Genomic DNA, 285,440 nt, shown 5'->3' with positions numbered 1-285,440 from the left:
CATGGGGACTGAATATATAATTAATTAATTACATTTTCAAATTAACTATATATTTTCCTTTTATAATATTTTAATTATAATTTGAATTGTCATTTCATTTCTAGTTAGGTGGAATTTCATTAGGAATGAGCTGGTTTCTTTTATATATATATATATATATAGTACTAGCTAGCTACTCCAATTTCAAACATGTAGTGTATTTGTTTTATGTCTTTTTGTGCAGTACGGATATTTTACTGTTAAATATGAAGAAAATAATATGTTGAAAATAAATTAATGCATATATGGTTCTCAAATCGATCTGTTAGTCCAGTTTATACACACTCACTGATTTTCGTTGAAAATTGCAATCCAGATATTATTATTATTGTTATTGTCATTGAATTATTGCATCTATCAATTTAATCACTTAAAATCAGGATTACTTAATTTGTATACAATTTCTAATTAAAAAAAAAACAATACTTATTATTATTAATTATACATGAAGATTATTTGAAAGTGAGCCAATAAAATAAATGGGGGGTTTAAGAAGAAGTTGGAGGTGGGTGGATGGATTAATATTAAAGGTACCGACTGGGGTTTGAACTGTTTGGGAAATTGTAGCAAACAGTTCCCAAAGACGAGATATATAAAAAGGTTTTCTATATTTATATATATATATATATATATATATATAGTAGATTTGGTGTCTGCAGTTTTAACTTTGAATAAATACTAAATAAAAGACGGCATTATTATTTAATATTAGTGTATATTTTCGTATCTTGAAAATCCAAAAAGAGTTGGCATTTACAATTAGTCTCGGGATTGGATGCTATATATCTTTTTTATTTTTAAATGAAAGCACCGAAAAGCATTTTGGACACCTTATGATGAAAGCAAGAAAATAACAATCCCGATTAGACCGGCCAATGCACACGCATTTCACTCATCATAATTCAAACTTCAAAACAACAACACCCACCTCCCCCAATCTTTTTCTTTCCCTAACCCTAGCTAGCTAATTCTCTCTCCAATTATTCGATCTCTATATGCATTCATTTGAAATAAATCACAATTTTTTTATTTATAAAAAAAATGGTTAAATCTAAAGTCAACATAACCTCATGATTTGGTCTTGGTTCTTCTTGGCACCACCACCTCATCATTTTTATCATTAATTCATTCTCATTTTCCCCACACACACACACACACTCACTCTCTCCTCTCATGATCAGTACTGATCATCTTTTTCTTTTCTTTTATATACCACTCGCATCTTTCATTCTTCATTGCTTATAATTAATTCTAAGTTATATATATAATTGCTCATCAAGCCACTCCCTATCATCAAATAATTATAAGATCTTCATATATATATATATGGGATCAACAAGAACAAGATTAACTATGAAGATTCATCCTTTCTTCTCACGTGGCAGCCTCTTGAACCATGATTCAATTCACTCCTCCTCCTCCTCTTCTTCCTCTAATCTCTCTCTTGGCTGCAAACGTTTACGTCCCCTCGCCCCCAAGAAGCTACAAGACAATGACGAGTACGAATATGATCCCCCACCCGACCTCAAAAGCTTCATTAAACTCCCCGACAGCTCCCCCAGAAACACAGCTGCAATATCTGACCATGTCCACAGAATTATTAGACAACCCTCTGCTCAGGTACCTTAATTAATTAATTAATATATATATATGGGAATGGGGGGAATGAGACTGATCATCTATGTATGTATGCATGTATATAGATGGAGACGACGTCATCCACGGTGGTTCAAGGAGCAGGGACGTCGACATCGAGGTGGAATCCGACACAAGAGCAAATCGGGATACTAGAAATGCTTTATAAAGGTGGAATGCGAACACCAAATGCGCAGCAAATCGAACAGATAACTGTTCAACTTGGAAAGTATGGGAAGATTGAAGGGAAGAATGTCTTTTACTGGTTTCAAAATCATAAGGCTCGGGAAAGACAGAAACAGAAGCGAAACAGCTGCTTAACAGTACTCAGCCACAGCCCTCCCACTCCTTCTCCTCTTCCGTCCACTGTTATTAATATTGCAAGGGTACGCCCTAACCCTAGTTAGCTTGTACCATATATAACATGTTGTTGGATTCATTGTTTTGATTCTGATCATATATATATATATATATATATATATATATATATATATATATATATATATATATATATATGTGTGTGTTTATAATTTCCATGCAGTTAGTTGATCATGATCATCTTGTAGAAAGAGAATCAGATAGTCCATATAATAAGATCAGAAAATGCAGTTCCTGGCCATTTGATCAGGTTTTGGAGGAGGAAGAAGATCAGATGAAGAATGATCATGGAGGAAAGACTACTTTGGAGCTTTTCCCATTACACCCTGAAGGAAGAAGATGCATGATGTCATGAGTATGTACGTACCTAATTAAGCTGTCTTTTTTCATTCTCATATCTTAATTATTAATTAATGTAGTAAATCTTCTTCTCTATCTCTCTAAGTATTTTTCCATTTGTGGTTCGGGAAAGAAGAAAGACAACATGTATCTTTGTCCACTCATCCTTCTTATATTCCCTAATTCACAACTTGTTTACAATAATAATTAATATTATTTCAACATTTATTCTCTACACTAACGTATCTTTCGGTTTTTCTTAAAAATGTTAAATGTTGAAAGTGTACCCACCATCCTCTAAAATTATATATATATAACTTTGACCATGATATATAATATCAAAATTGTTATTTTTTTTTATAGTAAGAATCAATTCAACTTTGTCAATATTATTTATTAACTAAATTAAAATGAGATGCTTTAGGTTAAGAAAGCTAAGAAGGACACTGAAGTCCAAGCATTCTTTAGAAAAATACATTAAAGTCAAAGCATCAGTATCCATTTCTGATCTCTTCTTCCCATTAATAATATAATATTATTATATAAAGCTTGTTTGGTGAAACTTTATTTAAATAAATTTGAATTTATTTTAAAATGCTGATGGATGTTGATTTGAGGAGGTGAATCATTTTTATTTTTTTTGTAAAATGACTTATTTAAAAGGATATATACATTTGATGAATTGTTGGAGCTAGATAGAGGGCATATATACTACAGAAATGGAAGCAAGAAGAAAACAAAAAAGATTCTACCTTTCACACACATATAAAATAGATAGGGATCCTACTAAAATCTAAGACAGCCCGCCATTCAAGTTAAAACGAATACCAGATGAAGACTTTTTTTTTTCAAATAAAAATAATTTATTAATAATGGGACCGGATGCATGTGTTATTATCACTACAAAGTGAACATATATATGCAATAAGTCTTGCTTCAAATCTTGCACCCATCGCATCAAAATATGCCTCAAAGAATTATCGAATCAAAGTATTAAAGGAATGGAGAGATGCAATAATTTACAGATTTTGTACCATTATATTTTTAATTATTATGTTTAACATCTATATATAGCTAGTGAGCTTTTGATTCATATATAAAAAAATAATTATAACATATATTTTATGTGAATTTATTTTATTTAGTTTAAATGTTATATAATTAGCTGATTCTATAATATATATATATATATATAATAAATAATATAATTTAATTAAATTATGTAAAAATGATAATAATTAATAAAAATACCATTAATTTTATAAATATAGTTATTTTGATAATGAAATTAAAATATGAAAAGTGTTTATATTTAATTATGTTATAATATTGAAAATAAATTTAATTATACATTTAATTTATTAAATAATAAGAAGCTATTTGAAAAATGATACTTGGAAAGGGAATGCCCCCAACGATGCCTACGTGGCAACAGAGTGAAATTAAAAAATAAAATTAATTTATCTCTCTTTCTCATTAATTAATTTATCTCTCTCATCTCTAGCTAATTAATTTATTTAAACACTAAATTCTAAACTCTAAACCTAAATCTTAAACCGGTTGTTTAGGGTTTAGGGTTTAAGCTTTATGTTTTATGTTTTAGAGTTTAAGGTTTAAGTTTATGTTTTATTTAAACATATTATTAAAATATTTAATGTGAGAGTTTGTTATAAATTGTTGAAAGAAATGAGTAAAATAATAATAGTTAGAATATGGATAAATAGAATAAATTAATTTGTAAAGATAGAGAGAAAAATTATTTAATAAAAGGATAGATAAATTAATTAATAAGAGGAGATATAAATTAATTAATAAGAGGAGATAGTATATTCTAACTGTCATGAAACGTGTCTTAATTATTATTATATTTTTATTTATTAATTAATTCCTGGGCCACTTAGACCATGTTCCCCAAGTAGAGATATGTATCATTCTTCTTAATAAAAAGAAAAATGATATAGAGCGCGACTTGGGACAGCGAATGATCCAGCGTAGAATATTATCTTTCCTCTTATTAATTATTTTCTCTCTCCTCTTATTAATTATTTTTTCTCTTTTTATTAAATAATTTCTATCATATAATACAGCTTAAAAAAAATTAATCGTGAAAAAATATTAATAAGTCAATAATAGAAAAAAATAATAAAAAAACGAAAAAAGAGGCCCTAAAGAATAAATAAAAAATATTTGATAAATAAAGGAATTGAAAAGTCATGAAAATAAAATAAAAATAAAAGAAATAAATTAATTTTAGTGTTTAGGGTTTAAGGTTTAGAGTTTATTTAAACATATTATTAAAATATTTAATGTGAGAGTTTGTTGCAAATTATTGAGTTATTTTAACCTTAAATGAGAGATAATAAATATCAAAGAAATTAGTAAAATAATATTCGTGAGAATAGGGATAAAATGAGATAAATTAATTTGTAAAGAAAGAGAGAGAAATTATTTAATAAGAAGAGAGAGAATATTCTACAAGCTTGTCTTAATTATTATTATATTTTTATTTATTTATTAATTCCACATGTTGGCACGTAGACCATCGCTCTCCCCGTCTCTCGGTAGAGATATGTATCATTCCTCTAATAAAAATACCATTAATTTTATAAATATAATTATTTTGATAATGAAATTAAAATATGAAAAGTATTTATATTTAATTATTTTATAATATTGAAAATAAATTTAATTATACATTTAATTTATTAAATAAGAAGAAGCTATATGTAATAATATTAATAAAATAGTATATATATTTGGGAAATAAATTTTAAGAGGTATAGAAAAGGTTTTATATATAACTATAGGAGATCGGATATGGTATTGACATTTTTTTTTATTAATGTTAGCTACAATTTAAAATGTATAACTTCGGTTTAAATTTGTATTTTCAATTTCATATTTATATCAGAAATAATTAATTTATTTGTTAAAAATAATGTGTTATTTAAGCGCAATAACAAAAACATTTACAATAAAAAAAAGATAAAAATTGATATATTTTCCAATATACCTCTTAGAACCAAATCATATAAGAGGTAATCTAATTTGGTTTGTTAATGATAATATAACATTATAAATTTGAATTTTGTTTTGGTTATCAATAACATTAATTAATCCTCTAAGGCTGGTGTTTAATTTATATTGTGATAATATATATAACATCAATAAAATTGTATTTTTTGTTTTGAAGGCATTTAATTGAGATTTTTTGAAAATTATTGATGTTGAATTTGGTAATATATAAATAAAGAAGTGAGACATTTTAAATTAATTCTCAATATATTGATAACATTGATAAGTTTTTTCTATCATTATATATATTGGTTATAGACATGATAAATCTGATTGAGTCCTGGTGCAATTTTAGAGTTTGAACATGACCTTACTTTTCCCCACTTGAAGAATGAAAGCTGCTAGCTTTAGGTACTACATATATCAGAGATGCGTGCCATAACCATGTCTCCCTTGCGAGGTCCCGCCACATGCGGACCAAAGTCACCTAGTTCAAATGCCCCGTTACTATTTTTTTTTTATTAATTTTTTTTTAATGTCAATCGTACTTATTATGTTTGATCTCTTAGAAATCACTCTAGAAGTCGGTTCTACTTGAATTAATTTTCCACCAATACAATCGATTACATTGTATACTTTCTATTTTATATTGTTATTCCAACTTTTAATATATATATATATATATATATATATATTATTATTATTGTTTACCATTTTTTTATAGCAAATTAGTTTATTAAATAAATAATTTATATATTTTTTTTCATTTAAAAAGTTAACACAAACACCAAATTCAACTTAAAGGGTTACACTTGGAAATCAAATATTTATAATACTGTTTAACATATACATATATAATTAATTGAAAATGTGATATATTTATAACAATATTTAACAATAGACAATACATTGTATAAACTCAATTTTTTCTCATGGTTGTAAGCATCTTGATGGCAATCCAAAAAAAATAAAAATAAGAAACCATTCAAAGTGAAAATATATCATTATTATTAGACTCATTTCAAAGAACGCGACAATAGGATGTCAACACCACAAAATTTGTTGTGACTAGACATTACAAAAATTGAATTGAATTGGCCAAACCGAAGACCAATAATTTTTATATGCTAAAACGTGTTCGGTCACAATCGAAAATTGAACTCGTTATTAGGTTCTCTGACCACTTAGCTACCACGTATATTCGACGAATATTAGATAGAAATCAGTTTTATTTATTTTTAGTTGATGCTATTGTTTTAAACTAAATTTTTAAAAACAAATAAAATTGATTGAACAGATTGGTCTAACTTACCAATAAATTACAACTGACCGTTTTGAGATTTTGTTTGATTATACATTTAGATGTATTAATTAATCCATCTGAATCTTAAGCCAGACCATTCATAATTTAGTTTATTTATTCGGCCTATACTCTTTTATCTTCTTCTTCTTCTTCTTCTTAGGCCCAACTATTAGCATGTCTTTTAAAAAAGGCCCGAGTCCACATCCTCTCCCTTTTGTATAAAGTTTTGAAGATAAATTTAGAGGCAATTTTTAAATTATTTAAAAAATAATATAATGAATTTATTTGAGATACATATTTATACTCTATTGAATCTCTGAATTGAAAAAATTAATATATAATGTTTTAATCTAACAACAAAAAAATTAATACAATCTATACATATTTGACTCGATCTTTTCATTAGGATTGCAAGATTCTATATATATAACTTATAATGCAATTGAATTTCACATTTTTATTGTTATTAGTAGCATCCTAATATCCTATTATATACTGTATGTTTAACACATGAATTCATGTAATCCAATGAAACATTTAATTATTAATAATACATATTTTTTTACAATAATATAAATATAATTTTAATAAAATATTTTTACTTTAGAATAATTTATATATTGTTTTCTTCTTTGTAGGAGTTAAAATGAGAAATAATGGTGCGGTAGAGAGAGGCGTTTAGGAATTGAGTCGATAATGAATTATAAAAGTCGAGCGTTTGTCCTGGTGCTGCTGCCGATTCTTATTTCTGCATCTGTTGTTTTTCTGATCGGTTGGTACTACAACTCCTCTGAGATTAGGGCGACGGTCACTACTATGGAAAAAGAAGAAGACATTGTTGTTGTTGTTACAGAGCCGAAGGCGATTCTCGAGAAATTTGGAGTGAAAATTGAAAGGAATCCTTCAGAAGCAACGCTGTCTGAGCTCGGTGTTTCATCGTGGCCAAAGTAGGTTTTTATCTCTCCTCTCCTCTCCTCCTTCATTGCTGTAGCTATCTAGCTAGGTTTATATTTGTGTTAATCTCTCAGATCTAATTTAGACGATTATCAAATCAGTTGATTTTGGATCTGTTTGATTAGATATAGCTCGGAGCCGAAGAAGATGCCATGGAGCTTCAAAAGGAAGGAGAAAATGTATATTTTGGAAGGAAAAGTTAGGGTTTCAGTTGATGATGGGCTGGATGATGGAAGCAGCTGCTTTGAGATAGGAGCTGGTAATCTGATTGAGTTTCCAAAAGGAATGAGTATCACTTGGCATATGATTGAACCTCTCAAGAAGCACTATCATCTCGAGGAAGAAGATGACTACTGATTATCTATGCATAACAACAATAGTAGTAGTAGTACTAGTAATGGTAAAGTTGCTTTATTAATTAATTAATTAACAATAGACTGTATGTATAATCATCAAAAATGCAAACTTTGCTCAATTGATTGATTGACTGACTAGATCATGAATCCGTTAGGGTTTTATCAAGAATTATGGATGCTATAGTTTAGGAAGCTATATATCACAACTGAGAATCAAACCTTACAAATAATTGACAAAGTTTAGGTAACAAATCTGGATTGGATTGGATTAGATTGGGTTGAGTAAATTAGGAACCAAAATTTATCGGTCCGTTGGTACCTGAAATCCGTAATAAAAAACTTGGACATTTTTTTTTTTAAATAATTTTTTAATATTTTATTTCTGTAACTTAAAAAAAAATCATTCTTTTTAATATATTCTTATTTATTTGTAAATATTTTTTTTAGGACCGGTAATTTTGGACCCGACACGAAAATACGAACTGAACACCGAAAAAATTAGGTTAGGGTAATATACTTTGTTGTTCGGGTTAACCTGATTCATAAACTTTTTTTTTTTTTGTTTAATTTTGTGTTTTTTATCCTACTCATTAACTCATTTTCTTTTATAATTTTGTTTGTAAACATATTTTTGATTTAGCGTGTTATTCTAATTTAAAACGGAGGGGTAAATTAGTTACATCGGGTTGAATTTGAGTTGAGTTAGGTCAATCAAATCGTGGTGTTCAGATCAATCACAAATAAATAGGCTAGGTTCATGTTAGAGATTTTGACACAAATTATTAAATACCTACAAACCTATTCATCCAAACTCACTATCTGAAACTGACCCAAATTGTCACCCTAATTTTTATATACTATCTAATCGGATCAATTAGTGAACACGACTGAGTCGGTACGAAGTGATTCGAATACTCTCTGTTCATGACCAATAATTTGGATCACTATTATACCCATATTTGGATGAGTTAGTGAAAATTTATCCTACCTAATTTTTGTTTTAAATATATATATTTAATATTTTAACTTAATTATTTTGACATGAATTATTAGACAGATAAATTAATATTAATATCGCTTAACCTGTTAACCTGTCAATTTAAACTCGTCAACTTAAAATTGACCCGAATTGTCACCTATAATTTTTTGTGAGAATCGGATAAATTAGTGAACACAAGTGAGTTCATATGGGTGAATCGGATATTTCGGTGACTATTTATACCCATATTTCGGCTGAGTTGAGTCCAATTTTATCCTACCTAATTCTTGTTTTAAATATATATTTATTTTAACTTAATTATTTTATTATTAAATAATAAATAATAAAATATTTTAAAATTATGATTTTATTTCTTGAATAAGATTAATAATTTTAATTTATATATATTTTAATTATAATAATAAATGCAAATAAAATCATTTTAAAAAATAATTTTAACTTTTTCTAATTTATAATAGATTTTATTTCAAATTATTAAATAAAATAATAATAATAAGATGTATGGTATTATTCTTCTCTAGATAAAATAGACCACAAGTGTGTCCACTGGATATATTTCTTCTGTTCTGGGCCAATTGTTTTGAAATTATTTCTTTTGTCAATGGCGACTACTGCAACCTTTGCAATTGGGATTCAAATTCAATTTATTAATCAGCATCAGAAGGTAACTGTTCCCATCCCTAGCTCCAGGCCTTTTACCAAACACCCTTTTTCAATCTCTACATCTTCTTCCATTCTCATCCACCCAAGAAGACAGCAGCGGCGGCGGCAGCAGTTGGTTGTGGTGAAAGCAGCTGAAACCGGAAGTATGAACCAACCCATTGAAAAGCTTGGGGTTAAGGTCCACACCAACCCTCCCGAATCAAAGCTCTCCCAACTCGGAGTCCGAACCTGGCCCAAGTACTTTCCATTTCCTATCAAATTTTAGGTCTTTAATTAATTACATGATATGGGTTTTTCAAACTTTGCTTATATTGTGGTCGTATTAGATCAACTAGTTTCTAATTTCTATGGGTAGTAGTAGTAGTAGCTTGGTTCAAATCTTATTTATACAACAACTTAGTGGCATAAATCCTTATTGTTCTTCCGTTTAGTTAGGATATGGTGTCTAAATCATACAAACTTATCTGAATCCATATTATTCATTGGGGGTTTCTTGAATTGGGATATGTCATATTCTTGAATTGGTTTTTGACAGATGGGGATGCCCTCCAAGTGATTTTCCATGGACATACAGCAGCAAAGAGACATGCTATCTGCTCAAGGGGAAGGTGAAGGTCTACCCCGAGGGATCGGATGAGGCTGTAGAGATAGCTGCTGGCGATTTGGTTGAGTTCCCCAAGGGGATGAACTGTCGATGGCTGGTTTCCGAGACTGTTGACAAGCATTACAAATTCGAATAACCAAATCTTATTGAATATGGCATAACAAGACTGTTATGAATAATCGTACATGGAAAAGGATTATGATGCAAATAGGGTTTGTGAGTGAGAGACAAACCCTCTCATCTGTTTTATTTGTTTTAGACTTAAACTGCTATAATAATATATATATCTTCATCTGTTTTTGTTACTCTTCTTCTTACTCATTGTGATAGCGTTTCTTGACAGCTTCGGTAACATGCCAAGTGATATTCATTCCTTTTAGAAACTCAATCAGATTACCAGCCACAATCTCGAAGCTTCCATCCAACCCTTCACATGTAATAGTCACTTTACCCTCCAGAAAATACATTATCTCATTCATTTCAAAGCACACTGGGATCTTCTCGCCGGCCTCTGCTTCATATCTAATTCAATCAAAGTGTTTGAAGTTAAGGTATTGATATAATCAAAAACAGGGCAAGAACAGAAGGAAATAAACCTACATGGGCCACGATGAAACACCGAGCTCTAACAACCTTGCTTCTGAAGGATTCCTTTCAAATTTTACTCCCACTTTCTCCAGAATTGCCTTCATATCTGTAAGATTGTCTGCCATATAGTATTGATTGATTCTCTCTATGCCTCTGTTTTGATTTTCTTAAATTTGAATGAATGTTAATGGAAGTATCCAATCCTATTTAAAGGAGAATAAGATGAATGTAAGAATAGCAATCCAATTAGGCATAAAAATTCAAATAGAATAAGATAACTACTACAAATTTGGTCTGAATGCGCCTACTTTATAGTTGTATTTTTCGATTTCTTATGTCTGGTAAGTACGCCTTCATTTTATGAAACATATTTGCTAAGTTAGCATTATGTTACTCTCGCAATTAGGTATATGCGAGTATAGGTAGGTTGTTTTCTTAAGTTATTAGAGATATCACGGGTAAATGTCATCGGACATCGGCCCATTAGGCTTCTGCCGATAATGTTTCAGTCAATCCTCCATTTCCATCTCGATGCTTACAAGAAATGCACTCATTGAGCCTCGGGAATCCTGATGTATTAAAGGGTTAATTATATTGACCAATATATAAATATATATATTTATTTCTGAGAACCTAAGAAATCACTCAAAGTAAATGGTGGTTGAATTTGAAATTCAAGAACCAATAAAAAGAGTTCAATAGTAACATAACATTGGGTGAATCAAAGATGATTGAGCTAAATATATTAATTGAACCGAATACGCCTACTAAAATAAAATAAATATACGAGATCTAAAAAGTGATTAGAATATTCGATTTAAATAACAAACTTTTCAAACCATAAGTATTGAAATTTAAGATTATGGGTTTGTGATCCATACTTAGTTCTTGAATACTCATCCAACTTAGGAGGATACAGACTCATTATATGCTCGCCTAATTTAATTTGTTCATTTACGAGACGTTGTCATATAGGAATTCAAATTGCGGGATCTTGTTCAAAAGTATTAAAATCAATTTCAACTCTTATAAATTTTAAAACAGGTTATTATTCTTCAATATTAATTGTATTTTACTTAATACTAATATTAGATTGAAGATTTATCTCATTAACCATGAAAATTAACTGTAAGGATAAGGATAAATAAAACTAATCGAAAGGTCGAAGAGAAACAGTTGTTAAAGAGAAAATAGGTTAAGAAAGATGAAAATTTAAAATAATTTGATTTAAAATAAGTGAAAGCTAATTATATAAAGAGAAATGATTAGGCGAGGGAATGACGTGCCATAATCTTATTCGCTGAAAAAATCAAATAATTTCTCTCTTTTCTCCTACTTTTACATTTTTCAACCAATAAAGGTGATGACACGTCATTCCCTCACAAAATTCCCTCACTAAATTCCCTCCCTCTATCACTCCTCTTATATAAATAAAACAAAAGAAATGATATATATAGCACCTTTATATAGCACAACTTAGTTTGCAAAATTTTCTCTCTTGTATTTATTTCAATATATTTTCTCTCTTTTATTTATTTAAAGATATATTTTCTCTCTTTTATTTATTTCAAAATATATTTTCTTTCTCTTTTATCTTTTTCAATATATATTTTCAGGGTCTTCTTTAGTTTATTTAGGTTGTGATAATATTTAGGATTCCATAATATTTTTTCTCCCTTAGGTTATGATAATATATTTTTTTAAGTTATATGATATAAAAGAGATAAAATATATTATCTCAAAATATAATAGGTTGTTCGGGTTTATGGTTTAAGATTTAGGGTTTAAATTTTAGAATTTAGGGTTTAGGGTTTAGGGATTATTACAAATTATTGAACAAAAAGACCTACATTTCACATTTAGTGAGTTTAAACTTTATTTCTCATGTCTTGCAGATATGAAGATTGAGGTGTCAATGTATTTATTGTGGAACAATCGTGAAAGACAAATATAATTTTTTACAAGGTTGTAAGGCATTCATATAACTTGTACAAGAGATTTAAACTATGATTTTTTGATTGGTTAATTATGCAATGCTAGTTGTTGTCGGCAAATTTAGTTGTTTTGATATTAATTTGTTTTTATGGTAATGAAGTAATATAAGGAGATTATAAATTAATATATAGAGAGAAACTATATGACTATTTTGATATTAATTTAATTTTTTTATGACGTGGATAGTCACGTAAGCTTCCACCTCAGGGTGCCGTATAAGGGTGCTGTATTTATCGGCTCTCTAAAACAAATATGAATATTTCATGAAATATGAAAAAAATAAAAAGAAATAAAAGTAATGAGATAGTTATAAACCACAAAATTAGTCAAATTAAAGATAAGTGGTTGAAAAATAATTTAATTTAAAAATAAACATACTAAAAAATAATGATTAAATTATCGATATATTTAAATATATATGTATATATATTTATTTTAATATATATAGTTTAAAAAAATATATTTTAAATGAGCTTTTTTCCTATACGTTTAAGTGAGCCAGAAGTCCTGGGTTAACCGTGGGTGTCAGGCAAGTTTTCCTTTAATTCTCAAAAATAAACGTCGGAAGACTAGTTATGTGTCCAGCTTGGTGTCACTAATGACGTTTAGCGACGGTATTTTGATTAATGATACTTTATTCTTCTTTATTTTTCTCTCATTCTATTATTTTGGACAATTAATGACGGATAATTTGATCGTCGCTATTGGACCATTTATACCAGTGAAATGGGTAAAGACAGATTCAACGTTTATTGATAGAAAATTAGCAATAGCGACGGTATTACTGTGGTGTTCCGTGTTCCTCTTTCATTTTATTTTTGTACAATTATATGATCTATATCATATAATATAAAATAATGTCTCATATATCAATTTTCTTATATTTTACTAAATATATGTGAATTTATATCTACAAATTATTTTTAAATTTTTAAATGAAGCTAGTCATGTCTTTACTTGTTTGTTTTTATAATGGACAAAGCACATATGTGCAGATTAGGCCACAAGAAAAATTAAAATGATGATAAAATATTAAATAGCTAAAGGGACATGATTGCTATTAATGTTATAAGCTAAAAAGTTTTAATTTCCCCATATTAATGTATTATTTTTACGTGGTTAACTAGTTTCCGAGACTATTGCCAAACATTACAAATTCGAATAACCAAATCTTATTGAATAAGACATAATAAGACTGTTTATGAAAATCATACATGAAAAAAAATTATGTAAATAGGGTTTGTGAGTGGGAGACAAATCCTCTCATATCTGTTTTATTTAATTTAAACTGTTATAATATTTCTTCATCTGTTTTTGTTACTCATCTTCTTTCTCATAGTGATAATGCTTCTTGAAAGCTTCAGTAACATGCCAAGTGATATTCATTCCTTTTGGAAACTCAATCAGAATACCAGTCCCTATCTCGAAGCTTTCATCCAGCCCTTCACATGTAACCGTCCCTTTACCCTCCAGAAAATACACTATCTCCTTTGTTTCAAAGTACACTGGGATCTTCTCGCTCGGGTCCCCTCGATATCTAATTCATTCAAAATGTTTGAAGTTAAGGTATTGATATAATAAAAAAACAGGACAAGAACAAAGGGAGATAAACCTACATGGGCCACGATGTAACACCGAGCTCTAACAACTTTGCTTCTGAAGGATTCCTTTCAAATTTCACTCCCACCTTCTCCAGAATTTCCTTTATTTCTGTAAGAGTGTCTGTCATAGTCAGAAACAAAGTATTTTGTTGTTTTAATTTTATTAAATTTAAATGAATGTTAATGGAGGTATCCAATCCTATTTATAAGAGTATAAGATGCATAAAGAATAACAATCCAATTAATTAGTCATAGAAATTCAAATAAGAATAAGATAACTACTACAAGTTTGGTCTGAATGCCTACTTTATAGTTGTATTTTTTTTTATTGCATATGTATGGTAAGTATGCCTTCATTTTTTCTAAGTTAGCATTATGTTAATCTCTCAATTAGGTATATATATATGTGTATAGATAGGTTAACATATTCATTATTGTATTCATAAGTTAGACATACCAAAGTATTAAGGAAGAAGTTCGGCTTAAGAAATCAAAAGATCACTGATTCGATTCCATTTGAAATTGCTTTGAGTTGAAGCCGGTGTCAGAAATTAAAGTTAGGCAGAGCTTGTAATTTTTATTTTAGAGGAAAAAATTCTAAACAAAAAAGATATAATATAATTTATCTTACTAAGCACCAGTCCATTGATACACTGTTATAATTGTTGTAAAAAAACTGTGATACATAAAACTTGATAGGTGTAATTTATTTGACTGAAATTAAGTCTAGTATTAACTTTATATAGATTCGTGCATCTATGTAATAATCAATTTCATACACTCTCAACTATGAGGAAAGTCGAATCACTATCGAAATCATTAAATTTGTAGAAATATTAATAGTTAATTATAGTTTACCTAAAGATACGACAACCTAATAAATCACAAAATACTGCACGGTAAATGGGTCAACACTTCCATTTATTTTGAATTTTGGGTCAGAAACGATTGATACCAGGACACGGTCATTAAAAATTAAATTAAGTTTCAATTCCTCCAACTCTGAAGGGAAACAAACCGCAAACTTAATTTGCTCACTTAAGCCCAACTATCCATTTGGATTTTAGAAATTTGAAGGCGAGGTGATGAAGATTTTTCGCTTGAGAAAGATATGATGAGAAATAAAACTGAACAAATGTTGAGATAGCTCAAAGGTAAAAAATCCATTATATTCAACAATTTCAAATAAAGGTTTGATTTCATTATGTTACAAGTTATTGAATTGTCCAAAAAAAAATAATTAAGATGCACTTAACACAAAATTTTAAATATTATTTTTTATATTATTCCTAAACATAAGATTATTAGTATACCACTTATTTGTCGTGTTTTAATAATACTATAACGTTAATATTTTAGATATAGATCTTCTTATTTTATTTTTTTTTATTTACTAAAAATGATATATTTAACCGATCATACTTAATTTAAATAAGTAAAAAAAATGGTACAGTTATAAAAAAAAATCAAGTTTAAGTTGTGTCAAGTATCCACTGGTTCAAACCAACCAATTTGGATATTTTAGATATCCAATTTTTGAGACAAATTCAGGTCACAATATCGGAATTTTTGCCAGGTCAATATACGTTGTTGAATTCAAATTCGAATTCACGATTAAAAAGAATCCAATAACGACGATTAGCAGTAATCGTCGCCATTTTACTTGTGACGCTTCATTCGTCATTATTTCATTTGTACATTACTATTCTATTTTTTGGCTATTTTCAATGGATAACTTAACCGTCGCTATTTCTCTCTTTAGCGACGGTTTACTTTTGTTGTTGCCCTCTTCCATTATAGTTTTGGTCTAAATATCGACGGTAATTAATAAATATAAGAAATTCAACCAATAATTTAGTGACAAAGCATGTGAATTTGTGTAATTAATTGTGTCACATCATCAAATAAAATAATGTACCTCATACATTTATTTTGTATTTTACTACATATTTGTGAATTGATATCAAAAAACTATTTGGTCATTTTTAAATGAAGCTATTAATGTTTTAACTTGTCTGATTTTCATTATGGACAAAGCACATATGTCACTTTAATATGTACAGATTAGGACACAACAAAAATTAAATGGGTAACGGTACAAAATTGCAGATGTAATCTTGTGTGGGTCTTCTCTATAAACAAAAAGTTTTAATTTCCCCATATTTAGTGTATTATTTTTATGTTCATTTGAGGATTCTTAGTTTACTAACATCATAAGAAAACATTTGGTAGCTTAGTGGCTCATTGGATGTTTATAATAATAAATTAACCAATAGATAAATAGTTACACCAATAAAGTGAATAAACCACAAAAGTTTGTCTATAGAGTTACACAAAATTAAATGCAACCTAAGAAATGATCATGGATATATTCCTTATGATATCACGCGTTCATAAAATCATTTAATACAACTTCCGATGCTATTTCGGCCAATGGAGGAATGCCTTGTTGATGCCTAAACACATTAAGAGGGTCTATTATCGTCTTCGCACTCACCAATCTATCGTAATTATGCAAGAAATACTTCTCCCCCCAAACCCTAGCCAACTCGATATCATTCACCTTGCTCCCATCCATTATCCCGAGGTCAAAGTCCATATAGTTGACATAGGCCGCACGTGGGCCCCGTGAAACATAGGGTGTCATGGAGTCGTAAAAACCTCGTATCCAATCAACAAAGTTGCGTCCTTGGTTAGCGTTGCTTTCATCCCAATTAACTAAATATTGAATTGTGTAAAGGTTTCCTCGTCTATGAGGAAAAGGAATGGATTTATCATTTATTTTTTCCATAGCACCACCATAAGGATCCAATATGACTAACCCTTTCGGTTCTTTCTCCAACACGTCTAGCGCAGCCAACATCCCTCGAAATGGAATGGGCGTTCTTACATAGTCCGATTTAGCCTTAAAGTATGTCTTTGTTTTGTAGTAACGATCTTTTAATCTTTCGACCGATGCTCCTTTCTCGAGGTCTCCGAAGAAAAGGATTGACTCTATCCAACTCATTTCCACGCACTCTTTCGGCACCAAACCTAACTTTGGAAAAGTCGAGTTTATAATTTTGAAAGCTTCCTGCTTTGGCCCTAAATAGAATCCCTTAAACGTAGCCGAAAGTCCGATATTTCCTCCCATTTCGGGTAGCCCGGCACCTAGAGTCGATGATAAATAGAATTTGTCGTCTAATTTTGGCGCGACAAATTGCCATTTGTGGACTAGCGATGCCACTTGACTTCGTGTTCCGGGCCTAGATACTATAAAAGACGTCACCGTACGAGGTACCGATAACAATCGGATCTTCCAAGCATAGACAATTCCCCATATACCCCCGCCCCCTCCTCGTATGGCCCAAAAAACATCCTCCCCCATTTCGTCCTTGTCTAGAATCCGACCCTCAGCGTCGATTAAGATAGCGTCGACAATATTGTCAGCTGCTAAACCGTACTTCCTCGACATCAAACCGAATCCACCACCCGCAATGTGTCCGCTAGATCCTACGGTGGGGCACGATCCTGCAGAGAATCCGCGTGCCCCGCCACTCGCCTCGGCTATCTCATAGTACGTTTGGCCTAGCGTAGCCCCGCCTTCCACCCACGCCACCTCTGATTCCAAGTCGACTCGAACTTGGTCGAGATTCATCATGTCGATGATGACAAAAGAAGTCGGTCCAGCAACCAGAAAGGAAGTGCCCTCGTAGCTGTGCCCGCCGCATCTAACCCGAATGTCTAGCGACGTTTTCCGACAGCAGAGCACGCTGCTGGCGAGCTCTTGTTTAGTCCCGGGGAGAATGATGGCTTCGGGTTTAGGGCTCGACGTGTTGGCCAACCGCAGATTTTGCATGGAGAAGTTTAGAAGACCGAAGTAAGGGGATGAATCGTTGTCGTTTCGAGGGTAAAACGTGAAATTGTGAACATTGTTTTCGATCAAACAAGATGATAAGACATCATATGAGTCCACATATATTTGTTTAGCATTTCCATGTAATGAGAAGAAGAAGAAGGAAAAGATGGCCAAGATCAAAGTACTTGAAGATAACTGATGATGATCCAAATCCAACATGATCCGTTTTCAATGGTGACCTAAATTATTGAAAGAAAGCGAGAAGAAGATAGCTAATGATCAATTACTCTAGAGTGGAAGCTACAAATATATATATGCATATTATACATATATAGCAACACTTGGCCGGCTGGCTTGCCGGCCTTGAGCATTTAGTTTAATTTCTTTACTTTTTTTTTCTTTATTCTTTGTTTTCATGTAACTTTAATTTTCATTAACCATTTCAAAAATAAGAAAAAAAATTATAGTGTTATAATTAACTATGAATTGAATAAGATCATTAAAAATAGACATTATATATAATACTTTTATCTATATTAAAATATTTATACAATTTGGGAGAGTGAAAACCAGTCCATTTCATTATTCGAAAAAATTATATATAATAGTCATCAATTAGTCCGTTCTTATATATATAAATTACATTTCACCCAACATAGAATGGTAGCTTAAATTAAAATGAATAAAAAGTTGTCGTTTCACCCAAAAAAAATATACCCCATCTACTTTTAGAAAAAAATGTTTTAAATTGGCAAGAAGTGTGATATTTTTATTTCAATTTAATAAATTATTATATACCCTTTTCCAAGCATAAATGGAAATTTAAGTAATGATTTAAAATAAGCTATATAAATAAATAGTTGGATAGATCAATTTTCTTTTATAACAAATTAAGACAAAAAGTTTGAGCTCTGATATTCCCAAACCTAAGTAATGACTCAAGTTTGATCAATAATATAGCCTTGTTTGTTGTAGTTTATTATTCAAATAAATTAATATCTTACCATTAATTATTTTAATTAAATTTTTATATATAAAAAAAAATACAAGCATATAAATGTATGGCTAGTGTTAATTTATTTTGTACAAAATTTTCTAGTTATATAATAAATAAATAAATCAAACAAGCCGCCCAAACATTCGTCCTATTTGTCACCCATTCTCATTATTCCATATTTTGATCTCAATATATAGTCTTTATTCTATCTTTTGAATTCAGATAGACAGAATTATATTGATTTTTTATTTTTATTTAAGAAATTAACATTATCTTCTTCTGATTATAGTCTCTTCAACTTAAAATGTTTTTATCTTAAATCGTATTGTCTATTATACCTCTTTTTCATTTAAATTATCCTAATAAAAAATAAAACATATATTTTAAGAAGAAAAAAAAAAATATATATATATATATATATATATATACATTAGAGTGCCAAATTTGTTTTCTTTCTGAAAATGTCCACTTGCATTATTAATATGATTCTCAAGTTTGTCAAGAGTTACAAAATATCAAAGGTCTTTCTCTTCTTCCAATCCAAATTGAAAACTAACTGGACATAAACTTAATAATAAAACATTGCATTAAATAAAAAATTTAATTAAACTATAGATTCATGGAAGCAACTTTATGATTGTATATTATAATATATTGTACTACTTCCAACAGTTAGCTGACAAAAGAATTCTGAATCATAAATAAAATAGTAATTAGCATAGAGATCGAGTTGTAATTAATCTTGTCCCCAAGCAGATGTCTTCTTGTTGTAAGCATTTAGTTATTATATATTAATTAACATTAACATTAATAATCATGACCATCTCATCTTAAACTAATTAGTTTAGATAAATCAAAAGTAACTTATATTTTAATAATCATGAATCCGACGAGTCTTCATACCCGATCAAATGATCAACTACTAGTACAATTGAAATTGATAAAATTTAGTGTTTATTTAAAAATTGTGAAATATTTAATGGTATAAAAATTTTAAAATATAAATTACTTAGAGGTCGCTAAAATACTAAAAGAAGCTGCCAAATGGAGAAAGGCGGCGCTTACATTTAATTGAATCTTTTGACAGAGATAAACGTCGCTATGTTTTGTTACTGACGATACTTGATAATTCCGGTAAAATTATTGGCGGTGCAAAAAAGCGATGGTAATGTGTTTTAAAGCGTCGTTAAATCAACTAACAAAAATTAAATTATTCATACTCCACCAAATAAAATAAATTTGTTAATTATTGATGATTTTTTAGCATGTTTCCAAATATGTTATTGAGAATTATTTAACATAATTCTCCTATATTTTTCTTGACTAAATTTTTCTATTTTCCAAAATAGATCAAATTAATTAAAGATACTTAATGTCACAAAAATTGGCAACACAAATATGGTGCCGCTATTTTTATTGTTTAAACAATCATGATGTTGTGACAATAGTATGACCGATTTCATCGAAATGTTGCAATTCAGAGTTCAACGTTCCACACAGCTTCGTCGCCTTCCCCACAGGCACTATGCACCTGTTTGATTCTATCAACCGACTTGCATATTCCGCTGCATATCCAATCGAAAGATGCCACGCATACACTCCCTGCTTTCGCTTTCCACTCGCAGTCTAAAACCATTCAAAACATAATATATTTTATGAAATGGATCACACTAATTTAATTTTACCGAGGGAATAAAATTACCGGGTGGAGATCCACAACACATGGATCGTTCATCAATATGTACAACTTCTAATCCAATCAACCAAGCACCCAAAGATACATCCTCGTTTGCATACCTATGTAGTATCGGCCTACAACACAGTATTATAATGTTCTTAATCCATCTCCTTATTAATTCAATATGATCAAAATCCAATGGCAAAGAGACTATACTTACGAGTTGATGGAGATATAGGCTGCAAGATCTTTGGAAATGGCATAGATTTGACCCGTCGCATGTCGGAAATATTTGTTCCCTTCTTCCCCAAACTTCCAATACTCGGGCTCGTGGTACTTAACTCCCCTACAAAGATAATGATTAGGTTATCTTTAGATAATTGATATTTTAACAATGAATTACGTCCATAACCATAAATCATATAGCTTGCAACTCACTTTTGGGAGAGAACTGGACCCGACTTCATGCAACCGATGTACACCCTCGGCTTAGACCGGTGCTTAGCCAATGTTGTCACCAGCATGCCTGATTTTGGCGACATATTGTTAGATATGTCTCATTTATACATATAATTAGGGTTTATTCCCCAAAGGGTTTTTGTTTTATCAGGTTAGATATTGGTTTAGGGTTAACTTAGCCGATGGTAAATACCTAGGTTAAGGTGAATGTCATCATCCACTTTGACGTAGAAATCGGCGTCCCACATGGAAAAGGCAGTAGAGAAATAGATGCGTGTTTTGCTAGATAACTCGTGATAGCCTTCAACGTGTGCGAGCCTCAAGAAATCTTGGTTCTCGGCTTCCTCTTTATCGATGGCTCTATCCAACACTCCCCCCGCAGTTGCGCTATGCCCTATCACGAACCGTATCACTATCCCTTTCTCCTTCTCAAGTTTCCTTAACTTCTCTCCATTAGGCATCCATGTTCGCCGAAGAGAATCTCTCCTTTTCTTGCTGCTGAATGCCGTGTTAACTCCAATCACAACGAAAGCTTTTTGCAAACTATGATTAGAAGGCTTCTCCAATGGAAGATCGATACCGCTTTTACTTGTCCTGGCCACCGCTAGTTCCATCTCCAAGCTTGATATTGTCTTATCAAGTGTTCTGATTGAAAAGGAAAAGATAAATGTCGCTAAATCAAATAATATGCCATTTATTTAACAAGGTAAAAATAAATGGTATTTTTACTTACTGTATAGCTTCATGAGTCTTTTTGACTTCTCCTATAACGTCCAATTTCTGTTGAATGAATTAAAATCAATTCCAATATATAATTAATTGTGACAAAAATAATTTAATTACTTACGTGTTTGGTATCTTGATTAAATTTCTTGTTATGGACATGTATGGGGAGTTCTTTAAGCATACGATGATCATGAGACAAGTGAACTGGCGTCCACGTTCTACCGCCGCCAATGAGCGATCCGATCATGAAACTTGCGATACAAAGAACGAGAATGATCATTCCGGGGAGTTGCTTAACTCGCATTTTCTTGTTGTCTAACTGCCACAAGCTACAAGACGCCAAACGCTTCAAACCGGCTGCCAGCGTTCTATCTTCTATCATCAGTAATCCCTTGTTGTTGTTGTTCTTCCTCATTATCCAAACACAATTTCTAAGATGCAAGTAAATTTGATTTTGCAGAAATTAAGAAATAATATTAAATCAGTTGGTTTTTATAAGTGATCAGAAATTTATTAGTACTGACCAGCATTTCACGTGATAGAAAAAATAGTAATTAATTTAAATACATTGATATATAGCCTTAATTAATTAGGCAGAGAAAAGAATCTGAACATTTGGCCAAATACTTTGTATAGTATTATTGTTACTACTATTAGTTGTATCAAAAGTAAAGACGAATGCAACAATTTAAGAAACTATAACATGCAATGTTCAAAAATATAAATATCATGTACAATGTTAGATTGCAGGAAAAGAAAAAATGGTGAAAACCCCTTGAAAGAATATAATATATGACATGTTTTTTTGTCATAAGTTATCTACAAAATAAAATAAATTTACGTTTAAAAACATGAAAAATTAGAAATAGAGAATCGATCATCACCATCATCATCGGGACCTCAAAAACTTAGTATATTTCGGGATTTCAGAAAACTGAAGAGTCGGGATTCTGCGTTATGGGTCAAAAAAAAGGTTTTAAAATTGACGATGTTTGTTAGAAATTAACTAAGTTAATAATATATAAATACCTGGTGAGTATAAGCACACAAGAGGAGCTTGACGGATTGGGACGGATCCAAAAATTCGAGTTTGAGTTTGGATGTTTAAAGTGAATTTAATTAGATAATATTGTTGATGCTGTGACGTCCTTGATTAAATAAGAAAGGGGAGTTGAATGATCATGAGAAGTGAATGGCTTAACAAACCCACCAACGGTGCTTGGCTGTGTGTTCTTCAATAATTTTAAAAATTAAAAATAAATAAATAAATAAAGGAGTACTGGGATTGGATCATCATTATGGGCTTTGAGCCCATGGGTCAGCATGCTATTGAAACCCTTCTTATAGGGCTAACCTTTGTCCCAAAAAGGATTTATAGCCAGCCCAATATATATATATCTTACAGTTTAAAGTTTAAGTTTATATTTGGAATAATCATTCATGAATTGTATTAATTAAGATATTTATTTGATTTGTTTGTCTCATTACTCATTGTTAAAACACAGAAATTAATGAAAATAAATTGACATTTTTTATAACTTTTTTCAATATACCTATTACCAGCTTTCAAGTAACTTAAATGAAAATGAAAGAGTTTATCTCATCCTGGATTTCTTTAAGATTTTTTATTGTTTTTTCTTAAAACACTTATTTGATAAAAAAAAAAAACAAGCGTTTTTTTGGTTTATTTTATTAAATTGGTTTGGTATAAATTTTTTTTTTGAAAAGTTAGTTTATTTGGTAACAAAATATTAATATATAATAGAGAAATGATTTTTTGTTTGATAAAAATATAATATATTTTAATATTTAAGTTGATAAATTGTGTGATATTATTGATGAGAGGATAAATGAAAAGAATGTGAGGGGGTGTTTTAGGATTTATTTTAAAAATCCTAATTATTTGGGATTTTTGTATGATAAATTATTAAAATATTTTTATTTATTCTAAAATTTAGTAAAAATATTTTGATATTATAATTGATGAATTAAGTAATTTGATAATTAAAATATAGTAACTTGATATAAGAAATTTTATTTTAAAAAATATATATATAATTAAAAATCATTCTCTCTTGATTTTATCCAAAAATTCAAATATTTAAAAAAATTATGAATCAAATTATTATTTTAAATATACAAAATATCTCATCAAATAAATATAAGGAGGGATAATTTGGGAAGAGATTGACATGACAAAATTTCTTAAAAAAAATAAAAAGAGTAAGAAAAAAGGTTATTTTATTTTTTTTATTAAATAATTTTCTTTTCTCATTTCTTATTCAAATTCTCTCCCGGTCAATTTTTTTTTAATGTTTTATAATTTTATTATTAGTTTATTGTACTATTGTTTAAGAATAATTAAATAATTAGCTATTTCTTTACATCAAACAGGGTTTTTTATGAAAAAAAATATATAATTTTTTATAAATAAAAAAAAAAATAGAGTAAAATGTTGATACTTTTGTAAAAGTAGGAATAGTAAATGCCTAATTTCTAAATGAATTGAATTATAAAGGAGAAATAAACAGAAAACAAAACTAGAGAGTGCATAATGGTCTGCCTGGCTGGCACAGCATGCAGGAATGCAGTAAAGACGAAACCAAACATGGCATAAGTAATATTAGTGGGGCCCACAAGAAACATGTAGCAAAGCTGCTATAGGCTAGACAACCATGTGCAGAACAGCAGTCACACCTAGTCACTCACTCTCTCACTGTGTGTGAGAGAAAATATATATATATATTATCATATCTCTCTCTAGTCAAACAAGTTTGGGAGACAGCTGGGTTCTTTTTCTTTTTTTATTTTCTAAACTGAAAATAATAGAATCATTCTTCTCCAATGACACTCTCCAACGGTTTGGAATAATTATTATTATTAAGATTAATTCATTAATTAAAACAACCTGACACACAGGTAGGTATATATATATATGGTTGTAATATTTCTTAAAAATATAAAATGATGACCTAAGTCTTTGTAAAGGTTTAATTGTATTATTGTTAAGCTTGTATAGAAGATTAAAAAAAAATTATCTATTGTGTATTTGTTCTAATTCATAATGGTATACTTAGGCCTTGTTTGAGATTTTTTTTAGGTTTTTTTTTTCTAAAAACATTTTTTGATATATAAATACTTTTTAAAAATCAACCTTTTGGGTTAAAATACCAAAATATCTTTATATTTTAATTTTCTCTCTTTATTTTTTGAGTTAATAAAGGACGATTTTAATATTTAATAAATAAAATGAGTTATTAGATAGAGATGGTTGAGTTTTAAGTAAAAAAACTGGAAGAAAAAAAAAAACACTTCTTCAAACAAGGTTTTCCATCTTATTTAATTTATTAAAATTTTAAGAATGTCATTTACTCTGTCTAGATAATAAACTTTGATATAAAAAATTTAATAGATGGGGAATCTTATTTGTAGAAAGTTAATGGGTGGATTTCATTCAAGTGAAAAACTTTAAGGGGTGGAGGAGAAGGAGGGTAAATAATTAGTACACATTTCCTTTCTTTAAGAAGACGATGTTCTATATATATATATATATATATATTTGAAAAATGGATGGTTGGTTTTTAAAGCTAACTGATCAACTGACAGCTAGCTGCCATTTTTTAATTTACTCTTGAGAATTAACATATATGAATAGAAAATTAGAAAGGATTCAAGACTAATTACAATATCTCGTGTCAAGTCAATAGGTTGTGTATTTGGTGTCGGGTAAATGTGAACACGTTATTGTACTGTTGTATTCAAAATATGATTTGGTCTAGCCAAAACATAACCATAAATGGTGGCATGATTTGGTCGAGTCCAGCCAAGACAACTCTAAGTTGGGCCATAGATAAACACCGATTCATTGTCATCCCTACTTAGAGTTAAAGATTAGGAGGATTTTGATATATATATATATTGAGTTATATCATTATTCTTTATTTGTAATAGAGGTATCCCTTCATTGCAATTCTAAGAACCACCTTTCATGGTTCATCTACCTTCTAGCTCGAAAAAGAAAAAAGAAAGGATGGTCATGTGGTCATTGCATGTGTTTTTAATTTTATATATATATAAAAAAAAATATAGTCATGGTTGGAATGATTGATTCACCCATGCATAATTAATTAAACCCCTCCCACCTCTTGTTCTAATATATATATTCCTCATTGCCAATAAAAAAACAAAAAAATAAAGTAACTATGAAGCAAGGTCAATTAATTAAGCTTCTACGTACCTGCAGCAAGAAAATAAATAAATAAATAAAAATAAGCTATAGCTATAACTAGCTAAGGGTACACTGAACTAGTTAGATAGGTTATTTTTACTTTATCTTTTTCATATCTCTATTTTATCACAATTGTTTTTTAATTATAAAAAAAATGATAAGTATGTACTTTTATTGTATTTAATATTAAATTGTGATTAAATTAAATAAAACTTTATTATGTAAAATTATTATTTTTGTTAAATTTATGGATCCACGTGTAATTACTTTTTTTTTTTTTTTTTAATTTATCGTTCACGGTACATTTGTTGTTGGGTAGAAACATAACAATTTTGATATGATGAATATCTCTTCCATAAGAGATAAATAAGATAAACCTTAATTAATATATATGTAAAATTCTATATATGTCTTTTTAAAGTTTGAAACACTCAAAGTGAAATGGATTGCCATGCAGTGTCTTTTAGATACTTTCAAATATATGTAGTCTTTTATTTGTGTTATAATTTGTAGTTGGCCTCGTCTTCAAATTTTGTTGGGATTTAACACGATAATCACCATAAATATATGAGAATTTGGAAATAAATGTAGAATGATACAGAAATTAAGAAGTTGTTGGAATTTCAAAATGGTCTGTTTTATTTGGATTTTGATGAAAGAAGTAAATATAAATAGGATCTCCTGAGAAACTACTTAATCTAGATGATAAATATCCTTAATTAATTGCTTACAGTTAATTTGGTGGTTTGAATTAACAAAATGAAAACAAATTTCTTAACATTTCAGCTGCACAAATTTGATCTAGCTAGGATTTAAAATGTTAAACAATATTTTTTTTTAGATAATTATATGTTTATCATCGTTCTTACAATTATAATAAGTTTTGAAAATTGTTTAATTGAAAACAGACCGAATTATCAGATTGCTCATTGGAGCAAATACTTTTATGCACACCTCCTCACGCGTTAATCTACACCATATAAAAAAAATTCAATTAATATAAAAAAAAGGGATTCATTTTATTAAGTGAAATAAATTAGAAAAAAAAAGGTGAAAAAATGTGTAATAAAAAAGTAATTATGCTACCAAAAAAACATTTTTTTTTCTTTCAATTTAATAAAACGAATACCAATCAAACAATCTCAATAATTATAAAAATGGTAAAATAATTTAACAGGCATTACCAAATTTGCAAGAAACAGCTGTCGTTTATTCTACATTTTCTTATGTCATGTGGTATTTCTTTCTCCCAACATTACTTATGCAGATCAAAATAACCATTTTCGTATATATGATTTTTTATATATATATAACTAATTCATTCTTATACTATTAATGATTTTCTTACAAAACAAAGCTGGTGAAGTATTATCGATCAAAAAGAGATAATTTGGAGCTGAAAATCAATTTCTGTTTGTCATCAAATAGGATCAAAAGTACCCTTATTGAAGACAATTCAACCAAATATATATAGAAATTTTCTTTGACAGTAATTAAGGTTCACTCTTATTAGATTCAATTAATATTAATTCCTGAAATATAAATATATATATATATATAATTGAATTTCTAACCTTATCTTTTTCAACCTTTAACTTGTAGACGTGGCATTGGGACCACATCCACAATGGTGGCGTTAAACTTTAATAATAATTACTATTATACTCCTAATTCATTTGAACAGCCCTGGCGGCAAGCCGACCGTTGACTTCCTGCCGTTTTATATGTTCGTTCATTTTTTACCATTTTCAAATTTAAGATTTCGAAATATTCATATATATATATATATATATATATATGCATATTAACTTTATACTAAAATTACAATGTGTTTAAGTAACAGAATGGAAATAATGGATTATTTTGTTTCTAAAGTTTTAGTAAATATGATAACCATTAATGATTAACTGAGGTGAATTAATATTAAATTATTTTGAGATATATTAGTTAATTTATTCTTAATTATAGAAAATTATTTATATACGTTTTTAATTTTTTTTTATGTTGAAGCAAGGTTATGACAATAACTTATTGTCATATTGTCATAACCTTACTTCAATATAAAAGCGTATATAAATAATTTACTATAATTATTGTCAATAAGTCAGGTTAGTTTTTAGGTTAAAAAAATGTTTAAATATAAAGTTTGATTGTAATGAAATATATATATATATATATATATATATATATATATATATTTGAATTTGAATAAGACACATATGCTTTACTAGGTTCTGCATGCCACATATTCAATTTTAAAATAATTCTAACGAGTAAAAGAAAAAATTAGAATAATAAATCCTTCACAAATATGTCTCAATTACCTTAAAAAAAGAATAATAAATCCATCACAAATATAGTTAGGCTTAACAAATTTACTAGAATTGACAAATTAATTTTTGTGTTTCATATATTATTGGTTTTTTACAATCTTAATTAATTTTTCATATTGTGCCATACCATTACAAATAAAAAAAATCTCAAGTATGCTAAAGTAAACACTAAAGTCTTATTCAAGAGTATCTTTGATTAAATTTTATTTTTTTAATTCAAAATCTAGCACAATAAATCTCACTTTAAGTTGAGACTTTAGTCTTGCAACATTTTAGTTATTTGGTGAGTTCAAAATTTTATAAAATTGTTATATTTTAGAAGAAAAAAAATTAATATAAAAAAAGATTGTATATATATTTGTTTACATACATTCACTTCAATTTAAATTAATATATTGTTACAATCAAAACACAAATACTCTGTTGTGAATCACAATACTCACAAAATTAAAAAGACAACATTATAATATTAAAATATAATATAAGTGATATTAACGTTGTTGATATTTGTTATTTTATCAACTTATATTTGCTTTTATACTCGACTTTTGTTGAATTTATAATAATCAATATTATGACTTAAGTTGGGTTGTTGATTATGATTTAAATTTGGTTGGTTATTTTGTGTTGTATTACTCAATAATCTTTATATCGTGGATAAATTTTTTTTATTTTTTATTTTTTATAAAACTACTATAATAAGAAAAATGATAGAGAATTCATTGATCTTCGTGAAAATCTCCGTACTTATTATTTTTTATTATTATTGGTGAATATAATTTATTTTGTGTTGTGCTTTCAATTTTAATTTGTAATTTTTGATCGTTGAGTTTAAATGATTCTCACTTATATATTTTGCATGCTAACTGGCTAACTATGGAATTTCTAGTAGTAAATGATGTAATTAAGTTTTATATTTAATGATATCATGAGCTCCATTTTAATTAGAGATGTCAAAAAGAATCTTATAAATATTATAATCTCCTTATAAGTATCATATTTTTTTTTCTTAAACCAGCTGTTTAATTCTCTAAAATAAATTAACATGACTTTTTATATTCATTATCTTCCTTCAAACTCTTTTTTTTTTTTTTTTTTTAGCAAACTATGATCATCAATTAATATACTATTTTGACCAAACTATGACTTGTGATAACTATGAGAATATTGTTTTCATTAAAGACTAGCATTTATCCCGTGCATTTTCACGATTAATAATATAAAAACCGTGAAAAAAAATTACGGATAACATTTTTAATTTTATTTTTAATCGTTTTAAGTTTATGGGTGGGTTAACCCACAATCCGACCCAAAATTGAATTTATATTAATGTTAAATTGTCCCGCGTTTATTAAATTTGGTGTTGAATTAAGCATCATTATATATATATATAGATTAGTTAGTTAAAAAGTTGAACTTATATTAATATTAAAACGTCTCGCGTTTATCAAATTTGGTGTTGAATTTAAAATATAAAGTCTTTGTAGTTTAGTTTGTTAAAGAGTTGTATTTGTTTTGTTAGGTTGCAAGTTCGAAACATATCTCTAGCATTTTTAATTTTGTTTTTAACCGTATTAAATTTAAAGGCGGGTCAACCCACAATCCGACCCAAGTATCCAAATTAACCATAGATCTCGACCCGGCAATCCGGACACCTTAAAAATTAAGCATTATATATATATATAGATTAGTTAGTTAAAAAGTTGAACTTATATTAATATTAAAATGTCCCGCGTTTATCAAATTTGGTGTTGAACTTAAAATATAATGTCTTTGTAGCCTAGTTGGTTAAAGAGTTGTACTTGTTTTGTTAAGTTGCATGTTCGAAACATACCTCTAGCATTTTTAATTTTATTTTTAACCGTTTTAAATTTAAAGGCGGGTCAACCCACAATCCGACCCAAGTATCCAAATTAACCACAGTTCTCGACCCGGCAATCCGCACACTTTAAAAATTAAGCATTATATATATATATATAGATTAGTTAGTTAAAAAGTTGAACTTATATTAATATTAAAACGTCCTGCGTTTATCAAATTTGGTGTTGAATTTAAAATATAAAGTCTTTGTAGCCTAGTTGGTAAAGAGTTGTATTTCTTTTGTTAGGTTGTAAATTCGAAACATACCTCTAGCATTTTTAATTTTATTTTTAACCGTTTTAAATTTAAATGTGATCAACCCACAATCCGACCCAAGTATCCAAATTAACCACAGCTCTCGACCCGGCAATCCGGACATTTAAAAAATTAAGCATCATTATATATATAGATTAGTTAGTTAAAAAGTTGAACTTATATTAATATTAAAACGTTCCGCGTTTATCAAATTTGGTGTTAAATTTAAAATATAAAGTCTTTGTAGCCTAGTAGGTTAAAGAGTTGTATTTGTTTTGTTAGGTTGCAAGTTCAAAACAAACCTCTAGCATTTTTAATTTTATTTTTAACCGTTTTAAATTTAAAGGCGGGTTAACCCACAATTCGACCCAAGTATCCAAATTAACCACAGATCTCGACCCGGCAATCCGGACACCTTAAAAATTAAGCATTATATATATATAGATTAGTTAGTTAAAACGTTGAACTTATATTAATATTAAAACGTCCCACGTTTATCAAATTTGGTGTTGAACTTAAAATATAAAGTCTTTGTAGCCTAGTTGGTTAAAGAGTTGTACTTGTTTTGTTATGTTGCAAATTCGAAACATACCTCTAGCATTTTTAATTTTATTTTTAACCGTTTTAAATCTAAAAGCGGGTTAACCCACAATCCAACCCAAGTATCCAAATTAACCACAGCTCTCGACCCGGCAATCCGGACACTTTAAAAATTAAGCATTATATATATATATTAGTTAGTTAAAAAGTTGAACTTATATTAATATTAAAACGTCCCGCGTTTATCAAATTTGGTGTTGAATTTAAAATATAAAGTCTTTGTAGCCTAGTTGGTTAAAGAATTATACTTGTTTTGTTAGGTTGCAAGTTCGAAACATACCTTTGGCATTTTTAATTTCATTTTTAACCGTTTTAAATTTAAAGGCGGGTCAACCCACAATCCGACCCAAGTATCCAAATAAACCACAGCTCTCGACCCGGCAATACGAACACTTTAAAAATCAAACATCATTATATATATATAGATTTGATAAAACTAAACCCTAAATCAGATCCAAATGAATAGTGGTTATGGTCAATTACGTAATTTAACGGCAACATCAAACCTTAATTTGTCTTCTTAAATTGTAGTAGCGACCAACGAAGAAAGAGGACATTTTTTTTATTAAATTTTAATTTTTAATATTATTAACAGTTCTTCCACTCTAACAAATGCCACTCTCGATATCGCGCGTGTTTAACTTCTCCATAATTAGGGACAGTTTGTTTTAACAATTTCATATATACATATATATTTACTATTAATTTCTTAGAAAACTAAAATAAAATTTGAATACTATATTTTTAGATATAACTGTTATTAAAATTTATTTATTTTACAGTAAATCAAATTCGGGATAAATAATTTTTTTAATAAAAAAAAACTACTTAGTCAGTAGGAAATCCAACAAGTTAATTTTTTTTTTTGGCATAACATCAATTTATTTATTATTATATTATATAATTATTTTTATAAACTTTGAATTATTTTAGACAAGTAATTTGGTGTTTTATTATATATATATATATATATATATATATATATATTAAAAATAAAAATAAAAAATCATAATGGAAAATAATGACAAAAAGAAAAAAAAAAGAAAAAAAAAGTGAAAAAACGGTAAACGATAAGTTATTGAGCTCGTAAAATCTTGAGAATAACGATTAACTCCCTAACAGATTAGACTGACTTTTCCTGAACGAATCTTAGAAATATAATGATTAATACACATTGAACGACTACGATCATTAAAAGTTCAATGAATTATCTCAAACCAGATAATCCACCAAAAAATAATTTGGATGGTAAACCAAATATGTAGACATGTCATATCAACTATATCAATCCAAATTTCTCAACAACTATCTACAGACCCAAACATCACCCAATGAATCTTAGTAACTGTACAAAACTTTAAATACTAGTATCTTATCGACAATACAAAAATAAATGAGTTGTCAATTCAACCGCTTCGTGACACATACGAGCCATAACACTAAATTTTTTTCATGTACATATCATGTGTTAGAATTTTACCATAAATAACGTTCCATCTAAATAATGAGATAGGAATAGATGAAATCTTTGACTCCCAAAAGTTTTTAAAGTCTTATTTTGTTGAAATTTTAAAAAGAATTATTATTCTATTATTAAAAATATTTAATCAAATATATTATTCAACAATTTATTAATCAAAATACAGGCTATTTATTCAATTATGGTCATTCTCTTCAAATGAGTTTATTGTTATGTATTTTTTTTATAATCTAACAATTATGAGCAATTGTAACTTATAATGTTAGGTTAAAGACTTATCTGCGATCGTACTTATCACATTTCCACATTCATGTAAGACTACAATTTATTTTTTATGTTTGGTAACGGTAAAAATTAGAAATAGATTTGTAAGGTTAAATTTTAATATTTTTATTTGATAGATAATTTAAAATTATAATAATTATTTTAATTTAGGAAGGGGACATGACCCTCGTAGTAATTGCCTCAACTTCAACTAAGACGATTTTATTATAATCCAAACTCGAGACATGTAACATCCATCTTTATAAAACTATAATTTTATAGTTCTCAATTATTAAGAATTGCAATTTAAGGAATATTCAAAATTTTAATAACTTATTTTGTTGTATAGTACAGTTGTGCAACAAAAATATTATTCATACATATCATTCATTATGTATAGTAAGCATGTTTATAACTGTGAAATTTCTATGAATTTTCGGATTAACGCTGGTACAATATGAACATATTTTATTGTATATAAATGTAACTCTCATTTTCATATCACAACTCGATCACTCGGAAAACTTAAATGAAAATATCAATCCCTAAGATATCAATTATCGCATTATGTCGTTCTAAATTCCCTATTTTATTTAAAAAAAAAAATATCTAATTTTCATAAATCATACTACATTATAATGTTTTCAGAATTAAAATTACAGTTTTTATTCTCTTTCTAATTTTCTTAAACAAAACAAAGAAAATAAATATTAATAATTAATCTTTCTAATAATTTTGTAAAATTACTAGCCATAAAGAAATTATATATATATTTAAAAAATATTTTACTATATAATATAATAACATATATAACATGAATAGTATGCATATATATGCATGTCCAAGGAAAATATATGAATGTAATATTGTGATGTGTGATATTGATATGTTCAATTAAAGTCTGGGCGGGTGCACGCCAGGTTGGTAAGCTTTTATATTCATATATCTGCTTCAAATAAATAAGATATATACAATCTCAATGCGAACTAAAAAAATATTTAAATACTTCAATAGAAAATTTTAATATTATATTCACTCTTAGTCTAGTTACAAAAAGATGTGAATATCCCTAGTCTCATAGAGGTTTTGGGTACGAACCCAACAGGCGACAAGTTTCGCTTGCTTAATTAATTGGTTAAGTTTATTTGTGGGGTATATGTTTAACCTGCGAGATTAGTCGCACTTTGAAGTAGAAGCGTAACCTAACGTTTAAAAAAAAATTAATATGATATAAACTAATATATTAAATAATTAAATTAATTTGACGTACTATAAATAATATACTAATTATAGTCAGGATATAACAAAATAAATTCAAATACAAACATTATCTTTTCTTTTTTATGTAATTAAAAAAGATTGTATAAAAGAAAAGGTATATATATACACATATTATCTTTTTCATCTTTATTTAATAAAAAAAATTATATACAAATATTATCCTTTTGTTTTTATGTAATAAAAAATATTGTTTGAGATTGTTATTATATTGTGTTTTTATAGTTAATTTAGTTTAATTAATATCAAAATGATTGATTAAAATTAATTTACAAGTTTGTCAAATATCCAAAAAAGAATATGAAACCATACGACTAGCTAGTTTAATACATTCTCGTCTCGTCCAACCGAACATAAGTTTTATTATAGTATAAGTATGACGAAATTAAAAATTATAAAAAACCAATTCTATCCTAACCTATATTGTCATTTCAATTGAAGTCTTTTCAATAGAATTAACAAAAATAAATTAATGATAAGAAATGAATAATTTAATTAATTAGTTAAAGAGTCTTGTAATCAAAATTGCATGCCCTGTGTAGGTCCTATATTTATATCTCCATTGATTTGCAAAAATATAGCATCAACCGAGAATCATTCATAATTTCATATGTAAACATTCATTCAACCTTCCATATTTGTAGATGTTACCCCATATTCTAACCTTTCTATATTTGGATATACATATATGATATATATATCCACCAATATTCTTTTACATGTTTAAATAAATCCTTAACTAATTCATTTATTTTATATGTTATTATCTAGATATCATTAAAGTAACAAAAGTAAATGAAGTTGATTCGATTATCACTTTCAATCCCAACCCTAAACCTAATAATTTCATATATAGCTAAGTTAAACTATATTATCTAAATTGCAAATATATTATTAGATAATTTGTTTAAAACAATATATATATATATCATAAGTAGAGATGGATGGAGCAACTTGGGTCGTACGTACATTTTGACAACCTAGCAAGCAGAGGTTTGTCTCTTAGAATAATAATGGAGTCTGAGTGAGAGTTTTTAAGAAAGAAAGAAATAATGAATGAATGGAGAGAGTGACAGACACGCTCAAAAAGGAAGGTGACAGTCTTTATTTGCCAGTTGTGTTAAAGAAATGGGGGCTGGCTGGTATATTATTAAATAAATATTAATATAATTCACGTCCGTATTATAAGAGAGAGAGGAAGAAGAGTCACTCATCTTTTCCTACCTTTTGCTTTCTCCCTCTCTCTCTCTCATCTTCTTGCTTTTCTTTTCTTTCCCTCGCTGGATTTCTGACCTAATTGTCTGATCATCAATCAACACCACCATCTCCCTCTCCTTCTTTTAGTTTCTTCCTAATTCCTCATCCAATTACCAAGCATCAGTTTGTATAATAAAGGTCAAATCTTTTTTTTAATTATTATTATTATTAAGAAGAGAGATCAGAAGAAGAAGAAGATGACTCCTCCATCAAATGTGTCGGCGGCGGCGGCGGCGGGAGGGCAATTTGGGGATACAACATACACCAAGGTGTTTGTTGGAGGGTTGGCTTGGGAAACCCAAAAGGACACAATGAAGAACTACTTTGAACAATTTGGTGATATCTTGGAAGCTGTTGTCATCACCGATAAGGCCACCGGTAGATCCAAAGGCTATGGATTTGTATGTACTCTCTCTTTTCTCTTTAAAGAAAAGTCAATTTTACTTAAGAAATGGGTTCATTAATTAATTTGAAGGATCTTTGATCAAATGGGTTAATAATAATTAAGAATTTGTTAATTTTATAAGGTAACTTTTCGAGAACCAGACGCAGCCATGAGGGCTTGCGTTGATGCAGCTCCGGTGATAGATGGGAGGAGGGCCAACTGTAATTTGGCTTCTTTGGGTCTTCAAAGATCTAAACCTTCAACCCCAAAACATGGTATATGTTTTTCCATACGATCATAGAATTATATTTATTAATTAACTGTTATACATGATGATGAAGATCTACATAACCTAATTAAAGATAGATATCAAATTCAATCTTGATCAACAATTTATATATATTTTGAGCAAGAAATTAATTAATATGACTAGCTAGGTTAAAAGAATAATATGATATCCCCACCCAATTCTAGTAAACATATATGACAGCTCTTTATATTAATAAATTACCATAGTCTTAAGTGTTGTAGCTTTCACGTTTCAATATATCTTAATTTAGAAAATGAAATAATTAATCTATGTATAGGAAGTGGAGGAGGAGGAAGGAATAACATGAGGGGTGCAATGGGAACATTTCAGACGGCGTTTGGAGGAGGAGGAACGGCGGCGGCGGCGGCTGCTTATGCGTCGGCGACGGCGTTCACTCCAGCTCATTATGCTATCCAGCAAGGGATACCTTACAATCTTTATGGGTACGTAATAATTAATTTTATTTTCTTTTTATCCAAGCAATCTTTCTTCTATTCTTTCTACCTTTTATTTTTGTTTATCTAAATCAAGAATATAAATAAAAATAAAAATAAAAAAAGACATTATAATAGATGTCGGACAGAAGGCGTGCCCCCTCTACCACGTGCATTTGCCAACTCATGTTTTACCCATCTTTCTATTCACGCATGCCCCCCCTCCCTCTCTCTTTTCAAATAATATCAGAATTCTTCTTCACTCAAATCATCATGTCTCTCAATGCCTACTTTCCTTTTCCTTAATTATATGTCTTGTTAATTACAATGAATTCAATTACAATGTAAGCATAACATAATAGTTTTCAAATAAGTGAATTATTTCATTAAAAAAAATATTTTTTTGATGGGATGATTAATTTGTTGATGGTGACTGACTACATGCAGGTATTCCACATATTCGTCTGACTACTCTTATCCCACGGTTTGTTTTACTTCTCTATCTCAATCATTCTAATAAGAAAATTTTATTCATTTAATAAAAACCACATATATATATATAAATATAATTAAATTAGACTTTAATTAGTTTTCAAATCAATTAGACTAGTTAACTGTTTTTTTTTTTGTCTCTTAATATAAATATAAAATTCCTAACTAGAATATTCCTACTCCTAAAATAATATTGCCGTACATTTTTTTCATGTCTATAAATAAATTCTAAGATATATACAACTTACAATTAATTAACTTTGAATAAATAAAATAATATTATTATTGTGATGGTCACTTAATTCCTAAACTAGATTATTACTATGGTTAAAAGTAAATATAAATTATGTCATTCATATTCATGATTCATGGACCCTCCCATTGTCTGTGTTGTGGCCTTGTTTGGTTTTAACCAATTTTATGAATTTCTACTAAAATTCAATTTCATACAAAATGTTTTATTTATATTAAATTCTAAACAAAGACTGCCTTTTTACTTTTTGGTCAAACAAACTATTGAGATTATGGGTTTTTATTGGATTGCGTGCTTTTGTTTATACTAACCTCGAGAAGCATAACTATTATTAATAATTAAATATTACTTTACAAAACATTGACTAATTGTTATCTCGATATTTGGAATCAGAGGATTGGTAGGAATTATATGAACAGGAAAGAATCTGGATGATGATTTTTTTTTGTCCGTTGGATTTATGGATAAGACAAATGAGTTCTGTCTGTCTGTCTGTCTGTTTGATTTTCTTAATTTTGAATTCTTCAGGGATACTATGGTGTTTATGGAGGCGCCGCCACTCAATATCCGATATACGGCGCCGGCGGCGGAGGGATGGCGGCAGCTGCAGCCTACTACCCATTTCTGAACTTCGGTGAAGGAAACGGCGCCGGAGCTCCGGCTACTGGATACGCCGCAGCCGGTGGACAGGGGTACGGCCTTCAATACCCACATCAGCTGTTTCAATACTCTGCCTTGAACTCATCTAGTGCCGCCGGCGGCTACCCTCATCATCACTACGGCGCTCCAATGTCACTTGCACCCAACGCTCCTCTGCACTCAGGTTCGTACCCATATATGGATTAACAGCTTTTGTTTTTGTTTGTTTGTTTGGATCTAGGGTTGTTCTTAATTAATTGATAAAAAGAGATACTGATATCTTTGACAGTTTGTTTTGCTGTGCCACAGGCGTGACAATGGCGATGGCCGCCGTTCAAGCACCAATCCCTCATCGTTAAAAAGATCTCTCTCTTTTTTTTTTCATTTTCCAGAAGCATCCAAAGACCTGTGGCCTTATCATGGTTCTGTTTCTCTCTATCTATCTTCTATCTAAAGGGCAGAAGCTCTTCATATCATCATGTCAGCTAAAATTGTTTCTCTTGAAAAAGGAATGGATCCTGATTAAAGAGAATCAATTTATAAGCAAAACTTATAAGCTTTATCTGCATATGGAACCAATTACAAGCTCAATGTGGATCAAGAGCTTTATAAATTGGTGATCATTTCATCTTCATCTTCATATCATACATCATCCATCATCCATCATCCATCATCCCAACTAACTTACAACAGCCCTTTTTTTTGGAAAAGAAAGGGCTAACTTCATCATATCTAGCTAGTTAGGTAATTTAGGTTATAATTAGCCAAGGCCAAAAGGAGAAAAAAAAATGGCTAATTTTTATTCTATGATCCATTTTTACAAGGGCCTTTCAAGAAAATGTAAATTATGAAAAATGGGTCCCTTCAACTTTCAAATTGGCTAATCCCCACCTTCTTTCCAAACTTTTTTTTTTTGGTTGATAAATTACCTCTATGGGTAGAGGTAGCTTTAGCAAATCTTGGGGGCACTGGATACATCCATTGTAAGTACTTGTGCTCTTTTTTCTTTCTTTTTTTTGGGTGGAAACACTTCTCCGTGGGCAAGGGGAAGAAGATCGATCAATGGATTGATCAATCAATGAAACTGACGTAGATTCGTTATTTTTTAATTTTTCCAACATTTTTGGGGGCTAAACTCTTGGGAGTTGTAGCCTGTTCATCATCACCTTTAAACATAAAAGCTGTGAGCATTTAGTGGCATCTAGTGTACGTAGTTCCACTGACAGTAGTTTTGAGAGCTTCCATGAATGGCTCTGGAGCTCAAAATATTGCATCAAAGAAGACAATCCTTAGGGAGATATTTTGGGACTTCCCTTTGGATTCTCTTCTATTCACTCTTCTTCTAACCTACTTCATATAATCAACCATGGTTAGGACTCAGGTCTTCATCTCTCTCTCTACAACTTCTTCTTCTTCTTCTTCTTGCTTCAAGATGGAACTTGATATATGTACTAAGTATTTGCTTTGGATTGTAACTGCTTAATTAATTATTAGAACTACTTATTTCCCTTTTCTCTTCCTATGGTGGATTGAGAATATTGGGTACTGGATACTGCTGTTATTTTCATCATGTTACTTATTCAATGACTGATCTGCTTATGTTTATATATATTATAATTAGTACTAATATGTTCTGTCCTTGTTCTTTCTTAAATATAACTAGTATGCTTGCTATGTTATTGTTATTAATTATTCACTAGCTAGCTCATTGAATCATCATAATCATAATGTTAATACTAGCTAGATTGCTGTTGAAAGAGTAATCTTTAGGAAAGTAAAATTTTGGAATAATTATTGGATTCTACATTACAAGTGAAAACTTCTCGAATTAGATGAAGCAAATTCAAGTTTGGTAACTCAAATATCAATGATCTTATCTAAAAGATAGGTTGATATTCGATTCTTACAATTAAAATGGGTCATGCTAGCCATCCTTACAATAAATAAATTTGGGTGGCAAAAAACACTTGTCCTTCAAGGTTAAAATTCATTTCATCTAAACAAAAATGTTGTAATAGAAAGTAATAGAACAACAAAAAATATCATGTTGGTTAATTTTATTTGTGACTAAAAAGTTTATACTTAATTTGTACATTTAAAACCTAGCTCTTCAATAATATATCATGCATGGCCTCATTTTGCACTAATTTGTTTTTATTGAACTAACAAAGGCTTGAACTCAATATATATAAGAAATAATTTAAAATAAAATTCATCTTACTAATCACATAACAATTAATACAATACACTAATATTTTTTAAAGATTGGGATACACAAAGATTTGATAGTAATATATATATATATTTTAACTCATTATAACCTTAAATAGTTTATTGCAACGCTGATGATGATATTTCTGCTGAAATGTGTGTACCGAATTTGGAGATACAATTGATATGTGACTAGGATATATATACATGCGGTAAGGAATTAATACATAAAAAAGATTAAAAAAATTGTATATACAAGACGAATTACGAATTGATTGTATTCAATATTTGGTGGGTTTAATTATAATGGTTTGAATATTATACTTATACATCCAATAATTCATAAATATATTTTAAAACAATTAATTAAAAAAAATTAAAGTACAACAAAAATATAATAACAATTTTAAACAAATTTTATTATTAAATAAAAATATAAAAATTAAGTTGGTTTATTATAAAAAATATTATTGTTATTTTTTTAATTATAACATTAGTTAATATGTTTTGAGTTTGAATCAAATTAGTTCATTTATTTGAATAAATCATATATATATATATATATATATAAATATATAATATAATTTTATATATGATTTATTTTAATCAAAACTTTATGTTTGACAAATTATATGTTTTTAGTTAGAGTTCGAAGCGGTGGTTTAATTGTTCAAACAATGTTATATCCCCTCTTTTATAATTATTTAATCCAACAAAAAAAATAAAAATAAAAATAATAGTAGAAGAAAAATGATAACATTAAGAGGCTGAAGAATAAGATGTCAAAAGTCAACATTTTTATGTTAAAGAAAATTAAACATTTTGAGAAAAAGGTAGATTATAAAAAAAACTATATGTTAAAAGATATATTTATAAACTTTGTAGTGAAATTAACTATGCGCAAAAAGACTCGAAAATAGATAATACAAAAAATTCCGACATTACCTTCATTTCAATTTCAATTTGATCTTATTTATTTTTATTTGAAGAATTTATGAAAACTAATATCATAACTTGTGATATTTTTTTTAGATGAGTTTCATTATTTGGTTGCAAATTGCAATCTTCCATTTAATAGATGAATAAAAAATAGATTTATTGTTTCAAAAATAAATCTTGATAATTAAAAAAAAAAAAAAACAGTATTTATAATTTTTTTCCTAAGAAAATAATGCACGAAATTAGTTTTAATAGTTTTATTACACTATAAACAACAAATTGCCCAATATTAGCCCACCTTGCTTTGCCCTAATTGGTCACCCCCGCCACCACACTCTGATATCGCAAGAACAAGCCTTTATCTCAAGTTCTCAACTAAGCTCAGCCTACATTCTTCACGAATTGGAATCTCCGCAGTAATCATCGAGGCCGAAAACCCTAGATTTCACGTTATGGGTGATCTTTCAAGCGGAAGCGACCGGAAACTACCAAAGCTCCCTATTTCAGGCGAACGGAACATTCTCATCACCAGCGCCTTACCTTATGTCAACAATGTTCCGCATCTTGGCAACATAATTGGCTGTAAGCTCTCTTTTCTATCCCCTATCACTTAACTGAGTTGAAGTCCTGTATTTACTTTCCATTATATGATAGGTGTTCTGAGCGCTGATGTTTATGCACGCTTCTGCCGGCTCCGAGGCTACAATGTGATTTACGTCTGCGGGACTGATGAATATGGGACTGCAACTGAAACGAAGGCCATGGAGGAGAATTGCACACCCCAACAGATATGTGACAAGTACGAGCCTTTTCATTCTAAGCTTGTGAATTTTGTTACTTTTTTTGCATTGTGAAATTCCCAGTTAAAATGATGGCACTCAATTGAGGAAATGAACAATGTAACCTATCTCCTTCAGCTACTCCATATTTAGTGATTGATGTTCCAGTTTCATGGATACTGTTTTTATTTATTTATTCGGGAGACATGGAATATAGCCAGACCAACTAATACAAATAACATGTTATTGAAGTCCATTTTCTACTTCAAGTTAATTTTTTTGACAGAAAATGTAGGTGTTACTATTTTCCAAATTCAGTTACAGGAATTTGACTGCATTGGTATATGTAAGAATGGTGTAGTTAAGTAAGAAAAGGAACATAAAAGAAATAGTGTAAATGGAAAGTCAGGGTCAAATTACTGAAGGTTCTATGAAAATTCATGTTATACATGGGGCATTTGGTTTCTCAAAAGGCCATTGCATACTTTTAACCTTTCAATTCCTTGCAGATACCATGCGATTCACAGGGACATCTATAAATGGTTTAATATCAGCTTTGATGAGTTTGGTCGCACCTCTACTCCACAACAGACTGATGTTTGCCAAGCGATCTTCAAGAAACTTTTGGATAACAATTGGCTTATAGAGAATACCATGCAGCAGGTACATTATTGCCTTTATATAATTATTATTATTTTGAAAAGATTGGCTTCATATTCTGTGATATCCTTTATTATGCAAGTCGTGTGGGTTATTCTTTTGATCCAATTTTCATTGGTAAGCTATAAGCTATACCTTTCATAGCTCATAATTATCACCATATGATTGTAACTCATTTAATTGAATGCTCATATGCAGTTATTTTGTGAAACATGTCAAAGATTCTTAGCTGACCGATTTGTGGAAGGCTCTTGTCCAACAAAAGATTGTGGCTATGATTCTGCACGTGGAGATCAGTGTGAGAAGTGTGGAAAGCTTTTAAATCCCACAGAGCTCATTGACCCTAGATGCAAGGTATTACACTTCAAATGTTGGCCTAACTTAAAAGTTAAATCTTGTCCAGCAAAGGGAAACTTCTATCTACTTAAAAGTTTAATGTTTTCCACAAAGTAATACAATAACACTTATTTCAACATTTCACAAAACTCATTCCCAATTGGTTATTTTTTTACTTTATGTTTGTTTCTAATTTGTTATATTTTCTTCTTCTTGAAATTGAATACGGGGCTTCTCTTTTGGAAGCTGTGCCTTGGATTTGGATTTCTAAAATTTGGTATATCTGTTGTGAATAGGTTTGCCACACAACGCCACACATTCGTGATACAGACCACTTGTTTCTTGACCTCCCTCAACTGAAGGACAAGTTGGAAGAGTATATAAACCACATGTCAGTAGCTGGGCTTTGGAGTCAAAATGCAATTCAAGCAACTAATGCATGGCTGAGAGAAGGGTTGAAACAAAGATGTATTACTAGGGATTTGAAATGGGGTGTTCCTGTTCCACTTGAGAAATTCAAGGAGAAGGTTGGTTGTAAAGGTGTAACGCTTATTAGGTTATTGATTTGCAAACTATCTTAGTGATTAGTGTACCTGAATTAAACTTATGCAGTTGCGTAAATCCTCATTTTTGTTGAAAATCTTGATTATCAGGTATTTTATGTTTGGTTTGATGCACCTATTGGATATGTGTCAATCACTTCATGCTACACTGCTGAGTGGGAGAAATGGTGGAAAAATCCTGAAAATGTGGAGCTTTATCAATTTATGGGAAAGGATAATGTTCCATTCCACACAGTAAGTGCTTCAATATTTTTCTATTCTTCATTGTGTCTAGTTTGTGCATTTCTTACAGAAGCAGGTTACTACAAGTGGTTATGAGTGTCAGAAACACTCTGGTGGTTCATTTTATTTTAAATGAGATATGTCCATGGAAGATACTACATGAATAATTAATGCTCCTTCTTATGGGAGTTGCTAATATTTTCCCCTTCTAGCATTTTCAACACCTCCTTTCCCCCCAACAAACAAAACACCAAATCCTATATTCTCTATAGTTTCTTTGTCATTGATTTCTAAAAGTCTTATCTAATCCTTTTGACAGCATGCTAATGTCTTCTGAGTAATTTATATTATATTTATGGGGATGGAACTTCAATGTTTTTGTTACCTGGGTTTGTTACAGGTTATGTTTCCATCAACACTTCTTGGTACCGGTGAAAATTGGACTTTGATGAAAACGATTAGTGTTACCGAGTACTTGAACTATGAATCAGGTTAGCCAAAACAAACTACTTCTTCATATATGTTCTTATAGATTTATTAGCACTTCCTTACTTGCTTATATTTTACATTTTTGATTCTTTGTGTAGGGAAATTCTCAAAGAGCAAGGGAGTTGGTGTGTTTGGAAATGATGCAAAGGATACAAAAATTCCTGTGGAAGTATGGAGATATTACTTACTAACAAATCGGCCCGAGGTAATGCCGTTTCTATGCTACCAATTTTGTTTATGAGTGAGCATCTCTCCTTCCATTAAACCTTGCACATCTGTCGCAAATGAGAAGTGTAATTTATTACTCATATTCATAATTTTGTCTTTCCTAATACTTATGGTATCGATTATCAGATATCAGACACGTTATTTACATGGACTGATTTGCAAGCAAAGCTAAACAGTGAGCTGCTGAACAATTTAGGCAATTTCATCAATCGTGTCCTGAGCTTCATTGCTAAGAATCCAGGTAACTGACAGGCTTATTGCTTCCTATTTCAAGATTAGCTTGCAACTACTCAAACCATGTTATTACAAAGACATGATAAAATTTGGAGCTTATATGACTGTACATTTCCCCTTTTCATCTTCAACATGCTCATGTTTCCCCCAGGTTTGGTTTTCTGCTGAATTGTGATGTTCTATTTTTAATTATGTATAAGCTATTCTGATTATGTTCTATACAGTCATTAATATTATACTTGCCAGGACAAATGGTTCTCATGTTGAGCCTATTTGAAAACTAGTATTGGAAAATCGCCAAGTTAAATTTTAAAGTGTTCTTTTTTGTTTGGTATAAGTATTTTTTAGATCATCGGCAAATTAGTTTTTGGATTCTGATCCAGATTATAATGTGACTTTTGTTTCTTCATCTGTTATATAAATTAGATTTAGATCATTATTCCAAATTATAGTGTAAATTTTTGCTTTATTTGGTACAGAGATTTTTTTCACCAGCATGATTAGATTATATTTTGGACATTGATCAGATTATTTATTCGATCATGTGAATTTTCACAAACATAACAAATTTAGAATTTTAAAATCATGATGTAACGTGATAAAAGGTTGATAATGAACAGACCGTTATCTGGGTTATTTTCTTCTGCCTCTAAAATTCTGTCTGAGCTTGCACCTAATTGTTTGTGCATTGAGAAATCTTTCTACCAATTTTTTAGTGTATCTCTGTTCTACATTGTGTGGTTTCTTAATGGATTATTTTGCTTTTATTCTAATTGACATCACACTCTTAGATTCTATTTCCCAATCACACCTGTCAACATTATTCGATTTTTATACTACCTTTCATCTTTAAATTATATAGTTTTGTTTTTCTGTACCAGTTTGGCTTCATGTTTGTTCATTTTCATTGAATCTCGTGCTGATGGAATATCATTATATCCTGGCAGATTCTGAAGAAAATAGAGGTGCAGGATATGGCTCCATAATTCCTGATTCTCCAGAAGTGGAATCACATCTCTTAACTAAAACCTTTGGAGAAAAAGTTGGTGATTTAGTAGAGCAGTATGTGGAAGCTATGGAGAAGGTGACTGATGGACATGTGTTGTCTTTGTAATTAAGAACAAAGAACCATGTTTTGTCGTTCTAAGCCTTCTATTTGACATTTTCCACAGGTTAAACTGAAGCAAGGTTTGAAGATTGCCATGAGCATTTCTGGTGAGGGAAATGCATATCTACAAGTAAGTTTGATATCATCCGTTTAATTGGCCTCATTTGGAACACTTTTTTATTCAAATATCTTGTTGGACGTGTGGGATCCATATGAGGTCGTTTGGAAACAAAACTTAGCAAGACAAAAAAGAAATTAAATTTATTTGCAGTTTGTGGTCTGGATCTACCTCAAATTCTCATTTAACAACCCTGACATTTGATTATTTCTCAAACATTTCTTAAAATGAATTCTTACTCTACAGGAGAGCAAATTCTGGAAATTGTTCAAAGAAGACAAACCTTCTTGTTCAATAGTCATGAGAACTTCAGCTGGATTAGTGTACCTCCTTGCATGTCTCTTAGAACCTTTTATGCCTTCCTTTTCTGTAGAGGTAATATAGTTTTTTCTAGTAAATTTAACATCTAGAATCTTCAGGTTTGTCTACTCTTTCAATTGTCAACTTCTTCATTTTGTGTGGTGGTAGGTTCTTAAGCAGCTCAATTTGCCTCTTGAAGCACAACTATCGCTTTCTGATAAGAAAAAAGACGTTGAGAAGGCAAGGAAACCTTGGGAGTTCCTACCCGCTGGCCACAAAATTGGAACACCAGAACCATTGTTTAAGGAATTGGTTCGTATCATTTCTTTTCAAGAAGTTTTATGGTCTTTAATTTAATTTGCTAATATAGAATTTATCATAACAAATTGTTTCTTTGGCAGAAAGATGAAGAGGTGGAGTTTTTCAGGCAAAAATTCTCTGGAAGTCAGGCTGATAGGATTTTGAAAGCAGAAGCTGATACCAAAAAGATAAACGATCAATTAAAGAGGACAGGAATTTCAGGTTACTTAAGTGTGCTTCTATCTTATTCTATTGCTGCTTGTAGGAATCCCTTCATTCAATTGCATCATCTATAAGAATTTTGATGTTTTAATTGTTCCATCTGGTTTTCAACAAGGGTTTGAATGACATCAAGTGTGAGCCTCAAGTCTTACTTGCTGACATGTTTTAAGTGGCTGTCTAGTTAATTGTTATCGCTTTGGTGTCTTGGTGCATGTAGTTCTTCTTGCTGATCATCATAAATAGTATATTGAATGATCATTTATGGAGATTTAACCAAATTTTCATTGATTAACAAATATATATATATATATATATATATATATATATATATATATATATATATATATATATGAAACTACCAAGTGTTATCTAATATATAGCAAAGATCCAAGAAAAAAAATGATTTTATTGGATAACACTAAGTGTGTTTGATAAAAACTAAAAATGAAGTGTTGAGTGCTTTAAAATGGATTTTAACTTCCAAATTAGTTATAACTGGTTTGAAAAATAAATGCTAATTTAACAAATTAAATATCTGAATTTGAAGTACTTGATTTGATAAAATGTGAAACTAATGTCGAGAAGACTTTTTGACCCCCTTTAGTGACTTAATTTGATTAATTTCTAAGGGTTAAAGTTGTATTTTCTATCATTTAATTATATTCCTTGTTAAGTCACTTGTATTATAGAATTAAGCCAATATTTTAGCCTAATTTGAGTTGAATCTAAATAGTGATTTTAAATATCAGTTAAATGAACTTATTTCAATAAGCATTTAATTATTTAGATTAAGTGTTATCATACACTGTCTCAAGTATTATCCAATAAAACAAAGATCTAAGGAAAGAAAGATGTTTTTATTCGATAACCTAGTTTGAAATATTTTACCAGTGAGTACTTTTTAATCTCTAGTTTTTGCTAACTGCGAAAAGCTTTGATTAGTTTAATAGTAAATGTTATTGAAACAGCTATTTGGACATTGTCCATTAGAACTGATCCATAACGTCAGCTTACTTACAGTATTATCCCAATACTTCAACAGATGGAAATGGAAAGAAACAACGGGCAGCAAAACCTGCTGCTGAGTCCAAGTCTAAGTCAGCCCCAGCCGAAGCCGAAATTTCAATCAGCAGGCTTGATATCCGTGTTGGACTTATTACAAAAGTTCAGAAACACCCTGATGCTGACTCTTTATATGTGGAAGAGATTGATGTAGGTGAAGCACAACCTCGCACTGTTGTTAGTGGGCTCGTTAAGTACATTTCTCTAGAAGAAATGCAGGTATCGCGTTTAGATATTCTTCATTTACCTAACATTCTCTTCTTTTCTGTTGTTTTGGAAGCTGATTCAAGTGTTCAAATGTTTGGTTTGTTTTCGTTAACAGAATCGTAAGGTCTGTGTTTTGTGCAACCTCAAGCCAGCTACAATGCGTGGTATAAAATCACAAGCCATGGTTCTGGCTGCTTCAAGTGCAGATCAGACTAAAGTAAGTATTCTAGATGTAGGATTCATAGAGATGCTCCAAAATTCCAAAACATAATATGGTTTGTTTGATGTAGTTTTTTTTTTTTCAATATCATCGGTTATTTTTGTTAAGAAAACTTGTTTGATGAAACAAGTGACTAGAATATCATATTTATGTTTAACATTTTGGAATGTTTTAGACAATAAAATTATGTCTTTTTAGATTTTGGGTTATTTGGATAACCAGTAGGTTATTTCCAAATAAGGTTTTTAAAAAGTGGGCTATTTGGGTAAAAAGACATTGGGGTATAAATATATAATGAAAAATATTTTTTATAAAAGAAATAGTGTGTGTTGATATTTTGAATAATATGATTGATGAGGTAGAGGTGATTGGCAATGTGAGGGTTAAATATCTTGGTTAATTATTTGAATGATGAGATTGATGATTGAATAATGGGTTATTTGAAATAACCCACATCAAACAAGGTTCATTAAATTCAAATAATTCTCATCAAACAGACCCTAAATTATGTCTTGTATTATTCTCAGGTTGAATTGGTTGAGCCACCCGAATCTGCTGCTATTGGTGAGAGGATCAAATTTCTGGGTTTTGAAGGGAAGCCAGATGATGTTCTTAACCCAAAGAAGAAGGTCTGGGAAACAATTCAACCTGACTTGCACACAGATAAGGGACTTGTTGCTTGCTTCAAAGACCTCCCTTTCACTACATCGGCTGGTGTATGCAAAGTTTCATCCATATCGGAAGGATCCATACGGTGAATCATCCGTAAAGAGGACTAGGAAACGATAAACTTAACCCCGAGATTTTGCTCCATTGTTTTTCTTTCTCGAGTTGTCAATTTTTATTTTTTTATTTCAAAGGACCCAAACACATTGCAATAGCAATTGTCATGTTTCAACTTTCAACAATGATATTTATTTACAAGCACAGTATTTTGCATTAAAGCAAGGATTTTTGCATATTTACATTTTTCCTTATAAATTTTGTTACTAGATAGACATTTGAAGTCAGACTAGAAATTGTCAATACATTGTCTCTAGAAGATATAAATTCAAATTCAGACAAAACCAAAAAAAAAACATGTTGGTACACATTCTTTGGACAAAGCAACAAATAACACATTAATATTATTATCATCATCTTGCAGAAAATGAACTGATCAGTTTATCTAGAGAATAATGGAAACAGAAACAAATTACCACGATCAAATGAAAAGTTTACATTTTCAAACACAAAATGCATTTCACGAAATTACAAGTATAAGGGAGCTGTACAAGGTTACTCATAATTGGATTAGATTTTGCAAACAGGTTTTATAGGAGCTCGTGTTTATAGAAAATTTCATCTGAGACATTGAATACCACGACAAACCACCAACCAGACAACCAACATTATCAAACATAAACCAGCATCAATTGCAAGAATAATCCTCACTTGCCTGCACCATTTCCTCCTAGCATTTTGGCTACCACCCGACAAGCTCCTCCTCAAACTCGACTCCTTCTGTAACGGTCCACTCTGGCCACTACTACTGTCTGTCGATCCAGAACTGTTCTCTATTGCGATTCCTCTATCCTCTAATTCAATGTCTCTTATACCAATCATATGATGATGATGATCCTTCATCTTCCTTTTCTCATGTTTCCCTGGCCTACCCAACAAAGGCATTTTCGTAGAAACAGCTGTCTCGTTTTGTCTTCCATTTGCATTATTGTCACTTGACAGAGCCTCGGTTGGCCATTCAGTTCTATTCTGGGAAACCTTCTCCAACGAGGCGATCAATCTATGGACTACTGGAAGTAACTGTTCTTGTAAGGCGTGAGAATTAACATTAGACATTGTTCTTCTCAAAGTACCCTTCTTGGAAGCCTTTCTGAATTCCTCCATAACATGTTTTAAGAAGCTGTGAACACCGGAATTACCAAGACCCTGGTCTGCAATTGTAAAGTAAACGTAATTCTCTTCCATTAGAAACCCGAAAGTCTTATGGTTCATAGTCTGAAAATACCATTTATGAAAGGAAGGAATCCTTTCTAAGCACAATGAAGCTAGCTTTTCAATTTCAGGATCTCCATTACTGTTGTAAGTATACACAATTTGATCTCCCTTCAATACACAGCAGTAAAAGACAGTATTTTGCATTGAACCCATCGTTTAAAACAGAGACAGTAACTCTCAAGATCCAATATTTCAATCAATTAAGTTCTATATATACCAAAGGGGGGAAACATAATTCAGATAAAAATTCAAGCATGAAGTCAATCATGAGTCGTATCTAAGTCCCTGCAATGAAAAAGAAAAAACCCTAATATTAAGTGATGATAACGCGTTTGATGGTGGCAAATCTGATGAAAAAATTAAAGTAAGAAGAGACGGATCAATGGAAATTTAAGGTCAACGGAAAGTAGATGAAGTTTTGGCATAGAAGAAAAGTGTGGATGAACTTACCAATTGTGAAGCAAGCAATATCGAAATGGGCAGATGAGAAATTCTTTGCAGAATAAGATGAAGAAGACAGAGACGGGTGTGGAGAGAAAAAGGTGGAGTCTTTATTATTAGTATGGGAAGAGGAGAAGATGAAGAAGAAGAAGGACTGTCAAGTTGGCAAATTCCCATCATATATAAATGAACTTGTCCCCATTACCAGACACTATTAATATATATATAGTCGATGCCTCTCTATATAATGCGTGCGTGACCTAATTCCAAGTTAATTTGTAGGCTTAACGTGTTCTGCAGTTGATAAGTTAAAACTAAATATGTTTAAACATTATTATGTATAATCAATAATATATTTTTCTAATCAATAAGCGTTTGTAGTCCAACGGTTAGGATAATTGCCTTCCAAGCAATAGACCCGGGTTCGACTCCCGGCAGACGCAATCAGTTTTTGTGATTTTTTTTTAATATATATGCATTCCATTTGATTAATTAATAATTATATATGTATCACCCTTTTAATTCCTTTCCAACATATCTCAATAAAGGACCATAATTAATTAAAAGATAAAAAGTTAAACATATAACATGATCTGAGCCATTTTATTCCAAATAACAACATCCACATTAACGTGCAACTAAGCAAGCATGGAATTGCTATATATATATTTTATTAATACATATAAAAAGCTAGCCCAGATATTATTACAAGATTCTTGTAATTTATTTATTTAGTTGGCAAGATCCTAGCTAGGTTGTGTGGTCTCGGCAGCACTTGGTACACAAGTTGGAACCTATAAACTTACAACAATAAAAACCGGGACGGCATGGACGTCTTTGTTGTTGTTTTGATTCTCCAGTTTTGTCACTCGTCGTCTCTACCTCCACGCCTTCACCACCCGACGCCATATTTGCCTCTGCACCATTAATATCATCCATACATTATTAATAATTCAAATCAAAACAGATTTTTTTTTTCATGAGAACATAATATTATATGCAAATACAAACTCAAAAACCATAAAACTGACCTGTCTGGTGAGTCGAAGTGGTACTAGGTTCAACAGATGATGATGATGCTAGAAGGACACATGCAAAAAGTAGAGTGCAAAGGAGAAACAAAGCACTCTTGGAAGAAGAAGAAACCATGGATGATGGATGCACAAATTAACAAGTAAACTTTATAATAATATATAAATTTATGAAATATCAAGACCAGATGATTTGATTATATTGCATGCCCTTCTATTTATAGTATTCCAACCTCTACCTATCTACAAAAACTCTTCTTCTTTATTTTTTTAATTAAGTATTTTTTTGCATTTTTATGATTTCTTTAATAGTTTACACTTATTTTGAAAGTAACGAATTCAACTATCACTTAAAACGGTTTAAGTTAGAGCGGAGATTATGTCACTAGTTTTCGTTGTGAAAACAATAAACAAAAACTAACATATATATATATATAGATAAAAGAGATAAGGAAATATAAATCAAGATTTGTTCGAAAATGTCACTACTCTTAACAAAATTTTGATTTTTTATTATTATTATAAATAACAGATTATTAAACAAGACTTAAAATCGGTGTGGGATACTCGAAAGTGAGGGCACACTTTTGACTTACCCATTTTTTTATGATTAATTATTATACCATCTACCTCATCATACCCGGAAATAGGGAAGGCAACCTATATATCCAATTATATATATAGCTCCATTTTATAATTGAGGTTTCAAATTTCTCAAAATTTTAAATAAAATATAGTATTATTAATTATTTAATTAATATTTTTTTATCTCAATTGTATTAATATTATATATATATATATATATATTATAACAAATTTTATATAGTGAATATTGTATTTATATATTTAATGTATGCATGATATTGAGAACAAAAATATTTTAAAAAAATGATGTGAAATGTTTTTTCATCTTCATTAATAATTTATCTCTTTTACATATTAATTTGCAAATATATATTTTATTAGTTAACTTATTTATTTATATTTTAAAGTAATAATAGGGAGAATAAATAAATTAAATAATAAAATATATAAATATATATTTAAAAATATATTAGATTTTTTTAGTAATAAAAGTAATAATGAATAAATCAACTAAAACATTATTATGTTTTAAAAAAGAAGATTGACAAAAAAAAAATTGATTTCATTTTTTTTTTTCTATCATTCTCTTAATAACTAGTTATTTATTTGAAACAATTTTAAAATGTGTACACTAACATTATATATTAAAGTTGTTGTAAAATAAATTTAAAAAGTTGATATTTTGTTATGTCTTGTTAGTAAAAAAATGATCAACTTTGATATTTAAAGTATTAGAGACTAAGTTTTAAAATGTCTCTCCTTATAAATTTAATATCATTTTTTAAAACTTTGTGAGTCACAATTTAATTCTTTTTGCATGGGGCCTCAATTTCTCGGGACTAGATAGAAAACATGCGGTTTTTTTTGCTTCTATATATTTATAAAAGCTCAAATAAAAATATTTATTAAAAAAAGCTCTCATTAATTTGCTAGTTGATTTTGAGATTATATTGAAAATTATGACATGAATCTTAAGTTGATGTTATTGTTTTTACTGTGTTTCACTCTTTTTATGTGCAGTCTTGCAAATACACAAATTAGTGGATTTTTTTTCATTTTCAACAAAAATAAGTAAGATGCCATGTACAAACTAAAATTTATAAACAACATAAAAGAAGCCAAAAAGAATAATATTATTATATAGAATCAATACTTTATTACCAATTATTTATTTTAATAAATATATAATTATCATTATCATTAATAAATTAAATTTTATTTTTTCTATATAGGATGATTGATATGTACACATATGACTTCTTTTTAAAACCCTCATGTTAATAGTCAATTGATCTTATTTGAATTGGAGACAACTAATTAATTTTCTTATCCAGGATAATATTTGGAGTTACTCAAATAATATCATTTATTTTTTAAATCAAACAAAATTTATTTTAAAATCAAAATTCATATTCAAATAAATCCAGTAACCTAAACTCAAACAACCTCAATTTATAATTTTACTTTGACTAAAATTTGCAGTTACTTCTCAAACAAAACCAAATAATTTAAATGCTTAAACTGCTTTGAACATTAATTAATGGGTCAATCTTACCATCATTTAAATAAATAAATAAATAATACAAAATACAAATTTAAAAAGGTTAAATTCATACTCTCTTTATATCTCTAAACAAAAAAAATAATAATAAATAAAATAATTAATATAATTTCTATTTGAAGGGGAGAAAGTTAACAAAATTAATGAATTTAGTTTCAACTGAAGACGTTTTAAGTTTATTTATTTTATTTAGATCAATATATATATATTTTTTAAATCTCACATATACTCATCTATTAGAAATTATCATTTTTTTGTTATTTATTTATCACTAATTCTTAAACATAATTTTAAAATTAAGAGAATAATATAATTCAAATGGTTGTTATAATTAGAAAATAATTTGAGGAGAAAACGTGTCAAGAAAATGACAATCTTATTGACACCTTGTTGATTTGACTAAAAGATGTGTCTTTTTTAGTATAGTTTGTGATTTGTGTATTACATAACTAAATTTAAATATTTAAATTGATAGATAATATTTAGTTTTATTTAAAATATAATTTCATATCAAACTAAAATTAAATAAGGACTCCTAGCTAGGTATACATTTTTTTTCATATAAATAATTAAGTGATGATTAATTTGGGGTTAAATCAACCATAATTTCCTTTAATTTTCCAATTATGGATTGGTAAATTATTTTTTCAGTGTAGTACGTAGTTGTTAGGTGATAAATTCGACAAGCATTTGACACAACAAAAATATATTTTGGAGGGTCAATAATAAGTAGGTTATAAACGGTATTAAAATTAATAGCGACGGTAGGTTGCATTATTACCGTCGTTATTTCCGGTTGTCCTACTATGTGATTTAGGTATATAATTTAGGTGATACATGCATAATTCCATTTGATTAATTATATATGTAGCACCGTTTTATTTAATTATATTGAATAACAAACATGTACGTGGATGGATATAAATTTCATTCACATGCACGTTTTATTTACATACATGACAAGTCTAGAGGAGAAATTTTAATTAAATTTGTTTTTGTTAGCTTAAAAGATAAAAAAAAAGCAAAACATAACATCGATCTATCTGAGCCATTTTATTCCAAATAACAACATTAACATGCACCTAAGCAAGCATATATGGTTTCCCAGCACCTTATTTATTATTTGACTTAAGTATGATTTGATTTGATTTGATACGATAATAAAAGGTAGCTAGCCCAGATTCGAATATTCGCGTAACTTATTTATAAGTTGGCTGCAAGATCCTAGCTAGCTAGCTAGGTTGCGCGGCGGCAGCACCTGACACACCTGCTTGGACCTGCAAACCTGCAGCAATAATAACCGGGGCGGCATGGTCTAAAAAGACGTTGTTTTGATTCTCCAGTTTCTTGATCACTCGTCGTCTCTACCTCCACGCCTTCATCACCGACACTATCTGTGTTTTCTCCCGTCGCCACCATATTTGCCTCTGCATCATTAATATCATCTATTCATTATCAATAAATTCAAATCAAAACATGATATATATAATAATAATACAAACACAAAAACCTTAAACTGATCACCTGTGGAAGTGGTACTAGGTTCAACAGACGACGATGATGATGATGCTAGAAGGACACATGCAAAGAGTAGGGCGCAAAGGAGAAACAGGGCACTCTTGGAAGAAGCCATAGATGATGGATGCACAAATTAACAAGTAAACTTATTAAATTTATGAAATATCAAGATCAGATGATTGATTTGATTTGATTATATTGCATGCCCTTCTCTATTTATAGTATTCCAACCTCTACCTACCTACACAAACTCATTTAAAATACTAGTTAATGAATAATATGATAAATGGAGTAAAGATAAGTATAAATCAAGATTTGTTAAAAAAATTCACTACTTTCAACAAATTTCTGATTTTTATTATTATTATATCAGATTATCAAACAATATTTAAAATCAATAAATTTCTGATTTTTATTATTATTATAACAGATTATCAAACAAGATTTAAAATCGGTGTGGGATGGCTCAATACTCGAGAGTGAGGGTACACGTGTCTTTCTTATAGAAATTGACAAATTTGATTTGACTTCATTCTAACAAATAGTAAGTTGCAACTTTTGACTAACTGGATTGTTTGATGATTAATTAATTATACAATCCAGATAGAAAACATGTGTTTTTTTCTTTCTATATTGTTTATATCAAATAAAAAAAATTATAAACAAAATTGTTTTTAATAAAATTTAAAATGAGCAAGAAGCTATAGCAAGGGCAGTTAAGATTAATGTTGAGAACTTTATTCCCATTTGTTAATTAGTTGATTTTTGAGTTGTGTTGCTTTGAGATTGTAGTATTCGTTTTTAGTCCTTTTATGTGCAGTCTTGCACATACACAAATTAGTGGAATTCAATTTTCATTTCCAACAAAAATATGTAATATGCAACATACAAAATAAATTTATAAACAATATATATACGCACATAAAAGAAGCCAAAAAAGAATAATACTATTATTTAGAATCAATATACTCTACTACCAACTATTTATTTTAATAAACTTATGATTATCATTACTTAAATAGAAGCCATCGTCGTTAGCCACCCAAAAACATTGATAGTTATCTCCATTGTCGCAGTACTTATCGGCTAATTTACTATCAAACACCGCAAACACTTTATTTCTGTTGTTGGAATAAAAATGACAAAAGAAGAGCGTGCTTCCAATAAAGTTTACACGAAACCCCAATTAAATTCATGTCCTCGTCTCACTGTATGAAGACCAAGATCATCATTACCTGATTGACATCTAACCTGTAACGGTGTTGGAACATCTGTCACGTTGCTAGAGACATGAACCACTACTTGTTGAAAATCGATTTTATTATTGATCTTTTCCTCAGCAATTGTGATTGTGAAATGAATTTGGATGATAAACGTGAGCAAAAGAAATGGAAAACATAAACGGAAAATCATGTTGGATTCTGTATAACTATTTGTATGTATATGAAGAGGAAAAACTCTTATTCAACTAGATTCTATATCCACTATAAGAGAAAACTTGCATATAACTTAAACATGATATTAGCGGGCCTTGTTTGAGATTGTTTAGGATTATTAAATATTGTACTTTTAATTAATTAAAATTTTCATTTTTCTATTTAGGATGATTGATATTTACACATATGACTTCTTTTTGAAACCCTTATGTTAATAGTCAATTGATCTTATCTATATATATATAATGATGCTTAATTTTTAAAGTGTCCGGATTGCCGGGTCGAGAGCTGTGGTTAATTTGGATACTTGGGTCGGATTGTGGGTTGACTCGTTTTTAAATTTAAAACGGTTAAAAATAAAATTAAAAATGCTAGAGGTATGTTTCGAACTTGCAACCTAACAAAACAAGTACAACTCTTTAACCAACTAGGCTACAAAGACTTTATATTTTAAATTCAACACCAAATTTGATAAACGCGGGACGTTTTAATATTAATATAAGTTCAACTTTTTAACTAACTAATCTATATATATATAATGCTGCTTAATTTTTAAAGTGTCCGGATTGCCGGGTCGAGAGCTGTGGTTAATTTGGATACTTGGGTCGGATTGTGGGTTGACCCGTTTTAAAATTTAAAACGGTTAAAAATAAAATTAAAAATACTAGAGGTATGTTTCGAACTTGCAACCTAACAAAATAAGTACAACTCTTTAACCAACTAGGCTACAAAGACTTTATATTTTAAATTCAACACCAAATTTGATAAACGCGGGACGTTTTAATATTAATATAAGTTCAACTTTTTAACTAACTAATCTATATATATATAATGATGCTTAATTTTTAAAGTGTCCGGATTGCCGGGTCGAGAGCTGTGGTTAATTTGGATACTTGGGTCGGATTGTGGGTTGACCCTTTTTTAAATTTAAAACGGTTAAAAATAAAATTAAAAATGCTAGAGTTATGTTTCGAACTTGCAACCTAACAAAACAAGTACAACTCTTTAACCAACTAGGCTACAAAGACTTTGTATTTTAAATTCAACACCAAATTTGATAAACGCGGGACGTTTTAATATTAATATAAGTTCAACTTTTTAACTAACTAATCTATATATATATAATGATGCTTAATTTTTAAAGTGTCCGGATTGCCGGGTCGAGAGCTATGGTTAATTTGGATACTTGGGTCGGATTGTGGGTTGACCCTTTTTTAAATTTAAAACGGTTAAAAATAAAATTAAAAATGCTAGAGGTATGTTTCGAACTTGCAACCTAACAAAACAAGTACAACTTTTTAACCAACTAGGCTACAAAGACTTTATATTTTAAATTCAACACCAAATTTGATAAACGCGGGACGTTTTAATATTAATATAAGTTCAACTTTTTAACTAACTAATATATAATGATGTTGAGTAAATGGATATTTGGGTCGGATTATGGGTTGACTCACCCATAAACTTAAAACAGTTAAAAAAATGTCAAAAAATGTTATCCATAATTTTTTTTCACGATTTTTATATTATTACCCGTGCAAATGCACGGGCTAAATGCTAGTTTGAATTGGAGACAACTAATTAATTTTCTTATCCAGGATAATATTTGGAGTTATTCAAATAATATCAATTTTTTTTAAATCAAACAAAATTTATTTTAAAATCAAAATTCAAATTCAAATAAATCCAATAACATAAACTCAAACAACCTCAAATTACTTGACTGAAATTTGCAGTTACTTATCAAACAAAACCAAAAATTTTAAATGCATATTAAATATATATGCTTCATACCAATGCTAGTTAAACTACTTTGAACATTAATTAATGAGTCAATCTTATCCTCTTTTAAATAAACAAATAATACATTATAATACAAATTTAAAAAAAGTTAAATTCATACTCTCTTTTTATATCACTATATCTCTAGACTAAAATAAAATAACTAATATAATATTGTTTGAAATGGTAGAAAGTTAATATATTCATGAACTTCATTTAAATTTGAAGGGTTCTAAGTTTATTTATTTTATTTATATCGATATACTTTTAATTTTCATCTATTAGAAATTCTTATTTACTTGGTATTTATTTATTATTAATTCTTAAACATAATTTTAAATTTTAAAGAATATTATAAATCAAATTGGTTGTTATAAAAACATAATTTGAGGAGAAACGGTGTGAAGAAAATGACAATCTTATTGACACCTCATTAGTTTGACTAAAAGATGTGTATTTATTATATCCTTATTTTCAGCATAGTTTGTGACTTTTTGTGCTACCTACAACCTCTTGACTAAACCTAAATATTTAAAATATGATTTCATATCAAATTAAAATTAAACAGGACTCCTAGGTATACATTTTTTTCATATATGTCATGAATTTTGAAAATTTAATTAATTGAATATATATATTCTCTAAATATTGAATAGCAAACCATTTGCAATTTCTTTTAAATTTTGCTTTATGACATTTTTAAGTGCGGACCCGCTTTCTCAGCTTATTTATAATGACATTTTATAAAATAATTTAATATTTATACAAAAGAAAAAAAATATTAGAAAAAAGATGGTAAAAAAAATACCAAATTACATCCTCAATAAAACCACACATTAGATATCTACAACAATAGCATAAGACTCATTTTTAGTACAAGAAAGTAGGTAACAAAAGTATTCCATTAGTTTAAATGACCAATCACTTAAGATATGCTTTCTAAATTTAAAATTAAGAGAAAACATTATATTAGTTATGTTAATAACATCACTTCAATATTTTTAGTCAATATGAATATGGTTGAGATATTGGGTTACTTATGTCAGTGACATTATTATGTGCAATATTCAAGTATTTAACTACTACCTACGTCTACAACTACAAATGTCTTTACCAAACAAAAAAAAATCACCAAAAAAATACTTGTGTGATTTATCATTGTCGGCATCCTCCGATTCCTTGTGACCGAACATCTCCATCTGTCAAATATATATTTAGTTAAATGAGTTCTTACAATTGAAAATGAAACTGATTACATTGCAATAAAAAATATAAAAAATGAGCCATTGATAGAACACTTTCTCCTCCTCAAGGTAGATATATTGAAGCCCAAACCTAAATAATTAGATTAATTGAGGACTCTTACATTCTCTTTTTATGTTAATAGAATCGAATTTTAAAGAGAGAATCCATCTTCAAGACATTGGGTTCTTGTATCGGACATAACACGCTGGAATAAAGTGGGGTTACTCGTAACTACTCCATCTACATGTTGAAACAACATCTTCTCCATCGAATCTTCATCGTCAACAGTCCATGCATACACCTTCTTCTTCCTCCTGTTTTCAAGTATATGGCAAATATGATCAAGCACTATGACATGACTATGCACATATATAAGAGAGATTGTTATCCCTTTTGGAAACACTTATTGTTTATGATTCTATATCTTGATCCATTTTCAGGTACATAAACAAAACAAAATTTTGAATCTAAAACATATCAACAATAATAGGCCTTATTTGATATTGGGTTATTTGAAAATAACCTTGTTTGGTGATTATTCTGGTTCTATTGCAACATTATCCCCCTTAAATATAGTTTTGAAAAATAGAGAGAAGTCAGAGAACAAACGCTATTTTGGTTGATGATTTGATTAATCAGAAGATTTGATATGTCTGATTGCTTTATAAGAATGGCCATTTTCATTGAAATAAATAATATACTGTGAATGATATTGTTGATATACATATAACTGTAAAATAATAAAAATGTGCAAAATATTTGTTATTTGTTGTATACCTGTGCAATACTTTGAGAACCTTGTCCTCAACTAGAGGATGGTAGATACCAACAACAGTAGCACCTCTCATCCTTAATAAGTTAGTTCTAGCTCCAGTAGAAGGATCCTCCATTACAATATAACCCACCTGTTGTAAGTATATATAGAAAATCATTATTATTTTTGCTCCGAGGAATTACTTTTACAAATTTCATTTCTGGAATTAGACAATATTTATTACGCTAGTGTTGGATGACAATTTCATGATGTCCCTCACTAAGCTGTCGCTTTTTGCCCATACAATACAGTTTTTGCATTGCATTCCCTCAATCTGCAACGTAAATCAAAATCATTACAAACAGTCCAACTTGTACAAATACTCCGGCATGTAGCCAGATTTATGCCCTATCAACTGTCATGGAATTAATGAATAAAGTGGAAACAGTACTTACAACATCAAGAATGTCTTTGGCAAGACCTTTTTCATAGGAAGGTGGCCCAACTTTAGCATCGAGGATTACAAGTTGAACAGAACTGGATATCATCTGTAAATCCATTGCAACTGATAAGTCAATAATTGATCAATTATTAAAAGGAAATGCCGGTGAACTGAGAATCTATTTTCTTTCATTTTCTTGTGCAACTGGTCAAGTAATGAATAGGAAATTAACAAAATGCAGATTGTGAACAATTACATTAAAAAAAAGGCATTATCTATATCTGTATACATTAACTACCTTAAGAGCATCTTCAACTGTAGGAATGGTTTCACCTTTTCGATCTGTAGAAGCTGCTTTAAGTTCCTTGATCTACGAACACAAACGTTGATCTTGTAAGCAAAAACATTGATATACATAAGTCAAATGCATGAGACCTGTGGCTAAAGATAATTTCTCAAAATCCAACTGCAATAGCATTTACTGCTGTATGTAACCTAAGAATACAATACTCTCTTTTGTTACAATTTATGAGAGCACTTTATAGTTGAAGTGAGTTTTAAAAAAATTATGTGTGAAATTTCTTGGACCATAATACCCTTCAAAGAGTTTTTAAAAAATGTTAGATTTGTATTGTGATCGATAAGTTAAAATTTAATTTTGAAAGGTATAAAATAGATAGCTCTAGATTATATATTGTGGTGATTAAGAGGTTTTGAAATAATCCAAATGAGTTCTAAATTGTGACACCCATTTGGAAGTAATGGCTTTCATAAATCGGGATGGAAGGAGTATCTTGAAAACTTGAAGGAACGCAAAGTAAAACACAGTCAGATACCCAATTTGGAAGTACTACAGGTTATTCCCTCTACTGTCTTTTGGACTAATCACCTTTATCTTAGATACCCAATTTCTACTCAAATTGAAATCCTTATTATTTTCTGAATTTAAAGCAGTTTCCAATTTTCTCAAGCTTGGAGTTTAATTGAAATGACGCGAGATCCCAATCAGATTTACTGTTACATCCGATCTAAGGACTTTTTTCTTGGGGAAAATAATTGCCTTTATTTATAATAAATAAACAGCCAAACGACACTTACAAGTGAGAAAAAACCAACATGCTGAGATCTCAAAATAATAAAAAGTTTGCAAACTGTCAACACAAGGAAATAAAAAGAGCCCGACGCAAGGAAATAAAAAGAGCCCACAAGGCTTGTCATGGAACTCAAGGTCAATCTAAGGTCTTACCAGTTAGTATGTGATATTTTTATTACAAGAGTACTCAAAAGCTACCTAATTCACAAAATGTATGGGCCATAGAATGTGATATGAAGAAATAATAATGTCTAAGAAGAAAAAACTCAATATGAAAAGGTTATTTTTCTTGATTCACTAGCCCCAAAACACTTTATGGATCTAGATGAGAACCGTCAATAAATCTTTTAATATGTCTCTACCTAAGTTTTGTTTCTAAAACATGGTCTGATTTGGATCCACATCTATATGAGATAGTTGAGAAAAAAGTGTTTTCAAATGGTCCCACTATAATAACTATATCTTTTGTAAATCATTTAGTACAAAGGTTCATCTTGCAGAGAGGAAGCTTAACAACTTAACCACTCACGCTATGTTTGACAATGATATTCAGCATTCAATGTACACAAATTATGTGTGTTCTTTATTAATCTGGTTTAATGACAGGATTAAATCAATCACTTAATTGATAAGAAAAACTGAAAATAGGTGCAGAATTTAAATTCAATTGAGCTTTACGCAATGTTGAATTCTACTTAGTTTGTTGAATTTACCCAAAACAACAGCTGATACTTATGTTTCATAATGTTTTTGTTGGTCACTTGACATATTCAGTGTTATTTTCAATCTTAAGAAGCTCACTTCTTAATTACCTAAATATTTAGATTTCCATCTTCCTTCTTGTCAGTTGGTCTTAATTTTCAATCTTATCAAGCAAGGCCCCAGTTCTTAATTAGCTATATATTCAGATTCCAATATTCCTTCTTGTCAGTTGGTTTCTTCAACTTCATACTGCAGCTAGTTGTGCAGGCTCACTTTTCTAATTTTAGAGAAACAGAAGAACCAATTCATGATGTTCATTACATGAAGAGTCTTACCTCTTCCATGCTCAAATACCCAACCTTAGAACTATCATTTCCAGATATCCGCTGCAAGTCCCTGCCTGTGTAATGAGAATCAAAACCCTGATAGCTTCATAATAGTGCAAGTAGAAGCAAAGTAGAACCATACACATATATAATCGGCAGTGACTGTTAGCAAATGAAATTCAAGTAAATGGTTTGTTTGTGTATACACTATGAGACCATGGTAGTCAATATCCAGAGTCAAGAAATAAATAAAAGTATGGGAAAAGATGAATTCCACAATTTAAAAGTGTGGTTGCCACATTGGAGAAAGACACCCTTCAACATCACCTGTACAAAATTAAGTGATGATTCGGGGTTAAGTCAACCATAATTTCCTTTAATTTTCCAATTATGGAGTGGTTAAATTATTTTCAGTGTAGTCGTTAGGTGATAAATCCGACAAGCATTTGACACAACAAAAAGATGTTTTGGAGGGTCGTCGAATGAAAGTAGGAAGGTACTTGGACCCTTGTCTTCAGTCTTATTTTTTAGCGTACTTGAACGATCATTGAATAGCCTTTTCCTGAAAATTAGTCTTTATACTCTTTGTACAATATATTCAAACTAGTGAATACTGAATGGGATCATACACATTATAATATCTATCTTATTATCTAAACAAAATACAGGAATTATTCACTATATTTGGTTTTATATAAACTATTTCTAGGCCTTGTCAAAGAGTAATGGAGATTGTAGTTCTGATTGTAGATCATCGAGAGAAACATATACTTTGTACTAAATTAAATTGTTCTCTTCAGTAATGATTGATAGAAAGTTTTCTCTCATGCCCTAAATGATATTTGATGCATTATGTAGAGATTATTAAGTTATAGAGAATTGGAATTCACTAAATCTATACTCTTTTTAGATTAATAGAATTATAGTGATGGAGTAAATGAAAGGGACATGGGCTAATGGCTCCATACGATAAATGATATAGAATTTGCCAGTAGTTACATTACTAAACAAAATGTGTAATATAAATTCTTTATAATTAATAAAATGAAAACATTCTTTAGTAAGGACAAAAAAGGCTTGGCAGTGTGTTTTAAATTCTTTATATATACCAGTTGACTCATAGATATGCATAGCTAGTCCTCCCCTCCCTTATATGTTTTTTTTGTTTAAATGTTAAAGTTTGTATTAATAGAGTTGTCGCAAAGCGACTTCTAATAAAACAGTATATCACTTATATTTCTGGATTCAGGATCGACAGTTTTCATGAATGAAAAAACATAACTACTAATTGGATCAACTAGCGGCCTGAAAAACATGTTGGAAAAATCACATCAAATAACATTTAAAACTATAGGCACAAAGTGGGAAGAAGGGACAAACATAGCTATACTATGACCTAATATATTCCTTGTTTTTCACAACCAAAAAATCAACTAATACCTTTCATAGTTTATTTGTTTCCCAAAATAAATAGGCGGTTATATTAGGATTGAGTCACAGTTACAAATTCACTAAAAAAACTACTGTTTCCAAATGAGTTCAAATAAGTTCAATTTCACATAAGTTAATTTAGTAATGCCTATCCTTGATAATAGAAATCCTTTTTAAATCAGATTTTTTGCATCAGTGGAGAAACAATTGGGTGTCTGAAGAAGAGAAATATGTTAAGGAAAATACTTGTGCATACCTATCATGAAGAGCAAACAGTACCCCATCTGACGAACGAGAAACATCAATCTCAATGCACTCTACTTGAGAACGAAGGGCACTATTATATGCAGACATCTGATAAAAAAAGAATGACATAGAATGTCAAGATCATGGTTGTCCCCATCAGAACAGAACTGAAAATATCAAACTATCATAAAGCTACATTAAGAAGTGGGCTTATGAAGAATAACCACTTGGCACAATGATAAATACTCATCTCCAGAAGTATGCTGTAAAATTTGCTAAATATAAGAAATGTGCAAAGGCTAACATTCAAGAACCTTATATATTTTCTCTATTGATATACTACTTCCTAAAAACAAGAAAAATAATTTTCCGCAGAGCAAGCTTAATTTCCTGATAGGTATCCAAACACCAACATAATAAACAGAGAAACAGTTGGGCAAAAACATGTTAAAAATGCATATGAATAAGTCCTGTAAAATGTTAATTAGAGGGAAGACATGGACATACTGTGTTAGGGAAGGCACTGGTAGAATCACCCCCATGAGCACATACAAGAGGAGGATTACTGAGCCAAGCACACTTCTTTTGTTGCATCTGCATAAAAGTCCATAAAAAGTTAGTTACAATCAAATCTATCTTCACCAAAACAAAAAGAAACATAGTTGAGTCACATATTATGGATAATTTATGAAGCAAATGCAAGATACAGTTTAGGAGTAAGCACTTGCAGTAGCTGAGAGACCGACTCATCTTCCTAAGGCTTTGTTCGTTTTGGGTTATTTGAAAATAATCACGTAAGATAAATATGCTCTAATTTTGATTCATACCCTTTTGGTCGATTTGTTAACACCCTTCAATTTGCAAGGAAAAAGAAATTACCTCAGACTTTCTTTCTTTTATGAGAAAAAAAAAATGATCAAAATTTCTAGGTCATTTCAAAATGAGGAGCTTTTATATCTCTGACCAAGTTCATTAATATGATATTAATGTTATCTGCCTTATTATACAGCCTTACCAGTTATACCAACTCATTATTGATTCCCGATTTAACACATCTCCTAACTACAGATGTTGTAAATGCTACAAATTAAGAAACTAAATGAAATAGTAGAAGGCTATTACATAAAACTAAATAGCCACCTAAAAGAATTATGAGAGAAGACAGTATAAAACCTGACGGAAACGCCTGAGCTTGAAGTGGAAGAAAATGGGAGGAATGATGGCAATGAAGAAGAGGCATATAAGAAGCGATCGAAATAGTTTACGAGAAGTAAACCTCTTCAGACTTATATTCTTCAAGAAGGATCCATTCCCCCTCGGTAATTGTCGCCTGTTCGATCTTGCAGGGATCGCCATTTCCAGGCGAGAGAGAAAGCTCAGATAAGCATTCAGCATTCATTTTTATTTATTTATTTTATAAAGGAAAACTAATAATATATTTTTTTTAAAAATCCGCAAAGAATAAATAACAAAATGAATGTCACGACCTGTTTTGTCATATATGCAAAAGATAAAATAAAATTAGAAAAATTGTCATGTTTGAGAGATTTTTGTACCGAGACATTGTCATGATAATTCGCAGTATTTTGAGAAAATTGTCATGTTCGGGACAAAGATATCACAAACAAGAGGTTAGTTCGATTATAGCAGTACAACCATTATCTAGCCACTAAGAAAGGGTTACATATAAAAAAAAAAAAAAAATAAGAGAAATGATGCTTTATTTTTATGTATAAATGTCCCTTAATGAATAAAATTCATATAATGTCTCTATACTTGTATAATGGAAGTATTTTGAACATGACCCAAGTTCACTAGATAAAAGTAATACCTATACTCCAATAAGACATTTTTATTTATTTATTTATTTCTCTCTTCTATGGACTAGATTTATAATCTTACAAGAAAGGTAATACCTCATTCTTTAAGACCTAAACGATAGACATTCACAGCGATCTTCAATAGACAGTCACGACGACGATCTTCGACGGACACAATCATGAGCACGAGTACGAACACTTTGGCAATCGATACTCTTCTTCTTATAACGAAATGAATTTTTTTTTGAGTATTTATATAAAGAATTTTTTCTCCTCTCACTGACGATACTTTCCGTCATGTACGCGAATGAGATATTTTTGTAAAAAAAATATAAAATAGTGACCTACACAAATAAGATTATGCACCTGTCACCCATTTATTTAATGCTGCTTTTTAAGGTCGTTTCGTCAAATTTCCCATAAAAAAAAAAAAAAAAAAAAAAAAAAAAAAGCCATTTCTCACTATCTATGTCGTCTGTCCTCCGTCGCCGGCGCCGTCGCTCTTGATCCTTCATTCTCTCTCAGCCTATACTTACCAAATGGCTGGGACTCGACATCCCAGCCACGATCATCCCATGAAGCTACAGTATTCATCAGAAGAATATGAAATTTACTGTCACGGTTGCGACCGACGCACAATCGACAAACATCCATTCTTTCAATGTCTCTCTAAGCCATGTCCCTTCTATCTACACAAATCATGCGCTTCACTTCCCCAAAAGCTATCTCATTCCTTCCACCCACAACACCCACTCTATCTCCTCTTCCGCCCGCCTTACGCTCGCGGCTTCTTCCAATGCGACGCTTGCTTAAAGAGCAGCAAAGGCTTCACCTTCCATTGCCCAGACTGCAATTTCGACTTGGATTTATCATGCTCTCAACTGATACCCAGAGAAACAATCCAAGAAGAAATAGGGTTTGACGGGAAATCACATTCATGGTTCATTTGTGACAAGGACGAAGAGAAATTCGAGGGTTTATTATGCTCTGCCTGCAGGTTACCAGTTGAAAACCCTGTCTATGTTTGTTTAGAGAACAAATTATTAATGCACAAATCGTGCACTCAATTACCAAAGAGAATTATAACCCCACTTCACCGACGGCACAGTCTGTTATTGAAGAGATGGGTGCCGCCGGAGCTTCCAGGTGACGGCGGTAGTGAATTCTGCACCTTATGTGCGGATGCATTAGACGGGTCAATTGGGTATACATGCGAAGAATGTAATTTCAAACTAGATATGAAATGTTCTTCACTGGTCGCCAGGACCTATGAATTCCATGACCATCCTCTTGTTCTTGTGTACATACCTAGGCGTTTCAGATGTGATAGTTGCGTTTGCAATGTATGTCTCCCATTGTTGCATTGCGTTGATGAGGATTGTGGGTTTGATATCCATCTTCATTGTGTTCCTTCACTGCCTATTGTTGTCAAGTTTGAAGGTCATATTCATCATCTCACTTTAATGAACACCCGAATCAAAGATCATGACGATGAGGAAGGTCATGAGGAGTTCTACTGTGATGCTTGTGAGGAAATTAGGTTACTGTCTGATCCTACTTATTATTGCGAAGAATGTCATTATGTTGCTCATGTCAGATGTTTAATCTCCGACGTGAGTTTCTCCCCACATCCATTCATTCCATCATCTTCCTTGTTACAACAATTGTGCAATTAAGTTTGAATTCTGTTATGGGTTAACTTTTAAATGCTTAGGCCAATCATTTTTAGGAAGAAGTGCTTGCGCTAGGGAATGAATTTTGCAATCTTGGCACATCCAAAGAGGGAAGTATGGATGCTTCAATATCAACGGTAATAGAAGAGAACAAATGTGGTCGTTCTGATCTGGCCAGAACAGAGTTGGAGAAGGAGATAGACTCTGTTAGATTAGAAATACAAGCATTATCAGCAAAACTCGAAGAACTGAAACAGAAACGTGCTCGAGCGAGTAAATTGCTCGCCTTCTATGAGAGTCAAAGGTAAGCATACTTGTGGAGGCTATCTCAACACTGAAATTAACTGCAAAAGATGGATAGTGTATCAATTTATTCTCTATAACTTATTCTGTGCAATTGTAGTTTATTTGAATTTATAATCTTAATCAAACTAACTAGTGCCCAGGCAGGCGCCCAGCACAAATTATAAAATATAGACAAATAATATATAACATACAATATATATGATTAAAGAGTTGATAGGTGGTCAAAAGTTTTATTTATAAAATATAGAGGAATAAAGGTTGTTAAACTATGGAAAGATAGATTGACTTTATTATGCATACGCACATCAAGTCTTAGAACATTGCTGCGAAATCTCATTCCCCTTTCTTTCTTCTTCGTCGTCAAATGGGTGAGATTCAAAATCCCCACCATGATCATCCATTTAACATGAAACTTCCATACGAAAATCAAGATATTTATTGCGATGGTTGCGACAGATCCACCTTGGACGATGATCCATTCTTGCAATGTACAGCAAGGAACTGTCCCTTCCAACTCCACAAATCATGTGCTTCACTGCCCCCACAGATATCTGATCACTCCTTCCACCCACATCACACACTCAATCTGCTCTATCCTCCGCCCTCCGACCGCGAATCCTTCCAATGCGACGCTTGCTCGAAGAACGCGGGATTTACTTTTCATTGCGCAGACTGCAATTATAACTTGGATGTGTGTTGCTCTCAACTGATCCAAAAAGAGATCTTCAACGAAGATAATGGGTTTGATGGGAAATCACATTCCTGGATCATTTGTGACAGTAGCAGCGACAAATTCAAGGTATTATGCTCTGCCTGCAAGCTACCTGTTGAAAACCCTGTTTACGTTTGTTTAGAATGCAAATTGTCGATGCATAAATCTTGCACTCAGTTGCCTAAAACCATTCGACACCCTTTTCATCAACCCCATACTTTGGTGCTCACGAGATGGGTAGGGAAGGACGTTCGCCGTGGGTTATGTGACTTCTGTCATAACTCTTTTGACGACTCAATTGGCTATTCCTGCCAGGAATGCGTTTTCAAGTTGGACTATAAATGCGCCTCACTGCTGGTCGCAAAGACCTACAAATTTCATGAACATCCTCTTGTTCTTGTACCCACACATTGTAACTTAGCTTGCTATTTGTGTCGGTGTAAGGATTGTGCACCCATATTGCATTGTATTGACAAGGATTGTGAGGTCAACTTCCACCTTCATTGTGTTCCTTCACTGCCTCGTGTTGTCGAGTATCATAACCACATTCATCCCCTCACTCTAACGGGTACACAAATCAAAGACCAAGATGACGAGATGGGTAATGAGGATTTCTATTGTGATGCTTGTGAGGAAATTAGGTTACTGCCTGATCCTACTTATTATTGCAAAGAATGCCACTATGTTGCTCATGTGAGATGCTTAATCTCTGATGTGAGCTCCTCCTCCTCCTGTCTTTTACTATTACATTGAATTCCTCCCCAATTATGTTATTAACTTCTTAGGCCAATATGTAACTTTTTCAGGAAGATCTGCTTGAACTAGGCACTGATTTTTCTGCAATTGGGCAAGAAGATGATGGCCATCTTGGTGCCTCAACCTCGAAGGAGGTGAACTCTATTATATCAGAAATACTAGCATTAAGAGCGGAACTTGAAAAACTCAAGGAGAAACGTGTCAGAAAGGATAGATTTATAGCCTTGTATGAAGATCCAAAGTAAGCACAATTGCAAATAGTTTAATTCTTTATGGTAACTTGATCATGTCCTGATTTGATTATGCTGAATTGTTTCAGTTATGTTGTTGATCTTGATGCATGAAACTCTGAACCAAGAATCCAAGAACCTGTCATTCTCAAAACAAACTCTAGCAAGATGGGGAACCAACTCCATAAAGAGAGCCAGCCTCTTTCTTATAAGCTGGGAATTCCTATATTTTGTGTTTTATTGATTATTATGCTTGCTCAATAAAAATTCAACACATACATATTTGTAACTATATTTTTTCTCTATTTATATTATTGTTTAAAAATTATTATTTATTTTTAATAAAAAAAAACGAGTATATTTAACACTATTTTTTTAAGTTTTATTTGTATTGATGTTTTAAAAGTTATTAATTATTTTATAAAATATAATAAATACATTATATATATATATATTAAAATAAAACTTATTAATGTATTTAATATTATTTTTTGACAGGTTTAAAATAGTTAATAAATTTTTATTATTTTAATTTATAATTTTATTGTAGTTATTTATTTTTTATATAAAATATTATATATTATATAATTATTTTTAAATAAAATAATAATTAATATATTGTTTAAAATTAATAATTTTTTAATTTTTTACAAATGTTATCAAATTAAAGAACTGAAATTAAAAAAAGTACAAAAATAAATTAATTAAAAGTACAATCAAAATAAATTAAAAGTGAAAAAATATTTAAATTAATATATTTTAAAATTGTTTGTTATTATATGAAAAAAATTAGTTATTTTTGTATTAAGTTTGGAAAGGGTAATTCATTTGGCTTTGTTTCGTTTTTTAATTTAAAAGTTATTAATATATAAAATAAAAAATAATAATTAAAATAAAAGTATTTTAGTATTTTAATTAATAAGTTTAATAGGTTTAGAATATAAAGAATTGTTATTTGATTTTTATATATTTTAGAAAATTTGGTTTTACATCGTCAAATTAGTGGTTGGTACGGCTAGTGGACCAGCAAGTGGAACAGCTCCTTCATCCCTGTCTATCTTTTTTTAATTTAAATTTAAGATTTGTTTGACTTTGAGTTTATTTTAAATTTTTTTTCTATAGATCCTATAACTTATTAAAAACTATTATAATTTATAGGGAAATTGGATGAAATAATTCTAAAAAGTCCCCCTTAAATGCGCTGATCATTTAATTGCTCAAATGATTATTTTAAAATATTTTGAAGAAATTCAATTTAAAGAGCATGATTGTCTCGCAAAGGAAAAACATTCTCGTCAGTTTATAATTGTATTATCAGTTTATAATTGCATTATTTCAATGGTGTCGTTGCGAGACTATCTTGTCCTTCGCGAGACGATTTTATCCGGATATTTTGGACTTTTTGAAGGTTTTTCATCGCGAGACGATCCTGTCCTTTGCGTTACGCGCACGAGAATAATTTCGTGAGAATATTTTAAAGTAGTCACTAACATATAAATATGTTTTTTTTAGAGTTCTCATTAAATTTCTCTAATTTATCAAGGTGTAATTGTCAAAGTAAATTTAATTTTGTAATACTTTTGTTTAGTTTAAAAAAAAATTAATATACTCAATTTTTTTATATATTTATTAAAATTTAAATTTTTTAAATTAATATTATTTCATTCACTCCCATTAATTATATTATTTAATTTATTAATTAAAATAAAAATATATATTATTTAATTTATTTTTTAATATTATCATTATATATTTGTAATTATTTAAATCCAATCATAATTTTATCTAACATGTAAATCAAAATATTAAAATATAATATATTTTATCATTATATTATTACCCTTAAAATCTTTAAAACAAATTATTTTTTTAAAATGAATGAAAGTCAATCAATAAATAAATTAATAATTATTTAATCAACCCCTATAAAAAAAAATAATAATTTATTAGTTTCTAGTACACTCTAATGTTGGATTATTTTATTTGGAGTTTGCTTGATATAAAGTTGATTGACATTTAACTAATTTGTTAAATGTTTTAGTTTATTCAAATCAATGATTCATCTATGATATGAAAGAGATTTTGAACCGTATGATCGGTTTTGATTTGAGTTATTAGTTAATATATACACATATTAATTATTGACTAAAATATAAAAAATATTTATTATATATAAACCGAGTCTTCTTCTTTTCTTCTTCTTCATACAGCAGGCGCCATTTTCTTCTGGTTTGGATCTATGAAAAATGGGAGAAAGAGATGAGAACGTTGAATCGAAGATACACTGTACAGTATGCAGGAAGACAATGCCTTCTCAGAGAGGACCAGTGTTTTGTCGCCTCGACCTCAACTGTTCTTACAATCCACACCTCACTCCGGGCCGATTTCTAAAATCATGCGCCAAATTGCCGCCACAAATCTCCCACCCCTCCCATCCGCACCACTCCCTCTCTCTCCTCTCACGCCCTCCATTCATTTCCGGTAGCTTCACCTGCGTTTCCTGCGACAATACTGGCCTTGATTTCGTCTATCATTGCGCCGATTGTTTTTTTTTCAATTTGGACGTTTTCTGCGCTTCTCTCATCCCTAACCAAGGAGGCGGAAGCGACGGCGACACCGAGACGACTTTTGGTTCGCATTTAGGGCTTGATGGAACCACGGTGCATCCGTGGAACGTTTACAGCAGACATGATCAATTTGATGAGGTATTGTGCTCAGCTTGTAGATCTCCAATTGAATCACAGATCTGTGTTTGTCTGGAATGCAAAGTGTTTATGCATAAATCTTGTACTCTTTTGCCTACTAAGATTATGCATCCCTTACATAGCCTCCATCCATTGTCACTGTTTAAGTGGAAAGCCTTTTATCCCTCTGAAGATGGATCAATAGATTCGCCGTGTCAAGGCTGTTGGGGAGGGAGAGGGCGTTGTGTTGCATGTGGGGACGGATTAGAAGGCAATTATGTTTATCAGTGTTCGGAGTGTTCGGAGGACTGTCAAATCAAATTTGACATCAAATGCTCATTCCTTTCTCCAAAAACTTATGATTTTCACCAACATCCTCTTTTTCTTGTGAACGCCAGTTCCTTCGATTGCAAACGTTGTGAGTGCAAAGATTGCTCACCAATGCTGAGATGTGTAGGTCATTGTGATTACAATGTCCATCTTCATTGTGTTCCTTCACTTCCTCGAACAGTTGTGCGTAAACATGTCCATCCACTCAAACTTGTCCGTTATCCGATAAAAGACTATGATGATGAGCCTGATGATGTTGAGTTGTATTGTGATGCCTGTGAGGAGCTTAGATTCTTGAATGATACCACTTATTATTGTGATGAATGTCACTACGTTTCTCATGTTCGATGCGCCATTTCTGATGTAAGTTTGATCAAATCATCTTTGATTTTCATGTTCTTACTACAATAGTAATAATACTAATAATAATAAGAATTGTGTTTCATTAGGAAGACCTTCTTGAACTGGGTAAAGACTTGCCATCTGTTTCCATTGACATAACAATGGACAATGGGAGCATATATACAATTTATGAAAACTGGGAGGGAGAAGTTGCATGAGAGTTTAATGCGTAACAGCAAGGAGTTGGACAATCAGATAGAATCAGTTCAATCAAGACTGCAAGAACTAATGTTGAAACTAGAAGAACTCGACCCAGAACAAGCCCGGGCCATTCAATCATCTCCTGATCCTCCACCAAATGTTGTTAATGGCATTGGAAGAACTATTAGGTTACTCACCTATCCAGGCTATCCAGGCTACTAATCAAATGAAAGAAAGGTGCACCTTCATTTACTCATCTCTTCATTTAATCTCAAAAATCATCACAAAATTATTTTTTTTCATTTATGTTTATCTAATTCAATTGCATAGTTAATATTGAATGAAAACAAAATTACTCCACTTTTTTTTATAGTAAAAAAAAAATTTAGTTGTCACACTTTATGGTGGATTTCGAAATCCCCAAATTATATATAAATGGATTAACTCATTAATTTAAGTAAGTGGGTTATATTATAATATGGGTTGAATTATGGACTACATGATCTATTATTTAAATAAATTTTAAATAAATTTGTTCTTACTACTTCCAATGCGACGCTTGCTTAAAGAGCAGCAAAGGCTTCACCTTTCATTGCCCAGAATGCAATTTCGACTTGTTGGATTTATCATGCTCTCAACTGATACCCAAAGAAAAAATCCACAAAGAAATAGGGTTTGATGGGAAATCACGTTCATGGTTCATTTGTGACAAGGACGACGAGAAATTCCATGACCATCCTCTTGTTCTTGTGTACATACCTTAGATACCTAGTCGTTTCAGATGTCATGTTTGCAAGGTACGGGTCCCATTGTTGCATTGCGTTGATGAGGATTGTGGGTTCCATATCCATCTTCATTGTGTCCCTTCTCTTCTCTGCCTATTGTTGTCAAATATGAACGTCAGGTTAGTAAAAAAAACATCATAAATAGTAACGCCGAAAAGATTCATTTTTTTAGTGCAACATTTCTAATCTATCAATCTTTATAACCAAACAAATATCATAAATAAAGAAACTCCAGTTTTAACGTGAAAACTACTTAAATAAGAGTAAAACCTACGGAAAAAATTTAAGCAATGTTATTGTTAAACAATCACGGGATGTATAGGATGTGAAGAAATCCTTGCGATGTGTCATGTATTGGAGCGTTGCTATCAATCACCCAACTAGTTTCCTGACAAATGAGATTAACATCACTATCATACAAACTAAAGAAAAATCATTGATGGGGTGGTCTTAATATGTCCATTTTTGTCATTATGATAACACTCAGTGTTAGCATTGTTACTAAATTTGTTTTTGTTTTTACTTTTCTCATTGAGTATCTACTCTTAGTCTCCTCTCTTCTCATAGTAAGGAGGACATCAGAATGTGTAAAAAATATTATGATTTTTTTTTTCATATCTTTATCGAGGACATTACTCTTTAGAGTTAAACAACGACGTTTTGTTGGTCTTATACTCATTTTGATTAACTAATTAATAATCTTTGAATAGAAAAATGGCATCAATAAGAGCCAAAACTATTACTGAGAGCCGAAAAGGCTTTTACTGAAAACCAAAAAAACCTTTATTGAAAGCCGAAAAGGCTTCATTTAAGTAATGACTCTCTTATTGTAATGTGGATAATTAAATATTTTTCTTTTTTTTGTTTCGTATTATTAATATTTATCTATGTAAACAATATTAAATAGATGTTTTTGCCAACCATTTATATAAATAAAAACACTAATCCAAACAATATTTATAAATAATATAGGTGTCTCATCTCAACACACTAATCAAGTCAATGGGAGGGGTGGGTGGGGTAACATGGATAATATCATGTTATCTGCTCCCTCATCACAATCATCCCAGTCCACATTTGCTCACGCTCTTCCCGTGCCTACTGTCTCTCAGCCTCACGCTTTTCCGTGACTGTTGTCTCTCCGCTTCACGCTCCTCTGCATCTCCTTGCATCTCCTTCTGTAGAGCCCGATTCTCATCGCATAATTGCTGCGTGTTAGTGCACTAACTGTTTGAAGAACTCACCGAGTATCTGCTCTAAAAGATGTAGGTTGTACGCTTGATCCCATACTCACGACTCTACCATATCGCTGAGACCTGAACGCGTAGTCCGTCATCTACATCTCATTCCGACTCGGATCTTCTTCTATGACAGTGCGCAAGACTTATCACTTTCTCAAAAAACAGTAGCGGGACCTCCGGAGTTGGATGCTGTAAAGTTGATTTAAATAGGTCAGCAAAATTAGAGGAGTGTCCGGATTTGATTATGCTGAATTGTATCAGTTATGTTGTTGATCATCTTGATGCATGAAACTCTGAACCAAGATTCCAAGAACCTAACTTGGGAGAATATGTAATTCTCAAAACAAACTCCTAGCAAGATGGGGAACCAATCCCCTAGAGCGAGCCTCTCTGTACAAATTTTCAGAACCGAATGAGACTTCTTCTTTTCCAATGGCAACGCAAAGTCTTTGCCATAAGTGGGCTTTTCAGAAGGCGTCTCGGGTTCGGACTTAATCGGAGCATCTTTTGATATGACTTCAATTTTCGAAGAAGATATATTGCTGTATATAACGAATTTAGAACAAGTTAAATGTAAATGTATTAGACCATTAATCGAGTAAAAAATCCAACAACTAATATTGAGAATCCACAACGTGACAACAGCAGTCAGCAAAGGAACACGATAATGAAGATTGTACCCGCAATCCTCATCAATAAAATGCAATAGGGCACACATTTTCCACACCCATACCTATTACAAATGAAAATACCAAGTGTGGGCACAAGAACAAGAGAATGGACATGGAATTCGTAGGTCTTCCCATAAAAATCGAGGGGCAGACGACCATTGTCATCGCCGCTCCGACAAAGTCACCTCCCTTTTGAGTTGGCCACGACTTCGATCTTCACATGATAGAGCTTGATTATTTTCTCATAATCGACGAAATCAACATCCCTCGTTACAAAAGCTAGAAGGCTTACTCCGATAGTTAGTATATATCTATTTATCTCAACTAGCACAAATTTAACTCTGATTTGATTAATCATTTTTTGGAGGTGATGTATTACTTCAAATTCTTTAATGTATTGTAAATGCAATTTTTGGTATTTTAAGTCTTCATGATATCAGACAAATCTTTCATTTCACGATTCTGATCCAAAATGAAAAGAAGTTGTTTCATTTGTCTTTATGCTTTAAGCTCTTTTTTTATTCTCATTAATGGCCGAAATTTGTCTTTTATAATTGAATTGCACTATTTCAATTCAACTCCTACATATGAGTTAAACTGAGCCTCTTCACTTGAGCTTGATTTGACCAAATTTGACTTGACTCGTTTAATATTCGAGTCAAACTCGAGCTCATATAATATTTGATCGATGTTTGTCCAGTTTTTTCAACATGATAATATGTAATATATTTTATATTTATTTTATTATTAAAATATAAAATCTTAAACTATATTTTATTCGATCTGTATTCTTTATTTTTCACAATTTCTTTCACTTCTTCACAAATAGTATTTCATTTTCATCATTTATCTCACTTATTTACAAGTATCTCTTCTTTTTTCACCATTTTTTTCACTTATTCAAAAACACTTTTCCCATATTATTTCATTTGAGAATTATTAAATTCAAGTTACTCAACCATTTCTTTCATAAAATAGGTATAGAAGTTTGATATTTTTATTTTGAAAATAAGTTTTAGTTTGAGTTCGAGCTCAAATTTGAAAATTTAAATTTAGATTAAATTTTCCGTGTCAAGTCGAACTTGTAGGTAAATAGTTGAACTCAGGCTCAAATTTATAAACTTGTTCGAAGTGAGTTAATAAATATTGGTTTGAATTCGACTCAACTCATTTACAGTCCTAAATTCAACCAGGGTAAGAGATGCATTGATCAATAAATATTTCAGCGACAATAACCGAAAATTTGGCCACATGTATTTTTTTAAATATTTTTTTAAATATGGGGTAAAGTTTATTTATCTAAAAAAGAGGTTACTTGAATATCTTTATCCCATTTTTTTAATATTAAATTTTTATATGATTTAATATTTTATTTAAATTGATTAAAATAATATTTATAATATCAGCCTTCATAGTCTCCTTTAAATTTAAAGAAGGTTGAGTTTATCCCTTCTTCTAGACTAGCAGCTAAAAGAAGGTGGACATCTCGATCTCCATGGTTCGAGCTCGTATTAATTAAGTGTTGTTAAAAAAAATGCTGAGTTCAATCTATCTAAGGTGCACCTTTCATTTGATTAGCAGCCTGGATAGGTGAGTAACCTAACATATATAATAATTCTTCCACTGCCATTAGCATCTGGTGGAGGATCAAGAGATGATTGAGTGGTCCGGGCTTGTTTTGGGTCGAGTTCTTCTAGTTTCGACATTAGTTGTTGCAGTCTTGATTGAACTGATTCTATCTGATTGTCCAACTCCTTGCTGTTACGCATTAAACTCTCATGCAACTTCTCCCTCCCAGTTTTCATAAATTGTATATATGCTCCCATTGTCCATTGTTATGTCAATGGAAACAGATGGCAAGTCTTTACCCAGTTCAAGCAGGGCTTCCTAATGATGAAACACAATTCTTATTATTAGTATTATTACTATTGTAGTAAGAACATGAAAATCAAAGATGATTTGATCGGAGGCAACAACGACTTACATCAGAAATGGCGCATCGAACATGAGAAACGTAGTGACATTCATGACAATAATAAGTGGGATCATTAATCAAGGGTCTAAGCTCCTCACAGGCATCGCAATACAACTCTACATCATCAGGCTCATGATCAATATCATAGTGTTTTATCGGATAATCAGCAAGTTTGAGTGGATGGACATGTTTATGAACAACTGTTTGAGGAAGTGAAGGAACACAATGAAGATGGACATTGTAATCACAATGACCTACACATCTCAGCATTGGAGAGCAATCTTTGCACTCACAATGGCTGCAATTGAAGGAACTGGCGTTCACAAGAAAAAGAGGATGTTGGTGAAAATCATAAGTTTTTGGAGCAAGGAATGAGCATTTGATGTCAACTTTGATTTGACAGTCCTCTTCCGAACACTGATAAACATAATTGCCTTCTAATCCGTCCCCACATGCAATGCATCGCCCTCTCTTTCCCCAACAGCCTTCACACGGCTGCTCTCTCGATCCATCGTCAGAGGGATAAAATGAATCCCACTTAAACAGTGACAATGGATGGCATTTCGATCTCGATAATCTTCAATAGAAGAGAAAGACAAATCTACTAATTATACAAACTAACTAACTACAAGCAGAAGGAGATTTCAAATCTCGGTAAAGCCTCAGAACTTATAAGTAGGGGTTCTGATTCAGTGTTTTGCATGCCCAGTTTATGAATGAAACTAGCAATCAACCATTTCTACTGGCAAAGAGAGATAGATGTATTATTCCCTTGGATGTAATGCCACACAACACAACAGAAGCGACAAAAAAAAAATTGAATACTGGATTCCGAATTTCCGACGAACTTCCCATTCGGAATCCACAAATCTCTTAAGTAGTTAAGCTGAGCAGAACAACTGAGAACTTGAAAAACACAATCTGACTATACTTAACAAAGGGAGTGCAGAAAATGTATTCCGCAAAAATAAGACAGCTGAACTTCATATATCTGAAGAAATGACAACATACTGTTGTAGGCTCATTCCTTATTTATACCTTTCGCCTAGTTAAGGGCTGGACTCATTCAATAGAGAGAGAAAGAGGGTTTATGCTTTTCTTTTCTTTTTTCTTTTACTTCCAGTTTTCTTATTTGCTATATAATAATATGGATATTTATAACAATTTAATAATAAAAATAATGATTGTGAAAATAATTTGAATTATTATTTTATACCAAATAAAAAAAATTAACTGTGATCAATTGTAATGTAACACATTATTTTTTACAAGAAAAAACTTAAGGCTATTTGTTGTGATTCTTTTATCTCTGATTTTATATATATATATATATATATATATATATATATATATATATATATATATATATATATATATATTGTTTCAAAGTAAAGATGACTTGTAAAGTAAGTAAAATTAATAATAAAGTTAATTGATTCTCAAGTAAAAATAATTTAAAGTGACACCTAACCTCTTATAAAAGTGAATAGATTGATGTTTCTCCATGCTTTCCACATCTTCTCTCCACAATCCAATCCGGTATAATATATTAGTAAGGTCAATTTTAAATACGACACAAAAACACGAACGAACAAATATGAATAAATCAGTTTATTGTCATTTTTTATTTTTATTTTTATTTTTATTTTATTTTTGTTAAAATCAGATCAACATGTTTAATCTTATTAATAAACAGGTCAAAATCGGATCGACATGACATTACCCAAAGTAGATCGAATAACTTGTTTACAAGTTTTTTTTTTGTGTTGAGTTTTGTGTCATTATTTTTTATTCACTCGCTAATTTTCTTTTGTAAATTTTTTATAAGAGAATTTGTGATTTAACTTCATTTTTATTTTGTATTTATGTCATTTTAATTTGAAATAGAGATGTGAACTAATTACATCGGGTTTAGTTCGAGTTGAGTTAGGTAAATCGAATCAAACGGGTCAAACATGTCAAATTCAGGTCAATCACAAATAAACATGTCAGATTCAGATTAGAGATTTTGACCCGAATTACTAAACAAGTCAGATTTAGGTTAGAATCGTTAAACTTATTAACCTGACGACCCAAAACCGCCAACATGAAATTTCCTTAAATTGTCACCTTAATTAGAATATATTGTTATAATGTAATAATGATATTATTAATTTATTATTTTTTTTTCTTATTTAAGATAATATTATTTTATAGATTATAATCATTTCATTTTTAAGAAAATAAATTATAACCAGACTATTTTTAAGTCAAATATTATAAATTTGTCTGGATTATAATATGGATTACAAAATGGGATAACAAATAGGTTAAATTGAGACAATTTAAAAATTACCATTTATCATAAATTAATTCCTCTAGATTCAATTTAGATTTTACTAATTTATTTTAACACATATATATTATTTTTTACTGACCAAATCAGTTCATTTTGCAAAAATAAAAAGGATTTTAATCTATGTAAACTTTCCATTCAAATTATAGAAAAAATGATTTTTAAAGTTTTATCACAAATTTAGAATTTTAACTTAGGTTACAAAATAGTATTTAGCATAAACTAATATTTTCTCATAATATATGTGTTATTAAAAAAAATCAAATTTAAAATTATAAGTGAGTTTTAATTTATATATATATATATATATATATATATATATATATATATATATATATATATATATATATATATATATATATATATATATATATATATAAGGATTCTTTTTGGATTATCTACTGGTTTTTTTAAATCATTATAAAATATTTTTGTTGTTTGATTTTGTATATAAATTATTTTATTTATCATAATCCATATAATTTTTCTTTGTTCAGTACAAATATTTTTTTTATCATGCACATAAATTTGTTTAGAACTTGTTTTTGGTTTTTGAGTAGGTGTTTTTTTTTTTTTTTTTTGTATAAAAATTAAAAAGTATTAATATATGATAATAAAAAAAAAATATAAAAAGAATTTTGTTTTTAATATTTTAATTAATTAATTTAATAATGTGATACACTCGATGAATTAATATTTAATTATTATATAATAAAAAAAAGTTGATAGAAATTTAAAAAAATAAATAGTCGTAAAGAAATAGAAAGATGGGCCAACTATCACTCATCATTCCCAATTTTAAATCTTTTTGTTTCTTCAATGCTTTCATCAAATTATATTTTGTCCATATTGTTTTGTGTAACTAGAAGTCTTTCTAATTTTGGTCTTTTAGTATTTTTTTTTTCACTTAACTACCTTTATAGGTTATTTGTCTACTTATTATTGTTATTTTAATGAATAAATAATAATATTAATATATAATTTAAAAGTGGATCTATATAGTGGGTAGAATTCTCAGTAATACATTTGGCCTTCGTTTGGTTAGATGTATAAAACTGTAGATATATAATAATAATATCTACAGTTAATTTTAATTGATGTTTGGTTAAAAAAAAATATATATATAGTATTTTGAATGGTATAACTTGTACACTAAACAATGTATAAAATTGTAACTGGTAAGAGTCAGTATAAAAAATTATAATTTTTTCTTTCCCCTTTTAACCCTTTTATTCTTATTTATTTTTATCTCATATGACTTCTTAATTAAATTAAATTAAATATGATAAATTGGTTTTAATAAATTTTGGTTTCATCTTAACCTATTAATAAATAAATTCTTATTTATCTTCGAAATAATATTCTAATTCATTAAATTTGAATTTTATTTTTTGTTTTTGAATCAAATTTTATAAATTCGAATTTAAATATGGTTTTCGAATTGATTTTTGAGTCGATATTTAACTTGTCATTTGTATTATTTATTTTAATAAAAAAAATAGAATTCAAGTTCATTAATTTGTTTGTAATTTTGTTATTATATATTTAATAAATTAATTATTGATAAATATTTATTTAATCATAGAAATTAACATCTACAAAATTATATATAATTATATTATCATATATCATTATTATTTATATGTTAATTAAATATATATTTTTATTATTTTAAATATAATTAATAAAATAAATATTAAAATAATTTATATAAATATAAGGATTAAATAGTCATTTATTTTTTTTACTATATTTTTATACCACCAACCAAACACAAAATTATAAGATCAATATAATTTATACCTCTTTTATCATTCCAACCAAACATTAATAATCTATATAATTTATACATCTTAATACCCCTATACAAGTCATACCCCTTACAACTAATACCTATATAGCTAATACCACGTACCAAAGCCCTTGGGTTATAAAAATACACTTAAACCATGAATCCCACACTTAGAATTAGGCCTTGTTTGATGAAGGGGTTTTTTGGGATAAAACTCAGTTTTTATCCCAAAACTCAAACATCTTATCAACCATCAAATCAAATAATTTTATTATTTAAATACCAAAACTACCCTATAATTTTATCTTCTCTTTCTAAATCATCATTCTCTCATATACATCATATCTTCTAAAGTCAAAGAACAAATTAATCTTTAAATTTAAAAATCCAATTTTTTCCTACTTTTTATCAAACAAGGGTTTTTTTTGGATAAAACCCAGATAAAATCTAAAAAACCACTTCCTCAAACAAAGCTTAGAGATCCCATGCAAATAAAAAAAGATGTGGCCACAAATTTTTTTATTATGAATTGTAATACTTAATCTCTTGCTCTGACTGACATCAATCCCTCATTCTTGTAGAAACAGGAAGTCTAACTCAGAATTCAGTGCTTCAAATATCAAAGTGGTTCACTCTTCTTTTAAAGGAGTGATAGAGAAAGAGAAATGTGGGAGGAAATGACTCAGCCAAACTCTCCACCTAATAATGTTTCCACCTGATCCGTCTATAGAAGTAGCCTTGTTTCACCATATTAAAAATGATAAAAGTGAGAAAAAATAGATTTATTTTTTTATTTTTTCGGTCAATCAAATTGTGCCACAACATTCATTCTCAAATTCTTTTTCTCAACTTTTCTTCTCCAATCATTTCTCCTTATTTTATTAGTGAGTCATAGATATAACATTTTTAATTCATCTTTAAACCATTTCAAAATATATAATTTTAAAATTGTTTCATAACTAATTAATAAAATTTATTTTTGTAAGTAATAATAGGAAGAATAAATAAATTAAATGATAAAATATATATATTTAAAAATATATTTGATAAATATATATATATATATATAAATAAAAATAATAAAAAATTATACTAAAAAATAATAAATTAAAAAAGGCCATATTTAAAAGAAAAAAATGTTTATAGAAAAAAAATTATCTCAATAAAGAAATAATTTGGGAAAGAATTAAAAAAAGAGAATGAATTTATTTAATATTGCTGAATCCAATTATAAATGCACACATGTAAATCTTTAAATTGCTTTCTTTTTTTAACTAACCAATAAAATAAATTATGGTTAAGGAATTTAAAAGAAAAAATAATATATTAAATTATTTTATATTATTTTTTAAGTAAAAATAACATAATAATTTTATCATGATGCTACATTATTTCTTCCCCCAATTTCTATTATTATTTAAAGGAATAAAAAAAATACTAAAAACAGACCATGGTAAAAAAAATATTTAAATTTTGAATATGGCCATTTTTTATAATTTATTATTATTTTCTTACACATGATTTTATTTATTTATTTATTTTTCTCTAGTACAAATTATCATACCATGTTGAATTAGTTGTTTTTATTTTGGTTATATTTTTTCTATTTAGTCAAAAAAAAATATAGTAAGAGCTTGTTTGATGATGTGTAATTTGGAATAAGATTTCTTTAAATTTGTTGAATAGAAAAATAATTTGTTTGATTTTTTAAAATTATTATAATATATTTTTTATTTTTGTAAAAGTAAAATTAAATAATTAGATGAATACAAATATAAATAAAAAATTCTCATATATAAAACAAAACTCTCATCAAACAAGCTATAAAGGTAAAATAATAGAACATTTTTATTTATTATATCCTGAAAATTTCATATGAAAAATCATATCGGTACACTGAAATATCGACATTATATAAGCAAAGGCGTATTTGTGTATGGGGTGAGGGGAATTTGAGCATATGACCCTAAAAATAGGCTGAATGAAGGAAAGTGAGGGTGAATAAATTAAATAGCGCTGGTGACCCTCTTTTTTTTTAATGACAATTATACCCTTTCGTAACGCAACTCCAGTTGCGTGACGCAACCGATTTTTTTTTTCAAATTTTTTTTTCAATTTTTTTTTTCCGTCTCGCGGTTGCGTGACGCACCTGGGGTTGCGTGACGCGGTTGCGTAACGCAACGGGGTTGCGTGACGCGGTTGCGTAACGCAACGGGGTTGCGTGACGCGGTTGCGTAACGCAACGGGGTTGCGTGACGCGGTTGCGTAACGCAACGGGGTTGCGTGACGCAACTATGGCATTTTCGTCCAAAAAATTTCATAATTAAAATTTTTTAAAAAATAAAAAATTAAAAAATTGCGTCACGCAACCTGAGGATGCGTGACGCAATAAGGGCATTTTCGTCAGAAAAAAAAAGAGGGTCACCAGCGCTATTTAAATTAGTCACTCTCACCAAATGCATTTAGGTCTCTTTTTAGGGTCATTTGCTCAAATTTCCATGGGGTGAAGCCTACCAAAAAAAAAAAACTGTAAAAATGTTACATCATTTTTAATTTTTTAAAATAATTTTTATTTTAATTCATATAAAATGTTGTAAAATCTATTTTTATTTACTTATTTTATTAATAAATATATTATTATTATTATTATTTAAGTCCATCTTAAACTATTTTCAAACTTGAATATCTGAATACAAGTAATATATTGTTTATACATAATATTAATTTTTAAATTTAGATTGTTAAAATGAATTTAACATCAAATATGTTTAGAGAATAAAAAATCTATATTAAAGTTAAAATAAATATATATTTATATAAATATATATATTTTTAGAATCAGTCCCAAGTCAATTTTAATAAGAAAATAAATTTATTAAAATTAATTTGTTGATAACTATTTAATTTAATTGAAAAGTTATATTGTGAATCTAATTATTGAATATAAATGAACATTTATAAGATAAATTTAGAAAAAGAGAAAAACAAAACAAAACAAAGTTCTTACAACAAAATAAAATTGACAAAACCCTATTAATTGAAATCAAGATACAACCACATGACACAATATGAGAAACAGTTATCAAGAATTGTCTTTGTCTTTAGCTCTTGTCTTTAGCGGTATCCAAATGGTGATGGCGTTGGAGCATTCTCCTGCAATTCAAAGGAAAGGAACAGCAAGCAAGCAAGCCAGATAAGTAAGTCAGTCTGATCATGTTAATTTGTTTGATGACTATATAGCTAATTAAATCAATGGAATAATTTAAAGAAATATATATGTTTCAATTTGATCTACCTTAACAAAAGAAACCAGGACAGTGATGTCATCGAGCTTGCCCCCAGAATAACGAAAACCGGCATTTTGGGCAGCTGTTGAGAATGGAGTTGATCTCATCTTATCATCTCCACTCTGTCTTGCAGAAGCTGCAATCTTTTGAGCGGTGGCTTCAGGATCCAACCCAGCTCGAATGGCATTCACAGCAGCAGAGGTTATCTCATTGCTGTACAAATTATCAAACAGCCCATCGCTGCCAGCAATTATAACGTCTCCCGGGATAACAGGAACAGAAAACACCTGAAAAAAATATACCCAAAAAAAGTTATATAAAAATTATGAAAAGAAATTAATTAATGCAACAAACAAACAAACAAAAACTAATTAACCTGGGCAGAGCTAGGAAGATCAGCACCATTCCCAATGGCTGCTAAATGATATGTACGGTTGAAAGCATGTTGTTGAGCTGGAGATTTGAAAACAGCGCATTCATCTCTAATCACCATGAAACCACTGTCTCCCAAGTTTACGGCATGAAGACCCTACATACAAACAAATGATCGATCAAACCCAAACCCCCAAACCCATAATCAAAATCAAATCTTTCTAAAGAAACTGTCCATGGTTTAGATTAATTACTACTTACACGCTCGGTCAGTGCTATTATGCAAACTGTGGAAGACCCTTCAGCTTGCAGCAAAGCATGAGCCTTTTGGAGAACTCTTGTTGTATCTATACAACCCTTAGGCTCTTCTCGAATTGCAGCAACACATCGAAACATCACTTCTCGGGCAAATTCCCCTGAATCGACCCCATATTTATCCCATTCCTCGACACCATCAGCTACACCGATTGCATTTTCACAAACAAAATGGGCATCCTCCCCACCTGTTTCCTCTTTATTAGGATTGGGAAGGTAACACAATCCCGTTACTAGTTTCAGTTTCATAGGACGGGGAGAAGATTTGGAAAAAGGGATTCTCTGAGAATTGTCGTATACAGGAATTGTCTCAGGCGGCTGGGAATGGAAAAATGTCATTTCTGACAATAAACTGTTAAAGGATAAGGTAGAAATTGTGGTGGGAATTGCTCCATCAATTGTCCTGTTCATCCAAACAACATTTGATGGAGCAGGATATAAGAGGGTTTCAGGTTGTGGCGGCGGTGACGGTGGTGGTGATGACGGTGATGGTAGTGGTGATGGCGGTGATGGCGGCAGTGGTGATGGCGGCGGTGATGGTGGTGGAAGTTCAAAGATTGTTGGTTCCGGCGCGGCTTCTGCAACGAATAATTATATAAAAGATATGTAAGAGCTTTTTGTTTAAGGCGTTATGTTTTTATTTTTCAAGTAATTAAACATAGTTACCGGAGATAGAGTTAGCTCTAGAGCGCAGATCATAAGAAGTCTGCGGCTGCGGCTGCGGCTGCCTCTGCCTTTGCCTCCTTTGCGGAGGTGGCTGTGTTTGTGTCTGCGGCTGCGTCTGCCTCTGCCTCTGCCTTTGTCTCCTTTGCGGAGGTGGCTGCGTTTGTGTCTGCGGCTGCTGCGTCTGCCTCTGCCTTTGCCTCCTTTGCGGCGGCGGCGGCGTTTGCGTCTGCGACGGCGGCGACGACGGCGACGGAGGTGGCGACGGAGTGCGGGGAGCAGAAGAAGATGATCCATCGCAGATCTTAACATGAGCCTTTAAATCTGACTCCACTGCGTATTTCTTGAAGCATTTTGGACACTTCCAATTCTTCTCTTTGCTGTGTTTTCTGGCATAATGCTTCTTTATTGCCGTGATATCGCCCAAAGCTTGTTTGGGGTCGTGATGTTTGCAACTGGGCTCGGGACAAATGTAGACTTTTCCCTCGCGTCCTCCCCTGTGCGACGGCTCCTGGAACTCCGGCAACGGCAAGTTATGTGTTCTCATGTGAAACCTTAGATTTTGTACGCGCTGGAAGTCTTCATTACACACAGTGCAGACATGAGTCGCAATATCTAACAGAATTTCAGGTAACAAAGCAATTACCTCAGCATCTGGATCTGAAAAAAAAAAAAACAAATCAAGGAACAAATTATAAAACTTTTGAAACATAAACAGCACTTGATTAGGAATTCTCACCATGCATTCCTGGACGGTTTCTTATCCTCCTTACTGGCGCATTACCCTGATCTTCCCCACCCTTAGAGTTCGACATCAATGGAAGAAATTTGAGAATCCCCTGTTTCAAACTGATAGATTCCAATGATGAATAGAGACACGAAGATATTGATGGTAAGAACTTGTATTTATAGGAAGAAAAATGCTGAGGCTGGCATTAGTTTATTTGACTTTTTACCATCTTTAAGGCCTTGTTTGATGTATATTATATTATTTTAGATTCATTTTTAGTAATATTTAATAAATAAATCTAAAATGAAAAGAGATTTTAAGCTATTATTTATTACAAATACATTTAATTATTATAAAATATAAAAAAGGTAATCTTATTTTAGATTCTCAATCTTTAAAAATTAATGCACATCAATATTATATTCATTTATATATTTTTTTTAAAGGTAAAAAGAGAAATGTTTTAATGAATAATCTATATGTATAATCTGTATTAGATTACAGATATACATCTTCATCTTTAATTATTTTAATATATATCTAAAACATTAAAAAAAATAAAAATAAAAAATAAAAGTTGAAAAAAGAAGAAGATAAATACTAGTGATAAAAGACAAAGATAAGACAAATGTGATATAAGAATTTATGCAACTTTTCATTCATGTGTGGTTGATGATATATATTATTTGTCTTATGGACACAATATTATTTAACCCAGCCAAAAAAAATTGTTAACACAATAATTGAACATTAATCCTAATATTCTTATGATTGACCACAAATTTGAACTTAAACTCTTATCACTACACCATTCGTCTTTTCAAAAGTTGATTATATATGACTTGTCATTACTTCTTTCACACAACAAAAATGTTATTCCAAATTCTGTAACACATCGACTTCTTATAAAACTAATTAGACCAATGTCTTACTCAACTCATCAAGTTAGCATAATGAATTATGTTTGAAAACTTTGTTATAAAACCATAATTATAAAATTCCAAATCTAATATTTCAAATATATATTATATTTTAAAATGAGAAAATTTATTTAATTTTTATAAGTTTCTTTTTTTTTTTTTTATTTACATCATTGTTAGTAGTATAGGATGGATGAAACAATAATGTTTCATCTTTTATTTTTAATAATATATAATTAACTTTGATTACAATTTAATAATTTTAAATTAAATGAATTTACACAAGTAATAAGATTATAACAACAAATATATTATTCAAACAAAATGTATATTAACAACATTCAAATATTATAATTTGCAATTCACTTCAAATTAAATAAAAAATTATATTTATTCTACTATTATTTATCCCTGAAGACTGTAACATTCTCTTAATTTTATTTTAAGAATTTTAAATCACTATACAAATGGTTGAATTATATTTATATTTGTGTATATAAATACATTAAATATATATGAAAGTGTTGAAATTTTAAAAATAGACTTTTATTCATCTTTTAATCTAATAGTAATTTATAAATATATATTTATATTTTGTGTTAACTTATTTATTTATATATTTTGTCGTTAACTTATTTATTTAAATATTTTGTCGTTAGTTTATTTATTTATATATATTTTTGTTAACTTATTTGTTTATTTAAATATTTTGTGTTAAAATATATTTTGTCCTTAACTAATTTATTTAAATATTTTTTGTCGTTAGCTTATTTATTTATATATTTTGTTTTTTAACCTATTTATTTATTTAAATATCTTGTTTTAACTTATATATTTATACATATTTTAAAGTAATAAAAGAGAAAATGAATAAATTAAATAACAAAATATATTAATATATATGTTTTAAAATATATATCATATTATATTTTTTAGAATAATAATAGAGATAATAAATAAATCAAATATAAATCATTGAAATAATTGGTTGAAAAACATGAGTATGCTTTGAGAAAAAAAATTAAAAATGGATTAAATTTATTTCAATTTCATAATTATTTTAAAATTTAGTTTTTTGTAATATTTTTAAAAATTATACAACAGTAGGAAATGGTTGAATTATATTTATAATTGTGTATATAAATATATTAAAGTTATATAAAAGTGTTAAGGTTTTAAAAATATATTAGTATTCATCTATTAACCTAATATTAATTTATAAATACATATTTATATTTTGTCGTTAACTTATTTATTCATATATTTTGTCTTTAATTAATTTATTTATTTAAATATGTTAGAGTAGTAAGAGGGAAAATTAATAAATTAAATAATAAAATATATAAATATATATTTTAAAATATATTATATTTTTTTTAAAATAATAAGAAGGGGAAAGAATAAATCAACCAAACATCATTTGAATCAATTTGTTGAATAATATGATTATATTTTGAAAATAAAAAAATATATAATTTCATTTATTTCTGTTTCACTATATTAAAATTGTTCATTAACTTTTTTTTTTCAACAATTTTACATCATTTTTTTCTTATATAATTTTTTGTAGTTACTTTAAAATTTAAGTTTGTTGTATTTTAATATTCTTAAATATATATATATATATATATGAAAACCAAATATTGAACAACCTACCCATTTTCAAACAACCCAACTTATATTAATTTATAGAATTGTTTTATATTTACTTTTTATATAATAAAAAAAATATTTAAAATATATTTTTTCACTTTTCATTTAATTTGATTGTACTTTTATTTTAGTTTTAATTGTATTTTTTTAATTTCATTTTTTTTATTTAATAATATTTATAAAAAATAATATAATTTTTTAGTTTTAAACAATTATATTAATTATAATTTTTATTTAAAAATAATATTATAATATATAATATTTTATGTAAAAAATGAAGGGTATGAATGGATGTCGATTGCCATGTTATTTCTCTTTAATATATATATATATATATATATATATATATATATATATATATAATAATAAAATTATAAATTAAAACAATAATATTTTTAACTAATTTTTTAACATGTCAAAATATAGTATTAAATTTACTAATTAAATTTATTTTAATATTTGAAAATATATTTTATAATTTTAAAACATTAATAATTTAATATAAATATAGTAAAACATGTAGTTTAAATATATTCAGTATTTTATTTGAATGTTTATATATATATATATATATATATATATATATATATATATATTAAACATATTTTATGAATTTATTTTTATATATAAATAATAAATAATTTTAAAATATTATTATTAAAAAAATAAAATAATACGTCAGTCAGGTTAAATATATTAGTTTTTTTAATATTAAAAATATTATTAAATAATTAGTTTGAAATGTAATTATATGTATTGAATTTTTGTTATCATAAATAATAATTAATAAGTTAGAACACCATCATAAGAATATATAATAATATTATATATATATATGAGTAATAATATATAAAACACCCTTATACAGTACCTTCATATAATAACTACCTCATTTGTCAAAAGAAAGAGAAAATATATCTTAAAAAAAAATACAAGATATAGAAAAATATTTTCTTTTTCTTATCAAATGAGATAGGTGTTACATAAGGGTGATATATATATATCATTACTCTCTCTATATATATATTAAATAGTTTAATTGTTTAAACAAAACTAAAAAAATAACATGAAAAAAAATATTTTAAAAAAAAATCGTAAAAACAAAATAAAAAAAAATATAATTTCATATATTAAAAAAAAAACTAATAACTCTTTGACTAACTCAACCAGCTTTCAAAAAGAATATTAGAAAACGTCATAATAATCATATTATTAGCCATGTTTATCTAAATTAACACCCCAATAAAATATTATAAAAAAAATATAGTTTTTAAGTATAAAAAAAGTGAGTTTAAACTCAACTCTAACTCTAGAATTGGTCAAAAACAAATAAGGTCTTATGAATGATACGAATCAAACGACTACATTATTAAAAGTTTTACGATTTCTCTCCAACTAAATATTCCATCTGAATGATAATCCAAATATGTATTCCTGTCATATATATAATTCGCCTTATATCAAACTTCACAATAACTATCCAAAGACTCGGGCATCACATAGACATAGTGAATCTCAAATTTCAATTATACTCCATAAAAGATTTCGTATACTAGCCACCATTGACAATGCAAATATAAGTGAGTCGTTTATCGTGAGATTTTTATTTTCATTCAACGTCATTTTATGGGTCAAAAATTTCATTAAAATATTCTCATTGACATCATAATCTAGATCAGAATCTACTGATTCATCATCGGACACATCGTAAATGAAAACTGTCAATTCATTATTTGTAATTTCAAGATAAATGATTCTAATATGGGTGACTTGGATTATGTCTTCTACCGGTGACCACCATCCACATGATCAATTACATTTTGTTCAGACAACAAATCCAAAACATGATGGGTTAATGACCTTACTTTTGATAACTCACCAGCACTTACCCTTTTCGAAATTCAGGGTGCACCTTTTTTTTCTTACCAAATCAAGTAGGTGTTGTATAAAATTGTTATATAAGGGTGTTGTATATATCATTTCTCATTTAAAAACAAAAAATATAAAATATAAAAAATACTTAATTATATATATATATAATAATAATATATAAGTATTATTTTTTCAAATTAAACTCTTTGGATTTCAAATAAACTTTAGATTTGATGAGTTTACAACTGACAAACGAATTTACGTAAACTCTCGATTTTGACAGTCTTGATCAGTTTTACTATTTCTCTCACTCATTTAAAAGAGTTGCTTCATTTTTCTTAATATTATCTCTCACTTACATCATTTCGCTCCCTCAGTCACAAGGTTTCTTCATATTATCTCTCATTTATTCAAATGGCGCGCACGAAACATACCCGCTAGAAAATCGACTAGAAGCAAGGCGCTGAGAAGTAAATAGTGATGAAGACGGCTAGACAATTCTAACTACCGGAGGTGTGAAGAAGACTCGTAGGCTTAAACTAGGAATGATTGTTTTGAGAGAGATTCGTAAGTACCAAAAGATTACGAAGCTTTTGATCCGTAAAGTCCCATTTCAAAGACTTGTTCGTGAGATTGCATAAGATTTCAAAATATTTGAGATTTTAGAGCTTCATCGTAACTGCTCTCTAGGAGGCAACCGATGCTTATCTAGTCGGTCTATTTGAAGACACTAATCTCTACGCCATCCACGTCAAACATGTGACTATTATGCCTAAAACATTCAGTTTGTAAGACGTATTTGTTCGGTCTATTTGAATACACTAATCTTTACGCCATCAACGCCAAACGTGTGACTATTATGCCTAAAGACATTCAACTTTCGAGATGTATTCGCGGTGAGAAGGCCTACAGATCTTATAAGTTTTAATGATTCCGTTATTAGTCATGTTTCTTGTGAAGAATCAACTCTCAATAGACTTCACTTAAAATGTCAATTATGAATTTGTTAGATCGATTACTTCTGTATACTGTTATTTGTCATTGTAATTCAATATTGACCTGCTCTAATTGATTTTCCTTCAAATTGATATTTACTTACTTGTCCAATTATTTACAACGAGAAATAAATTATTTGGCAACAAATATGAAAATGAATTCTTTTATATATTATGTTTTGGAATTTAGAATAATTATGATTGTTCATATATTTATTCTAAAATATCATGTTTTGAATGTTGAATAGGTATGTAAGTTTGATATTTTCATTTTTTTTTGTTTGAAATCAAGCTCGAATTCGAGTTCGAGTTTGAAATTTTAATTTTAGTTCAAACTTTTGAGTCGAGATCGAACTTTAATTTATAAACTCGTTCAAAATCGAGTTCGAATCGAACTAATAAATACATAATCGAGTTGAGTTTGCATCCCTATTGTCAACTAATGAGGTCATATTCATCGCTTTACATTAACGAATACCCAAATCAAAGTCCAAGTCCACGATGATGAGGAAGGTTATGAGGAGTTCTATTATGATACTTGTGAGTAACTTAGGTTATTGTCTGATCCTACTTATTATTGCGAAGCTTAATTAATCTAATGATCTCTCCTAATTAGTTGTTAGCATTTCGACGGAAGGAAGGAAGTGTGGAGGAGGGTTTGTCGAAAGAGAGTGATAATTCTAATGGTCTACCCACCACAAAGTTGGAGAATGAGATAAAATCAATAATTTCATAAATAGTTTACAGCTAAACTAGAGGGTCTCAAAGAGAGAACATATTCATGCTTCTAGAGTGCTTCCACCTATCATCCATGGTAACTGTAATAGTAGAATAGAGCTCACCCAACATCTGGTTTTAATGACATTGCAGGAGGATATGATTCTCGGGTTGTTGAAAGGTTGCTTTTGACTTCGTTCATGACGAGTAACTTGTGGTTTTTTCTCCTATTTTGTTATCTCTTGCTAGGTTTTGTACAGAAATTCTAAATGTTGACTCGAATTGTGTTAGTTGTATAGATTAATGAAGTTTAATGTGGATTTATATCAAGTGGATAGGAAATTGAACTTTTATTGCAATAATTGTGATTGTGATGAAATTTGTTTGAATGTCTTAATCAATTTTATTTTTAAACTTCATCTTAATTCCCTATTAAAAATTAATATTTGTAATTAATTTATCAAGAATTAACCTTAAATTTTACTTCTACACATAAAATTAATAAAAGTAATTTATTGATAGATTTTGTTTGTAGGACATATAATAAATTCGAAGATAATTAGAGTTTAGCACGCCGTGTCGGGGCATGTTATTTTCTGATAGCTTACTCGTAAAAAGTCATTATTAGGTTGAAATTATTAATCATAAAAAGTTACTATTCTCGCGGGTTGAAAATATTTAATCTTAAAAATAATTTTAATGATGAACATAAATTTATTAATTAATGAGAATTTCTTTAGGTGCCATCCCAGACCTTTTGTTTTGGCCAAATAACAAACATTTAGATTAAGAATAACAAATAGAAATTCATTTATCGCCATCAACTTTGTTGTTCATGAGATGTATATTGATGTCACAGGAGCAAGAACAATAAAAAACAAATGTTCCTAGGTGAAGATTGTGAATTTTCTTTTAGATGTTTAGTTACACATTTATTTTAAAAATATATATAATTATTAGCATATATTATATAAAATATTAATCAAAATATTTTTAAAAAATATTAATTTCAAAATAAATTTCTTTATCTTTTATATTATAATTTAAAAATATATTAAATAATTAAAAAAAATTGCAAATCATGGTCATTTAAGACAAAAAAAAAAAAAAAAAAAAAAAAAAATAATAATAATAATAACAGACACGTCACCAATAACACAACCTGAACACGAAAAATCCTCAAACACAAATGAGTTTGTCAGCCTAAAAGAAAACCAACTAAATCTATATAACTGATTCAATTTACGCGTAACTGAGTAAATTTTAAAAAATCAAATATAATAATTCCATTATTATTTTTTATCTCACATAACCTGGTACTTGAGAAATAATTTATCTTTTATATTTAATATTTATTTAATAAAATGTTAACTTATAAATAATTTGATTAATATAAGAGGTCTCTTAATATAATAAAATATTTAACCACTGTTTTTAAACATTTTTTTTTGGAATAAATATCAAATTATTTGTTAATAAAAATTCAATATTTTATTTTATAGTAATGATACGGATGGAGATAATTTAAGTAGATGGGTTTTATAAAAAAAAAAAAATAAGTGGTATATTAAAAAAAATCTCTTAGAACCTCTCATGCTCACACATCATCAGTTAAAGCATTAGCTGAACTGAAATCTCAATCTTTCTTCCATGGCTGAGACGAGAAATCCCTATCACAATCATCCATTGAAGCTACAACACCCTTTAAACGAATATGATCTTTACTGCCACGGTTGCGACCGACACACCGTCGACGACAAGGGTCCATTCTTCAAATGTCTAGGTAAACTCTGCCCCTTCAATCTTCACAAATCATGTGCTTCACTTCCCAAACAGATAATATCTCATTCCTTCCACCCAAATCATACACTCACTCTCCTCTCTCGTCCGCCCCACAACCGAGAATCCTTCCAATGCGACGCTTGCTTGAAGAACAACGGCGGCTTCACTTTTCATTGCGCCGACTGCAATTTCAACTTAGATGTATGTTGCTCTCAACTGATCCCTAAAGAAATTGTCAACGAGAATAATGGGTTTGATGGGAAATCACATTCCTGGATCATTTGTAACAGTAACGACAAATTTAAGGTATTATGCTCAGCCTGCAAGTTACCAGTTGAAAACCCTATTTACGTTTGTTTAGAATGTAAATTGCTGATGCATAAATCGTGTACCCAATTGCCAAAATCCATTCGACACCCATTTCACAAACCCCATAGTTTATTGCTGACGAGATGGGTAGGGAACGAGGGCAATGGGTTCTGTAGCGTCTGTTGGGACGTTTTAGACGACTCGATCGGGTACTCTTGCGACGAATGCAAGTTCAAATTGGACAAGAAATGCGCTTCACTTGTCGCCAAGACCTACGAATTCCATGACCATCCTCTTGTTCTTGTGCCCACACTTAGTATTTTCAATTGTCATAGGTGTGAGTGTGGAAAATGTGTGCCCATGTTGCATTGTATTGATGAGGATTGCGGGTTCAATCTCCATCTACATTGTATTCCTTCACTGCCTAGTGTTGTCAACTACGAAGGTCACATTCATCCTCTTACATTAACGAATACCCAAATCAAAGACCACGATGATGAGGAAGGTTATGAGGAGTTCTATTGTGATGCTTGTGAGGAACTTAGGTTATTGCCTGATCCTACTTATTATTGCGAAGAATGCCACTATGTTGCTCATGTTCGATGCTTAATCTCTGATGAAGAGGTTCTTGCATTAGGAAAAGAACTCGTTGATCTATCCTTAGATGTTAGCATTTCGACGGAAGGAAGTGTGGAGGAGGGCTTGTCGAAGGAGAGTGATAACTATAATGGTTTTCCCACCACAAAGTTGGAGAAAGAGATAAAATCAGTGATTTTAGAAATAGAATCACTTACAGCTAAACTCGAGGGTCTCAAGAGAGAACGTGTTCATGCTTCTAGAGTGCTCGCAGCTTATCACGAGAATCGAAGGTAATAACAGAATCTATGGTAACTGTTGTAGATATGAAACTTTAGAATAGAGCTAATCCTGACTCTAGTTTTAATGGCATTGCAGGAGGATATGATTCTAGGGTTGTTGAAAGGTTTTTTTTACTTTGTTTATGGCGACTAACTTGTATTTTCCCTATTTTGTGATCTGACATAATTGTGTTAGATGTATAGATTAATGTCGTTTTGAATTAAGTGGATATGCAATTGAACTCTTATTGTGATGAAATTTGTTTGAATGTCTTAATATTCTTTTTTTAAACTTGATCTTAATTCACTATTATAAAAAATACTTGTAAATTAGTTTATCAATAATTTAACGTCTAGAATTAAATTTAAGTTTTACTTCTATACTTGATCTGAATACATAATAAAAGTATTTAAAAATGTAATTTATTAATAGATTTTGTATGTATGGCACAATTTTTTTTTGAAGATAATTTGAGATTAGCACATTGTGCCGATCCATATCATTTTTAAAGTCATTATAATAAACGGTTAATCTTATTGAGATAAGAAAGACTGTTCAAACTTTTGTTTTGGCCAAATAACAAACATTTAATTTAAGAATGAAAAATATAAATTCATTTTTAGCCATAAACCTTGTTGTTCATGAGATGTCCATTGAAAGGTCACAACAGTAACAAGAACAGTGACAACAAATGTTCTGGTAATTTAAGGATTTTAAAATTTTATTTTGGATGTTTAGTTATACATTTATTTTTAAAATATATATAGTTATTAGTTTATAATATATAAAAAATCAATTAAAAAAAATTATTCTTATCTTTTATATTATAATTTAGAGTATATTATTTTTATTTTAAATTTAGGAAAAACAATCAAATTTATATCGCAAGTGGCAAGCGAGGGTGAAAAATGATGGCACGACCCATTGATCAATATAAAAAGAAATTAATAAAAAGAACGTGACAAATGACAAACGAACATGAGCACGAAACTAGAAGAAAAATCGATTTAATTTACTATAAACTATAGTAAATGCAATTCAAAATTATACAAATTAATATAAAATAATTCCACTGTAATTATTTTTATCACACAGAAACTAATTGAACCAAATAAAAATAATTTATTTTTTTTATATTTAATAAAATGTTACCTTATAAATAATTTGATTAATATAAAAAATTATATAACCACTGTTTTTAAACTACAAAATACTATGAATAAAAGTTTAATATTTTATTTTATGTTTGAGATATATATTTTAGTAATAATATTTGGATAAATAAATAAAACAACTCAACTAAAAAAAATAAACCTAACTGAAATAAGACAAAATAAAATTTGTTTTAAGACAATTTCCTGTAACTGATTTAAAAAATTTAAAAAAAAAAAAATTTAAAATTATAATATTTAATAATATAAAATTAAATTAAACTTTAAAACATTTAAAATTATTTAGTCGTACAGATTAAATTGTAATAACTGAACTGTCCTACCAAGAAAACTAATAAAATAAATGTTTAATGATAATGATGGTCTTGTTTGATACACTTTCATAAGTTTAGAGGTTTATTTGATATTTGTGAGAATGTCTAGGCAATTTTGATCTTATTATTAAAAGTTTGAGACTTAATTTGAAATATTTTATGACCACAATTAAGCACAATGATGTGTATAGATAATCTTGTGAAGACAGGACAATCACCATCCTAGTCAAACCACAAAAAATTTAAACTTGTATTTTTTTAATATTGTGTCGTTTAGAAGATGGGAGACGAAGATGACAGCTTTGGATCTAGGACATATTGTATATTCTGCCGTCAAATAATCCCTCCTCAGAGAGGACCTCTCTATTGCCGCCTTGATATCAACTGTACTTTCAGTCCTCACACTACTCCCGGCCGATTACTAAAATCATGCGCCAAATTGCCGCCACAAATCTCTCACCCTTCCCATCCACAGCACCCCCTCTCTCTTCTCTCTCGTCCGCCATACGCTTCCAGTAGCTTCACCTGTGATTCCTGCAAGAATACTGGCCTTCACTTCGTCTATCATTGCGCCGATTGCAAATTCGATTTGGACGTTTTGTGCGCTTCTCTCCTCCCTAGCCAAGGAGGCGGAGGCGACGACGAGACGACTGCTGGTTCGCATTTAGGGCTTGATGGAACCACGCTACATTCATGGAACGTTTACAGTAGACATGAGAAATTTGAGGTATTGTGCTCAGCTTGTAGATCTCCAATTGAATCGCAGATCTGTGTTTGTCTGGAATGCAAAGTGTTTATGCATAAATCTTGTACTCTTTTGCCTACTAAGATTATGCATCCATTACATAGCCTCCATCCATTGTCACTGTTTAAGTGGGATTCATTTTATCCCTCTGATGATGGATCGAGAGAGCAGCCGTGTGAAGGTTGTTGGGGAAAGAGAGGGCGATGCATTGCATGTGGGGACGGATTAGAAGGAAATTATGTTTATCAGTGTTTGGACTGTCAAATCAAAATTGATATCAAATGTTCATTCCTCACTCCTAAAACCTATGATTTTCACGATCATCCTCTTGTTCTTGTGAACACGAGTTCCTTTGATTGCAACTATTGTCAGTGCAAAGATTGCTCTCCAATGCTGAGATCTGTCAATAATTGTGATTACAATGTTCATCTTCATTGTGTTCCTTCACTTCCTCAAACAGTTGTGCGTAAACATGTTCATCCACTCAAACTTGCTGATTATCCGATAAAAGACTATGATGATGAGGCTGATGATGTTGAGTTGTATTGCGATGCCTGTGAGGAGCTTAGACCCTTGAATGATCCCACTTATTATTGTCATGAATGTCACTACGTTTCTCATGTTCGATGCGCCATTTCTGATGTAAGTTGTAATTGCCTCTGATCAAATCATCTTTGATTAAGTTCTTCTTACAATAGTAATAATAATAATAATAATTGTGTTTCATTAGGAAGACCTGCTTGAACTGGGTAAAGACTTGCCATCTGTTTCTGAATTAAACGACGAAAGTGAAGGCAATTCCATTGACATGACGAACAAGGGGGGTGCAGAGGTGATAAGAACAAAAGGGAATATAATGCACGAGCGTTTAGTGCGTAACTGCAAGGATTTGGACCATCAGATAGAATCAGTTCAATTAAGGCTACAAGAACTAGCGTCGAAACTAGAAGCACTCAACCTAGAACAATCCCGGGTCATTCAATCATCTCCTAATCCTCCACCAAATGTTAATGTATGTTAATGGCATTGGACTATTGGAGGATATATCGATCAGGTTACACTTGCACATTAATTCTTGTTAAATTCACTTTTAGTTGTCTTAAACCATGTTTGATTGTTATTCTTCTTTGGTGTTTTTCTTCTACCATCTTGATTTGATGTATTATATTACATTCCATCTAAGGGCAAGATGTTGATTATGATGTAATTGGCCGAGATACCAATGATGATCAAAAGCAGTTGCGTATTGAGTCAGAGATGCATATTCTCGATGAATGCAAGATCATTCAGGTTAGAAGTTTTGTGTCGGTGATCATTTAGGTTAGACGTTTTGTGTGGGTCTTTTATTGGCGACAATGGTGAGGAAATGTAAGAAAAGTTTAAAAGACTCAAACTATAATTCGAAACTTAACAAGTGTGGGCTGCACAATTCGGTTAACCTTCAGTCTATGACTGAAGAAAATAAAAATAATCAACTTGGATGAATGATAATCTTGAGATGATGATTAACTTACTCAAGATTCTTGTCGAAAAATTGAAGTTGGATCATGATTATGAGATTTTTCTGAGTGGGGTTTTAGAAATATTTAGTTTTTCTTTATTAGAAGGATTTGTGTTTAATATTTAGTTGACTAATTTGAGAATATTATTTCGTCAAAATCAATCCCTTAAATAAAATAATTTTGAAGTAAATTAATTTTTATTTACCCAAATCGTAGTTGGGTTTTAAACGGGACTATAGTGAAAAGTGCCATTTACACCATCATTTGTTACTACTATGTTTATTCTTTGTTATAATATAAAAATATTTAGCTTAATATATCATTCCATACCTACTAAATGTCCATATTATCTTATCTGCATTCAATTAGAAAAAAAAAACAAGAAAGACCAATTCAAAGTAAAAGTGCTCGTTTTGGTCTTATGACTTTTTTTTTTCATATTTTTCAATGTTGGGAGTCAAGCAAGTTTTCTTAGAATAAGAAAGTCAATCAAAAACAGTTTCTTTACCATTTCAAACTAAATAATCAAACTCAAACGAGAGTATAAACGGTTATCTACCTTCATAATGGACTGTATGGAACAAAAGATAGTTTATTAAAATTAATTACTGTGTAATTAGTCTCTAAAAAGATTTTTGAAAATGATTTGTGGGTTCAAAAATTATAAATTAAAGTTAAAAAAAATGAGTATATACAATAATAAAAATAAAACTTAATCCTTAGATTATATTAAGAAAATGAAACTGTTGGAAACTAAAAAAAAGAGTTTAAGCCTTAGATGAAAAAGTAATTACTAATTAAAGACTTATTATTATTATTATTATTATTATTATTATTATTATTATTTTATAAGGAGTTAATTTTTATTAATTGATATAGGAGTTATAAATATAAAATTAATTTATAAATAACATAATATAACATCTAAATCATAAAAAATGATTAAATGATAATCTAAATATTAAATAATATTTATAAAGATTAAAATTATAATAAAGATATCCAACCATTTTGTATTTTTTTTAGGGTGACTAAAAAAAATGAATTTGTTTGAGTTCTATAAAGATGAGTGAGGAAGTATAAAACATGTAGAACAAATCACTTTAGCGGCATTTGAAGAATTTAAACCAAATATTTTTGGTTAAGTGAAAATTGTAATTGCCCGTGGGTTGGTAAACAACACCAGAAAATGTTCCGCCAAGTGAGAACTGATCATCTACATATATGTTCAAAATAATGGAAAAAAAGTGTAGATATCAGTTCAAATAACTCATTATTGAACAAATGAAAAATAACTTTAACTTTATTCGTTTTGTTGCTAAAAAGAAGATAAACACAAACTCGAGAAAAAATTACCATAATAATTGGCATGTATAAGTACCATATAACTCACCAAAAGTTGAGAGTATTATTCAAATTATAAAAATTCGAGATGACAAATCCAATCCAATTAAACATAATGTTAAATTGAACAAAATACAACACCAACTCAAATCTAAATGTTGAAAATAAAGACGAAACACACCATCCAATATCTAAAAAAATGTGACCTCCGCCAAAGAGAATGACTTTTCACTTATTTTTTTTTTTATAGGATTGTGTTCTATAAAAAGTTATATATATATATATTAACATTTTTCTTTTAACCTTAAAAATATCTAGCTTATTGGTGGAGATGACACTAGTAGAATATGGGTCTTCTGTAACGACCCCTTGTAACGGCGCTCGAACGCCCTTACTAATGTATTTTATCAGTAACGGCTTTCGAAGACCGTTACTGATATAAGACCATCTGTAACGGCGATATAAACCGTTACAGATACAACATCATCAACTCGTTTCAGTAAGGATATCAGTAACGGCTTTATACGTAAACCGTTACTAATAATGTATTTGTAACGGTTGGGGAAAACCGTTACAGATGCTGCGCCGTCTCGTTTTATTGTCATCATCACTATCTGTAACGGTTTTACTAATAACCGTTACAGATAAGCCATAAGTTACCGTTTGAGGAACGTATCATCAGTAACGGCATTACTAATAACCGTTACAGACAGCTTATTAGTAACGGTTATTAAAAACTGTTACAAATAGTGAGCTGTCTTTTCGTTTTCTCATCTAGTATCTGTAACGGTTTTCTTAATAACCGTTACAGAAAGTGAACCGTTTTTTATTTTTTATCCTTGGTATCTGTAACGGTTATGACAAAACCGTTACAGATATTGTGTAATAAACCCGCGAACATCTTCCCTCTTTCTTTCCTTTCTTTTCTTTTCTTCCTCCGCGCTTTCTCCTCTTCTTTCCGATATTCTGTTTGAAGCCATTCAAATCGTCGCCCGTCTTCTCAAGTCGCCAACGCCGCCCGTCTTCTCAAGTCGCCGTCGCCGACAGGTAAGTTTTCTTCCTCCGCCGATCGTCCCCTCTCCCTGCCACACGTCTTCAAGAATCGTTCTCTCTTTTCTTCGATTGAAGTCGCCGTCGTCCCCTCTTCCAGCCATGAAAAATCAAAATTATTTGATCATTACTTATAATTTCACCGAAATCTATTTTTTAATATTTTTTAGCGGTCAAAACTATGTTTTTCAAAACCGGCCGCTTAAAATTTAATAGTTAAAAGATTTTTCTTTAAAATTAATTAATAGTTAAAATAATTTTCATAAATTAATATTATTCCTGGTTTTTTATCATAAATTTAAATATATATATATATATATTTTGTTGTATGTTAATATAATAAATTTAAATTTAAATATATTGTTTAATTTGCTTTGATTTATTTTTATAAATTCCCATTTAACTAGTTTTATATATTTTATTTTTTGGTTTGTGCTTTTATTGCTTAAAAGTCTTTAATTAGACATGCATGATGATGAATGAAGAAACCAAATTAATAATAATAATAATAATATATGTGTAACTAATATATTTATATGTCCTTTTTCAAAAACATAAATTTACTTTTGCAAAACAAGAGTTTAATTTAACGGACAAATAATTAAACTAGTTTTATCTTTTTTTTATTTAATTTCTTACCTTAATCAAAGAGTAAAATTTTGAACCTAATGAGCGGTAAAAAATAAAAATAAAAATAAGAATCATATATCAAAGAAAGAGGCGTATAATAAGAGGAAAACTTAACTAAAAAGTTAGTGAGTGCATCGATCCATGCACGCTTGAAAATCGAATTGCTTAATTTGAATGTGTGTTTAGATTTTCATAATAAAAGGGAAGTGTAAAATGTATGGAAATGAGAATATTGGATAAGATCCTTTGTGCTTTGAGGTTATTGAGGTTTTGGGTTGTCCAATTTGGGACATGAATGAGGTCGGGTTGCTTTTTCCGGTTTATTTGATTTTCAATTTCACATATATAGACAAATGATTGTGGATTGTTTTGAGAATTACTGATTTAAAGTTTGTTTAGGTAGTTGGGTTTTGTTATCATTGCAATGCAATGAGACGATGACAGCAACAATTGATGACCTATATATTATTTCGCGTGCACAATTTATACTATTAGGTCCATTTGAAATAGGGTCTGAAATTTGAGTTAGGTATCTGATTTGAGAATTTATTTATAAATGATTTTTTTAGTTAAATTTTGTATGAACTAAACTGATTTTAATTTATTAGTTTTGTTGATATGTTTATTTATTTTATATTTATTATATTATTTATATTTTAAAAAATATTTTTATTTATTTAATTAAAAATTATAATATTTGATTATAATTCAATTATACAATAAAAAAAATTATTTTTTAAGATATATATTATTATATTATATTTAAGTCTTTTAATACTGATTAGTTATAACCCAAAATTTACAATATTTCTAATGTGTTTGCTTCTCTACCTAATCACACGTAGATTGATAAAAAAAATCTCTAATAATCTCATTTTTTTTCCCTCATCATTAAATATATTCTCTTTATAATATCCGTCTCATTTTAACTATCAAATTAATTATTTTATTAACTAAAATAATTTTACTTTAGTTTTGTTAAATTAAAATTTTAAATACATAGAAAAAGTTTAATAAATAAATTAATTAAAAAATCAAATAATCTATTTTTTATTAATATAAAAATTTTGAGACAAAATTCAAAAAGAAACCCAAAAAATAAGATCAAACAGAGAAATGAGTGTGCATATAATAATCGATCGTGGGTTCTATATATTTAAATAATTAAAAAATAAAATCAAATAAGATTGGATTTGAAGCTACTTCAACTATTTTAGTTTCCAAATGCGGTTTAGGTCAATACATAGCTAGTTGGAATTTTGAAGTTTCTAAAAACAAATTTAGTTTCATTAAATAATTTCACATGCACAATAAGTATTTTTACATAAAAATATTTGATCAATCTCGATAAATGAGAAAAAAAAATACAAACAAAAACATGAAGTAAAGCCAAAATGTTGCAAATATTTGGATGCCAAAATTAAAAATAAAAAGCATAAAGTCAAAGTAGATAAAAAAAAGCATTCAAAATAGTTCTATTCATATATGTACAAACTTTAAAATTTAAACATATGTTAATGTAAGAACAATCCATATATATTTGAATATTAGAATCACGTGATTATATTGAGTAATAGATCGGAAGAAAACGTGCTTTATATATTTTTCTATAAAGTATGCAAAAAAAAAAAAAAAAAAAAGATAATTAATAATCTGAATTAGTTTGGAATCAAACTAATCCCAAACTCGATCAACCAACATTATAATATTTTCATCCTCAAACAAAACTTAATTTTAGGAATTATTGTCAACTTTCCATCCCATTAATTTATCATTTAAATTATACCCATAATTACTTGTGAGAAAAATATACTATAAATACCCACTTTTCTAATACGTTCATATTTATACTTTTATTTTCTCTGAAAAATCACAAATACCCAATATTAAATGTAATCAAACCAAATTTTAGTTAGGTAGTTTGAGGGCATTATTAAATGTAAGAATTAAAGAAAAGGCCTATAAAATTTACTTGTTTGGGCGATTTTTTAATTTTTTTTTTTATCTTGAGTAAAGTTACAAGAAAAACCCTTTTCATTCCAAAATGTAATGAAGATTCTTCTTGGTTGGTTGACATTAATTAACAAATATTTTGAATCATTCAAATGAATGAATGAATTAATTAATTAGACTCTTAATTTGATTAATGACTTTTTTTTTTCGTGGAGTAAGTTGATTAGAACTTTACTAATTAAATAGAAAATCATAATCCAACCAATATTGACCAAATAAAACAACTAAAGTGACACGGTCATATTATATTGATCATCAATTCTCCTATATAAACCCCAACTCTATCCTATCTAACCCGGCAAACCAATTCTTTAAATCTTTCTCTATCTATCAAAAATCAATAAATTAAGGTCTAATATATTAATAATACATTGAGATGGAATTAGGAGAGTTCAGCAATGATTATCTATTGCTTAATCCGGAGAAAGCCACCCTATTTGATTTCGTAAGAATTTTATGCTTTCCCAGCTATTCATTGAAACAAAGAGATTTCATCGATATTCAAGAACCGGCGAATTTAAGTGGGCTCCTGCGTCGTTGGTTATTATTCGTGTCTCTCGTGGTCCAGAAACTCTGTATCAAGATCAAAACGCCAATCACCCTTATAGGAGACGTGATCGAGACATGGCTCAACCTTGTTTCCTCCAATAATGGTGTTGGTTACCTTTTACTAAACTTCCTTTCAGGTAATTAATTAATTCAAATATTTTGCACCATATATATATATATATATATATATATATATATATATATATATATATATATATATATATATATATATATATATATATATATATATATATATATATATATATATAGCATGCATGCATATTATTTTAAATTATTTGTTTCATATTTAGGCAAGGTAATATTGGCGTCTGACCCATCGTCGGCAAAGTTCGCATCCGTGAATGCATACATCGACACGAGAGTGAAACTGGATGAGCAAATAAAAAACACCGATGTTAAATACAGGCCAGCGCTGTCGGTAATGGCTTCGAAATTGTCTTATGAAAATGAAGCTTATATTCAAAATGTGGTGCAAAATGTTTGGGGAGAGGTTAGCTAGCTATTAATTTACCAAGCTCATAATTAATTTGATCATCAATTATTTAATCAAGTGTGACAAACTAATTTATTAAATATTTAATTAAAGCCATCTATTTGATTAATCTGCAGATGGAGTACTTGGGTTTCTTTAACTGCTGGGATGGTAATTATCTCCAAAGATGATCTAGTCCAACAATTATTTTTTTTCCTTAAAATAAATATAATTTTTTTTTTCTTAAAATGGCAGATCACTTGGAGAAATCGGCAACTCAAGCAATGATGTTCAAGGACACATCTACAACTCCCAACACCATTGTGATTGCGTTCCGAGGAACAAGCCCATTTGACACCGACGATTGGCGGGCAGACGTGGACTTCTCCTGGTTCGATCTAAACGGGCTTGGCAAGGTCCATGGCGGCTTCATGAAAGCGTTAGGCCTTCAAAAGGGAACGGGCTGGCCAAAAGAGATCCCCATGGGCCCAACGGATAAACACTACGCATACTACGATATTAGGCAGAAGTTGAGAGATTTATTGAAAGAAAACGATACCTCAAAGTTCATAGTGACTGGACATAGCTTGGGTGGGGCACTCGCGATTCTTTTCGCGGGGATATTGATGTTTCACGAGGAGAATGATTTATTGAAGAGGTTGGACGGAGTTTACACGTTCGGGCAACCAAGAGTTGGGGATAAGAAATTTGGTGAGTATATGGTAACAAATATGTTCAAATACAACGTGGGATACTTTAGGTTCGTGTATTGTAACGACGTGGTTCCAAGGATGCCCTACGATGGGAAGACACTATTGTTTAAACATTTCGGAAGGTGTTTGTATTTCAATAGTTGGTACGAAGGAGAGGTTAGTTACCAATATTTAAGTTATGAACATGGCAAGTTTTTACATGTTATCTCATATTTGATTCAAATGTGTAGATTCTAGCTGAGGAGCCAAACAAGAACTATTTCTCTCCGCTATGGACATTACCAATGGCCTTTAATGCAATTTGGGAACTCATAAGAAGTTTTTTGTTACCATTAACAATGGGAGAAGAGTACGAGGAGAGTTGGCTTTGTAGATTTTTAAGATCAATTGCGATCTTGTTTCCGGGATTGGCTGATCACTCTCTTCAAGATTACGACAATGTGACAAGATTAGGAACCTTACAATTACTCCAACATACCGATAAAGACGATTAATGGTGAAGACTCACTAGCTAAAGCTAGATTAACATATAAAAATGATGATGCTTTTTTAAATAAGTTAAATACTACTAATTGTAATGTTCTAGTTAACCTCTATATGAGTTAGTCTATGGTTGCATAGATTGTACTTTGTTAGGGCATTGAAAAGAAATAATAAATCAAAGTGTTAGTTAAAAAATATTCATTTTTATATTTTCATCCTTGAGATTTAAGTTGCTTAATAGTGCATAGGATGAGTTAACTCTAATTTACAAGCTTGTTTGATGTTGGGTGATAATTTTTTATTATTATAATCTATACTTTATTTTTATAAAATTTAATTTTTAAATATAAACACACTTTATAACAACCAATTAAAAACCCAAAACCTAATCTTTTATCAAACAAATTTTATTTTCTTTAAAAAAAACCCAAGAAAAATCTAAAATAACCCAACAGTATTAAACAAGGGGTACTAAAGGAACACAAACATTATAGGAAAGATCCAAATCTAAAGCTCTTTAATTTGCTATATCTTACCATTAATATATTTTGAGGAAATGATACAATTCTATCCTTCATGGGGCATTGTCCGGATCTTTACCCAAAATGGGCAAAGCTTTTAGCAAAGGAAATTGTATCCATGATACCAAATATATAATTATTAAAGGCTAAAGTTGTTGGTCTTCTTTTCTCTTGTCGATTTCACTATTTTCGTAAGGACAACCATTAACTAAAATTGATAGGTTTGGTGGAATGGGAGTCTAAAATGGAAAGGCTTTTGACCTCTTACTTGATTAATTTTCTTCAAGTCTTTCTCATATATATATATATATATATATATATATATATATATATATATATATATATATATATATATATATATATATATATATATATATATATATATATATGTGTGTGGATTTGATGGTCATGACCCATGACAAGAATTTAACAAACTATACTCATTACGGGGACAATTTTTAAGTGTACATATCAATTGTTATTTAACATCTATGCATAATTAATTATGAATTAAATAATTTTATATATTATATATGTTTTGAAGCTATGTATGTTTGAGTTGTCCATATTGTGTTTGAATTATTTCTAATATTTGAGTACATATATTATTTAATAATTGTATATTAGTTGTTATCTTAATAAAGATTAAAATTCAATTAAAATGATCTATTAAAATATAAAAGTTATGAGCTTATTTAGACATCTATAATAAATATGAGAACATATTTGTATAGAAACATAAATACCATTTATTATGTGCCTAATAATAAATTAATAATAAATTAGTATTTATATATAGCCTACCTATTTGTTTCTCTCATTAGACAATAAGGTTTAGGTTCATCTTTCAATAATACTCAAGAGGGCTATCAATATAGGGTTGGAAGACTTAAACCCCACTCACATCAGACATTTCGATCCAGAACAAGAAGATTCACATTCCGATTCAGGTTCAGATCCAGAACAAGAAAATCCAAGATCAAGAGAATATCCAAGATCAAGAGAAGATCAAGAAGAAGAGAAAATACGAAGACGCCTTAATAAACCGTTATTTATTCTAGATTCAGGTACGTTTCCGCAACTTATGTTTATCTCAATTTATGTATTAAGATTATAAATTTAAGGATTAAAGATCTAGATTAAAGAATCTAACAAGTGGTATTAGAATCTGTTTATGTCGTTTTATTCAGATTTAGGTTTCTGTTTATGATTTTTTCTTTAAGAATATGAATAGACATGCATACATAATTCTTGATATAATATATTCTTGATCTAATCTGACCAGATCTAATAATAATTTATTGGATTACTGAATTATAAACAATAAATCATTTTGATGTATAGGTTGATCCGATCAAATGATAAACTCTTTTTATAAAGAATAAAGAAGATAGAAAAGTTTTATTATTTTAAGAATTGGGTTTAATTATTAATTTAAAAAGAATAATTTAAATTAGTAACTTGAATTTAAGAATTTAAGAAGATAATTAAGGAGAATTTATGTTTTCCATTATATATATTTGACTAAGTTATATATTTATATTTAATTATGATTTAAATAATTAATTATAAATAGAGAGAAATTTATGGTAAATAATAATTATATATATATATATATATATATATATATATATATATATATATATATATGGGATTTAGTAATTATAATTAATTAAAGAATTAAGATTTTAGAATAATAATTAATTATGATTAATTATTATTAATTAAGAAATTAATTAATTATATATTGAGAGAAATATATGATAAAGAATTTGATTTTTTTTTTTTTAAAAATGGTCAAATTAATATCTCTTTATTATTTATTATTAATGAGATAATTAAGGAGATATTAATTAATATATTATATATATTTAGGTTTAATAATAATTATAAAGAATTTAACCGAATTAATTAAGAAATTTTGAATTTTAGAATAATAATTTATTATCATTCTAATTATATAATTATGCAAGGAATTAAGGAATTCAGTTTTAGAATAATAATTAATTATTATAATTAATTTATAAAATTAAAATAATGATAATATTATTTTAATTAGTTAAAGATTGAAGTAATATTTATTCTTGAAATAATTGTTAATGTATTAATACATTTATATACAATTAAGAATAAAGCAAATATATTATGTAATTCTAGAATTTTAAAATTTTAATATATAGTTATGATATAAGTCATGATTTGAGAATTAAGTAAAAGAAAATATATATTTTTGTATTTACTTAATATATTTATAATATTTTATAAATATTGATTAACATATTAAAAATTATATATTAAAATATATTTAATGAATTAATATAAAAACGTATAAATTTATACATTTATTTATGACTTAAATGTATTCAGAAATTAAGAAAAAGTCAAGAATAAAGAGAAAATAAAATAATATTATTATTTTATTATTAATAATAATTTAATAAATAAAGAATATCAATAACTTATTTATAATAATTAAGTTATTTATCAAGAATTAAGAAAATTAATTAACCTAATAATTAATAAATTTAAAATTTTAAGTTAAAGGAAATCAATTAACCTAATAATTGATAAATTTAGAATTTTAGGGATCCTTATAATTGATTCCTTATCCTTATCCACCATATGTAATTGATTCTTTCATTATTATTTATTATTATTATTATATTTGGAGGAATAATCAATCAATCATGTTATACTACATATTCAGATATATATTTATATATTTTAGAAGTATTTGGTTGATGAATAAAATCACAATTATCAAAATCGCATATAGAATTTATGCGCTTTTGATACATAAAACAAGATTTTTAGTATTAAAAACACATTCAAAATTTGGTACACTTGTAAGGCCCACTTAAATTTGTAATTATGCGGTTGTTAATTAGCCTAAAAGAAGATTAATAATTAATTTGTCGGATTACAAATTTAAATAATGTACAAATTATTAATTTATAAAACATATTTGTAACTATGCCGCAACTTATGTTTATCTCAATTTATCGACATAAAATATTAAGATTATAGATCTAAGGATTAAAGATCTAGATTAAAGAACCTAACATTTTGGGCCATGAATGAGGCTGTGTCTCTTTAACTAATTCAATTATTTTATTTATTTTTTATAATTGGATTTTCAAATAAAAAGAAGAGTTAGAAATGAGCTTGGGAATTAAATAAATTATTATACAAGCACGTGAATCAACTCTCATCAAAAGGAATAAACAAAAGTCATCATATATGCAAGTTAAAGGTGCAAAATCAAAATCATGAAAGCTTTCTAGCTAGATATCAAATAAACAATCAATTTGTGTCAAAGAGGCACTTTAATCATGCTATATCCATTTAATCTCATCTTTATCTATCATTATATCATCACATTATAAGATAAGATCACCAAAACATTCAAAAACATGTTTATTCAAGACATCTATAGCCTGAATATCATATATATATATATATATATATATATATATATATATATATAAAGTTTTTTATTGCTTTGAAATCTTTTTTCTCGAGTTCAAAAAATCTCTTAATCTATTATAAAGTAAAGATCGATCTCATTCCATACCTTCATTTATTTAAAATCTTCATGTTTTTTTTCATATTTTTCTCATAGATCTTTTTGTTGTGATAGTTCCAAATTGTCTACTATAAAATAAGGATGATCTTCATTATCCCCAATGAACATAAAGAAATATAATTTGATTAATCAACTACTCCATGGATAAAGGAGGGGTCAATGTCAATTAAGAACACCTCTTAAAAGTTTTGTCTTTCGTTAAATCACTTGTCGATATTGTTTAAAGATTTATAATTTTAATTTAATTAGTAAATTAGTAATATGACAAAAACCCTTTTGCAACCAAATTAATGTAATGAAGATTTTCTTGGTCGGTTAACAATATTAATCAGGTATCAACCAATGACTTGTTCTGAGTCATTACAACTACTAATTAATTTGAACTTAATTAAGAATAGTATTTCAATATTGACAACCCAACAAATTAAAAAAATAATATCACAAGTTTCCCATTATAGCTTAATTAATTAAATAACCCTGTCACCTATTTAAATAAGCCTCAATCGAACTAATTATTAGTAATTAGCTTCTTTCTTTCTTTCTTTCAGATAGCTAGCCCTGATCGATCTAGGACATAATTTGCAAAGAAATATTTGTAATTCAACTTATATGGAAGAAGATTTGTACAAGGATTATCTTGTGCTGAATCCGGAAAGCGCCAGCTTCTTCGACTTGGTCCGAATCTTATGTTTTCCCAGTCATTCATTGAAGGAACTAGATTTCATCGATGTTCAAGAAACCAAGAATCTGAATGGGCTTAGGCGTCGATGGCTCATATTCGTGTCTCTATTGGTTCAGAAAATCTTGATCAAGATCAAAAATCCAATGGCACTTGTTGGGACCCTACTCGAGACATGGCTCAATCTTCTTTCCATCAATGGAGGTCTTCTATACCTTCTCCTAAACTTCATCACAGGTACTTTTTCATTTTTCCAAGTAAATTACAAGAATTCATGGTCATGTCCCGGTTCGATGAGTATTCTATGTTACAACAGATTAAAATTTGGTAAGATCTTCACTTTTTCGAATGTAATATGGTATGATTCTTTCTCTGCAATCTTGTCTAGAGATTTATTAGTATTTAACTTAAAATGTTTTTCTTTGAAATCATAACAAAGCTTCTTCTTCTTATCCCATGTAATGGAGATATTATTACTTTTTACTTTTTTAGATAAACAATATGCTTTTAATTTATAGACCCTCTCCTTTATAGTTAATTTTGAATTATGTAAGAAATAAGGAAAGTAATTTCTTTGAGAAAATCTATTTTGGGCATAGATAAGTTGAATTTTTATACTTACACTACCAGTATTGATTTATGCCTAAGCCCTTTTTTTAACTTTATTTTTTCAGAAAATAAAAAAATTATTTGGGAATTTTGCCAAAATCTGTAATAACAAACAATGTAACAATAAGTCTTAGTTTAAACACTTAACAAAATATTAAAATTAAGGGCTTGTTCGGATCTAGAACAACTCTTATTCTTAAAAATTGATAGGTTATCCATTTATCTTTAATAATTCTATATGATTTCTTCGTTTAATATTTTAATTATTTCATATTTAGGTAAGGTAATAAAGGCGCCAGATCCATCGTCTGCGGAATTCTCTTCTATCATTGCATTCATCGACCCGAGAGTGAAATTGGACAAGAACATAGAAAATACAGACAACTTATACAAACCAGCTCTTTCATTAATGGCTGCAAAATTGTCTTATGAAAATGAAGCTTCTATCCAAAATGTGGTGCAAAATGTGTGGAAGGTAAGCCAGTTGAATTAAAAATAATTAATTTTATGGATTTGAATATCAATAATTAATTAATTATTTACAATGTGACAAATTAATTAAATTAAGTCTCAATCTCTATAATTTGCAGATGGAGTATTTGGGTTTCTTTGACTGCTGGGACGGTAGTATCTCCTCCTAATTAAATTAATTAATTAATTAATGACTTGCTAATTATTCAATTAACCACATGCATTATTACTTATAATACAGCTCATTCTGAATATCCTTTGTGTAGATCTAGATGACATCGTAAATTTTACTCATTATTAATTAAAACAAACTTAAATAATTAAAGAATAATTCATTAATTATTATTATTTTTTAATTTAGTACGTTAACACATGTTTAAAGGATAATTAATTGGTTTTTCTTAATTATTAATCAACAAATTAAATAAAATAGTTCCATTTGTGTTAATTTTCCCTTTTCTAATGCTCTTATCTCTTTTCTCATCCATTGTCTTTACATCCATTAATATATTTGTCAATAAAACATTCATGCATGTTTGTGTTTGACTAAAATTTTTGTTATTTTATTTTGTAATAATGTTAAAAGAAAAGTGAGTTTAATCAATTACCATAACAAGTTATTTTCTTATATTCATTCATTCAAAACATTTCGGTTTAATTTGAGTTGGGGTATTTTGATTTCATGATTTGAGGGTAGATTACTTGGAGAAATCGTCAACTCAAGCAATGATGTTCAAGGACACATCGTCCTCACCCAACACCATTGTGATTGCTTTCCGAGGAACAAGCCCATTCCTCGTTGATGATTGGCGAACCGACGTGGACTTCTCATGGTACAATCTATACGGAGTTGGCAAGGTCCACGGTGGCTTCATGAAAGCCTTGGGACTTCAAAAGAACTCGGGCTGGCCAAAAGAGATCTCCATGGGCACATCGGATAAACACTACGCGTACTACGATATTAGGCAGAAGTTGAAAGAACTTTTACAAGAAAATGAGAACGCCAAATTCATAGTGACGGGGCATAGCTTGGGTGCGTCCCTTGCAATCCTTTTCGCGGGGGTGCTAATGTTTCACGAGGAGGAAGAGTTATTAAAGAGATTAGATGGAGTTTACACATTCGGGCAACCAAGAGTTGGGAATAAGAAATTCGGAGACTACATGATGACGAGGATGCTCAAATACAACGTCAAGTACTTTAGATACGTGTATTGTAACGACGTGGTGTGTAGGATGCCTTACGATGACAATTCACTCATGTTCAAGCATTTTGGCTCGTGTTTATATTTCAATAGCTTATATGGAGGAGAGGTGAGTAATGAACATTATCTATATATTCAAGTTTATAACAATTTGCTTATGATGTTAATAATAATCATCCGTCCAACATGAAGGTTCGCGAGGAGGAGCCAAACAAGAACTACTTCTCTCCATTATGGGCAATACCAATGGTTCTTAATGCGATATGGGAGCTCATAAGAAGTTTCTTGCTACCTATGGTAAAGGGGAAAGAGTTCGATGAGAGTTGGTTTTGTAGATTCTTAAGAACAACTGCAATCTTGTTTCCTGGATTGTCTAATCACTCTCCTCAAGACTATGGCAACTTGACAAGATTGGGAAGCCTTCAGTTCCAACATATCAAGAAAAATGAGTAATGGTGAGAAGAGCCTAGCTCACATCATGCTCAATAAGGGAAAATTGTTTTTTTGTTTTGAAAATGTTCTTAAAAGTCTCAAGTATGATGTTTTTTTCAATAAGTTAAAGGAGCTATCATGATATTATGTTCTTATTTTATAACAACACTTATTAGTCTCAAATTGATTATATTTAGACAATATATGATATAAAGTAGTTTAAATGTAACAAAAATTAGGGTTGCGTTTAAAAACTCTGAATGATAATAAATAGCTTATAATTGTTAGAAATACAGATAAAAATGGCTTTCACAAGTTAGTGTTTGATTACAAGTCTTATGTTAATTATTCAATTCCAGTAGGAGTTAGTTAAAGTTAGCTATAAATAGAGGTTAGGTCAAGCTATGACTTAAGAAAAACAACTCTTTTAAGGTTAAATATTACAGTTTTTGTAAATAAAAATGATGATTGCATTCAAAACATAGCCAATGAGACTTAGATCATCAAACAAGCAGAAGAATTAATGAGTTAAATTGCAATGTAGACTCAAAAGTAAATATGAAGATAAGATGTTTGTTAGAATATGTTGCACAAATCATACCTACTATATATAAAGTTAGCTATAGAAATTGTAGCTTGTGATAGATAGTACATGATTAATTTGGGAAGTTCATATTTTATTTTATTAAAAGTCTTATGTTAGTTACCCTATTCTGAATAATTAAAGTTGGTATATTTTGTAGGAGGTTAGGTCAATACATTACAGCCTCATTATTTGAGTCTGAAAATAACATAATAATAATGAGAATTGAATTATTATTATTATAGAATTATTTGCCCTTTATATCTATTGGGTAATGGCATAATCTAATAACCCACCATTAACCTCAAGTTAGCCCAAGATAATGACAACTCAAAATAGAAAGAAACCCAAGGAGATTTGAGTGCCTAAAAGTTTTTAAATCATAAACTCAAAACACAGTTGGGGGTGACTGACTATGTTTCTTTCAGACAAAAAATAAGCTCAAATTTAGTTTAAAAATAAATAAATCTATACAAACAACTATCTTCAACACAAATCTAATCTTTCATCATAAAGAAATGCAAAAATGGTATGTTTTAAAAATGAACTCAATGAAAACACTTCTCAAAACATAATAATAATCCACCCTTAAATAGTACTATATCTCTCTTTCTCAATTGTCTGTTAATTCAAGGTCTTTGGTGAGATATTATTACCAAGACAAGAATAAAATTGCCCTCATAAACTGATGATGTGGGCAATTACATCTTTATGTTGAAGTAATCTGGGTCGAAGTGATGTAGTCTTACATATCCATCTTCACCTCCACTCGAGAAACTGTTACAAAATGAACCAACAAAAAATCAGTTCTAGTGACACGCAATAGATGCAGTCATTAGTTCATAATACAAACCTTTTCCCATCAGGATTAAATGCTAAAGCATTTATAGGCCCAAAGTGACCTTTCACACCACCAATTTCTTCTTGAAGAATCTAAGCACAACAAAACCAGAAAAAGCCTTTATAAGGATGACCTATAGATAAAAGGAAAGCTCTATAGGTTCTCAACATCAGAGTGTAAAACTTGCCTTGTCATAAAACTTGGCCTCAAACTTTCCAGCACGATGATCTGTGGTGGTCACAGCAGATGCATCTTGCCCACCTCCAAGAACCACCTAATAAAACATTTTTAAAAAATCAAATATAATATGGACTGTTTATTAGGTTGACAGTTAAAGGTCGGAAACTGGTTTTCTCATGTTAAAAGGCTTCAGCCCTTCCTCTCATCTTTAATTTCCTCACTAAATCTGTCTAAATCCTAGTAGATTATAAGAACAAGCTTGACCAGTATATTATAAGGACAAGCTTGACCAGTAGATTATAAGGACAAGCTTGACCAGTAGATTATAAGGACAAGCTTGATCAGTGATTATAATTTTCATTAACCTACAGATTTACATAATCAACTGATTAAGATCAGGTTTGTTGAGACTGAAAACAATCAAATTGTATACCAGGAGACTATAAAGAAAACAAGAACTTGAATGATACATACATGGTCAAGAAGTGGAGACATAGCAACAGCATTGACAGGGCGTTCTGTTGAATAAGTCTTAATGAGAGTCAATGTTCTCGAGTCCCAGAGCTGCAAGAATAAAAAGGAGATAATATTAATTCAAAGTGTGGCCACAATAGAAACTTAAACGGAATTCACTTAATTCCCATACCTTGGCAGATTTATCAAGTGAGCCTGTTAAGAAATGAGAACCATCTACAGATTTTGAGAGTGACGAAATAGTCTTTTTATGACCAGTTTCCTTGTCAGATTCTACAAGCAATTTTCCAGTCTGCAAAATTTTGATAATTACTCAATTCTTCATTATAAGAGAGTATTTTGCAGCCGCAATAGCCCTAAACTATTTTGCAGAAAGCACTTACCTCAGAATCCCAAATACGAATCACAGCATCTTCTCCACCACTTATGATGGTTTTGTTTAGGGGTCCCCATACAGCTCTGTTTATTCTTCCTTGAGGTCCCTTGATTGTGAGCAAAGACTCTCCCTTCTCTATAATTCATCAGTTCACCAACAATAAGTTTAGGACAAAAGCTAAGTCTTAACATAGTATAATCTGTAAACAGGTTACAGAATCAAGAAAATATGCCAACGTGCTTACTAGGGCCTTGTTTGATATGGGTTATTTGAGAATAATTTCAAATAACCCACAATCCAATTAACAATCTACTCATCATTCAAATCATCAACCAAAATACCTTCTATTTTTTTTCATTACATATTTAATAGACCTAATGTCTTTTAACCCAAATAACCCGATTTTCAATAACCTACATCGAACAAGATTATCTGTAACTAATAACGTGGTTATTCAAATGAAACCTGATACAAAGTCTAGAATGTATTTGCCTTTAGTAATAGCAAACTGTTATCTCATTTGTAAGGAACAGTGACTAATATCAGTCATCCATGAAAATAGCAATGCTAAATTATAATGATTAATCTCAGTCATTCATGTGAATAGCAAGACTAAAGTACTTGATGTTGGTTACATAATGTTAAAGGAAAACAATACATTCTTCCTAATTAACCTTAATAGTATTTCTCAAGTACATGGTTGATTCCAGCAAAAATCATTATTATAAACAAAACAAGGAGATAATCAGAGTGCCTCAGTATATCAAGCTCGAAATAGTGCAAAGGATAAATCAAGAAAAAGAAAGGAGAATTAAACTTTACGTTCAGTTGGGTCACTGGAAATCTGTTTCACATGAATAGCCGAAGGAAGACCCATGAAAGGATCAGTTGTAATTACAGCTAAGTGGTCACCCACAGAAAAATCCACAGCCCTAGCAGGAGATTCAAAATTGAAAGAGAAAAGTTGCTCAGCATTCTGAACATTCCACAGCTTAGCAGTTTGGTCAGCACTTCCCGTTATCAGCAGCTTTGAATTCCCTGAATTCGAAATTTATGATGAAAATGCTTCTTATATGACTAGGGTTTGTTTTTATCAAAGTAAGAAAGAAGAGAAGAGTGCTTACTAGAAACATCACAACACCAGACGGCACCATTGTGTCCACGGTAGGTACCGAGTCGCTCACCGTTATCAGCAAACCATACAGTGGGAGTGTGATCTTTTGCACACGAGAAGAGAAGATCACCATCCCTGTTGTACTTGAGGAAGGTCAGAGGCCTTTCATGGCCTTTCATCAAAATTGGCCTCATGATTTCTCTTTTTCTGCTTCTGAAATGGAATCGTCAATACAGTTTACCATCATTTAATCGTCTTCACAGAAAATATAATCAAAAATTAAGTAGATGAAACAACTTACCTTTAAGAATGATACTATCTCATACACTGCGATCTCTACTGCTGGCGGCCGGCGGAAATGTAAGGAGAAATCTAGAGAGACAGCGAATATGACTCCCAAAGAGAAATAAAACCCTAGGTTAAAACTCAAGACGACTTCGTTTTAAACCACTAAATCATCCCATGTCTTTAATAAATGTTACAAGATTACCCCTATACTTTAAGAACAATACAAAATAATTTAATTATTTTGAAATATATAACATCTCACCTGTTATAATGAATATTTTATTAAAAACAGTATCAAATAAACTATTTTAAAATATACAAATTAAAATGATATTGTTTGATTTCTAATATTTATAAATTTAGTACGAGAGATTAATTTTAAGAGAATATAGAAAAAGATATAAACAGAGCGATAAAGAGGTATGATGCTTATGACCGAAATTAGCAAGGAGAACTTCATTTCTCAACTTCAAAACTTATGTTTCGTCAAAAGTAGAGACAAAGAATTGAAGCAAAGTGGTGGTCTAAGAATATAGTTTTTACATTTTAGCCCCCAATATTAAATGAGCGGTTTTAAAGTTTGGAATATTCTAAGAACCAAATAAAATTATTTATGTTCAAACCTTGTTAGTACATTTTTATTTATCCTATTTTGGGTGCACGTGGAAAGGGGTTATTCTAGTTCTAGGCGTCCGCTGGCCATAAAACACTCCCAAATGGAGGTTCAATATTTTGTGTTTTGAGATCTAAGATTGGTTAGATTCTCCAATAACTTTTGTTACACAAATATATATATTTTTTGTACAATAAAATTAGGTTTTTGGTAACTTTTCCGGGTTTGTGTTGAATTGTTGGGAGTTATATTAATTGGTTATGATAATTGCTTTGCTTTAGGGATTTTGTGTTTTGGGTTAATTCAAGTTTGGGTCATTGTCTTTTCCTTCAATAATAGCAACATTTTTGTTAATAACAACTTATATAAATACATAATTACAGTAATTCATGACAAATACAATAAAAAAAACACATGTTTTCAAATATGGCCCCTTTGTTCAATCTGAAAAATCCAAGAGTTAGCAGAGATAATAGTTCATTGCTCATTTGTCGAACTGAGGATGTTGCTATCAGTTGGAAGGAATCTCCCATCACATGTTTGTTGTCTTCATCCTTTTACCCCCACCCCCAACAGAAACATATGGCCCAGGTTTGTTCCAAAAAAATCCTTAAAATTCTATGTTGTACTGGAATACTACTTATTGAATTGCCATCTTATTGCACTCATTACCATAAGCGGGAAGAACTCTTCCAAAGAATACAATCACTCAGTAAACCTTTTCTTCTTCAATAAACAGAAGGCAAAAAAATATCAAATAAACAGCCAAAGAAAACAATTTAGATAAAAACAAAAAACAAAAAAAAAAAAACTATGGACCCATATGTCAGGCTATTTTACAAGCAAAAACAAACACGAAAATACGACACTAGGAGCTACTGTTGTCGTGTGGTGGTGGTGGGGGTGATGGGAGGGAACCGAATTTATATCGCTAAAGCAACTTAAAATAAGTCGAACTCACAGCAAATCCAATAGAGGAGGCTGTTCGGGAGGAGACTTGGCAGCAGGGACTGTCCGTCTGATCGAACCTGCACCAGAAGCTCCCGCTCCTCTCCCTCGTCCTATAGCAGTTGCTGGAGGAGGTGCTAGTCTAGGTGCAGCAGATTGGTCAGTCTTGACAGAAGAAAATATCGAGCCAATATCATTTGTCTTTCCACCAAAAGCTGAACTTCCCTGACTTTGTTTCATAAAACCAATTGATTTCTGGTTACCCCCTCCACTCATAGGGATATTTGCATTCAGAGTTGAGTTCCCTTGATTATGTCTAAAAGGATCAACCGAACTCTGGTTTTCAACTGTCCAGCTGTTGCTATTACTATTTGATTGTATGTTAAGCCCATTATAAGTGTTCCCATTGTTTGTCGAACCAGGAGGAGATATCGAGCTAAGATTATGTGGGGTCCAGTTGGCGAAGGGATCGAGATCATCAAAACCAGAAGAAGATGCTCCCATTTGCAAGCTGTTATTATCACTCAGTTGAGGTGTGGTACTAAAAGAGGATCTAGGGGGCCATTCTAGATCAACCGGGGGACATGATGACTGTGCTGTTTGCTGTTTGGAACCAGTCTGTGTCGATGAGTTTGGTAATGGAAATTGGATAGGATGATTTTCCAAAGGAGGTTGATGAACGGGTAAAGAAGAAGTGGAGGGAGGTTGATGAACGGGTAAAGAAGAAGTGGACGCTGAAGACTTTAGAGATGTAGCTGCTGCTGCTCCCTTGTTAGTTGGAATCCAATCTTCATCCCAGGAAGAACTACTTTTTAGAGTAGTAGTAGCAGCCGGAATAGGTTTCTGGTGTTGATCGAGCTTATGGACCACGGGAATTGCAGGAGACTGTCTTACTTCTTGAAATCCCATGTCTGACACTGTTACTCCTCGCTTTTCTTCAATTTGCCTGAGATATTAGCACAAAAATTAGATATAATCTTTTAGCTTCCACTTTTATGTTTTGATTTTTTATATACTCAACATATAAGTTGATTTGATAAAATGTTAATCTAATGTCAGGAAAGTACTTAAAACCAATGCTTTATCCTTGTAGTGATGTAATTTAATCAATTTTCAAGGGTTAAATTTATCTTTTTTATGCTTATATTATACTACCTAGTTAGTATTCATACCTTACCGAATTAAGCTAGGTATTCTAGCTCCACATTTTTAGCTTAATTTGAGCTGAATATAAAGAATTAAGTGGTCTTGAGTAACATTTATTAAATGGACTTATTTCAAATAAGCACTTAATTTTTCAGATGAAAAAATTGATTCTGAAGTTTACCTGAGAACATCTTTAACGAACTGCATATATTTGGAAAACTGTTGAACATTCAGCTGTTGTGCAATAAGAAGTGGTGTAAGCAATGGAAGGACATGCTCTGCAGCAAACTCTGTTCCATACTGCACATAAATAAAGACCATTTATGAAGTCCGTCAAATAGAGAGAATAGAACACAGGCTCATAAGTGGTCACTCAATAGAAGAAAACAGGGGTATTACTACCTGCTTTAAAACGGAGTTTGCAATCCCGAGGGTACACATAAGAGTTGGCGCAGAATGATCGACAGCTGTGCACCGTTGGATTGTTTGTAAGATTTCCAATACAGCTTGCTTATCAAGCATGTGGACCATCTCACCTAGACATAATAAGGCGTTCACTCTCACCTGCCACAATAAAAAGTTAATTTTGGCATGGAACAAAAGAAAGTTATTTTCTTAAAAAAAAAAGGTAATAAAATATTGATATGAATATTTAGCGATAAAAGATACTACTAAATGAGTTTTTTTAAAAGGTATCCACATTTACGCGAAGGTCGCATATCTGTGGTTGAAACAACCTAACAAAAACAACAAGTACAAGTCATGACAAGGGCTGTCAATGAGTTGAGACAAAACCGTAAACAACAAACGAGAAGCATCATAAAGAAAAGACAGACCAAGTAACACTAAATGATTTGACGGAGCCATAAAGAATGTCCAACCCAATTAGGTTGTGGGAGTTATTAAAAAGACCTTGACAAAATATTCAGTTATTTTGAAGCTGCAAACAAACAATCACACAAGATCAAAATGAGCAGGAATACCGCAGCAACTGTTGTCTTGAGGGCCAGACCATGGACTCGTGGCAAGATTGATTGTTTTAATAACTGCAAGGTTGAGAATCAATCTGGTTAGCAAAAAGATAAGGCACAAGTACAAGTGAAGCATAAGGTAAATTTCCATAGCCATCAAGGGAAATGAAAAGACATAAATTCAAGTCTTTACAAGAGAGCATTCCCTCATACCTAGTTGAGCTGAAGCATAATTATCTATATTGAAGACATTGAGTTAATTAGGGATAAGAGTGCCATATTAGACTATGGCGAAAGGTTAGCTTAGTCTTTATGTCATCTATAACATAATCTATACATGACATGCTAGGGTTCTTATTCCCCCATTCCGTGGATTAGTTCCAACAGCAAGATCGGAGGAGGTCCTTTTTATTTGTTCTTTTTAGACTATTTATTTTTTCTTGGAGGATGCTAGCACAACATCTAACTGCCATGACCCCCACTTCAACTAAGGTGCTTATGTGGGAATCCATCTTGAGATCTCAACTCTTAGTTAAATACTCTTACCACTTGAACTACCATGAGTGGGGGACATACTATGGTATTCTTGTGCCAACTAGTTAAGAGAAATGACTAGAGAAAGCTAATGTATCATTGTGTTGAAACGATATTAAGGCATGCAATCTCACCAATCATCTTTTAGTCATGCCGTAGCACCCAAACAGAATAGGCCACAACAATTGTCAGCAGAAGGCAAACTATGTAAAGACGAAAGTGCCTTGTGTGGTGAGATTTCATCATGTTTCTGATAGACAACTCTACTGTAACGACTTGTCTCTTTAGTATAAATAATACAGAGTTCCATAATCAAAATTTAATCTTTAGAGATATAATTAAACATACTCCAATCTGATATGAAGGCAGAAAACAATAAATACAATGCGGCAATCACCTGGGCATCAAGCTGCTTAGCAAGGGAAACAGTTCTTTTCAGGACTTCCTCTTGCATGCGAGCATCATTATCATCATATGCTCGAACAAGCAAAGGCAGGATATGAGATATCAGGTGTTCCTGATTAACCTGTGATCAAGAAAACATAAAGAATAATGTTATCACAACTGGATACTTAATAATTATGCAGGCACAAGTATCATTCCAAGAATTAAATGACATAATAATAGAAGATAATGAAGATGGGCAATAATAGTAGAATACAAGAAACAATAAAGTCCTTGTACAATAATAAACAAAAAGTTTATTAATAACATATAGGTATTATTATTTCTAGCAACTGAAAATTGAAAAGGATGATTGACATGTAGTGCTTTTCTAGTCCTGCGTATATAGGGAATGAATGGTTTCACTTACATAAATTGATTCATTAGTACACATACATATTGTTATGGTTATCATCCAATTTCAATCATACAAGTAATTTTTCAATATCATAGCTATAACTATATCGCTTTCATCCCATTTCATACATACTTTTACTTTTTAGTCTACATACAAATAATTTCATGCTCAATTTCCCTGCTTTCTTTTCCAAGTTCAGTATCTATAAGCAGCAAGAGACCAGCTTTTTTTTAAGTTAAAGCTTGTAAAATCATGTTAGTTGCGAGATGCGACCTAGGGATACAAGAGACCATCCAAAATAAAAGATATAGAGGAGAATAAGAAAGATAGGGTGAAAAGGGGATGAGCTCAAACTAGGCCAATATAACTCACGGGATGAAAGTTAAGATTAATGGAGCACAATAAAGTAAAAAAATATGAATCTAACTAGTCTTCTAACAGTGCAAACAATAAATCATGATAACCCGTCTCCAATATTAATCAATCTACAAGTTAGTTAATGCCCAATGCAGCACTTCATTCTTCATTAGCAGCTATTATTTTTTTAAGCAGTCAAGTACCAACCATAAAAATGCCATCACTAACACAATTGGATAAACTTAAAAAATAAAATATGTCCATTACTACGTACCTTACTAATAATAAGGTCTGCATGCTTCAAAAGTAAAAGAAGAGTCTCACCAGCAGCAGTACTTAAGACTGGAACTAGCGCTGGTAGTGTTGATAACTCAAAGTCATTTTTATCCTACATTTAATCAAAGTTGTCAACATGAGATGATAAAACTTATAAAAAAGAAAGTCAACTTAAAACAGCCATATCTGTTTAACAATATGAAAATGCAAAATATTTGACGGTGATATAATGGCATCTAGATACATACATCTACAAGGTAGTAAATTGCATTCCACATGGAGAACCAAATATGCCTCATGAAGAAATTACAGTTATTTCATCAACAATATAAGACATGACTTTAGCTTGATAACATGGAAAAACAGAATGCAAGTTTTTTCATGAAATTACATGCTGCATGCAGAACAAGATAGTGGAGAAGAAGCTTAACATACAGAAAAAGGAAACAAAAGGTCCAGTAACTATAAGAACTGTGGAACTTAAACAACGTACTGATAAACAAATTCCAAGACAATAACTCAATAAGACTTTCTAAGAAATAAAACAAAGCTAATACCCAAATCAAGGCCTCGTTTGAGGAAGGGTTATTTAGATTTAATCAAAATAACACCTTATCCCATCATGAATCAAATCATTTCAATCATCCTCAAATTACCCTTACTTTATTTGTATAGCATTTTAAATATTAAATACAAAGGATATTTTAGTCATTTAACCCAAATAATCCACTTTTCTAACAAGGTTTTTTTCTTCAAAAAATCGGTTTAATAAAAATACTACATCAAACAAGCTCCATGTTTCTGCAGTTACAAGACACTGCTCTAGATTCCAAATTTTAAAAATACAGTTTACTACTCCCTAACTATAATTATTGCCAGTATCAACCTGTGAAGAGAATGTTTTACTATACACCAAAGGAATTAAGAAAACTCAACACATAACTAATAAATGATACCTGAGACTCTGCAATTGTCAACACCATGGGCAGAATCATTGGTTGCATAACCATATTGCGGAGCTCTGCACAAAGTGGGGGGAGAACCTGCAAGTAGCAGTATGAGAACCCATTGCACTTTTCAATTAGAGAAAAATTAACTAAACACCAGAAACCAAAATGAGTCAATGTTCACGAGCTTGTGATGCAACAAGACCACATACAAGAAAAGACAGAAAAAATTATTGAACCAAGTAAACATCTCTTTGTTATATCAATTACTTGGTTCAAAAAATATAACCAGTAGCATTAAGCTAGACCACTCACCAATCACCTAAGGACAACCAAGACTGCTAGAACAATCAATGGCTGGCATCATAAGAAGAACAAATGTTACTTGTAGAAATAGTCAAGCCAGTTAGTGTGTAAGGTAGTACAGAGAGATTTTGAGATTTGGATTAATGACATCTATTTTCTGTAAATTATAAAATGTGTATGTAGTACATTTATAAACTAAAATTAGTGGGGGCAGTTACCACTACATAATAGGAGTCCACTACTTACTACCTTACACACTAACTAGTTTGACTATTTCAGCAGTACTAACTACATAACATGGACAAATCGATAGAACTGAGTTCTAGTCTAAATGAATTGCATGATCAAGGCAATGCCAAAATATTTGAAGTCATGTGTCTAATAAGGTACAATGTGCAAGAAAAGGGGTTCTGAGATAAGTATCACTTATTGTAGAATTATCTCTCCATTTTCCTTGAAATTGGTGCAATTTACTTGCACTCAATAGGTTGCTTTGTTTATACTTGTTGTCAGCCCTTACTTTTATTACACTCAATGTCCTTTATATATTATCACACATTTCTCATGTAAACTACAACTCAAATCTGAATAATATTATCACATTCACTCTTCACTCTCAATAGCTCAAAATTCTACACTTATGTATATCAGCTATTGCAAGAGATTGTCTATAAAAACAACACTGAACCCTTTTAAAACATATATATTGAAAAAACATTGTTATGCTCATAAGTAGAAAAGTCAAAAATCAAACCTTATATCGTAACACGCGGGAATCAAAATCTTTCCACATATCTGATAATGCTCTAAGAAACTCAGTTTTCTGCATGTTGTCCCTTTCCTGCACATAAATAAGCTTAGAGAGATGATGGATCATGTTAAAAGAAAACATATATTCTAATATGATTATTCTGGTGATTCCTCCAACAGTAAATGGAAAACCCAAGCTTTGAAATAAGAACATACCAACAGGTGATCTAAGAAGCGAAGAGCACGCAACCTAGTGTCATTTCGGAAGAAGGGAGAACCTGCAAAACAGGATATAAAATTATTTAGTACCAAAAAGAATTCCAATGATTAGTAAACCATAACATAATTATCATGCAAATGGCATATAACAGCAAGAGTGATAACTTCCTATAAAGTATGGTATCAAGCGCTTGTTGTGGTCTCATATTATCACCGTTTGAGTTTTTAATAATAAGCTAAGGTATTTCTTGATACACTTGTATGTAAGTGTTTTAATTTGTATTTAAAATTTTATTATATATGATGTAACATATGTGAGTTTTAATTTTAAATTTGATTATGAAAACAACCAAAAGTACTTCCAAATAGAACCACTATTGAAATGGGGACAAGGGTTAACATGGAAAACAATGATAAAAGGAAAAGAAGAAACCATTGTGCAGTTTAATTGAGTGCATATTTTTTCTAAAAAGAAAGAAAACTTCCATTAAGTCAGAGCATAATACTGCAGCTAACTGAATATTGATTTCAAGGATCAATATTTTCTGCATATACAGTACAAGCGGCTCATGGGAAATTGAATTAAATAGAACTTTCTAGGGCCTTCAAGATAAAGTCAGAGAACAAAAATGGGATTTGGCCATTTTGGTCAACAGGCAAGAAAAGTTAATGAAGCCCTTATTCTGTGTTCAATAATGGCACGGAAATGTTAAACTAAAAAACAATTGGCAAGCCGAAGTGAAGGGTTGAATGTGAGGTAGGTAACATTGTGATGCCTAAACATATTCAGCGCATGAAAGCATATGCATATTCACACTATGAAGTATGAAAGACAGCCTAAAATAGAACACAGACAAGGAATATAAATTTTGAATCTAATATTTCCAGCTCCAATGGAGAAATGAATCTAAATTGAAATTATTCAAACCTGTGAAATCTAAGGCAGATGGCCGCAAGGTTTCATTTGCAGATAGCATTCTTTGTAAATCAGGAGCCAATTCAGGTGGAATGGATGAGAAAGCTCCACTGGATAAGTACGTCAAATTATTCATGTACTGCGAAAAAACACGTAATTAATCAAATAAGAAATGAATAAGAAAAACTGAAATTGCAATAACTACTACTTTTCATTTTAAAATAAGCTTTAACTTATTACAAATAATAAAGAAAATTTGAATTAATTGGTGAATTTCCAACTAAATTCATAAACTTTTATCTGTACATACAGCAATCCCAGTGAAAAGCGCAAAAACTTTAACCTTTTAAAAAGGAAATGGCACAAATATAGAAATTTTCATAATCTAAGAATGTTGATAATGATCAATAAAACTAAGAATTTCAGTGCAATAAAGACATAATCAAAAGGCGTACCATTTTCACATTGTTGTGGCAGTTGAATAATGGCTTGTGAGTAATCAAGTGGAAAATCAGGCACCCAAAACTGAAAATATCAGAAGAGAACCCAACTGAGGATGTTTTACTGCGAACCAGCTCTGGAGCGGTGTAATCTAGAGAAGGTTGAAGCGGCAAAACAGAATCCTCAACATCATATTCCTGTTAATACAAATAAAGTCAACTAAGAGACCTAACTAACTTCCATTATATGTGGCCTGATCTTTTATTGATTAATTCAGCTTCTAAAGAAAAATACTAGAGAACATCAACTGTTCTCAGATAATCATAAGCATGATTTACCATTCAGGCAGCAGATAGGAATTCATGAAACGTTACTTACTGCATAGTGGAATATTTGAGCATTATTTAAATCAGCCGCTTTATCTGCTGAAATTGCAAATCCAAATCCACCAAGCTTCCAAGCTCCATTAGCGGTAATAAGGATGCTCTAAATCATTACAAAAACAGCATTATCATACCCCCAAACCATTAAAATAACAACAATCTATAGCAATGAAATAAAAAAGAAACAGATGTTCCTAGCTTCATAGCATATATGTGGATTGTAATCATGCAAGTTGAGCCATTTAGAAGCTCAACAGTGAGCAAGCTCCTCTATGGGAAGTATCTTCCCAGTGAAAGGAGAGGAAAACTAGAAGCATTTTCTCATAAATTATACAATCATATCAGACAGAATAGTATCTGGAGAACAAATCAATATAAAAGCGAGAACTAACCTCAGGAGATATTGAACGATGAATAAGCTTTGCATTATCATGGAGAAAACCTATGGACTCTATAACCTGGAGTAAGCCATGCTTCAGTTCCAAAAGACCCATTTCCTGCAATTAAGAAAAGTTTTGAGTAGAAATATTAATAAAATTAAACTAATGTAATCAATTAGTAAGAACTTATACACAAATTTTAGTACAAAGAAGAATTGGGGAATATTTAAATTGGCACAGAAAATGTCAAGCTGCAAAATGCAAAAATGAAGATGACTAAACCAAGCAAGGAAGAACTTTGAGAAAAATTGAAGACTTAAGTAACAATCAGTACCTACCATCCCCTTAAGCTCCTTAGGAACCTTAGCAATGTTATCCAAATTCCCAAGCGTATTGGCCGCAGAAGCAAACAACGGCTCAGTCACCATCGCCATTGCATTCTTGTTCTCATCCAATGCCTGCACCACATGAACAACACCAGGGTGCCTTAATCTAACCAGTCTGGCAGCATCGGCTCGAATTATGTCAAAGAACGAATCTTCTGAAGCCTTGGATAGTCCGGCACGAAGGCGGGCTTCTGATAGAGCTTTCTTATCAAGAACCCAAACACAGACAGTGGGATACTGCTGAGAAATCGCCGATCCACTTCTTGCTTTAGCCTGATATAGTTTCCAAGCAAGACCTGGACCAGCGGAACCGATCTGATCGAGTAGATCGTAGTCTTGGAGAGCCCTCGGACCAGTAACTTCCTGTACGGTTGTCTGCACATGTTTCTCGATAACAGCGGCTGTCTTGGCTAGAGCCTGTGTTAGAGATTTCATGTTCAAAGACATGACTGGTCTTTAAAACTGATCGCGGATGCAGAAGCGGTTTAAGACGAACAAGGAAGGTGGGAGAAGCAAATGGGTCAATTGAGTTAGATCCCCACCTTTCTCCCTCTCTCTCTTTCTCTTGTTGCTTCGTCGCCTTTGTCGCGAAGCGTGAAGAAGTGAATTGAAATTCCACAGCTTTCCTTCCTTCTTCTTCTTTTAGATCGAGAATGGTATTGGCTAACACAGTTTTTTGTCCATTTTTACAATTCTTCAAAGCAGAGAAAGACGAAGAAGACTGGATCGCAAATCGTAAATCGCAAATCAATGAGTTGACTAGGACCGAGCGAGCGAGCCAGCCCAAAGCTCTCAAACTAATTGAGAAAATAATAAATAAACCCCCAAATTATTTCTTAATATTCAAATAAACTCCCGATCTTTCTCCTATATGACAATTATTATTATACCCTTTTCAAAATCCTCAATTTACCTTCGTGCCATTAGGTAAGCTGGTTTACTCCAGTCGCCATTTTAGCAGGAATAAGAAATTCACACGGATCTGAAAAAGGCTGATGGAGGCGGGCGACGGCGACACTCTTGATGGATGATTGAAGGACTTCCAATAACCATTTTCAACCAATCTTGCTCATTCATCTCCTCTTTGCCGCTGTTGCAGAGATCTACTATTGGCTTCAGGTTAGTGTTTTAATCTCTTCAATTTTATTTCAGGAACCCTATCGTCTTCCCTTTTAGCTAAAAAAGTCAAATTTGTCCTGGCATCTTTGTGGGTCAAGTTGAATCTGCAAGTTTTTCGTAATAGCCATTTTCAAGAATTTAGTTATTTGTCAAGGATTTTCATCCAATTACGTCTGTTGTAATTATTTGATGAATATAGACAAAATTGATGATGAATCAGTTGGATGATTATGTAAGTTATAGTAATTTCAATTTTAATTGATTACTACACCTGACTGAGGATGCTTCAGACTGTTGATTAATTAGAGAAGATCATGTTTTATCAATTCCTTCTTTAGCTGGGATGTTTAATTTAGCATGAGTTTAGAAAAAAAAAATGTGTTTATAATTGATGAATTTGATTGATTACTGTGAAAAGGATTTGTTATATAATGGATGGGTCAGCAAAGACTAAGAATTTGATGATATCAAAAGAAGATGATGATGATAAGAATGGGAAGAAGATAATAGAGATAAAGGTTTTGTTCTTTGCTCGAGCGAGAGATATAGTTGGTAAGGCCGATATGAGGCTAGAGATGCAACAGGGCAGCACGGCTAAGGATTGCATAAACAAGATAATCGGGGAATTCCCAAGCTTGGAAGATCTGAGAGGGTGCATGGTTCTGGCTCTGAATGAAGAATATGCTCATGAATCTGTGCTTGTTAAGGATAGGGATGAATTGGCTTTCATACCACCTATAAGTGGAGGGTGATTGATTGACCATTTCTTCTTTCACTCATATTTACTATTTACTCATGTAAAAGTAAATAAAAATAAGCCTTTTCTTCAATTGGCATGTTGTGCTCAAATCCTGGAATTGTAAAATAGTTTTAATTTGTTTGGGACTATATGGTGTTTTTAAAATAAATACAAATCAATTTACTAGATTTGTGTTATTTAACTAGCTTTGTGATCTATAAACCCTCAAAATAATATTAGTTTTCTTATCATTTTTTACATAAGAACAGGCATCATAGTTTTACTGCAACTAAAAAAAGGTAATAGAGATATTTGACCATGTTCTTTCTAACCTCAACATCATAAATACAGGATAAATGAATGAAGGGAGGTGAAATAAACAACAATTTTACTTCAAATTTGAACCAGTGAAGGCAAAAAAGAAAAGGAGTAGAATCCAATTATGCCATTGTTAAGACATAAATACACATTTCCATACATTTTCCACATATAACTAGGTACATAGATATAACACCGCGAGGCCGAAAGTATGCATGATTCACACACATACACAATCGCAAAAGCATAGAAACTATTTCTTTGACTTAGATAAATACATACATACAGCCAATTCACATCTCCTCTCTTTAATTTTATCTCAAGGTGACCACCGGCCATGGAGCTACACCAGGTGCTGGAAGTGGTGGGCGAATAACAGGAACCCGTTTCACAATTGAGAAAGCTTCATTAAGACGTGCAGCACGGCTCATGAACTGCGATACCTTCTGCAGATTGATGGATCACAAGTAAATAGAACATGTATCATCTCAATTGATAAATGCTTTCAGTTTATTTTTTAATCAATCAATGGGCAGAAAAGTGAAACAAGAAAGAGTAAATGGCATACACACAAACAGATCAACATGACAAAAGAACAATTGGGTTATGCCTTATTCTATTCATGGGTATTGGATATTCGTGTAAGGGAACTAGTCTCAATAAGAATTAGTACACAATTCCTAATTATCATCTGGTGGATCTTATGGGAAGAAAGGAGCAAGAGATTGAAAAGCAATTTCCTTAAGGCTCTCATATTCATCGATAAGATGTATGCAACCTTCTCGATGTGGGAACTAGTTTAGTTGTGTTGTTTCTTTTCGTTTGCTTCGCTTTTATAGTCTCTTTATCATCTTACATTCATTTCAGTTAAACCATGTATAAACATTTTCATCTTCTAGTAAGATATGGCATAAGATTGGCAAAACCAGTAATAAAGAAGATATATAGAAACAATAAGACTGACCTTCTCGTCCGTTGTAACCTTGAGATGCAATCCTTGAGTCTTCTTCTTCAACTTGTTCCATCTACGTCCCAAAATCAAGAAACCCATGACTGCAGCAGCAACAGAGAAAGTCCATACCGGGTTAACTCTAAGGCAACAATACTTTAGCAATTGAAACGGGACTTTCCACCACACAACTGTTATGTTGCTCCTCTCTCCTCCTCCCTCGCCAACTGATTTTGCTGACACCGCTTCCACAATTTCTTCCCTGCCGCTAACACAGTCTGCAGGAGCAGGAGCCAAGGTAGCACTAATCTTCTTCTCCGAAGAAGAATCCTGCGAACCGTCGTCAGAATTCGCATAAACATGCATACCCATCTCGTTTTGAGTCTCGAAATCACCAAATTCCATTGGATTCGATCCTTTCCCAACAGAATCGGACCAGTACTTCCGAAACTCATTCTCAACGCCAATTCCTTGAAAAATTTCCTCGCTTTTCACATTTTCAGAAAAACCCAATTCATTTCTCGCATCAAATTCCTCAAATTTCCTATCATCAGACCTATCGCTAGCTGAATCAGACCAGAATTCCCCATGTTCCTTCCTCGGATACCTACTCTCCGATCCCGGATCAATCCAACTTGGATTATCAGACTCAACAGAACCTTCCTCAATCATCACACTCTCGTAATTTTTCTTCGAATCAATTGAGAAATAATCCGCCCGAATCATCCCTCCTGAATCACCCTCAATTCCTTCCAGTCCTCTCATGACATCGCCCGAGTCGGAAGAAACAACAGAAACAGTCTCGCCGGAGCTCTGAAGCATCTCCCAATCTGCAAACTCGCTGCTGTCTCGGTCCATGATGAATGAATTCGTTATCGTCGTCCCTCACCCACAAAATAAAAACAAAAAAATAGTAGTTGTAATCTCTAAAAGGAACACCCGAACCCTAGAAAAATGGTATGAAATCGTAACAGATATGATAATATGATGACGTTTAACAAGATAGAGAAGAGAGAGAGAGAGAGAGAGATATAGAGAGAGAATAGGAGGGAGAAGAATGGCCGCATAAAGCCAGCAGCAGCTCAAATCAATAAATTCGGTCACTTTTTTTCGGCCCTTTGTTTTTATTTCTTTTGTCATTTATTTAAATATTAATTATTTTCTCTAAGCTGTAATCAGATACATTAACTTTTCCGTCCATTTAATACGTGGCAGTTTTGCATTGGTTGGTTGACTAGTGATAGTGATGACCGTAGAATTTATCCCATAGGGCAATGAGTATGGCCCACCGACAGAGTTGTGGATGTCTTTCATCGTCAAATATCACTACATGTAATTAATAAATAAAAAGTAAAAAGAAAGAATATCAAAATAACCCCCTCACCTCTAAATTCAAATATTCAGTAACACCTAATCTCTTAAAAGAGCTATATTAGCCTCTCAACTTATATGTCCATACCTACAAAATTGCACTAAAGAAAATACATGATATAGGATAAATGAAAAATATGATGTCAATAGAAGGTGATAAATTAAATATTAAGAATCATAATTAATAAATAAAATATTTCATTATCACGCGTGAAGGCTATAATTATAGGATATTATGGCTTTTAAAAAAATTAAAAATAATAAAAGTAGATAAATTAATGTTTGTGTACACAATGTATTCTATATGACAGACAAATGATAATTACTCAATTTAATAAAAGTGTGCAGAAATTTTAGAGTTGACAGCTTAAAAAACGACTTTTTAGGAGTTTAATTTTTTTAAAACAAACACCTCTAAATCCAAAGTAGCCTTGGCTCTTGTTTTTCCTCTTGGCATTTCGTTTAATTAGAGGAAATAAATAGTTATATTATTTTATGTTATTTGTTATTTATAATTAGTATTATTAATATTAAAATATAGTATGCACTTGTTTCTATTGTTTGTTGACCAAATGCAATGAAAACCTCAAGAAAGACTTACCAGAAGGTATTTATAATAGGTATGAATTATGAAATGCCACTCAAGAAAATTAAATAACCAAGTCTATTTTCAAACAGTTTTATTGGATTATTCTTATATTAAAAATTAGAGCTGGTCTTATTTTATTTTATTTAGTTATTATAATATTTTTTATGTTTTAGATATTTAATAAATTAAATAATTAAATGATTTGAAAATAAATAAATATACAAATATTCTAGAAAGAAAGAAAAAGAAAACAATTATAACGTTACACCGAACTATTAGTTAGGTTAGGTTGTAATAGGGACACCAAAATCAGCTTACCACCTTGGCCACTTTTATGACATCAGAAAAGCAGTTGATGAATTAAAACAAAATAAAATTATTTGAAAATTCATATTTTGTGACTATCATAATATCCCTCATTTTTAAAATTTACATTAAAAGTAGATAAAAAAAAATTATAAAATTTTAAATCAAGTTACATAATTTTTTTATCTAACTTTTTGTAATAGAGAATTAGTTTTATTTTCTGACAAAATAAATTAATTTATTTTGTAGTAAATAAGTATATATACATATAATAATGGTTCAATTAATTTTGAAAATTATTGTATTTTATATATATCTTTAGTGTTTAATAAGTGATAGTAGTAAAATATTTGTCTAGTTATCTTATAATATTTTTTATTTTTTATTTTTTCATTGTAATTTTTTGTCCATAGATTTAAACGGTGTTTATCAATTTTAATATAATATATATATATATAAATAGTTTTAAAAATAAATATTATTATTTTATTTTTTTAATAATAATATTAAAATTTTATAAGTCGACGATGATCATTATTGATATTTAAAAGTGTCGGCAAGTAGGACAAATCATTTTGTTTTCCAACAAGTAAGAAATAAAAAATAAAAAAGAAGAAAAGTCTCTCACCCGACCCGAGAGGCCCATGACCCACGAGTTGTTTGAGTAAAGAGACCTCACCGACTCACTATCTCTATAAATGAAAGGGAGGCCCAGCCCAAAAGAAATAAAAACAAAGAGGTCCAATAAAAAGCCCATAACCAAATGAATAACTCTATGATTCAATTACCCGACTATTTGGTCTATGCCGATCAAATTGAAAAAAAAAAGGTCACATATACAGGCTTAAGCACATTTAAAAATATTAATTTATTATATATTACTAAATTTTTTTAAAATAATAATATTTTTATATTCATTATATATTAGCTATTATGCCATCATTTATCACCTCACGAGTCATGATCAATTGTATGAAAAAACATTTATAATTAATCAAGTCACTATTCAATTCTATTTAGAAAGATAAAAACATACTTTTCAACTTCAAATTAAAAATCCTAAATATGTCAACTCATGTTTCTCAAATTAAATTTTAAAAAAAAACTTAAAGTTTATGTTTAAAAATTAGCTCTACTACACTCTCAAATAGACTTCTTCTTTTATTATTTTAAATTTTCATTCTAAGAGACTTATATAACATTTCAACAATGAAACTAGATAGACAATTTGAATTTTGAAAAGATATATTTAACTAGGCTTTTGATTAGAGTTGTCAAATATATACTTATATAAAAATTCATAAATGAGTTTAGTCATAATAGAGAGATTTTTTGCTAGACCATATATATATATATATATATATATATATATATATATATATATATATATATATATATATATATATATATGATTTGAATTAATCCTAACAAAGATTTTGACCAAACTTTGGTGGTGAATTTATTTGCAGTTGTGACTTTTAGTTATGTTTTTGAATTAATTCCTTATGGTCTTAAATTTTGAAAATATATAATATTTGAACTTAGTTGGATAATATTAATGTACAAATGGGGGTAATGTAACAATGTAAACATTACAAATGAAAAGGAAGGGCTAGAAAAATGGTTGAAGATCCACCAACATGACAGTGATATCATCTCGGCAGCCTCGGCTGCGCGACATGTCGAGAAGCGCTTTCGTTCCCGATCGTGCCGAATCTCTCATGACCGCATCAACGGCCTCCTGGCCGGTGACCTTATCCCACAGCCCATCAGAAGCAAGAATGAGAAAGTCACATTTACTAATGTCCGATGAAGTAAGTGAGAAAGTCTTAATCTCAGGGTCGGAAATGACCCATTGTTTAAGATATCCATCTCCGATCGCCCTCGAAACCGCTAGCGATCCGTTCACTCTCCATACTCCATTCCAACATTGCACGTAACCACCCTATACAAATTTCAATTGGGTGAGCATGCATGCATTATAATTATTATATTGTTTTTTTTTTTTTACTTTTAAATGGTTCAAATGCGAAGACTCTAATAGATGAAATGAATTAACGTACAGAATTTTGGATGCGAATACACTCGTCTTCACGAGTGAGGCGGTGATCGAGAGTGAGAAGATGAGCAACTCCATTCCGGCTCAAGACCACTCTGCAATCTCCGGCGTTAGCCACATAAACTTGCCCATTCTTTATTAGCACACTAGTTGCGCAAGCTCCTCCATTCAAATTCTGTATCAGAAATTAGAGTTAGAGGACATTGGAAAGAATTGAACCAAAATATAATATACAATGTTTATTTTAAAACCAATATAAATATTTGAATATATAAAGTTTTTAATAATAATTAATTAAAGATGTGTAAGGTTAATATTGCATATGTTAAAATTTTATCATTTCAATACTTAAGATACCATGGATCTCTTTTTGTTATTATTAAGATTAGTATATATGATCTTGATCTAAATTTAAGTACCCGAAAATGCCAAAAAGTACCTTGTTAAGAAATTGGGTGTCGGTTTCCAAATAACCTCGTCGAATGGCATTTTCAGTCACTTGACTATCTATTTTAAACTCGTCAAATATTGTAGTTTTGAGTTCCTTAACGATGTTCTTCCCTAGGTTTTGGGACACAAAATCAGCTGCAGCTTCTCCTCCATGACCATCAATTACAGTAAAAAATGCCTGCATTTATTATTATTATTATTTGCATTCCCACCACTAAATAAGAAAAATGAATGCTAGTTTCTCCTTGGTTCTATCTCTTTAAATTTAGAGTTGATTGAGTCTAAGCTTATTTAAAAACAAAAAGAACCAAGAAAAAGCTCCTAGAGACTAAATTAATTTTTGTTATAAATACTTTTTTTCATTTAAATTCAATCTAGACCCAAAAATAGTTTTAAAATGTGAGCATGATGGTTTTAATGACTTTTTAAAATTTACCTAGCACAATTTCTCATTGTCAAGTCAAGTCAAGTCATGATTTATACTTCAATATAATTTAAAGCATTCAAAATAGATTTTTGTCACTAAATAATTAAGTTATTTAGTGTGTTAAAATGGTTGTAATCAATTAAAATGAAAGAAAAAGAAATTAGATTATATAGTTACCTGTTTAGGGTTCCCCATTACATCAAGCATGACACCATATCTATCCTCCATTGTTTCTTTCCTAGTCCCTTTACTAGTAGCCAAAAGGAAACCTCTTCCTTCAACCTCATGAACAACATTATGATCATAACTATAGTTATTCATGATCATCTCTTTCTTCTTAACTGCAATTTCATTGAATAATTCAAACTCCTCATGAAGCTGCTGATCACAATCGGGAACAACAAGCATACTCGGCCTCCTCTTCAACATTTTAAGACTTCTCTGCATATGATCTCTATTACAATTTTTTCCAATATTAACACCATCATTTGACATACCCATATTTTCCCCTCCTTCGATCCTCGGCTTTTTTGTTATTTCATGACTAATGGCTGAAAGTGGCTGAGGTGATGTTAGGGTTACGCAGCTCATGTGAATGGACGATGACTTCCGAAAACCTCTTATAAGGAAGCGGAGAAGGAGAGAAACAATGGAATGAAATGAAAGAAACTCTTGAAGATCAATCATACTTTGGTTTTCTTCTTCTTTGGATTGAAAGAAACTAGTAATATTATTATGTCTGTTTTAAAGGTAGTGTGCAAAGAGGAGATGGAGATGTGGTTTATAAAGAAGGGAATTGGTATCTTTACAGATTAGGTGAAAGAGACATTAATGGCTTTATTCATGGTGATTATATGAGTAACTGGTCAAATGGGGACTTTGAGAGTTTACACCTAATGAAGAAGATGAGCATCAATTGGTATAAACAAAAAGTATATATTATAATATACATATATGATTGTGACATTTTGGAAACAGTCAAAGACATATATAACACATGAACAAAGACTTGGTCTTTTGAAACTTTAAATCCTAGTTTGGTATGCTTCTACCTTAAGAAATAAATCATTTTTTTATTAAAACATTATTGGACCCTAAATTTAATTTATCAAACAGTTTGTAAGAACTTTAATGCGTCGGCTGTCCACATGATGTTGACCAAAAAAAAAAATTGTCTTTTTGAAAAATGGGGTAAAATAAATAAAAAAAAGTGTGGCTGCTGGGATTCGAGCCCAGGTCTCCACGGCCACAACGTGGAATTCTTACCACTAAACTACAGCCACTTTGTTGATAAAGAGAGAAGGGTAAAATAATACATATAGTCTCTAATTCAATAGTTATCATTTAGACAAAGTCAAACCAAATTAGACTGAGCGAGGCAATAATTGCTAATGATCTCAAAACAAATCTCAGAAAAATATTCTAACAAAACCTTTGATTTTTAATTTTGAGTTTTACTCAAAATTTTCATTTATCACTTTATATATTTTTTCAACCATTGACCTATTAAGTATTAAGTAACAATAAAACTAATGATTTCTAAAAATAGCAAGTATTACCCTAATAGAATTTATAGAGAATTATCTATTGATCAATTTGGAAATCTATCATCTTTCCTCACCTCTTGCAATTTATCCATCATGGTTATATATGTTAAAACAACACATTAATTTTCTAAAAGAAAAAGTAATTACCACAATTTATTATATAAAAAAAGAAGAAGATGGTAGATGACTATGTCATAATAGCAGTTGTTGTCAATGAATTGGATTTATAACCACAAATGCATAATTCCATGTTAAATATATAGGACAAAGATCAAATATAAAAAAGTGTTTAATTGGCCATACTTATTGATAGTGTTAGGTTTAGAACTATTTTTTAATTTATTTTATGCATAGTGTGAGTACAATTAGCTAATTCTTTAACCACGTTTGGAAAAATATATATATTTATGCATGGAGGCCTTATATATATATCTAGACTCTAGGAAAATGTATATTAAAGAAAAAAATACTCTTAAAAGAAGTGTTTATTATAAACATTTTTTTTTATGTTTAGGAATTGAATCTAAGACTTTAAATATTATTGAATTGGTGCACATATAACTTATAAGCCAACTATTTAAGCCATCAATGGATTTAGATGGACAGATTACTTGATTTTCTTTTATATATTGTTACTTGATCTAATCTGGTGTTGAAAAAGACTTTGTAAACTTGCTGAATTAGTATTAGAACTGCTAGAAAATCTACCTTTTTTTTTATCAGGCCAGATTTAAAGCCGGCTATAAAATAAAGCAGGTGACAAGGGGCCGCACAACAACCAACTGATCACATCCAAAGGAATTGTTAATTTCTTTTGGGATAGTTGATTGAGTCTTAATTTTCTTGGGGTTTATTATTTTTTTTATTAAGGTGTCTATAAGTGTAATGTTTTGTCATTGAGATGCAATATTAATATTGCTCCTTGAATTAAAAATAAATTCATATAAGATTCTTGTTTGAATAGTGGGCTGTTTTTAACTAAACTATGAATACAAACAAAAATATAGATATTTAATTCGAAAATAAATATATTATATTTTGTAAGTCAATGCAATAAGATATAAATGAGAGTGGTTTAAGTTTAACGACAAAACAATAAAAAGACAATGGTATTCAAAGTGTAATCAAACACACCGAGATTAATAACAAAATAAACAAGCTCATAATTTCAAACTTAAATAACTTAAATAAGTGATGGATTATTTTATCATAAAAATGAGGATGATCATGTACAAGGAGAAGTTGACCCTTTCAAATCCTTAATTGGGCTATTTGAAGAGGCCGGGCTTCTAGAAGTCGGCTATATATATATATATATATATATATATATATATATATATATATATTCATGCATAACTACACCATGTTCTAAGTAGAAGCATATAAAATAAAAATACAAGTGGATATAATTCATTGGCACATGATAATTAATAAGCATAACTTACAAAAATGTTAAACAAAATAGATAAGACCGAGTCTATTGTCAGTTTTAGTTTGACATTGCTTTGTTAGAGCAAAATTTATGATATTGGTTGACTTATATTATTTTGTTTGATCATGTAATGGTGCCAATATTGGCCTTTATGAGGGACATGTTTTCAAGGAGACTCATAAATTATAGACTTTTTTTTTATGGTTACCACAATATTGTGGCCTGTTATTGTTCCCATTTGAACTCTAAATGTTTGCCCATTCCTCCTTGTTTCCCATATTTCATAATGTTCCAATTGTTCTTTCTAACTAACTTCATTCACTTAATACATTACTACTGGTCGAATGTTGTGTTAACCTATTCCAGACACACACAAAAACTCTAGTTTAAAAAAATGAAAAAATAATCTTTTTGTATGACTGATAACCATGTAAAGAAACTACCTGATATAAGTTTTGGTATGAAATTAAACATTCGAGTGGGTTTTACCTTTGATGAACATTTCAGCTGTGTTTGTGTGTCTAACCGACAAAATGTCACGTTTAATTATCATTTATAACACATTAGGTTGAAGTGGATATCATGATTGTGAGGGTTATGCTATTTTCTTATAATAAAAAGTTAGTTCGTAACTTTTGATTGAATCTGAAATTGACAGCACACTCTACCCTAATCAAGCTTGAAATTGTCAAACAAATTGGCTGTACATAATCAAACCTATGATTGTATTTGTATATTTCTAGCTATGGTTAATCAACCATAGACTTTCTTTCCAATACAAGAATTTGTCAAAGTCCACCAACAGAAATTATATGTTAACCTAATAAGATAGTTCAAGTGACAAGAGAGTGGTTTCTAAGACATCAAATGTCATGAGTTCTATTCTCACTTAGAATGCCTTAAATTGAAGTAAATGGCATGACTGTGAGGGTCATGCTAACATCCTTCGTTAAAAATAAAAATAAAAATTATATGTACTTGTTTTGCATTAGTTCCTCATTTCACTTTTTCAATTTTATTGCTATTTTTAGAATAGTTTGACCTTCTTCTGAAAGTTTACTCAGCACTTAACTAACATGCAGTTCACATTAATCCGTGATAACTGAAAGCAATAACGGAAATAGGTCAATGAGATAACAAATAGGCTTAGTATGAAGATCTTACATACTCTCATCTAATGATGCGCGGGCTGAGGTAAAACTTGGGATCCCTGAAAAACTTGATAATTGTCTCAGCTTTGTCTGCTGAAAGATCAGTGTTTTCCAGTATGAACTCCTTGGATGCTTTAGCAATTGCTTCGATGGATCCAATGGCTTGATTAAGCTGCATAAGGTTATGCAAAATCAATACAAGGGTATATTATATGATATAGTATCTAATTATGATCAATAGTGCCATGAAATATACAAAATCAAGAAAGACAGAATGTACATATCTAAACTAACTTTTTTTTTGTTCTTCCTTTCTTTCTAAATAGGGTTTTTTCTCTAGAGGAGGCTAGCACAACATATACCCTAGTTTTCTTCTTATTTATATTAGCAAGAGTTTACCAAAATCAGGGAATTTTTCAGCAGAAAAGAATATGGCAGTTACCGCATTTGCATCATGGCTGTCTATACCAGGAATTGAAGTGACCACTCTTAAGAAAGCATCCATCCCCTGCACAGACCTTTCTTTCTATACAGGAGACTCAATGTCGTCTAGGTCAGAATAAGAAATGCGACAATAGATGAAATGTAAAAAGGATCATACCTCTGCCTTCAATTTGGATATGACGTTTTGCTGCTTACATACTGCAATGCATGTAATTCAGTTAAACAAATACCTTGAAAACTAAATTTATCAGGACTAGTTCCTAACCTCCAAGAGCAAGACTAATCTTTACAATTTTTTCAAAACCCATCTCTAGGTCTAGAACAGGCACAAAAGATGGCCTACCAAGCTCCATTCCATGTCTTCAATATAGGAAACAAATTCAGTTTATTTGACATGTGATAGATTCCTAGCACAGAAAGTAGTTGAAGTATTCTGTTAACAACATACGCACCTAAAATAAGATGAATTAAAGGAATCGTTCTGCTCCATTGTTGGGAGAGTGACAACAACATAAAGATTAGCAAATTGCTGCTTTAGTATCTTAACTCTACAGATAAAGAAATCAAAATAACTCAAATGACGAGAAGACATTAGTTTGGAAAAGTGCAGGATTAACTCAAAAACCGCTATGGATCAAATGAAACACATTAATTTAGAGCAGTAGAAGCTTACCTGGAAAAGACAGGTGTAGTGACACTACAATCCCAATTTGTCACAAACATGAAGGCAATAGATAAACCTCCACAATTGAAGATAAAATCCTGCACATTATCTTGTACTTAAGGAAAAACACGATTTCATGATCACGAGTAAAACAAATTCGCATTTACAGGAGCAATCGGGACAAAGTTGAGCCTGAAAGAATTGGCATTAAGGAAGGAGGAGATGAATCCGATGAAGGAAGGATCCTGACCGTCTTTCCATGTGCTACTCATCATACAAACCCCAAAGCCACCTTCAATATATTAGATAGAGATAAAAAGAGTAAAATATGTAATAATCGATGACAGATCTATTCAAGGAAGAATTTCACGAAGCATATGTTTGGAACAAACATTGGATCATTATATTAGGTACACTAATCTTAACTCTCAATGCCATATCAATCATGAGAATAATCACGCTACATATTCCGTTCCTGAAACACAGTATCTCAAATTCTAATCTCCAAATTTACGGATAAAGATGAGATTAATGACGCAAAGCAAGTGATAACACAAAAATGATTCATGTTTCAGCAATGATACAAGTACGTTCCAAGTATTCGTAGCAGTGAGAATTGAGATCACACTCTTTTTTCAATGTAGCAGCGATTAGAATTTGGAAAACGTACAAGTTTCACCTGAACTAGAGGCATCGAAACGGTTGGATGGAGCTGATTCCCTGTAATTATGCCCTAGGCTCCCCGTCACCATAATCCAGAGCTTTTCGTTGTTAAAAGAAGGAGATGGAAATGGAGTTTCACATTCCTTTGAAAGGCGCGCGTAAGTAGTTGAAGTAAGTAACTGCTCTTTTCCTTTCATCATCGAAAGTTAAAAAGACTATTTTGTCCTTTTAAGCATAGAAAACATATTTGTCCAATTTTAAAGGTTTTAGTATTTATTTAAACATAAATAAAGTTAATGGACCATTTTGAATATATTGAAAAGTTTAAAAACCTGTCGATGAGGTTTTCAATTGATGACCACTGCCCGGACCGGAGTTGCTGTCGGCGGCTTCCGTCTTTAACAATATCGTTCTAGATTTCTCCGTCCATTCCATTCCCATTTCATTTCATTTCAATTCTTTCATTTCTATTTCCTAATCGAGCGATGATGATGAAGATGGGTTTTCTCGCACCTTATTCATCCACTATTCTCACTCCTCCCAAAATCCTCCCCAAGTTCTACGGTTTTTCTCGAATCCGTTTCTACAAGACTGTGAGGAATCCCAGTTTCTTATTTAGAATCGACGCGATTTCTCGATCTATCACCCGCCCTATCGCGGTTTGCTCATCCAACCAAAAGCCGGAGAATGCCCAAGTGGAGACGCGTCAGTCAGAAGAGATTTCAGGAGGCGATCTTACGGCGGAAGAGAAGAAAAATGTTAGAGAGAGCTGGAACGTTGAAGTGGGAAGCCCTTCTCTACGGTCCCATTTGCCTGCCGCTAAGATGAGCTTGAATGACAAAGCTTTCTTTCTTTTGACATTCACTGCTTGCACGGTATGTTCCTTTTCTAAAGGTTTTCTTCATTAGCTGCTTTTACAGATTTGACAATGTTATATTACTTGAAATTTGTCTGGATTAGTTTCTTAATTTTAAACTTGGATGCAGACTTCAGTGGCATTTACAAGTCTTGTCATTGCAACTATTCCAACCCTATATGTAAGTTTATTTTCTCTCATGGAACACCCTCTTTTCAGTAATACTGTAATAGGCGATGGTTAAGGATTAAGGAGATAGACATGTGTATTTTTTAGGCAATGGGTAGAGCTGCAATATCAATGTCGAAGCTAGCAGACACGGTAAGAGAGGAGCTTCCTAGTACAATGGCTGCAATAAGACTTTCTGGAATGGAAATTAGTGATCTTACTCTGGAGCTGAGTGATCTAAGGTAAACTTTAATCGATAAAAATAGCTTATGTGACCCATTTGGGAACACCTGAATACAAAAATTCTGGATCCTGAAACGTATATCGATGAGTTGTTTTTCATATGGAGGCAATTTTATCTGATCAATTTCGTGGTTTAGTAAGAAAAACTGATCAACATGAAATTGAGTACTACTAGTGATAATGTGTTTACTACTTGTTGTATATAATAGTCGTGAGGTAACTGATGGGGTGAACAAATCTGCACAAGCTGTGAAAGCAGCTGAGGCTGGGGTTCGAAAAATCGGTTCTCTTGCCCGCCAACAGACAATGTGTAAGTGAAACTACCTGATACTCTTAAAACAACCCAATAAGAGGGGACCTAACATCAATGTGTTTATTAATATATAGCTATGATAGAGGAAAGGGCAAACCTGCCCACCATTTCATTACAACCAGTAGTAACAGGTGCAGCAAAGAAGACTTCTCGTGCTGTTAGCCAAGCCACGAAGTCCTTGATGAATATGCTCTCTGGCGTAGACAAGGATGGCGATGATGAACATGAATCCTCCTCAAACAGATTAGTATGATTTCTTTCCTTGTTTGTTGATTCTACCTCGAGCTGGTTAAAGCTGAACCGGGTATATGCAAGAAACCTTTTTTAGGTAGGATCCAAGCTTTGTATTTTTGTCTGTATGAGAAAATCTAGGTTAATAGAAACACTCTCTTGCCGTATGTATAGATGAATGATGTTACATTTCACCTAACAAATAAAACCAAAATATAAGGTTGTTGTTGGATGGGCTTTAAGATTTAAGGTACTCTGTTTTTGTCTGTCTTTGTTTCAACGTACACTTACAGTAAGAAGTTTTGTTATAGTGCAAGATCAACAGTTTGTTGTTGGATGCTCTTGTTACTCTGTCTGGACAAACGGTAAAATCTCTGTCTTTCTTGCAACAGATTCCCATTCATGTTTTTACATATTATTATTATTGATGACTTTCAATTCTATTTCCGGTATTCTAAGTAAAAATTGAATATATAATCTTTAATCTTTAAAGTACTCCACTCTCTGAGTACTTATATTGTTTTGAAGAGTTTTATTTAAGGGTCAGCAAATGGAACAGCATATAGAGGATCTACTATACCATATTAAAGACCCTCTCGTAAAAATCTTTAAAATGTTAAGATTGAGAGATAATATTAATTAAAATATTTATAAATTTTAAATTAATTTGGAATAAATAAATTTTATTAATTTAATTCAAAATAATTAAATTTTTCTTCAAACCAAAATTTTAATTTGTAACTTTTTATTTATTTATTTCAAAACCAAGACAGCTAGTATTTAACTTTGAACTAGACATCAATCATCACCATATAGGATCCCAACTCATGCTGCCAGTTTATTCTAGATGATAGTTTTGATTTTTTGGTTCATGCTCAAATTTTGGTAAATATTTATTATTTTGTATATTTATTTATTTTTTTTATTAAAATTATCTTTATTTAAATAGTATTAGAATATTAATTTTAAGTTAAATATTTGTTTTATTTTTTAATTTATTAAAATCTTATTATAAGACTCATTTTTTTTTATTCTTTAGTTCATTATATACAAATATATATACTCTTTTTTCGTTAGTTCCTTATATTATATATATATTTTTATTTTTCAATGATAAAATTGAAAAATCAACCAGACCAAATCGAACCAACGTTTAACCGTCTGATGAAGATTTTAAAAAATTGACACCAACTATTTGAATGATTTTTTTTATTATTTAAGGAAACGATTGTCCTTTTCTTTAATTTTTTAATGACCATATTTAAGCAATGATTGACGAGAAAAAATTATTTTTTCCAGCAAAATTGCACATCCCCTTCCACATTAATTTCAAATTTTATGTACTAATTATTTCTCTATTTATTAATAAGGCCTCTTTCTTTTCTTATTTCCAACTGTCCCTCCATTCTTCATTTCAGATTTTGTTTAAGCTAGAAAGCGCATGAGCTAGGACAACGCCTTTTCCAAATTTTTAATAAAAATTCTTTAGTATTATTAGTTTCCGATGAAAATTAAGTTTTTTTTATTTGGTTATATATTTTAGTCTTATCAAAATTATTTTTTTACAATTTGTTTAACTAAAATTAGGAACGACAATATTCTTTTACAGTTTCTACCTAGAATTGTGGCAGTCCAATTTTTGGGACCAAGGACACAGACTATATCTACTTTGAAAGAAAAGTGATTAATTTTAAATATTAAAAAATAATTAATTAAATAAAAATAAAATAAATATATTTTAGTGATGAAAAATAATTGATTTGATAATTATAATATATTAAGAATGAGATAATTTATAAAACAAAATGATAAAAATCTTTAAATAAAAACTTAAACTAGCTCTTTAGAATAAGGCTGCAGATATAAAAAAAAAAGTTGCTTAGCTAAAAATAAATTTTATTTTATTATTATTTTAATAGGCAAGTAAATCAAACCAACCATTCATTTTAATTGGGATCAAATTCACTATTTCAGATTTTGTGTTTTATTATTTACAATATTCACAAAAATTAATTATTTTATAAAATATGTGAAAAGATAAAATGAAAAGTCAACCTAATTTTTGTGAAGGTGATACATAATAAGAACACAAAATCTGAAACAACAAATTTGATTTCTCAATTAGAAATTAGAAAGTAATTACACTAGAATTGATAATAAAATTGTATAGAATTCTCACACCAAAATACAATAAATTCCAAACAAGTGCACAAAAACACAAATTGACATTAGAAACGAGATAAAGATACAAATAGACAGAATTCAATACACTAACAATACAATTATAAAATATAAGTAACCAAAACACACAACAAACAACAAACGGACTACTAACAAAAACAAACTCGAACCCACAATCAAACAGATATAACCCTAGTTATGAAATTCTTAATTAGATCATTCTTCAATGAGCTGATTTTGTTACTCCGACAATAACACTTCTAAAGCGCTAACGATATCCTTCAATTTCATGCTGAGCCCATCGCGTATCTATATAAAAAAAACATTCAAATTTTGTTAAATACTAAGAGTACTAATGTCCTCGATCATAGACCTTTCAATGACTTCTTATAATCCTATTAATTAGTAATAACTTTGAGAAACTAATTACCATAGTAATGAAGGTGATATCAATGTAGTCTTCGAAAGGCAATGAGTTCATATTAACTATGGAAAGATTAAACTTGTCTATCTCATCGGTTATCCTTGACAAATTCCCTTTCTCTTCTTTGCAATGGATTTTTATAAGAACATTATTCCCATTAGAAATGACCTTCACAATGGGAATACTTTGATCAATGTTCTCTTGACCCGAAGAGGAGCTTTCATGCATGTATGCAGACACCACATTGTCAACCGAGGATCTTCTAGCGTTAATGTTGCGATTCACTCGCTCCTGAATGTTGGCTTGGTCATGTCGGAGTTTCTCAATGTGCTCGATGGTGCTCTTAATGATGTTATCCTGGTCAATTATGGCATCCTATTTTTATTTTTTTTTAAAGAAAAACAGTTAGTATATATTTTACTTAATTTAGCCCTAAATAACATTGTGAATGCTTACAAATCAAATCAGGCCAGACCATGAGGGTTGATTATATATAGTTGTGTATCCTATCACTTATCACTTATGCAAGTTTTGTTTTTTTAATTATTTCAAACACTTTTTAAAAATGATATACAGAAATATAATATTTAATGTTAAAATTAATAAAATAACTTATTGTTAATTATTATTTTTATATAAGTGGTATATATGTATATATATATATATATATATATATATATATATATATATATATATATATATATATATATATATATATATATATATATATATATATATATATATATATATATATATATATATATATATATATATATAAATGAAAGATTCAAACCTTGAGAGAAACATAATTATTTTTTTATAGTCTGTCCTCAATGCCAATGCCATATGTTACATGCATTATATATCCTATGACAAGTATCGGTCTGCAGCCTAGACCTACATTTTTGTTTTTAAATATATATAGTATATATAATTAAGTTAAGATATAATAATTTAATTTTAAACTATTCCAAATAAAATAGAATTATTATGAGGATGAAAGATCGATATATTATCAAAAAAATAATTTCAAAAGTTAGAAGAGTTTTATCTATTAGATATATTAGATACCTCTGGTAAGCCTGGAAGCATGGAGGTGAGCCTTGAGAAATGCTCAGAAATAATGGATGAATTATCTTCTTCTTCTTCTAGGTCTTCATCTTCTTCTAGGTTTTCTTCTTCTTGAAGATTATTGAATAGGATTCCTTGAGAATGAATATTATCATCATCATGCTCACCACCACATGGATCTTCTTCATATGTTCTCATGATCGATCTTCTAATTATTAACCACAAATATTAATTAATTAATTAATTAATAATAAATCTTATATGATCTTGAGATGTTATATATGATTTAAAATGAAATCTGGCATATATAATTAATTAATTAAACCCGTCATATATATAATATGTATGTACAAGTAATTATATTACATCTTCTTCTATATATATATAGTATCAGATTAGAAAATAGGGAGAAATATTGGCTCAATAATAATAATAATGAATTACCTTTTAGATCTTAGAGCTCGATCGATCGATCCAGAGATTGAGAAATTAATGGCGATTAATTGAGAGAAAGTGAGATATCCTTCGAGTACTTATATATATATCTCTCTCTCTCTCAACGGGTGGTGGTCGGGTTGCAAATGGTAAGGAACTCGTGGAACTTGAGGCGGATAAATAATAATAAAAATATATCTTATTTCTTATATATCACTTCAAATTTATTCATTTTATTATCTTATAAAGTCACAAGAGTAGTACTGTTTCATAATACCATATATTATATTAAAATACTTGTACCAGAATCTTTTTCAAACAAACCAAGAATACTATATATTTTTGTTTTACTAAAACCGCAATCAGAAAAGGAAAAACTTAATGAAACCGAAAAATGCATTTGATTAATGGGTATAAGCTCGTTTATATATATATATATATATATATATATATATATTAACTTTATTGGGTTATTTGATTTGGACTCCCAACTATGTAAAAAAAAGTTTAGAAGTTCATTTGTGTTAAACAGAGGCATTATAGTCTTATTGAAAAAAGATATTTGAACTGTCATCGTTTCGTTATAAAAACTAGAAGAAACGATATTATCAAAAACACATCTGAAAGACATCTAATATATATATACTCAGAGCCGGCCCCGAGGTTTCGTTATAAAAACTAGAAAAAAAGTCAATATATTTTTTTTGTTAACCTAGGTCAAGTTATGTTGAACCACTAAGCTACACCATTTTACATTTAAAATTACAATAGATTTTATTAAATACCTTAATATTTTTAACAAGTGGGCTGCCCTGGGGAGTGAGCTGCCCTAGCCCGAGGGCTTGTCGGGCTTACCCCAGGGTCGGCCCTGTATATACTCATAGAGATAGTGAGATATTTCTTTGTTTTAACTTTTATCTTCATTTATTTCGTATTTAATATTTGATTATAGTGAAATTTCTTTTGGAGTGGTTTTTTCTACTTGATTTGATGAGTTTTTTTTTTATATTAAATTATTGGTGTTTTGGGTAATTTGTATAAACATTTGTTTATGTATATTTGTTTCTCGTTCTTAATGATTCACTCAAGTGGGTGAATAGTTAATTATCACACATGTGATTATTATGGCTCAATATTATTATTCATCCTATTCTACATTAGCATTTGGTAGATCTAACTAAAAGTAATGAGGTATTTGAAAGGTAGCTCATCTCTTCTATCTCTTGTAGTAGATATTATCTTATCGATCTTAACCATTTTAAAACTTCTCTAGCTGCAAACCATATATTTTAATGACCTAAAATGAAAGTTTGGTAAAGAAGTTAATAAAGAAAAGTTCTTGATTGTTAATTTGATCTTGAATTTTTATAGTTTTTTTTAATATATATTATTTGAGATTTTTGTAGGATAATTAAATTACTAAAATAATATTTTATATTTTAAATTTAAGAAAAATAAAATAAATGTATTTTGATATTTTAATTGAAAGATAGAGTAATTAAGTAGTTTATTAAAATAACTATAAAATACAAGCTTAAATATGAATATTAGAGACAGGATATATATATACAAGTTTAATGTCTTTTATTATAAAATAAAGTAATGTAATTATAAACAAAATAAAAATAGTATTGGATGCAAATTAATGCCATAGATTAAATAGGAAGAAATTGCGAATCCTATTATTGGCATCTCCGATAATTAGCTATATACTGCATGTCTAAAGATTCAATATACTTCCAAATAATGTAAATTATTGGTATGTTACTTTTCTCTAAATATCCATTTTAAGCAATAAATTAGGCTCAATTTATACTATTTCGAATTAAGTCGATTTAACTGTTATGTTATTGGTTCGAACTATTATAAATCTAAATATAAAAATACTTAATTTGTCCCAAATGAGAAAAATGTTTGTATTTTGATGGATTATTTTTTCTTAACTTTCATAAATAAAATTATATTTATAAATGTTTTGGACGTATTTTTTTAAAAATTTGAATATTTTTTCAAAATTTAAACATTTTAAATTGTCAATATTGTTTTGAGCAATAGAAAAATAAAATATTTTTTTTTTCTCTTTTTTTTCACACTTATTTTTCTTTTTCTAATCAATGAGGTAATGTTATGTCATTTCCTTTTATATTTTCTCCCCAAATTCCCTCGCTGTCGCTTCTCTAAAATTAAATTTTCAAATTCAAAATATATATAGATAAACAGAATCGAATTAGGTAAGTGAAAGTAATTAATAGGAAGGGTAAAGTGGTAATTAAAATAAGGTTAGCAATAAATATAGTGAGTTATTTGACCTGATATAACCAGGAAAATAAAATATTCAAAATTATTTTGAAACAAATTAAATTATTTAATAGATCTCGACTTAGTTGCACTAAAATATATTTACATCGTACATGTGTTGTTTGGATTCATTAGCTGTAATCTGTTCATTTTATATTTTACTGTAAAAATTTTATAAGGTTGTCGGTTCCATATATTCAAAATTAATTTATAGACTTTTACTGAAATAACTAAGTCATTTTTTTTAAATAAATAAAATAATTTCTAGATAATGGTTTTAAACATGAACTATTAGACTTGTTGTTGTGAGTTATTTTGAGATGATTCAATATTTTTAAATTTTGTTTTATATAGATATATACAAAGGATTTTGTTTAACTTTTTTAACAAATCATTATTTCATAATAAATAAATAAATTAAAATAAAAGAAGAGATAAAACAACAAAGGAGATATTAACGTAACACCAATGGATGCACTAGAGTTTTCCATAGCAAACTAACCTAATTAATTTTGTTATCATTCCCAAAATAATTCCCAAAATAATATATTTATTTTCAAATTTTTAATATTTTAATTAATATTATATCTTATTATAAATAAATATTAAATTTAATTTTATATTTCAATTATTATTTTTATATAATATAATAAATATTATCTATCAATTAATACTTTTATAAATATTTTAATAATTATAATACAATAACTTAATCATTTTTTTAAAACTAAAATTAACTAATCTAACACCACAATCATCAATCACAAAATAACTTAATAATTAATAATAAATTTTATTATATAATTATTTTATTTTAAAACTATTAGTTACACCTCTGTAGCCTTTATTAGCTACACTTTCCACATTATTAACATTTTAAGTTATCTTTGAATAAGTTGACTTGACATGTTTATTTTTATTTTTAAATTATAATAATATTATTTATTAAAAGTAAATTTAAAAATATTAAAAATTATTAATTTTATAATTTGAATCTAACTTAATATAACATTTAAAATTTCAGAAATATTAAAAATATAGTATAAAATATTAGAAATATAATAATAATAATAATTATTATTATTATATTCAATATGATTTAAATAATAGTAGTTTAAAGGTAAACGGAAAAAAAGATGATAGTGTTCACCTTATCAATTAGGATAATAATTATATTATACAATATATCCTATTATTTAAAAATAATAATTTAATATTATAAATATATATAAATAATTAAATTAGAATATATTTAATAATAAGTTATAAAATTAATATATATATATATAAATAAATAAATTGTATTTAATAATAAATTATATTAATTTGAAGAAAAAATAAAAGACTAAATTAGTTAGAAAGTTGAACTTTGATCACAAGTTAGTTCGAAAAATAACCGTATAAAATATAAACAATATAACTTGAAATATTTGTATTTACGGACCATATGACATTGATTTGTCATTTACACAAAATAATTGCTTATTTGATTTAATGCATATAACTCATTCAATATTAAACCAACTCTACTTAAAATTCATAGGAATTTGATTGATCTATCATATGACCTAATGACACAGGCATTATATTAATTATGAATTTATCTTTTAATCAGAATTTCAACATAAATTTCACTGCATATAAAAAAAAAGTTTTAAATAGTAGTAAAATTTACAATTGGTCTAACAAGAATTATTGCATTAAAACACAATAACTTATAAAAATAAAAGATAATAAAACTTGATAGTTTTGAAGGTGTGTTATGTGTCTGCAGTTATATTATATGTGTATCCATATTAAATTATCAAAAGAAATACAAAATATTATTTTATAAAATAAATAATTTATAATAATAATAATACAAACATATTTTATAAACTAAATTCATTATTTAAGAAAAATAAAAACATTTCAAATATTATACTCATAATTAAAGGAATGCATTGCCTTGCAAAGTTATATTTATGTTTAACTAAAATATACTATAAATAAATTGATTATTAGAGAATTTATATATGTAAATGACCAATATGTATTATAATTGATAAGCAAATATGATTGATTGTTACACTACAAGAGTTTGCTTGAACGGGACATTTAGATTTACCTTAAAAAACTTTATTTGATAAAATAATATGTTAATTGAGTTTTTAATTGTTATATTATAATTTTTAATTTACTTTAATAAAAATAAAGTAAAAATATTTTAGTAAAATACTAAAAGAAAATTCATATGAAAACAAGTTTTTCAAATATAATTTATGAATTATTTAAAAAATCTTTATCGATATAATTTTGAGTAAAATGATTTATTTTATTAAAATTATTTAAAAAATATTAATATATAATGATAATAAAAAAGATATATTATTTAATTAATAAATGACCATAGTTATTTAAAGCTTAGGTTCGTTTTTCTCCCAACTTGACTCGAATTTTAAACTGCGTCATAAAAACATTGAAATATCACAATTTTAATCATTTAAAATTTTTCTCAAATAGACAAAATTAGTCTTCTTATTCTAACTAAACGTTTTCTTTCTAATCAAGTTGGCATGTTGTAAGTGAAATGTAGTATTTTTTCAGATACATGCAAAAATAGTTTATTTAATATTTATTTTTTATAAAACTTCATAGTGACATTTATGTTTTAAATTTAATATCCAAATTGCCAAATGCCTTTCTATATAAGAATAATTGAAAAAAATCAAAAAAAAAAAAAAATTGTTATTTTGTTTTAAAATTTTGATAAATTAATTATAAGAAGAAATACTACGTGTGGGTGAGAAAGCCTAAAAATAATAGTTCAAGTCTGATGTACACAATTTACAGAAATTGAAAAACTTGAAATTTAAGACTCCAAAATAAATGGGCCATTAATAAATTAAACCACAGTAAGTATTAATAAGAGATGAATAAAATAATTTTTAATTATATATATAATTTTTAAAATCCCAAGTCTTTTTCATAGCCCACATATATTTTGGTTAAAGCAATCCAGCTGTATCTTCGATCATGTTTGGAAATTATTTTGTCGGTTATTTGTTAGTGGAGTTAGAATAATAATAATGGGAAAACTTTTTTTGGATGAAGAGAGATTCGTCTGACGTGTTGATCATCATTAGTATTTACAAATTTTTTTAAAAAAAGTTTGAAGGTCTTGAAATGACCTACTAGAAATTCAAAGGGTAGTATCCTTAAATTCAAAGGGTAATATTTAAGGCGCGTTTATTAACAATTAGGGACCACTTTGATGGAGACAGCACATGAGATGTACTAAACAATAGTAGTGATAGTTTGATTTTTATTTTATTTTCATATCGTATCTTCTTTCTTTATAACCATCCAAATCACTCAATTGATCCACAACAAAAACCAAAATACCTCAACTTTATTTTAAATTTTAAATACTAATTCAACCTACTCCTAACTTTTTAACAAATAAGATTTTTTTCTAAAAAAATACACAGCAAACCCTTGAGGGTCGGTCGGGGGTCCATTGAAGGATGATTACCTTCATTGTGTGTGCATAGATAGATATTTTGCTTTCCATGTGGCGTCTCTTTCAAACCAGCCCTAAATGCACCAATTACATCAAATCAAACAGAGTGTGAATAAATCTTACAGATGACCTATTGTTGCAAAAATATCAATCAATATGCAATGCAAATCATTTTTAGTAGGAAAAATATAATTAATTCTATGAAATAAAACATTCCACCTCTGCATTCCCTATTTTTTTTTTTTAAGTTATCTTCCTTAAACTTGTAAGATCATGGTAGGACGAGACAAGCCTAAAATTCACAAGAGAACAACTTGAAAAGGTGAAAGGACTACAAACCGAGTTCTGCTAAGCTGAATCAAGCCTGAGCATAGGCAACATGGTCCAGCAGTTCAAATATCAACGACCTGGCTGCTGCTGCTGCTGAGCTGTCGTCTGAACATAATTACCAGGTTGTGGTGCAACATAAGACCCAGCACTATAGCCTGCTGATTGCTCGGCTGTAGCTTGATAGCCATATGCTGCTGGTGCTGCTGCAGAGCTCTGGACAGATGGTTCGGCATAACCTGATGATGGATGAGAGGAAGGAGGGTATGAACCGTAACTTGCATACCCTAATCCAGGTTGAACATAACCAGAGACAGGCGGCTGCCCATTGCCTTGCTGAGTATGATGATACCCACCTGCATTATGTGGTGGTGGTGGTGCCTGCTGGCTATTGCCTTGCTGAGGATGATGATACCCACCTGCATTCTGTGGTGGTGCCTGCTGCTGGCTATAGCCTCCACCAGATGATGCATATGGGGGGTAATAGTAAGACGGCTGAGAATACTGGGCAGTCGCAGGACCAACTTGGTAGGGCATGCCTCCTTGACCATAGGACTGTGAGGGAGGTCCCTGGCCCTGCATGCCATAAGATGGTGGAGGCTTACCATAAGGATCCTGTGGATAGTCCGAGTAACTGCCACCTTGATGAGGGTAAGAATTATTATTTTGACCACCATATCTTGCTTCTTCATTATTATATCCCCCGCCTTGTCCATAGCCCTGGACCGGAAGAGGACCACTACCACCATGGGGAGATGGACCAAAGCTATTTCTTGGAGGGGCAGCTTGTTGTGCTGGGTAACCGCCATATTGAGAAGGTGGGTACTGATTCTGGGATTGGTATGGGGCACGAGGATAATCATGGCCGGAAGAAGGTTGCATAGGAGGAGGACCTCTTGTTCCCCATTGTGATGGTCCTGAAGGTGCACGGGGCCGAAAGCCTTGCGATCCATATCCACTACTAGATTGAGAAGATGTCCTTGCAGGCTATTATCAAAATCAACCAATAGAGAGGGTCAGAAATCAAAATTATTATTTATAATTTTATACACTTAAAGGAATAGCATAATTTCATTACCACCAAGATCAAAATATAACTATCAAATGTGGAAGATTCATAATCGGCATGAACATAGAGTAAGCATAACAAATTCATAGTCAGAAATTAAAATTTTCACAAACAGCTCAACAAAAATATTAAAAAGGAAGAAATATAGGGCAAAAAAATAAATAATGTTCTGTATGTTCCATCTCATTAGGAGACTAAAATCATGAATGTTCTAGCACAAGAGATTAGAACAAATTAAGTATTCTCACATCCTCGTCCTTGCAAAGAGGAGACAGATTTCAGCATAAATAATAAAGAAAAAATTGATAGAACGTAAATAATGACATCAAAACAGCACAGTAAAAAGTTAGAATATAGTATCAATGGTGATGTAACAAATCGATCATGTTTAAATTACTGAAGAATGCCTGAAGAGATGATCGTTAATGGGTTGATATGAAGATAAGTGATGAGCAATTCTTGTTTTTCACCTCATACACCAAATCTACCTATTCTTGTTTTCCACCTTATACTCCAAATCTCCCGATTAGCAACTGAATAAACTTAGAAAACAAGCAATCCAGAGAAGTTCACAGTGGATGATAACTGATAAGACAAGGCAAGGCATTTTCCAACCTCATTAATAGTGAGACTACAGTACATAGCACTATGACTAGCACAATAACTGTTGCTTTCATTATCAATTTTATGTTCCAAGTCTCAAAGCAGCCTTACCAACTATGAACATCCTGCAATGGCGATAGTTAATGCCTGTACCTCTCTTCAGTGATCAAGAATGAATAGCAGTTGGTTGGTTGCTACTACACCAAGAAGGAAATGCTGACCGCATGAAGAAGACAATAGCTGAATCTGCAGTTTTAAAGCGAACCAATTCGGATAGAAATTTTTAACATCAATAAATCGCACCTATATCTCAGATTGACAAATGACTTTTAACTGCAGACAAGTGACCTTTCGACATGCTCTCACTTGTTAACAATGTGATTTAGCATTTCTCCCTGTGATCATGACACCAACATATTCACATGGATTCACAATCTTCCTAATGTAACCTCGTCATTACAATTGTTAGAAATTTCTTTTGCAAGCATTCTCTAACTAATTGGGACAACAAAAAACTAATAAGCTAATGAGATGACACTATATGGCTCTGGAATCTTTAGGTCTAATCCATGATTATAAGTCTACAAGAGTCTCATACAATTTACAACAAGTTGAGCAGAATCCGCTTAATGGTCATTAATTACATTAAAGCAATCAACTTTCCTTTGTCAAAGAGGATACTACATCACTTCTTGACAACAAAGTTCTAGACATTGCTAAGAGGCCAATATCAATACCATGTATGGGAAGAAGTAGATTCTCCTCCACAATCAATTTTATCTAATGATATTAGTTTGACTTTTGAATTTAATTTATTATAAAACTAATCATCCATAGACTTTAATTATCAAAATTTCAATTTTATAGTTTATTGTATAAATATGTTATAATTACAAACTAATTAGATAATAGTAGAAGTCCACTTTTTTTGTAAAACAAACAACCAGTAAAACAATAATTAGGATTAATAATCAAGATAAAGCTCTCATATATCAATCTTCGAACAAATCATAAAGATGAAATAACATGATGATTTCTCGCATCTGTCAATTATATGGAAGTAGGTGAGAATCACACGAATACTAAACAAGAATAAGCCAAACCAGAATTCTGATTCCTTCACCAAGAAAATTAGAACTAAACCCTCAAAATAAAATGCTTACACGAGAGTTGTCATTTTTTGTGCCTTAAAACTTGGTCGAAGTAGTCTATCCATCATATACTACAAGCTAGGTGAAACATTTTTTGTGCCTTAAAACATAGCAAGGTGTAACAATTGACTAATCATTTTTAGATCTTAAAACTTAATCAATGTAGACTATAAACTAACTGAAACATGACTGACCAAAACAACTCCAGAATAAGATATATACCAAATTGATTTTCAAGTATTTAAAAGTAAACAAGACATGTGCAATCCAATAAAAAATTATGAATCCAGATTCTCAATGCCAATACATAAAATAAATAACACTAATTTCACATAGCATTAATGAAGAATAAAACTCATTAGTAATTGAATGGTCAACACAAACCTGGGCCATCAATTCTTCAATCATTTCTCTAGCAATCTCAATTTGTCTCTTATTACCAGTCACTCGCACAGTCTTTTCCTTGGATTGTTCTCCATCAGAGCTTTCTTGTATCAACTAAAAGAAGATCATGGTCAAAGAGAAGATGCCAAACCTTACAAAGATAGTAATCATTTAGGCGCATATGTTTACCTGAACGCGAGCACCTGATCTTATTTGCAGATTTCTTATTGTCTCCCCGCCTTTACCAATAATCAACCCAGCCTGTACAAAAAAGTAAATTCATAGAAGGCACAAAGCAAGATGGACAGAAAAACAAAAATAAATTGGTAGTCCAAGCTACCTTCACATTTGGAACTTGAATCTCAAATTGTTCTCCAGTCGCTGTTTGCGCAGTGTTGAAGCCCCTAGCTACCAGGGCAGGAGAGCCCCCAGCATCAGACTATACATTAACAAACTTCTACTTCAAAATTACTGGGATAACATGAAATTAGCAGTGACTGGATTAATAGATAAAAGAACAGAGACTAATATCATATTGACCTCAGCTATAACATCCTTTATCAATTTTTCGGCCTTGATTATACTTTCAAGTGTCCCTATAATTTCAACAGGACGCGTCGGAGAATTTGGATCAGCAACGAAGTCCTTTGTGATATGAATCTTAGCACCAGAATTTATCTGTAAATACCGTATTGTTTCTCCTCCCTTGCCAATAACTACGCCAACCTGTACAAAGATTCGCAATACAATACCAGAGTTCAGGTTATTAGCCAGAAAAGAGAATGTAAGAATACAGAGCCATTAATGCAGTATCACTCTTTTGACATGCATTATAATATCTTACATAAACACTCCATTTCAATCTATATATGAGGGCATGAGTTCCGGACGTTCTTGTGAGGGTTTCACGAAATGGTGATTTTCTGAATTTTTGAAAATAGATTTTGCACACTATTTACAAAAAGAAATGTTCCTCATTCTCTCTAAATCATTAAATTAGTTCACAATCACATACTCCAGCATTTCCATTTCGCGATTCAGATTCAGAGCTCGAATCTGTACATTCCTAAGAATCTGAAGAGGAGATCTCTCTCGATCTCGAATTGAGACCCCAGGGGGTATTATTATTGACCTTTGATTTGATCTTATTTACAAAATAACAAAAACATAATTCCCTAATTATTTTTACCTTATTTTTCAAATATTATTAGTAATTTATTTCCGCCTTATTTAGTTTTAGTTAACTTAAATTTTTATTTTATAAAATACTCTAAAATTAATTTCAGTTTAGATATTTCCAATTTATTGTTTAAAACTACATACTAAAAAAGACTTAATATATTTTTATTTAAATAACATAATGTCACACAATTACTCTAAAATAACATAAGTCAAGATCTGAGTGAGTTTTTTACCTTAATGGTGGTTTTCTCAATTTCCAACAAATAATTCATAAAAACTATTTTTAATATTATCTACAATTATGTTGTTATTTCCTTCCCTTATCACACAAATTGATTGATTCTTATATGCTGAAAAAATAAAAATAAAATACCAAAATATCTACACATGTTATTTAAATCGATTATAGTTCAACAATCACCAATGATATAGTGGTACAATCAAACCCTTTCGCGGTATAAACCGGGTTTGATTCCTGACTAGATCAATTCTGAAGGAAATGTATATAAATATACACATAATATACATATAGAAATATTTCTCCACTTGTTAATCATTTGCATAAACAAAAATCTTTAGATTTCAATCAAAACTATTATTTAATGTTTACAAGACGACGTTAACAAAAAACATTGAAAACGCTTTGAATGGAAGCGGGGGGGTCATGGCTATAGGGTGTCATGCTAGTTTTCCATAATTCAAAAAAAAAAAACAAGACATTAAAAAAAACAAATAATCAATTTCATAAAAGAACTCTCATCTAGTGCTTGTGGGTCGCATGGTTCCAACCTACTTAGTAGAACATTACAATCATTCTAACCATTTCTTTCCCTAAAACAGGCCCATTAAAGGCTTTTTCATAGTCAGCATAGAGCAGTTAGAAAATCACTACCCTTCTACACTACACACCTTGTACCAAGCTTCACAAATAAGAAATCCATAAACCTGACCCTAGGGGTAACACCTAATAGATTATGTGTTAAGGCACAAATAACACCCAATATCATCTCCACTCCATCATTGCCCTCTCCTGCATTTTATTTCCCTTCTACTTTAAACTCAACTGTTCTATATATGAAGCTAATACAAACAGAGACTAGGAGCTTGTTGATACGGGGTTATTTGGATTTAATCGAAAATAACCATTTATCTCATCACCAATTCATCAACCAAAATATCAAATTATCACAACTTTAATTATTACAAAACTTAAATATTAAATATGAAAATATATTTATTAATTTAACCCAAATAATCCACTTTTTTGTTAAAGAAGATTTTGAATTCATAATCAGGATTTTATTCAAATAAACCCAATCAAACAACCTCTAGGATTTCAAAGGCGTAATTCTGAAGTTGACAAATAGCCAAACTATTGTAAATTAAATGAGGATAATTATGAATAGTAGTAATTAGATTAGGAATATTATTTCAAGTTAATCTTATTAGCGTAGTATATTATCATTAGAGTAGAGAGTGATTATTCCCTATAATACTTCATCATACTTCTCTATTCTATGATTAGAAATTATGAAAAGGATTCTGTGTTTTCTCTCTTAAATTTCTCTTGGCTTCTCATCTTTCTCTTTAAATCTCAAAGCCTAGATTAGAGTACCTATCTGAAGTGTCCAATATCTAACCAATTATCACACATATTAGTGCATGATTTACCTCGATATTTAACAAAGAAAAAACATGCCTTTCTAAAAAAAAGAGATTTACCTTGTTATTGGGAATCTCAATTTTCCTTGATGCATTCTGGTTCGCCTGTATAGGCAGCTGATCTACATGAGAAGTAAGCTCTTCTTTGTGAAAATTTTCTTCTGGGGAGAATTTAGATGCTTGGTGAGACTCAACATACTCCTGTACTTCAGCATTTTCCTCGGGAAGTTGTTGAACTTCCTCTTGTTGATGATCATCCAATGGTGGATGCCCATCATTCACTTTCTCCAAATCTTTAACCACCTTCTGTTGAGAATCCCCAGATTGAGCTGTTGTACTGTCTGCATCAGGCTTGTCAGCTTCATCATTTAGGGTCTCATCCAGCTTTTCCATCTTGTCAGCTTCGCCATCTACATTTGTGTCAAACTTTTCTTCTTGATCAACTGGCACCAAGTTCAAAACTTAAAACCAAATCCATAATGGGGAGCAAAAGAGACATCACAGGCCGATGTGACGAAACAAAAATACTATATTCCGGAAGGTAATTTCATTGTTATAGCAATTGAAACAAAAATACAAATCAATCCTAGGGCACATGTACTCACTCAACTAATGAGATGGAAGAAATAACCAGGTCATACAATTCCATCCAAATCACTAAGCATATAAAAGTAGACAAAATGATTCCAATATTACCGAACAATAGAGGCCAGAATAATCAACAAAAGGAGAGTTACAATTCCATACCATCGGGTTTGTCCTCTGAACGAAGACGCTTAGCCTTAGAATCATCGAAAGATCCTCCATTAGTGGCAGCCGCTACAACCTCCTCAGGTTTCTTGACAGCCTCTAACTCGGACATCGGCTCCGTATCCAAACCGGCGGCCGGAAGATCAGGGGCCGTGATTTCCAAATCCTCGTGCTTGCGCTTGAGATCTACAGGCGCAGGGCTCGCCGTAAACAACGCCACCTCCTCCATCATTAGTATCAAGGTTTCGACCCGGTTTTCGCCTTCGAAAGAGATAGAGTTCTATTCTCGAATCAATCGGTTTCCTCTAGATGACTTGGACTTTTACATATGGCGTAACGAGAACGGCAATCAAAGTGTTGGAGCAATTATCGGGTGCTGTGCCCTAAGCTGATGACACATGTTTTTCGAACCGTTTCTCAAACTAACCTTATTTGGTGTTCACTTTCCCAAACTAACCTAGTTTGTTCATTTATTCCCAAACTAACCTAGTTTACTATTCAAATTCATTTATTTTTTATTTTTTATTTTTTATTTTTTTACATTTCAAATTTATTATAGATATATATATTTAAATTATTATTTATATAAATTAAATTATTTATATTTTGATATATATTTTAAATTATTATTTTTATAAATTTAATTATTTATATTTTGATATATAATTTTAATTATTTTTTTATAAACTTAATTATTTATATTTTAATATAAATATTTAATGGTTCATTAACTTAAGACATATTTTTTTACGACCCTTAAGTTAGAAATACAACACATTAAAAATTGATAAAAAATTTATTGTGAAATTATATCACAATGAAAAGTCAAAATTATTTTAATAAAAGACAACCCAACAAATATAAATAATAATTTGAATGAAAAGTTGTCAAAATTATTTTAATAAAAGACAACTCAACAAATATAAATAATAATTTGAATGAAAAGTTGTCAAATTTATTTTAATAAAAGACAACCCAATAAATATAAATAATAATTTGAACGAAAAGTTGTCAAAATTATTTTAATAAAAGACAACCCAATAAATATAAATAAATTTATGGGGATGAAAATCATACTGCCACATATATATATATATATATGTAAATATATATATATATATAATAAATTTGAAATGTAAATATATATATATATATATTAAAATATAAATAATTAAATTTATAAAAAAATAATTTAAATTATATATCAAAATATAAATAATCAAATTTATAAAAATAATAATTTAAAATATATATTAAAATATAAATAATAATTTAAATATATATATCTATATATATATATAATAAATTTGAAATGTAAAAAAAAAATAAAAAAAATAAAATAAAATTAAAAAACTGAGTTTGAATAGTAAACTAGGTTAGTTTAGGAATAAATGAACAAACTAGGTTAGTTTGAGAAAGTGAACGCCAAACAAGGTTAGTTTGGGAAACTGTTCCATATTTTTCACCTGTGTTTTTATCTTAATTATTTAAGTTACATTATTTTTTTATCTAAATATTATATAAAATAAATTATATTTATTTATTTATAAAACAATTAATTTAACTTTTTTTTTAAGGAGTTTTATTTTGTTACAAATGAACCTATATCCTAATCATAATATTTTTTTAAATGTCAAAATATGAAGTGAGAAAATTATATTAAAATAATAATAATAATAAATTTTAAATTGTGCTTTAACACTTATAACAAGATGATTATTTCCTTAAATTTCTTTTGGGTGAAAATAATAAGAAAAATGTGTTTTTAAATTGGATAGTACATAAATGTTAATATTTCATTTTTTACTAATGTTCCATATTAACTTTTTTAAGAAAAAAAAATTAAATAATATTTTAAGAGAAATAATTAGGACAATGACTATAATAAAAAAAACGAATCTATTTGGAACGCCAAATTGTGTCTTTTTTTATTTTTCCGCCTCTTCGTATTTTTCCTCTTTCGCGTATTTTTCTTCTTTGTCTGTTCTTTCACGAAATCTTAATTCACTATTCTTTCGTCTTTTTGTCGGTATCGTTGTTTGAAAATACTCGTTTTATTATCTGTTGGCGTTCAAAATTTGTAAGCTTTCAACATTATTTGTCTTTTGTCATTCGAAACCCTTTTTTATCACAAAAAAACAATGGTATGTTATTTTACTTTTCAAGATATCATTCCTGAAACTTAATGTCGAAATTTTTTAAAGATAATTTATTTCTATTTTTTATTGTTTTGTTTTTGTTATAGATGATTTAACTTTTTAGTCGCATTTCGAGTAATTGTTATGTGTTAGAAACAAGATTACTCTTATTTTTTAGTTGTAATAACTTGGGAATAAAATAAAAAAGTTAAATCATCTATAGCATATTACTTTTTAGTCCATATTTTTTTTACATGAACATATTTTTTTTTACAGAGAGAAGGGGAGAACTATGTGGTCCTTCCGACCAACGCCTCCCTTCCCAACTTCGACACAAATAAACGACAAGAGAGAGCGACCTCAATCCCGCCGCTCCACCTCAAACAATTTACTAGCTTCCTCGTTCCCTATTCACAACCCTAACTCACTAACAAATGATCATACCCCAACTTCTACACCTATACCGACCGTCCACCATAATCTTAAATTAGTCGCTCACCCCAATCCTAATCTGACTATCCACCCTAATCGTAACCCTAAACCGGTTGTCCACTCTAACCTACAGCCCAACATCGAAACCCTCAGAAAATATACATTCCCCTTAGTTGGTTCCCAAGCGAGAGAGGGTTTCTCTTATTCGGAGGTTCTCAAAGGATCTTCAATTGGACGTTGACATCACCCCATTACATTTGGTGACAAAATCATTGAGCTAGAAGAAAACAATAACGACAAAATAGCTATCATATGCATCAATAAGTGTTCACGCTGCACTTGAAGCATTCACCTGAGCTTTACCGTTGCAAGACTTTTGGCGAAGTGGTCCAAAAAACCTTAATATCGCTTCCACAAAAACCTCAATATCCTTTTAACATGCGCAAACCCTTCTCGGTGCATATGATAGTTATTTTGTCGTTATTGCTTTCTTTTAGCTCAATGATTTTTATTACCAAACCTAAAGGGTGACACCAACGTCCAATTAAAGATCCTTTGAGAACCTCTGAATAAGAGAAACTCTCACTCGCTTGGGAACCAACTAAGGGAGATGAAGATTTTTTTGAGGGTTTCAATATTGGGCTATGGGTTAGAGTGGACGGTCAGTTTAGGGTTAGGATTGGGATGGACAGTCAGATTTAGGTTAGGGTTAGGGTGGATAGTCGATTTAGGGTTTAGGGTTAGCAAAAGATTAAGGGTTAGGGTGAGTAACCGGTTTAGGGTTAGGGTTATGGTGGACAGTCGATTTAGGGTTAGGTGTAAGGGTTGAAGTTGGGGTGTGATCATTTGTTAGTGAGTTAGTTTATAGGTAAGGAACAGGGAAATTAGGAAATTATTTAAGGTGGAGCGGCTCGCGGCGGAATTGAGGTCGCTCTCTCTCGTCATTTATCTCTGTCGGAGTTGGGAAGGGAGGCGTTGGTTGGGAGAACTGCTCTGTAAACAAAAAAAATAATATATATATATATATGGACTAAAAGTAACATGTTATGAGATGATTTAACTTTTTTTATTTCGTTCCCAGTGTTAGTGTTGTCGAGGACCACGACTACTTTGATATACTTTAAAAAAAAAATTAAAAAAATCGTTAAACATGTCTTTATAAAGTGCCTAACATGATTCAATTAAACGATAAACATGACTCAGTTAAGCGTTAAATATGACTCTATTTAACGCTTAATATTGTCTTCAAAACTGCAATTTCAATTTTAAAAGTTAAACGCTAAATATGTCATTGTTTAGTGCTTAACAATGGTTTTCAAAACTGCAATTTCAAAGTTTTTTAAAAGAAAATCAGTTGACTCATTAAGTAAAACATCTGTTTAACATTAAAAGTTAAAGGCTGAATAGTCCTTAAAGGTTTGGATATTAGACTACTTGGTCCCTGAACCAAAATAATAGAACCCGTTAGTCTCTGCCGTCCAAAACTGTTAGTCAAAAACCTTTTGACTATTAAATAATGACCATTTTGCCTTTACTTTTTTTTAAATTAAAAATAAATTAAATTAAATTAAAACCCAACCTAAATCCACAGTCGAAGAGATCTCCCGTCGAACCCCTTCTCCCAAATTGGGATTTGAAGACGAATTCACAGTGCAAGCGATTGACGACGACCTGGGCGATCTCGACTGGGCGATTGAGGCAAGCGAACAAACGACTGAGGCGAGCGACAGAATCCATAGTGGTGCAGGCGGCGAGCGAATGAACACATGGACGAAATTGAACAAATATCGACGTGCTTTACCCCAAGCCAATTAAGTTTTTAGAGTTTACCCAGACGTTTACGATTGAGTTGCAGTGAAAATAACGAAAGACGGTGGTATATGATGTCGATGGAGATAAAGTTAGTTTACTGGATTTGCACAATTGGGCTTATCAGCGATTATTAGTAAGTTCTTCAACACTTATTCAGTTTAGAACTATAAGTGGGTTGAAAATAGATAGTGACTGTGACCTACCTTTTGACAGGTCTGACATAATTATCAATAGTTTGCATCTCTGGTCCAAAGCAATGGCTTCGTGGAGTAACTCTAAGAACCAACCCCAATTGATCCCATTTTCAACATCCACAATAGCCCAAGCAAAAGGAAACATGTTATTGTTCCCATCAAGTGCAACTGCAGCCAACAAAGTCCCTCCAAATGGGCCATTCAAATGACATCCGTCAATTCCAATCCAAGGTCTACAACCATTTAGGAATCCTTCTTTGTGTGCATTTAGACACACAAAACTCTCCAGAATCTCTTCTTCTCGTCCGGGTCCTGACTGTCCATTGCTTGTAGCTTAACCGTGCTCCTAGGGTTTAATTTTAAAAGTAAAGTACAATATGTGTGCAATTTGCCATAGGACTCTTGAAAACTGCTCTGATATTTTTCCCTTGCCATTCTTCTAGCCCGCTACATCTTCCAAATTTGAGGTTCCACTCCCCACTTATCCAAACATGCTCTCATTGTTGCATTATCCAGATCAGGATTAGCTTCAAGTAGGTCCCCAAGTTGAGTAGTAATCCATTTAGAAGTTGTTGCCTTATTGTTACTTAATCTTAAGCATGTGTGTTCTTTCACCATGAATGTCACATGTTCATCAACCTCTGAAGCATGAATTCGCTAGGGACAACCGTTGTTACATACTACTGTCACACGTGCACGATCATTCTTCAAGAACTTAAGCTTGTAGCCACCTTGGATGCTATAGTCTTTCAAAGCAGCCTTAAATTCTTCTTGCCCAACTTCAAATTCAATTTCCTCATCACCATTGACATGAAAAGGAACTCCATCCACATCAGTCCTCTTTCTCTTCTTTGACAATTCAACCAGATCTTTCTCCTGCATTAATGACTCAATCCCGCTACTGATATCAGACCACTTGTCATCCTCCTCATCTAGATCTTCTTCTACATCTTACTCCCCGAAGATGTAATCATCATCCTCACTATCAGTGACAGCCCCTTCTTCCAGTCCAACATCACCACTATTAGTTTCCTCACCACAATCATCATCATCCTTGCTATCAGTTTCCTCACCAATAGCCTCTTCTATCCTAACACCACCCTGCATACCAACAACATCTTCTAGCCCAACACCATCTTCCAGCCCAATATCCTCATCCAGTCCAACATCCTCATCCAGTCCAACATCCACCTGCCCAACAGCCTCATCCAGCCCCACATTTGCATTATCCTGAACAGCATCACCATCAGTTTGTTCATTGGCCTCAATGTCAACACATGAAATGTAACATAGAGGAACCAACACTTTTTCCTTTACCAATATTTTCAAAAATTCTTCCCCCTCAGCAATGAATAGTACATCTAGTAGGTCACAATCACTATCTATTTTCAACACACTTACAGTTCTAAACCGAATAAGTGTTGAAGAACTTACTAATAATCGATGATAAGTCAATTCTGCAAATTCAGTAAGCTAACTTTATCTCCATTGACATCATATACCACCGTCTTTCGTTCTTTCCACTGCAACTCAATCGTAAATGTCTGGGTAAACTCTAAGAACTTAACTGGCTTGGGGGTAAAGCACGTCGTTATTTGTTCGATTTCGTCCATGTGTTCATTTGCCCGCCGCCTGCACCACTGTGGATTCCGTCGCTCGCCTCAGTCGCTCATTCGCTTGCCTCAGTAGCCTAGTCGAGGTCGCCCAGGTCGTCGTCAATCGCTTACACTGTGGATTCGTCTTCAAATCCCGATTTGGGAGAAGGGGTTCGACTGGCTTCGACGGGAGATCTCTTCGACTGTGAATTTAGGTTAGGTTTTAATTTAATTTAATTTGTTTTTAATTTAAAAAAAGGTAATGACAAAATAGTCATTATTTAATAGTCAAAAGGCTTTTGACTAACAGTTTTGGACGGCAAAGACTAACAGATTCTATTATTTTGGTTTAGAGACCAAGTAGTCTAATATTCAAACCTTCATAGACTATTCAACATTTAACTCTAACATTAAATATTGTCTACAGAACTATAATTTTAAGTTTTTTTTAATATAAGAAGAGTTTAAACCTAAAAACTGTTACAACTGCAATTTTTAGTTTAAAACTTGTTTCAAAATAGTATATTTTAACATAGAATGACATTAACACAAGAACATATTCAACATAAAATTCAAAATATATTAGTCTAAATCTTGGTTTAAATACATAATTTATAGGTACAAAACTAAAAAAAATAGAGCATAAATCTTGTTTCAACCTATAATAGTTATTCAAAATAAATAACTACAAATATTAGTTTTACACTTCTAACAAATAAAAAGTTAAAACATCTACAACAGAAACAAAACAATAAAAACTAAAAATAATTTAACTTTGAAAATTTTCGATAGACGAGTTAGATGAAGTTTCAGTAACGATATCCTGAAAAGTAAATGAGCAGAACATTATTATTATGTGACAACAAAAGAGGGTTTCGAATGGCAAAAGACAATTAGTGTTGAAGGTTCCTATTTTCAAATGTCAAAAGATAAAAAAAAACAAGTATTTCTAAAAGACGATAAAGGCAAAAAAGACATAAGAACGGTGAAACTAACAGACGAAAATAATGGTGAACTACATAACTTCTTTTACAAGTTTGCTCATATTTTGAAAAATGAAAATCGCGGAAGAATAATCGTTTCTGGAAAAAAAAAAATAGTGGAAGAAGAAGAATACGAAAAGGCGAGAAAAAAAGGCAACACGGTTTTTTTTTCGTTCTCAATTAGTTGCCCTATTCATTTCTCTTTAAATTGTGATATTTTTAGGGAGAATTTTTGTTTCTATTATGTATGTAAGATACTAAGATGTTCAAAATGTGCTCTCCCATTTTTTTTTCATTTTTTTAATGATATTGTTAGCAATAATCCATTCGTTTCTTAGCAAAAATAAATAAAAATCGATTCTTTTTCTTCACAATTTATATCCCTAAACTTTGCAATTCCAATGTTTTGTTATTGTGAACCATTCATTTGTATAAACTTTAAACAGCAAAGCAGCAAATAGAGAAAATCCAAGCCCAGGAGAAAAAGACACACATGAGAAGGCTAACAATGCAAACAAAGTAGACAAAAAACAACATGCCAACTTGACCAAAAACACATTAAGATTGAAATAGAAAGGAAGGAAACAAACAGCGGTTCCGCATCACTATTGAACAAAAAAGGGAGATGGAGATTCGGAGATGCTGGCAGGGAGTACCATTGTCAATTTTCTAACCTTAATTGCACTAACATGGCCTGATATGATCTTTAAACCTTACATAATCTATGTAGAAAAAAAATTATGCACTTATCATAGCATAAACAAGTTCACCAAAGTCATCTTCATGATCAAGTTCAATGGTATTATTCTATAACAGTTGTTCAACTCAAATTTAACATATGATGGCATATAGGCATAGCATGAGTAAAGACTAAAGAGAGATATGCTTACTTTTACACACATACATGAAGAAATCCCAAACAAACAACAACAACCACTCAAGGAAGACTGAGAATATAGTTTCATTTATGGCTCTTTATAATCCTTACTTATCTCTTTCAAAGTTGATATAGCTCAATCTTTTACAACTCCCAGGAAATTGAAGGAGAGTGGCATATAAATTCTGATAAACCTAAACATAGCAACCATGATTTGACACAAGCTTTGACAAGGGCAATAACCAGATGAAAAGGAATTCACTTATCTTTCGTGGAGACGCCGTACTTCTCTTGAAGCTTAATAATCTCCTCTTCTTTCTTCTTCTGATCGAACTTTTTGCTCATTTTGGCCTGTTGGTAATAGAGGACGATTAGGTACCGATTGGCCACGTTGAATCCGGATAAGTGATCAACGGCGGTCTTGGCATCGTAGATGTCTTCATAGACGATGAAGGCAGTTCCTCTAGTGTCCTTGTTCGTCCCGATCCGAATCTGCCTTATGGCGCCGTACTTACCGAAAATATCATACATCTCCTCGCTCGTGATGTTAAACGGAAGGTTTCTCACGTAAAGCACACGATTCACCTCCGGTGGAAGACGTGCGTTACCCTTCCGGAGACTGATCGTCGCCATCGTCGTCCGACTGGTTTTTCGTTGAGAGAGATGCTGATACAAGAGGGTTTTTAGGGTTTCGGGTTTGGGCGTAGAAGAACGAATGGATTAAAGATCTGCAACAAATTTCTTTTCTTTTTTAAACTAGTATTTGATCTTAAAAGTAAAAATAATATTGTTTAAATTTAAAATAAAATATTTAATTGAATTATTTGAAGAAAATGTTTTTTTTTATAATTGGTTGGATATTGTAATATTAATATTATATAAGAGTTAAGCTTTAAACAAATATTTATAATTTAATTCTCACCATCATAAATTCGTAATTATTGTTGAAAATTTGTACTAATTTTTTTTTAGCAAAATAAATATTTATAAAGAAAATATACTAATTATTTTATTATTATTCTAGGCATAAAATATTCATCCATTAACAACAATTCTCAACCAAAAAAAATTCCTAAATAGGATGTATTTTTTTTAACAAAATTAATTTGTTAAAAAAATAACCATTGTTTGTCATAATGACCAACGTCCTTGTAATAAGATGTATTAAAATATTTTGGATAAAAAAACTAGGATTATAAAGAAACTTTGAAAAGTTATATTTAATATAAATTTATTTATTAATATTAATATATTTATATAATAATCATAAAAAACATGAATTTGGTGATACAAAGTGTTTAAGAGCATCAACAACCTCTGCTTGTTTTTGTTAAATCAATATTCCACCTCATCATCAGAAACCTCATCATCAGAAAGCGGGCACATGTTGTATTTAGGCAAAACAATTCAATGCTTACGTCTACCCTCTTATCTAAATAATTTAAATGTAAATTTTATTTATACTATTTTAAATAAATAACAAATTTATACTGTTATAACTTATATTCATATATTATAGAAAAATTTGAGAATTTAAACTCTTAAAATATTAATATAATAAAAAAATATATATTAATTTATTTAAAATATATATTTATTAATTAAATATATAAGTAATATTCCTATATTATATATATTATAGAAAAATTTGAAAATTTCACTTAACATGTAATTAAAAAAATATAAAATATTTTTATAATTTAAAATATATTATAATATTTTTATAATTAAATATATAATTAATATTCTTATATTATAGTAAAATTTTAGAATATATATTTATTTAATGTTATTTAAAAATAAAAATAATAGAAAAAAATAGTATAATTAAATATATAACTAATATTTTATATTATATTATATAATAATGAAAATGTCAGAGTTGGGCATGACCGATGACACTGTCCTCCTTTTGCTTTTACCTACAGTGCAAAAAATGAAAAAAAAGCAATGACCTGCCATTTTCCACGCTGTCCGATGCGGGCACATGTCATGCGCTGGAGATGCTTTAAAACCATCCTTATCCATTACCCATAAATGGGTCATGATGCTGGTGATTGATCTTGTCAATTTATCATGACCAAATGTTTGGTCATTTCATGACCAAATGTGACCAAAATCAAAATCATGTCATTTGGTCTTGACAAAAATCACAACCAAAGTCATCTAATCAAATTCAAATGTTGTCATTTGTGCTTCTGATTGATTTGATTTCTCTGATTTTCTTTATCTCTAATCTTTAAAACCAGATTTTAATATTATTTATAATTTAAAAAATATATATATATATATATCAAAATTCATAATTTTTCGAGATCTATAAATATAGACCATTCTTGCTATGTTTCGGAGCACAAAAAAAAAATCACAATTTTCTCCATTTTTATTAATTATCCTCCTTTATTTACAATTATATATAAAAATTAGAAATTAAATATTATTATATTTAAAAATTATTTATTATTTTTTTAATTTAAAAATAAAAATAATATTTTTTAATTCATGATCAAGATTTTGTTGATCATGAATAAACACAATGACCAAAATCTTGATCATAAAGCTCTTTTCATGATCATGACTATGATCATGACAAAAAAATGGGTCATTGACAAGGATGTTTAACGTGGTAACACTGAAAATATTATAATATATATTTATTAAATATTTAACAATAATAAATTAATTAAAACTTTATTCATTAGTTTTTACAATTTAAATGTGTTATATTTTGTTTGATAAAAATTATGTTTAATTTAATTAATTTTTTCTAAATTTGTGTTGGTATACAAAATTATATGATCAAAAACTAATTTTCATAATTAATGAAGAGACATTAGAACATTATAACAATTAGAACATTATAACAGTAGAACATCATTAAAGTAACTTAAATAACAAAATGGTTTATAAGAGATAAATTCAATTTAAGAGTTTCATTTTAGTTTTATATATTGGAAAAAAAAATAAAAATAAAGAATTATTAGATCTTATATTATATCATTCTCTTAGTTAAATTCTGATTATATAGTGAAATTGTTAGTTATCCATTAGTAACATGATTTTTTATTGCTTACTTATATTCCATTAAAAATAATTTTTATTTTCTTTTTATAATATTTGTTAGAGATTTTTTTAATTTATAAAAATTCAAATAAGTTTGAAGATTTTATATATTTTTTAATTTTTCTTTATAGAATTTGATATTCAAGACATCAATTGTTTGTAGATATTATTTGTTAATTATTTTGTTAATACCTAACTTTTTATTAAATTTGAATTATCTTTTTACCAAATTTGTGTAATATTTCGGAAAAAAAGGTATAGTAATTCTGTCAAATATTCGTCTCTCTCTCGTCATCCAGACGCATTCGGAAATTCTTATCGATGAAAACCGAAATCCAATAGGATAAATCTGTCTGCTGGTTAGTTGTTCACAAATACAGAGCAGGCGGAGTCGTAATAATGGAGCCTCCACCGTTTCAAGAAGCCTCTCGCTGCGATGTTTGTAAATGCAGCTTCACAGCATTCAGAAGACGGGTATCAATCATCCCTTACTTTAATCCGATTAGTTTTCTAACTTGTTCTTATGTCAATGCTTTTATTAGTTTGTATTATCGCGAATTTGAACCTGATCCTCAGATCGTATGAAACCAGTAGTTCTATTACCCTCTCTTTGTGAGTTAATCGGCTAATTTCAGTTTGCATGTTACTCTGTCAATTTGAACTGTCGATCTTCGATTTTTCCAAAGGTCTTCTTATCTCAATCACACTATTGATCTATCTAACGAGTTTAATCCTTGTTGTTCCGCTTCATTTATGTTTATACAAGATCTGAGATGTTTTTGATCAGGTTTTCTTTTGTGTTAGAAAATCAGTTGCAGTTATCGTATGAAGCGGTAGTATCTAATTCTGATACGTTAAGATAAATAATTCCTTTAAGACAAGTTGATTGTTTCTTTAAGGATCGAATTTTGTGCTATAAAGGCGACACACCACTGCCTATGGACATGCATCAAATAGTTTTTCCATTTGGCAAGTCCATCTGCTAATTCGGCTAATGAAAGTCTTCTGAGTTCAACAAGACTGTAATCAAACCAGCCGATTCAATTGTTAGCATACAGATAGAACACTTTATACTTGTGCTCAAGAAAGTGGTCTGCACTATCATATAAAGCTAAGAAAAATGTGAAAACCGCGTTTACTAGAGATGTTTTTGATAAATATTAAGGGTTCAGATATATTTGAAGGCTTTGAAGGGATTATCAGACGAGAACAATAGCTTAGGAGATTTAATTTAGAAATAGTTTTGTATTAAGATTACTGTAGTTAGTTCTATATTTAGGTATAACTCTATTGATTCTCAACTCTAATTCTCTTGGCCCATCTTCTCAATAACTTTATAGTCATACCTTAATTTTGTCAATTCCTTGTATCAATTCAACCCTATAAATTTTATATCTCTTGGTTTCATCAATGTGATAATGATCACATGGCGAGTGTGTATCAACTTCTTTGGATAAAATGAGGTACCTTTTACGGGTTCACCAACGTTGTCGAGACATCTGTATGGCCAAGCGTTGTCTTGGTATACTGAAGAATTAGAGAATGGACACTTTTCTTGAATTGAATTCAAAAGGTTGGTTTGTCAACAGTTTTATTAATTATGATCTTTCACAAATACATACTATTATTGGTATCTTGAAGCAACAAATGGACGAAAGCAAACATGACAATAAGGAAATAAGAGCTAGTCTTGGCAGAGGATGACATAATAGGATGCTCTAGTTAAAGATTCTTGTGGAGAATCAAATGAATTGTTGCTTTAGATTCTCGTATTATTCCACAAAACAAGCACTAAGATATACAAACAAACCATAGTCTAGTTGCTATCAATGAAATGTCTGTTGGAGTCACTATGGTTGTTGACAAGGCTTTGATGATCTCTAGTTGACCATTCCACATGTTCATGAGTTCTCACCAATTTACATGGGAAACCATCAGAAGAACAGCATAATTCTTTTGTGCTCAATGTTTAGAGGATCAACATGCTGATAATTCCATTATGTTTGAGAAGTTGTTACAAACAACTAAACTTTTTTGGAAGACAATCTTTTCAGCTTGTACCACTGGAGATCAATCACATGTTTCGACTGACTCGTCTTACTCTTGCAAGAGAACAATGCACGACATAAAGGGCATATTCAGAATTGTCTTTGACAGAGGAAAATTATGTTTTTTTCCAACATCTGAGGACGAGCGTTTTTTAGGAGGGAGTATTGATACGGAACGAAGATTATGAAAGGTTCTATATTTCTTGTCTGGATTTCTTCCGACTTCTCACCCTTTTTCTTGGATTGTTTAAACCCTAGAGTTTGAACTCTAACACAAAGATTCTTCTAAAGAAGGTAGACTCATTTGCACACCTTATCTCTACCAACAATTACATGGAGTGAAATTGACAAGTCACGTGCAACTTTCTTCTCTCTTTTTAATGTGTTTTAGCTCTTAATCTATGGCTAACATTTCGTTCTTTATAAGCAAAGTTTAATTTCAGAAATATGATAGACTTGAAATTCAAAAGAGAGATTACACCCGGAACCTAATGCTTTCATATTAGATCCAATGATGAGCTGCTTTTGTTCTCTGTGTTTCTATATTTGTGTTTCTTTCTTTCTATTGTTCCTTATCTTTAACATTTGTATTTACAGCACCATTGCCGATGTTGTGGACGGACTTTATGCAGTGAACATTCATCAGATCAAATGGTATGAGCTATGGAACTGAGACATGTATCAGATAATTTGCTAATTTTTCAGTGGCTGATGTTGAAAATAGTTGTATATATTAGGGCTTCCTCATTTTATTTTCAGGTCTTACCACAATTTGGTATCAACACACTTGTCAGAGTTTGCTCAGACTGTTTTAACAATGCTTCTCGGTAATATTGTCCATCTTTTCCTTTCATAAATAACATGGGGTGCATATCTTCCCTTCTTACTTGGTTAAACAGAATATAATCAGTGGGTCTCCTCACAATCTTAACCCTCTAATGTAGAATTCACTGTTTATGGCCAAATATGTTGAATACTTGATTATATGGTGGTGATGCATATTTGGGTTTCTTGGGTTCATGCCCACACATACTTTATTTGTTTTAGATACGGAAAAGGCAATGGAAATAGGGACATTAAAATAGTTATCTATTCTGAAGAAAAACTGTGGAAATATCAACTTAGTCCTACTCCAAACCACACTTTTGTCTTTCCAAGAGACTAACCCCAAGTGGTTGGAGTCGTGTCTTACCAACAAAAGCTTATTTATGCTTATGTAGTTGTTTTCATCGTTATTTAGTATCTTCTAATTTTTCCTATAGATTGTACTTTCCCTTGTTATTGTTTATTAATCAAAATATATGAAGAAAAATCCTCTTGGAATAGTAGACCTTTTGTCCATGACAGCATTTTGATTTAGTCTTTGAATAGTAGAATGTCACAAACTAGGGCTGGATTAGAGATTATTGGTAAAGCAAGGGCATAGATTGAAGAGAATAAACGGCTGAGATCAAGTGGCGGATAAGAATGAACAAAAGTGCAAGGAAGCTGAAGTATAACTATAATATAATAATAAGATATACATTGTTAATTCTACTAAAGACCAAATAATAATAATGTAAAACATGTGTCATTTATCTTCTGAACTCTCTCATCTCCCCTTCTTTGGAATCCAATTCAGTTCATTACAATTTTGAGTCGTAACATAGAACTTCTTGAAATCACATCTCCATCATGCTATTTACTTTTATTTTTTTTCCTTAAAAAAAATTAAGTAGCATGATGGAAGAGATAAGCATGTCATGATTGGTTACTTGTGGGGAGAGGTTATAATCATGTATGTATGTGTAAGGGCAGAGGTGGCAAGATATGGCATCAGAATAGGTGACTGCATCTATCTTGAAAAGAAAATGAATATTATGTTCATGGAACAAAGAGATAGATTATCATTCTCCTAGTTTTAAATTTATGTTTCTTACATTATTATTTTGAATGAATATTTTGTAGTATTCCATTTTACTTTATAACCATATGCACTTCTGCTTTAGTCAGGATAGACAACTAGATAAATGAAGTTGTTATCCTTGAGATTCTTGTTTAGTTATCCTCCCAAGTACAAATGCATCTTAATATTTTTAGAATGGAATAATTCTGTTGCTTGATGCCTTTTTATTTTATTTTATTTTTATTGACTTTTCCTTTTCAATGAACTGAGATTGGGGGCTTATGTTCTTAAATTATCTAGGGAATAACAATAATTGATTCATAGTTTTCTTCCATGAGGGAATTCACCTTTTTCACACCTTGAGAACACTGAAATGACCAGCTCTGCCTCTGACACTATGGCAAAAGAGTTTGCTGAATTTGTCACCTTCAAAACCCTCAGTTCAATATATTACCTTCTTGGATGTTGTTTGGTAAGGGGGGCATTATGAATTATATGGATTTTAAAGTTATTTTATCAAGCCAAAATATAAGAAAATTTCTGAATGACGTGTGGGTTAGACTTTAGATTGTAGATTTCAGAATAAATCAATTTTAGGTTAATAAATTATTTCATAGATGTGATTTTGGAATTTTACCAGTGGAAAATGTGGCTATTGTTATTGTTCTTGTTCAGATTAAATCTACTAGGTGTTTTCCTAACGGTAATTCTTTCTTATTCTTCTTGTTCATCTCCATTTTGTTCCCATGTCCACCTTCTTATGTATATTTTGTTCAGCTGATACTGCTATAAATGAAATACATTTGGTCATTATCTTTACTGTTCAACTATTTTAAATTATATTTATATGTATATATAGTGGGAGAATAAACCTCTTGACTAATTAACTATCTTCTTCTGTGGGAGTATTTTAATGTGTGGACTTTTCCTGAGTAGGAATTCATGCTAGTTTTTTTTTGTACTTCAGTGAAGTGTTTCTCTATGGAACTCAGAGAAGATGTGGCTATTTGTTTTCATCTTCTCATAAACATCCGTACCAATAGATTTGATTCATCTTAAACTCTGATCTTGTTTTGGCTACAGGTTGACAAAAGATGATGTACCACCTTTTTCAAATGAAGTTGATTCTGTAAAGGACACGATAGCACAATTGGACATTAATGCATCTCTGAATCTTAATCCAACGCCAACTTCTGGTCCCATCTCAGCCCTAAATATTCCAGAATGCAAGTGTGGAATGCCATTGTGCATTTGTGAGGCTCCAGCTATCCCCAAGGATCCCGTGGTGACATCTAAGGTTGGCTCATGCCTACTTTGTATGTTATTCTAAGCATTTTCTCAACTCTATAACTTTGCTTTTGTTTCTTGCAGAATAACATAACGACTACTTCTACAACTCAGTCAAATCCAAAACCAAGAAGGACGGAGGTTATTCCAAAGAATAAAGGCTCGACATCAAACGTCAAACAATTGTATGTTTATATACTACTATTCATCGACTTGTTGATTATATTCACCGCTGACAATCTGCACATGCAAAACACCACCATAAGATGCAAACTCTTCTTGATGAAAAATAATATAGAGATTGCATTTGATGAAAAATAATATATACTAGTGCATTCATTTGTACATGCTGCAGTTTCCTAGGCTCACGATTTTAGTCAGCTTGAGAACTTTGGTCTTTTGAAGGTGCTTCCCATTTCTTTAACCATTATAGTTGATTCTACTTTTAGCTTCCTCTCACTGCATATTATTGTTCAATTTTCTTCCCCACATCCCCAGGAATCATCATATCATTCAATGTTTTCCCATTACTAATAATGGAGAATCAATTTGTTGCCATACTAGTGGCCCCATCCGGAAACACTTTTGTTTTTGTTTCTGTATCTGGAAAGTTTTCTGATGTAAAAATGTTTGGAAACAAAATTTAGTCAATTATAGAAACAAAAACAAAAGTGCTTTCAAATGATACTGTCTTGGGCTAGTTGTTTGTATTCTGTTGGATGGCTATTTATCCACTCAAATGTGTAACTATGATATATTATAATGGTGCAATATGATTTATTTATTTTTTTGCACAAAATGTTACTTCTATTTCATCTCGATGGTGTGCTATGAGCCTATGAGAGGTATTCTGTTATTCATAGATATTTTCTTCTCAAAATAACTTACAAAAGTTTTTCAGTTCTATGTTTAATCTCGGTCAACTCCATAATGGAACATCAGAAAAGTGCCTTGTGGACTATGAAGTTAGTGGAGAGGTACCAAGCTTCTAAATTGGTTAAATAATAACTTACTTTTTTGTGTCTCTTAGGTTGTCCAAGAAACCCCATTTCGAAACACTTATTTTTTATGTATCCAGATCCCGTTTTTCTAGATACAAAAAGTTTGGAAACAATCCACCAGGTAACTTAAGTGGAAAGGGTCTTACCTAAGAAACTAGAGGTTTCAGGTTCGATTCCCACTAAGAACCCTCTGAATCTGATTTAAAAAGGGACCATGACTGTGGGGGTCATGCTAGCCAACCCCCGAGAATAAACCCGGTCACCTAAAAAAAAAGTTTGGAAACTAAATTTAGTCAAAGACAAACTGAAAATTTTGCTTTTGTTTCTGTAACAGAAGCAATAAGTGTTTCCAAATGGGGGATAATAATGTCATTTCCATATACCACGCTGGCTACTTATTGTATATACTGCACAGGGGTTAAGAGAAGCAATAAAAAATGGCGACGTTTTGTCTGTCAAGGAGCTTATTAAGCAGGTGGCTATGATCGATTGTAATAATTTCGGTTTATCAGCTAATATGATTTAATAATGGTTGTCTGATTATTACTATTTTTCCAGGGAGTGGATACAAATTATTGCGACAAGCAAGGATTGTCTTTATTGCATATTGTAATCTCACTCTCTGTTATCACATATTTCCTTGGTTAAAATTGATCCCCCACAGAGACCTATTATCTATGAATATTCTTATCATCTAATATCTGTATCACTTTGCAGGCAGCTGTTTTTAATCAAACTGAGATAGTTTTTGCCCTCATTGAAAATGGGGCTGAACCAAATGCCCGCAATTCTCAGGGTAAGAAGAATTACAAGAACACGAGAATTTACCAAATGAAAGCTTGCTTGTGCCTTGATTAAGTTTTATTGAAAATACCAAACAAAATCGACTGTATTGAAATTTTCAGGGGAAACGCCTCTGGATTGTGCACCTGCCACATTGCAGTATAAGATGCGTACAAAAATAGAAGAAAGAAGGCTACATCTCTGATTTTCAATAAGAACCGCAATCGTTTCCTTCCGCATGTATTTTCATTGAAAACTACAAATTCTTTTACCATTTTCGAGTGTTATCCACATATTATGGGCCTGTGGTTTCCTAGACTTCTTTCATTAAACCATACCCACTTATATAGTGTAACTGAATAGACCTTAATGTGTTGTACTTCGCATGTAATGAGCATGGTTCAAAACCAGTATTTTCTATGTTTCTTATCTGAATTTGATGTAATATGTTGTATTTAAGATTGTGTTGATTTTATTTGTTTTATCTCATTTATAGTAATAATTTTATTAAGGAACAAATGGGAAATAATGCAAGCAATAAGATAAATAATTGTAATTAAAAAAATGTAAATTGAGATATTTTTCAAAAATCATTTTTTTTTTTAAATCTATGTAATATGATGTAAATGATAAAAATACAATAGATATTGTCATGATTAATGAGTCATAACCGATACCTTTATCGTTATAATAATAGCGTTGTGAAGTAAACAGATTGGTCGACCGCAATCACTAAACGTTTTCCTTTCGAGCCAAATAGTTTATATGGACTCATATCGTTATAATAATAGCGTTGTGAAGTACACAGATTGGTCGATCACCATCACTAAACGTTTTCCTTTCGAGCTTCCAATTATGTAGATATCTAAATAACTTAAGATTGACTATGATGACATTTAATACAAATTTGGGTCGGTCTCACTGCAATGTGGTGCAATCCTAACCGGTGGTTAAATTGCTTGTTGCGTCGCGGAATTGGGAATTCTCTGGTCCATTTACTCCACCCCGTCCTCTCAACTCTTCCCAGCAAATCAAAGATTATTATGAGCCATAAAAATAAAATGGTTTCTCAAAAGATCTAACTTGAGAAGAGGACGACAACGACGACACATGACTCCATTATCTCGTTCCTTCTCATCTTGAGACTGTTCCACCTCCAACAGCCATGACCTCGCCGACGCTCTTTCCATCCACCGCCGCTTACCGCTCTCTACCCTTACCTATGCACGCCACGCCATTAGGTGTACCGATTAATATAACTTCTACAAGGAAGGTAGCCAGAGCTGCTTTAGTAGAGGCCAGACCGCGTTCCGTCCAAGTTATTACAGCCGAACCGGCTTCCTTGAATGGGAACGCCGTAATTACGACCGCTTCTGGAAGCTCCGTAATTCCGTCTTATAAGGATCGAACTGAGGAAGTTCAAGCCGAGGCTAAAGCTCTGACTCGCGCTGTAAATGCATCCGTCTATAATGCGGAAATTCTTTCTGCCAAATACAAACGTCTTCCAATTAAGGTTACTACTGTGAGATTTCGGATTGAATTTCGTAATTGATTGATTTGTCGCGGTTTTATTTCAAATTGAATTTGTTTTTGCTTGCTTCTGTAGGTATTCAGGAGGACTTTTGAGATTTTTTGGGGAATTGGTTCGTTTGCATTCAAATTGTGGCTAGATCAGCTTAACGGTCAGTTAGTACTGAAGCAAAAAGTTCGGGCTGTTGAGCTACGAGGGATTCTGACTAGATTGGGACCAACTTTTGTTAAAATTGGACAAGGTTTGTCTACCAGACCTGACCTTTGTCCGCCTGAGTACCTCGAAGAGCTTTCTGAACTTCAGGTAATTTGCTTTTGTGAATTGCTGCTTTTGAGATTTTCCTATTCTGAAAGCCATTAACTATTCTATGATATAACTTTAGCCCTGTTTTTGGATACTTTCTCATGTTAAGATACTCTTGAACCGATTTAGCAGAAACTATCTGTCATCTTACAAACCATGTTTTGTTTCAAATTTCTATGACACAGTTAATTCTTTGTGCCTATAATCAGAAGAAATGGTGAACCGGTACATGCATATATAATCAATGAGAAATCATAAATGAACAAATGTTACCACTTCAATAGTTTCAAGTATGGCTAATCATATATCCGACTTTGATAGATCTCGGTTGATACACTATCAAGACACTATATTGACAGATTGGATGTTTTTCGGTTCTGATAGGGTCGGTTAGGGCGGTTGGGTTGCCACCCTTAATTCTAAGTACTGCACTTCTAGAAGACATGATATAACAATATATAAAGTTTTTGTGTGTATGAACATTAGAATAATACAAATATCCCGCTAGTGTCTCTTGGTTCTCAAAAAAATAAAATTGATAAGGCTCTGTCCAACTGAAAAACCATAGTGCATTTGTGTAAGAAAATCACAGGCTCTATATTTGTGTAGATTGTGATTTACATGTGAAGAACTCCAAGCTAACATTCTAAACTTATTATTAATTGAACAGGATGCTTTGCCAACTTTTCCAGATGCAGAAGCTTTTGCATGCATTGAGAAAGAGTTGGGACTCCCTCTTGACTCTATGTACTCAGAAATATCTCCATCTCCAATTGCTGCCGCCAGTTTGGGTCAGGTTTATAAAGCACAATTAAAGTATTCCGGCCAGATTGTTGCCGTCAAGGTGCAGCGCCCTGGTATTGAAGAAGCAGTTGGACTTGACTTTTATCTAATAAGAGGTCTAGGATCACTTATAAATAAATATGTTGATATAATTTCCAGTGATGTTGTAGCCCTTGTTGATGAATTTGCTCGTAGAGTTTATCAAGAGCTTAATTATGTCCAGGTTAGTGTCTAAATCATGCTCTGGCTCATAATCTCACATTTCTGAATATGTTTGATACTTTATGCCATCGTCATTCAAATCATCAACTAAAATACTCTTACTTTAACTTGTAACATTTTAAAATATTAAATCCAAAGTATATTTTAGTGATTTAACCCACTAATCCACTTTTCATCAGATCAGATTTTTTATGAAAAATCTCTGTAAGTAGGAAGGATTAATAGCAGTTTTCTGGTTTGCTGCTTTGCTTGACTACGTGAATCAAATGCATATTTGATTGGTCTTTTGCAGGAGGGACAGAATGCGAAGAGATTTAAAACGTTATATGCTGACAAGGAAGAGGTCCTTGTCCCTGATATCTTCTGGGATTATACGAGTGGAAAAGTGTTGACAATGGATTGGGTTGAGGGGGTAAAACTGAATGAACAGGCGGCTATTGAAAGACAGGGATTGAAAGTTTTGGATTTGGTGAATGTTGGTATTCAATGTAGCCTTAGACAACTGCTTGAGTATGGATACTTCCATGCTGATCCTCATCCTGGCAATCTCTTGGCAACACCAGACGGAAAACTTGCCTTTCTTGATTTTGGAATGATGAGTGAAACCCCTGAAGAAGCAAGGTCTGCTATTATTGGTCATGTTGTTCACATGGTGAATCGAGATTATGAAGCTATGGCACGTGATTACTATGCGTTAGATTTCTTGTCGCCTGATGTAGATGTTACTCCAATTGTACCAGCACTTCGGGCCTTTTTTGACGATGCACTTAATTCAACTGTGAGTGAACTTAACTTCAAAACGATAGTTGACGGTCTTGGTGCAGTTCTATACCAATATCCATTTAATGGTGCGCTTCCATGTCTCACTCTTTGAAAAGTTACTTTATTATTGTCAAACTGATGTTGCAAGTGGCTTCCTATATCTTTTAACGGACTAGGGATTCATTTAATATAACTATAAATTTAAGTGTTAAACACTGAATTAGAGTTTGAAAAATAAATATTGAATAAATCAAATGAAAATATTTGAATTTTAAGTACTTCATATGTAAGTTTATTTGATAAAATGTAGAACTAATATTAGGAAAGTACTTAAAGACTATTTTATCCGATTAATTTACATGGGTTAAAATCGTCGTTTGTACCCTCTTATTATTACCATGTTAAGTCATTCATAACTTACCGAATTAGCTTAATTTGAGTTAAATCTGAATAATTAAGTTATTTTTATATAAGAGTTATTAAATGAATTTAATTTTAAGTAAGCAGTTAATAATTTAGAATAAGTAATGAGTTGTGTTATGAAACACTGCCTAGGATTTTATTGATGGACATAAAAGTTTGGTTTGTTGACTGAAGAAAATTCTAGAGCTACCTCCTGTAGGAATATGCTAATATCCTCAATTTTTAGTGCGATGACTTTTGGTTCTATGACTTTGTTTTGCAGTCCCAGCTTATTATGCTTTGATACTGAGGTCACTTACGGTTCTAGAAGGGTTGGCCTTATATGCTGATCCTAATTTCAAAGTATTGGCTGCTTCATATCCATATTTTGCAAAAAGACTCCTCACAGATCCCAATCCCTATCTCAGAGATGCTCTTATTGAGTTACTCTTTAAAGATGGAAGATTCAGGTTTTCTTTTCTAATGTCTTAGGCCTTATTTGATATAGGGTTATAACCCCTTTTCCCATTATCAATTATTTATCACATAAACCAAAATAACAAATTACCCTTTATTTTTATAACATTTTCAATATTAAATTCACAAGATATTTTAGTTTTTTAACCCAAATAACCTCAAATAATCTACTTCTTCATCAAACATGTTTTTTCCCCAAAAAATTCATATAGTTAGAAAAAAAAAACTACATCAAACAAGCTCTAGTTTTTCTGTTCCTTACATGAAGTGAGAGTAAAGCTGAAACATGAAATCCCTTGTGCAGATGGAATAGACTAGAAAATCTACTTGTTCAGGGGAAGAAGGATAAGGATTTCTCTGCAAAAGAGGCTTTACAACCTGTTCTGAAGCTATTACTAGGGCCAGATGGTGAATCACTCCGGGTTTTGGTTGTAAAAGAAGCCACTCGGGTTACAGAAGCTTTTGTTCTGGGCTCAATTATAGACAGTTACACATACATACCTCCGTTCATGAGGTCTATTGTCTTTAATGGGAGTACCACTGGACCTGTTCTGATGAATGATGCTGAACGAGAAACCATGATGGATTTGAGGGAACAGGTCTCAAGAATATGGAGCCTCCTCCGATCCTCACAGAATTTTGATCCTGCCCTTTTGCAGCCTATATTGCAGGTGCAAACTTATTTCTTCTTACTCTTCTTGACCTCTATGATCATTTATATTATGAAGTAGATGTAGAACCATTTGTAGTTATATTGGTTTTGAAATGCACCAAGTGAGGGTCAAGCTAGTGACCTTCTGCTTAGGAAGCACACACTCTAACCATGCCCAGTATATATATGCAAACCAGTAGGGCTAGGATTTGATTGTAAATATAGTAAATGAAATTATATATATATAAGCATAATGTAGATGAAGTTGACAAACTAGAGATTGAACTGATTACAGGTCATTCAAGAGCCCGAGGCACGAATGCTTGGTGGTCTTGTAATTGGTGGAATAACTCAGCGTCTGGGAGCTCGTTTGTTGCAACAAATGCTGCGAGTTCCGACACCAGTTCCTTCATCAGCTTCTTCATGAGAATATGGTAACCGATTTAAGCTAACCTTACATTCATGTAAAGTAAATCATTTACCAAACGAAGTTATATAATATTAATAAAGTAAAGGAAAAATTTATTCAAATGTTCTTGATCCCTCTCCTAAGGAAGAGGAAGGGGCAAATATTCTTCTTATTGTTTTTATTTTATTTTTAGGAAGCTAAAACCTATAGTCAATACACTTCAAATTAAAGTATTGCGTTGGTAGGGAGAATCAAACTCGTGACATTTTAATCTCTTAGACACAAGTTTCTAGTAGGGAGTGCGTTTATTGTTATTATTATGTACATAATTAAATAGCTGTTTGATTTTGGGATTTTGATGATACTAACCATTATTGCGAAAAACAATCAAATTTTATTTTATTCCTCACAATATATTTCAAGGTTTCTTTCTTTTTAGATGAAAAAATATATAATGCAGTTACATGTGAATTCTAATATTTGAGTGATGCTCTTCCTTTTAATAATAATAATAATAGAATTCTAATATTTGAGTGATGCTCTTCCTTTTTAATAATAATAATAATAATAATAATAATAATGTGCACTGAAGTTAAGTCACCAAAATAGCCTCATCATCTATTTTGGTATATATATTTTTTAAAGTACAAAAATAATTAGAGTTTTATCATTTTGTGATTTTGGTATGTATGTTTTTGTTTATAAGTGAAAAAAAAAAATCAAAGTTTTATCTTTTCTAAAAAATATTTCATTGTTTTCCGGTTTGGTACGAAGTACAACATATTGGGTATAAACTATAAAGAGATTATAAGACATTATATAAACTAGGAAGATCTTATGCGATTCATTCGGATAAAAATATATTGTTACAACGTTTTGCGTTCATGATGGTTAAAGAGTTGTACTTGATTTTATTACGTTGCGAGTTCGAAACATACCTATAGCATTTTTTATTTTATTTTTAACCGTTTTAAATATTTTTAATTTTTTATCTTTTATTAATTATTTTTAATTAACCTTATTGATATTTTAATATTAATTAAAATTTATTTTAATTACTTTAAATATTATTAATATTATATTAAATAAATAAATAATAATATAATTACGTTATTATTTTAAATTATTAATAATAATATATAAAAATAAATATGTTATTTCATAATTTTGTTTAAAATATGAATGATAATATATATAATTTTTAATTATCGAATTAACAGATAAGAGATAATAACTATAAATAATAATATTATTATTATTTTTATACTACTAATTATAAAATAATTTTTTTAAAAAAAATAAATAATATTTTAAAATATTAAATATTAAAATTTATAAAATAAGTTTATTTTAAAAAAAAAGTAATATAAACTAAAATTTAAAACAATAAAAACTTAAAAATTAAAAAAACAAATTAATGTTAATATTAAAAAAATAGAATTAAAAATAAATTAAAATTTTAATACCTTCTTATAAGTTATACTGTGATTTTATTATATATATATATATATCCAACCAACCAAACACCCTTACAATTTTACTATTAGGATACTATCCCAACAGTGTTTCACCTTCTACCAAATACAATATAATTAGTAAAATATGAATTTTTGATATCAATAATCTTAATGTTTTTTAGAGAACAATCAACAATGTTAATAAGATACATATATTAGAAAAAAAAATATTATATATATATATATAATCTAATATGTATAGTTAATTTTGATATCAATTTATACAAATTTACATGGTAATGAATATATATACCATTTATTTAGTTCATGAATTTTTTTTAGAATGTGATGAATAAAGTTGAGATTTAATACAAAATATAACACGTGGTGGGAAGATAAAAGAAAATTGTATTTTTAAGTAAAAAAATATCATTTAAAAAAATTAAATTATGAATTAAAAAAGTATTAATTTTTATTCGTATTTTATTTTTAAATTTACATATTTAAATTACAATTTTTATATCAAATATGAATAAAATCACTTTTTATATTTACTTTATTTTGAATATAACTGTGACAGTAATTATAATAAATTATTAATTTTGAAATAACTTAATATTATCTCATTTTGTGATTAAGATATGAAGTATAAAGGAAGACTTTTGTTACAAGCTTATTTTATTTGAAGATTAAATTTTGATAATATTACATTTGTAAAAGATAAAATAATTAAAATATAATCATGATATCTTCAGAATTCAGATATATATGACTTTGGTAGTCATGTACTTTGTGTTAAATAATGCCAATGCACATCCAATATAAATATAGTTATATAATTTATAGTAATTATAAATTCCCTTAAATAAATTATAGTTATGAATTTAATATAATACTTTATAATTAATAAATTTAATTTTAAAAACAATTTATTGATACAAACAAAAGTTATAAATTATTTTTTTTTATAGAAAAAATTGAAACATGAATGTGTAAATAGTCAAGAAAGCACAAATGTTGCTAATTGGGCCATGTTATGTGTTGTGACATGACGTGTCTCTGACCCATTTATCATGTTGTGCCAACTCACTTAACTTGTTTGTAAGCGGCATTTTTTATGCATTTTCTACTTTTAGTTTTATTATTAAATATATAAAATGATATATTAATTTATAAATAATAATATTTACTTTGTGGATTAGTTGAAGTTTACAAATAATAGCCCAATATAAAAACTTAGTTTATTTATATAAATATATAAAAGTAAAACTAAGTTATGTTACTTTATGGATTTTAAAACTTTATTATATACTTTTTGTTTTATAAATAATTGAAATATATATAATATTATGATTTGATGACTTTATTGTGGCTCACGTTTAATTAAGGTGAAAATAATTAATTAAAATTTTAAACTGGCAGGTTCAGTCATGAGGAATTGCTAAGGGTCAACATACAAAAAGCAAACAATTTTCATGTCGATTATCTTTCTCTCTCTCTTGTAATTTCAACGGTCAGCCCTATTCCATTTCTCAGGCTTCACTTGATCAGGAGATTTTCAAATAATCATCTTCGATTTCTCAATAATCTTCAAATTTCCTATTGTACAATAGCAATCTCTTTACTCAGATTCATCTTACGGAGGAACGAACGACCGTATCATGGTGAAGGAGACTGGATACTACGATGTATTAGGAATCAGTCCTACGGCCACCGAAGCAGAGATTAAAAAAGCTTATTATGTCAAGGTTAGTGTCCACCGTTGTTGATTTGTTCGTATCAGTGGTACTAGTTAATTTTTAGGTCATTTTTTTGTTGTTGTTGCTGTAAATAGGTATGGTAATCTTAAGAACTCTTTATATATCATTGTATTCAAGAGAAGGAGAAATTCTTAACCAATGGAATCAGTAGGCAGTTGATTGGCTTAATCCTTAATTGTTCTTGTTTGTGATTGAATTACAGCGACACTGCAATTTTAATGAAAGCCTAGTAGTTGAGTTATGAGTTTAATAGTGCCTTTTGGGTAATTGAATGAATAATAGAAGAATGAGATGTTCACATTGAAAGTACAAGGGCTGTTTCATCGTGGTTGAGACTACAATGTCGGGCCCATTTGATTGCATAGCACCAGGTTGGGGCAATCCTTTTAGGTGCTCTTACATAGAATCTGAAAGAATTGTACCTAGTCTTGGTTTATTGGTGTAAGAGATTTGGTACCAGAATCTACTAGTTCGCGCGTGTACAATAATTTGTTAATATTCTTCCTTATCTGCATTCACTTTCATCCATCTAAATGTTATATAGATAGACTCTACTGTATGTTCTTTTCTTTTATATTCTATTTATCAGTCATTTGTTCATTTTTTTTATAACATATTGTTTTAAAATGATTAATATGGTCATTGGTTTTCTCTTGATTTCCTTTAATTATTTGAATTACAGGCTCGACAAGTCCATCCAGATAAAAATCCTAATGATCCTCAAGCGGCCCAAAATTTTCAGGCAACAATTTCTTCACATGTTTACTTTCCTCTCTTTGTATTGCAAACTTATCTGTGATTATGAGTTCAATAAGATGAGAGTCCCATATTGGTTTAAGGATTGAACTAGATATCACGTGCAGTGAGTGTCTCTTATATGTGATTACTGATTTGAATGATGTAAACACTTCCAGCACAGACAAGATGTGTGTGTCATTTATTTACTATAAAGTACTTGAGTTTCCATGGAAGTAGAAAACGATGGAGGAAATGAAAAGAAGAATATTATGAGGGGATTCCTTGTATTCATAATGTTATTATGCATATTGGGAGCTATGCTTCTAAGTTATGATTATTTTTCCCACTGCTAATTGGAAGAATTCGTATAAGTTCAGGTTCTAGGTGAAGCTTACCAAGTGCTCAGTGATCCTTCCCAGAGACAGGCATATGATGCTCATGGAAAATCAGGAATTTCAACGTCAGTATTCATGCTTTTAAAATAATAACTCGATGAATTTTGGAAATTTGGCTTGGATACCGATCTTACGTTTGCATAATTAATGAAGCACAGAAATACAATATCGTCCTCTGTCTTGTAATTCTGTTTTTGTTTTTGTACATCTCTATTGCAGGGAGGGAATCATTGACCCGTCAGAAATTTTTGCTATGCTCTTTGGAAGTGAGCTTTTTGAGGAATATATTGGGCAACTGGCTATGGCATCCATGGCATCTATGGATATATTCACAGATAGTGAGCAGTTTGATGCAAGAAAGGTGCAGGAGAAAATGAGAGTAAGTACTATGGTTAAGAGATTATTATGAATCATTTTTATTTTTTAGTAAGGTTAATTATAAGTTGTTAATTGTTGTATACATGTTTGTGTAGCAATATCATTCCAGTATTTATCTAGATAGGGGTATCTTCTATTATCTAGATAAATTTGTTATAGGTTTATTCCTAGTAGATAAAAGACCCTATTTGTAATTCAATTTATTAACTCTCCTAAAGAACATATTGAAGCAGTCGGAGAATCCTAAAGATATCTAAAGCTCACTCCTAGAAAGGACTTTTATTCAGGAAAGAAAATTGATGGTAAAGGTACACATAACTACACTTATGCACATCATATAAAAAGAGTGATAAACAATGTGGTATCAAGAAGCAATGTGATACATGTTTAGGGTATTTTTAGCAGTAAATAGGTATACTTGGGGGCTAAATATAATTAGGCCAAGCCCAATTGATAGAATATTAAAATTTTAGTAGATCAGTTGTATAAATACACATGTAGACAATATGAAAATTGTGAATAAAGTTGGAGTATCTTTTTGTCATCTACTTCTGAAGTATTTTTCTACATTCTCTCTCAGTTCTAATAATTTTAGGCATTCTTCACATCACAATGTGAATCGGAACTATGTTCACTAGCACAAGGGATGTGTGAGGGATCCAGATTGGTGGAACTAAATTGGCTAATGACATTGTTTTATGGGGTTAATATGTAATTATTTTAGTAGAGTAATTTAGTGACATATAAATAGTGAGTAGTGTATTGTCACATATACGTAGTGAGCAGTTTTTTGTGACAATTATTCTCCAATCTTCCTACAGTACACTCTTGTTCTCTAATGTTTTCTGATGAAATTGCCACCAGTACCAGGACATTACGCTTCTGGTTTTTGGATCTATCCGGCAGATTTATCTATTTGCTCCAGAGTATTTTATTTTTATTAATAAAACAGAAATAATTTGCAATGTCTGTCATTATTTCAACCTTGTCTGTCATCTGAAGCATTTTGGCCTGTATTTTCCTTGTGTTCCCTTTAATCTTCTGCATCAAACTCACTTTTGCAACAAATGTTCTCCTTTGTACTCATTTTCTTTCTACCATTGAGCTAGTGTCAGTATGCCGTGCTTACAATAATAGGTTAGCAGGTGTAAATAGGAGCATCCCCTAGCTGCAATTCATTTTTGAAATTTCCTTCTGAAACAGCTGTCTATACATGTTTAATACTGATGAAGAAAGAGTACTAATCCAGTCTGTCTTTGGCTCTATTTGACTGAGTGAAGAAATACTGTATTCTGTTAATAGACAGCTAAGATTTGAAGCTTCTGTCTTTGTACAATTATTTGTGTAATAAAACACATGATTACTAGCTTTTTAGTAAGCTAGAATTTGCCACCACTGTTCTAACTATTTTACTGAATCAGTATATTCCACATTAACAAATTAGAAGAACAATTATTTGGATGTGCATTTTACAATTTTCTTATGAATTATAATTCAAAATTTCTGTTCATTTTTGTTATGAAAATGTAGTGGGGGAAAGGATACTTCATTGTTGGGGGAATTTAAACAAAGAAATAATGGTCATGTGTACTTCATAGCTCGTTCGTTTGGAGTCCCATATTTTTTTTATCTATCAGTAAAATATATATTTTCATCTAATAATGGCAAGGATAAACAAGAACCCTGTGAAGGGTGGTTTGAATGTGCTCACCAATAATACAAATTAAAAACATGCCAAAGATACAAAAGAAGATTACTTGTTTGTATCATCATTCAATGTTTTAAGCAAATTCCTCTTTCTAAAGGTTGTGCAAAAAGAAAGAGAGGAGAAGCTTGCTCAAATACTTAAAGATCGACTCAACACTTATGTTCATGGAAACAAAGAAGATCTTGTTCAGCAGGCTAAAATGGAGGTAGAGAAGCTCTCCAGTGCAGGTGATACACACTCTTTGTTCTTTGTGTTGCATAGCTCTTTGATGGAATTCTTCATCTTTTCATTGATGTTGTCAAGTGATTTCTTGGATGTGCACAGTTATAAAAACTCTCTTGGGGTTGCATGTTTTTTTTGAGTGTACCATATTCTTACGTAAAAATATGCTTAACTGGGACGAAGAAGGCGCAATGATCTCTACTTATATATTTTTTTTATGGCAGGTAAATTTATGTCACTTTTTGGTATCTAATGAATGTTCAGTGATATATCAGTGAGACATGCTGTGATCTTCAGGATTGGGATACCTAATTTGAAACACTAGCTGAAGCTCATTGTGGAAGCTTAGTTGTGTATAAGTTTCCCTCCAAGATTGTGATATCATAAATATATTTAGCCCACGTATTTAACCCACGAGGGTAGCTCATGTTTGATTCCCATAAGAACGCCCCAATTTAAGTGGGGTTACGACTGTGGGTTGTTGTGCTAGACTCCTTCAGGAACAAACCCCATTGCAAAAAGGAAAGTGTACCCTCCAGGATATTGTATGGTCTAGACTTTGGTTCTTTTGTTGGAAGCCAAAAGAAGGAAGCTTGTAAGCTTAGAAATGATTGTTGCATGCTAAATGATCAAACAAAAGCTATTGCAGGTCTAAATGATCAAACAAAAACTATTGCTTGTCTAAAGGATCAAACAAAAGCTATTGCATGCCTAAAGGATCAAACAAAAGCTATTGCATGAATGAAAACCAACATATCATAAGTTGACACTCCCGTATTCATGATACCATGCTTTCACATAAATATGTTCCAAGTAAAGTAAATCAATATCGTGGAATGATGTTGGAGTGTGATTAAATGGTAAATCCTAATATTATTCTGAATTGGGCCAAGAAAAACAGATCAGAACATGTTGGACTTTTTATCTGTTATTTAACATCTTGCTTTAATGACTTTGGAAGTTGCATGTTGGTAACATTTTCAGGGGAAATCCAATTTTTTTCTCTATATCTTTCCATGCTAACTTGTAAATGCTAATCTTATTATTATGATGATCATCTCTAATTATTGCCTACTATTTTTATGTCCCCTAACAATATATAACAACTTTTGCAGCCTATGGCTTTGAAATGCTGAACACAATTGGTTATATATACGTAAGACAGGCTGCTAAAGAACTTGGGAAGAAGGCTATTTTTTTGGGAGTACCATTCATTGCGGAGTGGTTTCGTCATAAGGGTCATTTCATTAAATCTCAAGTAACTGCAGCAACAGGTAGGAAGACTTCAGCTGACTTGGGAACAAAAGTTTCACTAATTTGTTTTGATGATTACTTATTTTCTGTTCAAAATATTAATCTCGGTACCCACCCAGGGTAGCTCAAGTGGTATGAGTTTTGAATGAATAGGTTGAGGTCTCATGTTCAATTCTCACTTTACTTATCACTCATTGAAGTAGGGGGGCATGACGGTGGGATGATGTGTTAGCCGCCTCTAAGGAAAGACACTGGTCTAAAAAATAAAATAAAATACCAATCTAGGCACATTATCATTCCTCATCTTGCCTACACCACCATTGTTAACTTGTTGTAGGTGGTGTAACCTGTGGTAGTTTACCTTACAGTATGAGTTTTGAACAGATATGTTGTGGTCTCATGTCCAAGGAGACTTTTTTTGGGTTTCTAGTGTTGCTCTTATATATCTTTATCATCCATTGTACAATGAAGGTATCAGAAATTATATCTCAATCTCAATTTCTTCTAGTCCTTAAATTCTTAGAAGAAATCTAAATTAATAGTCAGATTTTGCTATTTTTAGTTTGTTTTGATATAACTACTAGCCTAAGGTAAAAAAATCTAAATTAACAGTCATTTATATAACAAAAATTCAATGTTGTTTTGTTTTGTTTGTTTATTCTTAATGACAGAAGTTTAACCGATCCACCCTAACTGCAAATAAGAATTTTCTCTTATGAATTCTGGAGATTTATGTGACTCTTAAATTACGAAATTATGTTCTCATATGTGAAATTTAATGCCACTTGATATATTTGATGCTTTTTTCACAAATTATAAGATCTAAAGAGGCACAACGAAGTAGAACAAGATGATTGGATAATTAGGTGTTGTTTAGGAGGAGACAAGGGTTACCACTTACCATAGATGTTTGTGTTATGTTTCGGGCACTGAATCACTAAAAAGTTGACTGAAAATGACATCAGTTTTCTTTTACCAAAATCTTCCCTGAAAAGAAAAATACAATGATGATTCGTAGTTTTGATTGTATCATTTCAATCATGGTATTGTCATTCTGACTGTACAGCTTTCAAAGATTTTTGCACAGCGTGTTGCTTTTGCTCACTAATTGGTTTTTTATTGCAGGTGCCATTCAACTGATTCAGCTACAAGAGGATATGAAAAAGCAGCTTAGCTCAGAAGGTAATTGCACAGAGGAACAACTTGAACAGTATTTGCAGGCCCACAAGAAATCCATGGTTGATTCCCTCTGGAAGCTTAATGTAGCAGATATTGAAAACACCGTTTCCCGTGTTTGCTTGATGGTTGTTTTACTCTTCCGACTTGTTACTCTCATTTTGATGATTAACATTTATGTAACAACTGATATTGATATATATTTTCTTCTTCCTTTTCAAAAAAATAATAATATTGTGTATAGGTTCTTCAAGAAAACAATGTAAAGAAAGAGGAGCTGCGTGCCAGAGCGAAGGGATTAAAGTCCCTTGGCAAAATCTTTCAGGTAGAATACATTTCCTTTTTTTAGTAAGTTTAAAAAACATGTTTGGTTGCATTAGATTCTTCATCAATCTTGTTCCTTTTTCATGGATTAGAATGCCAAACCGGTGACTGAGAATGAAAATGCACCACAAAGCAATCTTCATCATCTCCATGAAAGTGTTGAGGCGGCATCTTCTCCTGGTTCATCACCAAGGTCTGAACGGATGACTAGTAATGCTATTCCGACTCAGGTAATGAGAACTATTTCATGCTTTTCTATCTTGTGTATTCTAAGTTGTTTATTAGGTTCTTTTAGTTTTTATCAACAAAGAACTCCTTAAAGTAAACCGTAGTGTAATTATAGACATTTTCATTCAGCAATAGTTTGAAGTTTATTCCCCTGTGAAAGCGTATATAATTTTGAGAAAATCCATAAATATGCCCATAAACAATTTCTCGATTTAGATATATGCCCCCAACTTTAAAATTTTGATTTATTTTTTGAAAGAGGTCTACATTTCATTAGAATAAAAAGGGGGGCGTGAGAAGCGGTCAAACATTACATAAGATAAAAAAAAATTCTCATCATATACAAAATCCCCTTTTACAAATAGAAGTGAACGCGTAAAACATAAATCCCCTTTTAAAATTTGGATTTATGATCAATTTGAAATCACCAATATTTTAATGGCCATACATACATGGAAAAAAGTTTTTCCACATATGTTAACCACATCATTTTGAAAATGTAAACTAGACACCTTATTTAATTAAGCAGAATTGCATGAAAAATATCAAAAAGATTTAACCCTATTCACAAACGACTCAAGTCGCATCCTTACCTCCCAAACCCCAGTGTAGGGTTAAACTTTTTATCTAGGTGTCTGGTAAATTTTTGGGTGGGTGGGTTCTAATTTAATTGAAAATGAGTTGTATAGTGAGCATTTTTAGATGATGTGGATGTTAAGGGTTAACGAAAAACTTTTGTCCATATATAGTATTAATAAAATGAGTAATATGGGTGGTAAAATGTTCTCAAAACTTCAGCGGCGTAAGTAAAATATTTGAAAGTTTGGGGCATATATCCATATTGAGAAATAGTTTTGGGGCGTGTTAATGGGGATTTCTCTATATTCTTGTATAGGTAAGCAAATGACAACCTGTTATTTAGGAAATAAGTTTCCAAGTATTTGATTAAAGGTCTTTCTGGATAAAATTAAATATTGAAAAATAGTAAGTGAATTAATATGAAATATTAAGAATTTAAGTGTCTTAAGTAAAAGTTAAACGAACATCAAATTTAGCTTGTTTTCAACTTTGCTCCATGAGTATTAATTAGATTTTTTATTGAACTAGCTTGACTGAAAAAATACTAAGGGCTTGCTTGATGTGGATTATTTGGATTTAATCTAAATAAACCACCCCCAAATCATCATTGACTTCTTCTATCAAATCATCAACTAAGATGCCAAATTATCATTACTTTATTCTTTATAATATTTTAACCCAAATAAACCTAAATAATCCATTTTTACAAAAGCATGTTTTTTTTCTCTAAAAAAAAGAGCTACATCAAACAAGATCAAAATGTATTCAGATTAACTGATGATTACAGTCATGAAAACACAGAAGTGACAATAAGCTATTAAGCAGCAGAAAACAAACAAGGCCTATTTGCTCTACTGTGTTCTGAAATTCCACTATGGTTCTTCATGCACCTTCCTTCTGTTGCAGTTCTTCTAACTTTATTTACGATGATATGACTTGGTTTATTCTTCCAAATAGGGTTGTCATTAATTAACGGATTTCAATGTTTTTTTTTTATGTTTGGGAAATGGAAACTATAGAGCCCGTACATCGAGACTCCTCCATCTTTAGGGCCCCAATTCAATTTTAACTTCCCAATGCCAACAGCGCCACCAGGTGCTCAAAGACGCAGTTAATGGGGTCAGAGGTGGTTTCAGGGAACAAGTATCTTCTTTCCAGCTAAATATTATTATAGCATATGTCTGTTGTACTTCTGTTCAATTGATGGTGTGATTGAAAGAAGAGATAAATGTATCTTGTGTTTGTATCCCCTCAATCAGGTACATTCTCTCTTTCTATTTTAGTAATTCAGTGTGCTATTATACTGATTGTAATGTTAGTATACATCAAAGGTTTCAAAATCTAAGTAGTAGTGGTAGTGTATTGGTATATTTTTCTCCATTAGCACACACAATTTGAGGAATATCTGTTATTTCATTTTGCATTTTGTCTGTCTGTTAATGCTCAGGAGAAAAATGACCATTTCTTAGCATTCTTAGCTATGGTTTGAGTAAGCTTAAGAAGAAGCTACACTATTATAGTTTTTTGTTTGTGTTCTCTTCTCAGTACTGACAATCGGTGGCTCAAACATTTGTTTTCTTCTTCTTCTTCTTCTTGAATTTAGCTGAAATAGTTTTAAACTGAAGTGACAAAAGATTTGACTAATAGGCTTATGTCTGAGGTTTAATTTTCATTGAAAATACAAATGGTAGGTTTTTGTGCTGTTTTATTATAGGGATTTGTCGAGGTGCATGAAAGTTTGTTGTTTGGACATCCATGTTAAAAACAATTGCTGAAAAAAATAGCTGAAAGAGTTCATATACTATGTATTTGTCTAATTGGGGTAAAAATGTGATGATAGCCATGGTAGTAAAAGTCTAAATTTCTTCGCTTTTTTTTTTAAGCTAATACTGTCCCCACTTAGTCATTTTTTGGGTCATTTTTAGTGGGATCGAACACAAGATTTTTAGCCGCAAGATTCTTTTCACTCGAGCTAAAAAGGTCTAATTTGTTTTTATTTTATTTCATCTAAGTCATAAATATAGTTAGGAGATTAACCACTTTCTAAAGTTCATGCTATGTAGGCTTATTTTATTGCAAAAATAAATCCCCCAACTATAACTAGGTATGTCTATGTGACGGTTTGGCCTGCCTAACATTTTTTTTTTCTTTTCTAAAAGCATATCTTCTTCTATTTTGTTGGACATTCTTCATATCATTTTTTATTTATTTATACCTTTTAGTGTTCATATGGTCTTGTAAATTGGGTATCACGTGAAAATACTTTTGTAGAATGAAACTTACAAGTAACAAGTTTCACTTAATTAAGCCTAAAGGCTGTAAAAAGGTAATTGAACTTGCAATCAACATAAAAAAGTCATTTAACTTGTATCCAGAAGATATTAAGTCTTATTATGGCACTTTTAATGTAAAGGGTTAAATTTTAACATAACTAAAATAAACATATAACATGGGAAATTTTATAACTAACTAGATATTTCTGTCAAATTTAATAAATAACTTGTATTGATTGGAATGAATGAATTAGGCCCTACTATTGAAAATAAACGGATGCCTTGTTTTCAATCAAAAAATACTTCTTAGAAATAATAATTCTTATGTTATTTTTTTTTTTTTGATGAAATATTGAGACTTTACTTTAAACTTTAGCTAATGCAAATTGAAATTTTTTCTACATAAGTATGAAAATTTAGAAATATCTTAGTATGCTTAACAATTTTCTTGATAATTGTATTTTTTTTTTTTGGAATGCAGGACATGTAACAGAAATATCTTAGTATGAGAATTATAGGTTTATGAAACAATGAAATAAAACAAAGAAATTCTTATAGTTTTTTTTTACCAAAGTTTAAGAGAGCTCTTAAGTTCCCTTTTGTTATGTTAATTAACAGTTTAAGCCTGAAATAATGATAACGGTAAAAAATAAATTTCTTCTATTAATTTATCACATATGAATAGGATCTTAGATCCTGAACAGGAGGTGGGTTTGAACCCAACTTTTTTTTTAATAATTTGTTTAAAAAATTTATTTTTTAAATGATATAATGTTCAGAATATTAAACTTTAATAATATTTATTCAAATTTAATTTCACTAGAATATTTTAAGTATTTTCAATCATGTCAATTAATATTAAACTTTAGTAAATTTTACGACTACATTTTCTAAATCTCATTTAATATTTGGTAAATCCAAAACATTATTATTATTTTTTAAAATAATCCATTATTTAAAAAAAAAAAAATTATATCTGATGATAGTTTAAATGTAAATTAAGATAGAATTTATAACTTCATTTAATATATTAAAACTTATTTAATATTAATTTATTTAAGAAAAATGATAAACTCAACTAAATATTTAATGAAAATAAGTCCACGAATCATCGTCGCAAAACACGTGGGTAGGAGAGAGAAAATTTTCAAATGTCCCGAAACAGTAATTTCAGGTCCTAAAACGACCATTTCGGGAACAAAATTTTTTTTTCCGAAATGAGTGGTTTCAGGACCCGAAATGAGTGGTTTCGAGGCTCGAAACGAGTGGTTTTGGGACCCGAAACGGCCAATTTTGAAAAGAAAAAAAATCTTCTCGAAATAACCGTTTCGGGACCCGAAATGAGTGGTTTCGGAATCTGAAATGAGCGCTTTCGGGACGTGGGGATACCTGGTAGGCCACGTCGGATTCGTGGACCTGCTTTCGTTGAATCTTTCGTTGAGTTTATCCATCTCTTTATTTAATAATTATTATTTATAATTACTTATTTTTATAAATTTAAATAAAAACTAAATCATCTCTAAAATTCTCATATTCAATTCTACTTTAAATTGATTAATAATAAAACTATGTTATTTTATGTTTTTAAGTAGAGAATATTATGATTAATGATTGTTGGTTAATTATAAGATTTTCATTAAGAGGATTTGATTACATCCTTCCACTTCTCATATTCAATTCTACTTTAAATTGATTAATAATAAAACAATGTTATTTTATGTTTTTAAGTAGAGAATATTATGATTAATGATTGCTGGTTAATTATAAGATTTTCATTCAGAGGATTTGATTACATCCTTCCACTTTGCAGATTCAAAGAATTATTATACAAAGGAAGGAGAGAGAGTGTGGTAGCATTCATTCATTCGTTCATTCATTCTTCATCTATCTCCGATTGTGATGTGACCTGACTGACGTTCACTCTCCTTGAAGAAGACCCACCTACTTAAATCTCTTCTCCTCCCTTCCGGATTGACGCAGAATCCAGATCTATCCCCTCCCCCCACCATTTGAAATGAATTGAACAGGACAAAACCATACACTCTACAGAAGAGAGTGTGTTTTGTATGTGCGCGCCCGCGCGTGTCATTGTGTGCAAAAGAAACGCTTGGGAATGATCAAGTAGGAATTTTTCAACACACACCTATATCCCCCCTTTGCTTAACCCACCATTCATTCTCCCATTGGTTTTATCGTCCTTCTTTGTATCTGGGTTTTTCTCTCTATCTATAATACACCCTTTATTACCCACCTCTCCTCTCCTCTCCTCTCCGGCTAGAAGATTTTGACATTGTTTGTAGGTCTGCCGACGATGGAGAGTGAAAAGAAACCTTCTGCAGTGTCCGATGTTGGCGCTTGGGCTATGAACGTTATAAGTTCTGTTGGAATCATTATGGTAAACAAACAACTCATGTCTCTTCACGGCTATTCATTTATCTTCGGTTAGTACTCTTATCTCTTCTTATCAATCAATACCCATGATCATCATTATTTCATATATTTACATTTAATTGTTCCAATTTGGCATCATCAGCTTATCTGACTTGATTGACTCCTTCCTACTTTCCAGCAACAACGTTAACTGGATTCCATTTCCTTGTTACTGCTTTGGTTGGAGCTGTATCTAAAGCTACTGGTTACTCTGCATCAAAGCATGTTCCTAATTGGGAGCTTATCTGGTTCTCAATTGTAGCAAATATGTCTATTACAGGAATGAATTTAAGTTTGATGCTCAACTCTGTTGGATTTTATCAAGTATGTGTTTCTTTTCTGGTTTAATTACTCTTGATTGTTTGTTTAGCTTCTTCTTTTTTTGTTAATAATATTGTTTGGTTTTATTGTGTAGATATCAAAGCTGAGCATGATCCCAGTTGTGTGTGTATTGGAATGGATTCTTCACAACAAACATTATTCAAGAGAAGTTAAACTATCTGTTGTGCTTGTGGTCATTGGCGTTGGTGTATGCACAGTAACTGATGTTAAAGTAAATGGCAAAGGTTTTTCTTGTGCCTGTGTTGCTGTCTTCTCTACATCTCTTCAGCAAATTGTCAGTTCACTTTTTACATATCTTTAGTGTTTGTTTTGCGAAAAAAAACATTCTATTTTTGCGATTCATATTGATTTTCCTTTCAGTCAATAGGCTCCCTGCAGAAGAAGTACTCCATCGGGTCATTTGAACTGTTAAGTAAGACTGCTCCATTCCAAGCAGCATCTCTTCTCACCTTTGGCCCGTTTATTGACTACCTTCTCAATGGGGAATCGATAATGGAATACAATTGGTCTACTGGCGCATTTGTAAGTTTTTTTGTAGGAGGAAAGTTAATTGGTTAAATAAAACATGAAACTGATGAAATTGGGGATTATTGGTATGTGCAGGTATTCATACTCCTTTCATGCACCTTAGCAGTCTTCTGTAATATCAGTCAATATCTCTGCATTGGACGGTTCTCAGCTGTTTCATTCCAGGTTTTAGGTCATATGAAGACTGTATGTGTCCTGACATTGGGTTGGGTGTTGTTTGATTCAGAGTTGACGTTTAAGAACATAATGGGAATGATTATTGCGGTCATTGGCATGATAGTATATAGTTGGGCCATGGAGATCGAAAAACAATTGACTAAAAACAGCATCATTGAAGATGAATTTAGGCAATTGAAGAAGGGAGTTGAACATTTTCCTATGAATATGAATGACGATGACATTGAACTAGCCGAGTCCAAGAGATGAGTCGTCGTCGAGTCGAGGATGGTTTTCTTATTAAAGGGTTTAATTTATATATACAACAACATAAGAGTAAGAGAGTAAAGGTGGTATCTAGATCATCCTTCATACTATTATTGACTGATTTTACATATAGATTTAGAAATTGTAACCTCTATTACTATTATATAGAATATTTTCTTATTGAACAATCAATGTTGGGACAGTGAGGCCATAATATATTAAATATTATGAAGGGAATATATAGTTTGTTACATTACTAGTGTTACAATTATTTGATTTCTTTCTTTTTATTTAGTGGTAGCTTAAATAATAAGAGTCTCCACTTAATGTAGAGTTATAGCTGTTGCCATATTTATAAACTTCCTTTTCAATCCTAAGATTTTAATTAATGTTATTTTGTTTATTTCCACATCCTAATTAACCAAATTAGATTTGTATTTATGCATTTTGTAATCTGAATAATATTTTTAGCTGTTGGTGAACTATTTGTTGTTTTAGTTGTTGATGAATAATATTTTTAGCTGTTGGTGAACTATTTGTTGTTTGAGTTGTTGATGAGTCGTGTGTTGCTTATATTTTTATAAAAAGAAGCTACTAAATTTAAATTTAAAGTTATATTTTTAATAATGGATAGTTATTGAATTTAAAGTTATATTTTTTAATAAGAGATAATTCAATTTGAAGCCTTTTATCTCTAGAGTATCTTTTCTTAATTTGAATTAGTTTCTTTTATAGTCTTTGTTACTTTCTTATTTATTATTTTGACATTTATATTATGAATAGTCACTTTAAAATAATTACATGATTATTATAATTTTTTATTAATTTTTAATTGTTACTAATTTGTTTTACTATTTAAATTATTATTTTTTATTTAGTTGTTTTTATTTTGTAAATATTATTTATATTATTTACAAATTATTTTTTAATATGTAATTTTTTTAATTAATAATAATTAATTCTTTATAAAAAAAATATACTCGTTTATAAATAAAAATAGACTCGTTTATAAATAAAAAATAAATACAAATGAAAGTTTTACAATAAAAATATGTAAAAAGAGATTTAAAGAAGTAATTAATTTATATATTTATTTTGAATTTAATGGGTTTTAATATTCTATGAAATAAATTTGTATATTGGTAAATAGTAGATAATTATTAACACATTATATGCTTAATTTACCTTTTTATTATTTTTTCTTCAAATTTAAGAGCTAGTATGATTCTATGTCATATCCTTGTCACTAATATTATCTTATTTTCATAATTAAAATAAAATAAAATTCCTACATATATATATATTTGTAAGTCCTTTAAAAATTAATACAACTTCATAAATGATCTAATAATTAATTAACTCTCAACTTATTCTTAAAAATAGTTATTTATAAATTAAAAAATAAAAAATTATTCCCTAAACCCTATTAGTCCAATTCCCCAATAAAATACAAAGTAAATTATAATTAATTTCAATCCCTAAAACAAACTACTAATATCAAATACAGTTTTTTCTTATTTTATATATATATATTTTTTTCTTCTTACTTTATTTATATCTATATATATATATATTTTTTTTATAATTTTTTTCATGTTATTTTTTATTATTGTAGTTAAAGGATTTTTTAAATTTTAAATATAAATGGACCTTTTAAAAATAAAATAAAATATCAAATATATTTTAATTATTTTATTCAAATGGATATTTTCTCTATTTAATCATCTATTCTTTAATTAATTCAATACTAAAAATTAATTTAGATCATATATATATATTTTTTAAATCACCAATTAAAAAAAAAAAATCGCAATACAATTTGACTATTATTTCCAAAAATAATTAAAAAAATATATTATAGTTTTGATCTAATTCACAAAATAATTATATATATATAATAAATTTAGATAGTAAAAATAGTGTGGAAAAAAATTAGTAACATATTTTTAAGACCTAGTTTAGAAATTTCACTTTTTTCTAATGTAACTAACCTATATTAATTAGCTTCTTATTCACCTTTTATTATTATTATTATTTATTTATTTGTTAAAAAGACGATACAAATATAAAAGAGTGCCAATGGTAAGGGATGGGTGACGTGATTTCACAATAGGGTTTGCGAACCACTCGGTCCGGTTGATCATCCGACGACGACGACTAGTGCCTATCGTCTCTGCCGTCGATCGCCACTAACCAGATTCCGCGGTTGCACTTTTTCCGAGGTTAGTTTTCTCCAATTCGCGCCTTCTTCCTTCTCTAACCTACAAGGATTTCGTCTTTGCGCTTTTACTTTCTATCTAGATGTACCGAGCAATCTGTTTCTATTTTGAATCATCACACAACTAATTTGAGGTTTCACTATACCTAATCGCATTTTAATTACAGATTTTCCTGTCTTCGCGTTGTTAAATAGTTTCTTTTCTGTTTTTTCTACATGCGCACTTCTTGATCTATATAATGTGTTCAAGGTTTGGTTTTGTCAACTTTAGATATCCTGATAATACTATTTATTCTATGATGTTTCTCCTTCCAGTTCGTAGGGAGCCTGCTCAAGGGATGGTACACTCATCTATTAACATCTGTGAGCCTTTATTGGAGGATTCAGACATTCATCTTCATGAAAGCGATCGAACCTTCTCTAGGAAGAGGCTGAAGGTCTCGGATTCTATGTTCTGTGATTCCATTTTGCAAAGCTGCTTCAGGAGTAATGACGAGGCTGTTTGTTTGGTGCAAAGAAGACATGGGTATGTATTACAGTACATCAATTCACTAGAAATTTTAATAGTTGATTTACAACATCTTTTATTGGTTCTATATCTACCTGTTTCTTTGTCTGATTATCTCACAACTCTCTCCCTCTCTGTTTTAAATGCTGAGTCCAATCCCTACATCCTAACCAACCTATAACGTGTTTTCATTTTTCATTAAGAATTTATGATTCAGCTGTAACACTGAGCGGGACAACTAAAATGTGTTACACTATTATACTGATATTTTCTAAAATTCCTGTTTCATTTTTATACATTTTTTCAGTCTCTTATGTTAAGAGTTAAAATGTTGATTAATTGAGCTAAAATGAATTCCTTTAATATTTGTCTTTCTGGTAGAACTTGTCATTTCAAGTTTGAATGTCATTTATTGCATTCAAGTTGATTCATTATATTTATATGCCTAAACTCGAGTTCCAGTGCACTGAATGAAGAGTTTTCTTAGAAATGAAAACCTTCCCAATATAAATACATTACAATCCACTTTATGAATATGATATAATACTATATTTGAACATGACCATTTACTAAGCATTTACCACCATCAAACATATTTTCATTTTTTTTAATCGAATAGTGTTAGATATAAAATTCTGATTTCTTGTGATTTGAACCCGTTAATAATTCAAATTGGATTGAGCTTGATTTATTCATGTCTAAACTGTAATGTAATTTTTCTTTATCGGAATATGGTTCTTGCTTTAGGGATCGACATTCATCTTCATCTTGCTGTGATTATAATGAAGAAATTGGTTCGTATTCTGCCATGGAAATAAGCTGTCTGAAGAATGGGAATGAGGGGAATATCCCGCAGGAGTGTGATAATGGAGGATCTTCAAATCAAAGCAAGAATTATGGCGGTTATGAGTTACCTTCTTTTGTGTCTAAATGGATGTATGTTAATCAAAATGGGCAGATGTGTGGCCCTTACATCAAGGAGCAATTGTACGAAGGTTTAACTACTGGTTTCTTACCAGAAGAGCTTAATGTGTATCCTATCATTAATGAAAGTATAAGCAACCCCGTGCCTTTAAGTTACTTCAATGAGTACCCTGATCATGTGGCAACAGGATTTGCATACTTAGTTGCAAATACATCTGGGGTAACTGATCCGAAAAATCTAAATGGTGCTTTCATTGAAGAGAATGGTACGAATAAGCCGCATACTGCTGCTCCAATCAATGTTCACCCACAGTCTGCTGCTGAACCATGTTCCAGCCACATTGCTAATACCTCCAGTATACAAATGCCAACCTCTGAAGCGTCTGATTTGACTACATTGTATCCTTGGCTGGTATGACTATTGCTGGTCCCTTACCACTTCTCTTCCTATTAGAGTCATACATGCATATGCTATTGTTTGTAACAAATTTTGGTGAACCGTGTTGAATGTTCTAACTACTATGTTCTTTAATCAGTCTGGTGAAGGATCATACTGGTTATTTGGCGATGAAGCTGGCAATAGACATGGACCACATACTCTTACAGAGCTTTATTCATGGCATCAATATGGATATCTTCAAGATTCATCTATGGTAAGACAGCACATCAGAATAATTTTCATGACTTAACTTGGATGATTCTAATTTGGTTGATTTTACTTCTTCTGCCTTTACATGACAAATGATTTTTGAATTGACTTATTGGAAACAGCCATTTGAGCTAAATCTCAATACATTGCAGGGATTTTTTTTGAACTTTCCCGCATTAATGATAAACTTCAAACTTGATATCTTGATTATGCCTGTGTTTGGCACAATTGTATTAAAGTTGGAACTTAATGGATGTTTCCAGAGTGTAAAATCAGGGTTCACAATAGCCATGTAATTGTGTGTCTCCTTGTTTCATATTCTTCCTTTATTTGTATTGTCTGATATGCACGATCTGTAGTTAAGACTTACATCTCTAAGTTGGTTAATGTAGAACAAGTCTATTTACCCCCAACTTTTTTCGTGTTGATGTTATTATGCAGATATATCATGCTGACAATGCATGCGGACCTTTCTCTTTGCAATCAATGATAAATTCCTGGAGAATAGCTAGTGAGAGTAAAATCGTCTCCAGCTCATCATCCCTTGTATCTGAGGTTTCTGAGGAATTGTGCTCCCAGTTGCATTCTGGAATTATGAAAACTGCTCGTAAAGTTTTGTTAGATGAGATCATTGCTCAAATAATTAAGGAATCAATCGCTCTGAAGAAAACTCAGAGGTCCAGGCCAGAAATGGTTGATCAAACTGTCAAAACATCCTCATATCATCCAATGGTGTGTTATAAACATTTTTCACACAATTTTATGTTTATCCTTTTAATTTAATTACTAAATAAATAAAGCGCAAAAACTAAAAATACTGTCATTCAGAAAGTGATCTCATTAATCAACTAAAAACTCAAACTGCAGTATACATTTTTAAGCATTCATGGATTCCTTTCCTTGCAAATGTTCGTCAAGACAATTGTAGAGAGCATTTTCTCAACCACTTCTTAGAATATGTCTCAATCTTTTCTGTTCTTTATGAAGGTTGGGCGGTCAGATGTACTGAAGGAGACTACCCCTAGTAGGGATGTAGCAGTACATGGTGATATTTCTGATCAGAAACATTTGGAAGATTCTGTGAAACATCCAATAAGCTTGAAATCTGTTGGAAGTGCTGAAAATTTTTGCAATTCGTATGTTGCTTCTTGCAAACTGCTTTTTGATCATTGCATGGAAACCATGTGGGATGCCGTTTCCAATGATCATGTAACTGAGTTTTCTCTGGCTTGGAGGAAAAGAAAACTCTGGTCAGATGAAGGTTCTTCTGGGGAACAATGTATTCGACCCATGCCATGTGCTATGAGTATTGTTGAGGTGTGTATATTTTTCACGTTTCTTAAGTATTTGTTCATAATGCTGCTAAGGTGTTATTGTAATGAATTTCAGTTGCCATTGGAAGAAGAATCTTCTGCTAGTGACCTTGACCTCCCTCCTGGTTTTGAAGAGATGAGAATGTCTCAAGATAGTAATCAGAGGTCACTATCAGTTGTGTCACTTTCTACTGAGCTAGAAGGTAGCTCTAGAGAAAGCTTGTTGGATCGTAACCAAATTGACATGGATGGCATCATACAACACGTGGAGAATGATTTGCTTCTCTCTGTAAAAAGGTCCTTATTTCAACATTTTGAAACCTTAATTGAGGATGAAGCCGCGGAATTAGTTGGTCTGCCATTAGATTGGAAGTCAAATGAGGTAAGATAGTAAATTTTATATTTTTGTTTTTCCGCTGATCATATTGGTCTCTTCTAAGTTAGTGACTAATCCATTCTCCCTGGCTGTTCCTTGTCTGGATTCCCCCTCTCCTTGTTGGACTTATTTTGTTCAAGCTTGTGTTTGTTTAATGTTTTGGACTTATTATGTTAAAACTCATGCTTGTTCTCAGTATTTAACTTGATGGGGTTATTGTTTGTCTCTCTGCAGGTTATTTCTGCTGATTGCAGTCCCGCAAACATTGAACATACATCTGTTGATTCAGAAATCATTCTTACTTGTGAATCACTGACAACAAATCCATTACACGAGGGCATGGTTTCTGAATTCAAAAGCTTTTCCTCTAGTTTTCTGACCAATGCATTTTCAAATTTACACGCCGATCTGGATAATGGTGTTGAGAATGAAGAAAATGATGAGCCATACCCTCCGGGGATTGTGGACAATGAAAATTCATTGGTTGTGCAAGGTGATAAATTTCTGCCAACCAGGTCTAATGTACATATTGCTGAGATCAGCCAGTTTGTGACAATGGCGATGCTGCGTCAGAAGTTACATAATGATGTCTTGAGGGAATGGAAAGCCTCGTATATGAAAGATGTTCTTCATCAATTGCAAGTACCATGGTGTTTATCAAAGAAACAAAAGAAGCAATTTAGATCCCTTGTGAGTGAGATGATTTGTTCATTTAGATTTTCATCTATTCTCAGAATGTTCTTGATGAAGAATTTTCTGGTCTCAAATTTCTGTCTGCCTAAGATTTCAAAGGCAATCCGCCTTCCGTCGTGTTTGCTTATTTGAATGTCATTTTGTGTGTTTTGTTTCCTGGTCTTAGGATGGAGAACTATATCGGAACAGAAAAAAAGCAGATGCTGTCTCTGTACATGATAAACTTATGGAGGGACCAAAAACTATTAATGGTTCTCGCAATTTAGAGGCCATGGTGGATGGAAAATATACATACTATCGCAAAAGGAAGGTGCATAGGATGTTTGAATCATTCCCCACATGCTCGACAGGGGATATTGCTTTGCATAATCAATCTGATAAGAGGTCAAGAAAACACAATGATGCTGGTTTGTGTGGGATTGCAGTTCAGGCTGCAGATGGAAATGTTGGGAAGACTAGGCAGAGTAATCGTAGGACTGAACCAGCAAGCCATGTAAAAGGTGCTTACTTTTGCATTTGCATTTCAAATATGGATATCAAACTTTTATGAATCATATTTTCTTCCCTTTTAACCAGATTGTAGGCCTGAAAATTCAGATAAAAAATCTAGGAAGATCTTTTTATCGAATTCCAAAAAGCATTCTGACGTTGAGAAGGTTGCTGGAATTGGGACAAAGAATACTCCAATTCAGGAGATTCTTGTTGGTGTTAGTTCTCAGAAGTTAATGAAAGGTAATTGCTGGTGCATGTCTTATTGCCTATTAGTTAAATTTTATTATATTCCTCATAAAATGCTCGGGATAGTTATTACCTCTTTCTCTCAATTCCACGTGTAATTATGACTATTTTAATGGACTATTTTATGAGGCCCATTAAGATATTATAAAGCATATATATTAGGGGTAGGGTTATGTTTATAAAATGAATGAATATGAAGAGCCTAGAACTCATGTCGGCTATGATTAATCTCTAAAGGCTTAAGCCATTCATTTCCCATTTCTTCTTGCATTCTATTATCGTATCCTTTTCTAACTTGTTACAAATTATTGCCTTCCATATTTGTATGAAAGTTCTTCCTATTTATGTATTTTGAACGTTAACAGAAAAGGCAGGGATACTGAAAAGGAAGTCCACAGAGGATGCTGTGCCGTCTTCGCGCTGTAAGATGTGGAGAGGTACTGTATCTGCCAAGAAGTGTTCGGAGAAAGCTGCTGAAAATGATAAAATTGATGATCAGGCAATGAAAGTGAATGCTGTTCCCATTTCCCAAAAGTTGACGAAAGGTTAACTCAGTACTAAAATTTTAGTTACCGTCTACTCACTTTTGTTGTTTTCTTTTTTCTCCCGATGTAATTATGACTTCCTTTATTATTTTTGATAAATTCTTCTGTTTGAATTTTCTTTACTATGAATAGCAAACAAGTCAGTCAAGTCCTCAATGGACAGTGTATCAGTATCAGGCTCAAGTAAGACGATAAAAGCAACAAATGATGCTGAAAAATCATCAGTTTCGAAACTTGCCCTGAAGAAGAAGAAGAAGAAGTCTATGACCAGTAAATCCATATCAGCTCAAAGTCCTAAATCCACTGGGTGTGCCAGGACATCCATTAATGGTTGGGAATGGCATAAATGGTCTCGAAGTGCAAGCCCTGCTGAAAGAGCTCAGACTAGAGGTACTGACGATTTTAGTAGACGACGTAACAGCGATGATATAAATGGAGGTTATCCAGTGAATGTGAAAGGGATTTCCGCAAGGACAAACCGGGTCAAGATGCGAAACCTTCTTGCTGCTGCAGATGGTGCTGATCTATTGAAAGTTACCCAGTTAAAGGTTGAATGTCATTCATGTTTATTTAGTTGTTTTATTTTCCTTGTGTTCACTTTCAACCATATTCTTGCTCTCGCCAGGCTAGGAAAAAACGTTTGCGCTTCCAGCAAAGCAAGATACATGATTGGGGTCTTGTTGCTCTGGAACCTATTGAAGCAGAAGATTTTGTTATCGAATATGTTGGAGAGCTAATTCGTCCTCGGGTATGCATGTTTCTCTTTCCTGGGCGTTGTCACACTTCTCTCTTCTCATGATTTTTTCGGAGTATTGACTTTTGTTTTTATATTGATATCTGTTAACACTTTACCTTGTTTCTTGCAAAATAAAAAGATATCTGACATTCGGGAGCGCTACTATGAGAAGATTGGTATTGGAAGCAGTTATCTTTTCAGATTGGATGATGGGTATGTGGTAAGTGATAGTCTCTCTCTAATGATTCCAAGACAGTTTGTTTTAGTCCAAGCACAGCCTTTCTTTTGCAGCGCATTCAAATTAGCTTTTATTGTTGTAATATTTAAGCAGAATTGTCATTTTTCTTACAGCTTCAATTTTTTAAGGAATGTGCCTATCTGAAGGGCTAGTGTTGCATCATTTGCTAATCTAATGTATTTCTTACAGGTTGATGCGACAAAGCGTGGCGGAGTTGCTAGATTTATAAACCACTCCTGTGAGGTAGCTGCATTGAATGCTGTATAATATGGTTCCCTAATTCTAAACTAATTTTATGTTCTTTAAACTAATTATATTGCAGCCTAATTGCTACACCAAGGTCATCAGTGTTGAAGGTCAAAAAAAAATCTTCATTTATGCAAAAAGGCAAATTAAAGCTGGTGAAGAGATCACTTATAATTACAAGTTTCCGTTGGAGGAGAAGAAGATACCTTGTAATTGTCGTTCACGGAGGTAAATTAAATTTCTTTCATGCATTCTACTCTTGGGCTTTGTTTTTTGATAGGCATATTTCTTGGATGCGCATAATTAGAATTAGAATTGAAACTAGTTGACTATCAAGTTTCTTCAGCCTTATGTACAGATGTAAATTCTTGGAGTAGGTACATGTCTTTACTGATTGAAGGTAGAAAGTCTGAAGTATTTAGGCTTATAATGATTGCAAATAATGCAAACACGACCATGTTATTTTCTCATGTTTGATTTTATTCACTCCATCATACATAGATGATTAAGATCATGAACCAATTTGTGACTCAACCCTCAGAGGTAAGGTTAGTTATCAATAAGAACTATTTTGCAATAGTAGAACATTGATGTATTTGTAAGCAACGCGTATTACGTAATGGAACTTATTGGAAGTGATATAGTTTATTTACAAATACGAGCCTATGTAAATGGACTTAAGATATTTTTTGGAATCTTCTAATTGAGAAACACAAGCTTAGGTTGTTTGTCAAATAGTGAAAATATGTGCATTTTGAGTATTTGCAACTGCTAAAATATTCCATTGATGCTATTTTGATTGGAACAAACTTATGGGTTATAATATTTTTTCAGGTGCCGTGGATCGTTAAATTGATTTGTGTATATGAAGATGAGATAGGTATGTGGTTTTTGTGTTTTTTGTGTTTTTCTTTTTGTTTTCTTGAATTTTTTCCATTCTTATTCCAAGTTATCATCTTGAGTTGCATTTGAGCAAAGATGATGACTGTTGGTGTTATATAGATGCCTTTGGGTATGAATTAGCGATCAATGTTTATCTGGTTTAGCAAGGTGGGGGTCTCTTGCACTACAGTTACCCATTCATAGTTAGAAGCATCATATCATATCTTCAAGGCCTGCATTTTTTATTTTATTTAAGAGTAGTCTAGTCATACTTTTGCCATCCTTGTTGTATCTCATCTTTAGACCGAGTCCATTTCCACCACCTTCCAACTTTTGATTCTTGCTGTCTGATTTTAACCTACCCCATATTTAAATACTTTTTTTTTCCAAAGTTTAGTTTTCAAACGCTTCTATCCAGATATAACATAAATTAAGCTAAAAAGTGTTTTGAAATGGGGCCCTTCTGAGTTTCATGATTCCATCTTTCATGACATGTTTGATTGTGTTTCGTCTAATTAACTTGCTGCTGGTGGTCTTTTTTTTCTTCCTTTCCTTCTATTATTGACGAGGTGGTTAATGTTGCTGTTTCAGGTTGTTCTTCTATATGCAATTGTTAATATAAGTAGAAAGTGAGGAAGCTGATAGTTCTGACTTTTCAACATTTTAAAGAAGATGAATGGGTGATCCCTGCACATACCTTATTATATAAATATTTTTTATAGATAGAGATAGCTCAGATTCTGATGATTTTCTTCTGTTGAAAACTATTAAATCAGTTTGTTTGCGACAGATACAATAGTTAAGAGAAAGATAAGAATTTTGTTTAACATTGATTGATTTTTTTAGAATTCAAATCAGTTGTTTCTTATATTGCATGTTGCCAATAACAGAGAATGTTGCATATATTAATGTCATGTGAGAATGAAATAGTAAAAATCCAATGATTTTTTATGGTAATTCCATTGTCTCTTTTGAGATGAGGGTTTATTTGGAAAACACTAAGTCCCATCTCTACGCAGACTGTGACTTTCGGAAGAAATCTCATCGAGTACACCTATAATCAATATGGTCAACACCTCGATCTTTTTGTATGTATATATGCTAAATTTTTAAAAAAAATTGTATCAATCCTCCATGTGATAACATTTTGGGATCAAATTTGGGAGATTGAGAATGTTTGAGATTTTCATTGTTTTTCCAATGCTTTTATTTTTTATGGTTTCAGAATTCACTTAGTTGATAAAAACAATCAATTGGGTTCAAGGAAATTGGATGATGCCAAGTACAAAGCATTTTGATCGAGCAGGTTCGCCAGCAAACTTTGAGTTTCATTTTACATAATTTTGGAAAGATGGTTATGTGGTACAAGAAAATTCATGAACCTTGGATACTTTCATTAGTATTATTGTTTTGGATGCAGGACAGAAGTGTCATCTTTAATCCTATATTGCTCGTTTGCTCAACATCTACTTTAATTTGGTATGTATATATTTATTTGTCTTTCCATCTCAATAAAAATCCCATTTATTTTTTTTGTCACTATTAAATAATTTTGGGATTTGAAATTGAAATAATAAGAGGTCTATTGAAAACAAAATTGCTCATAACAACTTAGAATATGGGTCCTGGCACGGGGAGAGGGCGGAGTTTTTTTCAGTTACCTACGAATTCAGAAGCAACTCGGGTGAATAGAACTTTTTAATTCATTTTCTTTTCGCGAGTGATGGAGATAAATAGGACCAAAGAACTAAACACTATTCACCATTATATGTGATAGAGGGTTAGAATAAGAGACTTACTATTATTAGATTTTGTCTCAGGTTCAATTCTCATTAATAGCATCCGGATTAAAGTGGAAATCGTGTTTGTTGGCCAGCCTCCTCCAATGAATGATTAGTCGAGGTTTGCCAAAAGTTGGTATGGACACCTTGGTTAAAAAAACTAACTAAATTTCCGGGTTTATAAAAAGAACCCATCAAACTTGGAATTATGTTGATCATGTGGATAAAATATGACATTTCACTTCATTATTTTCTTTAGAGTTATAAATAAGTATTAGTGTTATAGAGAAATTTAGTAATTATTTGGATAGTGAAAGTATTTAATTTATTTTTTTGACCTGAAATATTTCAAGTGCAATGGTCATGAATTTTCGTTTTAGAGAAAAAAGTAATGGTATGGATTAACATTAATTAATCAAGAGCAAAAAGACCCACAAAACTACAAAAATAGAAAGAGGTGAGGAGATCTCTTTGAGCTCCAAATTCATAAAAAATAATGGTATTTTAAATTTTATTTTAATAAAAATATGAATCGATTTACTGGTCATTGTTCTTTATATCATGAGATATTTTCAAAATAAGTCTTTGAAGGTGTCACTCTTAAAGTTAAAATCTGATATATCTATCTTGATGAACAGGCAACCAAACCAAATGGTTAAATTTTCCTTTGCAGGAAGCAACAAAAATAAAAACACATCAAAGGTGATTTAGTTAAAGCTCAATTTCATGTTGTTTGCTATTCTTCTATAAAACATAAATATTTTATTTTTGCGACCAGGATAAATTCTTTCGAGCAACATCATGGTTGATGCGATGCAACGTTCTTAAGAAAAACAAACGAGTGAACCATCCTATTAAAGTTTGTTTTTGTTCTCTTAAGAAAAAGAAAAGGGACTCGCATAATAGAGATAAACACAACCAGTTAGTGCCCAATGGATCCGGCCTTAACTCAAATGGAAGAGTGAAAGGTTTAAACCCTTTTGGTTGCCGGTTCAAATCCGGCAGGTCGGTCTACATAAATCATCATTCAATTCAATTGCTTTCAACAATAACAAATAGGAAATAGGATGAATGAATGATTGATTATAATAATAGTAGTAGCACAAACAATGTCAAAATAGTAACATCTTGAAAATGTGTATATTGTTGCTCACTAAAACCCTAAAAAGACTATTAATATGAATTCACACACTGTGGCAGATATATAGTTTAATAGTCTTCTGGATGAGAACCCTGAGAAGAAACACATAATTTTAAACATACCAAAACCAATCATCAATCTGTGCTTCTCATGCATTCCCTCCAAGTTGCAGGAATTTTGATAAGGAAAATCTTTGGGGATCAGCCGGAGCAAGTCTAACAAAATCCCACCCCCCCTTTATACCTTCTTTGAAGAAGTTGCTGTAAAAAATGAATGAAAAAATACTTTTTTGTTTTGTTATTCTTATATCTCAATAACCAACATATTCCTTTTTCTTTTTTTTTAACCTGAAATTGTGTTACACGAGCTTTTACTGTAAAAGTATTATATAAAAAACATGGATGGATATCTTGTTCCTCCTCATTTATTACATGCCTATCTCAGAGTTTCAGTATTTAATTTATGTGTATTTTCTCATCTATCTTCAATGAATGAATGAATGAATGGTATTTCTACTACATCAAAAAAGCGCTTGCTCTAGCCAAATGGAAAGGAAGAAGTGTTAGTTTCCACTTATGGAAAAATCATAAAGAGACGTACATACAAACCTCAGTAACTTGAGAGTTGTTTTGGCATTAAGACTTGAAATTGAACAACACTTGGTGCATGCTGCTGAAGTAGTTTTGACAAGTTATCTATCAAGAACAGCTTTGATCTTTTTATATAATCCAATCCAGCAGCACCTGTGGGGAGGGGGGGAGTTGTTATTTTCCATATTGCTTGGTCCCTTTTTATCATCAAGCTCGCCATTCCTGTATGTATGTATGTACAAAATTAAACATTCTTCATTACCTTTTTGAGCATAATTAAATATACATAAAGAATCTAGGTAAATCTCTTACCCTGGAATAGAATGATGAGAATTAACCCACTTTTAATTCTGAAAAAAGGTACTCATCTCATAACACTTTGAAAGAAAGATGTCATGTTGTACTGTAAGACGATTCATTCCTCCACACCATCATCATCACTAGAAGAAGAAGAAAGAAATCATTTTGAACAGTTTACCAAAATCTGCAAACACACGTGGCATCAATTCATTCAAGAAACGGAAGCAAACTAGTACGTAGGCTCTCAATCAAAAGAAATTGATTAATTGAAGACACAAACAAATTAACGAATCATCAAACTATGTATAGACGGCGAATGAATTAGGTTTTAAATCGCGAAACAAAATCTATCTCCTCAACATTCAAGAATCAATGTCATTGGCATCATTAAATGTAAGTAAATTTTCATAATAATAATTAAGTTTTAAAAATTTTGTATTATTTTTATTTTTATATATAATTCAATATAAAAAACTAATTTAAACCAAAAAATATTATATAGTTACAAAATTAATCATTTATTGAATAAACATATATTTTTTTAACAAGTATAAAAATTCACTTTATTTTTATAAAATTCTATAAAATTGTAAGATTTTAACATTTGACTGATATGAACATTATTATTATTATTGTAATAATTTTAATTAAAAAAACTGAAAATTTGTGTTATTAAATAATGAATTTAATAACAAAATCTCAGATAAGTTGGTATTATAGTTAACAGATAAACAAGAAGTAGAGTCATAATAATAATAATAATAATAATAATAATAATGAATTCAACAACTTCAAAGTTTCAACTACCCAAAACATGATTAAACTCCATAATAATAATAATAATAATAATAATAATAATAAAATGCACAAATTAGACATAAAGCAGCAGCAGCAACAACTTATCTTGAAACATAGTTCATTAGGAAGTATACTTCCTGGTAAACTGAATTTGATTCATGTCATAAAAACACTCACTATTAAATTATTAGAATACCATTTATACATTTCTTAAATTCCGTTGAGGGTCACCACCACCCTACGAGGAGTAGGCGCGTCTCGATGTTCACAAAGCCATATACCCTGCCAGAGTAAGTAATCATATATATATAAGGAAACGAAGAACATGAAAAAACAGGTTTCAAAACCATCAATGGAAACTCAGGACGACTCGATCCCAGCTAGATGGAATTAATAAGTAAAAAAAACAAAAACACTTAGAACCCTGCCATAATTGATTTGATTTCTTGATGCAATTGAGTAAATTTCCATAGAATTCATTCATTAGCAGTTCATCAAGCAATTTTCCAGAGTATAATTTCTTGTTTACCTGCCACGTTCCCATGTTAAGTTTCCCATTTGTAATCGGAATCCTACAAAATCAAAGAATCTCATGAAGACGCCTTTATATGATGAATTTCAAAATAAAGGTAGACCAGAATTGTTCTTGTAAATAAAATTTCCAGATAAATTCAACTTTTCAAATAGATGAAGGAAATTGGTATTATTATCCATTGGTAAAATTCGCAATATCCCTACGTTAGTGAGCAACCAAACATGGAGGATTTGATATGTGCCGGCATATCATCTGGACCTGCAAAATCAACAAATCATAGATTTAGGTCTGCAAAAATAGACTGAAACATTCAAGGATATTTTTTAGGGGGATAACCAAAGAGTACTTTCGAGCATACATTGAAGGGACCCCCCTAAGACATGTCATTACTTCTCAACTGGACCTCAAGTAAGAATTGTTAAACCTTTTATTTTACGATAAAAAACTCTATGTCCACTAGAATTAAGGTGCTTGGCAAGGTAGTTCAGACCAATGATGCAAGAAATCTACGATGTTGAAATATTTATCTGACACAAATGACGAATTCTGGCTATGCAGAATTATTTAGGGATTCCCATATATTCCTGACCATAGTAGGATATATGAGTGGTAACCGCTTGTAAATAGAGGATTATGTAATATTTGAAGAATGAATGAAATAGTTTGAATCTGGTTTATATCCACAAAAATCTTAAGTCCTAGATTGAACAAAACTTTTCAATTGTATGATCATACATACTGATTTAACTAACACTATCCTTGAAGGATCATATTCGAACCTTCAATTGTGTGCCTCCATGGTGCAGATCTTCCCTGGAAGAAGATAAATAGAAAACACAACTGATTAACATATACTACATGAGATGAAGGGGGGAAGAAAAGGGGAGAAACAATTACAAACCTCTGGAACAACACGATTAAGAAATGTCTCTGTGTCAGCAAGAACATCCGAGTCATAGTTCTCGTTTATTGTAAGAGAAGCACTTGTATGTTGCACTAAAGTTCATCGCAATAAGAACAACAAAAGGAAGGAAGGAAACAGTTATTGCTTTGAATAAGTGAGAAGTAATGCTTACAAAAAATGTGAGCAAGACCACATTTAAATCCTGATAAATCTTGTTCAATTTCCTTGACAATCTGCCAGAAAACAACTAAAACTTAATTTGATATTGATAAACAGCTAGGGTTTTACATCAAAGTAAATCTATAATTCGTTAATAGATATGGTTCTGCATCAAAGCAAATCAAATCTCTATGCAGAACGAATAAGGAGGGAATACGATATACCTTGTGGGTGATAAGATGACAACCACGGTTGAGGGGTTGAAGGGTTACAGTCTTCTGAGCCCATTTGGGAGCAACAACGGTAGGAGGAGGAGCTGCCATCGAACTTAAACGAGGAGAAGAATAGTAAGAAGAGGGAGAGATGAATTTTCCCGGCGGCGGCGGCGACGGACGACTGTAGAAAGTAGTAGCCTTTGCGCTGATAATCGGAGATGATTTAGGCCAAAGGGTCTTTGGATTAACTATCGCCGATGAGAGTTGCATCATTTTTATTTTCTACTCAAACCAAAATTCATAACCCCAAATTTGGGACACTGCTTTACAGTTTCTACTACTGGTCTCTATATTTGACACGTGGAAGAACATAAGTGCATATCAGTTTTTAAGATAGAATCGAACTCGTGAAATATTTAAGAATTTATTTATAATACTCGAACTCGTAACATGAAATATTTAAGAATTTATTTATAATACTCGAACTCGTAACATTTAACCTCTTATCTCGAAATTTAGTGTAGATTCTCGTCTTAGTGAATAAATCCGGAATGAAAAATAGAATTCAATCATAATATAACCAAATACAACTTAAATTAAGATTTGAGGAATAGGGGAACATGGGTGGTAGGGGTTGAAACTTGAAATATGTGATTAAGAATTGAAATTCAAAGTAAGAGAACTACACTTGTCATTAATTCCATAAGAATTCAATTCCACATTTTAAGTACTTTGAACAAACAACATAATTGGATTTGGTCCCTCAATTCTAATGTCGATGTCAATACATCTACAACGAGAGTCTAAAAGATCCGCCGCCTAAATGTTCTTCGATCAAAACATTAAGAGAGAACTAACTTTGTCATCTAGAATTCTGCAACACTTTCCAGTATCTCAAACAAGACGGGTTCAAATGAATCGAGCTTAGAATCCAGCTTTGTGGGTGTTTTTGTCCCTCCACATGCGATGAAAACCTCAAACCATTGTCTGAATGCATTGAGAGCAAGTACATTTGCAAATGAAGTTCTGCAGGTCTCTTCCCTAAAATCAGTCAATAATAACAAAGAGAATTTAGAATCCAGCTTTAGTCTGAACAATTTTGTGTTCATATTTACAAATCAGCATTGTTAAGAATTCAAACCTGGCGGCCAAGCAAGCCATTCATACATAAGATTTTGCTCCCACTTGGCTTTAGATCCTTGGCTTCCTTCTGCTTGTGCTAGTAATAAGCAGACAATGGGTAATTGAGCTGAAGAAGAAGACGCTACTTTAGCTTTCTTTAGGCTTCTAATGGCAATGGTTAAGAACTGGGAGTCTCCAAGCTCCTTGGCAAGCTCCAAACAGATTGCACCTGAAGAAACGCAAGAGCTTATCACTAAGGCATTGTTTGATGAGGAGTTATTTGGACTTAATCCAAATAATCTCTTATCTCAAATCAACAATCAAATCATTTAAATCATCAACTAAAATAACTTTATTTTTATAACATTTTCAAATATCTCAAATAATCCACTTTTTCATCATACAAGATTCTTCTGAAATAACCCAAATTATTTTCAAATAACTCTACATCAAACAAGCTCTCTAAGGCATATTAATGCGCTGTTTTGTTATCAACATTTTTTATGTTTGGCAAAAATCTTTTGTTAAGTTTGGCAAAAACTTATAATGATTTAGAAAATAAACTGGATCATAATCCAAAAAAAATATGATCGTGATCTACAAAAAAATCTCTATACCAAATACAGCAAAAAAGAACATCACTATAAATTGGATCATCATGTATAAAACAATTTTTGTATACCAAAATGAAGCAACAAAAGTTGCACTATAATCTGAATCTATAATCCAAAAATACAAAGATCAACATACCGTGACAAAGAAGAATGCAGCTCTCCTTGTCCGCTACTGAAGAAGCCTGGGAAAGAAAGTTTTCTGCAAGAACAAAATCGTTTCTTGAAACAGAAATCAGACCCCGAACCAAATTATGGATTGGAACCCACATATTCTGGGTGTCATTGATCTGTTTCGGACATTTCTCCAAGCTCAACTGTAGTATATCTTGACCACAATTCAGATTATATCTAGTTTCTATGAATTTCAGACATATCCAACCAACTTGATGATCGGTCTCAAGCTCCACGCATTTTGTATATTCCCTCTGTAAGTTAACAAAATCTTCTGCTATCGCATAGGCACGACATAAGATTAAGTGCGCAAAAAAGAGGTAATTATCAGGAAGTTGAAGTCTAGAAGCTGTATTTGCATGATTGATGCAGCCAACATGGTCTCCAACTTGCAATCTTATCTCTGAGGCGCAGAGCAGAAGCAAGAATCTTTTGTATAGACAATATTTATCCAACTTCGTATCTTGATAATTGGAAAGAGATGCATCAATGAGGCGCCCCAACAGATCACACATGTGTTTTGGATATCTTTTTTCACGTGCCTTCTGCATATAATTCATTATAAGCAGATAACTTGCATTGTTATTCCAAGGTTCTTGGCGTACCCACCTGTCATCATTAGCAACCACTCTTTATTTAAGTCCCTTTTCTATGGAAGGTGAAAACATAACAATATAAAGAATCATCCCCAATAGGAAACACCTAAATACAGAAATATGGATCCAGAAACGTTTTTGAATGAGATCATATTTGGAAGCTGAATTTTGTAGTCATATCCAGAAATTTATTGGTTGTTCCTCAACTGATGCAGGTACAGAAACAATTTACAAAAATTATAAGTGTTTCCAAATGGGGTCCAGCTTTGACTTGGCATAATAATATAAGTAAAATATGCTACAAATGAGAGAATACTTTAGAAATAAAACGTACTTCTGCAGTTGCATGAGTGTTCTTGATCCATGTTGGGAATGACATTCACAGGTTGAGAAGGAGAATTTCTCCTCAACCTTCGAAGCAGTACAACAGCAGGCAACAGTGAGAGCACCAAGGACATCATATGCTGTTTTCAGAGCCTCATTCTCTGTATGGGAAGAATTGTTTGATAGAACAAGGCATCTACCACTGGCGGGAATATGTTTCCATTCTTCACTGAGTAGCAACAGATAACCAAGTAGATTCCTGCAAGTGAGAGATTTTTAACTCATGATTCCATAAAGCAATTAATTCCTTCAAAAAGAAGATAAGAAAAGGAAGGAGACGCATAATAATTTGTTTTGAGTTATGTTAAGAACTTAATCTGATAATATTAGAAAGTTAAAATAAAAAATTATGGGATTTTGGACATATTTTATAATAAATATTAATTTGTAAAAGTGGGTTTGGATTAAACCCAATGGTATTAGTTCCAAGATTTAAAATAATTAAATCCAAAACCCATCTTTCCCAAATATCCCCAAGGTGTGTTTCTTTTTCTTTCTTCTTTTTTTTAAGTGAATGAAGATGAACTACAAGAAACTAAATGTACCTAAGCAAAGTAGAGTTAGGGTACGCGTGAATTAGTTTTCTCAGATGCTTTATTCCACTCTGAATTCCTAGACAACCATCATATCCAAGCTTGATCTGCAAAAGCCATCAGCAATTAGTTACAGGATCGTAATGGCTAATACTGCAGCTTTCGTGTGATGCATAACAAATTATAATTATTCTGGAGAAACTCACTAATTTACTGAGTGATATCAGGTAGTGCATTCCTGTAATATCTTCATAGGCAGTAACAAATGACCGGCTGGCTGAGACGACTGATTCTAGCTCATTACTCTGTCTCAATGCATGCATGGCAGATACAACAAAACTAATTTTCGAACTCTGGAAAAGTTCCTTGGGCATTTTCACGATGTAGGTTATTGCTGACTCTAGTCCAACTGTGTAGTACAACAATCTACAAACTAAACTTATAGAAGCAGCTTTGGAAGCCTGGCCTACAGAGGAAGCCCTGGATGCCAGATCTCTTACAACAGAAAGAACCAAATCCTTCTTTCCCAACTGCCATAAAGATAAAGCATATATATGGAGGCATTCCGTATCAAGCCAGCCTAGAAAGTCAAGAGGGTAAGAAAATGTTTGAGCAAACTGATAAATGACACCATGATGCAATAATAGTGTAATCCTAAAATGTCTTAACCGTGTATACAAATATACGAAACTTTGGTAGTTTTTCCAGATTGAATGCGCATTAATCGCTTAAGATATTAAGAGACATCATGTTAAATTTCAAGAAACTCAATAGAAGGCCTGAAATTATAATATAACTAAATAAATTCATAATTTCAAATAAAAATGCATCATCTGGAGAAACAAGTGTTGATAGTAAGTTAGCTAGTGATTTCAATATTTTGTAAAGATGTCATGCAGCTCTGTGTCAAAGACATGATGTAGACTTCATGGTAATAGCACAAACCTATACAGAGCAATTACAGTTCCCACTGCTTATTGGATTCCAATCATTAAACCATGCATAAATTTATAATTGCAATTTCTCTCTAGTTTCTACACCAAAATGGAAGTGCATATGAAGAAGTTTGTAGTGAAATGTCCAAACCTCGTCTTTTCAAATCTTCACATTCTTGTATAGCATCAAGAGCCTTTCCTGCCTACAACCAAAACGATGTAATAGCTAAAATTACAGTGACGGGTTAAAGGAAGATAGCTTGTCAAAAATGTATAACCAACCATCAACAAAATGGAAATGGAGAAACTTTTACCTTGCAAAGCACTCTGGCCAAGTTACTTGATATATATCTTAGATGAGGATTCAAAACATTGCCTGCAAAAGACTCATTTGCAAAGCGTGCTAGCCTAAAAGCGACAGCAGCAGAATCAAAATCAGACCATGCCTCATAAACTAGCCCACTTATATTATGGCATTCAGGATAGAAGGGTGCATGCTGCACCGCTTGATGGACTGCTCCAAAGACCTGAAACATCAATAATTCTCAATTGGAAACTTTGGCAATTAGATCAATTTCAGTTCATTAGAAAACGGAAATTATTGTACCTTCAGGGATGAAAGATGTCCTGAAGTCAAAGCAAGTTTGGCAAGGCCAATTTGAAAATCTGCAAGCTGCCAAATATTGGGATGAAATCAACTCAAATAGCTTTTGAAACCCTCACTTTGAGGCAAGATCATTTTGGATTAAAACAATAATCTGTTTCAAATGAGTAGAATTGGTGCATGTTCCACACGGACAAAAATCCAAACACTGGATCTCTCCCTTTTTTTTCTTTTTTCTATCTCTACTTTTGTGCTGTGTGGAGGAGAAGAAGTCAGAGATAAGGAGAAGATTCAAGAACCTCACCGGTAGTATCTGCACGGCCTGTAAACAGTTCTCATATGCATCAATTGGCTTGGATTCACTGAAGACGGTAGCAGAATGTAAATTGTTCTCAACAATATGCATAGAAGAAACCTTGTGAAGATCAAGAGATACCTATCAAAAATATGGGTTGACATGCTTGCCCAAGGCAATGCTAATGAGGGATCTATACTCCTAGCATGGTCAAATGCTCTTTTGGCTAACTCATTCTCGTCTCCGTCTCCATAAAGCTGCAAAAGAATAAACAAATAAAAGCATCATTTCAGTGGGAACTATATACAGCATATTTATATGTGATGATTACTAGTGGCAAAAACTTTTAAAACATGCTCAATTAGCTTTAAATATTGGGTATAACAATAACATAATCTTCTAATATTGCAACTTAAAGATTAAAACACATTGTCTTACTCTTACCCAGAACAAAAAGTAAATCAATAAACTATTGACTTGTATGCCTCTAATAGTGGCAGATTACAATATGGCAAGATCCTTTATCATCTAAAATGGATGCAATTTATTTCAGAGTTCTTTTATTTGTGGGATATCTCCAGAATTAAAGTAAGTTAGGTTGTGGAAGTTAGAACCTTTTTAAAAAAAAAGCTGGAATATCTATCTATTTCAGGATAACATATGTCGCATCATTTAATAGCTCTTTATATATATAGTCTTAGGTATTACTCCAGAATTAAATTCATGAAACAACAAAAATTCCTTGACAATAACTAATTTAGTTAGAAACTGAATAGCAAATTATTCCTGATGGACACAAACCTTGCCTAGGAATGCCCATGAAACAGCCAAAGATACATCCAATTGCAGCCCTCGTATGAAAGCATGTTGCTTCAATGAAGTATTATCAGAAATGCAACCTAATGTCACCCAAAACTCGTGATTATCACCCTCAAGTAACAAACTCCCACAAGACATTTTCTCTGACAATTGCCTAAGCGATATCATAAAAGAGAACAGTTATACCATTGACCAAAAACTCATGATAATCACAAATTAATTGAAAAAAAATAAATCTAACCATGCATTCTGATCTTGTTCAGATTTGTCCATCAATGAGTAAGCTAAATGTGATGCAATCGCAATATCCATGTAAATATTTGCTTCCCATGGAGCCAAATGCAATGCCCGTTTATAAGACCGGCAGGCAGAAAAGGCAGCTGAACAACGGACAGTTTTCCAAGAAAGAACAGAAGTCCTGAAAGCTTCATCATCAATTTCAAAGCCTCGGTCATCAACTTTCCATGGCAGACATTTAGCATATGCAAGCTAACAGAAAATGCAACAACTTGTATTACACTACCAGGGTGGATTAGAGTTGGAAAACAAGAATTTTAATATTTAAAACCATAATAAGGTTAGCTATGGGGATGAAATAACGAGAAATAAAGTTTCAGACCATAAGTGCATAGGTTCATTAGCTGTACTACCTGGGTATCTCCAAGTAACTTCCACACACAAAAAAAGTTTCCAGCTAAGACGCAGCATGTATTCGCAGCCTTAGAAGCCTCCTACCAAAAACATAAACAAATAGGAAAAAAGAATTTGCTTTTGAAGATCAACAAACATATTAATTCAACAAATAATGGTGTCTTGCAATTATAAAGTGATTTACCTCCAATAGTGAAGCTCCCCAAATGGATGCACCCAAACTCAAACATTCTTTCACCAAAGCAAGTAGAGAAGATGCAAGGCCATAGTTTGCAGATACATTGTGGGGAGAAAGATTCAAAGCTTTTTTAAACTGTTCGATTGCCTTCAGGATGAAAACAAAGAAACTATTAGTCATTCAATATACAGAACATCAAATTTGCACATCAAAATTAGTTATTGTGATACAGTTAGAAATATAAAGAAGTTGTTCACTGAATTTACCATGGTCAAAACCACTGCTTGGGTGAGTAACCAGTCTCTATAATGGACTACATATTGCAAGTTATATGCTGGGTTATGAGAAACATTTTTAATATATTTGTAAGCTACTCTAATATGATTAATCTTGATTAGAGGGGTGGACGAAAAGTGAGTGAATGCATACCAACATGGGTTGTACTAGGTTTATTATTGCACACAAAGACCAAGCATTTTAAGAACAGTGTTACCATGTAAAGACTTCCTTCATAAACATCATGATATAATGTGGTGAATTTAATAACCAATACAGTAATGTACCAAGAAATGGGAATTAAATAAGAATTAGAAAATAATATGCTATTAGAGTAGGAAATTGGTTAAAAGTTGGAAACAACTACAGATATGGATGTAGGAAACAAGAAAACTATGAGGAAAAGCCACAACAATTACCTTTCTGAATGAACCGAGCATTACAAATATATTCCCACTTTCCACCAATGAAAAAACTCTTGATGACTCCAACTCGACCACCCGTCCATATGACTGTTTAAACACCAGAGATCCTCAATAAAAAATCCACAATGAAGTGCCATCAAACTTTGAAGGAACTAAGCAAATGCTCTAGACACAAATTCACATTCTACATGCATAGCATGATTTAAATAGTAAATACACTGATCAACTATACCATATTATCGGATCTAAGGAATGTTCCCATAAACACCATTCAATTATTGTGCTTTGGAGATTCAAAAACCCTCTCGAAGGGAGTTTATAAATAAATAAAAAAACATTCATATCAAACACTTGTTTTTAAGAGATAAGTGCCTTATAGGATGAAATATTACTTTTTTCATGAAGCTGCTTTTAGTTCAATTAAAAATCCATTCCTTATATCCAAGAGGATTTACTCACTTCGTGCATTTCCACCAAGAGGGAATCCGAGGCATCTTGACGTTAATTGATGTTTCTTTGATACTTAAGACCTAATACTTTTTTTAACAAAACTTAAGACCAAATACTTAACACGCTAAGTGGTTTTCTTACCAAAATATCCCTTGCTCACAATAAAGTTACATAGTTATGTTAACAGGTTTGACCATAATTTTCATACAAGTGGATCTTTAATTTCCTTTTTGAGTTTTTTTTTCTGTTTCCAGGGTTACAATAACAGTTCCTCGTATTAAGGCTATTCCACTTATAAGAAGTATCAGATTTTAGTAATAATTTAAATAGCCTCCAAATGTAGCTCATAACAGCATCATTTTTTTAAGCATTTGCAGTTCATGGAAATGCCTTATTAGAAGCAACTATTATTCAGAAGATCATGCTATATCTGCATTGGAAACACAACACTTTTTCAAGCCAGCAAACATGACTCTTTCTCCCTAAACCTCCCATTCTAGCTATAATTGAATCAGATGAAAATGCTACTAAAAATGGGATGTTAAGATGTAACCTTAACAGCTGCAGTAAACATGCCCAGTTGCTGATACGCAAGGCCCAAAGCCTGTAACATATTAGAACGAGGAGTTATAATGATAATTGTGACCAAGGACTTTTCAGAATAACCTAAATAGTAGAGTGCAAACCTCCCACAGATCAGCACAAGCGGGGTAACCACGGATTCCATGTTGAAGACTCTGCACTGCTTCAGACCATTTCTTTTGATGGACCTGCAAAGAAACAGAAGCACTACAAGTATGAAGCAAAAAGGCAAGAGAATACAAAATTAAGAAAACCCAAGGCATAGAAACAGAAGGCAGAGCTGAAAAAAGAGACCAGAAGATAGCCTAGTCTTCGGAAAGCCCAGAATGCCCTTGGTGATCTGTCACATGCTTCACGACAAACAGCAGCCTCCAGATTCTCTTTACCCTCTTCATCCAACAAATCGCAGAGTGCTTCCTAAGGTAGAATGAAAATGAAATTCTGGTCAACTACTAAAGTTGCTTCTATAAAAAAACATAGGGTTGCCAACTATTGCAAGAGAACTTTTGTCAGCAGATGAACAAATAAGTACAGATTCGAGCCCAATTGTCAATAATAACATTTATAAGCAAAACTACTATAGTAGCAAATGAACTATCATTATTAAACCTACTGAAACTGTTCTATGCCAAAACACACAGACACATACTTTATATTGAGAGAGAAATCATGAATTTATTGCAAAGAAAACATCAAATTATTGCAATAATAAGCACAGAACTGACCCCAGATTCATAATCTTCAGGAGAGAGGGAGACTGCTCTTTGGTAGCACTTGAGAGCCCTCTGACTGTCAAACGATACTCGGCTGTAGAAATGCCCCAAGTATCTGAAAGCAGACCCATTTTGAGGATTCAACTTGGCTGAAAGAAGAAAATGTTCGGCAGCCTTTTCTTTAAATTGTTTGGATTCATTGTCTTTCTTCCATAAGAACAGTGCCTGATCAATAAATAAATACCACATCCCGGAAACAAACAATTCAATAGATATTTTGTGACACCCAGATAGAAAGTCTAGCATAAAAGAAGAAGAAGAAAGAAGATTACGATATTAAAATGGGAAACAGGATCGTCAGTGCATGACTCAACAGATTCCTGCAATTCCCTGAAAACAGTATCTTCATCTTCTTGGGCGTTTAATTCATCATCATCTTCTCTTCCCTCCTAAATTAAAAGGAATTGGAGTTCAGTTTACACTCCAAGAAAAGAGACAAAACCAAAAGAAGTGTCGATCAATGATAAAGATGCATCAAATAGAGAGGGAACACTACCATGAGTTATCTAGCTCACTCTCACAGTCTCTTTCTTTGTCTTGACAGCAACAATCAACACACGGCTCGCCGAAGAACCCTGTCCCTTTTCCTTCGGTATGGGTCGGTCTCTCTCCTTTAACGAGACTTTCTCGAAATTTTCTAATTCTTTCTATCTATCTTATATCTAATTTCTTCAACTTATATATAAGTCTAAAATTAATTTACCATAATTAAATTAGCGCTCTTTTTTTCATTAGTTTCCAATTTATAACATTTTTGAATATTATCATTGTAGGTAAATTTCATTATCTTCTTAAAATGTTATATATTATAACATTTGTTTGTTCTTAGTCTATACTAAAAACATTCTTAGAAAATGAAAGGTGGACTTCGTATCCTAATTTGAAATTGTGTATTTTTTTTAAGGGAAAATCAGGACCTTTAATTGAGTTTTTAAAATGCAATGTTCTATAACAAAATACACCACTAAGATAGTTTAAATAGTTTTCTAACAAACTTAAAGTCACAAGTTTAATTTTTATTTAGAACGTATTAAAAAATTTAATAAGTGTAAGATAATTCATGTGAAATGCTACGTTAACTTAATACATTAAAAAAAATCTATAAGGAGGATTTAGTTTTGCTGTGAGGGTTAAACTCGTTGTTGAATTTTCATTTAACAGAGAAATATAATTTGGAATTTGTTTGAAAGTCACTCAAATGAAAATTTTTAAAAAAGATGTATTTTTAAATATATTTATATTTTTTTTATTTAAAAATACATATCACTCATATTTTTTTTTTAATAACATCTAGCATGACATGGGTAGTTTTTCTTTATTAAAAAAAATATATATATCCAACTCTGGATATAGGCGTTTTCAGACCGGACATATAATTTGAAATAACCTAAACATTGAAGGCTTTTCGGTTTGAGTTAATTAATAACGTATACAAAATCAAAAGTCATTTTACTTTTCTTATATTTATTAAATCACATAATTTATTAATTAAAATATTAAAATATTATATATTTTAAATTATTATTTTATTTTATTATATATAAATAATTTATAAAAAATTTTACTAAAAATAATTATCACATACTTAAAATCATCAACAATTATTATTCTTTTTTCTTTTAAAATTTTCAAATAACCTCAATCCGAACCATCTCACAAATACATCAAATTATTGTCCTATCATTTAGAAATTGGAAAGCCTTAGTTTTGTGTTGTATGGGACATCCTCACTAAGGTTTTGTTTGGGAGTGGGTTTTAAAAAAATTAAGAGAGAAAAAATAAATGATGAACAAAAATTTTGAGTAGGTAATGCTCATTTATTGTAAAATTTTTTTTAAAGAATATTGATATATATAAATAAATTAAAATTAATAATTTAAAATATAAGGTATTTTAGTATTTTGGGTAATGAATTGAATGATATGATTGATAAGAGGAAGTGAAATGATGTTTGATTTGTAGAAAGCCTAAAGGCTTTGTTCGGTTTGATTTTTTAAAATAACTCAAACAAAATCAATTTTTCAATTAATCACCTCTTAACAATTATATCACTAATTTTATTAACCAAAATACTAAAATACACTCTATTTTAAATTATTATTATTTATTTTATTATATATATCAATACATTTTAAATTTTTTTACCAAAATAATTATCATCTTCTCAAAATTATCAACAATCATTATTTTTTTCTCTCTCTAAATTTTTTAAAAACCTAATCCAAACAAGGCTCAAGGCTCGAGGCTCAAGTGATTAAAGGTGGTATTAGTAAGTTGTCCCATAGTTTGAAGAGTCAAGTCATTAGTTTCTTTTTAAAGCAAATACTCAAATAATAGTAAACATCAAAAACATTATTTCATTCTCATTTCCCAGATAAGATATAAAGAAGCATTTTTTTATGTTGATTACATTATCATGAGACTCTCCCTTCCTTTCTTAAACTCTTCAAATCCTACAAGTAATAGGAATGTCATTACTATAAAATAATCCAGATGTGACTTTTTTTATAAGTGCTCTTTACTTCATAGTTAAGTAAGTATGTAATAGTTTCTATATTTTTTTCATATATTGAATTATAATTGAAATTTTTGTATGATCTTGATCTTCTTCTGCGTTGTTTAGCAATAATTTATCTAAATTACATAAAAATAATCATTATATTATTTCAATATTTATATATATATATATACATATATATAAGACAAAGTTAATTTAATTAAATCAAATCAAATAAAATAACAGTAGATTTAATTCAAATATATATTAAATATTTATTTTTTAATAAACATAATGCATAATTAAAAAATTAAAGACAATGTCAATTAGTAACATATGGAATAATTGACTAACTTATGATTATTTAATTAATATTAAATCTATAAATTTCACCAAATCAATGTATATAAGTAATTTTGTTGATTAATTGACAAATGGATAAACAATATTTATTGTCATGATAAATAAACGGTTTAGATAATTTTATTTGATTATTTAATTATAGTCAATATAGGCTCATTCTCTAATTCATTTCATGATACGCGTCATCTTATAACCTCTTCCTCTATATTCCATATATATATATATATATATATATATATATATATATATATATATATATATATATATATATATGACTAATATAATTAAGCAAGACCATAATTAATGGTAAAACTAAAGACTATATATATAATATATGTGTGTCTTGCAAGTATATATACTCTTCAACTCTCTATTGAAACTCCTCCCAAGAAAAATAAAATAAATTTTGGTTATTTTATAATAAATTGAGATGTATTATGTATAGTGTTGTCTATATATATTTTCACCCACTTGATGACATGTGGATTATGATGTTTGAATTTTCTCATCACAAATTAAATGTTGCTAATAGTTTGAAAGAGAGGTACACAAAATATTAACGTTTGAAGTCAAATTAGAGACAACCTTTTTTAGGACAAGCAGCAGCAGCATGTATCATATCTTTTCTCACTTGATCAAGATTGAAATTATTAGCTAGTTGAAAAGGTCACCGTCAAGATAAGGGAGCCAAACTTCATTCCACACCTGCAATATATATCTAATTAATTTCTTGTTCCAACTATAATATCTTTTGTCAAACAAAAGATATGGAACATGATTGGTGGTGTACCGTGTACGAACTTAGATATCGTAATTACGAGAAGAGTTGTTACGTGTTAGAGTACGTACATATAGTCAATTCAAAAGATAAGATCGACTTAAAACAAATCAACTTTGTCAAAGTTATTTGATTTTTTTTTTTCAAATTGATATCAAGAAATTGTGATGATTGTTGATTCTATTGTATATTAATTCCAACAAATATGACAAATGGAAGTGTGGTCCTCAACGGAGAAGATGAGATATCCCGTAGAGAATTATTATCATAAAAAAAATACATGGATGACATTTTGGACTGGATTTATTCTATATATATATGGTCCATAAACTCATGCTTAAGGTTTTCTAATATTATATATAGAAGATTGAGTGAAGTTTAGATACTAATTTATTTCTCTAACTACAATAATAGTGTATATCTTCCCATAGTGAAATTCATTTGTAATTTTATATATTGTTTTTGTAAAGAATAAAATTACATTAGATAATAAAATATAAAAATAAGAAAAAAAATACAAACACGTTGTCTAATAGTTTATTGAGCTAGTAAGTACTCGAAAAAACTGATTAACTCATCAACCGATCTCACCGACTTTTCAGAACGAATATATAAAATCATTGTAATATTATGAATGAAACACATCAGACAATTACAATAATTCAAAGTTCGACGGTTTCTCTTTAACCCGATAGTCCACCAAAAGATAATCGAAATGATATGTAATTTGTTATATTAATTTGAGTATCGGGATAAAAGCTTAGTTAGATCTTGTATTTTTTACAATATCAATAAATTAAACAGAACCATAATTTGCATAGATAATTTGTCTTTAAACTTTGCAATTATTATATTGAGGTTGGAATTTTCGTGCCAAAAAACAAGTATTGGAACCTAGTTCCGTTTATTTTAAAGCAATATGAGATATTTCAAGGAAAAACTTAGGCAATAGTACTATATTATAGAAAATCATATATCCTTATGTAGACCTAATTAAGTTATAAATCTTAACCTTCCTACTTGTTTCTCTTCCATTTTGTCATGTTTTTCTTATGGTTTTCTGAAAATATATATTTTATTATAAAATGAGCATTCATGGAATAAGTATAGAAATTGGCTGGAATTGGGGTGTGTGTGTGTGGGGACTAATATATATATTATAACTTGATAGTGAGGTAAACAATTTGTTATGTAATTTCTGAATTCAGTGTGGAGCCATATTGATAAATAATGATAGAGAATTAATTAAACACAAGACAATTAATAATAAAGGAAAGAATAGACTCATAATTTTTCAATCATACATATAGATTCATCATCGATCTCCACAATAGCAGAAATTTACATGGGGCCGGGAGAGTATAATGTTACAATCAATCTACAAATATTATTATTTATTAGCATCAATATCAAAAATCAAAACTAGCTAAATTCTTCTTACTCACGAAATTGATATGAAGGAAAGGTACTCATGAATGACTAAACTATGGTACCTTCGTAAATTGTGGATAATTTTATCTTAAAGGATCGAGCTGCCATGAAGATTCTCGCACGTTTAGAAGGATTTCTCTGCAACTTCCTCACAGAACCAGATCTCATAGACAGAGACGAAGATTTTGATGATGATGATGCCAAAGTACCGATAGGATAATAATTGCCGTTCTTCACCGTCATCTGCACGCTGTAATCTTCTCCTCCATTGATGTAAGGATTATAACTAGAAACCTTCGCTGCTTCTTCTACCACAGGGGAGATTCGCGCCGTTTTACTCTGGCGACGGCCACGGTTTGAGTCAGAGGATGGAGGAGTTTTCTGGAGAGCAATTGTTGCTTTCACAGCCAAAGCAGCCATTTCTGATGCTGAGAGAGGAAGACGAAGCTTGGACGAAGGCAACAAAAAGTAAATCTGACCTGCCTGAAGAACATCATCCATATCCATCGCTTTTATATGCTCGTTGAAGTACAAGTTATCTGAATTGCAGACGAAGAAAGCCGATTTTGATACTCCAACCTCCATAGATTCCAGCTTCTGCTCGTCGATCAGGACTCCTGCGACGGTTATAGGAACTTCGTATTGCCTTAGCTGGCCGTTAGGTGAAACCACATTGGCCTTGCTGGATGATTGCTTCTGGAGATCAGATCCGCGTCGAACTGTAGCCGCCGAAGAAGATGATAAACAGCTTCCCATCTAATTTCGTTGATGATTTCCGATAGATTGATCGAGATGATTCTAGAGAGAGAGAGAGAGAGAGAGAGAGAGAGGCGTATGTATGGAGCAAGTAATGAAATGAAAGAGGTTTTAGTGGGAAAGGAGAAGGAGAAGGAGGTGTTTGATTTCGTAAGCGATATGGTCATAAAAGAAACATCTACGCTAGGCAGCTTTATAGACAAAAACAAATGGGCGCCACCACTGGAATATTATATCCACGCGTACTAACAGAAACGGTTTCTATTCTCTCTCCTCCTTTTTTTTTTTTTTTTTTTTTTTTCAAAAAAGTGGTTTTTTCTCTCTCTCATCTCTTCTCACATCAATGAAGAGAGAGGGATAAGCAATGACGTGGAACGCGGTCATCTGCACTTTTGAATGCATACAATCATAAAAGGCAAATTTTATTATTATTTTTTTATTGTCAAAACATAATTATTCTGCATTATGAAAGTGTAATAATATTATATTTATATAATCTTTTAAGTTGATTAAGTTTATTTAATACGCATAGTAAACTTATTAATTTATTTAAGTTGACTTCAACTTTATTTAATTTGATTAATTATATAATAGTCATATTTCATTTTAAATGATATAAAAATATAAAGTTTGTAGATCATGACTTAAATTAAAATATAATATTTTAATAGTTTATAAAACTAAAATTTATTAAAGTATAATAATTTTGATATTAATTGAGTTCATGAGATATTGACTCAATTATAAATATAAACAACGTACAATTTAGAAATGCAATAAGATTGAAACAAAATTCTCATTCAAGAAAAACTTATGGTCAATCTACTCTCATAAATCAAAATATGGGTAAAAACATTCACTCAGAAAATGATTAGCTAAATATTTCATTTTTTAGTTTGATATTTATTTATTTTTATATAAAAAATAAGTTCATATCATAAATTTGTTTTTATTTATTTAATCCCTCATTTTATTAATTAAAATATTAAAATACTTTTATTTTATTTTTATAAATTTTAAAATATAAAAGAAAATTATAGTAATTACTCTTACTTTAATTTTATAAATTTTAAAATATTAAAGAACATTATAGTAATTTAAAATTAATTAAAAAAAGTAAATAACTTACTTTTCATTTAACATAACTTTTTTTTTTTAAAAAGACCAATAAAAACTCAAATTACCAACATCAAACAAGCTTCTTTGTTTTTAAAGACCTCTACAATTTAAAAAAATTCTTATTTGACAAAAAAAAAACAAGTTGGTTGGGATTGTTTCATAAGATCAATTATTAAAATGTTTTTTTATATTTAAAATTTAATAAAAATAGAATAAAATGTATTTTATATTTTATTTGATAAATAAGTAATTTAATATTTAGGATGATATAATATAATTTAAAAAAATTAATAACTCAATATAATTTAGGTAGGAGAACACTGGCTTAAGAGTAAGATATATATATATATTTTAATTTACTTAAAAACTATATATTTTATTAAATATTGTTTTAGATTAAATAATATTTTATATTTTTTTAAAAATTTTTGCTATAAAATTTATGATGTAAACATTTGATATCAGGTCACACCCACTATCCTATCACACCAAAAATAAAATTCTAAATTATTTAACATAATTTAAAGGAGCTCACAATTAGTCTATTAGTTGTTTGTTAGTTGCACTCTACAATGTATTAAATATTAAGTTATCCATTTATAAAGGTATATAACTAATTAACTAATAGTATTGGAATTTGGAAGTTTTCAATATATAATTCTTTCTATTAGACAAGCAACATTACAAACACAATAAATTATTAACAAAAAAAAAAGGTAGTGTTATATAATATTTCAACAAATTCTCAAATAAATATATGAATTCAATTTTATTATATAAAGTCTGTTACAATATAATAAAAATAGTAAGAGCAGCAGTGTCACCCAAATTTCTTGAATTATTTTTTTCTGAATATTCAATTTCTTGTTCCTCAAGACAAGAGTAGTACAATTGACAAATGAATGAGAAAAGGTCATAAAGTTCTAACAGTCAAACTTATTTTATATATATCTCTTTGACCGAGAGATATGGATATATTTATTTTATTATATAAAGATTTTATTCTTTTATCTTTAGTAATGCATGTTACTATATGATATTCAAATCAATATTAAAAAAATTTATGAGACAAAATACATGACTTGATGAAGTGCACATTAAGAAAACAGATCAATAGAAAAGACAAAGAAAATATAACTCCACAAATTCTGGTAAACTGGGAGAGTCGAAATAGTCAACCGAAATTTATTTCAATATTTGGTGTCGGTTTTAATAGTCGATTTTTCTGTTAAACTTGTAATCAAAGGCTTAAATAACATTGAATTTGTAAGTGTTTTAAGAAAGCAAAGTAGAATATCCTTACAAAATTTCACTGAAATCAGTCAGATACATGATTATTATCATCAATCTTTGCAAAAATAAATAAGTTAATACAGAAAACTGAAATAAATAAGTCAATACAGAAAGTTGAAAGAAAAAACAACCAAACAGGCAGGCCTATAATTTGATAAACGAAAGCTTACTCATACTCAGGCCAAGAAGATCGCGGTTGGATTTCCGGGTGATGGTGGACTCTGCTTTAGAAGTGTCGCAAAAGATCCAGCCCTCAATACAGCATTCGGATCAGTCATCGACAAAATCTCAAGTTGCTCAAGGCCAAGCTGACGCTTAATCAACTCCGAATTCTCCACAAGAACATCAATCTCCCCAAAAGGTAACTTGAAATCCAACGCTTGAAATCCAACAGTCGCCACCTCGTCTTTCTTAAATCTCATGAAAGGCATGCATAGTTTTTGAATCTGCTTAAAGTTTCCTTCTTGCCCAACCAAACTCTTCTTCAACTCTTCAAGAATCTCCTGATCAGGACTAAAACCACCAGTTTCCCTGACAAACTTACTTTGAAGTATATTCAAACATTCCTTCTTCCACCCATCGTATTGCTCGTTCACATATATTAATCCAACCTTAATTTTATCAGGGTTATTCGGCACATTTGTCTTACCCTTCTTCGAACCTGTAAGCTGTTTCTGAAGAAGCTTCCTCATTGAAACAATCGTGTCTTGTAAGTATTTATTCGCTTTCTTAAGTGTAAGATCGGGTAATTCAGCTTCGGGCCAGCCAGCTTTAATAACAAACCCTTCTTTCTTCAATAACTCTCTCCATATGTATTCAGCATAATGTGGACAGATCGGAGCTATAAGCCTCGTTTGAACATCCATGAACTGGAAAAGAAGAGTTCGGTTCATTCCATCCGAACCACACGAAAATCTGTACTCATCTCTAGCAGCTTGAAGGTCATAAAAGCCAGTTTTAAGAGCTTCCCTAAACATATAATCTGCATAGTTCTTCTCGGTTACACTAACAGCAATACTTATTTCATTCGAAAATACTCGATCAGCATATGTTGTTGGGGGAACATCTCGTAAAGAGGATTCAGCGCTAAGAACTTCCTCCATCCATGCGATTTCCTTTGTTAGACGCAATATTGCAGCATTAGCGGTTTCAAACACAAAGTTGGCATCGTCCATTCCATCTCCAGCGTCGGCTAAAGAGAACCTAGTGGCATCGGCAGAGAATTCCTGAATGGCCTGGCGTAAGGTCCTGAAATTTCCAGTTGATTTTGACATTTTCTCTGAGTTTAACATGATATGACCGTTACATCTGAACGCTTTTGGCCATTGATGTCTTGGAAGAAGTGCAGTGTGGTTGTATATGCAGAAGGTAAGATGGTTCTGGATTAGATCCTTACCTACAATATTTCACATTATGAGTTTGAGATCAGAATTGGAATCTACATAAGATCATAATTTATTTTTTGTAACCAAATGACTAGACCAGCTTTCAGGTAACTCAACTAATCCTTGAAGGAGGGTGGGATATCAAATTAAGCTTTTTTGGTTGATTTGGAAACATATTTTCTAGAGCTGGAGCTGGGCTTGGCAAGAAAACATCAGCAAATTTATGAATATATGTTTAATTAAGTTATGTTCTTGAACATTATCTCATCTAAATCATACTTAAAAAAAAGGTTTCTAAGAAAATTTGTGACATGATCTTGTCCGAACCCAGCTCCAGAAATTGTTTCCAAATGGACGCTCATGAATAACCCTTTCATCAACCAATTCTTTCAAATCATTAACTAAAATACTAAACTACAAATATTTCTTACAAAATTACTTTATTGTTATAAAAATGATATTTTACAACTTGTTTGACAAGGGTTATTTGGACTTAATCCAATAATTCTTTATTTCACCATCAATCAATTCATCAGTTAAATCATTTATATCATCAACTAAAATATCAAATGACCATTACTTTATACTTAATAAAGTTTTAAATATTAATTATATACAAAAGATATTTTGTAATCCACTTTTCCATCACACAATATCTTTTTCAAAATAACCCTAAATAAAACAAGCTCTTAGTCATTTATCACACATAACCCCCAATAATCTATTTTTTTCATAAAAAAGATTTTTTCCAAAAAGTCTAATCAAAAGAGAAACTACATCAAACAAGTTCTTAGTATTAGAATAGAAGATACCTGAAACACGGAGGTCAAAAGGATACCAGTACTCAAATTCGTTTTTCATCTTATGAAGAAGAGACGAAGGTATAGTTGACGATTCCGGAAATGGGCCATTGCCAAACAAGAATTCCCAGACATCTTCTGTAAGCTGTTCTGGTTTAACAGATGAAGTATCAGATCCATACATATCGCCCTTCTGTAAGTGGTGGCACACAGTGTAATATGCCATGTAAAGAGTGGAATCAGATAAGGACTCCACAAGAAATTCTTCATCCCATGGAATGCGAGTGCCTAACCCAAAACTTCGAGAGCAAGCCCATTGATTAAGCCAACTTAGCGTGTGCTCGAATCCGTGCCTTGTCTCGTCAGAGAAGAGACCCATTGAAGCTAAGCATTCTTCGGCCTTCTTTTGCCATTCAGTTTCTCCATAAGTAATATACCATTGATCGGTTAGTGCCACAACACACTCATCACCAGATCTCGACATTACTTTCTTCTCTGGTTCACTATAGATCAAAGCCAAACCCTCCTCCAAAATCTTGTTTTTAATCAGGCTCTTTGCTTCTTGGACTCTCATTCCAGAATATTCACCTGCAATCATGGTTCCCTCGTAGAATCCTCCTTTATAGATTTTCTTCTTGGCCTCTTCCAGTTTCTGCTTCTCATTCTGGCTCTTTATTTTCATATCCAAGCAAATTTTCTCAGCAGATTTATCCCCAAATTCGGGAGTGTTTATAATCGGAATAATGTTGAACGGCAAGACCCACTCATCTTTCAAACCAAACTTTTCTCTGAAAGCTGGTTTCGATTTCAAGTCATGAAGAGCCATGAAATCATCAGGGGAATCACTGGGTACACTTGTAACGATCCCAGTACCCTTGTCAGTTAGAATTGACAACATAGGTAAGGAGTATATGACCTCGTTGAAAGATAAAGGGGATCTCAAAGGCAAACCTAGCAGATCGTTCCCGCTCAGCTCCAACAAACACGTAGGTTTCTCAGGAACACGCGATAACCTTTGGTATGCCAGATTAAGTGCTGCCCTTTCTGTAACTATAAAAACATCAGTTTCATTAATTTCATATGCTCCATATTTTCCATCAGGCAGAACCCAGGCATTGGTTTGTCCATACATAGTCTCTGGTCTGAGAGTTGCAGCAGCAAGATATACTCTTCTACCCTCCAAAACAGACATCTTAGGGGGGAAAGGTGAAATGACTTCCATCTTGATAAGAGTATACTCTTGAGGAATGACACCCTCACCTGACGCCCGATCATGATCTGCACAGGGTTGGCCATCTAATGGTGAATAAATTGTGTGTCTCAAATCCTTGACTATTTTACCCAACTTCTTTAACTTTTTCACTTGCCACCGCACAAATGAATCGAAATACGGATTCATGTCAGTTGTAATGAAAGTCCGTCTCCAATCACAGCCTAAGCCAAATGCCTTAAGGTCTTCAACAGCTAGAGGGGGGAAATAAGATAGCCAGTTATATGGATTTGCAAAGTTTGCAATCTCCTCATCAGATAGACCATAACTTTGCATTATTTGCCATTGGTATTTATCCCCACCAGCCTTTGCTGTTGCCTTAGATTTCTTCCCCTTGAATTTATCAGGAACTGACTGGTTTTCTGCAATAACTTCCTCTAGCTTTATTATCTCTTCAATTTTCTCTTCAGGAAAAACTGGGGGATAACCATATTTATCCATCTCTCGACGAAGTTTGTCAGCCGACGCCTTGATGGGCATCCCAGTGCAATGAAATGCAAAAGGTAAGAGGACATTAGCACCTCTTAGCCTGTGATATGCCGCAGCAAACTCGAGCTTTGAAAGAGAAAAGGCGTGACCCAAGTGAAGATAACCATTCATGTAAGGAAAAGGAAAGTTGCCAAAGAATTTTTCGCCCGGACCAGGAGGTGCATCTAAAGGTTCAGCTCTGAAGACTTCCTTTTCATCCCACCACTTCTGTACCTTTGTCTCAATCTCAAGAAGTTTATCTCTTCTAGCAAAACTCTTCCCAACATCTGTTGCTGTGTCTTGACCAGAGGTTGCCATATGCGTAATTTGACAAAAACTGCAGGAGGAAGAGAAAGAAACAAACTTTTATCAATACTAATTAACATTTCAAGATGTACATCAGAATCATCCGTTGCATATCTCTTGCAAACAACCTTGCACAATTACACAGGAATTTAATGACTAACCCACAGAAGCAGAGGGTATTACATTTTTTAAAGTAAAAGCACACAATGTAAGGATTCACATCAATCACAAAATTTGAACATAATAATGCAAAATTCAGATCTTTAACAAGTTTGACACTACAAATATCAAAAAGCTTATAGATCCGAATGATGATATCTCGAGTACTTATGAAACTATTGTTCTAAATGTAATGAAAAGTTGGAAAACATATTAGTAGATGCAAAAACGAAATGAAGAGAACTGAAGGGACTATCATTTTCCACTAAAATATCCATTTTCAAAAAAATATAGTTAAACAATATAGTCAGATTCAATATCAATAGAATTTAGCAAGAACCTCAGAAGTTCTCTACTGAGAACCTTCCGAAGGCGGAGTACTGGAAGAATACTTGCTGAGGAGAAAAGCAGAGCCGCAGAAGGAGCTCCGCAATCAATCAGGCTAAGGAGGAGATAATTTCTACTCAGGGCTTAGCCGAAATGACGATTGCTGAAGCTTGAAGCAAAGGAGACGGCTCCCAGCTGATCCAACCGCCACAGCTTTCTGAGAAGTGTTAAAAGAAACTCGTTTTCAAACAAAATCCTAGTTAAATCGCGATTTAACACTTGTTGGAATCGATAAACGAGGTAAAATCAGTATTATCCGACGATTTTACCTTAAAGATCTGTGGACGGGTGTAGAAAAGTGTGTGAAGGAGAGTAAGAGAAGATCTATGAATAATCGAAGAAAAATGTCTGAAGAAGAAGAAGATTAGAAGGCCGCCATTGATGGAAGGAAATAAAGTGAGAGAGAATGAGTAACTAGGGTTTTTTTAATTATTAATATAATATATATTTATTATTCTCAATTTTATTTACTTATTTATTATTTTAATATATATATCTATAAATATTAATAATTTTAATTATTTTTAATAAATATAATCACTATAATATATTGGAGATATAATATCGATAAGATATAAGATATTATCACAATCATAATTTATTATGTTTTTATATTATCTTTATATTATATCTTTATTATATTATATTTATTAATTTATATATATATATATATTTATATATATATATATATATTTATGTAAATTTGTAAAATTACACTATAATCTAATAATCCAAAAATATAAACAATATCAACATACATACCTTGGGCCGTGGCAGAGTGCAGTTGTTCTCCTTGTCTTACTAGAATCAATCCTGTCCAATGTAGATTTCTGTTCTTATCATTGTTTCTGCTTCATTTACTCTTTGTTTATACTTTTATATTCAATTCTAACTTTGTAAGAATTGAATTTAATATGAAGTTGTATGTTCTTAGACTATTACTAAATATCTTCTTAGAAAATGTCTGAAGGTGAATTTGGGATCCTATTGTAAGCAATTAGGAAAATTGTGGATCTTTTGGAAAAAAATCAAACACCTTTTAAGTTAGAGGTTTTACCAATATAATAAATTATACTTCACTAAGTTAGTTTAAGTATATTTAATTTTTTTTTGGAAAATAGTTTAACGTCATTTCATTAAGAACTTAAAAGTGGGAGAAATAGTCAATTAACAAAATTAGACAAACTCTAGTTTTGATTAAAATAATTAAACGACCTTAGAGTATCAAATTAGAAAAAGAAAAAAAAACAGAGATTAAAGCATATTACATACAACTAAAGCATACCTTTCATACTAAACATTTTATTTTCATTGTAGCCAATATAATTTCCACTACTTTCGGATCCTAATTTGCTGATCTCGTAGCTCATTTACTTTTTCTAATCACTTGTTTGGCTCTATACTTCTTTATTGGTAATTGAATTGTTGAATTTGATAATGATTGTTTGTGAGCATGACTTCATTCCTTTGAATAATTTTTTAGTTAGAAGAGTCACCACTACCACTAATCTGATCATTGTATTTATAATATAATTAAAGTTATGGTAGTTGAATTTTTATTATACACTAAAATATTTTGTATAGTTGGTTTGAACGAAAAATAATATAAAGTACAAATAATAAGAATCAATATTAAGATAATTTAAAATCACACGAGATTTCCTTTCATAACATTTTAAAATTGAATTAATTTGACATATAATGATTCATGATATTTTTTACATTAAATATATATATATATATATATATTTATATATATAATTAAGATTATTTTATTTAAATTAATATTCAAATAAATTTATATATTTTTTGGTTCAAAACCAGATACGACATAGGTGGTTTTAAACTAGACCTATAAAATGGAACAAACTAAATGAAATTCAAAAGATAAATTATAAGAGAATATTAAAAAGGTTGCGTAAATATACAAGATACATCTAATATATATATCAAATTATTGTCCTACTAGCTAGTGTGTAACAGCTTTGATATTAGAAATTGGAAAGCCCTAGTTTTGTGTTTTATGGGACATCTTCACTAAGTGGTTGAAACTTGAAGGTGGTATTAAAAAGTTGTTGTCCCATAGTTTGAATATATAATCAAATCATGATTAGTTTCTTTTTTAAGCAAATACTCAAAGTAATAGTAAACATCAAAAACATTATTTAATTCTCATTTATCTTAACTCCTAAGCTCTTTGAAGCCTACAAGTAATAGGAATGTCATTACTATGAAAGAATCAAGATTTGACTCTCTTTTTTTTTTTATAAGTGCTCTTTACTTTATATAGTTAAGTATGTAGTGGTCTCTATATTTTTCATATATTAAATTAAATTGAATTTTTTGTATGATCCTCTTAGTTGTTTAATAATAAGTTATCTCAATTGAATACAAATAATCAATATATTATTTTTACAAAAATCGGGGACAACAAATATAGATATTGAGGTGAATTTGGACCTTGTTCCTTTTGGATTATTTCAAATTCATATCAAATATCTCTTAGGATAAGAATTTATGTGAACAAGGTTAAGATTTCAAACACATTAGGACCACTAAAAAATAATAAATGTCAAACAACTCTTCCTTATTATTTATCAATTTTCACAATTATATTATTAATTACCAATATATTATAAACTATATATATATATATATATATATATATATATATATATATGTTTGATTAGATTTTAGAGATTAAGTTGTAGACATAAGTGTGTAAATGCATTCTTCCTAATTGGGATATTTAAATAATTGATTTGATTTAGTTTATGAAGTGTTTTTCCTCATTTAAATGAGAATTGAACTTTAGCATTGTAATTTGAGCTACATTATTGAGTTATTATAAAATAAATAATATTAAGTTATAAAATTTTAATTATTGGGTGTCAAATTTAAAAAATGACTAATATTTAATGAAAAAGTAAATAATATTTTTATTGATAAATAAAATTTATTGTTAATGTTAAAATTGGTTATATGCTTGCATCAAAATTTTGATGAAATAGTAAGTTATTATAACTATTTCAGCGAAAAAATTAATGTGTATAAATCAAATTAAAATATATTTAAGGTTTAACTAATAAATTGAATAATTTATAACTAATAAAAATTATAAGTTAAAACAAATATCAAATCAAATCAAGCATAGTTAACTATTTAAATAAGTTAATCCTATTAAACATATATTACTTTAGAGAGACTAATTAAGCAAGAAAATAGAATAAAAGAAATATTTAATATAATGTAAAGTAAAGAAAAAAAATAAGGACAATAAACTTAATGTTAACAAAATAAAATATTATTTATCTTACAAAACACTGTACGTACGTACTAGTATTTTATAAATTTTAAAAATACATTTTAAAATATTTTATACAAAAGTATTTTATAAATATTAATTTTTATTTTCATTGAATTGAAGGCAAGTAAAGACTGATCTTAATTAGTATTGAGAGGGATTTGACAATAATTTTAGCTCATACAACATGATTTCAAATTTTCCGTATATAATTGATGTTGTAATATTTTTTCCTAGTCTAAAATAAAAAATAAAAAAGTTTACGTGTCTTGCAAGTATACTCTTACAAAAAAAATAATAATCTACAATTATTGACCACACCATTGAAACTCTTCCCAATAAAAATAAATTAATAAATTTGATTATTTTATATATCAACGGTTATATATGTTTAAGTTTAAATTTGATGTATTTAATTGAATAGGTCAAAATATATATATATATATATATATATATATATATATATATATATAAAAGAATTGTGACCAAGAATGTTGTATAATATATATTCTTACATTTGTGGTGTATATATATATTATGAGAAATGATTAGGTGAGGGAATTTGGTAATTTTATTTGCTGAAAAAATCAAATAATTTCTCTCTTTTCTCTCTTTCCTCCCACTTTTACATTTTTCAACCAATTAAGTGATGTCAAGTCATTCCCTCACCAAATTCTTTCACTCTATCACTCCTCATATATTATATATATCACACTTAACATTTTAAATGAACTAGCTATATATAGAATACTAGGATAAACACATACATGTGAATATGATGACTTTTAAATAAATGTCACATACAACTAATAGTGCCGGCCAATACCAACAACCTTACCTAGCTATCTAGCTACCTTCTTATCTCCCTTTTATATATATTTATTCTTCAATGTTTTGGGGTTCATTTTAAGGGAAATTGGACTAAATGACCCTAAAGATATGGGTATTTGCGTCCGTGGTCACTGATAATTAAATTTGATCTGGTGACCATTTTATTTTTTTTGGACGAAATTACCATTTTCGCGTAACGCGAACTGACTTCGCGAGACGCGAAGTGAATTAGGTTAATATAAATACTTAAAATTTTCATTTCCTTCATTTTGCTTCTCTCTCTTTCTCTCTCTTCTCTCTCCTCTCTCTCTTCTCTCTCTGTTCTTGTTCGTCGGCCGGCGACGGCGACGGCGAAAACTTTGGCGACGAGGACTACGATTATGCCCCATGAATCTACAAAAATAAGAAAACCTTAACCTGAATCGATGTTTATAATACAGATTTATGTTCTTATTTCAATATCTTCATTTCAAACCCTAACTCTAACCCAAATCGATTTATGTTCATGTTTCCAGCATCTCCATCTGAAAACCTTAAATCAATTAAATCTGTTCATATTGGTTCATACTGGTTCATATTGATTCATATTGATTCATTTTTTTGTTCATCTTATTGTTCTTATATCGATGATGATATTTGTAGATCATATGGGTTCTGTTTCGCGAAGTGCTTCTCGTTACGCGAAGGGCTTCTCGTTACGCGAAGGGCTTCTCGTTACGCGAAGGGCTTCTCGTTACGCGAAGGGCTTCTCGTTACGCGAATGACTTCTCGTTACGCGAAGGGCTTCTCGTTTCGCGAAGGGCATACTACATAAGCACTACGAATACTAAAGGGTTGATCGTCATGCAAACCGGTAATACTACATACACCCTTGGTGCTTTCATTTGAATTCTTAGTTTTAAATTGTTAAACAAACAAAAGAATTGGAATTGTACCTCTCCCAAACACAGTTAGTGTTTTTTAATCTGAATTTCAGTTTGTGCATTTTGATATGAATGCTTCTAATGTTCACCCCCATCATGTGTAGGGAAAAATCCCGTGAAAAGGGAAGAAATAGAGAGGGTGATAGGGAGAAATCTCGTGAGCGATCTTATGAGAAGCCAAAGGATCGTGAGGAACCGGAGGATGAAGTGGAGGGATTGTATGAACATGAATGTCGTCGACGAGGACAAAGAAAATCAGACAATCATAATAATGGGCGTGGTGGTGCGCAATATGAACAACTAGAACAAATTGACGAGGACAAAGAAAATATTAGGTGAATGATTAGGTGAATGAGAACAATTTTTCATTTCCATAATAGACTACCACCAATATCCAAAGAAAAGATATATCTTATTTGTTCAAATAATAACTAGACTGGTTCTCCATTTTTTGTTTTTTTTATAGCTTTATATATGATAACTCTCTAGTCTAGTTTGAAACTTCTTGGTGAGTATGAATGATAAAAACATTACATTTTGGTGAGTTTTGTCTTAAATTTCTATCCCAAATGTAAATAACAAAAATATGTTTATCATTTGATTTCTTTAGGTGACAGGATGAAAGTACAATATTACATTAATAATTAGAAAAACTTTATATATATCTGATTAAAAAAATAAAAAAGACAAAAGAAATGAAGCCTCATTTTAATTAGAGAATTTGAGTAAATGAAGCTTATTTTAATGTCCATTAGGATTAAGTTTAATAATGCAAATTGGATTAAAGTCCCTTAATATGAAAGGGAAGTTTATCCAAGTCCAATCTCAATTTCTCTATGTCTCCCCCTTTTCAAAATGCAATTCTATAAATAAACCCTTTAACATATAATTATAGAACACCTAAATGAAAACAACTCAATTGTATTTACTATTGAGAAAATCATTCATCTATAACGTCGACACTTAGCCGGTTTCCGTCTTGCTGTAAGTACTTCTTCACTGAATCCAGACCCATATGACGAAACATAAAGCCCTTCGCGAAACGAGAAACCCTTCGCGAAACGAGAAGCCCTTCGCGTAACGAGAAGCCCTTCGCGTAACGAGAAGCCCTTCGCGTAACGAGAAGCACTTCGCGAAACAGAACTCATATGATCTGCAAATATCATCATCGACATAAGAACAATAAGATGAACAAAAAAATGAATCAATATGAACCAGTATGAACCAATATGAACAGATTTAATTAATTTAAGGTTTTCAGATGGAGATGCTGGAAACATGAACATAAATCGATTTGGGTTAGAGTTAGGGTTTGAAATGAAGGTATTGAAATAAGAACATAAATCTGTATTATAAACATCGATTCAGGTTAAGGTTTTCTTATCTTTGTAGATTCATGGGGCATAATCGTAGTCCTCGTCGCCAAAGTTTTCGCCGTCGCCGTCGCCAAAGTTTTCGTCGTCGCCGGCCGACGAACAAGAACAGAGAGAGAGAAGAGAGAGAAGAGAGAGAAAGAGAGAGAAGCAAAATGAAGGAAATGAAAATTTTAAGTATTTATATTAACCTAATTCACTTCACGTCTCGCGAAGCCACTTCGCGTTACGCGAAAAGGGTAATTTCGTCCAAAAAAAAATAAAGTGGTCACCAGATCAAATTTAATTATCAGTGACCACGGACGCAAATACCCCTATCTTTAGGGTCATTTAGTCCAATTTCCCCATTTTAAAGTTTATTTTTCCTTTTTTTATGTTATATAAAAGTATTTTTTAGAAAAAGAAAGTCAAGTAGATATGGTCCAATTTTTAAATATTGAATAATTTATAATTATCACTAAGAATACTCTAAGTTTAGATGTATAGTGTTGTCAAACTCGTATTGTACGATTAATCTCATCCACTCGATTACATGTGGATTCTGATGTTTGAATTTTCTCATCACAAATTAAATGTCCAAATAGTTTGAAAGAAAGGTACACAAAATATTAACCATGGAAATTGTTTGAAGTCAAAGAGACAACCTTAGGCATGCATGCATCATATCTTTTCTCACTTGAAGATTGAAATTATTAGTTGAAAAGGTCACCGTCAAGATAAGGGAGCCAAACTCCATCATTCCACACCTGCAATATATATCTAGTTTCTAGTTCCAACTATAATATCTTTTGTCAAACAATAATAAATGGTGTAAGAATTAGATGTTGTACTATACGTGAAGTGTTACGAGTACATATTTAATTCAAAAGATATGATCAAGCTAAAACAAACCAATTTTGTCAAAGTTATTTGATTTTTTTTTTCAAATCGCTGTCTATAAATTTTGATGATAGTTGGTTCTATTGTGTATTAATTAATTGCAACAAATATGACAAATGGAAGTGTGGTCCTCATGGTAGAAATGAGATATCTTAAGAGAAATTATTGTCACACAAAATCTATGGTCGATCTTTGGATGACATTTAGGACTAGTTTTATCCTATATATGGTCGATTTCCAATTAATTTGTTAGTCTATACTATAGAGGATTGAATGTGGACCATGTGGTACTAGATGTCTCTTGTAATCTTCTAAGATTTAATTTATAGCTTTAAATATTGTTTTAGAGAAATTATTAAAGGCGGAATATAGTATTACAAGATTGTTGATAGGGAAATTATTATATTGTCATGTTTTTCTTATGGTTTTCTGAAAATATATATTTTATTATAAAATGAGCATTCATGGAATAAGTATAGAAATAGGCTGGAACTGGGGTGTGTGTGTGGGGACTAATATATATATATATATATTATAACTTGATAGTGAGGTAAACAATTTGTTAATATAATGATATAAATTAAACTCAGTAAATCAATTTAATCAATTACTATTTTAGTAAAGTTTGAAATGGTATGGGTGAGACTTAAATTTTGAATTAGGACATAAATTGTTATTTTAATTTTTATAATTAATTTGTCATATTTTTAAATTAAATAATATTTAAAAATATTTTGGACATATTTTTTTAAAATTAAATATAAAGTTAGTTTGAGTAAATAGAAAATGTGTAATTTAAAAAAGATTTAATAAATTTGAATAGATATAAAATTTATATTTATTTTAAGAATTCGTGACATAATTTTATGTAGAGTCTAGCAATTATTTTAGTTTTAAATATAATATTTATTTTTATAGAGATACACACTCAAAGTTTTAAAATTCCAGAGTCTTATTTTATACAAACAGTTCAATAATAATTTGGCTGAAATGAATTATAACACGATAGTAATATATAAAATTAGCAATAGTAAATAACAATTGATCATTAATTAACAGGAAAGAATAAACTCATAATTAAGTTTTCAATCAAATCATACATACGGATCATCGATCTCCACATAGTACAAATTTACATGGGAGTATATTAATTAGTTTACAAACTACAAATATTATTATTATTATTAATTGGCATCAACAAAATTCAAAACTAGATTTTCATTCTTGAATGGATCCATCCAGGCAGGTAGAATGATTACTAAACTATGGAACCTTCGTAAATTGTGGATAATTTGATCTTGAAAGATCGAGCTGCCATGAAGATTCTCGCACGTTTAGAAGGATTTCTCTGCAACTTCCTCACAGAACCAGATCTCATAGACAGAGACGAAGATTTTGATGATGATGATGCCAAAGTACCGATAGGATAATAATTGCCGTTTTTCACCGTCTTCTGCACGCTGTAATCTTCTCCTCCATCGATGTAAGGATTATAACTAGAAACCTTCGCTGCTTCTTCTACCACAGGGGAGATTCTCGCCTTTTTACTCTGGCGACGGCCACGGTTTGAGTCAGAGGAAGAAGGAGGAGTTTTCTGGAGAGCAATTGTTGCCTTCACAGCCAAAGCAGCCATTTCGGAAGCTGAGAGAGGAAGACGAAGCTTGGACGAAGGCAACAAAAAGTAAATCTGACCTGCCTGAAGAACATCATCCATATCCATCGCTTTTATATGCTCGTTGAAGTACAAGTTATCTGAATTGCAGATGAAGAAAGCCGATTTGGATACTCCTACTACCTCCTCCATAGATTCGAGTTTCTGGTCGTCGATGAGTACTCCGGCGACGGTTATAGGAACTTCGTATTGCCTTAGCTGGCCGTTAGGAGAAACCACATTGGCCTTGTTGGATGATTGCTTCTGGAGATCAGATCCGCCTCGTCGAACTGTAGCCGCCGAAGAAGATGATAAACAGCTTCCCATCTAATTTCGTCGTTGATTTCCGATAGATTGATCGAGATGATTCTAGAGAGAGAGAGAGAGAAAAGAGAGGCGTACGTAACTGTGTAAGGAGAAAGTGGTGAAATAAAGCGGCCGAGAAGGAGGTTTTATTGGAGAAGGAGCTGTTTGAATTGCGTAAGCGATATGGTCATAACAGAAACATCTACGCTGGGCAGCTTTATAGACAAAAACAAATGGGCGCCACCACCACTGGAATAATATATTCACGCGTACTAACAGAAAAGTTTTATTTTTTTTATATATATTTTTTTTAAGAAAAAGGGGTTTCTCTCTCATCTCTCATAAATGAAGAGAGAGGATAAGCAATGACGTGGTACGCGGTCATCTACACTTTGGCATGCATACAATTATTTTAATTTTTTGGGTCAGAATATAATTATTCTTCATTATGTATGAAAGTGTATAAATATATTATATAATCTTCATTATAAGTTTATTTAATTCACATAGTAAACTTATTCATGTATTTAAGTTGACTGAACTTTATTTAATTTAATATTGAGATGAGTTAAATTAAATTAAAAATATAATTTTTTATTTTAAAAAATGTCAATAAAATATAATGTAAATAATAACAATACAAAACATGAGTATTCACTTTGTCACCAAACATAACCAGATTAATCAACGAGAAAACAACAATGGAAAATAAGCCAAAATATCCACATATAACAAACATAACATAAAATAATCTTTAACGAACTAGGAGATCTTACATATCAATTAATTCACCGACCGCCTTGACCGATTTTCCAGAACAGATCTCCTCGATCGTTATAATATTAACGATGTGGAGTAAACGTATCAGTCGACCATTAATATTGAACGTCATACGGTTTCTTTCATGTCAAATAGTTCACGATAAAATACTCGTCGTAATATTTAAATCGTTTTTACAACTAAAGTTTATTACACATTGAAAATTAAACATAAAAATATTCATTACACATCTTATACTCTAATAAATTAAATTAAAATATAATAATTTTGATACTATTTGAGTTCATGAGATATGAGATATTGCATCAATAAAAACAATATAAAAATTTGAAAACGAAAGATCATAGATTTTTCATACTGTAACATAAATTTTGTAGACGATCATTTTCATAACTTTTTAATCAAAATTTCTTTTATTACTTTCTTTTTAGATCGTTCACCGCAATATAACATAAATCGATTAATTCCAATAGTACACGATGTGGTTGCTATAATCGTAGTCATTCCATTTGACACAAAAGTTAGTAATATTTAGAGTAACTCATTAAAAATGAAGTAGGTTGTATAGAAAAGTCGCAAATAAAAAAAATATGATTAATATATTTTTTATTATTTAAATAAATATTATTTAAACAAATATTACACATTTTCTAACACAGAAAATCAATTTATTTTTTAGTTTATTATATGTCAAGACTACTCTATTAAAAGAAACATCTAAAAATTATTAAGGTTAGTCAAGAAAAAATTGTCATTAGTCCCAAAATCAATATTAACATGGGTAAAACCATTTAGGATGTGACATTGATTAGAGTTTGGTATTGATTTTTTTAATTAGAAAATAAATTAATATCATATTTTATTTTATTTTAATTATTTAATCACTTATTTTATTAATTAAAATATTTTTATTTTATTTTTATAAATTTTAAAATATAAAAAAAACATTATATTAATTACTTTTTCTTTAATTTTATAAAATTAAAAATATAAAAGAATATTATAGTAATTATTCTTCCTTTATTTATATAAATTTTAAAATATATAAGTAGATTTTAGTAATTTAAAATTAATAAAAAACTAAATAACTTACTTTTCATTTAACATTTTTTTCTTTTCTAAAAATCCATTAAAAACTCAAATAGTGAACGTCTAACAAGCTTAAGTTGGTTTTTACAGATTTTTATAATTAAAAAAAAAAAATCAAGTTGTTTGATAAAAAAAATTGTAAGATAAAATATTAAAATATCTTGTTATATTTGAAATTTAATAAAAATAGAGTAAGATATATTTTGATATTTAATTTGATAAATATTTAAATAATAATAAGAACTTGTTTGATGAAAGAGTTTTTGAAAACTCAATTTTTATTTTAAAACTCAAATATTTTATCAATTATCAAATTAAATAATTTTATCATTTAAATAAAATTATTTTATCTTATCTCTCTAAACTATCCTCCTCTCCTCTCCTCTCCTCTCCTCTCCTCTCCTCTCCTCTCCTCTCCTCTCCTCTCCACCATATTCTTTAAAGTAAAAAAGTAAATTACTTTTCAAATTATAAAAACTAGTTTTTTTTTATATTTTTAGGACAAAACCTAGGTAAAACAAAAAAACTTTTTCCTCCTTCATTAACCAAAATACTTGAAATAAAAGTAAGATATATTATTTTAAGAAGCATCTTCATTTCTCTTTATATTAACAAAAACAAATAAGGCCTGGTTTGAATTTTTAAAATAACCTAAACAAAAGTAATTTTTTAATCAATTATATCACTCATATAATTAACTAAAATAGTAAAATACCTTATATTAAAAATTATTGTTTTTATTTTATTTATATATATCAATACATTTTAAGTCTTTTCACAAAAAATAATTATTAACTTTTTAAAATTATCTTCACTTCCTCAAAATTATTAAAAATTATTATCTTTTTCTCCTTGTAGATTTTTTTAAAAACCCAATTCAAACGAGGCCTAAGTAAAGGAATGGTTTAGATTTACTCGTGAATATTGAATAATACATTTGAGTTTGACTTTAAAATATATAATAAATTTCAGTCAAACCGGTCATAATTATACTTCTGTCCGCGCAGGTGTAACCTTGGCATATATATATATATATTTCTGCAATTATAACATGTTTATTTGGAAGAGTTCTTTTAGATTATTTAAATTTCTTATTTATTTTTGCTAATTAATTTCATAATATAAACATTTGACATTAGGTCACTCACTAAAAAAATTCTCTAATTATTTAACTTAATAGGAGTAAAAAAGAACAGTAATTGAGAGAATGATCACATCATTGGGAAAATGATAAAGAAAAATAAAGAAAAGAATGAAAAAATATGTTATTTTTTCAGTTAATTATATTACATACTATGTCATTTCTCTTCTAAATTTTCTCTTCAATATTAAATTATTCATTAATAATGGTATATAACTAACTACTAGTAAAATAAAATTATTTCTTTTAGACAAGAAACATTATCAAGATAATATTTGTTCAATTTTATTAAATAAAGTCTCTATTACAATTTACAATATAATAAAAATAATGAGAGCAGCAGCGTCACTTGATTTTTTTTTTTGTTTTTTTTTGTGCTGATTACCCCATTTCTTGTTACGCAAGTACAAGTGACATATGAATGAGAAAAAGTCATAAAGTTCATATTATGTTCCGCCAGTCAAACTTATTTTATGTTTTTATATATATCTTTGACTGAGAGATATCAATATATGGCCTTGTTCGAATTGGGGTTTTTGAAAAAACTTAGAGAGGGAAAAAGGTAATGATTGGTGATGATTTTGAGAAAATGATGATTATTTTTGGTAAAAAGACTTAAAGGGTATTAATATATATGAATAAAATAAAAAATAATAATTTAAAATAGAAGGTATTTTAATATTTTGATTAATGAAATGAGTGATGTGATTGTTAAAAAGTGATTGATTGAAAATTGTTTTGGAATAGATTTTTTAAAAAACCCAAAGAGAACAAGGCTATGTTTATTTTTGTATATAAAGACTTTATTCTATTTTTTTTTATTAACGTAGGTTACTATCTGAAATTCAAATCAATATAAAATTTATAAGACAAAATACATTACTTGAAGTACACATTAAAAACATGAAAATAGAAAAGACTGAGGAAAAATATATCATTACAAATTCTCGCAAAAACTACAGTAAATTAAGAGAGTCAAATTAGACTACTAGCGAAATTGAAATAAACAACTCTACTAACATCTTTTTTTTTTTAGCATAATTAAAGTTGACGACTTTGCTAACGTATTTAACTACCCCTTTTTATAGCATAATTGACTTCTATATTAATGTATAAAAAAAATTGTTTTGTTTTTTTCACTGAAAATTCATTTCAAACGTTGGTGTTGGTAATTCATTATAAAATTCTATATTTTGTCGTTTTATTAAGTTTTGCTTATGCATCTACTTTTACACATGATTTTTGGATACTTTTTTCATTATTTTCAAAAGAATTTCCACTAAATCATGTAATCAATATGATATCATTTTTTAGTTGTTGACCAAAGTGACACTTGTAAGATGAACACAGCTTCCTTAGGAGTAAAAACATTATGTCCATTCAATTCAATATAACATTACACTCTAGCTAGTACACATAATTTGCTTGAATTATTCACATCATTAAATTCTTCTAACTACTTTCTTACTTCATATATTTGTTTAAGACTTTAAGTCATCCTCATTTGCATCACCCTAACCACCTCTTTGTCAAACCTAATTTTTATGCAAAACATTTTTCTTCATACAACCTCGATTTGTATTCCATATTAGGTTTAAATAATTTAATATCAATTTGTAAATAAACATGTATTGTTGTACTCCATATGCTTAAACCCTAATTTTTTTTTTGTATAAAACAACTTATTGTCATTTTGTTAAAAAAATCATAAACTTTGTACACTAATAAAATTATAATTTAAGTGGGGAATAACATGACTATGTCTCTTGTTAACTTTATAAATTAATATATATATATATATATATATATATATATATATATATAAATATAAATTAATAAAGTAACTGTGAATTTGAATAATTGTGTTGGCAAAACTTTCAACCAAATCTAGAACATGTAAAAGATTTCCACAGTCATGCATGTTTCATGAAACAACATCAAAGGCCCAATGCAGGATCCAATGGGCCATTGTATTAAAAAAACTAAGTCCAATTGAGTTTAATACATACATTATTTATCTCATTATATTAATTAAAATATTCTTATTTTATATTTTTAACCTTTTAAAATATAAAATATAAAATAAAAGATATAATTTAATCTTTGTAATATAATCAATTTTTTTTTTATCAAATAATATTTTTAAACAATCCAAATAAATTTCAAATAACCATGCATCAACCAATGTATAATTAGAAACAACATCTAAGTTAAGGTGACTCTAGAGTGATAGTTTTCTAAAATTCATAAAAAAATATCTTAGTATCACAATCTAATTGAAAAGTCATAAAATTAAAATTGAAGATGATAAATTTTTATTTTTTTGTTAGGTATAACATTTTTTACATTGATTTACATTATAGCGTGATCTCCTACTGGCTTACTGCATTTTATAATTATTTTTTATCCAGGTCTATATTATTTTCTAAATTATTTATAATATTTTAAAATAAGATATTAAAATAAATAGGTTGTTTAAGTGTTCCATCCATTATATTTGTAATTGGGCCTTTTCGATATGCAAAAGAAACGTTAAAAAAATGGACAGAAATCTTAATTCATTTTTTTTTTTGCCCAATGAAAAAAACAAATAAATTTTATGTATTTTAATTAAATTATATTTTTTATACTATATACAAATAAAATTATGAGTGATCTCCAAATTAGATTTGATTGTTTATACTTTATACTCACTTTATTATTATCATAACTCCCGAACACCAATAGACAGCTAATATAATGCATTTATTATTTAATTTTGTTTTTGTGATGCATAGAAAACCCTGAGAGAATGGGACCAAACTCAAATAAAAAAATTAGACCCATAAAATTTTAAAAATAAATATACCAATTATAAACTTTAACACAAAACAAATAAATAAATTAAATACATAATTTTAATATCTAGTGTATTAAAAATATTAATATAATTTAGAGAGAAAAAATATTAAATATTTATTTATTAATTAATTAAATCATTAATAGTCAATTTTATGGCCATAGAGGTGGGCCTATGCAAGTATAGATCTGTCCCTGTTGTCGACATGGTTCGGCTAATTAGATGTAGCAATATTAAGTGGGATTGATAAATTTTTAGATATCCGAACATTTTTGTTTAATAATTAATATTTTACTTATTCATAAACTAATTTGGTTATTTATCAAATAATTTATATTTTTAAATAACTATTAAATATATTTTTCGTGTTGATCAACAATGAGGATTAATTCGATGATACCGTAGTACCTGTATCTCATTTATGAAGTGACACCTATACACAAAAGTGAAGCATCAATTACTTTATTTGTTGATTTTTTTTTTCTTTACATGTGACGCTTTCTTAATGAATAAAGACAGTTTGTACTGTTAGCATCAAACTAACCACAAATGAGAAGGGTGATTCTTCACTTTTGTGTATAGGTGTCATTTTATGAATGGATATAACACTGCCGGTATGAGTAGTATCAAAATAACTGGGAATTTGGGGAGTGAATGAGAAAGGAATGACGATACATTACCTAATTGGTTAGAAAAATAAAAAAAAATATAAAAAAATAATTTTTTATTTATTTAGTCAATCAGATTCATCTCTAATCCTATAGTCTGATCATCTATCCCACTCTAGGACAGCAATTTGGTGTCCCAAAATTAAACGATGTTTTTTTTTTTATTTCACTTAGCATCGTTCCGAACTCCATTCTATCACCTAAATATTTCACTCTCAAATATTTCTCATATTTTAATTATATATTGAAACTTGTTTGTTAATTGAATAATCTATATATATATATTATTTATGCTATTGATTTTATTTTTATATTCGGATTAATTTTATAGTGGAATGATGACAAGATAAATAAAATTAACTTTATAACAACCCTTGTGGTGTTCCTTTGTGCCTTATTTCATGGCTTTTGGTAGCTTGTTTTATAGCAAAGGAAAAACAGTTAGTCCAAATTATCGTGATTATGAAGCAAATATATTTAATACATATATATAAATATTTAATAAATAAAAACTGAGAATCTTCTGGAAGATAAAATATATATAAATAAGCTGGCTGATCCAATAATAACGGTCCTTTTATGTACAATAATAACAATAACAAACACACGTAAACCTAGTAAATAAGACATTGCCACGTGGATGCCAGCTGCAATTTCGCCGGCAACACGTGGCCTTTTCAACGCCTACACCACCCATGAGCTGTCACCGTTTTACACCTCATCCATCCCCGTTCTGTTCTTGTGTCGGTGAAGCAATCCCCCATTTTTCAGGGCTTCAATAATTACCAAATTACCTACTTTTTTAATAAGTGGAAAATAATTCAAAATAAACTAAACTATATAATATAATATAATAAATGTGAAAATGGGGAAGGTCTTACGTTCTGTTTTTGCTGTAAAATAATTTATTTTTCTAGTTTATTCTCGTTCGTTGTCCTATACGTCTTTTGTCCTCCTACTAGTAGGTAGGCTAATGTTGCGACACCGCCGTCGCCGCCGCCGTCGCCGGCGAACTCTGATTAAAGTAATTTCGCTCGAACTCTCTTATGATCGGGCCCAGTTTCTTCAAATTGTCATCGTAAACGTACGGGATGTTATCGAACCAAGTGACGTTTTTCTTGTCGGCTAATGGAACCCATTTACGACAGAGTTCTTCATGCATAGTGATGGAATTATGGTAATGGTAGTACCGGATTTTCGATTCCGTTTGATGAAGAGTCCCGCCGACCACATTTTCCGACATGTGTACGCCTGTCGCGAAAGCATTCTTCGCTTGAATCGCGTATTTCCTGTCTCTCCTTATCTTCGTTCTTTGATCTCTAAACATCAACTTCTCGAATCCCCAATCCCTAATAACAAAAGATATTGAAAAATCTGATGAACAAATCAAAATTTGAAGTCTTGTTTTTAAATTACCTTGAGTTATCGTGATTAGAATCGTTCAAACAGAGCATACTAGACATGGCGTTTTGCTCAATCGTGATTTGGGTATTGTTTGAGAATTCATTAAGAACTGATTCAAGAGTAGTGTTCTTATCAGGAAGATAGATATATTCATCGACGTCGAAGTAAAACGTCCAATTTGCAGCGTGCCGGTAACGATGAAGACAATCATTCACAATAAGAAACTGATTATAATAGTAGCCGTCATACTCAGCCTGGTTCTTAATATCCTGCACTGTCAATCTCCCCGCTTTTATCCACGGCTCCAGCACTTTACTAACTTCCGGCGATATCCCGCCGGCGTCGTGAAAAACGAAATGTGATTTCGGCCCAAAGAACCAGGCATGATAAGCCATCCATTCTCTCATCCTCGCCGCATTTAAATTCCCGTACAGAGATGATCCACAGTAAAGATATTCGTACTGATAAGGAGGATTAAACCTGGATTCTTCATACGACCCTGGCGTTTCTTCCAAAGCTGTTATCTTTTCATAGCGTTTCGGCGATTCAGTATAATACGCGTAGAGTATAAGCTTCCCACCTGCATTATCTGAGTTGGGATTTACAGCGAATGTGCAATTAACAACGATTACAGTGTAAACCCGGCCGTATCCCCAATCTGGAAGAATTTTATAAGCTTTGGATTTGATAGAACACGACCCATTGTTTGAGATCCATTCGCATTTGTACCAGGGCTTTCCAAATACGTGAATAGGCTTCGAAGATAGTCCGACAACGGCGAATGTCGTCGGACCACCGCGGTAAGCACCCATTTGCACGAATAGAGCGGCGGCGTTTCCGTATGATGTGAAAGTGCGTTTATTTGGATTTGGGTCGACGATTTCAGTAGTTGAACTGACGAGCTTCTCTGCCATGGATGCGGTTTTGGTTGGGCGAGATGATGGGATTATGTTCTCATAGTAAGGCTGTAGATTCCAAATGAGCATGACTAGAGTAAGAGATAGTAATGTGGCAACTAGTGGTTTTGAAATGGAATCGAAACAGAGGAATCGGAGTTGTTTGCCGACGGCGAGAGTATTAGTTGCTTGTTGGGTTTCTTTCCTCATCGGAAAACTCATCGGAAAAGGTGAATCGAATCGAAGAAGACGATGAACTGACTAGGGTTTTGGTTCTTTCTAAAGATTTGCTATCTTTATCTTTTTGAACTGGACCGACAAATTCTACGACAGTGAGTGAGTGAGTGTAATGAAGAACGAGGGACGTGAGAACACGCGCTCTATATGGACCTCTCAAAGTCTGAAATTAAAGAGGCGACTGTGCGAGTGCGGGGGCTCTTTTTAATTTGAAGAAGATGGTTTTAAAAAGGGATACAGATCTTTAGTTAATAACGAAAATGCCATTGAGCAATGTCGATCCAATGATTGTAAGGCAGGCTGGCACCACACCACTCTTTCTATACTTGACCATGGTTCTTTTACTTGACCCCACCTATCATTTTATTTTTACTTCCCGTGAAGTCAAATCTCTTAAATCACCTCCCTAACTTTTATCATGTTTTCATTCACACCCCTGTTTTCAATTTATCTTCGAGTTTACCCCCTTTAACTTTTATGGATGAAATGAATAGATGAACTTGGTTGGGTTTAAGCCCACTCTACCGTAAATCCGTTTTCGCTTAATAGTATTAAATTCTATTAAGATGATTCGAATTAAGGCAAGATGTCAGATTAGTTTTCTTTAATTAAAAAAATATATAAATAAATTAATAATTGGTCATCAAAAGAAGGCTTAAATTTATTTGACTTGGAAAACACGGTGATACGAAAGTTCATTAACCCCTTGGCCGGGGGAGGGGATGGAAGAGTTTATTTCTAAAAAAGAAAATCAAATATGCAATTGTTTAGAGCTAATTTGATATTGTTGAATTTATTAATTATCTTATTTAATTTTAATAATCAAATCACTTCATTTATAATATATTAAAAACTCAAATCACTTAATTTATATGGAATTAGATTTTTATTAAAAATAAAAAATGGTCCACACATATCAAACATGAAACTAGTTCATAAAATTCAGCTATTGGTGAAGGGCAGGCCTATGAGCTAAAATTTAATTTTGGTTCTTTAAAAAAATACAATAATAATAATTATCCAATCACATTCTTAATTTATTATTATAAATATATAAAAAAATTATAATAAATAATCTTGAAAAATAAAAGTAATAATTAAAAATGTAAAAAATCATACATTCATGTACTATCATAAAAAAGAAGGTATTTCTAATTTGTCTTACTAATAACTCTGTCGTCTGTCGGTGTGTGAGAGAGAACATGGAGAATTGCAGAGATAATAATAATGGTCCACATGCATTTGCAAATTAAAGACAACTTAACTTACCATTTTCATTTTTTCTGTTTTTATTTCTCACTCAATATATATATATATATATATATATATATATATATATATATATATATATATATATATATATATATATATATATATATATATTATATAACAATTTTTAATGTAAAACATCCTAAATTAAAATAGAAATTGCAGCTTGTTTTTTTAACTTACCTAATTATTGAAAAAATATTGATGGGTATGGTTTTGAGTTAGAATATATAATAATAAAATATTTATTTTACAAAATATAAAATATTTTAATTAATAAACTAAATAATATAATAAAAAAGAGAAATGATAAAATAATATTTAATTTTTGTTAAATTAAAAAAAAATCCCAACTCAATAAAATGTCTCATTTTAAGTCAAATGAGATTTCGGGATCTTTCTAGATATTATACAAAATTCTAAGGGCCATAATAAGTGTTTTTCTCTTATTTATATATTTTAATAAAAACAAGAGAAATAAGAGCTTTCTTATTCGATGTTATAAGTTTCTTTGTTGTTTTTAATATAATCTCTGACAGCCTATTGTATATAATTATTTGATTGCTTTAGTTTCTTTAATGTTATTATTATTATTATATGATTCCTTGTTATCCTCCTTTTGCCATATTATTACAACTTTTGTATTCTTCCTATAGCTATTAAATAAATAAATATTATAATATAAAGATTATTAATAAAAGACAAGGATGAGACAGAGCACGCTTCATCTTTATTACGTTGTACGTACGAGTTAAATTTGGAGTAAAAAAATAAATATAATAAATAAAAAATAACTGACAACTGCAAAATGGTTTCCAACTGCCCTATATATATAACGTCTAACGCCAGTTACCCATCACGTTATTGCGTTTGCGTTCCAGTTAATTAGGGTTTATCTTAAAACTCAATTAATGGACAAATTAATTAACCAGATTCGCTCCTTTTCTTCGGTGGCATAATTATTAACTCCATAACACGACATTCATTCATTTATTTATACTTTATTTTATTATATGTAAATATGAATTATTTTTTAGTTTAGTTAGATTAAATTGTTAAAAAAATTTATATTTATTATCGAAGATATTACAATAAAAAAAAGTAAGGGAAATATGATTTCTCTTGAGATAACATGCGGCTTGACTACTTACCAAATTTTATTGAACTGATAACGAAATAAGATGTTAAATCTAAATAATCATTAATATTTTCTTATATACTTTTACAATAATTCATTTACATTCTAAAATTGTCTTTTGAACCCATGGTGCATGAGTTGTGATTTGTTGTTTTATTTGTATGAAAATCTCAATTTCACATATAATTTGAATTAATTTGTTTTTGATTGCTTTAACTACTATGTTGCAAATATAGAGATAGATCTAACTTCTAAATTTTTAAAAATAAATAAAAATTAACTAGTTATTATTAATATCATTATAATGATAAGGGAAGAAAAAAAATTGCAGAATATTAATTAATGATATGTCAGCTAATTAGTTTAAAATTTAAATGTTAAATAGAACTTGCTAAACATAAAAATTAGAACTACTCTTTCTTTTTTTTAATCTTTTTTTCCCCTCTTATTCACTCATTTTTTTAATATATATTTATATAGTTTGTTATAACTCATTCATTTATTTTTAAAAGGAGTAATAACAGAGTGTGCGAGTATATATTTGATAAATATTAATGACCACTTAAAGTTATTTTTTATCACCGTTTCTATACTTCTTTAATAGAAGAAAATATTAATAATAAATTTATTTATTTATTATTTTTTAATTAATTTTAGGCCTTGTTGTTTGAGTTATTTTAATAATTCATATAAAATTAAATATCATTTCACTCTTCTCTCGTTTATCTCATCACTCAATTCATTAATTAAGATACTAAAATATTCTTTATTTTAAATTTTTATTTAATATATATATATATTTATTTATTTTTTAAGTATTTTTATCAAAAAATAATCTCCACTTCTATAAAATCATCAACAATTATTATATTTAAGAACACATTGACCCTCCAAGATTAGTAGTTACAATTAAGATTAAAAATAAAACATAATTTACTAAATCAAACTTTATTTTAGAGATGCAATTGATTTTTTTCACAATTTATTCAATTTCAGATTGTTTTTTCTGTTTGAGTGAACTACCTAAGAACTTGTACTTGTAAAAAAATAATTAATTGAAGTTAAAAAAAAAAATTAATAATTTTTATATTTAATTATTTATTCTCTCTCTATACAAATATATTTAATTTATGAAATAAAATATATATTTAAGTTACTATTAATTACTTACGATTCTCGATATATAACCTATTGAGTAATGTTGTGTTTAAAAGAATTTTATAATTTTATTTGTGCATAGACATTTTTTTAAAAAATAAAAAATATATTTATTCTTCTTATTATCATTAATTTAAAAAATATAAAAATAAATAAATTAGCTAAAATATATATATTTAAAAAAAAATAGTGAATAAAATAAGAAAAAAATATAAATAATTGTTTCGAATTCTTATACTTACTCAATGTAATCAGAATTTCTACAAATGTTTGTAGAGTTTTGTATGTTGAAAGGTTGAAACCCTAAACCATTTTTAAACAATTGGAAGGTTCAAATGACAATTATGTCATTAATGTCCTGACATGTCGGTGAAAATATTAATTTCAATAAACATATATAATTAAAACGAGTACATATATCAAAATAGGAGTTTTGTCAAATAAATATATATATTTAAAAGCTCGATAAAACAAAATAGTAAAATATACTTATTCCAACGTCAATATGAATTTAAGAGCCACGCAAAGAGAATCTTTTATATATATATAATATATTCATGCATGCATGTGCTTAAGCAGCTATATACCATTTTGCGGACAATTGAGCCATTCATATTCAAATTAATTATTTCTTAATTTAACGCTTACTTTGAATTTAATTCAACAATTTAAATTTTGCTTCTTTTGTTTTCGGTTAAGTTATATTTCAGCTGTATACCATTAATTTATGTATATATGCTTATAAGTGAAGACTCAAGTCCGAAAACTAGGATGGAACTTATGCAACTTTTTATATATTTTTTTAAATAATACTGAGATATAATATTTTAACATTAAGGACCGGTTTGTTTGAATTAAGTTTATTTGAATAATTAGATGGAGAAAAATATAATAATTGTTGATGATTTTATAGAAATGGAGATTATTTTTGATAAAAATACTTTAAAAAATATTGATATATATATATAAATAAAATAAAAAAAATTTAAAATAAAGAATATTTTAGTATCTTGATTAATGAATTGAATGATAAGATAAACTAGAGTGTAGTAAAATGATATTTAATTTTGTTTGAATTATTAAAATAACTCAAACAAGCACGCCTAAGATTAATTAAAAAATATTAAAAAATAATTAATAAATAAATTTATTATTAATATTTTCTTCTATTTAAAGAAGTATAGATTGAAATATTCAAATTTAGAATATATATATATTTTTATTTTTTATGTGGCCCTATGAGTACGTAGTCCTATGCCAATGGTTGAATATTAATTACCCTATCTAGTTAGGCCTAGGTCATCCCTAAGTAGTAGATTACTACCCAACTTTCTTTTCTCGACAAACTAATTACCCAGAAATGTCTTCTTCATTAAATAACGGATCATTTAATTTTATAATAAAGTGGTTGAATAAATGACCATTAGAACAAGAACAACGACATACACAAAAAATAATAAAAAACAATATAAATATAATCCAAACAAGACAAGAACAAGTGGGCATCATCATCTCCTCGATCTGATTTATTCTCTTTTTGATAAACTGATCATCATGACAACTTTGTTTGGTTGTTTGTTTCACCATGCATGCATGTCAATCCAATAAAATATAGTAATTAATCATAATATGTGCACTTATTATTAATCTCTTAAGCCATTATCATATATATTGTATGGACATTTATATATGATTCTACATCAATTATCATAGGTTTCAGATATATAGTACAGAAAGTCCCGATCGAAGTTTATGATGTCTTGGGCGAAATTTTGTAATTTGTTATTATTTTTATTTTAACTTATATAAATATTTTATATTATATTTGAAATATATATATTTTTTGTATTATATTTGAAATATACAATTATTGGTGTAAGTTATTTCAATTTTTTGTAGGGTTCCCGGGGAAGGGTTAATCATAGTAAAAAAATAATGTTTGTAAATATCATACAGAAGGCTGTCCCATTAATTGATTAGCAAAAGTCTTTGGAGATTCTTATAAGTTATAACCTTCATATAGCCTGTGAAGTCATAAATCATATCTTAAACAGTCACAATGTGATCTTATATGCAATATTGTCTCATTCCAAATGATAACATCAAGTATCCATTATTTTTCAATAATAATTGATGTCTATGTTGATTTGTTGCATGCTATATGATTCTTGGTGAATATCATTATTTAGCCAATAATGCAATCCTAAGAGAAAGAGATGGATCGATATATTCACAAATAGCCTAACCAAGTAAACAAACGATAATAACACGGAATAAATGAATAATCTCATTGTAGATTGTCAATTTTAGTTTGTTGTAATCGCCTCAATCCTCGTACCCATTGATTCTGTCGGGAAACTGATTGCGAAGATCTTCGGAGCATGGTAATAATATTTTACTTCCTTATTGAATGTACCATTTGAAAAACATAGACGAATAAATACTCCCCTCCTCCCCCTTTGTTTTAGCAACTTATCCTAACAAATTATTCTTGAAGAAAACATTAACCCTCTTTGAGGATTGAACTAAATGATTGACAATCAAATTGTATATGAAATAGTCACTTTTATATATTTTCTTTTATCAGTGTAGGATCCATATATTGTTGGTATGACAGCTTCAATCTTTGATTGAACACTTAAACTATATCTATATTTGTTTCACTTAATATATTTAATAACAATTTTCAATACTTAATATTATTGAACAATATACAAATATAAGTTTCACAAACTTTATTAATAAAAAGTTTAATTTAATATAGAGAAAAAAATGTAGGTTTGGCAAGTTTTAAATGGTTGATTTAATACGATAAAATGAGTTAATTTAATTTTAATATATAGATTAAAAAAAACACAAATTCCCTTACATAATGACATAAATAGGAAGATATATAATTAATGGACGACCATAATTTATACCTATTTGTTGCATCTTGTGACAAGAGACAAAGTGATCAAAATAATTTTGGTGGTTGTTAATTACTAATTATCTTGAATTATTTATTGTCTTTGTGTCACATAGTGTCCATTAATTAATTTAATTAGGAATAAAAGTGTCAATCATAAATTTAGCAAAGAAATTAGGAGATGCATAATGATTAATGACAGTGGTGGGCTCATTTTTGCATATTCATACTTTTCACAACCTCTTAAAGTTTGTTAATTGATGATGATGATGATGATGGGGGCATTTGAGATTTTTATTAATTTTATAATATATATATGTATATAATTATTTCAGTTTTAATTTGTTAGAATTATTATATTATTTTTTGTATTTAATATTTTTATTGATAAACTGAATTATTAGATTCTTGGAAAAGTATAAAATATTATGATTAGATAAATTTTAGTAAAAGGTCCAACAAACACAATTTCAACTCGTAGCTCAAGTAATAATATTCTTATTTTAAAAATAAACTTAAATAAATAAATAGATTTGTTTTTATTTATTATAAGGACAGCTATAGTCTAACAACCCATGCCTGTTTTTGTCATTGTAATAATGTTTTCTTCGTATGATTAGAATTTGTCGTGATAACATTATTAATATTTTAAAATAAATAAATAAATATTGTGTAATTATTAAACAGCCCTGATGTATTCTTATGTCACAACTCACATGTGTTATCATTCATTTAACTTTAGACTTCTTCAAGTACGTATTTCCATTTATTAGAGATATTTACATCATAATATATTTTAATTGTATAATATTTAATACATGATTTTTTTATATTTTTAATTGTATGATTTTCTTTTCTCTTTCTTTTTTACATTGTAAAAAAATTGAATTCTAATATTTAATATTCTTAACTGATAAAATAAAAAAATAATTATTATTTAGAATAATAAAATATATATTACTTGAAATTTAGTTCCATTTTATTTAATAATATTATATATATATATATATATATATATATATATTACAATAATAAAAAAAAAAAAAGCACTCTTCAAAATTATTGTATTGTATTCGCTCATGATAGACCCCATAGCAAGTAGCAACAAGATGCAGTAGGTAGTGTAATATATATTATATAATTTATATGTATAATGTTTTTTGTTTTTTAGTCCCTACAAAACATATATATAATTTTTTATATAAAATATAATTAAAATTGAGAATAAATGGAAGGAAATTGAAATAGAGTGGTGGAGGTTTTGACACCCATATTACTAATTAAATTGAAACAGATGTGACATTAACCAAGGCCCAACTCAATTTTTTACCATTTTTTTAATTGTCTTATCTTATGTTCAATTTCTATTTGAAAAAAACTTATATTCAAAACAATCATGATTATTCGGGGTTGTGTCCCCAAGTTCAAGTGTTTAAGAGAAAAAAATAATTTTTTATTATTTTTTATTAGTATAATTTAGGTTATAATAATTTTACAATATAATTAATTAAGTTAATTTTATTTAATTTTGTTAGTTAAATACTATTTTCTTAAACAATGATAATGTAATTTATTAAAAGAGGTCATGCTTAAAAAATAATATATATTTGATTTAAAATAATAAAAAAAAGTCTTAAAATGAAGACGAGGTCATGGGTCTTTCTAGCTTTCCCAAATAAAAGAACAAATTAACTTATCTATCCTTAATTGGATATTTTAATGTTGGATAGGCGGCAAAAATGAAAGAAGTTTATATTAATATATTAATTGTTAATTTGCTATTTTGTCAAGACCTATAGTATTTAAACTTAAATCAAGCTGTACACATGACCAATTAATTGTTTTCTTTTAAATTCCAATTATTACATTATAAACTATATATATGAGGGCAATTGACACTCACTACTCTAGTGGTAGGTAAGTTGCTCTTTATTCACAATAATAGACAAGTTTTTTAGACAAGTCTTTAAATTATTTTAAAATTTTTATATTCAATCATAAACTTACTTTTTTTTTAAATAAAATTTTATTTAGTTTTCAGTTTTACTAAGTCTCGTGTCCAATAGATTATATTATGTAGGTCATGAGTTTGTATTATTCTTTTGTTAATCATAATTTTTTTAAACTATAGTTGAATAATTTAGTACAAATTTTGTCTTAAACTATATATATTTTATGAGTTTTCATTATTATTTATTAGTTTAAAATTTTCACAATTTAATACAAGATGAAACTGAGTTTTATCATTTTAAATAAAAAATTCTTAAAAAAATAATAAAATTATGCCAGATTATTTTGAAGTCTACTAAAATTTCTTTTTGTCAATACTCAACCAACTAAACCTCTTAAGAGATGTAAATAAATTGAGTTGTTCGCGGATCTCGGTTTGATAAAAGACTCGTTCGTAAGAATTAACTAGTTTAACTCAAGTTTGTTTACCAGCTTGAAAATTTAAACTCTTTAATATTTGATTCTTCAGCTCACGAAAATATTTGTTTAAAGACTTATTTATGGGCTCGCAAAAATATTAACTTAAAGACTCGGTTAAATATAAATGGTAAATTATTATATTAAATCATATTTTTGCTTGGTTTAATTAGTTTGATTATATTATTATCTCAGGTAAAGTAATGTTTTAAAATATATACATGTGTTAAAATGTTTTAGTGGAAAAGAAATTATGTATCAAGGGTGTAAACGAGGGTCAAAGTTCGATTCGATTTCGGTCAAAATCGAATTCGAGCCAACTTGTTTAAGATTCGAGCCGAATTCGAGCTTAGGTAAGAGTCGATTGATGGATCGTCGAGCTTTTTCAAGCCTAATCATATAATTTTTTTTTATTATAATTTTTTAATTAAAATTTGAAGCATACCTATGAAACTATTTAGTTGATGGGCCTCCCCAAAATATACTTATAAATTAAAAAAATATATGTATATAATTGTAAGGAAATAGATAGATTTAATATTAATTTAATTACATAAACATAATTTTTAAAAATCAAATCAAAATATAATTATACTGTAATATTATTTAATACATATAGAAACATAATTTTTGAAAATTAAATCAAAATATAATTATACTTTAATATTATTTAATATATATCATCTCAATATATTTTATAAGATATAAAATTATTTTTATTTCAATATAAAGTATTTTACTTTTCAAAATAAACATAAGAGTCTAATATATTTTCAAGTTATCTCAAATACAATACATGATTAAAAGTATTATTCTCAAACTTGTTTAAAAATGAATAACTCCCTTAGTTATTATACGTGTATTCTTACGCGAACTAATACGTTCATTTTACGTGAATCAAGTCACGGCTAAGAAAGAGTTATGTTGCGCAAAACAAAAACACGCGAAGGGTTGTACGGTCCGATAAATGGATTCTCGATTTCCATTATGTTTTTTAATATAAGAACTTAATATATAAATATATTTAAATTCGAGCCTTTCGAGTTTATGGTTAAATGATCGAACCGAGTTCAAGCTTAATATTAAAAGTTCGATCGAGCTCGAGCCGTGTCAATAAAAAACGAGTCGAGCCGAACTCGAACCAAGGCTAATTCGAGCTCGGCTCGTTTACCCCTAGTCTAGATAGTTTAGAGAGAAATTAATTGAGAAAGGTTCTTATGAATTTTCTTCTAATAATCTCCCATTTAAGCCTATCATCTCATTCACATTTACACTCATTTTTCATGATGATTAATCACTAGTCTCAATCTAAAACAGTGCTAAATCTAGAAAGAAAGAAAGTGGGGAAAAGCACTAGGACTTTGAGCCACCTCCCTTTACTTTTCTTTTACTTGGAAGTCATCTTTCCTTTATTTATTTTTTTCATTTATTTATATTAAGTTTCTAATTTGGCTAAAAGTGAGTTTGGTGCAATTGAGAATCACTTGTAAAGCAAAACTAAATAAATGTCAATATTGGCATGTACAACTTATTTTAATTTTCTTTTTGTAGAAAGAATGTAACTTAATTTTCATTAATCCATTTTTATACAAATATCACATGTCCTAAATTTCATTAATTTATTTTATTATTTTAATTAATAAATTGACAAAAGAATAATGGAATTTTTTTCAAAATTCCAACCGAACCCGCCTTAGTTTGAGTTTGTAGGTACTTCGTATCATGGCAAACACAAAAAAAATAAAAAAAATAACGAAATGACAGCACAAAAGATTATTCCAAAACTTTGCAACCATGTTAAGAAACAACTTCCCACCTCCTCAAGACTTTTCTATAATTAATCCCACTGTCTCCAACTTCACCTGGCAAAATTTTCAAAAGTTGTCATTTGGAGAATCACACTTAAAGCTTTTGTTTACAGGACCCTCATGTTTGTTCTCTATTTTTCATATTATTGTATAAATCTTTTTCAGCCTCAGACAATACATTAATAAATTAAAATCCACAAAATCACTTCACAACTGGTATAAATAACACCCTATTTTCCATCAACACCACCACCAATAATAATAATAACCACCATCTCCATCTAGATGAATACCTCTACGTTTCATCGCGTTTCTATGATGCAAAGATCATCATCCTCGACTCCATTCATGAACACTAGAACTACTCATCCTACTCCATTCCCCAAAGATAACAATGACGACTGGAAGAAAACCCATTTTTCAACTCCCACATTTGAGTTCCCAGCATCCCCACAATCAGCAATGGAAGAAAACGAAAGAATGTTCCGTTTCCATCCAAACCATCCTCTAACATCAATGACAATGCCTGAACTCTTCACTTGTTCCGGTTGCAAGGAGTATGGCGCTGGCAAGAGGTTCGTTTGCCATGAATGCGACTTTCAACTGCACGAATTTTGTGCTTTGTCGCCTATGTCACTCAAGAACCATCCTCTCCATGGCCAGCACCAACTTCTATTCCACACCAAACCCAAATCAGGTAATCATGGCCTTGTTTAATCCAAATAACATCTTATATCATCCATCATCAATCAAAGTTATCAGAATTTAATCTCAGATAACCCACTATCACATCATCAATTCCCTCATTTCAGTCATGTCATTCAAATCACCAATCAAACATCTATTTTATCTTTTACAAAGAATCTTACATCAAACAAGCTAGCTCCACATTTTATGATTATTATTCTATAGAATCTCATAATTGTTGGGTTTTCATGAAAGGTGGAATCTTGTGGCCTAAGTGCGAAATATGTGGGAAAGCGACGAGGGGATTTACCTTTAAGTGCACGGCCTGCAACTTCCAGATGCATCCATCTTGTGCTCTTCTTTCCACGGAAATGAAGTTGCCTAACCATGCCCATACCTTAAGGCTCATGCCAATAACATTGACACCATTGGCAGGTCTTCACGGGGACAATAATCATCATATAACTACAAATGTCAGTAATGGCGGCTCTATGTGTGTGGAGTGCTATAAGAAGAGAAGTGGGAGGATTTTCAGCTGCACAGTATGCGAAAACCACAACGTGCATGCAGTTTGCGCAAAGGACATGTTCAACGGGCTAAGAGAAAATGGGATAAAGAGAAGCCCGGAGAGGCCTAGCATGTTGGCCGCAGCAGCTAGGGTTGCCTCCATTGTTATAGTGGAATTCATTGGTGGGCTTATTGATGGGATTGGTGAAGGGGTTGGAGAAGCCCTAGCACAGAACATTGCTCCAACTGGAAGGTCTATTAAGAAAAGAAGATCACCAAGAGGGAACTAGACTAGTACATAACATATAACTAAGAAGCAAAGGAAATTAAACACTATTATTTGTGACTCTTCTATAAATCTTTTAAGCTGTTATTATGTATTGTATATTGAAAAGCTGGTAATCTATGCATGCATGTAATTAAAATGTTTTCAAATGAAATGAAGCCATTAAGTACTTCTTTGAATTAGGTTGATTTAATAGTTGTTATTCTTCTATAACTTAATTATTTAGATTCATGTCAAATTAAGCTTAAACCATCTAACTTAATTCTGTATTTAAACTTAACTTGGTACTATACTTTACCCCCTAAAAGTAATCACTATAAAGGTAAAATAATCTTTAATGATTTTTCCGACATTCAAGTACTTCAAATTTAAATATTTCAACACTTAATTTTGATTCTCCCTAATGCAATATCAAAACAAGGATCTTCTTCTAAACTTTAGCCATATGATTATGCTAAACAATAAAGAGCTAACTCAACATAAGCAAGAGCAAGAACATGCAGTCAGATAGCATAACATAAACACATTTGAATAAAACACAGCCCCGAATTAGAATCAGAGTATATCAATTACGATAATGTAAGATGATTATACATCTTTTACACAAACAACTTGGAAGTGTGATAAATAACTAATCGGAAAGAACTCAGAAGCTTACACGCTCGAAATAAAATAATATGGGCTATTTATTATAGATATACATCTTCAACAGCATTTTACTTTTCGACTATAGGACTAAATAAATTTATACGAATTCGCCTAAGATGGTCAAGAGTTACCTGCAATCCAGAAATGGATGAGCAGATTTGAAACAGACAACTTGATTTGTAGGAGCGAATTTCCATAGCGGTCCTCGCCCCAATATGATCTTACTAACCAAAACGACGTATGTCCTTTTAGTCACTTGTCTTAACTACAACCATATTCCAAATTTTCCCACTGAAAAGGAGCAATAGACCTGATATCAGGGGCACCTCGCATAAATAGACAGACACATACACATACAGCAGCAATGGCAAGCAATGAATGGATGAAAGGACTGTGAAGCAAAGTGTGTGCACTTTGCACACCCTTATATCTTGCAGTCACAACTGCACACTTAGAACACGAAACTGCTGGCCCTCGTTTGAAATGGACACCGGCCTCATGGTTTTGATTTGTCGTCGAATATTGTTCCTCTATTCCGCTTCGAATTGATACAGATACCTGGCTGTTTTTTCTGTCAGCTTGTTTTCGAGCAATAAGACTGTTATAAGTATGATTATTCTTCATCGAGGCATAAGCATGAGGAGACTGCCCATTCCCATCAAGAAGAGAGTGCCAACTGAGTAATCCAATCTGCAATAATGAAAGTGCACGTTTATATCAATCATATCAAGACTATAATTAACTGGAGCATTTTTCTCAAAACAAAATATATAGAAATGCACAACCAAACCTTTGTAAACGTTTTTTTTTTTGTATCTGGATTCAGATAAAAAATAAAAACTACCTTTGGTTAGCTTGGGCATAGATATATACTCCAGGAATACAACCACAAGACATTAACTATGGTAGTTTAGTGAAACATTTGTTAATAGGAAATATAATAGTTTTTTATTCCTCCCAGGGATTATTTGTCTGGAAAAAAATATTTAAAGATGCACTAGAAAGTAACAAGCTGCGTGAGTGGGAAGAAGTGATTGTTATTGGAACCAAGTTTAATTTGTTATCCAAACTCAGTGTCTATAACAGTCACAGCTTCAATTGCTGCTTCCAAATAGTCTTATTACAATAGGAAAGAACTATCACCTCTTGTGGATCGTCTGTCAGAACATCTACAATATCTTCTGAATTGGACATAGAAGCAGCTAGGTGCAAAGGTGTAATGCCTCCAGGCCCGGATTGATTTGGTAGAAAGATGTATTCTGTAGTGCTATTACTGCAAGGCACGGAATAATTAATGAGTAAGTGAATCATGTTCTTGTATTTCCTCTTCACTGCCCTATTCAGAAGGTGAATCTCAGTTAACATCTCTAAGGATTCTCTAGCTAGCTCAGCCCCGATCAAGCTTCTCTCTAGTAGTAAACCGAGGATCGTTTTCACCAAAGCGCAACAGTTCCGATCAACAGAGAATACTAGCAGAGATTTGAAGCGACTAATAGAGTATCCAGATAGACTAAGACCTAAAGAGCTCTGCTTTCTCTGGAATAGCCATCCGAGCTCATTTAGAAAATGTAGGAGTTGGTCATTCAAAATACGATCGTCAACATTTGGGCCCTTGTTGAATTCATATTCAAGGACTTTCAGTTCCTGACATATAGAAGCATCTGCAATTATTATGGGAAAGCTGGCAGCACTTTTGAACCCATTTTCAACCTGTTCGACAAATTTAGCAGACATGGATAGATTTAGAACTCAATTTGAACTGATAAATTTCAAAATGATAGAAGTTAATTTAGCTTCTCGAAGAGTAATTTGAGTAATTTTAAAAGCTTTATGCAGCAAAAAGACTCAGCCTAAAAGGTTAAAATGTTTTCAAGTGTCGTCCACCACCTCAATGAAACATCGACCAAGTACGCCAGAAGACTCTCCCATAATTTTGAACTTATCCAAAGTTAGCTCATCTTGCTCAGTTTTTTGGGAAGCCGAACCCATTGATATGTACCCACCCATGTAAGTGCAATAAATCCTGCAAATTAATAAATAATTAACTTTGAATCCTCAAATCAAATATACAAGTAAAAAAAATTCTTTGCACAAGTCAAACATTACTTGGTCTCAGGAGCATTCAGGTTTTTTCCTTTCAATAGAAGAGAGGTCTCTTTCCCAGCCATAATTGCCAAAGGGGAAACGTGGAATAATTCAGGTGTGTTAGATGTTGCTCTCCAGGATTTGCAAAGTCGAACTCTTCCTGGAGATAGATAACATAAGAACATTAGGGACAAAATATTTGTTTAAGAACTTGATATTTATGATTTTCTTACTCACCATCTTTATGCGATGCCAACTGCTTATTCGTTTGAACTATGAACCTCCCTTTATTCCAGAAGTCGGTGCCAGGATTATGGATTAAAGAATTGATACGCTGAAGAATGTTTTCTTCTAGCTGCAGGAAGCCAAACAAATGAAAATGGTTAGAATTAACATGTAAACAGATAAAGGAAAAGGTGTGTAAGTATTCACTCACTTGTTCCCATGAAGATGATGGCATTGACAAGTAAACAGATAGGAAGACACAACCAGGCCTGATATAGCTCTCCATATCTGAAGGGCTGTTTAAGAGCCAATTATTGATCTACAAGAAAGGAAACAAAATAGAGATCATTACATCTTGAAATGGATTGGTCGCATTCATATTACCTAACAAAGAATTAGCCAGCCCGACTCACCTGAGTTTTCAAAGTGCCTGGTAAATGACTTGGGTCCTTATCAAATAATTTGAAACTTATTCTACCAGTACGCTCCTAGAACATCAAAGATCATTTTAGTCCAAATCAACACATATTTGGTAAAGTAAATAAACACTAATATACCTTTGACTCGGAGGTCAAGCTAGAAGGTGAATGATCAGATCCAGATGACGTTGTGTGCTCTCCATGATGATATAGACCACTTTCGCTGGCTGTGATCGACTCTCCAAAGAGATCAAGGGAAGTTTTGACATATCCAGCTCTACCTTTTTCAAAATTCACATTATTATTAGCCTTCAGACTGTTTGACGCCGCCCTTACAAGTTCAGTCTCTCTGTACGTATGCATTGGAAACAGGCTCTGTTCAACAGGAGGAGAAGATGAAGGTGATGATTCATCCATGGGATTACTGCTGTCCGAAGAGTATATTCTCCCAGTCAATGGACTGTTGCCTTCTGGAGATGAACTAAAAAGCTGCAAAGGTACATTTGATGGTCTTCCTTGGATGTGGCTATCAGCATCTTCACAAGGAGACTGATAGCTACTGCTGCTTCTCTCTCCGCCCCAAACTGTTGCAGGACTCTTTTGCACAGTACAATCTAAGGCTTGATCTGGATGATATGAATTCTTGCTGTTTTTATCAGCACTACTTCTTTGGATGTTTCCTTGAGATAATACAGCAAGTAGGTCCTTGGTTGATTGAGAAGATGCACTTGAGTTTAATAAGAAATTGTCCAGACACGTCTGATTTGTTGGAGTAATGCCAGAAGAAGTTGGCAAAGGCAGTGAGTTTATCTTTCTAAGAATCTCGATCAGCTGGTCTTTGTTGGTTGCTATTGAGGAACTGATGCCCTTCTCTTCATTAGTCCCTAGTTTCAAGACAAGAGTCAGTTTTATGATTAATAATATAAAACAAGAATCGAACCAACTTCCAAATGCCAGCATCGTTTTCACCTTGAGCACGAGCTAAAACGGTTAGCAAGTTAATAATATCCAAATTAGCAGGACTGGTGTTGTTTTCATGGGTTTTGGGGATTAAATTTTGTGAGGAAGCATCTTCGGTTTGAGTTTGAGTTTTCCTTCTTCGCTTGTTGTGCCCAGCGAGCCTGCGTCTACAACTTCGCTTCCCTTCATCAAACTCGGTAAGCAGATGGAACCTGTCGAGATAAACAAATGTGATTTCAAACTTGTAAAGAACAGAGACTGACAATTTATAGATCTGAGCACAAACCTGCTGCATTGCTGACAGAACCTTTGCATTTGATTTCCCACCATAGCTTTACTTGACTTGCTGTGACCTTCACAAACCTTATGTCTGCGGTGATACTCTTTAGCATTGGACAGATCTTCACCGCAATCATCGACCTGACATTTAGGATAGTTGCTTCCACAGGGCGAACCAGATCGAACCTTCTTTCCAGGCCTTGAAACCGTCTCTTCAACTGAATTCGTCGAGCAGCCGCTTCCATTGCCACTACCAGTTCCACTTCCTCTTCCATTTCCGCCTAGATTTAAGCTTAGGGTTTCATTCACCTCATTAACCGGATGGTTCAACGGTTTAGCAGCAAAACCAACACTGTCCCAACCCCAGACACTGGAATTCCAGTGTCCAGCCTGGTTTTGAAACTGCTGGGGATGAAATCCAGGACCTTGAAAGGTCATGGCACGTTTCTTTGCCAATGGCTGTGTGAATCCATCATGAAATCGACCAGCGAGATTTTGATGCACGAATATGGGAGGAGCAACTTGAGTACCCAATTCCTCCATTAAATTCTCTATAGTACAACACTAAGCCTCTTGATCTGCAGAGGGATGACATGTATTTATAGGTAATTAGACAGATCAAAAGAGAAAAAGGGGATTTCTGCAATCAAGAACCCTCATTTATAGCATTTAATTACAAATCGAAATTAACCCAAGTTAAGAACCTGAAAAGAGAATCTTTATGAGAAAAACTGAACTTACATCTCAACTGAAAAGCAGGAATCGGAAGAGAGAAGAACACCCGGAAGGCTGGAACACTGGAGTCCAGTCCAGAGTTAATCAGATATTCCAAACCCTTAATAGGAGAATCGAATCTAAACAACCAATCTTCTACTACTTCTTCTTCTTCAGATCTCCACAGATTGAGGTCCTAGAAGTCCGAAATCAGCTATGAAAGTTCATAAAATCATCCAATCCAAGAATACAGAGAGGAGAAGAAGACGGGTCCAAGTTAGATGGAAGAGAAAGCCTCTGTGCACTGCAAAAGAAGTTGTCGTGTTATCTTCTTTTTTACTTTTCTCTCTCTAACTGGAGAAGGGGGGACAAAAACATCTGCTTTCTCCACCTTCTCCATCTTGTGGTTTCTGATTGGCTGGATTTGTAAATTCGATCAAGTGCTTGGGCTAAACCAAACGTGTAGCCGTCCATGAAGAATCAATCCATTACGCTTCCAAGCTCTAAAGTTAGTTAATCTCTTCCTTCTCCCTCTTCTTCTCTTTTTTGAGGGGTAAAAAAGAACACTCAACACGACTAAATAATTTACAGTCTCAATGAAGGACTTGTTTGATATCATCATTCAAATTCTCATAAAATTATTTATGTTATTAGTTAATCCAATTGTTATTAGAAGCTTGAATTTTGTTCGTTTATACTGATGGAGGTCAAACTTTGAATTGTGTCGTATGAAACTCGAATTATCAAAATTTTAACTATTCCAGAGATCGATGACTAAAATCACACTAAAGGTTAGTTTTCTTATTTGACGTATCATTCTTATTTTTTTAATTAATTTATCATGTTCTTAAATAAATTGATATTTTGAACTTATTTTTTTAAATTGAAAATTATTTTTGTCGGAATTTGGTTCCGTGATTAACAAGATGTGAAATCTAAGAAAAGATTTGAGAAAATTTGAACTGAAATAGATTTGGTATTTATTTTTAAAATAAATCGTAACGACATAACTTTGTATATGTTATATCAATTTGGACGTATTTGTGTTTTAAATTAAGTATTTTTTTTGGATATACACATTTAAAATTGTCGAATACGAATACGGTTTAGGTTTAGATATCTTAAAAATGTGTAATGTATGGATATAATTGTAAAAATCGAAAAAGATAGAGATTTATTATTTTATTTTTACAGATATGATAAATTAATTAAGAACATTAAAATATTATGTTAAATACAATAAGATAAATGTTATTCAAGTTATGAAAAAATCTTAAATGATTAAAATTGTGATGATTGGAATCATATTATACCATTCATAATTTGAGTCTAGTTAAATAAAAATAACTCAAATTCAAGGTTTAAAGGTTTAAATAGCAATTGGATCTATTATCTCTTCTTCTTTTATTATTTTATTATTGGAGATATTTTAACCTTTTGATTTAGATAATATATGTTCTCAAACAAGGCCTTGTTTAGTATCTATTCTTTTGGACTTTATGTAAAATATGAGAGAGACTTTTTTACCTAAAATATTATTTGATTGTTTGACTCTAGATAGACCACTATATCTTTGGAGGGTTTAGATTTTTTTTTCAAATAATTAAGCACCATAATTCAAATATTATTATTTTTATCAAATAATATGATAAAACTCAAGTGCATTAAACATTTTTTTACTTAGAATTTGTATTGGGTTGTATTTGATTAAAAATATGTTATTTAAACGTGCTCCATTTAGGCCTCAGTTTAATTGAATGTGTGGTGTAAAACTGTGCTAGAATTGATCATTCATAGTGCTTTTTTTCACACTTTTTATGAGTTTGGGCACTCAATCAATTCATTATTCCCTTACTTTTTTACTAGTCTTCTCTATTATTATTACTTGTACTTGGATAATGCATTTTTCATTTTATTGAAAACTGTATTTAAAAAAAAAGTCTATATAGTTAACATTTTATTAATATATATAGAAAAGTGATAAAAAAAAATTGGAGAAGAGAATGAGTTGGTATTATGTGAAAAAGAAAAAGAAAGGGTTAAAGAGAGACAAGAGATTTAATTATTTTATTTTTTTTTTTTTTTTTTTTTGTCAACATTGCGTCACAGTTTTGAAACTCAGCCCGGCGCGGCGGTCGGACCGGCAAACCCGATGAACTGGTCATCTAACCGGGTTGGGTTGATGAAAAAATCGGAAATGCAATAAACCCAGTTAAACAAGGTCAATTCGGCGGTTGGACCGGATATCCAACTGCCCTAGTTAACCAGCGAGTTTATCCTACTTTACAAAAATCACTTCTTCTATTTTTTATTTATCACTTTCTCAGTTACTCTCACTATGTTTTTTTTTTTCAATTACATTTACATATTTCTAGTCTCATGTTGATAAATTATCAATTTTTAGTTCTAGACATTAAAAATGATAAATTTTTTCATTCACCTCAATTTTTAGTTCTAGATATTAAAAATGATAAATTTTTTCATTCACCTCAAGCTCTACATCTACTTGAACTAGCTAGTACTATAACAAATGTACTTGATATCAAATTAATTCTTACATTTTAATTCTTACATTTTGATTATATATTTTTTTAATAATTATACTTGATAAATTTTTATATATGGTTGTTAGAAATGCTTACAATCCAATTGATTTGGAGTTCTTCACCTCATAATTGAATTTCAGAAGAGTTTCTAATTTTAATCACGAATTTGAGACATTCAGAAAAGAGTTAGCATAATATAACATTGAAGTCTCCTAATATAATAATAATAATTTTTTTTTTTATATTACTTATTAATTTATCAATAATATAAATTACTAAAATTTTATTTTATAAATATTTGTTGTGGATATAAATTTTAAAATTGTAAACTTGGATGAAATAGATACCGAGAAGGATATAAAGGGAACAATATTGATGTCTATATTGAAGTCAATAGAATTGATTGATGATTTTTGTGAGACTGATTTTGGTGAATAGTATGAGTGTTTTTTTTGAATAATAGGAGTTGATATTTATTTTAATTATATTAATCTATGATATGAGAGTTTGTGATATATATTAAGAAAGTAAGTTATTCATCTTGTAATATTTATTTTATCGGGTTGAGAATTTTAATTAAAAATTAAATTACACGATCTTTCCTTCATTTTATTTAATTTATTAATTAAAATATTATATTTTATTATTATTATATTTTAAATTTCTTACCAATAAACTATTTCAAAATTTAAAAGAAACAAGATTATTCAAACAATCCACATTATTTTATAGATTATCTACCATCAAAATCTTACAAAAATTCTCAATAAAAATGGAATTCAAAACTTTAATATTTTTATAGAAAATAATTAGTTTATTTGATCTGTGTTTTTTTAGATTCTTTTTTGGAGTTTTTTATAAATTATTTTTATCACGATATTATCATTTTAATCATCAAATTATTAATTTCATTAACTGAAATATATTTATTTTATTTTTGTAAAAATATAAATATAAATATAAAATAATATTCTAATAATTAAACAAATTAAAATTCAAATAACCCTAATTCAAACCCAGTTTTATGGTGTAAGACAATCTGAAATATTATTATCATAAAAATGTTATTGATAACAGTATGTTGTTTATTGACAACCCAATATATAAGATTATTAGAAAATTTTAAAACAAATAAATTTTTACTAAGATATTTTGGGTTCACTAGGTATAGTGACAGTAAAAAAAATAATTTAATTTAATTTGAAGTACAATAAAAAAAAAATACAAGTTGATAGAGTTAAGTGGTATAGTAAAGTTGCATGTACTAAGAAGAAGATTCCTCTCAATAATGATTCCCATTACACATTTGTCTGCCCATCATGTAACACACTATTAATAGAGCCCACTGTATACTATAAGAAATTAAAATGCAACGGTTGACATTTCAAAGGATCCAAAATATTTACTTTCTCATTAAAATGCAACGGTTGACATTTCAAAGGATCCAAAATATTTACTTTCTCAAAGTGGGAATCTAACCCACCAACATCATAATCAATATTTATATAATTTATTAACAAATATATAATTTCATTTTTTAGTGTCGAGGGAGAGGAATAATATGTTGATAGACTAACAACTAAACAAATCAAACTTGCAAAATATTTTTGTATCTCTGTGAAACGATAATGTTTTAAAACTTTTTAAAAAACAAGCAATGAAATAATAATAGAATAATACAAGATTTTATAGTGGTTCAATAAAATATTTACATCCACCTACCAAAGAAAGAGCAAGATTATTCATTATGATCAAATGATAAAATTGTAAGAAGATACATATTTATAATAAACTTTCCTAACTGAAAAATAAATGTTTTATTGAATACCCTGAAAAATAAATATATGTCAATTCATTTCCAATTTAAACTCTATCACGTGAGATTCTCTATAACTTCTATTAAATATGAGATGTAATTGTTACTGCAATAATTATTTAATCAGTAGAATTTGAGAATTCTAATGCTTTTTAGTTTTGATTATGCAATCATTAATTCAAATTAACTTGCCATATTTTTTCTCAATTTTTTAATAAATGTTTTGATTTTTTAAAAGCGGATTTGAGGTCATTTGATGGAGGGATAATCCGATGTGCCATTGGATGGGCCAAAGGTCAAGACATCCTTTTAAATGTAATTTTTTTTTAAAAAAAAGTATATAGAACTTGTTTGATTTAGCGTTTATAAGCTGTGTATAGATATTTGTGTAATAAGTTGGCACAGTAACTTTGCGTAATAAGCTCATGTAAAAAATTATAATTAAACACATTTTTCGTTTAAACTCAGTTTTCTCTCTATCTCCTTCCTCAAAGTTTAAGATTATAATCTCAGCGTTTTTTCTCTTATTATTTTAAAATATTTTTTTATTCATTCTATTTCATTTATTTCTAATCATTTTATTCATTCGCTTTCATGAATTTAATCTCTCTCTAATCATTTTATTAATTCTCTCTCATTTATTTCATATATTTATAATATTTTTATATAAAATTATTATAATAAAAAAACATACATTTAAAATATATTTTTATTTATTATTTATAATATATGTATCTTAATATATAAAATAATTAAACAAAATATAAAAATATTATACTTTTTTTATTTATAATTATAGTTTTAAAAATTAAACTAACCTTAATTATCTAAATGTATCGAATTATAATTGAAATGCCCGATAATAAAAAAAAGGGTGAGAGAGCTCGAAAATAAATGAACAATTAAAAGATTAGGTTAGAGGCAGAGTGTTGTGAAAATAAACTAGCCTTAATATATGAAAATAAATGTGAAAAATGTATATAATAATAAATTATTTTTTTTATTTATATAATTTACTTTATGATATATTATTTTTTAATTTAAGTCATTTATTAATATTTAAAATTATATATTAACAAAAAAAATTATAAAAATTAATATATTAATATAATTTATTTTAAAATATATATAATATTAACTATTAAATAATATTAAAATATAAAAAAAAATAAAAATTTAATAATTAAATAAGTTAATATCATATCCAACGTACTATAGAATAAACTGAATAAGCTGGTGTCAATAAACTGAGAATAAACGGAATCAAACTAGCCTTATACTCCACATAAATTTTTAAATATACTCATTTTAAATGATGTCTTAGCATTTAGCTCATTTAGGGGATAAGAGCATCTCCAACGAACTCATACGCAAACCCATACCCATATTTCCCTCCAACCGTTCGACAAACCCAACAGCAAAATGGATTTTACTCCCTTTTAAAAAAAAAAGGCATATTTGTGTATATACTGTTCATTTCCCAATTTTTTTTTATAAATTTTTAAATCATTTAATTTAAATATTAAACTTGTTTATAAATTATTTAAAATATTTAATTTAGTTTTTTATTTTTAATTTTAAAATAAAAAGTTATAATATTTTTAAAATGTATAATTAAATTATTAAATTATATTATACTTGAAATTTTATCTATTTTATTTTTTATTTTAAGTTATATTGTTTATTTAAATATATTATTGAATTTTTTTATTGTGTATGATTTATTGATATATAATTAATTTTATTTAATTTTATTAAAGGAATGAAAAAAGATTGAGATTAAATATGTAAAGTTGATAAATATATAGATAATATTAATAAAGTTAAAAAATTAGTGTAAGAATTTGAGTTTGAAAATGAATTTTTGGGTTAGAGATGAATTGGTGTTTAATTGATGTTTACTACATTTTGGGTTTAAGAATGGATTTATGAGTTGGAGATGGTCTAACAAATTCTCCACCATTTTGAAGAGATGAATCACTACTGGGTTAATAACTATATTTTTAATTTTTAATCATATGAATTAACTATTTTTATATTTTAATTTTCTTTTCTAACAAAATTAAATAAATATATATTTTTTAAATTTTCTTATGTTCAAAATGATTAAGACTTATTACACCGTATTCATTACCAATCCAAGTAACTCAATAATTAAATATTATAATACATTTAATAAAATTTATGTCATAGAACGTTCACTAGAGTTAAACTATAAACATATCGGTTTGGTACAAAGAAATTCCAATTATCATTGGTCATTTACCCATTTTTTTCTTTTTATTTAAGGATTTATATATATATATATGAATAAATAAATTATGAGGAATTTAAAAGCACATTTATTAAATAAATATTAGTTCACACAATTTTCTTTTACAATAATAAAGGACCGGATCAAAATGAAATGATTGATTCTATTTAATTATTCGAATATAATTTAGGAATATTTAACAAGTCCAATGTCATGTGAGCTCAAAAGTACTTAAAAAAAAGGTATTATTTTACTAAATATAATATAAAATTATTTAATTGACAGTTCAATTATATATATTATACTAGTACAAATAAATATTTATTTATTCATCCTTTTAATTTTTTATTTTTGTTTAGAACGTTATTCCACTTCTATTATGAAATGCGATTAATTTTCACGGATTAAACATTAACCATAACTTAACGTCTGAAGAAATACTAAACAGGTAATATGAGCTCAAAATTATTTTTTAAAGAGACGGTATTATTTAACTAAATATAATAGAAAACTATTTAATTGACAGTTCAATTATATATTATACTAATACAAATAAATATTTATTTATTCATCCTTTTATTTTAGTTTTAGACGCTAGATTCCACTCCTCTTATAGAGTACGATTAATTCCGACGAGTTAAACATATAGCTCGCAAATATACTTAAGCATTCAATTATGCGCAAAATTTATTGTTTGAGGAGATCCATGATTTCGATCGGGTTGAAGATATTCACCTCTAGTTGGAGGGAATAAAAATTCTTATTTTATAAATCGCTGCTAACCCACCCACTTTTTATCCTTCTATCTTTTTTATATAACACAATTTTGGGGTTGAGTAATGATCTGCATCTATTTTGAATTTTAAATGAAATAATTTTGATTCAATAATTGATTAAAATATTTTGTTATTTTAGATATTCATCTCAAAAACTACTTTTCTCTAAACAAATAAGGGCGACAATAAAAAGAAAAAGGACAATACAAAGTTACCAACCCACCGATCAGTTTGTACGGGCGGTCAGTCGTCGGCAGATACATGTCCCCTTTCCCTCA

At 30.3% G+C, this 285,440-nt stretch overlaps 40 protein-coding genes, 1 long non-coding RNA gene and 2 other non-coding genes across 50 annotated transcripts; 20 read left to right on the top strand and 23 right to left on the bottom strand.

Moving 5' to 3' along the window:
* The first annotated feature begins 1,298 nt into the window (after positions 1–1,298).
* On the top strand, positions 1,299–2,608 carry LOC124932655 (WUSCHEL-related homeobox 4-like). The gene is made up of 3 exons (XM_047473318.1): positions 1,299–1,659; positions 1,743–2,060; positions 2,216–2,608. The coding sequence occupies exons 1-3, from the start codon at positions 1,366–1,368 to the stop codon at positions 2,405–2,407; spliced, it is 804 nt and encodes a 267-aa protein (XP_047329274.1). The 5' UTR covers positions 1,299–1,365; the 3' UTR covers positions 2,408–2,608.
* Positions 2,609–7,369: 4,761 nt separating this feature from the next.
* LOC124932748 lies at positions 7,370–8,148 on the top strand. The gene is made up of 2 exons (XM_047473427.1): positions 7,370–7,656; positions 7,789–8,148. The coding sequence occupies exons 1-2, from the start codon at positions 7,406–7,408 to the stop codon at positions 8,018–8,020; spliced, it is 483 nt and encodes a 160-aa protein (XP_047329383.1). The 5' UTR covers positions 7,370–7,405; the 3' UTR covers positions 8,021–8,148.
* A 1,435-nt stretch (positions 8,149–9,583) lies between these two features.
* Positions 9,584–10,591, top strand: LOC124931474. The gene is made up of 2 exons (XM_047471943.1): positions 9,584–9,919; positions 10,218–10,591. The coding sequence occupies exons 1-2, from the start codon at positions 9,621–9,623 to the stop codon at positions 10,420–10,422; spliced, it is 504 nt and encodes a 167-aa protein (XP_047327899.1). The 5' UTR covers positions 9,584–9,620; the 3' UTR covers positions 10,423–10,591.
* Positions 10,592–10,600: 9 nt separating this feature from the next.
* LOC124928977 lies at positions 10,601–10,999 on the bottom strand. Its single transcript, XM_047469231.1, has 2 exons — positions 10,887–10,999; positions 10,601–10,808 (listed from the first exon to the last, which is right to left on the bottom strand). The coding sequence occupies exons 1-2, from the start codon at positions 10,997–10,999 to the stop codon at positions 10,601–10,603; spliced, it is 321 nt and encodes a 106-aa protein (XP_047325187.1).
* A 5,854-nt stretch (positions 11,000–16,853) lies between these two features.
* On the bottom strand, positions 16,854–18,527 carry LOC124928975 (reticuline oxidase-like). The gene has a single exon (XM_047469229.1). It carries the CDS (start codon positions 18,525–18,527, stop codon positions 16,854–16,856), a length of 1,674 nt encoding a protein of 557 aa, XP_047325185.1.
* Positions 18,528–20,782: 2,255 nt separating this feature from the next.
* On the bottom strand, positions 20,783–22,599 carry LOC124932142 (probable beta-1,3-galactosyltransferase 8). The gene is made up of 7 exons (XM_047472749.1): positions 22,290–22,599; positions 22,176–22,222; positions 21,636–22,087; positions 21,422–21,509; positions 21,204–21,329; positions 21,008–21,117; positions 20,783–20,931 (listed from the first exon to the last, which is right to left on the bottom strand). The coding sequence occupies exons 1-7, from the start codon at positions 22,581–22,583 to the stop codon at positions 20,783–20,785; spliced, it is 1,266 nt and encodes a 421-aa protein (XP_047328705.1). The 5' UTR covers positions 22,584–22,599.
* Positions 22,600–35,655: 13,056 nt separating this feature from the next.
* LOC124929422 (RNA-binding protein 24) lies at positions 35,656–39,873 on the top strand. Of its 2 annotated transcripts, none has more exons than XM_047469778.1 (6): positions 35,656–36,124; positions 36,251–36,383; positions 36,696–36,861; positions 37,300–37,336; positions 38,126–38,420; positions 38,546–39,873. In XM_047469778.1, the coding sequence occupies exons 1-6, from the start codon at positions 35,921–35,923 to the stop codon at positions 38,593–38,595; spliced, it is 885 nt and encodes a 294-aa protein (XP_047325734.1). In that variant the 5' UTR covers positions 35,656–35,920; the 3' UTR covers positions 38,596–39,873. The 2 variants fall into 2 exon arrangements, with proteins under 2 accessions (XP_047325734.1, XP_047325735.1); XM_047469779.1 differs by having other exon boundaries at positions 35,657–36,124; positions 38,526–39,873.
* A 1,786-nt stretch (positions 39,874–41,659) lies between these two features.
* Positions 41,660–49,390, top strand: LOC124929536 (probable methionine--tRNA ligase). Its single transcript, XM_047469924.1, has 17 exons — positions 41,660–41,968; positions 42,041–42,185; positions 42,675–42,828; positions 43,024–43,179; positions 43,458–43,688; positions 43,815–43,958; positions 44,347–44,437; positions 44,534–44,640; positions 44,790–44,904; positions 45,845–45,981; positions 46,070–46,135; positions 46,370–46,498; positions 46,592–46,735; positions 46,825–46,945; positions 47,988–48,226; positions 48,330–48,431; positions 48,962–49,390. Exons 1-17 carry the CDS (start codon positions 41,839–41,841, stop codon positions 49,190–49,192), a joined length of 2,442 nt encoding a protein of 813 aa, XP_047325880.1. The 5' UTR covers positions 41,660–41,838; the 3' UTR covers positions 49,193–49,390.
* A 147-nt stretch (positions 49,391–49,537) lies between these two features.
* Positions 49,538–51,039, bottom strand: LOC124930654 (phytolongin Phyl1.1-like). The gene is made up of 2 exons (XM_047470985.1): positions 50,883–51,039; positions 49,538–50,717 (listed from the first exon to the last, which is right to left on the bottom strand). Exon 2 carries the CDS (start codon positions 50,583–50,585, stop codon positions 49,776–49,778), a length of 810 nt encoding a protein of 269 aa, XP_047326941.1. The 5' UTR covers positions 50,586–50,717; positions 50,883–51,039; the 3' UTR covers positions 49,538–49,775.
* A 205-nt stretch (positions 51,040–51,244) lies between these two features.
* TRNAG-UCC lies at positions 51,245–51,316 on the top strand. Its single transcript has one exon. It is a non-coding gene; the product is annotated as a tRNA-Gly (tRNA).
* An 8,706-nt stretch (positions 51,317–60,022) lies between these two features.
* LOC124931368 (glycerophosphodiester phosphodiesterase GDPD4) lies at positions 60,023–66,397 on the bottom strand. Its single transcript, XM_047471816.1, has 9 exons — positions 66,199–66,397; positions 65,533–65,619; positions 65,036–65,133; positions 63,358–63,418; positions 61,526–61,597; positions 61,241–61,333; positions 61,030–61,119; positions 60,809–60,936; positions 60,023–60,345 (listed from the first exon to the last, which is right to left on the bottom strand). Exons 1-9 carry the CDS (start codon positions 66,379–66,381, stop codon positions 60,183–60,185), a joined length of 975 nt encoding a protein of 324 aa, XP_047327772.1. The 5' UTR covers positions 66,382–66,397; the 3' UTR covers positions 60,023–60,182.
* Positions 66,398–67,349: 952 nt separating this feature from the next.
* On the top strand, positions 67,350–68,938 carry LOC124932594. 2 transcript variants are annotated; one of them, XM_047473250.1, is made up of 2 exons: positions 67,350–68,458; positions 68,575–68,938. In XM_047473250.1, the coding sequence occupies exons 1-2, from the start codon at positions 67,385–67,387 to the stop codon at positions 68,824–68,826; spliced, it is 1,326 nt and encodes a 441-aa protein (XP_047329206.1). In that variant the 5' UTR covers positions 67,350–67,384; the 3' UTR covers positions 68,827–68,938. The 2 variants fall into 2 exon arrangements, with proteins under 2 accessions (XP_047329206.1, XP_047329207.1); XM_047473251.1 differs by having other exon boundaries at positions 68,560–68,709.
* Positions 68,939–69,188: 250 nt separating this feature from the next.
* LOC124932972 lies at positions 69,189–70,789 on the top strand. Its single transcript, XM_047473693.1, has 3 exons — positions 69,189–70,250; positions 70,343–70,533; positions 70,612–70,789. The coding sequence occupies exons 1-3, from the start codon at positions 69,189–69,191 to the stop codon at positions 70,634–70,636; spliced, it is 1,278 nt and encodes a 425-aa protein (XP_047329649.1). The 3' UTR covers positions 70,637–70,789.
* A 1,956-nt stretch (positions 70,790–72,745) lies between these two features.
* Positions 72,746–74,362, top strand: LOC124932433. Its single transcript, XM_047473060.1, has 2 exons — positions 72,746–73,899; positions 73,986–74,362. Exons 1-2 carry the CDS (start codon positions 72,769–72,771, stop codon positions 74,094–74,096), a joined length of 1,242 nt encoding a protein of 413 aa, XP_047329016.1. The 5' UTR covers positions 72,746–72,768; the 3' UTR covers positions 74,097–74,362.
* Positions 74,363–85,815: 11,453 nt separating this feature from the next.
* On the bottom strand, positions 85,816–87,421 carry LOC124932737 (probable protein phosphatase 2C 55). Its single transcript, XM_047473415.1, has 4 exons — positions 86,799–87,421; positions 86,542–86,694; positions 86,174–86,452; positions 85,816–86,031 (listed from the first exon to the last, which is right to left on the bottom strand). Exons 1-4 carry the CDS (start codon positions 87,261–87,263, stop codon positions 85,993–85,995), a joined length of 936 nt encoding a protein of 311 aa, XP_047329371.1. The 5' UTR covers positions 87,264–87,421; the 3' UTR covers positions 85,816–85,992.
* An 83-nt stretch (positions 87,422–87,504) lies between these two features.
* Positions 87,505–88,378, bottom strand: LOC124928970 (zinc finger protein GAI-ASSOCIATED FACTOR 1-like). Its single transcript, XM_047469225.1, has 2 exons — positions 88,255–88,378; positions 87,505–88,175 (listed from the first exon to the last, which is right to left on the bottom strand). Exons 1-2 carry the CDS (start codon positions 88,328–88,330, stop codon positions 87,505–87,507), a joined length of 747 nt encoding a protein of 248 aa, XP_047325181.1. The 5' UTR covers positions 88,331–88,378.
* Positions 88,379–96,010: 7,632 nt separating this feature from the next.
* Positions 96,011–100,784, top strand: LOC124928968. Its single transcript, XM_047469223.1, has 4 exons — positions 96,011–97,362; positions 97,413–97,464; positions 99,115–100,224; positions 100,313–100,784. The coding sequence occupies exons 1-4, from the start codon at positions 96,053–96,055 to the stop codon at positions 100,601–100,603; spliced, it is 2,763 nt and encodes a 920-aa protein (XP_047325179.1). The 5' UTR covers positions 96,011–96,052; the 3' UTR covers positions 100,604–100,784.
* Positions 100,785–106,493: 5,709 nt separating this feature from the next.
* LOC124932911 (triacylglycerol lipase OBL1-like) lies at positions 106,494–108,370 on the top strand. The gene is made up of 5 exons (XM_047473620.1): positions 106,494–106,807; positions 106,982–107,181; positions 107,301–107,334; positions 107,419–108,032; positions 108,107–108,370. Exons 1-5 carry the CDS (start codon positions 106,498–106,500, stop codon positions 108,368–108,370), a joined length of 1,422 nt encoding a protein of 473 aa, XP_047329576.1. The 5' UTR covers positions 106,494–106,497.
* A 4,705-nt stretch (positions 108,371–113,075) lies between these two features.
* LOC124928967 (triacylglycerol lipase OBL1-like) lies at positions 113,076–115,945 on the top strand. The gene is made up of 5 exons (XM_047469222.1): positions 113,076–113,382; positions 114,033–114,229; positions 114,345–114,378; positions 114,923–115,536; positions 115,620–115,945. The coding sequence occupies exons 1-5, from the start codon at positions 113,076–113,078 to the stop codon at positions 115,878–115,880; spliced, it is 1,413 nt and encodes a 470-aa protein (XP_047325178.1). The 3' UTR covers positions 115,881–115,945.
* Positions 115,946–116,923: 978 nt separating this feature from the next.
* Positions 116,924–119,856, bottom strand: LOC124929442 (eukaryotic translation initiation factor 3 subunit I-like). 2 transcript variants are annotated; one of them, XM_047469803.1, is made up of 9 exons: positions 119,729–119,856; positions 119,438–119,634; positions 119,136–119,351; positions 118,321–118,448; positions 118,110–118,229; positions 117,938–118,027; positions 117,471–117,557; positions 117,296–117,375; positions 116,924–117,219 (listed from the first exon to the last, which is right to left on the bottom strand). In XM_047469803.1, exons 2-9 carry the CDS (start codon positions 119,619–119,621, stop codon positions 117,144–117,146), a joined length of 981 nt encoding a protein of 326 aa, XP_047325759.1. In that variant the 5' UTR covers positions 119,622–119,634; positions 119,729–119,856; the 3' UTR covers positions 116,924–117,143. The 2 variants fall into 2 exon arrangements, with proteins under 2 accessions (XP_047325759.1, XP_047325758.1); XM_047469802.1 differs by having other exon boundaries at positions 119,438–119,640; positions 119,729–119,846.
* Positions 119,857–120,935: 1,079 nt separating this feature from the next.
* LOC124929440 (SCY1-like protein 2 A) lies at positions 120,936–130,793 on the bottom strand. 2 transcript variants are annotated; one of them, XM_047469800.1, is made up of 14 exons: positions 130,043–130,793; positions 129,717–129,821; positions 129,320–129,427; positions 128,956–129,138; positions 128,513–128,639; positions 127,582–127,643; positions 127,370–127,456; positions 126,319–126,405; positions 125,361–125,474; positions 124,325–124,453; positions 123,406–123,468; positions 122,825–122,986; positions 122,604–122,722; positions 120,936–122,222 (listed from the first exon to the last, which is right to left on the bottom strand). In XM_047469800.1, the coding sequence occupies exons 1-14, from the start codon at positions 130,535–130,537 to the stop codon at positions 121,286–121,288; spliced, it is 2,778 nt and encodes a 925-aa protein (XP_047325756.1). In that variant the 5' UTR covers positions 130,538–130,793; the 3' UTR covers positions 120,936–121,285. The 2 variants fall into 2 exon arrangements, with proteins under 2 accessions (XP_047325756.1, XP_047325757.1); XM_047469801.1 differs by having other exon boundaries at positions 130,039–130,181.
* Positions 130,794–131,585: 792 nt separating this feature from the next.
* LOC124929443 (molybdopterin synthase sulfur carrier subunit) lies at positions 131,586–132,094 on the top strand. Its single transcript, XM_047469804.1, has one exon. It carries the CDS (start codon positions 131,641–131,643, stop codon positions 131,959–131,961), a length of 321 nt encoding a protein of 106 aa, XP_047325760.1. The 5' UTR covers positions 131,586–131,640; the 3' UTR covers positions 131,962–132,094.
* Positions 132,095–132,358: 264 nt separating this feature from the next.
* Positions 132,359–134,247, bottom strand: LOC124930735. The gene is made up of 2 exons (XM_047471082.1): positions 133,231–134,247; positions 132,359–132,712 (listed from the first exon to the last, which is right to left on the bottom strand). The coding sequence occupies exons 1-2, from the start codon at positions 134,071–134,073 to the stop codon at positions 132,581–132,583; spliced, it is 975 nt and encodes a 324-aa protein (XP_047327038.1). The 5' UTR covers positions 134,074–134,247; the 3' UTR covers positions 132,359–132,580.
* Positions 134,248–137,093: 2,846 nt separating this feature from the next.
* On the bottom strand, positions 137,094–139,147 carry LOC124932660 (probable protein phosphatase 2C 2). Its single transcript, XM_047473322.1, has 4 exons — positions 138,595–139,147; positions 137,980–138,168; positions 137,545–137,715; positions 137,094–137,426 (listed from the first exon to the last, which is right to left on the bottom strand). The coding sequence occupies exons 1-4, from the start codon at positions 139,102–139,104 to the stop codon at positions 137,094–137,096; spliced, it is 1,203 nt and encodes a 400-aa protein (XP_047329278.1). The 5' UTR covers positions 139,105–139,147.
* A 481-nt stretch (positions 139,148–139,628) lies between these two features.
* Positions 139,629–139,700, bottom strand: TRNAH-GUG. The gene has a single exon. It is a non-coding gene; the product is annotated as a tRNA-His (tRNA).
* A 2,754-nt stretch (positions 139,701–142,454) lies between these two features.
* Positions 142,455–144,515, bottom strand: LOC124928964 (protein PARTING DANCERS homolog). The gene is made up of 8 exons (XM_047469219.1): positions 144,326–144,515; positions 143,823–143,947; positions 143,665–143,753; positions 143,444–143,539; positions 143,257–143,351; positions 143,149–143,189; positions 142,990–143,055; positions 142,455–142,719 (listed from the first exon to the last, which is right to left on the bottom strand). Exons 1-8 carry the CDS (start codon positions 144,513–144,515, stop codon positions 142,567–142,569), a joined length of 855 nt encoding a protein of 284 aa, XP_047325175.1. The 3' UTR covers positions 142,455–142,566.
* A 176-nt stretch (positions 144,516–144,691) lies between these two features.
* On the top strand, positions 144,692–146,437 carry LOC124931549. The gene is made up of 6 exons (XM_047472037.1): positions 144,692–145,193; positions 145,305–145,355; positions 145,451–145,584; positions 145,795–145,895; positions 145,973–146,349; positions 146,380–146,437. The coding sequence occupies exons 1-5, from the start codon at positions 144,804–144,806 to the stop codon at positions 146,149–146,151; spliced, it is 855 nt and encodes a 284-aa protein (XP_047327993.1). The 5' UTR covers positions 144,692–144,803; the 3' UTR covers positions 146,152–146,349; positions 146,380–146,437.
* Positions 146,438–148,335: 1,898 nt separating this feature from the next.
* On the bottom strand, positions 148,336–150,012 carry LOC124932883 (transcription factor bHLH18-like). Its single transcript, XM_047473595.1, has 3 exons — positions 149,806–150,012; positions 148,741–149,109; positions 148,336–148,619 (listed from the first exon to the last, which is right to left on the bottom strand). Exons 1-3 carry the CDS (start codon positions 150,001–150,003, stop codon positions 148,551–148,553), a joined length of 636 nt encoding a protein of 211 aa, XP_047329551.1. The 5' UTR covers positions 150,004–150,012; the 3' UTR covers positions 148,336–148,550.
* Positions 150,013–155,873: 5,861 nt separating this feature from the next.
* On the bottom strand, positions 155,874–163,531 carry LOC124932917 (far upstream element-binding protein 1-like). 3 transcript variants are annotated; one of them, XR_007098797.1, is made up of 8 exons: positions 163,166–163,529; positions 162,479–162,861; positions 160,115–160,300; positions 159,915–160,013; positions 159,764–159,835; positions 159,575–159,688; positions 156,380–157,354; positions 155,874–156,114 (listed from the first exon to the last, which is right to left on the bottom strand). XR_007098797.1 is itself a non-coding variant. In XM_047473627.1 (7 exons), the coding sequence occupies exons 1-7, from the start codon at positions 163,398–163,400 to the stop codon at positions 156,440–156,442; spliced, it is 1,971 nt and encodes a 656-aa protein (XP_047329583.1). In that variant the 5' UTR covers positions 163,401–163,531; the 3' UTR covers positions 156,136–156,439. The 3 variants fall into 3 exon arrangements, 2 of the variants coding, with proteins under 2 accessions (XP_047329583.1, XP_047329582.1); XM_047473627.1 differs by lacking the exon at positions 155,874–156,114 and having other exon boundaries at positions 156,136–157,354; positions 162,479–162,828; positions 163,166–163,531; XM_047473626.1 differs by lacking the exon at positions 155,874–156,114 and having other exon boundaries at positions 156,137–157,354.
* Positions 163,532–171,074: 7,543 nt separating this feature from the next.
* Positions 171,075–171,923, bottom strand: LOC124932216 (splicing factor 3B subunit 6-like protein). Its single transcript, XM_047472834.1, has one exon. It carries the CDS (start codon positions 171,830–171,832, stop codon positions 171,458–171,460), a length of 375 nt encoding a protein of 124 aa, XP_047328790.1. The 5' UTR covers positions 171,833–171,923; the 3' UTR covers positions 171,075–171,457.
* Positions 171,924–174,550: 2,627 nt separating this feature from the next.
* On the top strand, positions 174,551–181,746 carry LOC124932889 (zinc finger FYVE domain-containing protein 16). Its single transcript, XM_047473601.1, has 10 exons — positions 174,551–174,736; positions 176,908–176,964; positions 177,070–177,137; positions 179,279–179,492; positions 179,567–179,667; positions 180,384–180,459; positions 180,899–180,958; positions 181,042–181,092; positions 181,201–181,279; positions 181,389–181,746. Exons 1-10 carry the CDS (start codon positions 174,662–174,664, stop codon positions 181,469–181,471), a joined length of 864 nt encoding a protein of 287 aa, XP_047329557.1. The 5' UTR covers positions 174,551–174,661; the 3' UTR covers positions 181,472–181,746.
* A 541-nt stretch (positions 181,747–182,287) lies between these two features.
* LOC124929016 (protein ACTIVITY OF BC1 COMPLEX KINASE 3, chloroplastic) lies at positions 182,288–186,929 on the top strand. The gene is made up of 7 exons (XM_047469269.1): positions 182,288–182,779; positions 182,873–183,100; positions 183,771–184,106; positions 184,398–184,953; positions 185,553–185,739; positions 186,051–186,417; positions 186,694–186,929. The coding sequence occupies exons 1-7, from the start codon at positions 182,432–182,434 to the stop codon at positions 186,823–186,825; spliced, it is 2,154 nt and encodes a 717-aa protein (XP_047325225.1). The 5' UTR covers positions 182,288–182,431; the 3' UTR covers positions 186,826–186,929.
* Positions 186,930–189,745: 2,816 nt separating this feature from the next.
* On the top strand, positions 189,746–198,442 carry LOC124931211 (chaperone protein dnaJ 10). The gene is made up of 10 exons (XM_047471634.1): positions 189,746–190,012; positions 190,707–190,766; positions 191,140–191,222; positions 191,377–191,536; positions 193,341–193,470; positions 194,581–194,739; positions 195,845–196,023; positions 196,140–196,220; positions 196,312–196,449; positions 198,046–198,442. The coding sequence occupies exons 1-10, from the start codon at positions 189,926–189,928 to the stop codon at positions 198,139–198,141; spliced, it is 1,173 nt and encodes a 390-aa protein (XP_047327590.1). The 5' UTR covers positions 189,746–189,925; the 3' UTR covers positions 198,142–198,442.
* Positions 198,443–201,171: 2,729 nt separating this feature from the next.
* On the top strand, positions 201,172–203,273 carry LOC124930807 (UDP-rhamnose/UDP-galactose transporter 3-like). Its single transcript, XM_047471167.1, has 5 exons — positions 201,172–201,740; positions 201,869–202,053; positions 202,145–202,345; positions 202,432–202,593; positions 202,675–203,273. The coding sequence occupies exons 1-5, from the start codon at positions 201,611–201,613 to the stop codon at positions 203,023–203,025; spliced, it is 1,029 nt and encodes a 342-aa protein (XP_047327123.1). The 5' UTR covers positions 201,172–201,610; the 3' UTR covers positions 203,026–203,273.
* A 1,836-nt stretch (positions 203,274–205,109) lies between these two features.
* LOC124928778 (histone-lysine N-methyltransferase ATXR7) lies at positions 205,110–213,956 on the top strand. The gene is made up of 18 exons (XM_047469026.1): positions 205,110–205,244; positions 205,556–205,766; positions 206,496–207,084; positions 207,209–207,325; positions 207,763–208,053; positions 208,309–208,638; positions 208,711–209,016; positions 209,245–209,700; positions 209,870–210,203; positions 210,280–210,435; positions 210,807–210,986; positions 211,119–211,534; positions 211,612–211,734; positions 211,862–211,942; positions 212,150–212,203; positions 212,283–212,434; positions 213,041–213,086; positions 213,680–213,956. The coding sequence occupies exons 2-17, from the start codon at positions 205,579–205,581 to the stop codon at positions 213,060–213,062; spliced, it is 3,795 nt and encodes a 1,264-aa protein (XP_047324982.1). The 5' UTR covers positions 205,110–205,244; positions 205,556–205,578; the 3' UTR covers positions 213,063–213,086; positions 213,680–213,956.
* A 3,683-nt stretch (positions 213,957–217,639) lies between these two features.
* LOC124932592 (UPF0047 protein C4A8.02c) lies at positions 217,640–219,836 on the bottom strand. Its single transcript, XM_047473248.1, has 7 exons — positions 219,521–219,836; positions 219,310–219,370; positions 219,135–219,229; positions 219,013–219,046; positions 218,437–218,491; positions 218,228–218,270; positions 217,640–217,980 (listed from the first exon to the last, which is right to left on the bottom strand). Exons 1-7 carry the CDS (start codon positions 219,782–219,784, stop codon positions 217,909–217,911), a joined length of 624 nt encoding a protein of 207 aa, XP_047329204.1. The 5' UTR covers positions 219,785–219,836; the 3' UTR covers positions 217,640–217,908.
* Positions 219,837–220,178: 342 nt separating this feature from the next.
* Positions 220,179–229,303, bottom strand: LOC124932591 (tetratricopeptide repeat protein SKI3). Of its 2 annotated transcripts, XM_047473246.1 has the most exons (21): positions 229,192–229,303; positions 228,872–229,084; positions 228,441–228,563; positions 228,251–228,334; positions 228,118–228,168; positions 227,109–227,201; positions 226,420–226,560; positions 226,235–226,315; positions 225,826–226,073; positions 225,567–225,738; positions 224,907–225,022; positions 224,775–224,832; positions 224,474–224,539; positions 224,181–224,393; positions 224,018–224,069; positions 223,138–223,511; positions 222,944–223,038; positions 222,349–222,597; positions 221,384–222,027; positions 220,653–220,862; positions 220,179–220,552 (listed from the first exon to the last, which is right to left on the bottom strand). In XM_047473246.1, exons 5-21 carry the CDS (start codon positions 228,136–228,138, stop codon positions 220,374–220,376), a joined length of 3,012 nt encoding a protein of 1,003 aa, XP_047329202.1. In that variant the 5' UTR covers positions 228,139–228,168; positions 228,251–228,334; positions 228,441–228,563; positions 228,872–229,084; positions 229,192–229,303; the 3' UTR covers positions 220,179–220,373. The 2 variants fall into 2 exon arrangements, with proteins under 2 accessions (XP_047329202.1, XP_047329203.1); XM_047473247.1 differs by lacking the exons at positions 227,109–227,201; positions 228,118–228,168; positions 228,251–228,334; ... (1 more) ...; positions 228,872–229,084; positions 229,192–229,303 and having other exon boundaries at positions 225,826–226,009; positions 226,420–226,558.
* Positions 229,304–237,097: 7,794 nt separating this feature from the next.
* On the bottom strand, positions 237,098–242,341 carry LOC124928910 (leucine--tRNA ligase, cytoplasmic-like). Its single transcript, XM_047469162.1, has 4 exons — positions 242,201–242,341; positions 241,885–242,088; positions 239,354–241,416; positions 237,098–238,552 (listed from the first exon to the last, which is right to left on the bottom strand). The coding sequence occupies exons 3-4, from the start codon at positions 241,395–241,397 to the stop codon at positions 237,333–237,335; spliced, it is 3,264 nt and encodes a 1,087-aa protein (XP_047325118.1). The 5' UTR covers positions 241,398–241,416; positions 241,885–242,088; positions 242,201–242,341; the 3' UTR covers positions 237,098–237,332.
* A 7,957-nt stretch (positions 242,342–250,298) lies between these two features.
* LOC124932115 lies at positions 250,299–251,352 on the bottom strand. The gene has a single exon (XM_047472720.1). It carries the CDS (start codon positions 251,217–251,219, stop codon positions 250,500–250,502), a length of 720 nt encoding a protein of 239 aa, XP_047328676.1. The 5' UTR covers positions 251,220–251,352; the 3' UTR covers positions 250,299–250,499.
* Positions 251,353–258,236: 6,884 nt separating this feature from the next.
* On the bottom strand, positions 258,237–260,407 carry LOC124931576 (galactan beta-1,4-galactosyltransferase GALS1-like). The gene is made up of 2 exons (XM_047472075.1): positions 259,132–260,407; positions 258,237–259,064 (listed from the first exon to the last, which is right to left on the bottom strand). The coding sequence occupies exons 1-2, from the start codon at positions 260,235–260,237 to the stop codon at positions 258,686–258,688; spliced, it is 1,485 nt and encodes a 494-aa protein (XP_047328031.1). The 5' UTR covers positions 260,238–260,407; the 3' UTR covers positions 258,237–258,685.
* Positions 260,408–270,993: 10,586 nt separating this feature from the next.
* LOC124931452 lies at positions 270,994–272,072 on the bottom strand. The gene is made up of 2 exons (XR_007098697.1): positions 271,958–272,072; positions 270,994–271,632 (listed from the first exon to the last, which is right to left on the bottom strand). It is a non-coding gene; the product is annotated as an uncharacterized LOC124931452 (long non-coding RNA).
* On the top strand, positions 271,246–272,619 carry LOC124931451. The gene is made up of 2 exons (XM_047471917.1): positions 271,246–271,657; positions 271,903–272,619. Exons 1-2 carry the CDS (start codon positions 271,246–271,248, stop codon positions 272,442–272,444), a joined length of 954 nt encoding a protein of 317 aa, XP_047327873.1. The 3' UTR covers positions 272,445–272,619.
* A 329-nt stretch (positions 272,620–272,948) lies between these two features.
* On the bottom strand, positions 272,949–278,270 carry LOC124931771 (squamosa promoter-binding-like protein 14). The gene is made up of 11 exons (XM_047472324.1): positions 277,798–278,270; positions 277,064–277,634; positions 276,787–276,989; positions 275,956–276,701; positions 275,812–275,886; positions 275,610–275,717; positions 275,411–275,528; positions 275,195–275,333; positions 274,976–275,111; positions 274,232–274,798; positions 272,949–273,778 (listed from the first exon to the last, which is right to left on the bottom strand). The coding sequence occupies exons 2-11, from the start codon at positions 277,597–277,599 to the stop codon at positions 273,350–273,352; spliced, it is 3,057 nt and encodes a 1,018-aa protein (XP_047328280.1). The 5' UTR covers positions 277,600–277,634; positions 277,798–278,270; the 3' UTR covers positions 272,949–273,349.
* Positions 278,271–285,440: the final 7,170 nt, after the last annotated feature.

This window comes from Impatiens glandulifera, chromosome 3 (assembly GCF_907164915.1).
Source record: "Impatiens glandulifera chromosome 3, dImpGla2.1, whole genome shotgun sequence".
NCBI classification, from domain to species: domain Eukaryota; kingdom Viridiplantae; phylum Streptophyta; class Magnoliopsida; order Ericales; family Balsaminaceae; genus Impatiens; species Impatiens glandulifera.
This window is presented reverse-complemented; position numbering and strand designations above follow the sequence as displayed.

Coding starts and splice junctions, on each gene's coding strand:
- LOC124932883 (XM_047473595.1), bottom strand. CDS start 150,003: ATGAGAACATATGAAGAAGATCCATGTGGTGGTGAGCATGATGATGAT. Junction 149,110..149,805: donor TGCTTCCAGGCTTACCAGAG/GTATCTAATATA, acceptor AAATAAAAATAG/GATGCCATAATTGACCAGGA. Junction 148,620..148,740: donor ATATCACCTTCATTACTATG/GTAATTAGTTTC, acceptor TTTTTTATATAG/ATACGCGATGGGCTCAGCAT.
- LOC124929422 (XM_047469778.1), top strand. CDS start 35,921: ATGACTCCTCCATCAAATGTGTCGGCGGCGGCGGCGGCGGGAGGGCAA. Junction 36,125..36,250: donor GATCCAAAGGCTATGGATTT/GTATGTACTCTC, acceptor TAATTTTATAAG/GTAACTTTTCGAGAACCAGA. Junction 36,862..37,299: donor ATACCTTACAATCTTTATGG/GTACGTAATAAT, acceptor GACTACATGCAG/GTATTCCACATATTCGTCTG.
- LOC124932748 (XM_047473427.1), top strand. CDS start 7,406: ATGAATTATAAAAGTCGAGCGTTTGTCCTGGTGCTGCTGCCGATTCTT. Junction 7,657..7,788: donor GGTGTTTCATCGTGGCCAAA/GTAGGTTTTTAT, acceptor CTGTTTGATTAG/ATATAGCTCGGAGCCGAAGA.
- LOC124930735 (XM_047471082.1), bottom strand. CDS start 134,073: ATGGACCGAGACAGCAGCGAGTTTGCAGATTGGGAGATGCTTCAGAGC. Junction 132,713..133,230: donor AGGTTACAACGGACGAGAAG/GTCAGTCTTATT, acceptor ATCAATCTGCAG/AAGGTATCGCAGTTCATGAG.
- LOC124930654 (XM_047470985.1), bottom strand. CDS start 50,585: ATGGGTTCAATGCAAAATACTGTCTTTTACTGCTGTGTATTGAAGGGA.
- LOC124928975 (XM_047469229.1), bottom strand. CDS start 18,527: ATGTTGGATTTGGATCATCATCAGTTATCTTCAAGTACTTTGATCTTG.
- LOC124932433 (XM_047473060.1), top strand. CDS start 72,769: ATGGGAGAAAGAGATGAGAACGTTGAATCGAAGATACACTGTACAGTA. Junction 73,900..73,985: donor TTCGATGCGCCATTTCTGAT/GTAAGTTTGATC, acceptor GTGTTTCATTAG/GAAGACCTTCTTGAACTGGG.
- LOC124932592 (XM_047473248.1), bottom strand. CDS start 219,784: ATGATGCAACTCTCATCGGCGATAGTTAATCCAAAGACCCTTTGGCCT. Junction 219,371..219,520: donor GTCATCTTATCACCCACAAG/GTATATCGTATT, acceptor GTTTTCTGGCAG/ATTGTCAAGGAAATTGAACA. Junction 218,271..218,436: donor ATGTTTGGTTGCTCACTAAC/GTAGGGATATTG, acceptor TTGATTTTGTAG/GATTCCGATTACAAATGGGA.
- LOC124931576 (XM_047472075.1), bottom strand. CDS start 260,237: ATGAGTTTTCCGATGAGGAAAGAAACCCAACAAGCAACTAATACTCTC. Junction 259,065..259,131: donor TCTAATCACGATAACTCAAG/GTAATTTAAAAA, acceptor TTTTGTTATTAG/GGATTGGGGATTCGAGAAGT.
- LOC124929536 (XM_047469924.1), top strand. CDS start 41,839: ATGGGTGATCTTTCAAGCGGAAGCGACCGGAAACTACCAAAGCTCCCT. Junction 42,186..42,674: donor CCCCAACAGATATGTGACAA/GTACGAGCCTTT, acceptor AATTCCTTGCAG/ATACCATGCGATTCACAGGG. Junction 48,432..48,961: donor CAAGTGCAGATCAGACTAAA/GTAAGTATTCTA, acceptor TATTATTCTCAG/GTTGAATTGGTTGAGCCACC.
- LOC124928778 (XM_047469026.1), top strand. CDS start 205,579: ATGGTACACTCATCTATTAACATCTGTGAGCCTTTATTGGAGGATTCA. Junction 211,943..212,149: donor GATTGGATGATGGGTATGTG/GTAAGTGATAGT, acceptor TATTTCTTACAG/GTTGATGCGACAAAGCGTGG. Junction 212,435..213,040: donor TGTAATTGTCGTTCACGGAG/GTAAATTAAATT, acceptor ATATTTTTTCAG/GTGCCGTGGATCGTTAAATT.
- LOC124928910 (XM_047469162.1), bottom strand. CDS start 241,397: ATGGCAACCTCTGGTCAAGACACAGCAACAGATGTTGGGAAGAGTTTT. Junction 238,553..239,353: donor TTTTGACCTCCGTGTTTCAG/GTATCTTCTATT, acceptor GAAATATTGTAG/GTAAGGATCTAATCCAGAAC.
- LOC124931368 (XM_047471816.1), bottom strand. CDS start 66,381: ATGGCGATCCCTGCAAGATCGAACAGGCGACAATTACCGAGGGGGAAT. Junction 63,419..65,035: donor CTGTTTGCTCTTCATGATAG/GTATGCACAAGT, acceptor TTACACAGGCAG/GGACTTGCAGCGGATATCTG. Junction 61,598..63,357: donor GGTATTTGAGCATGGAAGAG/GTAAGACTCTTC, acceptor TTGTGTTCGTAG/ATCAAGGAACTTAAAGCAGC.
- LOC124932660 (XM_047473322.1), bottom strand. CDS start 139,104: ATGATTGATCTTCAAGAGTTTCTTTCATTTCATTCCATTGTTTCTCTC. Junction 138,169..138,594: donor TAATGGGGAACCCTAAACAG/GTAACTATATAA, acceptor TAATAAATGCAG/GCATTTTTTACTGTAATTGA. Junction 137,716..137,979: donor ACACCCAATTTCTTAACAAG/GTACTTTTTGGC, acceptor TTTCTGATACAG/AATTTGAATGGAGGAGCTTG.
- LOC124932737 (XM_047473415.1), bottom strand. CDS start 87,263: ATGAACAGGACAATTGATGGAGCAATTCCCACCACAATTTCTACCTTA. Junction 86,695..86,798: donor TAATAGCACTGACCGAGCGT/GTAAGTAGTAAT, acceptor GTTTGTATGTAG/GGTCTTCATGCCGTAAACTT. Junction 86,032..86,173: donor TCCTGGTTTCTTTTGTTAAG/GTAGATCAAATT, acceptor TTTGAATTGCAG/GAGAATGCTCCAACGCCATC.
- LOC124928970 (XM_047469225.1), bottom strand. CDS start 88,330: ATGTCGAACTCTAAGGGTGGGGAAGATCAGGGTAATGCGCCAGTAAGG. Junction 88,176..88,254: donor AAACCGTCCAGGAATGCATG/GTGAGAATTCCT, acceptor TTTTTTTTTCAG/ATCCAGATGCTGAGGTAATT.
- LOC124928968 (XM_047469223.1), top strand. CDS start 96,053: ATGGCTGAGACGAGAAATCCCTATCACAATCATCCATTGAAGCTACAA. Junction 97,465..99,114: donor CAGGAGGATATGATTCTAGG/GTTGTTGAAAGG, acceptor TGTGTCGTTTAG/AAGATGGGAGACGAAGATGA. Junction 100,225..100,312: donor TTCGATGCGCCATTTCTGAT/GTAAGTTGTAAT, acceptor GTGTTTCATTAG/GAAGACCTGCTTGAACTGGG.
- LOC124932889 (XM_047473601.1), top strand. CDS start 174,662: ATGGAGCCTCCACCGTTTCAAGAAGCCTCTCGCTGCGATGTTTGTAAA. Junction 180,959..181,041: donor TCAAGGAGCTTATTAAGCAG/GTGGCTATGATC, acceptor CTATTTTTCCAG/GGAGTGGATACAAATTATTG. Junction 181,093..181,200: donor GATTGTCTTTATTGCATATT/GTAATCTCACTC, acceptor ATCACTTTGCAG/GCAGCTGTTTTTAATCAAAC.
- LOC124929016 (XM_047469269.1), top strand. CDS start 182,432: ATGACCTCGCCGACGCTCTTTCCATCCACCGCCGCTTACCGCTCTCTA. Junction 184,954..185,552: donor ATACCAATATCCATTTAATG/GTGCGCTTCCAT, acceptor TTTGTTTTGCAG/TCCCAGCTTATTATGCTTTG. Junction 185,740..186,050: donor TTTAAAGATGGAAGATTCAG/GTTTTCTTTTCT, acceptor TCCCTTGTGCAG/ATGGAATAGACTAGAAAATC.
- LOC124928964 (XM_047469219.1), bottom strand. CDS start 144,515: ATGAAAGGAAAAGAGCAGTTACTTACTTCAACTACTTACGCGCGCCTT. Junction 143,540..143,664: donor ACTACACCTGTCTTTTCCAG/GTAAGCTTCTAC, acceptor CTTTATCTGTAG/AGTTAAGATACTAAAGCAGC. Junction 143,190..143,256: donor GATTAGTCTTGCTCTTGGAG/GTTAGGAACTAG, acceptor CATGCATTGCAG/TATGTAAGCAGCAAAACGTC.
- LOC124930807 (XM_047471167.1), top strand. CDS start 201,611: ATGGAGAGTGAAAAGAAACCTTCTGCAGTGTCCGATGTTGGCGCTTGG. Junction 201,741..201,868: donor CGGCTATTCATTTATCTTCG/GTTAGTACTCTT, acceptor CCTACTTTCCAG/CAACAACGTTAACTGGATTC. Junction 202,594..202,674: donor ATTGGTCTACTGGCGCATTT/GTAAGTTTTTTT, acceptor TGGTATGTGCAG/GTATTCATACTCCTTTCATG.
- LOC124931474 (XM_047471943.1), top strand. CDS start 9,621: ATGGCGACTACTGCAACCTTTGCAATTGGGATTCAAATTCAATTTATT. Junction 9,920..10,217: donor GGAGTCCGAACCTGGCCCAA/GTACTTTCCATT, acceptor GGTTTTTGACAG/ATGGGGATGCCCTCCAAGTG.
- LOC124932917 (XM_047473626.1), bottom strand. CDS start 163,400: ATGATGGAGGAGGTGGCGTTGTTTACGGCGAGCCCTGCGCCTGTAGAT. Junction 159,836..159,914: donor TTCAAGTTCCAAATGTGAAG/GTAGCTTGGACT, acceptor TTTTTTGTACAG/GCTGGGTTGATTATTGGTAA. Junction 159,689..159,763: donor GATCAGGTGCTCGCGTTCAG/GTAAACATATGC, acceptor ATCTTCTTTTAG/TTGATACAAGAAAGCTCTGA.
- LOC124932972 (XM_047473693.1), top strand. CDS start 69,189: ATGGGTGAGATTCAAAATCCCCACCATGATCATCCATTTAACATGAAA. Junction 70,251..70,342: donor TGAGATGCTTAATCTCTGAT/GTGAGCTCCTCC, acceptor TAACTTTTTCAG/GAAGATCTGCTTGAACTAGG. Junction 70,534..70,611: donor GCCTTGTATGAAGATCCAAA/GTAAGCACAATT, acceptor GAATTGTTTCAG/TTATGTTGTTGATCTTGATG.
- LOC124932655 (XM_047473318.1), top strand. CDS start 1,366: ATGGGATCAACAAGAACAAGATTAACTATGAAGATTCATCCTTTCTTC. Junction 1,660..1,742: donor TTAGACAACCCTCTGCTCAG/GTACCTTAATTA, acceptor GCATGTATATAG/ATGGAGACGACGTCATCCAC. Junction 2,061..2,215: donor CTGTTATTAATATTGCAAGG/GTACGCCCTAAC, acceptor ATTTCCATGCAG/TTAGTTGATCATGATCATCT.
- LOC124932911 (XM_047473620.1), top strand. CDS start 106,498: ATGGAATTAGGAGAGTTCAGCAATGATTATCTATTGCTTAATCCGGAG. Junction 106,808..106,981: donor TTTACTAAACTTCCTTTCAG/GTAATTAATTAA, acceptor TTTCATATTTAG/GCAAGGTAATATTGGCGTCT. Junction 107,182..107,300: donor TGCAAAATGTTTGGGGAGAG/GTTAGCTAGCTA, acceptor ATTAATCTGCAG/ATGGAGTACTTGGGTTTCTT.
- LOC124929440 (XM_047469800.1), bottom strand. CDS start 130,537: ATGTCTTTGAACATGAAATCTCTAACACAGGCTCTAGCCAAGACAGCC. Junction 122,723..122,824: donor CAAACTCCGTTTTAAAGCAG/GTAGTAATACCC, acceptor ATTTATGTGCAG/TATGGAACAGAGTTTGCTGC. Junction 122,223..122,603: donor TTCGTTAAAGATGTTCTCAG/GTAAACTTCAGA, acceptor CTAATATCTCAG/GCAAATTGAAGAAAAGCGAG.
- LOC124931771 (XM_047472324.1), bottom strand. CDS start 277,599: ATGGAGGAATTGGGTACTCAAGTTGCTCCTCCCATATTCGTGCATCAA. Junction 275,887..275,955: donor GCTTGACCTCCGAGTCAAAG/GTATATTAGTGT, acceptor TTGATGTTCTAG/GAGCGTACTGGTAGAATAAG. Junction 275,718..275,811: donor CAGGCACTTTGAAAACTCAG/GTGAGTCGGGCT, acceptor CCTTTCTTGTAG/ATCAATAATTGGCTCTTAAA.
- LOC124932142 (XM_047472749.1), bottom strand. CDS start 22,583: ATGAGGAAGAACAACAACAACAAGGGATTACTGATGATAGAAGATAGA. Junction 22,223..22,289: donor TTAATCAAGATACCAAACAC/GTAAGTAATTAA, acceptor TTCATTCAACAG/AAATTGGACGTTATAGGAGA. Junction 21,118..21,203: donor GCCTATATCTCCATCAACTC/GTAAGTATAGTC, acceptor ACTGTGTTGTAG/GCCGATACTACATAGGTATG.
- LOC124931211 (XM_047471634.1), top strand. CDS start 189,926: ATGGTGAAGGAGACTGGATACTACGATGTATTAGGAATCAGTCCTACG. Junction 190,013..190,706: donor AAAAAGCTTATTATGTCAAG/GTTAGTGTCCAC, acceptor TTTGAATTACAG/GCTCGACAAGTCCATCCAGA. Junction 191,537..193,340: donor AGGTGCAGGAGAAAATGAGA/GTAAGTACTATG, acceptor CTCTTTCTAAAG/GTTGTGCAAAAAGAAAGAGA.
- LOC124928967 (XM_047469222.1), top strand. CDS start 113,076: ATGGAAGAAGATTTGTACAAGGATTATCTTGTGCTGAATCCGGAAAGC. Junction 113,383..114,032: donor TCTCCTAAACTTCATCACAG/GTACTTTTTCAT, acceptor TTTCATATTTAG/GTAAGGTAATAAAGGCGCCA. Junction 114,230..114,344: donor TGGTGCAAAATGTGTGGAAG/GTAAGCCAGTTG, acceptor TATAATTTGCAG/ATGGAGTATTTGGGTTTCTT.
- LOC124932115 (XM_047472720.1), bottom strand. CDS start 251,219: ATGGGAAGCTGTTTATCATCTTCTTCGGCGGCTACAGTTCGACGAGGC.
- LOC124931549 (XM_047472037.1), top strand. CDS start 144,804: ATGATGATGAAGATGGGTTTTCTCGCACCTTATTCATCCACTATTCTC. Junction 145,585..145,794: donor CTGGAGCTGAGTGATCTAAG/GTAAACTTTAAT, acceptor TGTATATAATAG/TCGTGAGGTAACTGATGGGG. Junction 145,896..145,972: donor TGCCCGCCAACAGACAATGT/GTAAGTGAAACT, acceptor ATTAATATATAG/CTATGATAGAGGAAAGGGCA.
- LOC124929443 (XM_047469804.1), top strand. CDS start 131,641: ATGGATGGGTCAGCAAAGACTAAGAATTTGATGATATCAAAAGAAGAT.
- LOC124932216 (XM_047472834.1), bottom strand. CDS start 171,832: ATGGCGACGATCAGTCTCCGGAAGGGTAACGCACGTCTTCCACCGGAG.
- LOC124931451 (XM_047471917.1), top strand. CDS start 271,246: ATGAATACCTCTACGTTTCATCGCGTTTCTATGATGCAAAGATCATCA. Junction 271,658..271,902: donor CCACACCAAACCCAAATCAG/GTAATCATGGCC, acceptor TTTTCATGAAAG/GTGGAATCTTGTGGCCTAAG.
- LOC124932591 (XM_047473246.1), bottom strand. CDS start 228,138: ATGTTTACTGCAGCTGTTAAG. Junction 226,561..227,108: donor TGCTCGGTTCATTCAGAAAG/GTAATTGTTGTG, acceptor TTCATCCTGAAG/GCAATCGAACAGTTTAAAAA. Junction 222,598..222,943: donor CCTAACTCTACTTTGCTTAG/GTACATTTAGTT, acceptor TCTCACTTGCAG/GAATCTACTTGGTTATCTGT.
- LOC124929442 (XM_047469803.1), bottom strand. CDS start 119,621: ATGAGGCCAATTTTGATGAAAGGCCATGAAAGGCCTCTGACCTTCCTC. Junction 117,558..117,937: donor TGTCTCCACTTCTTGACCAT/GTATGTATCATT, acceptor ATGTTTTATTAG/GTGGTTCTTGGAGGTGGGCA. Junction 117,376..117,470: donor AGGCCAAGTTTTATGACAAG/GCAAGTTTTACA, acceptor TGTTGTGCTTAG/ATTCTTCAAGAAGAAATTGG.
- LOC124932594 (XM_047473250.1), top strand. CDS start 67,385: ATGGCTGGGACTCGACATCCCAGCCACGATCATCCCATGAAGCTACAG. Junction 68,459..68,574: donor TCAGATGTTTAATCTCCGAC/GTGAGTTTCTCC, acceptor AATCATTTTTAG/GAAGAAGTGCTTGCGCTAGG.
- LOC124928977 (XM_047469231.1), bottom strand. CDS start 10,999: ATGGCAGACAATCTTACAGATATGAAGGCAATTCTGGAGAAAGTGGGA. Junction 10,809..10,886: donor GGTGTTTCATCGTGGCCCAT/GTAGGTTTATTT, acceptor TGATTGAATTAG/ATATGAAGCAGAGGCCGGCG.